Source organism: Caloenas nicobarica, chromosome 27 (genome assembly GCF_036013445.1).
Source record: "Caloenas nicobarica isolate bCalNic1 chromosome 27, bCalNic1.hap1, whole genome shotgun sequence".
In the NCBI taxonomy this organism is placed as follows: Eukaryota; Metazoa; Chordata; class Aves; order Columbiformes; family Columbidae; genus Caloenas; species Caloenas nicobarica.
In genome coordinates, this window is record NC_088271.1 from 3,651,415 (window position 1) to 3,880,506 (window position 229,092).

Sequence of the window (229,092 nt, forward strand, 5' to 3'; positions counted from 1 at the left end):
TATTTTCACAGCGAGGCCATAGGAGTCAGCGGGGCCGGGGGATGCTCCGTGCTGGAGCGGGCAGCGCCTGGTCCCTGTACACTGCACCGCATGCAAGGACACACACCTATTTACGCACCGACACCCCTGCTCCTTGAGTTTTACACCTAGCAGGCCCTGCTCACCCAGGCATTGCTCTTATCCCCCTCTCAGATCTGCCCGAGCCACATGGCACACACTTGGACGTGCTTTGCACCGTCCCTGAGGCACACGCGTGTGCCCGCACACCCGTCCGCTCCCTCTTGCGCCATCCCTGCCATTGCTCACGCACCCGTATGCAGCTGTGGTTCACAGACACGTTTCTGCCGCCTGCGACAGCGCTTTCCCCTTCCGTCTGTCAACACCGAAACCTTTCTGCTCCTTGCACTCATCCGTCTGATCTCCCTTTCTGCGCACACATCACCGGTGGGCAGACGCGCACACGAGCAAAGCCCAGATGCTCCCCAGCATCTCTCTCCCCACTCCTTGCATCCAGCAGGACGGCTTACGCAGCAGCCGCGGAAAACAGGGATGCTGGCAGTGGCGGGCAGGTGTGGAGATGGAGAGGAAGGATGGGAAAATATGTGATTTTTGAAGCAAAGTTTAGCTGCAGGGTTAACAGGATGATGAATGACGGCAGGTGCATCCTCAACCACATCCCGCTAGCAGAGCCCTCGTCTCTCTGCCCGCTGCAGTGCCAGCGTGGCAGCTCCATCGCGGTGAATGCTGTTTCAAGGTTACTTAAGCGATAAATTATGTTACATGCTTAACATCCCCAGCAATAACACCCACCCATGACTTGCTCATTCCCCCCATTTATTTTGCCTTTGCAGATGCATGGCTGGAAAACTGCTCCAGCTTTCACCTCATTATGGGGAGGGACGGGCCATTTCCATTCAACAAGCTGCAGGAACAGCTACAGTTTAATAAGAAAAATAATAGGGGCAAGATCCTCCACCAGCACAACTTCCTTGTGCTTCGACAAAATTTTGGGAGCTGTGCTGATATACACCAGCCATGGATCTACTTTCTGCAGCATATGCAAACGATCATGAAAAAAAATCTGCAGGGGGCTCAGGCACGAGGTAAATCACACAAAGGACAGTGGCATAGCTGCTAAAGGGGAATCTTTGCAGGGTAATGCCCCCATGTCCACCGCAAACTGCAGATGAAAAGGCAAAGAAATGCAGAGAGACTGATTCTCTCTCCAGTTTTAACTGTACATCAAGAGGGCTGATCCCAGAGGACTCAACCACCCCTTTTCCCCAGTGATTCCAGGTATAAGCAGCAAGTTCCAGTCCTGTAAAACTCCTTTTATGCCCAGAGATGGACATTTTCTACCACTGAGACGGGACTTGAGCCAGTCTCACAGCTCACATCAGCCTCCACCCAGCTGTACCTTGGTTAGAGGCATCTAAAAGGGCAACACAGCTGCTCCTGCATCCCAGCCGGCACCGAGCATCCCTGTGGAGAGCAGCACGGAGGGCTGGTCCGTCTGTCCTTCCTCACGATGCTGTCTGGCTCCGGCAGTGTCTGACATACTCTGCCGTCAGACCTTCGCACGCCAGACGCCCTTGCCCTTGCAGGCAGCTGCACGCAGGATTAAGAGCAGCATGTTCAAACCATGTACAATTATGTGCCACTGGCTCTCCACTGCAAATAGATGGAGCAGCAATGGAGCAGCAGTTACGGTCTCGCATTAGTAACTTCGAAAGGACAGTTGTGTGGCCGCTGTCCATTAGAGCCGGGGCAAATGAAGATGAATGAAAGCGAGTTTGGATGCTCCTTATGCCTCTGATCATTTATTGGATTATGGGAAACATCACAAGGGAAAATTTGCAAGGGGCAAACAGTTACAATTTCTACCTGAATCTCAGAAAATAATGTGTTTACCTGCAAAAATCAAGTCACCCGAGATTTGAGTTTTACCTGGTTCTGCCTCTCCATCGCTTTGCTGCAGTGGCTCTCAGAGCTATCAGCTACAATCTCTCAGCATGGGAGATGAACAGTGGCATCCCCAGACTGCAGAGAAACCACCAAGAAATAAAGTCATGATGAAAAAACAAGCCTGGGAAGACCATTAGGAGGTGTCTCGAAGGAACGGAGTGCCACCGGGTCCCAGTAACTTCACCTCTTACGGAGGGAGGAGGGCAGAACACAGAGCTTCAAGGGAATAAACCCTCAGCATCTCAAACAAAACTCCAGGAGCCAGGAGGCAAAACAAACTCCATGGACATACCCGAACATTTGGCCTGAATTTCAAGGTCATGTAGTAAATTAGCAAGAACAGGACCCAGGTGTCCTGAGCATGATCCCTTTTTACCCTAATCAGCATGGCCTCACATAACCATTTGTGCAATTGGCTTATTTCACAGAGTGACTTATAGATGCTATTGTAAGCAGAACCAGTCAATATATTTATTTTCCTTTTGATATACAGCTACAATATGAAGCCATGCATGAAGTTTATTAAACCTGCCTAATTTTCTATCAGTTCTGCAAAATATCGATTCTATGCATTCGGTTATCTGGCTCAGCCTCAACCTCAAAAAAGAATCATTTAAAAACAACAAAAGCAGCATCCAGTTCCTCTGAAACAAAGCTAATCTGAGCCTGCAAAGTGTCACCATTCTCATGGGCAGAGTCCTGTGATCAATTGAGCCAACGACAACTGTGTTATTTAGGAACCATTTGCAAGCTGGCAAATTAAACGAGGCACTTTTTTTTTTTCCTAAAGGGCAGGTGGGGAGAGGAAGTAGCAATTTTACAGTAGTAGTAAAATACCTTTTTTTTTTTTTTCCCCCTTTTAACAGAGCCATATTCTGCAGGTTAGAGGGGCAGGAAAGCAGCACAGAAGGATCTTCCATTCTGCATCTCCCCAGGCCCAATGCAGAGGCTGAATCCCTTTGTTGTACCAATACTCTGCTGTCTCCCTGGTGAGTCGAGAGCACAGCTGGGCTCTGTGGGGTACGGATCCTGACACCCAGAGCAAGCAGGGACGAGATGTCCCAGTAATGATTTAGTGGGTTCCCACCCTCATGGGAGGGTGAACATCTCGGTAGGACAGTAGCTTGTGCTGCTCCTGAGCAAAAACCCTGGGCAGACAACACTTGAGTTGCTGCAGGTCTCTGGTTCTTGAGAGTGCAACTCGAAGTTCTATCCAGCAGGAAAGTCTCAAGCTTAACCCTGACTCTGTCTTTCTCAGAGCGTTTGCATAGTAAAACCAGAGGCAGGGAATTTTCTATCTTTAAATCTTCAAGCTTAACTGATATTCTGCACAAGCAAACCATTATTGTGCCCGTATTGTGATGGAAACCAGCAATAAATGTAAAGATGCTATCTAAAACAATCTAGCAATGTGTTTTACCACATCAATCTCAGGGTGCCTACACTTGGATTAGCATGTCAGGCCAGCTTTCAGTGACTTCCTTTGGTGTAAACTTAACCTGCTGCTTCTCCTGTGCCGTAGGCTGCTCGAGACCAGCTGCGAAGCGTCATTGTACAAGACAGAACATATGCACAAGTAAACAAATTAAGGCTATCTCCAAAACAACAGGCCCCTGGCTTCCTGGAAGAGCTGCAAAGAGAAACTTAATCAACAGCAGCGGGTGAAACGGTAAAGGGGAGGAGATGGACCTCTGCTAATGAAGGCGATGCTTTCAGATTGCAAATGCTCGCAGCACGCGAGGAGGGAACGGGCAGGGTCAGCGCCAGCGACACGAGAAGCGCACGGAGCCAGCAATCACGCTGGCTCCAAGGAAACTCTGGTTTGCACAGCACAGAACAGCCAGTTTAGGCACAGGTGGGAAGGAAAACAGGAAGCTGAGCAAGGCCCAGGCCCAGCCTTGCCCCTGCATGTTAGGACCGGTGAGAGCTCAGCTGTTGAGCCCGGATTAGGGCCGGTATCACGGCTTCTCCGAGCCTCCCTGGCTCCCTCCCCAGGGGCTCATTAACAAACCGAATTTGCAGCGGTTAAATCAGCTGAATACCAAGACAGTTAAATCTCTGCACACCTCCGTGCAGATGCTCTGGTGTCACTTTAAGCCTGCCTGCCACTTCACCTGGTGTCTTTAAATAAGGGAGTGCTGACATGGGAAAAGAAAATAGCAGGAGCCTTGCCGTTCACTTCTCAACTGCAGGCAGGTCCCTCTCCAGTTTCACTCTGAAGCTGAGTATCCTTCTCCGCTAAAAATCTCTGCCTTGACCCTACGTGCCCAACCAGAGAGCAATCGCTTACAGTGTATGCTCTTTGGAGCTCACGGCCAGCAAAATTAAACTGTGACAAATTTTATTGCAAAATGTGATAATTTAGCATTGAAGAAAAAAAACCCACATGCATGCACCGGGCTGTGTGCTCCTCTCCAACCTTAGATTTTTATGACCAGCTGAATTTCCCTGGTTTTTCCTTTTACCCTGAAAGAGCAAGAGAGTCAGCATATGTTCTCGTAGCCAACCGGGAGACCCTCTGAAATATCCCAGGGTCTCAGGCCAGCTCTTGCAGCCTGCCTCGCCGCTCTGCACGCCACACCTCCCTTTGCCAAAGCAAGCTACTGGAGAGACAACTGGGAGCCCCAGCTCCTTCTTACGTCCAGTCCCAGTCTCAGAGCAGAGGCTGGCGGTCAAGTCTAACGCAAATCCCCTGGTGTGATAACAAGCAGTCAGGGCATCTGAAAGCATGAGCAAAATGTCCACGATTTATTTGGGGTTACATATGCCTTCACTGGGTCAGAGCCACTTTGCCTCAAGAGGGTACGACATCTGCTCACAGCTATAAAACCAAAATTAGGACAGTCTGACTTGCAATGGGTCAGCGTATTCACGTGCTCAGAGCCTGGTGACACAAAGATCCTACAAGCAACCCAGCTAGGGGAGGGTGCTCTCACCCGTCATGCACACATTAGACCTGGGAAAGCCTGAATGTGAAGAAGGAGCTGTTCAAATTTAAATAAGGTAAAATACAACCCACACCTAGTCAGGACTGAAAGGTATAAGCTGCTTCATTATGGTGTGTAGCCTTACTCAAGAACACGGGCTAAATGGGAAAAGGAGAAGTTTTCTTTGACAGATGGATGCCCACAGACCGAGCTACCACCGCTTATCATCACATCTCCGGGTCAAACAGATGTTTCCTTCCAGGTACAGATGTGCCAATGGAAGAGATCGCTGCCCCAAGATCTCTTTGCTCCCTCCCTGCCAGATGTTCCTAGGCCTACAGTCCTGACAGCTAACAGAAAAGTAGTCAAAATAACTAGCTGATTTAAGACAAGTGTCTCCACAATCCTAAGCATTTAGAGGTTGTTCTATGCCCTAGAATACAAAGGTTTGTATAGCTAGTTTACTATATTTTTAAAGCTGCTTTAATGTAACAGTAAAGGATCAGCTTTTCATCTTAGGCAAGGCAGGAGGAAAGCTAGAGTCACATTGCAGCTGGAAGAAATAAGAAACGTAACAAGCTAGATCTTATTGCACAACCTAAAATCCTCTTGAAGCACATGAGCAGAAATCAGTGTCTTCACTACTGTAAAACTGGTGCAATTTTGTTGCTTTTTTCTCTTTGCAATTTCACTCTCTAGCTGGAAGGGCTGTGCAGGCACTAACCACACCTGAGTAGTGTCAGACGGCAGGATCCCTTCCACGGCTATGAGAAAAGAGCTGCACATGCAGAGAGTTGCCTTCACAAGCCAAACCTGGCATGTCACTACGCCAAGCTGAGATTCCGGTCTCATTTTGGCTCCTGCTGCACAGCCCCATCTTGCTCCCCAAATCCTGTAATTTTCAAACCTGGGCTTTTGCTCAGGTCTCATCACTCATCAGTGGTGGATTGCGGGAGCTAAACTCCTTGTTGTAAAGCAGCGATTCCATTTTCCCCTGGTCTTAAGCAGCTTCAATCCATCTTACTGCATTACAGAGCCCGCACTGATTGTTCTGCTGTAGTGAGTAATAACAACTTGTACTTTGCAGATTACCCCAGGGAACCGTGCTCCTGGCTCCGCCATACCGCTGGCTCTGCAGGGCAGGCACACATCTGCCTTTGGCGTCCCCAGAGAGAGGGACGAGGCCACAGGAACGAACACAGAGAGAAATTTGTGTGGGAAGACATGCAAGAGCGAAGGGAGCTGGCATGTGGCTGGCAGCCATGGGGAAATCGGGGTGCCCAGTCCTGCAAGGGGTGAACATCCCGAGTGAACGTCACGGGATGGGGGACAGGGAGAAGGTGTTGGGGAGGGAAAGTGATGAAAAAGTGGGACCAAAGAGAAACGGACGATCAGAAACAGCTGGAAGAGCATGTACCTGTGCCATCATGGCGTAACCTCACGTGGAGAGCAGGATGGAAAGGGATGGAAATCTGCTGTGACTGGGCTTCACCAGCATGACACGGAGTAAAGGCAAAATGTGTTTTCAGCCATCAGATGGGGGCAGCAGCAGTTTTTGCCCAAAATCTCCTCCTTTTTTGCACTCTCAAATTCCCTGGGGCAATCCAAGGGGAGGAAAACATGGCTTGCTGTGAAACAGCCCTCTCAGAGCTGCGGTTGCTTTGCTGCAAGGCCCTGCCAGGGCTGCCACTGTGCAGGAAAAAAAGAAATAAAGATGGGAGAGAAATAAATGGGAGGAGGAGAAGGTAGGGAGCTGTGGAAGAGATGTGAGGGGAAGGCAGAGCTGCCTGGTGAGGCAATAGCCCTTGAGGAAGAATAGAGAAGATTCTAGAAGGAGGCGGCCGGCCTGGGCTGCCTCAGGAGCCGCCAAGAGCCTCCCCTCAGGGCTGGGGCACCCGGCCCCTTGTCCTCGCCGCCAGCGGGATGTGGCACCCGCTCCCGTCGCCTGTCTGCACAGCCACCGTGTTCCTGTGCCTCCAGTGGGCTGCCAGCAGCCTTGCCAACGGCACTGGGCTGGGCGGCCAAGCTTTTGCTGCGTGCCCAGGGCCGCCCCTCACCGAGGGCAAGATGGCGGGCGGCGCCGCTCTCGGCCATGTCCACACGGCTTCCATGGCCCTCAGCCCCCCGCGCGGCACGGCCGAGGCCGCTCCTGCTCAGCAAGGTGGACACGAGGTCGCCACCAACTCGCCAGGCTTTGGGGACACGGCACCAGGTGATGGGGAGATCACGGGAGGGTCCACAGTGACCGTCGTGGATGTGAACATGAAGCTTCGGAGGCAGACTTACTGGGCTGAGCGAGGGACTGTCGTCCTCCTGGATGAGTGCTGCTTCTGGAGTGACATCGTGTGGAGCTTCAGCCACCCCGCCCGCAGGTGCCTCACCCATGATCTAGACCTCCTCTACCACGGTCTGATTCTGCCAGTCTGCACGGTCACCGGCATCCTGCTCACCGTGATAACAGGTGTCCAGCTGCTCGCAAGATGCGCGAAGAGTTACCAAAGCCGGAGCAAGGCGCGGTGGCCGGAGCATCCCCCCAGCATGGTGTGGGTGGCTGCCAACTACCCCGAGTGTGTCATCTGCCTGCAAGCGTACAAGCCGGGCGAGGGGCTGAAGTTGCTGTCCTGCTCCCACGCCTACCACGGCAAGTGCATCGACCTGTGGCACTGCGCTCAGCCCGGGAGCAAGACCTGCCCGCTCTGCCTGCGCAGCGTGACCGCCGTGGTGCTGATCCCCCTCGCCGCACGCAACAGCAAGAAAGACTAACCCCAAAGTCCCTCCTGGAAAGTCCAGACCCACCCCTCCTCCATGTGCACTCCCAGCAGCTCTGTCTTCCACCCCCCCACACATTTCAAGCTCCAGCCGATGCCTCTCAGGAAGCGTGAGCGCAGCGTTAAAAAAAAAAAAAAAAAAAAAAATGGAAATGTAGGAGTAGGGAATACAGACTGGAAGGACAAATGGAATACTGAAGACATATCCTTGGCTCTGCCCAGTTTGGGCAGCTGATCAAATAGAGTTCGGCTTCATGCGAGAAGATTTGTGAAGGCCACAACCACAGAACAGAAGCTGCAGCGAGCTCTTGCCAAGCCCCTGGATGTCTCATCCTGATGTTCCTCCTCTTACTTTGCTTCTTAAGTTCTCCCGTCCAAAAGCCTGCACAGACAGGTTTATTACAACAGGGCTAGTTACCACAGTTACCAGCTAACTTTTACCACAAAACCTGGGTTGATGAAACAAGCACTGCTCTCTACATTCTTTTTTTTGCATCAGATAGTTAAAAAGAATAAAAAACTGCTAAAAGGAGAGGATCTTGCTGCTTTATGTCCAAGGTTCGTAGGGCATTTTGCCCAAACTAGAAAAGGCACAATATTATTTCCAGCACCAATATCTAATAAAGACGTCTCCTTCCATTACAAGGCAAACAGCTGGAACTGGAATCCATTTCCAGACAAAGGTACTAAGCTGCAATGGCCCAAATTTGCTCAACTGCCTTTTTTAATTGTGGGCATTAGCAGATTATGGGTACTTTTGTAGCAGTTCCATAAATCACTGCTTTATAATCTTCTGTATGCATTAGGGCCCAGATTATCATACTTGTACTTGGTAATAACAGAGAAGAGATTGCCTGGGACCCCTGGGAAATCCAGCAGAGGCACCTGGCAGAGCACAGGAGCACACTGTGCTGAGCCACGTGCAGCGGGGCTTGCAGAGCTCCTGCTCTCCATCCCTCTCCCACCCTGGCACAAAAACCTCTCCGCACACGCGACTCCATTTCTCATCTACCCAGCTCGCGTTTTGGGTGGTGACTCTGCCCGCTTCAGCTACCTATTCTGTAAAGACATGGGTCGTCCTTTCCTTTCATCCTAGATGAAAGGAGGTGGTTACATGCACCAGTTTCTGAATCAGCTTCTAGCAAAAAAAAAAAAAAAAAAAATCAAATCGTTAAGAACAGGGTACAGGGCTGCCTTCCAGCCAGCTCGCTGCAGAGCCGGGGACTCGCTCAGTCAGCAGGAGGAAGGAAGCGTGTCCCACATATCTCTCTTTTAAGAGCAACTGGGAGCACTGGAAGCACAAAGGTTTGCACTGGAAGAGCACTAGATGGCCCTAGATCTTCCTTCACAGCAAATCACTGGTATTTCAGCTCTGGGAGCCTGGTCCTCAACAATCCTTTAGCATGACCCCAAAGGAGCAGCATGCTCAAGGAGAACACCCAGCTAGAACCAGGTGTACCTGTCGAGACGCCTTGAGCAAAACATTTAACCCCCCGATGGCTTTTTCTGCTCCCGGCCTTTGGCTGTTGAGAGCCTGTTGTGCGTCTGTGCGATGCCACTGCCGCTGGATCTGAGACGCTGACCTAATACAGATAAAGGACAAGGAGTCTGGTTATGTACAAACTCACATCATCCCACTGCCAGGCTGCTCTTTTCATGCTGCAAAAAACGCAGAGGGGAAAGAGCCATCTGAGACTTATTTCCCAAGTTAAATCACTGCTGGATCTGGAGCCTGTAATGCATGTTTTGTTGGAGCTGTAATGATGTCCGCATAGGTCAGTCTCCTCTGCATCTCTGTTACAGTTTAAGCAGTTTGGGCAGGCACAGGGTTAGATTTTGCTAGCAGTTATGTGGGTCTAAATCAGCACCAAATTCTTCTGGATTGAGCAGACGCTTCTGTGGAGTAACAGCAAAAGCAGGAGGGAGTTCTACATCCCAGCTCCTGCACTAAGTGATAGCCCCAAAAAAGAAGTATAAAGGAATACAGGGACTTCGGGAATGGTGGGGTAAGTGATCGGTTAATAGAGGTAAATGGTCTTTTCCTTTCTTCTAGCTTGGATCTTTGTTCAAGTGGTAAAATGGGACCTGTTCCCTGTAATTGCTCTGCTCTTGCACACAACCGCTGTCTCCCATGTGTGGCTTGTTGACATTTAAATATATTGCAATTATTCCGACAAAGTAGATTGCAGGGACTCCAGAGAAAATAGGTCAAGAATGCATCCAGGAGCATCTGCAATGTATTTAACACATGAATATAACAGAGGTAGGGCAGGATGAGATGGAGAGTACGGTGCTGGCTGTGATTAATGCAGCGTGGGGCTGAGACAGCCTGGCACAGCCCACACCAGAGCAGGGTTCTTGACTCAACCTTGGCCGGTGGGAGCCAAAGCCTCCAAAGGCACTGGTGATGGAGAAGAGAAGGCAGACAGCGGGGACGCAAAGGGACGGCACAGAGGGAACCAGAGCCAACAGGGCAGCGCTTCGGCTCTTTGAGTGAAGATCAGCTTGGCCAAAGTCCTCCTTCAGCCCCCTTCTCCTTCCTTCTGCAAAAGCATTCAGAGATTTGGAAGGAGACAAAGGGACAGGGTTTCCTATCTCACATTGTCTGTGGGTGGGATGTGACTATCCTGCTCCCCATCCAGATTTCAGCTCCTCCTCTTTGCTCACTCCTCAGAACCTCCTCTGTACCCCATTCCCTTCTTCCTTTCCCTCCAACCTCTTCTCTTGAAGAGGATCTGTCCTTTTACCCACATCTCTTTGGGTTACTGTGATCCAGGTTGGAGAAAGAACACCCAATTTCTTCAATCTGGAAGCAGAAATGGAGCGCTGAGTGCAAGTAAAGAGGCAAGGATTTTAAAGAACACTAGGATGATGGATGCCGTTACAAGAAGCACAAGACCAAACCAAAAGTACACCTTCAAAAAGGTCTTCCAATGTACCTTTATTTTCTTCTTCATCCCTCATTCTACTAGAAAGCATTTGGCTGCTTCTCCCACCTCCCCAAAGCTTTTTCCTTGTTTTGTTTTTAAATGCATCAAAATGTCTCCCTGCAAGTGGAAAACTCTTTAGATGAGGGGAAAATAAAATCAATTTGAAATCGCAGCTGCTGGGAGTCTCTGGCACACACACACACTGTCTGCTGACATTTTCTGTAGCTCTTTTCCCAGTGAAATCTGTCTCAAGCAGAGCCCAAGGGGGCTGGTAACAAATCAGTTGCCTAGTACATGAGTGATTTTTTTTTTTAACTACAGGTCCAACACAACTGCACTGGAAACCATGGGGCTGCTCTCAAGTGGATCATTAAACAAAAAGGGCTGTTTGTTAAAAGGTACAGGTTTTTAGGGATTTGTGGTTCCAAACTGACCTGGGTTCATTGAATATTCAGACCTAGTTTGTTCCAACAGCCAGGAGAGCTGTTGCCTCCTCATCCGGCTGGCATTCCTCTGGGCACTGAGCCGTCACCATGTGAGTTGGGAATTGCCTGAAAGATGGGAGTTTCTGCTATCGAACACTCTGGGAGGGAAGGACAGCACTTGTGCCTTATGCTTTCCACTCCTTTTTCAGCTTTTTCAACATAACCAGAATTTTAAAATCGTTTTTTATAGCTAGAAGCTAAAGACTTTATTTTTTTCTCTCTCCAGTCTTCTGATTCCAGTAGCTGGGGTTCTAAATAAGGTGAAAAGCCCCAATACAAGAGTTAATAGTAGCCCTCCCAAGCTCATCCGCCACTGTCTCTGTGGTAGGACAGGAACCCAACAAACTCAGCCCAGCAAAAGCCCAAGTGAATCAGCCCCTGCAACAGATCTAGATGCTCCACTTGGGGCCATGAAGGTGGAGCTGCCCTCTCTGAATTTTTGGTGACAGCAGGCTGAGCCCACACAGGCAAGCAGAGACTTTCAACTCCTGCTAGTTGCCATTCTGCCTGACAGCTACTGATCGACTTATTCCCAATAACAGAAACCCCTTCTACCCTAAGCAATTTGGCTTGGTATCAGTTCAAAGATCACGGTTTTAAGGAAAAATGGCCACACGTGTGCCCAAGCAGTAGACAGAGGCTAATAGGTTGTTCCAACTCTGCCACATTTTCCAGGAATTGCTTTCACCCCAGCATGAAGCATTCCAGTCTGCAGTGGGCACGTAGCTGATGGGGAGGCTCATTTATCCTGCCTGCACATCATCAGCAAAGTGAAACTGGCATCCTATCGGTACCCAGAGGGAGATGAAACTAGGAGCTGTGTGCATGGAGCAGACCAGAAAGGAAGGGGAATAGAGGTTTAGGCATGTTGGCAGTAATGTTACATGACCCAGCCTTGGTAAACTCTCACTGGGTGATGTCACAGGTCTGCAGAGGTGATGTCAGGGTGTTGCTTAGCAGCTGGAGACAACAAAAGAGAGACGAGTTCTATCCTGGGAACCTCCGAGCCTGCAGCAACCTCTAGGGCAGAGGCAGGTTCTGACACCAACCGTGCTGTGGCTCCAAGTGGTTGCTTGGTGATAAAAACCCAGGTGGAGTAATGCCTCTGTGACCGTCTCTTACACTTTGCCTTTGGGACCAGCCTGGAAATTTGTATTCAGAGCTACCCAAACCACACTCAGCATGAACCTCCAGCTCCTACTTCTTGTTGTGGTTGCCGCTGCCCTCTACAATGTTGCTCTTGCAGAAGCCTTTGCTTACGTGGCTTACAACAACAGCTACAACTGCCTTGCTTATAAAGCCTTGCTTGCATATTTTGGGCCACAACTCCCAGCAGAAGGGATGACAGGGAATTTAACGAGGGTGATACCACCAAATGCTTGCCATGCAATAGAGAATCCTCCAAAACCAAGGCAGGCCTCAGAGATGTATATTGCCCTCATAGAGGGGTACGGCTGCTCTCTTGTTGAGAAGGTCCTTCAGGCCCAGCAGGCTGGATACCAAAGCGCTATTGTGTACCACGTGAATTCAGATCAACCAATTACCGTCATGGCTGATGACAAAGAAATCCAGCAGCTGATTAAGATACCATCACTCTTTATTGGACAGTCAGTCTTCCTCTGCTTGGAGAGGGCTTTACAAGGCGAGGAAGGGGCATACATCAGACTTCTGCCATCCAAACATGATTTGGGTGCCTGTCAAGACATCACTAAAATGCTGCCAGCAAGATGCATCGTGCAAGATTTCAAAGCCACGTTTGTCATTATTACCACTATCTCAATTATGCTTGGCTTAAGATGGCGCAAGAGGCCTTACAAGATAAAGCTGCACAAGTACAAGCAGGGAGACAAATACGAGACCTGCGCGATCTGCATGGCAGAGTACAAGGCAGGGGAGTGCCTGAAGGTCCTGTCCTGCTCCCACGCTTACCACGGGAGCTGCATCGACACCTGGTTCCACACCCAACCCACGTGTCCCATCTGCAAGCAGGTGGTGAACACCTACGTGCGAGGCGACCTCCTGCCAGAGCAGGCTGGTGAAGATGCGAATGAGGAGGAACAGGACCCCGAAGACATTGCATTCAGAGAAGAGTATGAAGATGGATATGTTGAAGAGGAGAAAGATGATGCAAGCGCAGCGGAAGGAGAATGGTCTGATGCACCAGAGAAAGCCACCATTTGAGCTGTGACAGGGATAAGTTATCATTAAACCGCGGGAAATCTCCCTAGTGCTTTCCTTCAGCTCTGGCTCCAGGCTAGCTTTTATTGGGAAGCAATCAACGCTGGCTCCCCTCCCCTGGTCCCCACAATGAAAGAAAAGCATGAAATCTCAGCTGGAAATATCAAAAACTCCTTGAGCCAGAGCAACAGGGGAGAAGCAAAAAGGAGGAGGGAAGCAGGGATTTAAGAACATTTGGTACGGGAGCTGGTTTACATCTGCTAGGATGCTTCCTCAATTCCCTCCCATGGATGCAGAGTCCCACACACATAGATGCACTGAATATTGCTTTTTAGTGTTACCTAAGGGGAGTGCTCAGAAATCCCAAGTGAGAACTGCCCCCTGTGTGTTGCAACCAGCAGGAACCATTTCCTAGCCTGACAGGTAGAGAGGGGGAAAAAATACGGGATATTAAACCAAACATCAAGCAGCTTCCCCTCTCATCGGCAGTAGAAACAGAGCCCACAAGCCCCCAGCGCCCCCTCGTCACCCAGAGCAGCGACACACACCGTCCCCACGCATTGGGTGGCTCAGTACAGTCCACTGCAGGGGACAGTGTGGCCTTTACACGGGCAGAAAACCCGCGCTGCAAATATTGAGGGCACTTCAAACACTATCTCCTCAGCCAGGAGGCGATGCCAGCGGGAGGTAGGGGTCTCTACAGCAGGATTCGCTTTGTGGAGCTGGGTAGATGGAAAAAAGAATGAAATGCTTTGGAATGTGGCATAATTGGCTGCTTTTGCCTGCTGGCTGGCAATCTCGCACGCTCACAGCGGCTGAAGTGACATGTACACGTAACCTCCTGCTCCCTGGGTTGTTCCAGGTCATCATCCAAATGTGCCTAAGCACCTTAAGGGCAGCTGGATTTATGTACTAACGTGATGCAAACAAATCTTCATCTCTCCTTTAGATACACCAGGTGTAGTCATGTTATTTGGGCAGCCTCTGGGGACATTTGCAATCCTGCTTAAAGCGAGAGCAGAAATGGGCAGTGGCTCCCGGGCTGGTGTGGGTGGCTCTGACACCCAGCGTGGATGGGGCAGCCAGCCAAGTCCCCAACTGGGTATGGGGATACTGAGCTGGAAAACTCACAAAACCACTATTAGCATTTAATCTCATGGAAAAGAAAGACGTAAGAGCTCTTTAGTAAATGCCAAAAATTAAGGAAATGAACAGCTCCGACACACTGTGACCAAGACATCAAACCTGCACAGCTGTACAAAGGCTAAACTCCTAAATCAAAGGCTCTCCTCTAAACATAAAACATCCTATTTCTTATGGGCGGTGTCCAAGAAGTGAGCTGCCATCAGATCACACTGTTAGGACCGTGTAACAAAGTGACACAAGTGGGGCCAGCAAATAAGACTAGTGCCTTGGAGTATTTTCCTTTTGAGGGGTTACTTTAAGACTCAAAAGTCCAGGAGTTTAGAAAACTCTTGTCTCAATACAACCCACTGCAGAACTCGGAAGCATGATCTCTGCAACCCCAAAATCTTCATGACTTTTGAAAACAATAGCAACTAGATTACTCAGGTATCTTTAGGATATACATATTGTATTTATCTGAGAAAGGGTTGGGAAAAATATACATGAATACACGTGATGGCCGATGACAAGGTAGATCTGAATCCATCGCTCCTGCCACAGGGGAACTCAGACAGCTTCAGGTGGGAAGGAGGAGAGGAAACTGCAGTTTCAGAATTTATTTCTTTGGCAATGGAGAAGTTTCAAACCGATTTCTGCTGGAATGAAACACGACAGCATTTCCAAGGACTTGACAGAAACAAGTCTTTCTGCAAGCCCTCAGACTGAGCTGTTTCATTTCATTTGTGGAACAAATGGGGAAAAATGATTTTTTTTAAAGTCAGTTCACAAGAAAATTGCCCTCCTCTGCAGGGTGTGCATCCTCCTGGGAGCCGTAAATCACTTCCCTTGCAGAACAAGGCCCCTCAGGGTGCCTGAGAAGGCAAAGGCAGTTGTCTCCATCTGAGGAAGGAGACGAGTACTTCGGATGGTGATTAGCAGCAGGAAGTTCATTTAGGTGCCTTTAATTGCCTTCTGGAGGGAACTCCCCTGTCAGCAACTTGAGAGGAGACGGGACTGGCTTAGCTAAGCTGCAGAAATGTCTCCTTCACCCAGTGCCGAGCACCTGGAGCTGACCTGAAAGCTCCCCGGGTCCATATCCCCCACTGTCATAGGCAACCCCAGCTCATCAAATGAAAGGAATAAAAAGAAAGATGCTGGCAGCACCCCGGCTCCTGTCTCAGCACACTCACTGCCCTCATCCTCCCTCAACCAAGGTCTGAAAAAGCGCAGATGCTGTGAACGCACGGGGAACAGGCTGGAAAGCTGGTATTTCCAGCATGCTGGTGGCACCACGGGCCAAACCAGGCTGTTGTCTCCCATGGCATCTCGTGTCCTATCGATGGAGAAATGATTGAACAAGGTCCCTGAGCCAGACCCCGAGATGGCTCTGGGTAATCACATAAAAATACACGGTGTCATCCAGCTGCAGAGTGCTGGGCACAAGAGGCTCTGGGCTCTATTATGCATGAGGCAAGATGAGCTGATCATAGTGCCCTTAATATCTATGAGTTTCTTTCCATCTTCGAAAGCAGCACATGCTCTAGATGGGCTGAATTTTTACTGAAATGGGTCAGTAGAAAAATAGATCCTTTTCACAACGCAACACTGCAATGCCTTAATTTAAAAGGGAGAGAAAAAAATAAGGATCTGGCTAAGAGAGAAGCTCTTCACTCTATTTTATGCTATCAAAGCCTATCACACTGAAAATGTGAAATGTGTGCCACAGCAAACGTGACCTCTGGCCCTCCAGCTGTCAGATCCACTGCCCTCCATCAGCATTAATGGCACTCCTAACCCAGCGAGGTTAGCTTATTGCCAGGGTGGGACATGCAGCCCTCGCAGCCTGAATGAGGATTATTAACTTCTCTGGAGGTAGCACTGTCCCAGGGTCTAAAATAAACTCTAACAGACAATACACCAGAGGGAAAAGAAGAGTGAGGAGTCTGGGTCTTGCTGGGGCAGAGCTGTTGGCTGTAGGGACAGTGATATATTAATATATCCTACAGCTGCTCAGGGACGTGGTTGTCCCTGTTTAGCAGTGCTGCCGTTTGCTTGTGAATCAGGAGAGAGAAGTGAAGGGAATTGATGGTAGATGAGGGCTGGAAAAGGCCGTGCTGGGAAGTGGTTTGGGCAAGCCTTACAGGAGGATTCATGCAGAGATGCTGTAATGGCAGTGATCGCCAAACCACACAGAGGAGGCAAGAAGTGAGAAGACACCAGGTACTGGGAAAGGACCCCCAATTTCTGTATGTCCCAGAGCTCAAGCAGGAGGGAAACTATCTGTAGACTTCCAAACTCATGCAAGAAAAAGGATAACTAGAAATATTTTAGACAAATGCTGTGCATAAAGAAGTTTAACTGGGGGTGAGGGGAATGCAGTCTCGTAGGTCCAGCCAGGAACAGCTTGGAGGAACAGCCAAAGCCCTAATGAACCCGTCGGAAGGGTTGAGCCAACATGGACATTTTTGATCAGAGCACCAGTGCTGGCTGGAAGCGCCAGCACAACCCACATGGGCCAAACCTCCACTGGGAAAACTCCGCCTTGGGGCAGCCCCCAAGCATTGTGCTCACAGGAGCTGCCAGGAGCCCTCCTGCTTTTAGCAGGTTCCTGCCCCATAAACCAAGCTCCACTGCACATACTCTATTAAGCAATAACCAGGTTCCAGCCCGGCCTCAATGAATGACTTACAAACCTCATTTATCGGGGGTCCTTTGCAGTTTCTTGCACATTTTATCGCAGGCTTTTTCTGCACAAACGTGGGTCAGTATATTGCTGGGAGAGTCACCAGACTGTGACCCAGAGGGAAGGAGCTGATGACCCAGCACTGGGTACTATTGACTTCACCACCAGCACGTCAATGCTATAGATCACCGGGAGCAATTAGGGTCGCTGATTACCCCATGTACAGCCGACGGGCAACCATCCAGTGGAGGCATTTTCCCCGTGCAGAGCGCCAGCACTAAGCCTTGACAACAACATTTACAGAACTACTTTGAGGGTTTAAATGAGATTTGAGTGATCTATAGATCCTGTGCAGGCCAAAGTTAGGAATTTTAACATTGAAGACTCAAATTTAATACCTAGTATAATTAAAAGGAGAGCCAACTTCCCTGCAGCACAACCCAACTGACATCAATAGTATTTCAGCAGCAGAGAGCCTTACTTTTGATCTGCAAAATCCATCTGGGATGGAAATGAAGGACAGAACGTGCCTGCTCACAGGGCCAGGAGTCCCTGCTACCCAAAGGCTGCAACATGCATGGAAACCTTCCTTCCTCGGGTCATACTGCCCACCTCCCACCCCATCGAATGGCGGCGTTGTTTTCTTGTGGCGTACACATTACTCAGTGACTCCATTTCACCAAAAGGACCTTCCCTGTAGACGCCCATGCCCAATGGCACTTCAAGCCTGGTGTGAAGGCTGCCTGTCCCCTTGGCATCTCACCCCCAGGGCTCATGCAGGACCAGTGGGCTTCAGGGAGCTTTCAGCACACACTACCCACCTACCTGTTCTTCCCAGGCCATCTTGGACACATGGGGACAAACAGCTGGCCCATTATAGCTCTTAGGATCTAACTGTTCTTCCTTCATCCAGTCTATTTTTCAGTGTTGGCCTTTTCCAGGTCCAGTCTTCCCACCACAGGTTCTGATGCCCAGTTTTCCCTCTCACCAGCCCATCGCCTCATCCCTTTCTGCCCCTTGTCCACACCCCAAGGTCCTCTCCTTTCTCTCCTACTCATGAAAGAAGTTGGGTTGCCCCGAGGTGTCTTTGCACACGGGAAGCCTGGTACAGCTAAGCCAGGAATCCAGCTCTCTGGGGTAATCTGCTGAGTACGGCTGGTTATTAGTCACTACAGTAGAACAATCAACACTGTTTCTATAATGCAGTAAGATGGATTGAAGCTACTTAAGAATACAAGGAAATGGGATCAGTGCACTGAAAAAAAAAAAAAGTAGCTTGACTCACCAAATCCGCTTCTACTGTAGCGGTTTTGAGCTCACATGCAGCCTTTGATTGCACACACTAATGCTGCGGCACAGATGTTTGCAGCTGGCAATGCCAGGCCCAAAGGGCCAGCAGGAACACCAGCACCTTACTCTGATGGAAATACATGGCATTCCCACGCTGCAGTAGCAAGGAGCGAGATACAGCTCTGCCGTGTTACTCCTGTTCCTTTCTTGTTACCAGAAATCACACCTTTGCTCTGTGTCTGATTTTGTGCCAGAACAATTCTGCTCTTTGGTACTTTTTCCCTTTCAAGCACACTCGGAAAATAGAGACCCAGGTCTTCCCATTGCATCTGCACCAAGACCTGAGCAGACAGCAAAATCTCAGAGGCTTCAAGCCACCTGCTCTCTTGCTTCATCACAGAGATTGATTCCGCACCTCCCTTAAAGAGATGAGGCGCAATCAGGTACAAGACTCCTTCACTGACCCAAAATCATTCTTTCCCCAGAAATCTCTCCCCTCTCTTGAAATCAGCAGAGGTGCTACACCAGAAATTTAAGAAATGATATATCAACAGGTTAGAGAGTCTCCCCAGTGCCAGATCCCATGAGCAGCACTGGGAAGGAGAGAACTTGTGTGTCTCTGGCCTGGTATTCTGGGTGTTGGGAAACATCCTCCATAGAGGCACATCCTACATGAAGAGTCAAGACCAGAACATGATAGCAATGACAGTGATCCTAAAGGAAAAAGTAAATTGTCTTCTGCTGGCTCAGACAAGGGTCTTTTTCTCTCCCATAAATCACCACTTCAGAGGCAAGGAACAGAGGTGCTTGGAGAATGGGGGCATATCCAAGACTCCCTATTTACCCATTCCACAAAGACTCTCCTTATTACTCCTGTTTATTGACTGAGTGTAAACTACTGTAGTAGTCTAAGGATTGAGGTCTGAGCCAGTTTTTTTTTTTCTCCTGACCTTTGTGCCCCTCTGCCACACAGCTGGGGAAAGAGGGCAAAAAATTTGACCTGGCCCCAACTGCCCTAATTAACTGGAGTCCTGATTGATTTTGATAAGTAGCTCTGGCCTCATTCTTCAGCACAGCATTTACCCATATAAGCAGAGGAGCAGCGCATCCATCCAGACCACACCGAGCAGCACAGAGCTGGTCTAACAGGAGCAGCATCTTTTATACATCTCTTCATATGATGAAACCTCCTCATCTTTCTGATTCTCACCCCCTGACACCATTTAAGACCTTCTAAGGTAAATCATCCACCCTCTTCAGATGGACAAAGACAACCTCTATGAGCTCAGCCTTATTAAACTTCAAGTTTGGGGCTGTGGGACGCCCTGGCTCCATCAGAACAAGTGACAGGCTAACACAAGGCTTAAGATGGAGACTTTGATGAAGAGGAGAACGGAGGAAGAAAGTGCACTCAGAGCAGCATCCACCTCTGGCACCAAGAGCCTCACCAAAGCCCTGCAGTCCAAAGGGACTCCAACCATTTTACCCATCAGATTTGAAAACCCTTTCTGTTGTCAGGTTGGTTTTGTTCTCCTTCAAGCATGTGACGGCAAGAGAAAATGAATGCAAAAAAAAAAAAGATACCGTTGATTTAATTGGCCATATTTGTCACCAGAGCAAGAAAAATAATCTCAGCAATAGCACTTGCTGAGTGACACGCATTTAATTAGTATATGCGATGCATTTGCTTTGGTCAAGGAAATATATATAAAAATCTTCATCTTAACCTGACCTTTCCAGGAAAGCTCTGGTCTAAATAGCTCTGCCCAGTGCTGCTGTGACAGCCGGACACTCCCCGGCCCCTCCAGCGAGCCCAGAGCAGCACTCCTGCCCCACGAAGCCTCGCTGCTTGCCTGAGCTTTGGCTTTCCTTGCACAAAGCCCAGCTCTGAGCTAGGTCTTGCTTTGCACTGTTTTTCCCACCCATTTACCTCCTGGCATCTTTATGTCGCTTTTCCTAGGCTTGAACTAACTGCCTTTGCCCGTGGGGACAGTGCAAGCAGTATCCCTTGCTGCAGCGTGAGGAGACACCTGGCAGAGCCATTCCGCCTGGAAATCCATCCTCAGATTGTTTTATCTCTATTAGCCCTCGCAAGCAGATGACAGGGGAGCATGAACATAGACAGTGTGGGATGAGACATTCACCCAGCTGCTAGTTCAAAGGCATGTCATCATTTATAACACTCCCAGCTATTCCAACTCTCCCTGCTTGTTCTCAGTTACAAGAAAGGAAGAACAGCAAGCCACTTCTACTTCTGTATAGTTAACATTCAGGGAGACGCTGTTTATTTTGCTGCCTTTGCTCTCAGGGTAGCACAGCTTCCCCAGCTCCATGCAGCATTTCTCCTCCAGAGCAGCGCTGCCGAGTTGTGCTCTAACCCCTCAGCATCCCACCAGTGTGACCGTGACAGTGCATGAGCAGCACAAGGGCGAGACAGAAAGGACATCTTTAGGTACCAGCTTGGCCCCGCCTGCACCTTACGCATCCCGTCCTGCCGTGCTCCACGTGCGGGGCTCTGTCATTGACAAGTGAGCCATGCTTCATCCGCTGGGAAAGAGTTCAAAAATAATATCGAATCAATCCACTAAAAAGGCTTTTATCTCCATTGGGCTGGCGTTCCTGCAGGGCCAGCCCACAGGCACCTCGCTGAAATGGACTGTCACAAGTTTGAGACAAAAATCCTCCTGTCTGAGCCTCGGCCAGCCCAGGGACACTGCGGCACGGGGGACCCTGCTCTGCTGAACACCCCCATCAATGTCACAGCCCGCAGGTGACATCCAGCCTAAGCCTCTCTTGGAGCCTTGGTCCCCCCAGAAACAACTCCTCCAGCCCCAGGTTTGAGCCAGACCCACCCCACTCTCCCAGGATCTACAGTGGGGAGCAAGAGCCCATCCCAAAGCAGGTCAGTGAAGAAATGAAAGAGGTTCCTGCACATGTCCCACCCATCCGAGCCCCTGCAGCCATCCTGGTGGGTCCATCCAGCCTGGGAAGCCTGGCCAGAACTCCTGGATTTCCTGCAGTCCCCACCAGCAGACGTAGGATGCTCAAAGGAGCATCTTACATCAGGCATTGCCATCCAAAGGAACCTCTCCTGCTCTGAAAAAGGGCAGAGGGGAGTTAAGGCAAGTCCCTTCAAGTTAGAAGCCTCTCTGCAAATAACTTGGGCGCGTTTCCAGCCCATCACTGAGACGATGCAGAACCAACTTATCCCCAGAGACTGCAAATGGTCTGATCCAAATTCCACTGAAGTCCATGGCAAGGCTCATTACCTCTGTCTGGCATTAGCTCTGGCGCTTTGCTCACAATCGCTCTGGGCAAGAACTGCCTCTCCAAGGAGCCCCAGCACAGTTAACTGGGGAAGCGTCGCTCCCACCTCAAAGTTGGGGGGAAACCCCAGCTCCTTCCCCACCTAACATGGGCACATCAGCACCGACCAAGCCGTTCAGGCTGGGTCCAATAGAGGGCAACAATATCACACAAACTGCTTCATTAAACTAATTGTGAACAGCCAAGGTGAGACTTGCTGCCCACACTTTTCCAGGACTGGATTTATCCCTTCCCATTCTCCCCATTTCACTGGGAGGAGTTGATGCGCAGGCATGGTCAGAATGGATGTGTCCAAAGCATTTGAGTTTTGGGTGCTTCTCAGCCAGCTACGCTGATTTTCCCTTTATATGTGGGACCCCTTGGGATGGCAGGACCCAAGCCACCTGTCTTCTCCTGGGTCCCACCAGACCACAGCCTCACTCAGAGCCCTGTCCCACACCCAGCAGCCCACCTGCAGCCGATTACAGCAATAACAAGATGCACTCCATGTAGAACCACAACCTTCTGCAAGGCTGTTTTGCATGAAGACACCTTATACAGTAGCGAACATTTGTTTAATTAGCACTCTTGCTTGCCAGAGGTCTGCCCACAACCCCCATCGCTGCACGGGGACAGAGACTTTCCCTGTTGCAACCCAGTTCTGGTCCCTCCGAGCCCGGGAGTCCTTAGGAGCAAAGCTGAGGATGCACCATCCCCTTCACCCTGGGGAACCACCCTGTGCTGTTCTCGCTGCAGCCTCCCTGCTCGCCTCTGGATCCGGGCACGTCAGCCTAACGAGTCTGTGCAATCGTATCGCTCAAGGGGAGCGTATCGCCGGCTCACAAGCAAGGAGAGCCCATGGGATGCCGGCAGCAGGCATCAATGCAAAATGGCTCGGCTGGTACGGCTGCACGCTAGCGAGGTCTGGATTGTGGGAGGCCTGGTAAAACAGGGGCTTTTGCAGAGGAAAGCAGTACAAAAAGCAGAGCTTCGAGTTGTCTCTCGTCAGCTGAGCTGCAGGAATCACCAGTGCGCTTGTCTAGTGAAATGAATTAGTGGAACGAGTGTTGTGGGAGGTTAAGCTAATATTTTACTCTGCATCTGCAGCAAGCAAGGAGCTCGCAGGCAGCTGGGCACCGTGACCCCATCCTGGGCTAACGTGACGGTGTGCAACCATGATTTCAGCTCTTGGTACAAGAGTGTGGGAGTAGAGCTGTAGACAGCTTCTGCAAGGTGGGATTTCACCCTCACTCCCCCCTGGGAGTCCACAGAGGATTCCCACCAACATCCAAGTCAAGGTTTTATCCTTTCCCATCCCCAGGGTTAGCTCATCCCTCCTCACGTTTGGTTACAGCGTAGGCGGCAGCTACGTCTGTCAGCGTGTTGCACGCCGCATGTCTCCTGCCATCGAAAAAAACCTGTGCCCAAGGAATCTGGTGGAAGTAGCAGAGATGAAGCAGCCAGGATTTCGCTCAGGCTGGTAGCAGAGCCTCAGCCCCAGCATCTCCCGTGGGTTCCATTCGAGCAGGCTCAGACAGGCAGCTCACATCAGAGCAGGGATTTGAGCCCAAATTGCCCAAATCGCCCCAATCCCAGGCTCCTGCTGTATCCCAAACCATCCTCCCTCCCTGCAGCACCATCCTCTGGCACGTCAGCTCCCTGCCAAAACCTGCTCACCGGCTCTGAACCTCCCTGTGAGGGGCCACCAGAAAGGCTCCATCCCCATCACCAAGCACACCCCATTCAGCTCCCGAGCCAGCACAAAGCCAGGACTCGACTCCTCAGGGTAGAAAAGGCTCGACTCCAGCCACAGCGTTGAGCTCAGGGACTAAGCTGCTTCTAAATTTGGAGGAACTGGGAGGAAAGGCTCCATTCAACCCTGAAACCAGCAGCTGAGTCAAGCTGGGAGCTGCAGTTTGACCAAAGGAATTCCTCCCACCAGCAGCTGCCGAGCCCTGTTCAAAGCCCTCCAGCCCAAGGCTTGGCCGAGAGCCTGGGGGACGAGCTCATCTCTCACTGGATACGTTTTTGTTTTCATCTGGATTTACAGGATGAGATCAAAGCAGCTGCACCAAGGTTAGGCAGGATTTACTGAAGGCAGAACTCTGGGGCATTTGGTTGTAGTTTTGCCCCCATCTCCATGTCACCCGGGGGGGTTTCCGAGCTCTTTGAAGGATGAGCTGGGATGATTTGCTGCACCCTCTGCAATCTGCATGCACCCCCTGCTCGGTGCCACTCGCCTCCTGGCACTAAACATACCTCCAAACAACAGCGTCTGGCAAAATATGCCGAAACGAGCTCCCAGTGCTTGTTTTTTGCTGGCTACATGCTAAGGCCATTCACATCTCCACACAGGGGATGGACAGACTGAAGCCAGGAACGACTGCAAACCCACTTTATGGGACAACACCAGGGGACCTGGGCAGACACTCGAGTCCTCCTTTCAGGCAGGAGAAGTGACCGGTTTTGCTTTTACAGAAATGAGGATGTTGGTGCAGCCTCAATAGTGCCGGCACAGACCTGTCCTGCAGCCAGGCAGTGCGTGGCTGCGTTGGAGCCTTTCTCCCAACATTTATATCTCACCTTGGCTACACATTCCCCTACACAGTAAAACCAAAGTGCTCGCACGCAGTGACACAGCACGCAGGGCACTGGAACGCGCTGCTGCGCCCGCCCAAATGGCTGAAATCCCAACGCTGACCCTCCACGTGGGGATATAATGCAGGACGCAACATCGCAGGGAAGCACGTGGGCTCCAAAGCCACGTTCTGCAAAGCCGATCCCCACGTGGCAGCGCTCAAAAGCCATGACTCACCCCGCAGCGCTCGGTGCTCCATCACCAACAGCGGGTGACACCCTCCTATGATGACTGCCGTTACACCGGGTCCACCGGAGCAACCTCCTCGGCACCGAAATTATTAGGGCTGAAATTTGGGGGAGGCGGTTAAAAGAACAGATGGTCGTGCTTTAGTATCACAACACACTGCCAGTTAATTAATGCTAGCTGTAATTAAACTTTACACAAATTAGCTGTCAGCTATGCTACAGGGAATCATTTCTCTCAAATGCCACCTTGAATTGCTGAGTTGTGAGACTTTTCTACAACGTAATTAAAAGCAGGAGGCTGGCATGGAAGGGGGCGGCTGGCAGGGGAGGGAATAGCTGGGAAGCAGCTGGAGATCATCACCCTGCACCAGCAACTCTTCTCCTTTGGTCTGGGGGAACCTCAGGGCTCTGCTTGGCTTTTATCCCCTCTGACATACCAATGAGGTTCCTCGCAATGAGTCAAAGTTTTAGTCTGGAGCTGAAGTTTTCGGCTCTTGGAAGGAAAGAGGGTTGAGTTCAAGAGGCCCAAGAAGAGGTGGCAGGACTTTGGCAGAACAAGAAGAAAGTTGGGTCAGGAGTTGCTGCAGTGAAACCCTTCTAGTCAGAAAAGCAGAAAACAAGAAGTGTTTGCAGGGAGAGGGCTGGTTTTGACAAGTCTTCTGCTTGGAAGAGAGAAGTCTGTCAAAACAGCCATGTTGACATTTTCCAACAAGATGCATTTTATTCCATGTGATGCTTTGGAAACTTTAGCTCATCCCTTGCTTTGCATCTTTGCCAGTGCTCATGGAGCTACGAGATGACTCATGCAAGAGCACCACAACCGAGCACCAAGCGCTCGTTTGGGCTCAGAGGAACTGGGAATATTAAGGTTAATTTATCCCAAATTAGCACAGGTTTTGGCTAGAAATCAAGTTGGGAAAATGGACAACAAATGTCATAGCGTTAGATATATTGATGGTAACTGGTAGAGATTTTCAAACATGCCCATATCTGCACACAAACACACCATGGAGTACCTGAGCATGGTGATAGGCATCTCCAGAAGAGGCTCCAGGGTCTGGACACACAAGAGATGAGACTGGGAACAAAGGATCCATGAAGAAAGCAGAGCTAGAGGGAAACATATCCCCTGCCCAGCTTGTCCTGGGCTTAAATAGCACTCCTGGGTGAGTGGTGAGGGTCCAAGGTGTGGCTGCTTAGGGCAATTAAAGCCAATTAGTGCACTCAGGACCAATGAAATCAAACCACAGCCTTGAGGAAGAACCCAGTAATGCCAGTGAGACTTAGTGACTTCAGTCCTTGGGGTTATTTCCTGACTTTCTGGTCCTGTGGGCCACCTGCAACCCTGTCCAGGTGCTTTGGATGGTGCATCGTCACCCCAGCCCCACGCAGGACCAGGGCAACGGGCCCCAAAGTCAGCTCAGGGGCTGTGCATGTCCCCTGGGGATTCATTCTGGCATCCCGAGGAGTTCCTGATGCTTTTGTCTCTTGCACTCATGGGTAATTGATATGCCCAGATGTTTTCCACGCCATGATGCAGAGGAAAGCAAAAATCTCTGTGGTTCCTGCCAGACTGACAGGTGGAAAATTCCTTCCTGATCCCCAGTCTGCTAATCAGACCGAGCACTTTGGGGAGATTTGGCGGGCAAACGCGTCTCAGGAAGGGGTCCCTCCGCCCCCATCGTCCAGCATCTGCCTCCCACCCCGCTGCCATTCGGCGCACCTGGGAGCACAGCTGGCCAGATGTGCGCCTGAGAAACCATTTCTCCTCGACTCCTGCGGACAACTGGCCGAGGCTCAGGATAAGTTATAGCCGTGGCCTTGCCGCAGAGCTCCAAGTGTTACGAACATCGTGAGGGCAGAGCGGGACGGCCTTCTCTCCGAGGGCAGGAGCAGGAGGGATTTATGAATTAAGGTCAGGAAGGGCCACCGCGACTCTCTCCCCTACTCCTCCCAAATGCACGCGTCGCAGCTATTTTTCTCCTCCGGCAGCTGAATTAAAGGCCCTGGTTTGTAGCAATACCAAATCTCATTTTAGAGGCTCTGAGCAACAGTAAATCCCTGGTCCCTCGCTCTCCGTCAGCTCCCGCTGCCCTGCAGCGTGTCCTCCTCCAAGGTTGCCGGCAGCTTCCAGCAATTAGGGCTCCTCCAGCATTTTGCTTGACAGGCTGGAGGCTCCGTTTCCAGCCTGATGCGCACAGAGGAGTTCAATTCCCCTCCAGCCTCTCCCCAGGGACCCCAAACCTCCCACCCCACCACCATCGAAGTCCCTTTACCCTTTGGGGCCGGTCGGTGCGGTGGCCCCAACAGCCGGGCAGATTAACTCAACCATATTCCCCTTCACATTGTGCAGACTCAAGAGCACTTCTCAGCTTTTCTTTCCTTTTATTTTATTTTATTATTTTTTTTTTAAGCTCAGTCGAGTATCACATCAACTTCTCTTTTTCCTGCAGAGCTACGCGGGGAGCTCATGATGAGGGAGTTATACACCCATGACCCCTAAATCCTTTTCTGAGTCACTGCTGCTGCAAGCTCTGCTCTCCCATCCTGGAGGCAAACAATCCAGCTCCTTTGTTCCCACCTAAGCTACAGCAGCCTCCTGCAAAGCACCAAAGTCATCGGTATTTTACACTTTGGGAGTGGTTTGGTGGGTTTTTTTTTGAAGCAGCGCAAAGCAGTTACAGCACAGCAATACCTGGAGTCCCCGTTGCAGACCAAAGGGGATCGAGCTGTGTGTTGCTGAGGTCTGTGTGTTGTTAAGACAGGGATGTAAAGGCTGGAGACCGGTGTTGATGTGAGCCAAGGCCAAAATGTTTGTCCTTTTTGGATTTCCAAGCTCCTCAGCCTGGTGGCGAGAGGGAGCCCCAATATTTGAGGGCTCGGCTGCCCGGCTGCAGCGTGCGCCCATTTTCCAATGGTAAAGGGAGTTTTCCTGGAGGAAAGCCCAAACAAAACCCACACACAGATCTCCTGCACCCAGGTACAAGGTGTCAGCTGCCACCGAGCGTCGCGAGACGCGAGGATACGGCCCCAGACAATTTGTAGATGTCACAAATAAAGTTGCCGGCGCTGACAGGGAACAACTCGAGGACATCGCCTGCAGGGAGACCCCACCGGAGCTACCGGCGTTGGCTGCTCTGGAGTTGTTCAATAAATTCCTGTATTAAAAGCCAAGGGAGATTGTTCAATCATCCTGCTGACCTTGTCCAGTGCAGTTTCCCCCCTGTGCTGGGAATCACAGAGACAGGGGTTATTAGAGCCGTTTCGGAGCGGTACCCAGTGCTGCTGAGGACCAGAAACACATCATCTGAGTCAGCTCCTGTCTCACGCGTCTCTCACTAAATCAAAGGCCCCTCCATCTCCCCAAAGGTACCGCTGTTTTGTAATCTCAGCGGGGAGCTCTTCACATCGCTCGCTCTCAGGGTTTTTCTCCTCGTGGTCCCTTTGCTGTGTGACAGCCCCAGCTTCGGGGACGAGTCCATAGGTGCAGGGAGATCTCACCCCTCCAAATTACCCAGCCAGGAGGCAAAGGTCTAGACTGAGAACATCCCCATAAACACGGCTATGGTGAGCGAGATGGGCATCCTGACGGAGATTTGACTATTTACACTGAATCAGACCCATGTCATCACTTGGAGGCATCAATGGATGTCTTTCAGGTGAACAGCTGGGGATAACTGAACAACCTTTCCAGAGCAGGTGGGATGTTCGGGCGCCCCAGTAGCTGTGTGGTATAATGGGGAATCCTGTCTGGGCTCAGGACCTGGCCCTCATTCCAGCTCCACCATGGTGATCCTCGAGGAATTCAGCAAAAAGAAAAGAGCTGCTTTGAATTTGGGGCAAGAGGATGAAAACGCACAGCTGGGCTATTTGGGAGCCAGAATAAAAAGAGAACAAGCACTTGCAAAGTCTCGAGTCTGGATGGCTATTGCTATGCTGAGCCGAGGTTTTGCTGTCCCCAAACTCTCCTCTGCATTTCCCGACACGCAGGGACAGACACTGTGCAGGACACACGGACACAGGGCTGTCTGTCCGTCAGGTCGGGCACCACGCAGTGCCGAGGATGGAGCCGGCGGTCCTGCCCCCCGCCCTGCCGCATGGTGCGGGACCTGCCCTTGGGTACCACCCTACCCGCTCCTCAGCTTCCCCATCCTTAAATTAGGGACAATAAACACTTTTTCCAAGGTGAATTATCCATGCGTTAACTTTATTGATGAGCAATACAGGACATCAGGACCCTGGTAAACGAAGCGACATAGAAGTGGAGCTCAAGACAAGTAGAAACCTGCCCATCTGCATCTCTTGGAGTTCAAGCAGCATCTCCTTAAACCAGGCTGCAATTTCATGAGTCTCTGCTCTGCACTACTTGCTTTTGCATGATATTGTGCTTGGAGGGCTCTGGATGACAAGGACACTTCTTATTATACACTCCTGCATGTGCGTGCCTGCACACTGGCTCAGGTGTCTATCAGTCGGAATAAATTACAGAGAGAAGGCGAAAGGAAACGTTGCGTTTCATTAAAGCCCCGCTTTTCATTTGCACTGGGAGTTTCTCCGGTTAGAAGTCAAACTGCACACCCGCCACTTGCTAATTGCACTTTTCAGAATCAAAGGCTTTAGCCAAAGGGATAAATATATAAAATTGTCGGGAAGGAAACATTTTCTTCTTGAATTCCAAGTGAAAACTGAACTAATACGGACTCCTTTTGATAATAAAAGCGCAGAAACAGATATCTGATCTCTGTGGCTAAAGGCAGCTTGAAACAGAAGTAAAAGATTCGCTTATCAGGCCAGGAGGACTGTTCTAAGTGACTGAAATTACATTAAGAAAATCATGTCCCTGTTTTCTTCTATAATTGTCTCTTGGTTTTTTAGCCCCTTTTCCAGGTAACTCAGTCTCTGAGATATTTGTTCAAACTCTGCTTTTTTCCCTCCATCTCAGATCATCTTGCCAAAGGGGCCAGCAAAGAGCATCGCTGAGATAAACCGCGGCGTTCGGGCATCCCCATTGCAGGATCCCCCACACTCTACCCACCTCCTTTATTTCCTTTCATTTCCTTTTTTGAAATTCTTCCTTTCCCAGCCAGACCGTGGCCGTTCCTTACTCCTCGTGCCCTGGGACAGGGAGATGGAGGACGGGGTCACGCGTTGTTAACCCCCGCTTTCCTGCGCCTGCCGCTGATTTATTACGAGCAAGGAGGCATGAGGACCGCGAGGTGAGGAACTGGGAGCATCTTCGCTCCATCCCAGCTCCAGGCTGGTTAATAATCCATTTTAAAGCGAATGGGGCAGCGGGGGCGGTATTCGTTGGGCATTTTCGCCTGGTTTCTGGCTCAGTTCTCATCACCTGGTTTCCTTTTTGCCCCGAGAATCAGGTTAGTTCACTGATTTTTTTTTTTTTTTTTTTTTAAAAAAGATGTGATTACTAAATAAATAAATAACAAGAGTAAAAAAAAAACTCTACGGGAAATTCTACAGCTTTTTGCCAAAATGACTGTGAAATTTATGGAACGACAACTGAATCGAATGAGATGAGGAAGAAAAGGGCCTGTCTACTTACGTGAAGAGTTTTCAGAGTTATCATAATTAATTATAACAAACATTTGACAATGCACATTAAACCTCAGGCTTTGAGGCTTAGGCCAAGTCCTAACACCCCGGTTTGGGATGCGGGGCTGAGCTGCCGAAGGCATCGTCTCCTCATCCTCGCCGGCAGGACCACAGCAGCGAGTAACGTGGAGCAGAATGTGACCCTGCTCCTCCACCCGAGCACCAAAATAAAGCCGTAAATGCAGTAAAATACCTCAAAAACATATTAGGTGGGGTCTGTTTAAAGTAGCCAAACCTGGCTTGCTCATCCTGCCGGCTCCACGGACCAGCTGGGCTCCTCGCAGCAGGATCCAACCCAGGTGCACACATGGAAATGCATCATCCAGAAGGGAAAAAAAAACCCAGAGGAGGAGCAGAAATGAGATTTGGGGCATTCAAGATGTTAATGGTGGGCTCAGCTCTGCCTCACTCGCCTCTTCCCGAAAATCCCGGTGCCTGTGTGAGGAGGATAGACGGGCACTAATGACTCCAGCACCACTTGTTAAGATTTAATTAGGGAGTGCTGGCTGCAGATCCAGTCCCACCTGCGGCTCTTGGCTCTGCACAAATGTTAAATCCCGACGCGTAGCAGCTCATCAGAGAGACTCCGACTCTCCCTCCTGACCGCCCAGATTGGAGGTGGGTTTGGGGAGGATGTCATGGGAGCCTGGGAAAGATGTACAGGCAGGAAAATTGAGGAAAACAAGGTGATGGGGATGCTTGAGGATTCATACAAGGAAAGAGGCTCCTCAGAGCTGATCCTGACACAGAATAAGGTTTAAATTTCCTTCCCCCCATGGTTTAGGTGCTAAGGCAGGAGGTTTGCAGAGCACCTCGAGCAGCTCTGGCTTTGCGGCTGTCAACAGCCAAGGACAGCGAGAAATACAGAATAAACAAACACAGAAACTGCCAAATCTTCTGAGAGAACTGAAGCGGGCAGAGGAAAGACAGAGGAAAAAAATCCCCTCTGCCAGGCTCCGCGTGTGCTCTTGGGCAAGCAAACGTCGGGCTCGATGTCTCGCCTGCGGGGTGGTGCTGATAAACTGTCCCTCCCGCTCCTCGCCTGGTCCTGACGCAGGGGCAGCTCAGCACCGCGGCGCTGGGGTCACTTTATGGCCCAGGTGCCGCAGGGCTGATCCTGCCCCACGGCAGGGACACGGCGATGTCCTCGGAGGGAGCAGGCGCTCGGCACGCTGCCGTGCCTAAAGTCTCCTTGGATATTTGGCCCAGCGACAGCAGGAGATGGTTGATTGGGCTTATCTTGGTGCTAACGGGAGACATTTTTTGTTATTACAGCTCCGTCCTGACCGCCATCCCCTGCCCTGGGTTGCAATTACCCGCCAGGTACCACAGAGGCAGATGCAGGGACATCTTCTGTGATTCCATGGCTCTACGACGTGATCACATTTTGCAAAAACAGGGGCATCGGGGACCCTGTGGCAACTTGGGGACCCCATTTTCAGCCCTGGGGGACGCAGCCCCCGGGCTCAGCGATGTCCCATGGCCCCGCTCCAAATGGGCGCTGGTCCCACCGCTGATTTGCGACTGCCTGCGGGCCTTGGTCCGCTGTGCCGGGACGTAAATCGCTACCAGCTTTCGCGCTTTCAGCAAAAATAAGAAAGGGAAAAGAAGGTGGAATAATAATAATAATAATTCCTCCTGCCCCCCAGCAAGGAAGCAAACTGCTATGGAGCCAGGACTGATGCTGGCTTTGCACGGGGAGGGATGCACAAGGCACCCAGAGCCGGTTATTGATGCGCTGCAAGCAGGGTGAGACCCCCTGGGTGGCACTTGGGACCCCCCGGTGTCACCCCACCAACAGCAAACACAGCGCCAGGGAAGCTGAAAGTATCCTGGGGCTGAGAAGGAGGTTGATGTGCCCCCCGCTTTCCCTTGACTTTTGTAGCGCAGAGTCATTCTATTTCCACGGCATTAAGTGATTCGGGTTTGGCTTCCGATGCTAAAATAAATATTTTAAATTAATATGCATAACAGGCTTGATATTATAACCCAGAGCGCTCATCCAAACAATGGGCTTTAACCATTCAGGGGAAGTGATTGTGCAGAGCCCGGGGGGAGATCCCAAAATTCCAGCTACGTGCACCAGTAGCGACCCCTGACAAAAATACTCATAAAGCGGATTGCAAATTTTGGCCCCTTCTGTGAAACCTGGAGGACAGAAGGACAAACTGGGGACAGACAGACAAGGGCTGGGATGGCCCAGGGAATGTTTTTTGGTGTGTTTCACCGTTTCCAGTGTTTCTGCAGAGTTGAAGCGAGCGGCTCGATGGCATCAGAGATGCTGGTAAAAGGAACGGAGTTATTCCTCCTACAGCCCGATGCTGGACCACATGCCACATTCACAGATCCGAGGGGTTTTGATTAAAAAGCTCGTTTCGGTGCAGGATTTGGTTTTAAGCAAGGTCATGAATTCAGCTGCCAGCCATGTGTGCCCAGCTGGGACCCACGGGACTGGCAGGAAAAAAGAAAAGGCAAGAAATACAGAGTTAGATTCCTCCCCAGACCAAGATCTACCTCAATATTTAAACAATTAAAAAAAAAAAAACCCACGAGTTATGCCAATGCAACTCCACTGAAAATTTTTACTTAATCTGCTACCATGATTGAGCCAGATGGATAAAATTAAACCTACCGGGGAAGAGCCACACGTGCTTTTCTTCATTTGCAACCAATATATCAACTCAGCATTCCTGCGTGGATTATGAAACACAAATCTTCATGCTTTTGGAGCCCAGAAATAAAGAAATAATGGCATCAAATTAATATAAATATTGGGGGAAATCATGTTTCCTGTCATTTCAAGAAGAAATCTTTATACAACAGAAAAACTGGCAGGTCCATCACAGCGCTGCCGATTGAAAAGAAAAATCATTAGACAGGACCTAGAAATCATGAAGCAGATGCAAAATCATTACATTTTTAAAATAGAGATTAAATCGCACCCTTGGATAGACGTCCCGCGCTCCCACGCCACATGTCAGAGCAGCAGCAACCGGGTCCATGGGGATTATTGGTGGGTAAATCCAAGGCTTGTGCTTAATTCTGAAAAGATGTGGTTTTGCATACTGACTTCAAATGCTGGGTTAAATATATATTTTTGTATATATATATAAAATCTCCCAGGCCTTCCTGGCTGTCCCATCCTTGCAGGGTCCAGGGAAGGGAATAGAGACGTCCCTGTCCCCGCTTCCAGGCACCAAATCCATTATGTAGATGGAGCTGTCTTTGCCTCATCAGCCTGTACCTTTTACGCGTTTTGGCAGAGGAACATCATTGACTCATGTCATAAATCAAATATTTCTCCCCATGAAGCTTCAGCCAGGCTTTGAACGCTTTCATTAGGGTTTGCGGACACCCTGTCCCGGCCAACCGGGCTCGGACCCAAACCTCCCCCATCCCAATTGCGGTCGAGGGGAAAGAGATGGGGGCTCAAGTCAGCGCTTGGGATGGGGGAGCTGGGGACAGGGCTGTCCCTCTATCCAAGTGACATCGGGTTCAGACAATGTGCAAAGGGGGGTCTGCAGGTGAAGGGAGCCCAGAGCTCCCCCAGATTTCGGCACGGGCGCCTGGAAGACAGAGCCCAAGCTCTTGCCAGGGTGGCTCCAACCAGCTCCTTTTGTCACTCATTTTCCTCCTTTCTAAAAACGCCCCTGCAGCCGCTAATATCGATAATTGATTTTTGAGGTGCTCAGATGAAAAAGAAAAATTTAAAACCCGACCAAATGCAGAAAAACCGTCTCAGAGGCAAAGTCGGGAGAACTCTGTCAGCCCAGCCAGGCCCTCTCAGCCCCCGTTTGCAGCAGCAGACCCCAGAAATTTGCTTTTCTGCCCTCATCTCCTGCAGATGGGGCGGCCGAGCCCTTCGCATCGCTGTCCGCATTGCTGAGCACACATGTCCCTTCTAAGCACTGGAGACCGGGGATACCTCTGCCAGGACCAAAGCAGCCACCGGGAGAGGCTCCTTCAGGAAAATTCCAGCCTGAGGCTCTAAGAGCAAGTTAGGGACAGGAAAGAAAAAAAAAAAAAACAAAACAAAAGCGCAAATGAATTTAATAAGAGCTTAATTGGATTCTCCGCAGCAGAGAAAGCTGCAGCTTCCCAGCAAATGTTCCCCGCGCAGCAGCTGGTGAGTCAACTCAACCCACTCCCCCCGTTACACCAGTGCTCTTCTTGCGTGGCCACGGCCCAGCACGTGTCCTTGTGTCCCCAGCAGCCCTGGCGCAGCCCAAATCCGTGGGGCGATGGACAGGTGGGCGCTGCAATAACTTGTGAGCACCAAGCCAGGCAGCCTGGGGATCCCCAAGGAGCAAGAACGCAACAAAAAACGATGGGAAATAAAACCCAGGGCAAAGCCCGTCCCCCGCAGCCCTCTGGCCGCGGGCTCGGGCACAAGGAGGGTCCGTATTTGTCTTTGAATCCTTCACACAGCTCCGAGCAGCAGCTCTAAAGTGCAGCCAGGGCGGCCACATTCCACGCGGCCCCCGGGGGTAGGGACGTGCCAGCGGCCGTGTCCCGCTGATGTGTCCCCACGGATGGGATTTACTGTCACCCGTGGGGCTGATGGTGCCACCAGCCTCATCCCTGAAGCTCCTGCTCTGTCCTGGACAATATCGGCCCCTTCCATGGCACCCCCACGCTTAACCGCATCTCCAACCTCTCCCAACCAGGACACTTTGCTCCCTTGTGCTCCCCCTGATTAACCCGCACCAGCTGCAAGTAAAAAAAATCTATGGAGCAAAGCTACATTAAATCAATGAGCCCATGTGCCTGCTGCTAAGATAAGCACAGCTACCGGGGTCTCTTGCTCTGTCATTAGTGCTGTAGGATTCTCAGAGCCAGAAAACCCGGGGAGACTCATTAGGAGAAGCGGCACTTCTGGCTGGATTTACCCAGAGTCTCTGTGCAGCCTCCGCACGCCCCTTTTTCGCTGCGGGGAGCCCTGCCCTTGCTCTGATCTGCTATGCAGCGTGCGGAACCCATCAGGCTTTCAAAAAAAAAATAACACGCTATTAAAATAGTTTTTAATCAGAATTCCTCCAGCCAAGACACGGCAGCCAGAGATCCTGCTGTCTTTGGCAGAAAGGAGCTCGGAGAAATTAAGCAATGATGGAAGCGATTTCAAAAAGCCCGACCGTGTCTCGCTCCGCCAAGATGGACCTGGAGTTTTCATGAGGTTCGGACCCAGGAGGAGACTCCCAGCCTGGCTGCAAGAACAAATTTAGACGAAGAGATGAAGATCCAGCCGCGGTTCCTGTCTCTGCTGTGGGTTTTCTCTGTGATCTTGGGCAGGTCATGTAGTTTCTCCGTGCTGAGAGTTCCCCAGCAATCAAATACGCTTTTGATTCTCTTTTCTTCCGCTTTGACTCCCTCGTTGGAGCCAAGGCCGTCTCGGGGTGTTTGCACAGCAGGATTTTGACATCAGCCTCAGGATTATAGTGAAAACAAGGAGGAGAAATCGCCTCTGTGCTAAAAGCTGATGTGCAAGGGGCTGGAGCCCCTTCTGCTGCACCAGGAGGGTGAGGGGTCCCCAAAAACTGTCCAGATCCCTGGAGAAATATTTGGGAGCGGAGACCCAGAGCGCACGACAGCCCAAGCAGGAGCGCGTTCGCTTCAACCATAAACCAGATGGTTTATAGCGAGAGAAACAGGCAAACAGTGAACGGATGCGTTGGAAAAAGCCAACAAAAGCCAGACGTTCAGGATTGCTTGAATAACCTTAAAATACTCTTAAAAAAATTTTTTAATTCATAGATTGCTACTAATTGTGGGGTTTTTTCCTCCATTTCCAGCAGTCCAGAGGCGATGACTTTGCCTGTTCCCATCACAAATGGAGGAGCAGGCTCCCCCACTATCTCCTCCTTAATTTGCTGGAAAAAAAGTGGGGTTCAGCCCTTATTTTCCACCCACCGCCAAAATCCCTTCCCACCCACACCTGCGGTCCTCCCAGTTGAGCAAACCCAAGCCCCATCGCCGACCACCAGGGCGACGCTTGGCTGGACAGACATCATCTCCAGGAGGTTCCTCCGTGGAAATGCACCGTCACGGCCCCAGAGTTAATTAAAATAAAACATCCCATCCAACAGGAGCCTCGTCGTCTTTCAGGGTTGCCTCAATAATTATGAAATAAATTGCGTTTCTATTGCGCCTTTCATCCTCGGATCTCAAAGTGGTTTTACAAGCGTTAATTAATTTAGCTTTCAAATAGCCTTCCCCTCTGATGTCGTATAAAAATTTAATAAACAGGTAGCGGGAGAGGCAGGAACCTGCTCTGGGGTCAGCAGCAGCTTCCGAGAGAAAACCCCCAAACATCAGAGCTTTTGAGATGTGAGGGTGGCAAAAAGGAAGGGGGGGGAAAAAAAAAAAGAAAAAAGAAGAAATGGTGTGAAATTATTCATTTTGGGAGCCCGGACCCCCCACAGTTGCTGCCATCGTGGGAATCGCTGCCGGGAAGGGGAAACCCAGATTGGGAGCGTCAGGAGCTATAAAGGCACATGACATATTGAGGGAATTAAAACACATTTAGGGAAATCTCCAAATACCTTTTTTTCCTTTTTTTTTTCTTCCTTTTTTTTTTTCCTTCCTTTTTTTTTTTAGCTTTAAAGAGCAACACTGACTGTCTCAAGCTGTGGTAATGTATTCCGGCAACACAACTGAGTCAGAGCTAATTGAATTTAAAAGCAGGTATTACATCTGTGCCTTCGGAGTGAGCACATCCTGAAAATCACTCCAGTGATGAAGTGTTTTACCCAACTACTACTTAATCTTTTCCCATAGAAAGCAGAATTAACCCCGCTGCGCAGCCTTCATTAAGGAAACCAAATGAAGTTACCTGGTGAGGTTCAACTGTGCTGCAAGCGGTGAAACTTCAGCCGAAGTTTCTTAAATCCGGAGGGACTTTTTTTTTTTTTTTTGGTTAAATCCTGCAAAGTGGTTTAAACCAGGTCAGTTAACTGGGTCCTGTTTTACTTCATTAAATCAGTCCACCTGGCCCTGTGTATAACTACATATATGACTAGAGAAATAGGTCAACTTGCTAGAGCAACCAGACATTCATTCTTCACAGATGGAGCAAAAGCCCTTTGCTTCTTTTATATGTGCATATATGTACATACATATCCATAGCTGCACACACACACATATCTTTATTATATCTATATATAGATATTACGTAGATACGTATCTATATTATACATAGCTATATTATAGCTATATATCTGTATAGTATATTATAGGCATATTACGTATTTTATATACGTGTATATGCGCACACACATATATGACAGTTTGGGTTGGAAGCGACCTTGAAGATCATCTACTTCCAACCTGCAACATATATACAATATCTCTCTATCTATATTATATATAGATATTATCTCTATATAATATCCGGGTATATCTAGACAGAATATGTATATATAATATATGTATATAATGTGTATGTATAATATATATATATATAACGTGTATACACATACACACCTTTCTCTATATATAATGGTTTAGGTAGGAAGGGACCTTAAACACCATCTCGTTCCAACCCACTATATATATATATATTCGTTTATATGCTTATACAAGTGTGTATATATATGAAAATGTGTATATATAGAAGTGTGTATATACACACATGTACTTACATATATATATTTACTTTATATTATATTACTTTAAATACTAGGCATATTCCTTTTCTAGGTATACACATATATCTCACATATCTTCTGCATATTACTTTCTATACTCGGTCTCTGCCTTTCCAGCAAGTAAAAGCCCAAAGCCATGAGCTGAGCACCGGAGCTCGATGCACCGCGCAGGGTCCTGGGGCGGGTGCTGGACCCTCCTTCTCTGGCCTGGAAAACACCCCAAAGAACCTTTTGCAAAACCCTTCCAGCAAATGCACATTTTTTGCCTGGCTGGATTTATCCACCCGCTCGCAGGGCAGCCGCGAGGGAGCTGGGAAAGCTGCGGGGATCCCCTCAACGCTTCATGAATTTCAAGCGCCGACAATTGATTTACATCGCCAGAAATTTGCACGGGGAGAAAGGGAAAAAAAAAAAAAAAAAAAAAAAAGAGCTCTTCACCATTCATTAATTTTCTCTAAAATTCATTCATCCAATTAGGCAGCTGAAATGGTGCGTTGTAATTTAGATACCCTGTGACACACCGAGACTATTGATGGTTCCCGATTCAAAGGGAAGAGGAACAGAATAAATCCCCGGCTACGGACTCTTCAAAACCTAATTTCCTCCTAGTTATGAACCAGGAAACCACCCGGAGAAATCAGGAGAGATTCAGACAAATTTAGGTTGAATACCAAGAAATGGAGCCAGTTCTTCACTGAGAGCAAGAGTCTGAGTCTCGGCTCTCAGCCGTAAATTTGGGGGACTTTTGCCTTTACAAAAGATCTCAGTTATTTACAAAATATTTATCATTACAAAATGTTTTTCATCGATGAACCTGAAGTAGGGGCACCCACCCTCGTGTGCCCACCCAGGAGAGCATCTCCCACAGCATCGTTAATTGGAATTTCATTTTAAACCTCAGCATCTTTATTAGCAGGGAGAGGTACCAGGCAGGAGAGCTGCCAAAGCCCGTCCATCAGGTCTGTGCTGCAGAGGGCAGGGTTTAATGGTAATAAACAAGGTGATCTTACGTTGCCTCTTTGCCATTAAGAGTCACCACAATTTGCTGACCGAGATGGAATTGGACATTACCAGGGTAATAAAGCAGCAACCTGGGGATGTGACCAGCCAGGACTCCCCGCTCCACATTGCTTGACCCATTTTGCAGAGGAGGAAAGCAAAGCACCGGGTATTTTCAAATTTTTTTAAGGTATTTTTCAAGTTGAATAACGTTGCAATCATGGAAAAAAAATCTCACCGAGGTACCAAAACATGTGGAAATTGGGTTTTCCCCGATTTCCTTTCCTGACCTCACCGGGAGCAGGGACGCTGCTGCATCCACTTGTTTGCAAGATGCATTTGAGCAGCATTTAACACGGTGAAGAGGGAAATTTGGGGCCAGACCGAGTCATTTGGAGGCTCCCCCAGGTGGAAGAGAACAGAGAACTCTGCACTCCCTTAATGAGCATAAAACCCCACGGCTGGGCTCAGGGTCCCACTCAGGGCTATGGGAAGATGCAGCATAAATAATCCAGCAATAAATATTCAAGTCAGCCGGCTTCATCCTTTAAGTGAATATGGAGATATATATAGGTACGTATTTAGAGAGAGTTATAGGCAACTCATCATCGTAACATGTGAGCACTTATTGAGTTTTTCAGGATTTAGGGTGAGCTCCAGAGATGCACTTTAGGTGCGGTAATTTAGGCAACGTGACGCCTGAAATAGGCAATGGGATGCTCAAGGGCACAACATCCAGGTGCCAAGACCTCCAAGAGGAAAATCTCCTTTCCTGGCTGCACCAAAGGGCTTTCCTGATGCCCCAAAGAAACCTTGGGGCAGCACCAGGGTTTAAATCCCGGTGTCTTCAGTTTCAGCCCAACACCGTGGCTGCCAAACCCACGCGGTGCAAAAGAAAGCGATATAAACCCGCGATCTGCGGAGTCACAGAGGTGGTGGGGTTTATATATTTATATGGGGTTTTTTCTCCTTTTTTCCCCCCCTCCAAAAATGTAAACTCCAGCAACACCAAGTTAAGATCTGGAGGAAAAAGGAAACTCCTGGTGTCAGGTTCCTGTCAGCACTGGGGTTGGGAAAAAAACCCAACCCAACAACAGACCAAAACAAACCCGAAAAAACCTTCCCCTTCCCCCAAAGCCTCCCAGAAAAATTAAAAAAAGAAAGTAGTAAATAAATTTCACTGAGCCTTTTGAAAACGCCGTAATTGCCTTTGTGGTCTAATTGCTCCTGGTTTTACAGCCTCATTTCTTGTCATAAAATTAGTCCCACTTTTTATGCTTTTTCCTTTGCTACTGGTCTGTGATTATGATTTTTTAATTGCTTTGGTATGTTGATCTCTCCTACATCTCCCCCGGGAAGGGGGCGAGGGACCTAATTCTGCGGCTGTGGAGCATGTGGGGGATGCTGAGGCTGCCAAGAGGAGATGGTAGCTCAACTTTTTGGGTGAATATTAGCATTAACCTCCCCAAAATTGTCTTTAATACCCAAGAGCAGGGCTGGGCACCGCGACCGTGCATCTGAAAAAAGCTCAGACACAAGCGGAGGAAACAGTTATTAAAAGTGCAGCAATTTCTTGCGGGACTTTCCAGGCAAAGAAAAGATCTAGAGACAAACCACAACCATTGGGAATGTAATAAGAGCATATGAGCAAACAAAACCACCTGAAAAAGATAAAAGCTGCATCCTCTGTAACCCTTTTAATAACCATCTTATTTCAAACAGCACCGACTTCTCGCCATCTCGCCAGAACAGCATCTATATTTGTTTTCTTTTTGATATACAGCTGCAATAGGAAGCCATGCGTGAAGTTTATTAAGCCTGGGTAATTTTCTATCAGTTCTGCGTGCTATTGATTTCATCTATACTGTTATCTTGCTTTGCCTGGACTTGAAAAGTCATTTAAAAACAAAAAAAGCCCCATATAATTCTTCAAAAATGCAATTATTATGGGATGGAGGACGTTGCCACTTCGGATGCATTAACAACATGCTGAAAATGAACGTGTCAGAGATGCATATCTTATTAAGGAGACTTTGATGATACCGATACTAAAACGGAGGGAGCAGCTTGAGCTGAACTGAAACGCGGAGCCGGATCTGAGCTCGACTCCGCAAATTTCTTTCTCAGGGGTGGAAGGAAAATTGGATTTGCTTTGGTTTTCCGCCAGCCTTGCTTCATCCCGAAGCAGCTCTCCACTGTCCAACCTCTCCCACGTCCTTGGAGTTAATCCCAGCCTATGGCAGGAGCAAGAGCGAGCTCAGCGCCAGCGACGCTGGGCTGGCTCAGCTCCACCGCGGCCTCGCGAGTCCCGCGCGGTGTCAGAAATGCGGATCCTCGGTGCGGAAAAAACAAACCTTGAAGCCTTCTCCAGGCCACGAAGGGTTTGCGAAGACCTTCAAAGGGCTTCCCGTGTGCTCCTCCGCGAAACGAGAGCGCGGCCGCGGGATGGAGGGGCCCACGTCCCGTGCGCGTCCCAGCCCCATGGCCGAGAGGAACAGCCCCAGCCAGCAAAGCTTTTTTCCACAGCTGGATCATCAGCTTCGTGTTTTGGGCTCCACAAATCAAAAAGACGACGGTGACAGGGCAAGTTAGGCACGGGTCCCGGCTAAATCCAACCCTTCCTGGAGCTGTGGGATGCCAGGATTTGGGTCAGGCCCATGCTTACTCGACTCAGTTAACTGGCACAAACCACCCTGCGGTGACATTTAGAATGTATTAATTAAGAAATCAAAATGTAGTCGTCTAATTTAGCCTGTTCTCCAAGCACAGCTCCTTGTCAATCATGGGGACTGGCACAACCCGCCTGTCTCCAAGCACAATTATCCAGCCCTGAAGTTCTCCCTGCCCTGCCATAACCAGACACATCCCTTTTTTTTTTTCCCTTTTCTCTAATTTTCCATGGTTTCAGGTCACCTTCATTTTCTTACGCCACTCAGACCAGTGTGATCCGGGGACATCAACCATCTCAGCCCCACAGCACAAGGAGAATTTGTCCTGGCTGGACTTTAAAAAACAAGCCAAGTACAGCCCAAGGCTGCGAGATGAGTTGCGGGAATGAGAGTGCTTTGTGGGACATCATCCAATTCCTGCTGGACAAAATCCATCATCCCCTCAGCACTCACCTGCCTCCGCGCCAAGAGACACCAAAGATGGCCAGGAGCTTCAGAGACCTCCAGAACCTTGTCCTACCAACTTGGGCTGCAGCACCTTGGGGCGACAGGGAGGGGAAACCCCAAAGGAGTTTGCTAGAAATCAGGAGCATCCCCAAAAAAACCTGACGGGAAGCAGCAGGACTGCAGCCCATAAACGAGTGCGCGTGCCAAGTTTTCTCCAAAATTCCGTGGAAAACATCTCTGCAGCACAACATCGCACCTCACAGGACGAGCTCAGGCGTAAATCTCTGCAATTTAGCTCATCGCCGGCACCTGCGGGTGTTTGGGGATGGGAGCAAATGCCTTTATCATCTCCCAGCCCCTGTCTTACCAAGATACCAGAGGAATGACTTAGGTTGGGGGTTTTTTTGTGCGGTGTGTTGGTGGACAAGAGATGGGCAGAGGGGAAGAAATGCCAAACTTCATCCCTAACGCTCCATCAGCAGCGGCCGAAGGCAGCCGGGCCCTTCCCAAGGAGCGGAGGAGCAGCCCCACGGCTCTGCCATTTGCGATGCATTAAGTTTAAACATTTTTCAATAAAGAAAAACAATCCATTCAGACTTGCTTTATGATTCATAGTAATTGCAAATAGAAGCAGTTAATATAATTGTCCAGCTGAGACCAGCAGGCTGGGAACATGCAGCAGTGAGATGTACAATCAGGGAAGGTTGGGAGGGAATTTAAGTGCAGGTTAAGCAAATGCATTACTTTAATAACACACAGAGACAGCCCTTGTAGTTATAAAGAGGATAAAATAAATATTGTACCAGAAATCTACAGAATGGGAGGTTTTATCACCAAGAACTGCCCGCTTGCTATTTACTTTCAATTTAGATTTTACAAAAGCTGCACTTGCCGTGTTTTTTATGTATGGAAGAGACTGACTTGAATTGACAAATGACCTTATTTCTCCATAAGTTTTCCAAGGGAGCCTCAGTTTCTCAAAGAAAAATGATCACCTCCCAGCAGTCGTCCTGGAGAGAGAAAGATGCTTTTTTTTTAAAAAAAAGGGCTATAATTCAAAGAGGAGATGGTGCTTCTGCTCCTCTCTCCCTTGGAGACGGGCCAACCTCTTTGGCTTCTCCAAATCACGGAGGGAAGGAGGGAAGGGACCTGCTTCTCTGCGGTGGTTTCGTGTCTGATTTTCAACCCTTTCCTAATCCTGAAAATTAGGGTTTTCCCCCTTTAAAATAATTAATTTGAGCTGGTTCAGCATGTAAAGAGGAGGAGGGTAAAGAAGCAGCTATCGAAAGACATAATCATCATCATTTATCTGGCTTAACCAAACTCTGGCTCTCCAGAGAAGAACTATAGTACTTTATTTATTAAAAGATATTTCTGAGAGCATGACATTAAATTAAAGTATCTTGTTCACAGCCTGCTGACTTAACGACACACAAACAGCTAAACAAAACATAACATCGGCTCATTACAACCATTTATAAAATATTAAGGGTCTTAAAAATTAATTATTCACAGGCACCTTCCGCTTTTTTATGGGGGAGAAGGAGGATACACAGGCTCGAGCAGGTGACCTGCGATACGAAATGAGAAATATTGCTGTAAAAGTCTCTCTGTGTGTCAGCTGGTGTCCCCTATTCTTGTGGGGGGCGATGGGTTAATGCGATGGGTTAATTCTGGGGCGGCAGCGCCTGGATGTCGTCGCCTCCTCAGGGGAAACTGCATCCTCCAGCATCCCCCATCCAGCTGACGGGCTAAGAAATGCAGGATACGAAATGCAAAAAAATCAACACCCAGCCCCCCAAAAAGCCCACTCCAAACCCAAATGAGCAGCAGCTCTTGCAGGGCACCCCGGGATTATCCATCGTGCTGCATGGTTGCAGATGTATAAACGAGACCGTATCCAGAGGGCTTCATAGCAGGGGAAGGAGACAGAGAATGGAAGTTTAGAGTCGCAGAATTTAGCATAAGAAGGTAATGGGATTGCAGTGGCTTTCCAGTAAATGTCATCGCTGTAATTAGGAGAACAATTATTGTCAACCGGCGGAATTGTCCCCTATCTGTCATTTCAGCAGGAACAGCCAGAGCCACAATTAACACCCGCGCAGGTGGGTCGCCTGGTTCAAATCCCGCTAAATGGGATCGAGGAGGGCAGAGCAGGGCACAGCACCCGCCCCAGGGCCCAGGAGTTTGGGGCGACCCGTCCCCCCCGGTCCCACGGCCGATTCACACCCGCCGTGCGCAAGGCAACCTCGCACCTCTCGTCTCGATGGGAGGTATTTATTACGGTACCAGCCCGATGCTCCGGCCTTGTACAGCAAAGTCTATAAGTGAATGCTTGACTCGGGAAAAAATAATGTGCTGAACTGATTCACAAATTTAAGATCTCGGAGGCCAAACTTGCCTCCACCTACAGCAGTGGGAAGCTGGAGGAGCTCCAGGGAGGAGGAGGAGGATGCCCCAGCGATGAAGCCAGCCCAGGAACACGTACGTTATCTCCAACTTCCCCTCCATCTACTTATTTTCTTGGTGAGCAGGTTGCTAAAAGTGCAGTCGACAGCACTTCTGGCGTACGGGGCACCGAGGAGTAAAGAAGTTCCCGTGATGTTCGAGCAAGGAGGCGGCTGCAGCCGTAACCTGCTATTAGCGGCATCCATGTCCCCTGGGATGCTCTATCTCCAGTTTGAGGCCCGTGTTTCCCAGTACACGCCCCAAAATCCCAAATCCTCCAAACCACCCTCTCCTGCTGCACAACCCGACGTGCAAACGCTGCTGCTCTGGAGCTGCAACGCAAATTGGGATTCGGGGGAGCACAGCCCTTCCCCGACTCCGTGGAGGTGTCGCCGCCAGCAAAGCCAAAATTTTAAAAAAGCAAACAGCAGCGTGCATCCAAATTTCCCAACCTGGGGAGAGAAAAGGCTCCTGCTCAAAAGGAAAGGGCAATGCAGTGGAGGGAAGGAACAGGGCGGGCAATTGCTTCCACTGAAAGCATTTGCAGCATCTTTGCAGCTTGCCGTGATTAACTGTGGCCAGAGCGCTATTAGCAGCCTGGTATGATGATTAACAAGCTCTCCTAATAGCTGTTTTTAAACCTGCTTTAAAAAAAAAGTCAGAGCAGAGCTGGAAGGGGGTGGAGAGACCGGGTGGTATCTCCAAGGAAACCAGAAACAAAATGGGCTTTGGCACATCACAGAACCAGGCGGGTAATCAAAGATTACAACCAGTTTTAATCTAAGGTTAATTGTTGTTTATTCTCTGGAGGCCACCCCGTTGGAAAGCAGCAGTCGGTCCGACCTTTAGCAGCTCGTGGTGGGACCCTCCGGTCCATCCCCCCTGAAAGTCTGGCCAGAATGTCCCATTGGGAGCAGGGATGGAGCGGGGGGAACAGGAGCTGGAGAGGGAGGAATTGATGGAGGAGGATGGTGAAAGGAAATGGAGATGGAGGCATCCAGCACCGAGATGGATCCCGCCCCAGCTGCAGGCTGAAAAGCTTCATTCAGTTCTATTTAAAAGGTTGCCCCCACTGCGGACGTGGTTAATTAATATTGGACTCCCATCAGTTTCCCATTCGCTGGAATCACACTGGCATTTTCACACAAAAGTGGCCCCGTTTTTATCAATGAAAACGCCGTGTGCGGGGGCGCCTTCCCCCAGCGAGACCATCTATACCCACGGAGGAGAGACGGAGGTTTTAACACGGTCCGGTCACGGGTACTTGCTCGAGGATGCTCTAATACCCCCTTGCTCTCTTCCAGCTGGATCCAGCCTGCCTTGACAGACCAGAGTGCAAACACACAGGACATTTCTCAAAGTCTACCCTGGAAGACACTTTTTTCCCCCCAAAGCCCCCATGACAGCGCTGCTGAGGAATGGCAGCTGAGATTAAGGATGCTGACAACTCCCCTAAGCTCTCCTCCCTTTGCTTGCAGGCAGACATATTTAATTATGATAGAAAGGCGATCCTGGTGTGCGCTGCAAATACTTAAGGTGATTTGAAGCGTGAAGCTGCATACGGTTTGCGAGATTTGAGTTCCCAATCTGTTTGGGCTTGTTTAGACAGTTTCTGCCGTTTATTCCCCCTGTATTTTTATATGCTTTCTGGCACATGGGGACTTCAGAAAGATGAGTCTGAAAAACTCATTGTGGAAAGGTTTCAATGACTTCATTCTCCCTCGGGGGGAGACCTGCGTGTTGTCTTCTCCGTGGTACAAAACTTGGGGCAGATGCCAATGGCATCGTGGAAGTCAACGAGGACCTTGGTCTGCTCACTGTCCCCCGGCCCAACCAGTTCACACGTGGATCCTGGAGATCAAGAGCTGGTTCGGGATCTCCCTGAGCTACCAGCCAATGTCACATCCATTTGGTTTTGATCCTGGCAGGAAAGGACGGAGAGCAGATTTCAGATCTGGGTAAGGACAGGTTTAAATCGTGCTTGGTTGGAAACACCGCAGGTATTTGGAGAAAATAAAACAAATGACTTTCCAGTGTTAATATTTACCTGGGAGATCAAACGATTAAACTGTAATCTCCTCAGAACTTTTCTGCCATTAAGTTGCCTTTGAAATTATTTATCACACTTCCCTTCCACAGCATCGCTATCCCCGCAGTGACCCTGGCGACCTCCTGCCCCAAGGAGACTTGCCCAAAGCCACCGAAGAGGTCAGCAGCAGGGCAAGAACTTCAAGACAACAAAGTGCTATCCTGACACTGCCCCATTAGCCCCCAAAACTGAGATTTTTGGCTCCCTTGCTGTCAGAGGATGCTCTGGAGCACCCCGTCTCTCCCTAAGGCAAGGCGAGGAAAGAGGCAAGAAGGATGCTTTGGGTTTCATGGCGGAGGATTTGTTCATCTGGGGTTTTAAGCAGCAGGTTTGCATCCCTGGTTGCCATGGCAGCGCCGAGCGGACCGTGTGCCGCATCCCTGGGAGCCGGCAGAGCCGAGCACCGCGGTGAGCGGCTCCGGCGATGGCCAAGCACGGCTAGGGACCGAACAGGGAGCCAAAGGCTGCCCAAAACCAGGAGGTGGCCCTGGCATCCCTTTCTCCTCAATCTCATGCAAACGGGCACGGCAGCAGAGAAAGCAGGAACCCAAACTTTACGCCTTTGGCACCTTCCCCAGCTCCTTTTTCCCTCATTGTTGCTCCCAGCATCTCCGTTCCCATCCCAAATCAGTGCTGTTCTTCTCCCCGCTACCGTGAGTGCTTCTCTTTATTGTCCTGTTTGTCTCCTCTCCACAGTGTAATTTTATCTTGTTAGAGCGACACCGGGCCATGTTTACTTTGTTTTACTTTTGTGGTGCTTTTTATTCCAAATTCTCCTCATCTGGGCAGCACTTTATCAGCCAGGGGAAGCCGAGGGAAGCTATCTTTCATCCTTATCGAGATTCCTCTCCTTTCATTATCTCCAGTGCTGCTACAGAGCATCAAAAGGGCATCTTTGTTCTTGCAATCTAATGTAATTTCAAATACAGCAATTCAAACCTTTTGAGAAAATTATGGACGCAAACACACATCCATTACCACCCCTCGCTTCGCCCCGCAACGCTCCCACAGGAGCCCCACGGCTCTTTCGGGGCTGCCCGGTGTTAAGGGGTGCGAGGTGGAGAAAAAGGACATTTTTAGGGCCACGTGAACCGAAGATGGAGGACGCGGATGAGCCAGCGTAGAGCTTGAGCATCTCTGGTCCTGATGCCGTGGCGGGGGTGCGAGGATGGCCCCAAGGTCTGGGGGTCAGGAGCTGGCAGTGGGCAGGGTTTTCATCTGCTGATGTGCCCGTGCTCGGTTGGAAGCGCTGCTCCGTGCCAGAAGCCAGGGAGATGCTCCAGACGTTTCCTCCCGGCTCCATCTGTGGCCGAGCCATCTGCCATCATCGATCCCACGCATCTCCCATGCGAGGTCCGGGGCGGTCTGGGGGGGTCATTAGTGGCGACGAACAATGCTGCTGTCCGTGGAGAGCCGGCACGGTGGAGGAGCCCACAGCTCTTCCGTCGCAAGATGTGACATGGATGGGGTGAGTGGCCGAGAGGAGATGGGAAAAGCAAAGTCACAGGGAACTTCTGCCTGGGGACGTTTCCTGGGAGAAGGGACTTGCTGGAGAGTTCTGAGGAGGGTCTGGCTTGAAATCCTCCTTGCTGGGGCAGGCAGGAGTCCTGCCCCTCATGGTCCTGCTCTCTCCTAGTCCCAACCAAGAAGAAAACGCAGATTTTGCTCAGCCATCAAACGCTGAGAGCCAACGCGGCGTTCTCACCACACCTCAAAGCCCAACATGACTCTGTAAACACATCCACTAAACCCCATCCTTCGGTTCCGCCAGCCCGGACCTCATCTCCAGCTCCTTTTCTCCCTCCCATGCTCATCCAAGGAGACACTCGGAGGCCTGGACGTGGCCACATCGCAGCCCATGGTGGCACAACCACCCATCTCCCATCTCCGCCGCCCCCCAGCTCTTGGTCCCCATCACCACTCCAGCCTGACCCCTCTCCCCACCTCATCCACATTTCAAAGAAAACCAGGTGTGAAGGTTGAAAAGCTTTTTAAAGCTCATGGAATTAAGGAACATGAGGGGGCTTCGATAGGTTTTGGAATAAATTGCCCATGAAAGTGCTGGGCAAAACCTATCTAGGGGAAAAAAAGAGAGAAAGAGGGTGAGACAATGATATATCTCAGAGGGAGAGAAGAGGAGAGATCGGGAAGCGACTGGCTGATTGTTCCATAAGCACCTCTTAAAAGCAAACACAATAGACACGAGCAGTTTTTAAAATGACAGACAATACAATGGGAGATAATATATTTAAAACCCATATCAGTTGTTAACAGACCATAAAAACGCCGGTACATTAATCTATGCTGTCTGTCATAGGCTCATGAAGCAGCTGTGTTATTTTATAGTTTCATTCCTGCGGGCTTCTCTGACACTTCCACAAATACATCTCAATTTATTTGGATAAGAACAAATAGAAATATTGAATTCTTCTTCCTCTGCTTCTGCTGCTTTTTTTATTTTTTTCCCCCCCAGCCCCAACGACATGCGGAAAGCACTGGGTACAGTTTTGCCAGTGTCTTTTTATCTGCCAGAATGATGGGTTTAGAAGAAATACGCCATGCAGATGCCTCATCCCTCACTTTGGACTTTCAGAGGTTCTCTCGTGCCTTGGCAGCGAGCGGGATGAGGGCTGGGTGCCCGCAGCACCCCTGGGTGCAGCCCCTGGTGTGGTGGGGACGGGAGCGGGTGACGAGCTCGGGGCAGCTCTGCCCACCCCACGTCGCTTTGGGACTCTTAGCCAGACGGTTCTTAGATGCTGAAGCAGGCTGTGATTTCTGCCCTAAGAAATGTCCGTCTTTTCACCTTTGCTTGCAGATCTCCGTCCCCATCTCCACCTTCCTCCTCCTTCCCTGCAAGGCGGGACCAACCGGTCCCCAAATCACATCCCAAATCCCATTGCCTTTGCTCCTTATTTGCTTTTCTTTCTAAAGAGGAAGGAGGAGTAATGTGCTCCTTTGCTCTCAAGGAACATCAAGCATGGATGAAGTGTTTGCTCAAAGCCATAGTTTTGTTTTCCCTCTAAATTTGCACTCAGCTTTTTTTAAGCATCGATTTTGCGATCATACACATGAAACGAAGCGCACAATACCGTCGCTGGCAGGGATGTTGGTTGCTCCAAACCTGATGCATGTGCAGGATGGGTCCCTTGCAGCCCTTTTCCAGGGACTCAGGACCCATTTAATCAACCCCACAATCAATCCTGCTCCCCAGGGGCTCTGCAGACCCCACAAACACACCAGTGATGCCCTCACCCCCTTCCCCACGCGCCAGCATGACCCAGAAGCAAGGGGAGCTCTGGTCCCCGCACGGCTACAAGCAAATGTTTAACATGAATTATTCCGGGCGACGGCACGCGGTAGGTTCAAAGCTCAGATATAGGCTTTGGTGTGAACCCTTCAAAGAAGAGACATTTGTGCTTCGCATCCCATGAGATGCTGGCTGGGAATAGCTTAAGAAGCTGCAAAGCGCTCGGTGCGTGTCTCTAATGAGGGTGGAAGGAGAGCAGGAGCCTGCCTGGGGAAAAGCAGGTGGGGGTTTGGAAAGGCTTGGTGATGGGGGAGCCAGGGACCCGGGAATTCTTCACCACCCCATTGGATTTTCCACTGTTAGGCAATCCCTGGTCAGATCTCCATCACTGCCCTGGGAGAGATAAAATCATTTGCAAAGAAGATTGACTGTGCAGAGATGAGGAAAGCCTCACATTATTATTATTATTATTATTATTATTATTATTATTATTATTATTATTATTATTATTATTATTATTGTCGTCTTTATTCTGCAGGTACTTACCCAGAGCAGAGCTGGACTCCGACCCTTTCTACATCCCCTGCCCCAAAGGAGGAGGCACGTACCTCAGAAACGATTGCCATTCAACCTGCCAAGCCAAGGCAATTACTTCCCTTCGATCATAAAAGTATACAAATAAACATCTGTCATGCACACGTAACCTTTCGGTTTGTCAGCTGAAATACTGCTGCTGTCCCCAGTATATTTTATGGCCAGCCCAGCCCCGTCCCCGCTATCTCCAGCTCTCGGGGCTGCCACTCAGCTGCAATTTCCCACTCTGGATCGGCGAGAACGAGAAGCTGCGAATCCTGTGGCACCGTCAGGATATCATTAACCTTTGCTTTGGATTTAAATGGTGTCTTCTTGTCAGTTCGAAGCTATGCAGTCATTTATATTTCCAGCCTCCTTGCTTGCAGCCTCCTTCCATCCTCCATGTCTGGGGCATCACTTCGCTTGGTCTCGGTACAACCTGGAGCTCACACGTGCACCCAGCAGATTAATGTGTCTCTGCCCCACCGCTGTCCTCCCCCATCCCTGGAGGGGTTGAAAAGACACGGAGATGAGGTTCCTAGGGACGCGGGTTAATGCCAGCGTTGGGTTAATTGTTGGACTCGATGGTCTTGAGGGGCTTTCCCAACCAAGACGATTCTATGATTCTGTCTCCAAGGAGGATGCTCATGGCAGAGCCAGCACATCCACGCGGGAAACCCGGCTGTGCCGCAGCACCGGATCAAAACCCAGCAACCTGAGCTGGGTGAAGGTGTCCCTGCTCATGGCAGGGGGTTGGACCAGGTGAGCTGTGAAGGTCCCTTCCAACCCAAACCGTTCTGTGTTGGAGAGGGGCCAGAGAGGGCCACAAAAGTGCCCAGAGGGATGAGAGCACTCCTGGCATCCCCAGTTTGTCCCCTCTGCGACTCTTTTATTATAATTACAGAGGTGGCAGCGCCGGGGAGAAACATGGACTGGGAGGGCGGCTCGAGATGGATATCGGCTGCTTCTCCCCATAAATCATTCCCCGGCGTTGGTTTGCGCTTCCCAAACTGCTGGGGAACGGCAGGGCTGGGGGTCGCCATCCCGATGCTGCGGGGTTTTGGGGTTGATTGATGGCTTTTGGTCCAGTAACTCATTGGAGTTTTCTCCCCTCCACATCCAAGGAGCTGTGGGAGGATTGTGAGCATGGCCAGTCCTTTCCCTGGGAATTTAGGAGCAAAAAAGTGACAATTTTTATATGTGTGAGATACAAATCCCAGGTGCATTTATAGCAGTGGCATCTTCCTCCATCAGAGCCTTGGAGATGTTTTAGGTTCATGCTCTCTGCTGCCCACCCAATGGTCATGACACTGCAGGCTGCCTGCATTAAGCATATAAAAATAATTAACAAAAAAAAAAAAAAGAAAAAAAAAGTCACTTTTCCAAATGCAATAGGGGAATCTGCTTCTCCGATGCTTTGTGGACAGAAAAATGCAGCTGCTTGGGGCGGCCGAGATGCAGCTGCAGCCGCTCTGCATCTTGCCCAGCAAAGCAAAAGAGCAAAAATTGCAAATTCCAGGAGCATTTGGCCCAGGTCCGTGTGTTTGCACGGAGCGGGTGGGGATGTGCATCACATCCTCCTCTGTCAGTGGCCTCCGGGGCTGGCAGCAGCTTTCTCCACTTTTGCTTTTTGCAAAGTTTTTCTCTCTCTGTTTCCTGGCTTGGAACACGACGTGGTGGGGCTGGAGCGGGGCTTGGTAGCGATGGAGGAACCGCAGCCTGAGTATTGCTTTGTCAGGCTCCCCGAGTGACATAACCCTCCTTAAAAAGAAAAGAAAACAAAAGGAAAGGAAAGGAAAGAGAAAACAAAGGAAAGGAAAGAGAAAACAAAGGAAAGGAAAGAGAAAACAGAGGAAAGGAAAGGAAAGGAAAGGAAAGGAAAGGAAAGGAAAGGAAAGGAAAGGAAAGGAAAGGAAAGGAAAGGAAAGGAAAGGAAAGGAAAGGAAAGGAAAGGAAAGGAACGGAAAGACAAGAAAAGACAAGAAAAGACAAGACAAGAAAAGAAAAGACAAGAAAAGAAAAGAAAAGAAAAGAAAAAAGAAAAGAAAAGAAAAAAGAAAAGAAAAGAGAAAAGAGAAAAGGAAAAGAAAAGAAAAGAAAGAAAAGAAAGAAAAGAAAGAAAAGAAAGAAAAGAAAATAAAAGAAAAGAAAGAAAAGAAAAGAAAAGAAAAGAAAAGAAAAGAAAAGAAAAGAAAAGAAAAGAAAAGAAAAGAAAAGAAAGAAAAGAAAAGAAAAGAAAAAAGAAAAGAAAAGAAAAAGGAAAAAAGAAAAATAAGAAAATAAATAAAAACTAGAAAAGAACGCAGCCAAGATCAGACAGCAGGTAAGCAGCACGTATCAAATCTCACTCCAGAGGGCTGAGAGCAATGAGATCTTCACAGACGACTGAAGAGCCGTGGCCGGGCTGGCCCGAATTACTTTTGCCACGGTCAGGAGAAGCCGACCGCGTTTTGGGGCAGAAATCGGCCGTTCGGCCATCGAGCTGCAGAGCTGCGCATCACTGCCGCTCCGCTCTCCGCTGAGACCCGCCCGCCGCATGAATGTTGAATTATCATCCAATATACAAATATAATGAGCAAACCCGTCTAATCTGGGATGGGATCTGGGCACTTGGCTGCTCCCGGGAGGCAGCGGCAGCTCCCGAGCTCTCACGACGGGCACAGAGACTCGGGGTTTGCTTTTGAGCAAGAAAACAAGATTTTTCTTCTTCTTTATTATTTCCTCCCCCTCCCCAGAAAGGGAATTTTCTTCTCCCAGATCACCCGTCCCAGTCCAGAGCCAAATATTTAACACGAACTAATGGGAAACGGAGGTTTTGCAAAGGTTTGGGAGCCAGGCAGAGGGGAAAGGGCAGCGTTGGGTGAGGATTTCAGTAATATCAGATATTTCCGTCATTTTGAAATGGTTCCTGTCTTTTATGCCGCTTTGCACGTGAATTTGCTCTCAACTCAACCCGGAGCTTCTCTTTCTAAGCACCAGAAAGGAAGTTTTGATCATATCAAACTAGTTTTGTCCATCAAAAACTGTCGCGCAACTCAGGAAACCTGCGGAAATCGGGTCCGTCCAGCGGAAAATTTGAGTTTTAACATGAAAAACATTTTCGCAAACAAAAAAAAATAACTGAAAGGTCCTTCTACACCCTCTGGGTGCTTGGAGGAGATGCGGCTGGTCCTGATCCTCTGCCCCGGATGGGGCACAGAGCGGAGTGGCGGGGGGAGGCAGGAGCCTTTGGCCCCATTTTGGCCTCATTTTGACCCAGTTCGGCCCGGTTTTGGCCCTGCTCAGAGGTGGGACGCTGGGAGGGTGGCGATTTGCTCGGCGATTTGCTCCGGCCGCGTGCGCAGGACACCGTCTCCCCACGGTGCCGTCCTCCCGGATCATCAGAAGCAAACAATTACTATGCAAATCTTAATGAATCAGGGCCACAGCCCACAACTGGGAACATAAATATCAAAGTGCGGGCTCCGATTGAAGGCAGGGGAAGAAGCGTAATGAATTCCGTCACGAAGCAGCACCCCGCTCCAACCAAGAGCCAGGCTGGGACTCGGTCTGGATGCGGCCGGGGTGCCCCGGATTGGAGTCGGGGTGCTGGACCCCATCCCATTTGGGCAACGTCCCCCCCCGAGGACACTGCTCCCTGTATCTGGATCTTGGCTCTCGGCTCAGAATTAAAAGGTTATTTGAGACTTTGCCAGTTGCTTTTGATCTGGTGATGAAAGACAATGATAAATCTTAAGAGACCCAAATTAATAGAGAGGAAATTGATTCTGTAACGTGTGGACTGGTTTTATTAGACTCCTGCAGGCTGGGTGAGATTGGGAAGGCAGCAGCGTTCGGTGGCCGGGCTGGATAACGGTACCGGCCCCGTCCACGTGGGCAGCATCACACCCCATGCAACCACAATCCCCCACCTTTTGCAAAATAAACTGGGCAAAATAAACTCATTGCCCGGTCCTGCCCTTGCATGGGCTGGGAGGGGCTGATGGGGCAGCGGTGGGGACTGTGCCGATGCCCAAACCCTTCCCCATCGCTACCTCCTTCCTTGCCACGCCACAAGAAACATTTGCATATTCAAATGCTGTAGATTCTACCTCTTGTCCCCCAAAATACCCCCCAAACCTGGAGCGTGACCTTCCAGCTGCAGAGATCTCACCTGCCGGAGTGACAGCTTTGCCAATAAGGGAGTTATCAGCCAAAGGATCAGGGACTCACATCTGTTTATTAATTGTAATGACTCAGTATCATTCATTAAGAGCTGGAATTTATTTACCAGGCAGAGGGGGAGTGCCATGCGGCGTTAGGGTTCAATTTTATTCTGTGAGATGGCAGAGGAGCCCAGGAATTAGGGATGACTCTGTGCATTGGGCAGGAAGGAGATGTACATATCAAGCTAACGACATGAGAGAGAAGCGAAATTGAGATACATGGCGCATGCCCGCTCCGCTCCAGAGGAGTAAATGGACGCACATATTATTATTGCAATATAATTTGAGCGAAGTGTTTTCCTAGGATCTAGAGCGTTTGCTATAGTTAATTGAGATCCCGAAGTTCAGTGCCTTTCATTATAGCAAAGCTCTGGAGCGGAATGCTCTCGGCTAATGATCAGAGTGAGATGGAAAGGGCATTTACTGGAGCTGCATAATGCGGCTCGGAGGTGGGAGAGTGTCAACAAACACGCTCCGACTCCCACGCCGGGGCTGCCCTGCGGCACAGAGGTGTAAATCTGGAGCGATGTGCCTGCCGTGAGCTGGAAAAAAACCTTCCTGGGCCGCAAAGGAAAACTGGAGCTTGGCTGGGGGAGTCAAGGGCTTGCAGGGGGAAGGGTTGGATGCTGGCGTGTCCGAACTCATGGAGCGGGTCAGCACCACAGCCTCACAAAGAGGTTTTGTTCTCTGTGTTGTGTAAGAATCCAACTCCCCACAAGCCCAGGCTCCTGGGAATCATCGAATCGCAGAAGGGTTTTGGTTGAAGGGACCTTAAAGGTCCCCCAGAGCCCCCCCTGCCATGAGCAGGGACATCTGCACCAGCTCAGGTTGCTCAGAGCCCCGTCCAGCCTGGCCTGGGATGTCTCCAGGGATGGTTCAGCCACCACCTCTCTGGCCAACCCGGGCCAGGCTCTCACCACCCTCAGGGCCAACAATTTCATTATATCCATCTCGAATCTCCGCTCTTTTAGTTTAAAACCATCACCCCTTGTCCTGTCACAACAAGCCCTCTCCCCCAGCCGCCTTTTCCAGCTCATACCCACATCATCTTCCCAGCAACAGCGTCTCTCTGCCTTCCTCATCCCAAACTAATCTAAACTATCAACAGGAGCAGTTATACTAATAACTTCCACCCTGCTGGAGAAATAATTACCTCAAGTCCAGAAGCAAATGTTAAAAAAGTAATAATGGAGCTCGATAACGGGCTGAACTGGGGGAATGGGAGCCCGGTGAGTATTGGGTGGCAGGTCCAGTTCAGCCCGTGTCATTGTCCGCTGGCTAAACCCCACCAAGGCTAAGCTGGATGTCTGATACACCCCTGCATCGAGGAGGAAAAACCCACTGTGGGCGCTGCTGGGGTCCAGGTCCTACCGCTGGCAGGAGGCACCAAGCTCTTGGTTTACCCTCGTGCACTTTGCATGGTTTTTACCCCAGTTCTTATATTTATGCCGGTGCAACCCGGAGCATGAACCGACCCAGGGGATTGGCAAAGCACAAAGCAGAGGCTCAGCTTGCAGCAGCAGAGAGATGCTGCCCGCCACAATCCCTCCACTCTTTAACTGTTCCGAACACAAAGGTGGTGTTTTATCACCACCAAACACTAAGGGCTTTGGGGGTCTCCTCCACCCCCCCCCAAAAAAAATAAGGTTCCCCTGGGAAATGTGAGCCCTCAATCATTTTGATGTGTGCACCTCGGCGCCTGTCATCCGTCCCACTCCACCTGTGCACAGCAGGCTTCGCTTTTCATTAGAAATAAAAATAACCCTTGTCAGAAGGTGGGTTTTTTTTCTTCCCGCGGATGAACGTGGAGACGGCAGATGAGTGTCGGCTGAGCTGGGGCCCCCCGGCAAGGCTGGAAGCCCGAGAATTTCTCCGGAGTTTTTCTAGGTTTAGCGAGGCGGAAAATAGACAAGGAGAACACAAAAGCAAAGGCCGTCACTCAGGGTAACTTTATCTCAAATTAATCCAGCCAAAAAGTGGCAGCGAGGGGAGGGAAAGGAAAAATGAAATCAAATGTAATATGGAGAAAGCTCTTATAAAAATATGGGTTTTCCTGCGGACAGCGTGTCTAGTGGCTCCATTTCAGGGTGCGGGGTAGGAAGCTACTGAAAAAAAACCAACCAACAAACAAACAAGCAAAAACACAACAAAAACCAACCTTCCAGATCTTATTTTCTTCTTTCTTAGCTCAATTTTCCCCTGGAGGAGTGACATTTGCTTTGGGAGGGTCACTCTCCAGCCCCCTAAACGCTCCAGCAGTTCTGCGGTTGCCCCTTTCCTCCCATTACTGGTCCTGAGATTTAAGATTTGAGATTTAAGATTACTGGCCCCAGGATTTAAGACCATCCCGGGGTGGGTGGGCGATGTGGGGTGCGAGGGGCAGCACCCGCATCTCCCACCCCCACGGCGCACCTGGTAAGAGAGGGGGGTGCAGGGACACATCTGGCAGACGTGGGTCCGCTCAGCCCTAACACATCTGGACAGATGAGCAGGCGGCTGACAGAGCTCATCAGGCAGGGGCTCTGCAGCATTAACCCCCCAGGTACTGTCAGGCAAAGCTCAGCCGCGGATAAAATAAGCAAACCCCAGGACACAAGGCTGGGAGGGCTCTGGTCCGGCTCCTCGATCCAGCTGGGTGACCCCGGAGATGATCCAGGGCCTGCACCCACCTCCCAAAGCACCTGATGCGTTTGGCAGCGGGTTAGAACACAACAGCACTGTTGTTAAATGCTAAAAAGCCACCCAGGTAATATGGACAAACGGCCAACGCGCCTTCGGAGCTGCTCCAAGAGCGTCTGGCACGTCCGTCTGTAGGAAAATCAGCCAAGCCTTTTAGCAAGCAGCCGGGTGGGAAGCTGGAGCTGGAAAGGGGCTTAAAACTTGAAAGATTTACAGCCGTCCACCTTCTGAAACCCTTTTATGCGATTAGAGCGATGGCCACGGGCCGCGTGTCAGAGCAAAGCGGGACTGCTTGTACCTGGCACGGGGTGATGCGCTGGGGAGAGAGAAAAAAAGAGAGCGGTACCTCTACGGATGCCTATAGACTCGTACATGCCAGTGAAAGCATCGTATACGCCTATGACGGCATATTTGGGTATAGGTGCGACTGGTACCCAAGCATGCCGTGAGCACAGGGTGCGTGGGCGCCGCACACGTTGCTGCGGCGTGTCGCTGCGTGACATCGCGTGACGCTGCGCACGGGGCGCCCCAGGGTCGGGCTGGCGTGTCCCAACGCGCCCACAGAAACGCTCCCGCCGGGGTTAGCTGCAGGTCACTTCCCAGCGCTTGCAGAGAAGAAAGACTTTCTTATTTTATTTTTTTTTTTCTCCTGCCTGGTGACCAGGCTGAACTTCCCAAGCTGTTGGAGGGCTCGTGAGTGAAAACTTCGGCTCGTTAATTAAGCCTGGAAAATTAGAAACCAGCCTAAATATAGCTGCCCAATGAGACTGCAGCACAAAAGGAAAACACCCTTCCAAACCGCCTCGCCCGCCCGCCCACCCGCACTGCCAGGCAAATAAAAGCCAGAAATTCCCATTTAAGCTCCACTTCCCCCATGGGCGAGTGAAGCTTCAGGGACCTGCACCGGGGAGAAATTCAATTAGGAAAAGAGCTGTTTGCAAAGGGTTTGGTCCGGTCTCCCATCCTGCAGGTCCCTGGGATGCGGGAGCTTCCTCCAGGATGGGGAAAAATGCGTTTTGCTGCAGGGTGGGAACAGACGGTGCCAGTTCCCGAGGCATCCTGGGGGACAGATCCAGGGGTTTTTTTACCCATAGGATCGTGCTGGGGGGATCATTCCCCTGTTAGGTCCCACAGGACATATGCACGTGCTCATACGCACGCACATATCTATATTTCTGGAGGGAAATCAGCTGAGATCTTATTTCCCCACAAGCTGCCATCAGCACTGGGCACAGGGATGCTGCTGCCTTGATCCAAAGCACCTGCATTTGCACCAAGCTGGAGCACAAAGAGCCAGTTTTAAGCTTGGAAGCTAAAAAGATTCATCAAGATTTTATAGCTTTTGCTCTGCAGTTATGAAACGGCGACCACAAGCCAAATACCTCTGTCCTTTACCTTCCTGCAACACCAATGACTTTGGTGCAGTAGAGAGCAAAATCCAGCCTGCGATTTTTCACTGCAAAGACAGAATTCAGCCCGTAATGTTCTTGATAAAGCAAAGTACCAATGACACAGCTGAAAAACATCAGCGGAGCAAAGAGCAGTGAAAACTTCCCTGGGCTTCCATATGGCACCGCTCCATCTTGGATCACATTATTATTACATTTTATCCAGCTTTAGCTGTTTTCTGTGTTATCTGACGCGGGGAAAATGTTGATGTGGAGGATTCCAGTACAGACACTTGGCTTTTCTCTCCCGCCAGTGCGTGCCGCATTTGTATTCTCCCCAGGACTGCGACGTTTTCAAAATGTTTTGTTAAGTTAATTTGTATCCGCAGCCACTTGTGAATTTTTCAGATTATTTGATCTGTAACTGAACTAACATGAAGAGTAGCTATTGTTCTGCAGGAGCAGACGGTACCAAAGCATGTCTGATGTGTTTGATGCGTGATGCGTGCCAGCCTTCTAACCCCAAATGAGGCCCCCAGGCACCAGCAATGCTGCTGGAAACCAGTTTGGGGAAGGCACTGGGTGCACCCTTGCAGCGCTCCAGCCCGAGCTGCCGCCAGCAGCCCCCAGGCACCATCACACCCGTGGAAAACCCCATTTACCTCCATTGCAAATTACCCCAGATTGCAAACCGTGCCTCAAACGTGTTCCTGCAGCCCAGGGAGCTTTTGTCAGAGGAGGCTGAAGTCTCTCACAACACTTATTTTCTGGGCAGCCCCATGAACGTCTCTGGGCAGGGGCGGCTTTGCTGGGGCGTCGGGGGGTTCTGAGCCTTGCAGTGCATCCCCGGCTCCATTTGCTGATCGCGGGAGAGGTTTTTCCTTCATCCTTAACAACCTTGGCAGCTCCGCGGCGTCCGGGCAGCGCAGGGGCTGAGGCAGGCCCGGCGTGTGGCCCCGCACAGGTCGGATTCACAGGAGCTCCCCACGTTGCTGGGATTAGAGAGGAGTTAATTCCTCTCTGTGCCAGAGCCGGGCTCTGGTGGGATGATAGCGATGGAGAACCAGTCCTTAGGTTAAATCGGGAGATGAGTTTCTGTCTCAGAGAGACCCGGGGATGAGGGTTTTGGAGTGATTTCTCCGCCGTTGATGAGGCTTTCCCCAAGAGGGAAGGCTGTGGAAATCAACGGGTTGGTCACACCCTGCCGAAATCCTCCGGTGACCACTGAAACCACTGATCTGCTCTGGCTGGAAAATGGAAATTGAACAGGAAATCCGATGAAATGGCAGATTCGGTTATCCCCCAGCACACCCACCCCAGGTGGCAGGACCGGACGCATCCGGCGCCTGCCGGCAGCCGTGGCGGTGACGGCCGGCCTGGGCTCGGGGTCGCGGCGCGGGCTCCGCTCCCGGCCGATGGGGTTTATGGATCGGCACCTGCCCTTTCAACTGGAAACAAGCCGGCATTGATCGCGCGCCGTGCTCGCTCTTTAACTTGTTGTTTTACCAGCTTTAATTTAAGAACTGAATTCGAATGCCATCAAGGGGGAGATCAATAGCCCTTTTCACAGCCCACCAGTGACCGTGCCTGGGCACAGCGGCTACAGCTGCTGGAGCAGATTCACTTTCCGCCCCGGCTTTTAGACGAATTAAAACCCAGTGGAAATAAAAGCAGTCTGGAAAAGAAGTCAGGAGCAAAGCTGGCTCCAGCACAACCCCCAAGCGCCAAGGTCAAGCCCAAAATTTGATTCCCTTAGGTGATGCCTTTGGGTGTGGGTGGTGGGTTGACGGGATAAAGGGTGCTCCAGCCTTCCAAAAGGGCCACAGAACTGATCCGAGGCTGGACCAGCTCTGCTGTGGGACAGGCCGAGAGAGTTGGGCTGTTCAGCTGGAGAAGAGAAGCTCCGGGGAGACCTAATTGTGGCCTTTATGGACTTAAAAGGGGCCCATAAGAAAGACGAGGACAGACTTTTGAGCAGGGCCTGTTGTGATAGGACAAGGGGTGATGGTTTTAAACTAAAGGAGCGGAGATTCAAGATGGATAGAATGAAATTGTTGGCCCTGAGGGCGGTGAGAGCCTGGCCCAGGTTGGCCGGAGAGGTGGTGGCTGAACCATCCCTGGAGACATCCCAGGCCAGGCTGGACGGGGCTCTGAGCAACCTGAGCTGGTGCAGATGTCCCTGCTCATGGCAGGGGGGGCACTGCGGGAGTTTAAGGTCCCTTCAACCCAAACTAATCTATGGTTCTATGATTCTAAGCCTCGCTACACTTTGGAGGACCCACAAAACATCTCTGCATGGGCCAGATCACATCGACTTGGCACATCATGATGACAAGATGGCGTTAAGATGTGACCGTTTCACACTCAGCAGCACCTCAGCAGCTGCTCCGCACCAGCCACCGCTGACACGTCCCGTGCTTTAGCAGATCAACCCATTAAAGCAAAAAAAAATCAAGCAGGATTTGAGGTCGCATCTCCACAGGCTCCACGTGCACCCGAAAACTCGCCCATTAGTCATGAGGACATCCAGCAACTGTGCATCCTTGCAGTCACTCACAGCTTCATGGCAAGTCATGAGATATTTGGTATTTTCCTTTGAGCAAACAAAAGCAGATGATTAAGGCAGAGGCGCAGCTTGCTCGCTTTCAGGAGGAAGACAGCTTGCAAAATGCAGCTCTCAGAGCTTCAATAAAACTCCAGAAAGCAAATAAACAGCCTGGCTGAGAGGAGAACGCTCCCGGTTTCCTGAGTTTGGAAGCCAAATTTGGGATTCTGGAGGAGAAGGACGGGGATTACCTCCCGAAAACTGGCACCAGTGAAAATGTCATGAGAGCAGGGATGCTGAAATGCAAAGAGAAATGTGTGTTGCAGCCCGGACCTGACTTTTCAAGCTGCGTATACGTCAGGAACTTCTAAAACTTTGAGTGCAAAACCATTTCTAAATGGAAAGCCAAAAAGAAAGCAGCTGAGTTTCACCTCCCTTCTAATTTTTGTTGTTATTATTTTTGTTTCCAAGGCCATTTTTGCCTAAGGCAACATGTTTATACAAAATGCTTCGCTCTCAAAAAAAAAAAAAAAAAAAAGCACGGACTATTTGCAGATGGAAAAATATTCTGTCAGAAATTTCTTGGCCACCTCTCCATTTCATGCCAATGCTTCACACACTTTGAAGGGTTATAAATGACTGTATAGCAGCAAATTTGGCCACTGAGATTTTAAACTGTGGTATAGCACAGGATTTAAACGTCTAGGCACAGAATTTAATCTCCCCCCCTTTATTTTACACTTCCCTTCACAACTATCTCTCAGCTATAAAATATACATGGTTGCATCGATTGCTCTAGTGATCAAATATCTCTCCCTTCAAAAATATAGCCTATCCAGAAATGTAAGCATCCTAATTAAAAATATGTTGGAGAGTTGAATTGCAAATGAATCAATTCCTTCCTAAAAAAAAAAAATATATATATATATCTTCAGTCAAGCAAGACCAGAATGGGATGGTTAATAATTGATATTTACATTTCTCCCATGTCTGATCAAAGGATTTGATTGCATGACAAATGAGGAAATTACTGTAAAGGATTCTACACGCATTAAGAACATAGATGCAGCAGATAGGGAGCGGGAGCCGCGGTGACGTGGTGGTTGCCACCAGGCTACCGGCCCGTCGGGAGCTGAGCGGATGGGGAGAGTGGGTATTTTCCGGATATGGAAGAAAATCAGCGATCGATCCCCATTTTATAGGAGATGTTGCAGGAAAGGATGGGAAGGGGTGTCCGGGGCAGAGCCTGGGACTGTGCCCAGCGATGAGAGGGCACCTTGTAGCTGGTCCTATGGGTCCCTATGGGATTCTACGGGCTTCTGTGGAGCCCCATATGTCTCTGTGGGCTCCTACAGAACCCTATGGAACCCTGTGGGCTGCTTTGGACTCCTACATATCTGTATGGGCTCCCATGGACTTAGAGATCTCTGTGGGCTCCTATGGACCTCCATGGGACCCTATGGGCTCCTATGGCCTCCTATGGGTCATGTGGGTCCCCACGGGCCGCTACAGACGCCTGTGGGTCTCTAGGTGCTCCTATGGACCCCTATGGGCTCTTATGGACCCCTATGCATCTCTATGGGCTCCTATGGACTCTTACGGGTCTTCGTGGACCCCTATAGAGCCCTATGGGTCTCGACAGGCTCCTATAGACACCTATGGACTCCTATGGGTCTCTACGGGCTCCTGTGGAGCTCTATGGACTTCTATGGGGTCCTGTGGACCCCTATGGATCTCTGTGGTCCCCTATAATTGGAAAGTGCCCTTTCTCGCAAAAGAAAAGTAAATTTCAAATTAATTTGAACGTTCCTCGTCCAGTTCCCCACAACAGGGGGGACGCGGCGCTGCCCCACGCCCTCCCGGCACCTCCACCCGCGTTTTCCTGGTGTGCCCCAGAAAAATGAGCAGGTTTAACGTCCACAGTTTATTTCCAAGGCCGTAGCAACGGCAACCTCTCAGCTCAACAACGGGCGGTTCTCGTGGCGCAGAAAAAGGGCAAAATCCAGTTATCGGTGCCCCCAGCCCGAGGCTGCACAGTGGAGCGACTCCTCTCGGTCCCCAGAAGAGAAATAAGAACATTTTTCTGCCGATTTTCCCCAGAACAGTTAAAACTCTGGATTCGCTGACATTTGGTCAGTATTAGGCGGCGCACGAGGGGATCAAGGAAAGTTCACGGAGCGGCAGATGGGGGAGCGGGTGTTTGTCCCCGAGTGAGCGCGCCCGGCTGCTCCGCCAGCAACGTGGACCTGGGCCCCGGCACTTTAAGGAGCTTCGGAAAAGGAAAACGATAAATAAAATCGTATAGTTTTATTTTTATTATTTTTATTTGCTTGCTTCAAGTGTGCTTCTGTCTTAGAGCACTTCCCCAGCGTCACTGCTCCGGCTTCAGAAGCCGAACCCTCCCACGATTGATGTTCTTCCACTTTGCTGGACTACTGGCCGTGCTCTCACGTTGGCCCTTTTTTGCAAATATTTGCAATTTTTTGCTAATTTTTGCATTGGGTCACCAGAGGCTGGGGGCACCACAAGGCATTGCAGGCTCTGAGGAGCACCAGGGGGTTTAGAAGTATGAGAAATATGTTACATACGGGGAATATGTTGAATACGAGGGATATACTGAAGGTGAGAAATATCAAATATGAGAAATATGTTACATGAGGGTATGTATTCAGTATGGGAAATATATTGAATATAGGCAATATATTGAATATTGGAAAGATATTGAATATTGGAAATATAATCGATGATGGCAATATATCCTATATGGAAAGTATATCAAATATTGGAAATATATTGAGTATTGGAAATATAATTGATATTGGCAACATATCCTATATAGAAAATATATAAAATATTGGAAATATATCAAATATTGGAAAGATATTGAATATTGGAAATATAATCAATGATGGTAATATATCCTATATGGAAAATATATCAAATATTGGAAATATATTGAGTATTGGAAATATAATCGATATTGGCAATATATCCTAAATAGAAAATATATCAGATATTGGAAATATATTGAATATTGGAAATATAATCGATGATGGCAATATATCCTACATGGCAAATATATCAAATGTGAGGAGACTGAATACAGTGTGTTCACTATGATGAATATGAGCAATTCAGCGAATAAGGGAACCACAGCAAATCCCGTCCATATTTGCAATGCGTTTTGTGGACAACAGATGGAATATCGAGAGTATATTCAGGGAAATACGCTGAATATGAGAAATATCTTGGTGATGGCAAATAAACTGAATGTTGCAAAGATGCCCCAAGATGGGAAATAGGATGAACACGGGGAATTTATTGCAATAGCCACGCTGCGTAAGGTCGGAAAGGGCGGGACGGGCGGGAAGCGCCGATCCGCGCTGCGCGGCCTCGCGGCTCCGCGCCCACGTGCGCGGCGGCGCCTTTAAGGCGCGGCCCCGCCCCTTTCGCCTCCGCGGTGACGTCACCGCCCCTCGCCCCGGGGAAATCCCGCCCCGCGGTGACGTCAGGCGGCGGCGGCCCGGGGAATGACATCACCTGTGCGAGTGGCCGGCGGGCGGGAGCTCGCGCCGCAGTGTCCCCGCGCCGCGGCCCCAGCGCAGCCGCCGGGCGGAGGCGGAGGAGGGAGGAGGAGCGGGGCGGCCGCGGCCCTTCCGCGCCCCTCCGCCGGCCAGCATGGGAGCGGGCGGCCGCGCCGCCAGGTACGGCGAGGAGTCGGGGAGGTGGCGGGGGGGGGAGACACACACACGCGTTATAGCGGGGGGGCGGGTGCGGGCGCGTTGTCGGGCGCAGGTGGGTGCGCTGTGCGCGCGTTGTAGCGGGGGATCGCGCGGGGAAGGGGCGCGGGTGGGTCCCGCGCTGTGGCGGGGGTGGGTGGGTGGGTGCGCGGTACAGCGGGGGGTGCAGGCGGCTTCGCGTTGGGGGCGTTATAGCGGGGAGGGGGGTGTTTGGGAGGGGGTTGGGTTGGCTGCGGTGGGGTCTTGTTGCGGGGGGTGCGGCTTGACGGGGGGAGGGGGGTCGCGTTGTAGCGGGGGGTGCAGGTGGGTGGCACCGGAGAGCCGGGGGCGTGTTATGGGAGGGGTGAGGGGGGGGCTGCACTGGGGGGAAGGGACCGCGCTATAGCGGGGGGTGTAGGGAGGGGGCGCGCTGGACCAGCGGCACTTGGAGCGGGGAGATGCGAGGGAGAGCCCGGGGTGGGGGCGCCGGTACCGGCTGGGGGCACCGGGAGGCGCTGGAGCCCGGGCGGTCCGGGGGACATCCAGCCGCACGCCCCGGTGCCGGTCCCCGGGGTGAGCCCTGCGCCGTCCTGCGGGTGGGCTCGGTGTCCCGGTACCCGGGCGGTGCCCCGTGCTCCATCCCGCACCCCGGTGCCGGGGATGCGCTCGGTGCCTCGTGCTCCATCCCAAACCCCGGTGCCGGGGATGCGCTCGGTGCCGGGGATGCGCTCGGTGCCCCGGTGCCGGGGATGCGCTCAGTGCTCCGTGCTCCATCCCAAGCCCTGGTACCGGGGATGCGCTCGGTGTCCCGATACCGAGGATGTGCTCGCTGCCCCATGCTCCATCCCAAACCCCGGTACCGGGGGTGTGCTCGGTGCCCCGTGATCCATCCCAAGCCCCAGTACCGGTTCACCTTCTGCCCCCCCCGTCTTTAGAAGGCTGCCCTGTGTCCCTGCCGTGCTCTCTGCTCGCTGTCCCTTCCCTTTGTGTCCCCTCTTCCTGACCACGGTCCCACCGGGCGAGTGGGTGCTCAGTGTGAGGCGCTGAGCTGTGGGATGGGATTTGGGGTATTCTGGTGTCACCAGTGCTGGCAGGGAACAGCCAGAGGCTCGTGTCCCCGATCGGTGGCTTCTCTGCATCCCGGCATCCGCGTGCGCTGGAGATGCTCCGGTGGTGAAGCTGGTGTCGCTCCCGGAGCGGCAACGCTGGAGTGTGGATACCGGAGGAGATGTGGGAGCATCCCCGCAGCGCTGGCAGGGCGATGTCACAGCCTGGGGCTGCGTCCCCTGGGGTGCTGCCCTCACCCCACCACAAACACTGGTGGCACCTTGTCCTCCCCTCCAACTCCGGAGTGTTCGGGAAGTGGGTTTCGCTGTGTGGTGACCCGGTGACAGTGTCAGCAATGAGGAAGGGACTCGGGTCATCCCAAAGCTCCTGAAGACCCTGTGTTGGGGTGGGGGTCCCCTCCCCTGTGCTGGGGTGGCTGCACCAAACCTGCTGCTTCCGCAAGGTGCGGCTGGCGCCGGGGACCGAGGGACATCCCTGGGGTTGGCAACGGGTGGCTCCGTGTCCGCCCGGTCTCGGGGATTTCAGCTGAAATCCTGAGCCCCGGGGCCATCCTGCAGCAGCGAGCGCTGTCCCCGGAGCCCCCGTGTTCCCGAGGCAAAACTTGTCACATGGAGGGTGAAAAAAAGCATAAAAAAATAGTAATGATTAATTGTATTTCATCGGGAGGATCCCTTTCCAGTCCTTCCTGGGGAAGCAAATGGTGTAGATGTGGGATAAGGAGGAAAAAAATATATGCTGGTGAAGAGGTGACACCCGTGGGAGGAGAGTTGGGCTCTGCAGGGACGGGAGGTGCCTCCGGCGGGTGCTGCACCCTCCCGGGTGGGGACATCTCCGCTCTTCGGGCGTTTGCCCTCTCTGAGTCCTGGGAGGCTCCGCTATTGCAAAAACACTCATTGCAACCGGGAGGAAAAAGCAGTTTTGGTTGCTGGGTGATTCCAGCCCTTCCTCTGAGCTGGGAGACCCTGTGGGAGCAAGCGGGGGGAGCGCCTGGAGTGTCCCCTTGTCCCTTCCCCGGACAAACCCCCTGCTCGATTTGCAGGGAACGTTCCCCATTGCACTCGCCTTCTCCCGCCCGCAGCTCCCGTGCTGGCAGTGCTGCCTTGCAGCTCTGCTCGGGCAGGGACCTGCGTCCTGAGCAGCAAAACATTATGGATTTTTATATATATATATATTTTTTTTTTTTACCCTATAAAGCGTATTTTGGGGCTTGTGGACCTGCGCCAGGCTGTGACAACTCCTGATGGGGAGGAAAATCAAGCCGCCCCTGGGTCCCGAGCACGAAGGCGGTTGGGTTCGGCAGGGCAGGGTGCGTGCCGATGCGGGGACCCTCCTGCCAACTGTTAATTGTTCCCTGCCAGATCGACTTATCAATTAACGAGTTTGCTGGCACTCTCCTCCTCCTTCCTGTGCGTGGTAAGGGCCCATATTTCAAATGGGGGGGAAAAAAAAAGTCATAAATACTTTGAGTAATGCGAGAGGAGCTTCCAGCTGAAGCCGTGCCACTGAGTGATGGGGGGAGAGGGGACCCCGTGGAGCTGTTCATGCGCTTGGACGTGGGGCGATGGGGGCAGAAGGTCCTCGAGTCGTCTTTATCCTGGCGTTATCCTCACTGGCAGGAGGGAGTGGGGTCCTTCGTTTCCCCTGCTCTCTGGTGCTCACCGGGTTTTATAAATGTGAGTTTGGTAAATGCAGCATCGTCCTGGGGTGTCTCCTCCATCTCGCCCCGAGGAGAGCGGGTTTGCTTTGCCTTCTGTCCGGTTACTAAATAATCGCTGTGATGCTTTGCCTATGAGGGAACTGTGCCTTTGCTCTTTCTCCAGGAGGGCGGCTTCTCGTTAGGCCCTTAATTCTACTTTTGCAGGGGGAAGGTAGGAATGAGGGTGAAGAAACACCCGAGGTCCACCCAGGTGGGATGTTTGAGGAGATGACGTGGCCACACGGGGAAACCGAGGCTGGAGAGGGAGGTGGTGTTTGTGGTTCCTCACGGCATAGGAGCAACTCCAGCCTTGCCCGAAGGGCCGGGGCTGTATTTAGAGATGTCAAAGGTGGCTTTGAGGTGGGAGGTTGTCCCACGTGGTGCTGCTTTGTGGTCTCTAAATACAGCCCAGCGGTGGGTGGGGATGGATATTCCCAGGATGGGACCCGGCGTGGGGCGCGGGGACGGTCCCGTCCAGCTGCTCACCGTGGGGCAGAATAACTCAAGGTAGCAAATATGTGTTGAACTGTTTATCCACTTTCCCACGTGGCATCTGAGGGCGCGTGGGCGGCGAGTCGTCGTGATGGATGTGAGATATTGCTTGTGTCCTGCCCACCACCTATGGATTTCATGTGGACCTTCTCCGTTCCTAACTAAAACAGTTTTTCTTTTGTATTGCAGAGATAACAAAATTGCGAGTGTAGGATACGGAGATAAAGTGAAGCCAGATCTAAGCCAGGTCACTGTGGGTGGATGGTAGGAGAGAGGTTACTCCGTTGCATTAAAAAGATGCTGCTAAGGAGTTTAATCCACACTTGCTGAACTTTGAGCTTTAAACTCTTCTTATAAGAATTGATAAGAACATGCATATTATTCGTAACTCTCTCTCCAAAAAAAGGAAAAATCTGCAGATGACTTCAGTTAAATATTATTGCTTCAACAGCGTGAAAAACGTGCCCAGCTCCCTACTCCCAATAATCCCTTCCCGGCGCCGCTCCCTCCAGCCCTGAAGCTCTTTGCTGCTGCCAGTGCAGAGACCAGCGGGGCTGGAGCCCCGAGTCCTTCACTCTGTTCCCCAGAACTTTTATTTTCTGATATTTGCAAAATGAAGAAAATAGCCAGGCTGGGTGGGCTGTGAAGCTTCTAGCTAAAACAGTGTTGGTTTGGTTTTTTGTTTTTGTTTGTTTGGTTTTTTTTTTTTTCAAATTGTTGTCGATTTTAAGCTCGTAAACCCTGAAGTAGTAAAGCTCAGGCCAGCTTCCTTTCTGCAGAGTTTATTACACAATAAGCTGGAACAATCTGAGGACTCTGTTTGTTAGGCTCTTATTTTTGTGCTCTTGTCCCCTCTTTTTGATTGTTTGCTTTATAACTCGACGGATTTTTTTATTTTTTTTTCTTTGACATCAACCTAGCAAACTGGAAATTGTCTTTTTTCGTTTTCCCCATCTTTCAACTCATGAACTCTCTAGACTTCTGAGCCTGATCCAACATAATTTTCTTGGACTTTTTCTTTTCTAGCTTGCATATAATTTTCTTGGCTTAGCAGTTTCTTGAGCTTGGCGTTCCCATTGCGATAGCTGCCTGTGCTGTCGGGATATTCGCTGCTCAGCTGAACCAGCCCTTGCAGAACTGCGTGTCCTGCGCACAGAGCCCTTCGCAGGTGGCCACAGCATCATCCCAGAAAGGAATTTTCAGCCCGTGTTGCTCTCTTGACATCACTTGATGAGGAGCTGGTTGGGAGGTGTGAGTTAAAGAAACTTGATTGTTTTTTTATTAATGCGTGGAGCCTCTTGGCTGGTGTGCGGCTCCCACATGCTGGGTGCAGCCCTGAGGGAGCAAGAAGAGGTGCTGCCGAGGAAGAGGATGAATCACAGAACCCATAGGACGGGTCTGTGTGTCCCTCAGGGATGGCCAGGTGTGAGGTGTGGATCCTCAAAACTGCTTAGGGAATATAGACTCACAGAACAGTTTGGGTTGAAGGGCCCTTCCCAGCTCCCCCAGTGCCCCCCCTGCCATGAGCAGGGACATCTGCACCAGCTCAGGTTGCTCAGAGCCCCGTCCAGCCTGGCCTGGGATGTCTCCAGGGATGGTTCAGCCACCACCTCTCCGGCCAACCTGGGCCAGGCTCTCACCGCCCTCAGGGCCAACAATTTCATTCTATCCATCTTGAATCTCTGCTCTTTTAGTTTAAAACCATCACCCCTTGTCCTATCACAACAGGCCCTGCTCAAAAGTCTGTCCTCATCTTTCTTCTCGGCCCCTTTTAAGTCGAGAAAGGCCACAATAGGGTCTTCCCAGAGCTTCTCTTCTCCAGCTGAACTCCCCAGCTCAACCTGCAGTTTGCGCGGTGTCACACAAATAGGATCTGTGATAACGTCCATGCTCTAGTTCTCTGGCAAAATTTGCACGATTAAGAGCTGCTCTAGATTAGAAAGCAGATCTTAGTTTGTCTAAACAGGTTTAAAAACCTATCAAATTAAACTGGGCCAGGCGACTCATAAAATGTGCACACCTAAATTGGTTTAGCATTTGCATAAATCGGATTAGATCGGAGCTGTGGGATGGTTTAGGGCAGGAAGCCTGTGGCTGTTTGTGCCCAGCTCCTGGAGGTCTCCGCTCCTGCCGTGGTGTCGGGGCTGTTGGTGCAGAGCAGCAGCTGAATCGCTTGTTTCCAGCCTCGTTTCATGGGCGATGGCTTTGTACGGTGTGTACGGTGCTGGTTTACGTCCGACCAGAGGGTGCACTTTGGCTGCGACCTTGCAAGCAGCTGGGATGTCCCCACCTCAGCAGGGATGTCGTAACCGAGGAGGAAACCTGGAGGTCAAGTGGCTCTTCATGGCACAATTCAGGAGGTGAGACGATGGAGAGCAGACTTTAGGAATTATTTGCTCTCTCGGCTGCTTGCTGTTGTGTTCTGGGAGGTGGTGGTTTTACACATCCGATCAAGGGGTAAGTTGAGATACACCAGATCCAAACTTCACAGATACCCAAATTTTACATAATGCTGCTTTCGGGGTCTTTTTTTTTTCCCCTTTGGCGGCTGTTTGTGAGCAGCAAACACACGACGCGATGCAGAGTTAACACGTGTCACCACGTGCTCTGTTTGCAGGAGGCGCGAGGCTGCAGGCAGAGTGCTCTCGGTTTGTTTTGCTTGCAGCTGCTGAGCTGGGATTGCAAATAGGACAGAGAGGGAGGGCACGGTGGGCTGGCTTCTGCACGGCTTCTCAAAATGCAATAATCCCATCTCAGGAAAATAGCAGCCTCGCCTGAAATCCAGCGCCGTTTCTTTGTGTTGCTCAAGTCGTATCTCACCATCTCTCCCTCTGAGCTGTTACTTAGTTGTTTTCTTCTTCATGGTGTCCCTCTATCCAAATCGGTGTTGCTAGTAATTCTACAGATGATTTAAATCTGAAAGGTTCTTTTCTTCAAAGTCTCGATCGTGCTTCCCTCCATTTTGCCTTTGTGAAGGCAGCGGAGTTCAGACTGCCCGCTCGCAGTGCCGCCAATGCACGTGTGTGTGTGCGTGCATACATGCAAAACCTGCAGGAATTTGGGTTATTTTAACCTGATCTTCAGCTTTGATATCATCAAGTGTTCGCTCTGGTTCCTGTGAAATGTAGATGGGTGCCGCTTCTGGCTCGCACCGATCAAGGTTTCCCTCCTGCTGCTTCTTCCCTTTGTTCACCGTGTTGCTGTCGCTCACTTCCGATGGCTTTGACTCTTTCCCTCCGTTGGCTGCGAAGGGGAATTGGAAGCTGAGCAGCACTTTCCAGTTGCCACGTCAAGTGCCCGTGTCACCCCTGCCCGGTGCAGCTCAGGATGGGCAGAAGGCAAAGGCGATGAGCAGAAGGCAAAAGTGATGGGCAGAGCCGGGTCCTGCTGGGAGCTCCGAGGTGGAGCAGGCAGGTGGGGACCAAACCGTCCCTTCCTCCCAGCAGGAGGGGACATGCCCAGGGCAGAGGGGTGGCCCTGGGCAGGCAGGAACAGTGGTGGGGCGGATTTGGCATCAAAGCACATCTGAGGCAGTTCTCATGATGCTGTGGTTTCCACCAACAGATCATTGTCCCCTGGGGTTGTTCCTGTCCCCTCCAGGCAGCTAACCAGTGTACCCACCACCCCAGGAAACCTGGGAGAAGAGAAGAGGGGGCTGAGCATCCCCAGGAGCGCACAGGGTGCTGGCGGTGCCGTGTCCTGCCCAGGCACGACGTGGTTTGCCGACCACCCTGCAAAGAGCAGAGCGATGCTCTGGGAACCCGGAGGCGCCGGTGCAGGAGCGATGTGGAGGGCTGAACATCGCGATGGCCGCTACGTGGGGTTTGCCCAGTGCAAACCAGTTCTCAAACCAACTGATGTTTCTGGTCCCTGGCACGGGTGGCTGGCGGTGGCACTTTGCGCGGGACCGTCACGCGCCGCGATCGGAGCGGCACAGGAACCTCCGAGTCGCCATTTTATTTTTCTTAAACGTTTATGTATAACCATACACTAACCTATAAAAATTAGTTTAGGATGGCTGCCAAGAAAATCTCTGCAATGCCTTGTGGGTAACTCCCTGTGAATTACCATAAAAGCTGTAGTGCCGAGGCTGCCGTGGCAGTTGTGAGGATGCCAGTCATAACGCTCTGTATTTAAAATTCAGATGAACGTCTAATGCATTCGTGTCTGGATTGCAGCAGGTTGGAGCATTTCTGGCGTCCCTGCCCTGCACACTGCTGCACCCACTCTTGCTTTTTAATGACATCTCGCGCTCTTCCAGCGTTTCGCCTGGTTGCGAAGTGCAACAGGTAGCACAACGTGGGCCGGCCGCGCTGGGAGGGAGAGTGGTTTCTGATGGCTTCCTCCCAGGGGGGACCAACCTCCTGCTGCCATTGAGCCGGCGGCAATATTTCACCGAAGGGAGAAGCCGCTCCGTAACCCTTCCCCTCTGCATCCTGCACGAATGACGTCCTGTTTCCGAGGGCGCTCTATTGCTGGGTGTGTGGGATGCCGGGACTCGAATGCGCTGGAGTGAATGAAACACGGGTTATCCTGATGTCTGTGCAAAGGGGAAATCTCGCTGCTGTGCCAGGGAAGGCTGCGGTTCTCTGGTTGGCATTGCTGCTTTGCTATGTGTGCTAGGAAATATAAAGTGGTGCTGTTGCTGTGCCGCTGGTTTCCTGCGGAGCGGCGAGCCAAGGTGACTGCGGGTCTCCGGAGCGGAGCCGCGGTCCTGGAGATGCTCAGCTTGGTGTAGGAGGTGTTGCTGATCTTCTGCTGGGCATGATGGATCATTTCATTTAAGTTTTCCTGAAATATAGTATTCATCACGGTGTCAGTGTCCCACCTTCATTATAGCTGCCTGATAAACATCTCTAATCGGAGAGTGATCTCTCCGCCCTGCCAGAAGCCTCCTGGGGAGAATGAATAGATTTTTGGAGCTGGGAGAAGGTGTCTTGCTGATGTGTTCTGCTCTCCCACCCATCTGTGTGTGGAGATTCACTTGCATGGTTGATAAATAAAGCAAGAGGCAAATCTGGTTTTCCCAGGTTATATTGGCGGTGTTTGTACATGGCTGTTTCTATTCAGGGCTCTAAGATGGTGGTGGTTTGGTTGGAACCTGTGTCCCTGTTAGTAGCTGACAGCGTGGTTTTTGCCCCGGGGGTTTCTGAAGAGACCCTTAAACACAGCCGCTGTCCTGCCTGGCACTGGGGGGTTCAGAGTACCCGATGCAGCTTCACCCCCATGCACGGGGCAGCCGGGCTGCCTCGTCCACCCCTCGAGGGGTGAATTCCCAATGCTCTCCTGGCTGGATTTCGGCAGGAGGGGATGGAGCTTTCTTTACATCAGGGCTCACCGCCTCCCCGGTCCCCTGGCATGCAGAGCAGCCACGGTGGCCTCTGCATCCCCATCTTACAGCAGCTGGGGAGAATCCATCAAATTGCTGCTCGTCTCGTTCCTCTCCTAATTGGTTTTACCACCAAGGAAGGGCTGCTGTTTCCCGGAGGGCTCTGCCCTCCCTATCTAGTGCCCCGGGCAGACTGGTGCGCCCGGGCTCGGCTGCAGACCTTGGCCGCCCGCTCCAAAGTGAAGGTGATGTCTGCTGTGCCCGGGATGGAGTATTGTTCATCTCTGCAGCAGCGGGAGATGGCGGCTGCTGGTCCTGCTGCTCCGCTTCAGGGATTGTTGGCTGATCGTCCTCTGAGCCCCGTTTGGGAAGGACCCCGGAGGTTTTGGGGAGGCGGCTCCTGATCATCTCTGAGGTTTTGACCTTCAGCATCAAAATTGAAGCATCGTGAGTCCCCAGAAGCCTCGTCCGGACTTGAACTCCTGGGCTGCTCTTCTGGAAAGGACTTTTCTCTCTCTGCGTCTCCACTTGTGCCTCCGCTTCCTCCTCTGCATTTGACCCAGAACAAGCTGAATTTTCCTCTGGTTTGGGATTTCCTGTCACCTCTGCTCCCCTCCGGTGTCCAGGCCCTGAAACTCGCAGCCTGTTTCTGTCCTGCTGCAAAATTTGTCGGGGAGAAGAGTCCCCTCGGAATTTGGAGTCGCTGGACACCTGTGACACCGAACTGTGAGCCCTGGCTCTGCTTCGAGACCTGACCAGGGCAGCCAAGCAAATTTCCTGCTAATTCCTTCCTGGAAGAACTTGTTGCACCATGCTGATAAGAAGATTTATTTTTTCCAGGAGCTGAAAGAACCGGTTGGCACCCTCAGAGGATGAGGATGAACCCGCTGCCGTGCTCGGAGCGGAGCTGGGGCCGGGCGGGAGGCGCAGCGAGGTCCAAGGACGAGCCACCATCGCCGTGTGTCCTTCCAGCGTTGTCCCGCTGCCTTGGGGAGGGATGAGGAGGAAGCTCCACAGCCCCATCACATTTTGGCACCTCAATTTTAGCAGCCTGGCCTGCAGAAGCCTGTCTGGCGCTGCGGCGCGGGGAGTTTCATGGACTACATGCCGTTAAAGGCTTTGCTGCTGGTCCCGGTGAGGCCATCTGGGTTTTGAGAGCGACCACGGACCCCCAGCGCTCTCTGCATCTGCTCCTGAGCTGCAGGCAGCAGGATTTCAATGCGTTCTCCATCCATCTTTCCCTCTGCAAAGCAGCTTGAAAACCCCCGGGCTGAGCAGCTGCCCCAGCAGTGCCGAGGGCACGAGTGTCCCCGTGCTGGTCCTCCCAGCATTGGTGACACAGGGGACAGCACCGACAGCTTCAAGATGTGCTGGCCTAAAAACGGGTGTAAGGTTGCTCTGCAAAGAGGAAAAGTAGGGAGGTGGGGAGGAGCTGAAGTGTTTCTTAGAGAGGAGCGGGCATGAAATATTTAATGGCCCTCGCAGCTAAGGCTTCTAATCCTGGCTGCCTTGGGGAGGGAGCCGTGTGGGTTGTGGGTGCCCAGATGGGTGCCCGGCCTGGCAGAGGGCTGGATTTTGGGCTGCGTGAGGTGTAACGAGGAGGGGATGAAGAGGAGAGATGCAGCGTTCATGCTCGGAGGGGTGTTTACAGCTGGCGGGGGTATTCCCCGTCTAGGGGTGTGTGTGTGCGAGAACCCACCTGGGACATTGTCACCAGCGTCCTACCTGGTCCCCTGCCTTAGTTACCGGACTGTCCTCCCTCAGTGAGGATGTGTGATGTGGTTGGGGTGTCTGTGTCTAGGCGGCCTGGGGGACAGGACTGGGGAAGGAGAGGGACAGGCAGGTCACGTCTGCGCCATCCTCGCAGTTCAGCCCACAGAGCTCATAGGCTTAGATTTCGCTCTTAAAACCACCCAGAGCCAGGCTGTAATTAGGCTGTGTTGCCTCGTAACTGGATCTCCCAGCCCGCCGCTTTGTTCTTGGCGTACCCTTGACTTTTTCCAGCGTCTTTGGGCAAGTCGCATCCCTTTGCTGTGCCTCAGCTTTTCGTCCTCTGTCGTGCCTCTTGCAGGACAGGTGCCCTCGAGGCTGGGGCTGTTCAGCCGCATCTCGGGCAGCGCTTGCCCAGGAGCTTTGGTCTCCTCCGAGCCCTCTAAACCTTCTCACGAGGAGCCGTTACAAGTGACTCAGCTGCAGTTTCTCTAGGAAACATCAGAGGAGTTTGTGATGCTGGACTCAGTGTCTCATGCCAGGCCTCCAGAACACTCTACGGCATGCTCTAATCTTCAGAAAAAAATTAAAGCAAGACTTTCAACTTGGATTTTTCTTTGGAAGTCACTTTATTTTAAACCTACTTTTTTTTTTTTTTTTTTTCCTAATTAGTCTTTCGAGAGGCGAAAAAACGCATAACCTGAAATCTCGCTTATTTAGATAATTGCTGGGCTTGGGCCTTTTTAAGCCGCAAGGTCGCTGGGCCTCCGTCTCAGTGCCCTCCGTCAAGGCAGGACTCAAAGTGAGGGCATCAAATGGAGCTCTGTCTGTCCCTTTCTGTCTGTCTGCGCGTCTCTTGGCATCTGTTGCAGTCGCAGCCTCTGGAAAACCCGCCGGGTTTTGGGGACAGTTTGGGGCAGGTGGGCTGGGTGGCGGGTGGCAGCAGCCGGCGGCGCGGGGGCCGCTGCCGGGAAGGGGGCGGTGGAAGGGCCGCCGGGTGCCGGAACAGCCCGTGCGGCTCCGCTCGGTGCCAGCAGCTCCGCGCCACGGCCGCCCCCTCGCCCAAGGACACGTGGGAGCTTTGGCGGCGCCCCGTGCTGGGGGTGGCAGCTCCAAACCGCCACGAGGCCCTCCAGGCCCCGTCTGCCCCGTGGGTGCTGCAGCAACCGGGCGCTGCTCGGCCCAGTCTGACCCACGTCGTGTGTTGCTGCCCCGGGCTGTGTCTGCTGCCTGGGTCAGGCCCTCCCGGCAGCGTTCCTCCTGGTTTTTGGTTTTTCAGTGTGTTCTGGAGGCACACTGGAGCGGCAGGCCTGCTCTGCGTCTCCTCGGGCAGGGAACCTGGGGAAGAGAAGGTTACTCCCTCTCAAGGAGATCTTAGCAACGCTTATAAATATCTCAAGGGTGGGTGTTGGTTCACCGGCGCGTGCTGGACTTTTCCCTGCTCCTGATGGGATACAGACAGGCTTTGCGGTGCCTCTGGTGCTGTGTCCTACCCAAATGGCAGATCACAGAACCATAGAATGTCCTGAGTCGGAAGGGACCCACCAGGATCATGGAGTCCAACTCCTGTCCCTGCACAGGACACCCCACAGGTCACACCGTGTGTCTGAGGACGTTGTCCAGTCTCTTCTTGAACACTGTCAGGTTGGGGTTGTGACACAGCATCCCAGCATGTCAGGGGTTGGAAGGGACCTCGAAAGCTCATCCAGTGCAACCCCCCGCCGGAGCAGGAACACCCAGCTGAGGTTACACAGAAGGTGTCCAGGCGGGTTGGAATGTCTGCAGAGAAGGAGACTCCACAACCTCCCTGGGCAGCCTGGGCCAGGCTCTGGCACCCTCACCGGGAAGAAGTTTCTTCTCATATTTAAGTGGAACCTCCTGTGTTCCAGTTTGCACCCATTGCCCCTTGTCCTATCACTGGCTGTCACCCAGAAGAGCCTGGCTCCATCCTCCTGACACTCCCCCTTTACATATTGATCCCCATGAATGAGTCACCCCTCAGTCTGCTCTTCTCCAGCTCCAGAGCCCCAGCTCCTCAGCCTTTCCTCATAAAGGAGATGCTCCTCTCCCTTAATCATCTTCATTGCCCTGGGGAGCCTGTTCCAGTGTCCAGCACCTCTGGGTGAAGAACCTTTTCTCATGTCCAGCTGACCCTCCCCTGGCTCATCTTCTGCCATTCCCTGGGTTCTGTCACTGTCACAGAGAAGAGCTCAGCCCTGCCCCTCCTGCTCCCCTGCTGAGGAAGCTGCAGCCCCATGAGATGCCCCAAGTGGCCCGAAGAAAAGCCCTTTGGCTTTGTCATTGTTGCATTTACCGTTTGCTGTCAGGCACCCAAGGGCTGGTCTCTGTCCCCCTGGGACGCAGGGAGCTGCTCGGGATGTTCCTGAGCTCACGTTGTCCCACAACCAAAACCCTCCCGCCCTTCTCTGGGGAGGGATTTGCGGTGGGTTTTCCACCCGGGCAGATGCTGGCATGGCTGTTTCTCGGCTCTTGGGCTGGATCTCCCATCGTGCACATTGATTATTTATTCTTTTTAGTTGCAAGGCCTTGGCTGAGTGGTGTGGCTGGTTTTTTGCCCCGGCGAGTGCAGGAGCAGAATGAGCCCTGTGTTCCCTGGAGCACCAGGCTGGCAACTGGGGGGTGTGGGCTGGTGGCCCCCGTGTCCCCAGCGGTGACAGTGGCCCTGTCTGCCCCAGCCCCTTCCCTTCGACCAAGCTCTCGGAGAGCCTCTCCCGACCTTTCCAGCTCTGTGCCCTCAACTGCCACCAAGTGACACGGTGACATTTCACGTCTTGAATGGCTGAGCAATTTCATAAAGAAAAAGCCAGCAGAAATGAAACGCTTTGGCTTTTTGTGTCCGACAAATTGGATTTCTTAACCTGAAGCTTCATCTGTCAGCTGGTGGGACCCCTTGGGATGGCAGAGGATGGGACGGGGTGGGACAGGGAGGGAACGCGCAGCTGGGATGCAGGGAGGAAGAGGAGGGAACGGTGTTACACAGCAGTGTGGATATTTGCATTTCTGGAAGTCTCTTTGGGAAAGGTGGGTCTTTGCATCAGGCACGGGACAACTGGGCTACCGGTGCTGCAACCCAGCCCGTTTGAGGTGGCAATTGCTGTTTCTCCCTCCCAAGGCAGGAGAAGCAGAGTCTTCACCTCCCTCCATCAATTAGGTGATGCTACCATACCCTAATGTACCGCAGGGCACACGTGTGTGTGGAGAGGGAATTTCCTTTGTTTGGGGGCTTTGCTGGATAGCTCTGTTCAGACTGAATTCAGGTCTGAATAGATAGTTTGTTCAGGCTGGATGCGAGGAAGAAATTGTTGGCCCTGAGGGTGGTGAGAGCCTGTCCCAGGTTCCCAGAGAGGTGGTGGATGAACCATCCCTGGAGACATCCCAGGCCAGGCTGGACGGGGCTCTGAGCAACCTGAGCTGGTGCAGATGTCCCTGCTCATGGCAGGGGGGGCACTGGGGGAGCTGGAAAGGTCCCTTCAACCCAAACTTGTCTATGATTCTATGATTAGTGCAGTCTAACCCTGCTCTGGGGATGGGCATGAGGAATCCTGAGTCCCTGGAGACTTAGTAAGTTGCTGCCCTCCCCTTTTCCATTTTTTCTAAATTGAGAAATTAAAAGAAAGAAAGAAAGAAACCAGAAAAGGCTCCCCATGCAGCGGGTGGGCGAGCAGAGCCAGCTCCCTGCCGAGCTGTCCTGAGCAGCAGCCACCGCTGCCCTGAGGCTTTGGGGACCCAGCCTGGCGCTGCTGGCAGTGCTGGAGCCGCTGTCCCCTCACTGTGACACGGTGCTGCTGCAGCTCCCTCCGTCCACAGTGTCTTTCTCAGCCTTGCCTCTCCCTGGTGATGGTTTTGTCCCCAGTCCTCGGTGCGCTGGGGTTTTCTGGTCTCGCTGGCTGCTCAGCAGGCTCTGGGGTGCCTGCAGGCTCTGGAAGCCTCTCCAGTGCTGCTCATATGGAAAACACTCGCAGTAACCACAAAGAATGGAGATGGTGCTTAAAAGAACGACACAAAAAGAGGTCATCTGTAGGGGCCTATGGAATGGGGATATTGAAGCCGCCTCACGTGATTTCTTCTGGGGTTGACTTGAAACTCCTTCCCCTGAGCCCCAGGGCTGTGTTTGTGCAGCAGAGCTGCGCAGACGTCCCATCCCGCGGATGCCGTGGGACCGGTGGGTGCTCCCTCCCGCCGGGAGATCACGGCCAAAACACCCGGCTGGCAGCCTCAGTGGTGTTTCCTCGGGAGGGCTGATTAACCCTGGTTTTTTTGGTCGTACGGGTCCTTGTGCATCAGCTGCTGCTTCGGGCGCAGTCCCACAGGAGGGTAAAACGTGAATCCCGAATCCTGCACAACTGTGGCCGCTGGGACGGGAGAGGAGCGTCAGGTGTGACACAGTGGGTGCTTGAGCTGGTCCCAGCTCGCTGCTGACCTCAGAGGGCTCCAGGAGAGCTCAGGGATGTGTCCAACATCTTGCTTGGGTGTTGGAACAGGGTTGGAGGGCTCAGCAAGGCGCTGCAGCACCACAAGCTGCTGCCTGGTATCTCCCGGCACTGTGCTTTTGCAGAAGAGCTGTTAGAGAAACGCCTTCAAAATAAGGTTCCAGATGCGCATGTTGCAGTTTTTTCCATCCTAACATCACCCAGAAGATCCCCACCACCCCAAGCATCAGGGACGTGCAGCAAAGTCCGAGGCCAGGACTGTGTTTGAGGCCGAGGTGCCCAAACCCTCCTGGGCTTTAAACAGAGCAAAGCTTGGGCACAATGGGCACAAGCCCCCCGGGAACGTGGCTGCCAGAAGATACCCGATGGGTGGAAAATCCCTTTATTCAGTTTTCTCGTGTCTCAAGTGCAAGTGGGAGACCTGGACCCGGCTCTTTCCCAAAGTGGAGAAAAGGGCTGAAACCTTCTGCCCGGGCGCCGGTGCCATGGATGCGTGTGGCATGTCCTCCCGGCTCTGTCGTCTCGATTTGAGGATTTGATGCATCCTGCTGTTTAAAAATAAATAGCTAGTTATTTTGGGCCAGGGAGACAAACAAATCAAGAGGCCAGTGATTTCTTCAATCATCCTGCGTGCCGCACAGGGGAAAAATTAATAAAGTACCTGCCAGCCCCAGAAGCTATTTGTTAAAGCCAACGATAATGATGGGCAAAATTGAGTTCTGCTTATGATGGGTTTGCTCACGCTCCTGCGCTCCCGCTCCCTCTCCAAGACATTGCCGTTCCTAAGAGCACCGTGGGGGAGAAGGAGATATTGATCTGTGATCGGGTCTGAGCTTTACCAGCGTTGGGAAGAGCGGCAACCTCTCTCCAACCTCTCTGGGGACTCGCTTGTGCTCTGAGAATTGGGTCCTTTTAAGTGTTTTGGGATCCAGGAGAAATGTGGATTATCCATGCAATCTCCGCCCTGTGGATATTGCTCATTTCTTAGTGAGTTTGGGCCCCTGGAGGCTTTTCAGGGCTTTGCAGAACCTGCCCAGCGTGCGGCTGGTGAACGCGGCTGTGTGTGGTGGTGGCTGTGGGATGCTTGGGAGCAGGATTCATTCTCTGCTTTGCTGCAGACCAAGGGAACGCTGTTTTTCCAGTTCATTCCTCAACTTTCTCATCTGTGAAATGGGCAGACGTAGAGCCGTCCTTCATCAGGAGCCCAGGGCTTGTTGTGGATCCATGAGGTTTCCGCGACAACCCTGAACTGGAGAAGACCAAGCTTTCCTTGGGCTGCTGATAACTTGCCCAAAGAAGTGGCCAACATCACCCGCCTCCTCAGGGCTGTTGGCTTCTCTGTGTTTGCCCTCCAGAGGTTAACCAAAAAAACATTTGGCTTCTGACATTGAGAATAAAACACCACATGGTGGGAGCATCCAGCACCTCTTGATTGCAGAGCCAAAGGTGTAGGAAGGTTGGATGAGCCTCTGGGTCTTGTTGCCATCCAGCTGCTGCCGGTGGGTCTTCCCAAAACTTTCCTCCTGATCAACTTATTTCAGGAATATTTTGTGCCAAAGGTGATAACAGTGCAGGATCTCACATCAAGAGCGATGAGGGGTCTGTCCAGCTGGGAGATGGGGCTGTTCATTGACTGCTTTGGTGCTGTGTGTGTCCTGCGTTGCCCCGGTGGAAGATTAGCTGTGGTGTGGCCATGAGAGTAAGACCCAACCCCAAATACTGGTGTGGAGGCCGGAGGGAAAGATGAGCGAGTGAAGGCTCATATCCCACAGCAATATGGACAGAGGTCTCTTCGAGAGGTGATCTGAGAAGGAAAAGCTTTTTTCCTCCCAGTTTTGGTGATGACCCACCCTGAGTCTTGAGCTCTTTTGGCAGCAGAGATGCTGCAGACAGCGTTTGCCGCTCCGTGTTTTGGGTTTTTTGGTGATGAATGTTCTCCTCCCCCACAAAATACCCCCCTTCAGGCTGCTTTCATGTTCAAAGCGAGAGGAACGTGGCTCCTCCTGCTAATGAACCTTTGCTGGTTGCCCCGGCTCGTGGGTGGGTGTGAGGAGCAGATCTGGATTTAGCTCAACGCTAACGAGGCTTTGGGAAAAGTGGGGGGAAAGTCCCTTTGGAGTTTACTGTTGCTGTGAGACGCGGGCTCTGTGGCTGGAGTTAGTGGGGAAGGTGTCCATGAGGTGGTACCAAGTGGCCCTTGAGCTGAAGGTGAGCTCCACGGGGGTGGGTGAAGCTCCCACCCCACTTACCGGGTGGCTCACAGGTCCCATCGTGGCACCGAAGAATATTTAAACCAAGAGTTGATCTACATCCAGAGCATTTAGATCAGTTGCGTGTTTAAGCTGCTCGTGTTGAGCTCCTGGGAGCCCATGGACCTGTGGTCAGTGGTGTCTCACCATGGCCCTTTCCAGCTGAGTTTGTGTTGGGGTTCTGCGTTCCCTTGTACCTGTGTCTCCTGCACCCTCTTTGCAAGCAGAGCAATACATGGATTTTTTAGTGAAAAACCATTAGTCTGCAGTGATGGCAAATGAACTCAAATGGCACTGCTTTTGGAGGAGCTGAGAGATGATCTGGTTCACGCTGGGTACAAGCAATGGGGTGAATCCTACATCTTGTCCTCAGGCTCTAGGGGCCCGTTTTCATCTCGGGGTGGTGGGTCTGAGACCGAACTACCCCAAGGACCCTCCAAAGGGTGGTGGGTTGGGGCTCCAAGCTGCAGGGACCTCACCAAGAACACTCACCCCTGCGAGCGGCTCGGGCCTTCGCTGGCACAGAAAAGACAAATTAAATAAACATGCTTGATTGCTTAAACATTTGTTTTTTAAATTAGCAGCAGCTTTTTTATATTAAAGTATGTGGATATGCTGCTGGGGAACACTTTAGCAAGTTGGTTTTTTTTTTCTTCCTGGTGCTACTTTTCCAGAGTGATTCCTGATTTGAAAACCAAATGCAAAAATGCAGGCCAAGTTTGAGGTTTAATCCTGCAAGAGATGTCGATGGGAAGAAACTGCGCTGCTTGGAGCCGTGGGGCCCTGTTGGGATGTGTGATGAGATGGGCCCCGAAGGCAGCGTCGTTTGCAAACCGCGCCTGGAGAAAAGGTCTGTGAACAGCTCGGAAGGGGCTCCATGAACGTCCACAGCTTCTCAGGAAAAGTTTTAGTGACCTAGGAATTGTCGAAATGTTGAAACCGCCTGCAGGGAGGTGTTTGGAGATGCTGTATATGGGAGTTAAACGGTTTATGCGCTCACAGGGGCGTGGATCTGCAGCCCTTGTGCCGTGGTCTAGCTGAGCTGGGCTTAGGGACCAGTTGGGCTCAGGTTTAGTGTCCTCCCCTCCGTGCGTGGCACGGTGGGTCACCCTGTGCCTCTGGTTTTGTTCTTACTCTTTGGTCCTGTTCAGATGGCAAAGAGACATCCTGGTGTGAGGGTTACAGCTTGGTTGGCGTTACAGGAGAAGAGGGGTTTAGATGCTGCTTTAATAGTAACCAAGATTGCCAAATAGCATCTCTGGGAAGGCAAAATGCAGCCAGAGAGATGCTAATGCTTCGTGTTGACCTTGCTTGAAGCATGTGGAGGTTTTGCTGTTTCCATGCGCTTGTTATCGGTCGCCTAAAATAGGATCTGTCCAAAAAATAACGCCGAGAACTGAGCGGGGATGGCTGGGTGTGTACCTGTGGGAGCAACGCTCCTGCTGGGGCTCCCCGGCTGTGGTGGCATTGCAGATTAAACTGCACTCCTGCAATCTTAGAAAAAATATAAATAGAGTTCCCACAACCCCGCTGCTTTTTGTGTCATCCCCCCTGGGTTGTAGCAAAGCTCCCGGCAGCTGGGGCCGGCGGGAGGACCCTGGGCTGGCGCTGGTCCCTTTCCCTGTGCATGGACCTCAGGCCACATCCTTAATTTCTTAATTAATGGATGCATCCCACATGAGCGCAGCTGCAGCTCGGCTGCGATCGGGTCCGCGCGGGGAGGGGGATGCGGGAGGGGATGCTGCTCCGCACCCTGGCTCCGTGCCCTTCCTAACGGCGACCAGCAGCCGGGTTGTTGTTGTTGTTGTTTTCTTTTTACATATTAGAGGTTTAATAAATGGAATTAAATACTGTGAAACTTAAGGTAATTAAATGTGGAAGCAGAAGGAAAAAAAAAAAAAATCGTAAAGCATCCTCTCCAGGAAACTAATAGGCTCCATGCCTCCTTATCTTAATGATTTTCATAATTTAGCTGAATGCAGAGATAATGGATCTGATGAACCTTTCTGGAGCTAACTTTAGATTTAATGGGCTTCTTGCTGGAGAGCGGGGTGGGGGAAGGTGCAATCAATGCGCTTGAGGAGGGAGATAAGAGCAAGAGAGGCTGAAATAAACAGCCAAACGGGTTTTCCGAAGGCTTGAGAGCTGTTGCGTGTCCGCAGTTGAGTGTTCCATCCTTCCCACCTGGAATTCACCTCGGAAATAATTGTCAGAGGCCATGTGATTTCCTGCGGCACTGCCAGCGGGTTTTGCCTTTCTGCACAACCTCTGACCCTCGCGGGGACGAGGGAGCCGCAAAGCCGGGATCATCTGCATTAATCTGGTCTCATTGAGGCGGGATCAGTGAAACCACCTCGCAGATTCACTGTATTATGGAGCAGATTGAGGGACTTAGAGAGCAAATTTAATAAATATCATTTCGATATTACTTGGCAGAAAAAAAAATAAAAATCCACTGAGTGGCTGATGTGGAAGCACCCTGTGAAGGGTGGTTGTAGGGACGCGATGTGTTTGTGGAGCTGGGCAAGAGGGGATGGGGAAAATGCTGAATGTTGACGTGGGGTGGGGGGAACGGGAGGAAAGGACATCCCTGGGCCAAGCGCTGGGTCCCAGCAGCACGTGCAAAAGCAAGTAGGGCTGAGCGTGCTTGGGGAAGGGGCGAAGTGGATGTTTGCGAAGGGATGGAGATGGGACCTGCGCCTTCGGTTCCTCTCTGGTGCAGCCGTGAGTCTCCCGCTGGCTCCTCGGCTCTGTCACAGTTTGCACAGGGCGCTCCGGCTGATTTAGGAGCAGGGCAGAGATGCCGAGGTTGAGCCTGGACCCGAAGCGGCTTTGCCATGTGGGTGCAGTGACGACTGCCCACGACATAGCCCCAAAGTGACACCCGGGGCCGAGGCAGCACCCTCTACGGACACTGCGAGTGGCTTTACATGTGGCGGTGAAGCTGTTTGGATTTTGGTGGGGTTTTTTTTTGCAGGCAGCTATTTGAAATCAGCAGCTGCCATGTGGGTTTGTGTTTGCTTTGTGCCGGGAAGGTGGCACGTCCAGGGAGGCTCTGGGGGTCCTGGGACAGCTCCAGGTTTGGGGGTCCCGTGGTGTGTGTGTCTCAGCGCTCCCTGTATTTCCCAGGGGAGTCTCTGAGCTGTGCTCTGACATGCCCGGAGCCTCTTTGGGAGCTCTCCAGTAGAAAAAACAGCTGTCGGAGCAAGCCCAGGTCATGAATGGGGGGACATGAGATGGGTGCTGGCACCTGGGGTGCCTGAGCGTGACCTGGGGAGCAGGGCCGGGCACTGTCCCCATGGGCTCATCTGCATGCTGCAGCCGAACAAAACCCTGTCCCTGCGGCCCAGGGAAAGCTCCAGCTGCAAAGAAAGTGATTGCAATGGGAAAACCCAAACCATTTCTTGCAGGGCTGGCTGTGGTGAGCGAGGTTTTGGCTGTGCCGGGATCTGGGGACGTGGCGGGATCGTGGATCTCCCCGAAATGCTGTGGCGCGGGCAGCGTGCCCTCCTGCACCCAGCACCCGCGGCAAAGGTGCAGCCGGGGGGGCTGGTTCAGCTTTGTCCCTGGCAGGACCCCCTGCCTGCTGCAAAAACACTTGGGTTAGGAGAAACGTGTGACCTCTTGCTAACCCCCTTCTCCTCTCGCTCTGCAAGATGTTAAAAAGGAGGGGGGGGGGGAAAAAAAGAAAAGAAAAAAAGAAAAAAAAAAACCCCGCACTGTGGCCAATCCAAGGAGGGTGAGAGCCGGGGACCATATCATTAAAATGCTAAAAATGAGCGTGCTGAAAACAGACACAATTGGGTATTTAAAGCTCTGAATGAAAAGAGTGTGTGTTAGCCGGCTTGCAGAGAGCCGGTCTCCCAGAGCCCTTGGAAAATATGTGGTCAAGCCCGCACCATTAACTTTTTATTTCTGGTTTGTAAAGTAGCTGTGAAATCCCGGGGGGGCCCGGACCCCACGTCCCTGCCAGGCCCGGGGACACCCGTGCCCTGCGGAGCGGTGGCTTTGCCAGTCGCTTGAAGTACATGGGGCAGCCTTTTGCTGGCCTGCAACGATCTTTATCCCAAAATGTGTCGCTTATCATGGGGACTTGTGTGGCCCCTGTGTCCCCATGTCACCAGGGACCCCTCTGCCACCTCGGGTGGGATTTGCAGCAGCCGGTCGCTCGTGGGCTGCGTGGATGGAGGGGCCAAGCGGGAAGAAGCTTCAGCGCCGCCCCAAACCAGCCACAAATTGACTCCTGGGTGAATCACCCCAAAGTCACTTCAGGGCTGTTGCATCATTTGTTTGCAGCTCCTTCAAACTTGGGGGTTGCTGGAGGCGCCAGCTCAGGTGCCCGGGGCTGTACCAAGCGATGTGAGGTCCTCCAATGGTTTGTGGTGCCTCCTTTTTTGTGGAAATGTGGATTTTTTGCAGCCGCACTCAAGCAGGGGTTCGCCGCAGCCCAGCTCGTCCCTGGGTGCAGGTTGTGGCCCGTGCTGAGCTGCAGGTTTTTTAGCCGGGCGCAGTGTGCACGAGGGTGTGCACGGGGTTATTTCCCTGCACGTACGCGAGTTTCCCGCGTCTGCTTGTGCAGAGAGATCTGTGTGGGTGCAAAGTGCCCCTAAAACATCTCCTAGGGCAAGTATTAACTGCCAGGCTGGGCTTAGCTCCAGCAGGCAGGAACAGATGAATCAGACGCTTAATGGTAAAATCAAACCTCTCAAATTATTAAAAACAACCCAGCTCCAACGGGCTCCTCTCTGCTGTCCGGGGAGCCCCAGTGAAAGGGAGCGAGAAGGGATTTTTTTTAAACCAAACTGGGGTTTTTGAGCCCCCCTGCCCCCATATCTCCTGGCTGGCAGCCTCTCGAAGGGGAAGTTTTACCCCGCCTCCCGCGCTCTCGGATGTCAGGTTGGCAAGAAAAATCCCATCTGTTTTCAATCTGGATCCTCACTTCCATCCACCCAGCCTTTCTCCTCCCCACGCTCCCCCGCTCCCAGCCCCCAGAGCTGGCGTGCGCGCCAGGCAGGCCTTGCTGATGCTTTATTTTTTATATATATATTTTTTTTCTTCTCCTAAAAATGTACGTGGCCTCCTTTGCCCCCCGCGTCCCCCCCGTCTCCCAGCACATGCTCCAGCGCGGCCCTTTCCGTGCTGGGGCTGCCAAGAGCCTCTCTGTGCTCAACCCGCTGCACTCGCTGGCTCGCAGAATTCCCAGATGACCGAGGGTTTTCAACCCCGAGCTTTCAGGAAAAAAAAAAAAAAAAAAAGGGCAAAATATCTCCTTGTGAAGAAAAAAAAAAACCCAACAAAATAGCCAAATGGGGAGGGAAGGAATTTTGTTGTGACTTTTTAAAATTTTATTTTATTTTTTTTCTGTTTGGGGGTTTTGTTTGGTTCCAGCTTCTTGGTATGATTTGGAAAAGAGCAAGTACAGCGTGTTTTGTTCATGCCTGGAGATAACAGAGCTGCTCTGAAATCCTATATAGAGTCAATGCAAAGCCACGTATGTAGCAATCGTGATAGCCTAATCTCTCTCTGAAGAAACCCTTTTGTTGCACACCCCCTCTCGCCTTTCTCTTCTCTGTCCTCTCTTGCTGCGTTTATGTCTTATTTAAACTATAAAGTCCTCAGGCTAGGAATTACCTTCTCTCTTTACAGACGGCTGCAAGAGCTTTGCACGTCTGTGGAGCTCCATGAAAAATAAATGAGAAGGTTGTGGCTTTTGTTGTTGGCTTTTCTGCCTTTTTCTTTTTAAAAAAAAGTGTTTGGAGGTGAGAGTTTATCTGATGGTAGAGCCAAGCCCAAGGGAGCAGGGACCCTGTGAGCACTGTTGGGTTTTGCATTGCCGAAAATCTCCAGGCGCGGGGTTAGCCCAGCGGCATCGGGCTGACGTGGGACCACTCGAACCCCCCCGTGGCCGGGGTTTTGTGCTCTGGATGAGCTCTGGGGGCTCGGGGGGGCCCCGAGTCCTGCTTGGGTGGGATGTGCTGAGGGAAGAGCTCAGCTGCGCTGCCTCAGTTTCCCCTTCGGGCAGGAGCGGCCGCCCTGGGAGGGGTGAGTTAATGCTGGCGGGGCGGGGGGGAGCTTTTGCTTTTTATTTTGGGGAGTCCTGTGAGGACTGCGTTGCATCTGAGGGGACCCCAAAGGGACCAGATGGGGTGGATGGGCCCTAAAGGACCAGGCAGCACTCCAAGCCCGGCCTTGGGGGTGCCCTGAGTGACCAGGCTGGGCGGGGGGACCCCAAGGCCAGGCCAAGGGGGGGGGGCCCAAAGGTTCAGCTCCAGAGTCCCCGCGGGGGGGAACCGGCCACGGGGGGACCCGGACCCGCCAGGCCGCGGCGCCTCCCCCGGCCCGGGCCCCTCGCCCCCTCGGGCCCGCTGCCCCCTGAGCTCGCCCGGGCCCCGCCCCGGCCCCGCCTCCCTCGGCCGGGCCTCGCCGGGCTGCTCGGCGGGGTCGCGGCGCCCGTGGGCCCGGAGGCGCCGGGGCCGCCGATGCCGAGGGCGGCGCGGGTGGGACGGCCGGTCCGCTCCCCTCCCCTCCCCTCCCGGTAAGTGGCCGTTCCGCGCCCCTCCGCCCGTCCCCCGGGGGGGGGTTCTCCCGCTGCGGAGCCGAAACGAGACTCGGAACAGTCGGTCCGATTTATTTTGAAATATTATTTTTTGTCCCTCGTTTTGAAGAAGAGGAACCGACCCTCCCCTGGTGGCGCCGTCCAGCGCGGCTGGTGATGGCGGGTCCTGCCGCCCTCTTGGCTCCCGCTGAGGGATAAACCTTAAAATTCCCGTTTCTGCCCGAATTTTCTTGGCCGGGCGTGATCTGCCGAGTGATGGGGAACCCCCCCACCCCTTCTCCCCCTTTTTCTCCCTGTAATTCTTCAGCGTTTTGCTGCAAAACAAGAGACAAAGTGTTAAAAACCGTGCCCAGCATCCCCCATTCATGCTGGAGCGCTTGCCTGTGTTACAGAGGGCCGGCTCTCCAGCTCACCCTTTTCTCCAAATTACCCCTTTTACTATAGATTTTTTTTTCCATACTGGAAATGCCTTTTATTTTTTAATGAATAAAAGGCAGCCCAGGTCTGCAGCGCGATGCTTGGGGCAGGACTCGGGCTGTGAGTAACGTAGAAAATGTATTCACTGTAAACATTGCACAACTTCTGTGCTCGGTTCCCAGGATTAAAATATAACTCGCTTTCTCCGTTTTACATGACTTGCTTGCTAGCCGTTATATTACTGCTTAAGCTCAAGATGCAGATTCGTCTAAAATATGTAATTTTAGAAACATAAGAGGGGGGAAAAGCTCCATTTTGTTACAGGAACTGTGTAGCTGGAACTTTTCTGAGAAATGGCCATATTTTATCCCTTTATGATTTCTTTCTCACTCTGGTAAAGGCAAAAGACTTTTATGTTGCAGGTAAGTTTTACGTCAAGGCTCTAACTTTGAATTCGCAGCAGCTGGTCTGACTCGAGGCAGTTAACAGAACACTTGAAATTAAATTTAAATTTATATTGTTCGTTGGCAGAGAACTCTCCCGCAGTTAAGGAAAAAAATGTAAAGATTAAGCTGATCATTACTGTATATGAAAAGCAGTTTCAAACGTTAACATTATGGTTCCTCTCTTAAAAAAAAGAGAGGATTCTCCAGCCTGTGCTTTGTATAGCTGCATCTTGCTCTCCTTTCATCTCCCTTTTCCTGAAAACGTCACTTAGCGGAGGAGAAATCACAAATTCAGGCGCGCTGGGATTGCCACACACGGAACAGAGGAACATCTGCTGAAAAAAAGAGACTTTCTGAGAATAACAAACCACCTGCACTGAGAAAGTAAGCAGCTCCGCGTTGGGCGCGTGTCTGTGATTCACCGCTGGCCCGTCTGGCCGCAGAGGTGCTTGGCAGCCCTGGTGTTTTACAAGGCTGATATTTATTTACAGACTTACACTATTGGTTGGGCTTTGTTGGGGGGTTTTTTTGTTTGCTTCTTGGTTTTTTGGTTTTTTTTGGTTTTTTTGGTTTTTTTTCACCAAAATGGAGGAAGTGAAAAATGTGCCTTTGAGCTAACCAAGCTCTTTTACCAGTTCCTTCACGGTTTGCGTTTTCTGTAACGTAAGGAGCGTCTGGAGTTGATTGGTGCCTCCCTCTCGCTGGCTGCGGGGGCGCATCTTGGGATTTGGGCTCCAGGATGGTGGGTCAGGCTGGTTCAGACTGCGGCTCCGGTTAAACGAGGTGGTTCTGCACCGGGGAGGAGGGATCTGCACAGGATGGCAGCTCAGGGCTGCGCTTCCCTCCTTTTATCCCTGCAGTAAAAGCCACAACGCTCATCCTCCTTTCATATTGTTCCTCCAAGAACCCGCCAAGTAGAAGGGAAGGTGTCTTTTATCACCTGGGGAGCGTGTCATTGATCCCGGTGCAGAAGAAGGTACATCATCTCCAGGAGAAGCGCAGACGCTTGTTCCAAATCCTTCTGCCGGTCAGGGTGGAAATGAGGGGCTGGGGCAGCGTCGAGGCTCCTGCTCTGCAACCTCCTTCTGCAGCCAGAAGGCAAAGCAGTGATTTTGCAAAGGCGTTGAAACCAGAGAAGGCCCAATTATGCTTTTGACTTGGAAGAGAGATGTGTAATTTTTTTGGAGGAGGTGAAGGTACCAAAATAAGCCGTCTGAAGGTTCAGTGTGCAGACAGAGCGTGAATTTAGTGTCGGGTACTAAATTCCTGCAGAGGTGACAGTTGCAGCAGGTATATGAGGAAATCCCTCATTACCCTGCAGAGCTGGAAAAGCAGGATATGGTGTTTTATTGTGTTTCTTAACCTTGATCACAGTGAGTTTCAAGCACCCTCTTTACCCTCACTGTTGAATCTGGCCTGTGGGTACAGATTCTTGTACGGCGCAGCTATTTCACTAGATTTAATCTCTAAGGAGCGTGCCAGAAAAACAGCCTTGGGGAACTGGCAATCTGCTGGCTTCCTCGTCTGTGAAACGGGGATAGCGATGCATAACTCCTTTCCGTGAAGTGTTTTAGGGTCGACCAGTGGAAAGTGCTGAAGTGCCACGTTGTTCGGCCAAAAAGAGCCAAGGCAGAAGGGAGGCTCGTCCAGGCTCCCGCGGCAGGTCTGCAGCAAGGCCAGGAATAGACCCGCTATCTCTGATTCCTGCTCGAGCGTCCCCGTTTGTTGCATGTGAGTACGGGCCAAAAGAGAACGGCAGTGCTGGCGTCACCCGGCTGTGTCTAAAGGGGAAAATCGAGGTTGCACGATCGCGTCTTGGTGCCTTTTCTGGGGCTGCCCCGTGGTGCCAGGTGTGGGAGTGACAGGTTGTCTGACACCGGTCTGCAAAGCGCTGGGTTGAAGCCACTTTACTCATTTCACGCTGGCTCCTGTGCAGCCCTCCTGTAGTAACGACTTTGTAGCTGCTGCTCGCCCGGGCTGAATTTTTCAACCAGCCACCTGGAGATGAAAGGCTCTGGATCCCATTTCCAAGCCATCCTCTGCCCTCAGTTTGAAGAGCTTTTGAACCCCACCGATACTTCTATTCCCATGCAAGGCTTTGCTGTCGGGCTCGGCGGAGGTTGCGGCGCATCCTGTGGCATCAGGGAGGCGTAATCTTGTTACACTTGAATTTATTTCGTGCTGTGTTTGCCGGCGTGTAGAACGAACTGGTAAAATTAGGGACCGCGGAAGGTGTTGTGAGACACCGTGTTTGTTCAAATGCTGACGGTGGGAAAACATCTGTTAGAAGCTCTCTTTGAAGGGGTAGCTGCCTTTCCAGAACTATTTTGTAGGAGTAATAACTGTTGTGGTGGGTGAAGCCTGAATCAGGAGGCACCTGGGGGATGTTACAGCTGGGAACGTGCACGGGCTGATGCAGGATGGAGATCTATCAAACTGAGCCCTGCAACACCTTTATTTTCCCCATGCATCTTATGTCATTTCCAAAGTGGCTGCCGCCTTAATTTTGCATGAGCTCATGTGTGCTCGGGTGAGTCTGGGTTTCTCGAGAAGCTGCTCTGCCCTTCCTTTCTATTTACGGATAACTTTTTAATGGGTTTATAAGGGTGCGTTTCAATTTCTCCATGTACTGATTAGTGCTCTCATTAGCACTTAGTGTGTCGCAAAATTTCGTTATTAAAATCTGTGCGGAGGTAGGTTTTATTCAAGTGAGGAAGCCACACGGTGCTCGGTTTCAGCATCAGCTCCCCAGTCGCAGGATGACTTACCTGCTAATTCTGACTTGCTCTCTTATTTACGACAACCAGCCCGTTGCAGCGAAGGGAATTGAGGCCAGCCCCCTGTTTATGGTAATTCTTAAATAGTTCATTTGGGCGTAATGCCTCTTTTTGCAGTTGATTCTCTATTACAAACAGATTTTCTGATAATGGCACCTGCGCCATTCAGATGGGATCATTATTATAATAGCAGCAAGTATTGTTGCGGAATCAGTATACGGAATTTATGTAGGATCGTTATAATGACAGAAGTAATACCATAAATAAAATGATGCTGTAGCAACAGCGCTAAACCTGGGTGTAATAGGGAAAATGTTCAAAATTCCAAGGCTCAGCAGCTGGAGCCGCGCGGGGGTTTGTCCTGGGATTTGTCTCCTTGGCGCAGGGATGCTCGGGGTGTGGGGTGCAGGAGAGATGCTCTTCCCCTAAAAAATCAGGGAAACCATTAGCTGGAGCTATTTCAAAAGCCAACAGGGGAGATTGTTGCAAATAATCAGTTTTAGAAACAAGACGCTGCTCTCCTTGGGCAGGGTGCTGGGTTTCGCTCTTGGGCTGGTTCCGTTAGCACTGATTTTGGTTTTTGGGATGGGTTTCGGATGGGGGTTGAGACTGTCAGCTGCCCAGCGGACTTGGCGGAGGAGGCTGATGTAAATAGCATGGCCCAATACCGGAAGAAATAGTACCAAACTCCTACAAACAGAAGAAAAAGGGAAAAAATTGTAAAAAATCAGTGCATCTGAAAAGTTACTGAGGGTCTGGAGTGGAGATTATACCCCCCTCCACTCTTCTTTCCATGAACAAATCCCTGGAGATGGGTGTGTTGCCTTAAAGGCTGGTCTTGCGGTCGGGTTTAGCAAATGCAGATAATCCAGATGGCTAATCTGGAGCATGGTTTGGCTAGCAAAATCCTCCTGCAGGCTGCGAGGAGGATGCCGGGAAGAGGTTTGCAACAGTCGTATTTAAACAAAGTCGCTGCTAATGCTGCTTCAGCCGTCGTGTGGACAGAGCACAGATATCTTGCTTGGGTTTTGATTTTTTTTTTTTCTTAGTAAAATCCCTTTGATTTTCCATCAACGACCCCTGTTTTAAATCCCTGATTTGAGAGGGGGAATTGTAACCCCTTGGTGAGCTCAGCTGTGGTTTGAGTTTTGTCACCGTATCCTCGTGAGGGACGCGATCCCACTCTGGGTGCCCAGGGTGTGCAGCAGCTGCAGCAGATGCTCGTGCAGAAGATGCTCGTGCAGAAGATGCTCGTGCAGCAGCTGCGGAAGAAAGATGCTCGTGCAGCAGCAGCAGCAGCAGGATGCTCGGCCTGGGGTTCTTGCTCTTTGAACTCGCTTTTTTTGCCCAGGGGCCCCGTCGGGACAGGGGCGATGGGGCGATTGCTTTTTGATGCTTGGCGCTGCCTTTGTCCGTGGACATCTGGTGCCAGGATTGCTGCTGTCGGGGCTGGGGGTGGGCTGCAAGGCCGGGGAATGTGATGGATTAGTGCGGCTGGAGGGCTGGGGGAGGGGACGGGTAGGGTTTCAGCTCTTGCTGCAGGTAAAGAGAGAATTTGGGGATTAGGGGCACTTTTCTGCAAGCTGCAAAGTGGGGAGGATTCGGAGAGCGGGGAGGATTGGGAAGAAAATAGTCTTTGCGGTTTCCCCGAAGAAGTGACATTTGTTTGCTCTGTAAGGCAGCACAAGGGAAATGTGTGTGCGGCCGGAGCAGGGGATGAAAAAAATCCCCAGTAAATCTGGTGCCGGTCTGTCCCCCAGCTCTGGAACCCCTGGGAATCCCGGTTGCTTGCGCCTGGCCTTGGGGTCACTTGGTTTATTCCCTGCTGCTTCCTATGGATTCAATAACCTCTTTCTCTCCCCAGAGATCAGCTTAAATTCAAACTTTATCCTTTACTTAAGGAAGCAAGCGCAGCTTCTCGCCGTGCTCTGTTACAGGATCTGGGTAGTTTGTGTGTCCCCGTCCATCCGTCTTTCCAGATGGGAGGAGGGGGATGTGCGATATCTTTTGCCCCAATGTCCTCGGGTCAAGGAGTAGGAGAGAAAATCCTGATTTTTTTTTTTTATTTAAAAGCCTTCCCTGAGGGCAGATATTTCAATTGCTGTGGCCTTGAAAGAGGAGAATTGTTGTTTTTCTTGGGGTGGGCCCAGACTCCTGGGGATGTCACTGGGATGCACCACATGGTCCTTCTCGGTTTGCCACCAGGAACGGGCCAAAATGGGAACCTCAAGGAACAGCCACAGTGAAATCCAATCTCCGAGCAGTGCCGTGTTTGAGGATCAAATCCACATGTAAAAATAATAATACCTGCTGGCTTTGCCTCCTGGAAACACTGCTGGGGGGCAGTCAGCTCCCCGGGAGGCACATTTGGGCCTTTGATTCATGTTTTTGGGCTACGTGTGCGCACATGTGTGCCATAAACATGGGTTTTGTTCAGGACCGGATTTGTTTTGTGTGGGGAGGCACTTTCAGCCCTTTCCACCTGCCAGACATGGACAATGTGCAGCAGAGATCCAGCCCTGGTTTTGTCTTGTAAAATAAGCCCTCATGGGCAATTTTTTTTTTCCCCCTTTCCAGCAGAAATTGGGAAAATTTGAGGTGGGGAGGAGCAGGAAATTCGTGTGTAATGAAGGAAACTTTGGGGCTGAAATGAGCTGCAAAACATGAGAGAGACCTAAGGAGCGTCGCGGGGTTTGGACTGGGGGATGTTTTTGTCTTTCCTTGTGTTGCCGTAGCCATAACGCCAAGGCTCTTGAACTGCCTTTGGAATTTTGATTTCTTCTCTGTGTTGCGCAAAGTGGTGGCTAAGGGCCATGGCAATGCGGCAAGTCTTGCGTCTGCAAGGTTTCCAAAGTCAGAAAGCCTTAGAACACTGGTCTGGAAAAAGGAGGAGAATGAAAAAGAAGGGATAAAGTTACAAATACCATCCTGAAAAATGTGTTTATTTGAACTTTAGGAGAAAAATCTGGGGGATGGGGAGCGGAGGGAAGAGCTCGCTGTGAAAAGGCGTGCGGGGAAGTGAACAGCTGTGGTGCTCCGTGAAATGGGAGCTGCTTGAATTCAAAGGATTATTTCACTAACCAAGACCTGGTGTTTGCGCTGGGGCGGAAGCTGCATCCCCGAGCACGCAGGCAGGGGGAAAACCTGCAGAAATTCAGGTTGCTGCAGGCTTCCCAGGGGTTGAAGTCCTGCTGGAGGTGGATCCCAGGATGGCTCCAATCTCCCCAGCCCCGATATTGCAGTATTGTACAGGTCCTGTTCTCCTTGGGATGCTCTCATGCCATCCACGCCATGTACTTAGTGCGTTGAGTACACGTCAAGGAGCAAAAACTCGGTTATTTGCCACCATTTCTCCAGCGTTAATGGATTTGGTGTCCTGGATGCTGCAGGACATTGCAGGCCAGTGCTTCTCTGTGGCCCCTTTTGGGCTCATCCCATCCCGTTTCACATGCTGGCTGGAACTAGGAACAAAACTTCACCCGGGCAGGTGATTCCTCCGAAGTGTCTGCTTTTGGGTGGTGCTGCTGTGCTGGACCAGACGAATCACCGCTGCCTCCGGTTCGACGTTCGATGGCTGCAGCTCTTCCTTCCAGGGGGGAATGGGATCGCAGCCGTTACCAATAGCCCGTTTCTCTTGCCGCGAAGCGCCGAGCGCCCGGTTCCTCACAGCAAACCTCGGCTCGGCAGCGCCTTCCAGAGCAATATCCCGAAACGAGTGATGAACCTGCGCCGAGCTTCACGCGCCGCCCTGCGAGGTGCGACCGTGTAAATCGCACCGTCGAATGATTTAGCCCCAAGTAGAGTTGTGATTCAAAATGAATTTCTGTCCCTTGTGCTGGCGCTGGAGTAACTACGTGCTATAAACCAGTCAAAAATTGCGACAGCCTGTGTGGATTGTACAGGGCTGGACTGGGGGACACAGGGCTGTACCCCCCGCTGTCCCCTGTGTCCTTGGTCTGGATGTGCCAGCGTAGGTTTGATATCGGTCCCTCTGGGCGACTCATCCAAATCTGTGTCTGTCCCCGTGCGGGGAGCCACACGGTTTCCATTAGGCTTAATAGGGAAGATGAGTGACATGTTAAAAGTGGCTTTAGGTTTTATGCAAAGCCAATGATGCTTCAACCAGCTGGTGGATTTGAGATTTTTCAGCAAGTTTTATTGGGCAAAAGTTTCCTTTGGAGGGCGTCCCGGGTCCCGTTTGAAGTTCTGGTGGAGATGAAGGCGATGGGTCCAGTGGTGCCTCACACCTTGTCGCTCCCGTGGGGAATTGATTTTCTTCCCTCCTGCTTTGGGGGCAAAATGGCAAAATCCTGAGAAAGGCCCCGTTTTCCTTGTGCCGAGGAAATGAGCATGAATATTAAAACATTTGGGGATTTATTTTAAAGATGAATTTTGCTTCTTGGCTGGCACCCTGGTTTAGCTTTCCTGGAATAGCTTTGGGAATGCAAATTCAGGGAAATACATAGAAAAGCCGAGGTGTGGCCCCCACTCTGCTGTTTTCCTTGCGCTTTGCTTTCTCAGGGAGCTCATCCGGAGCTTCACTGGGCTCCCGGTGCCGCCTCATGTCCAGGGGTTGGTTGTTTCTCAAAATACAAAGGTCAGAGGTACCGGAGGAGGGGTGAACCCCAAAGACCCTATCGCTGTTTGAGGATTCAGCTGAAGCAGACGTGACATGGGTGCTTCTACGGGAATTCTTAAATCTACTTGTATTAATTTCACTGTTCTGAACCCTAGAAATTAAAACGTATCTGTAATTTTTAGAGAAAAACATGCATTTGCTCTTCTTTGCTGGCTGTGAAGCACGGTTTTGTGGATAGCCAAATAAAATTCTTGGTTCAAAGTGTTTCAGTGATGTGTTAAAGTTTATGGAGCATTTAACAAACTTTTTTAGTGTGCAATAATTTATAGTGCCAGCAAACAGCCCAGTGTCACATCAGAGGCTTCTCTCACTTAATGGCACCGTGTTTAGTGCTTCTCTAGTTTATCTCGGGTGGCTTCTCAGTGCGCAGCTCAGCGGGGCTTTTTCTTTCCTTTTTTTTTTTTTTTCCCCCAGAAAAACTCGAAAAGACAGATAATAAATACTGACTTAGGGCCTACAATTCAAGCAGAGTGGTTGAATTTATTTTTATCTTTAAAGAAAAATAATAATTGCGATGAGTTGAGTGGTGTTTTCCCGGCGCAGGTCCCTGCTGGGCTGGGCGAGCGGAGCCCGGAGCTGAAATCCGCTCTTGTTGAAGGCAAAGAGCGTTTTACCCTCAACTCTTACAAAGTGACGATTTTTCTGTTAAGCAGGAGCTGTTCCGTGTCTCACACAGGGACGGGCTCTGCAGCTGGATGAGGAGATGCGGTCGAGCCGGAGCCATCGACACCATTGACGTGAGGCTGCGAGTTTGGGGCCGTTTGCCCAGATTTGGGGATTTGCTCCTCCTCTGACTGCAAGAGGAGTTTTGAGGAGCCCTGCAGGGACTTTCCTCTGCCCAGTGCTTGGCATCGCAGTGGCTCCTACTAAATTCGAATTAAATAGGTGTAAAAACTCAACAACAATGCCTGGATAATGCATCATAAACTGTCTTATTTACTTTATTGTAGATTTAATTATGATAATGCATAAACATATAATTACGTCCACACGCAAGATCTATTCAGTAGTAAGGGCTTTATATAACGTTATAAATAATGAAACCTGAGCGGTACCAAGGGCTCCCTGTAGCATCTTTTATCATATCCCAGCCGAAGGTGGGAAGTCGCCTGTTCCGAGTGAATTAGACGCGGTTGGGATTATTGAGGTTCAGGCGTTTCGAAGGGCTGGGTTGTGTACGGCGCGGGGGGTGATTTTTCATCGTGCTGCCTGCGTTTCAGTCTTGGTTTGCTTTGGAAATTTCCTGTGGAGTGGAAGACGGTGTAAAATGTCTTATTAATGTAGATGTGATCTGTCCTCGGCAGCAACCAGTGAATTGGTATATGGGAGAGGCATGTAAACAAATTTGAAACCAAAACAACCTGACTGTGTGTTATTAAAAAACAAGCCAATGTGCAGCGATATAATATGAGGAAATTCCATTTTGAGTTTCGAACGACAAACCTTTTTGCACGTTCCTCCCCTGATTTATATAATTGCCGAATGGCTTTGATGGCTTGATGGAATTACAGCTCTGCATTACACGATGGATAATCAATCAAAATAAACTGTGTTTACCCCTTCGCTGCAGCGTGTGGATGAAACAGATGCGTGATGGTGTGAATTATTCCTGAACGCTGGTATTCGCACCGAGTTTCGGGTGTGATTTCGGGAGCTGATATCTGCGTGAACCTGACCTCACCTTGGAGGCTTCAGCATCGCGCTGGCTCAGGCAGGGGCTGCAGCAACTTGTTTTTTCTGTGCTGCGTGTAGGAACATTTCTGCCTAAATATGCAGTGGGCTTGTTTGTTTAAATATCATCGAAAATCAAACCGCAGCAAGGAGGCAGAAGGTGCCAACACCCCAGCTCTTTGTAAGGCTTGGAGGGTGAAATTCTGCCTTTCTAGGCGAGCTTGGAGCTGATGGTGTCTGATATTTAATAGGCTGTTCCCCGCCTCATTTGCTGCACAAGTTATTTGAGTTTTAGTCTATGGCTTTAGAAGAATTTTCTTAGCCAAGTGTGCTGATGTCAAAACCTGTTTTCTGAGGGGTTGCTGGAGGGGAATTAAAAGCAGTCTTTGTAGCGAGCGATAGTGTAATATATAAGTGGTTAATATTTGTATTTAAATAGATGAGTTTTGCAGGAGGTGATGTTTCCTATAGCACAGAGCACAGCCGTATCCTTCAGTGGGCCCTTCGCTATTGCTTACCCCCATTTTCAGTCCGTTTCTCTAACAGCAGCGCTTTTTTAGGGCGATTATCAAGCCCAGTGTTTGTTCAAATGGCTTCCATGGTTTGCAGACCCGGGGCTGTGCGGGCGCCGCGTCCCTTCTCTTGCTCTTCTCCGCCAGCAAAACCTGCCAGATTCTGATGAAAAGGAGATAAAATGGAGGGACTGGGGCTTCAGAAACGCGCCTCGGCTCTTAGTCCTTTGTGCGGCATCTCCGTCTCCGTCCAGGGTTTATTTTTGGGTCATTTTCCTGCAGAAAGGCGACTCTCCCCATCGCTGCTCCCCGGAGAATCCCGGCTCCTCTCCCTCCTCACCTCGCTGTGAGGGGATCACAGCTGCCGAGTAAATGTTAAGATAATAGTGTTATTACGGAGTAATTATACCGCGAGTTATTGAATTAAAAGTGATGAGAGCGACTGGAATGCTGGATGGGGAGCGGAGGGAGAGGCCGGTGGGAGAGCGGGGAAGGTGGAGAACAGAGAAAACCTCATAAATTTCCTCTTGTCGAGAGCCCCTCGCTGCCGGGACTGCGACTGCGAATGAATGAAAGGGAAGCTCAAAGAGCTAATAAATAAACCATTTCCCTGAGAATAGAGGGTATAATTAGAAACCGTGGCCCTGTGGTTTTGTGTCTGCCCTGGGGTAGAATCTGCTGGGCGCTGCGCTGCGGCGATAAACCAGGGAGACAATGCGGAGATGATGTCGCACAGTTGTTCACTGTTGAGGAGGGAGATGCATTGTTCCTCTCCTTTTCTAAAAAAAAATAAAAATAATAATAAATAATTTAAGCTTTACGTTGCAAAACTTCGATAACTGGCTATACCCTGAAGCTTCTCCATCAGTGACTCTGGCTGAGCTGGCGTTTTTCTTTCTCTATATTTTCTTGGGGGGAGGGTGGTTTTCGGTGTAGACCTTAGAAGACTTTACTCTTTTTTAAAAATTTTTTTTCATTTTTCTTCTTCCCCCAAATGAGACTTGCATTTTTTTTTCCTTTTTCTCCTGTCTCAGGCTGAGATTTACCTAGAAATTTAACATCCCTCATTCCTCTCCTGCTACGGCATTGGTGGCACTGTACTTTTCAAGATGGTTTGCTAATTGATGGTGCGCTGGCTTTTATTTTGTCCTTCCTAGCTCAGCCTGTCTGTGCCCTGGAAGATCCCACCGTCTCGGCTGTGGTGTATTGGACGTGGAGCCTCCAAACTTGCAAGTGCAAACAGCTAAAACATGACCCAAAAGTTGGATAAACCGAGGTTTGCACTTGAGCCTCCATCCCTCCCTTATGCCACAGGGATCCCCCATGAGCTTGGACAAGCCGCTGCCTCCTCTGGTCCTTCCGTTCTTCATCTTCGGGACGGGGATAACGAGCGCAAGGGCAGATGCACAAAACGTCGCGGAGCTCTGTGATCATGTAGAATCATAGAATCACAGAAGGGGTTTGGGTCGAAGGGACTTTCAGAGCCCATCCAGACCATGAGCAGGGACATCTGCACCAGCTCAGGTTGCTCAGAGCCCCGTCCAGCCTGGCCTGGGATGTCTCCAGGGATGGTTCATCCACCACCTCTCTGGCCAACCTGGGCCAGGCTCTCACCACCCTCAGGGCCAACAATTTCTTCCTCATGACCAACAATTTCTTCCTCATGACCAAGGACGCACCGTGGAAAGCCAGAGGAGCATCGGCAGCCCTGCGGTTGCAGGGAGCAGAAGGAAAAGGGGATGCCCGACGCGCTTTCTTTGGGTCTGGACTGTCTTTCATAGCCACAGTGGTTTCACAGCTTAAAAAAAGCAATAAATGACTGTCTTGTTTCTCTCCTGACAGCAGATGTGTCACTGGGCTGCCAGGGGTCAGCAGTTGGTACCCGGAGGGCAGAGCCGTGGGCTGGCAGAGCCCGGGATCTGCTGCTGCTGTTTGTGATAATCAAGGGATCTCTAAAGAGAGGAGACAATAACTGGTAATGAAGGTCCGGGGGAGGAGGGAGGAGGGTGCGTTTTGCTGCTGTTCAACCTCAGAGTATCTCGGGTGGCTCTGGATGAAAGGAGGGATGATGCACCCGTATCTAAATAGGAAGGGTCCCCCCACGCGGGTGTTTGAAGCTGAAGTAATTATTTCTGAGAAGCGCTTTGGTAGGTGCTAGAGAAATGTGGAGTGTTTACCTTACTTTACAATCTAAAAAGCCCTAATAAAATACACAACAGGAGTATTAACAATGAAACTATTTTGAGGATTATTAAGCTATTATAAAAAGAATGGAAGAAAATCTGCCTGGCATTATGTTCTGTGCCACTAGATATTTAAATTAATGCCTTCCCTATAGCAGCTCCTTCAGAAATCTCAAGGCACTTAAGCATCTTTAGTGAATTAGATACTTGATATTGTTAAACAGCTCTTCAGCATTCTCTGTCGGTGTAGCACAGGGGGAAACTGAGGCAGAATGATTTGGCCGTGGAAAGGGTGAAGTGGGGATGGATTCCTGCGGTTTCCGTGGCCCTTTGGCGTGAGGAATGGTGGAAAATGTCCTTGTCCAGCAGCGCTTCCCCCTGCCCGGGGATGCTGGACCGTGTTTCTTTCCTCTTCCCCGTCTCCTCTTGCCGCTGCAGGGCAGAGCCACGTTGCGGGCGCTAAGAAAATCCGTTTGGTTTTGCCTTTTGCCTAATTGATGCCGTTACAGCGTTTCCAGCGCTGCCCCTGCCCGTCTCAGGGAAGCCCATAAACCCTGATATAATGTTATTTACTTGTAAAAGGCAATTTGTAAAGATCTGTCTGGGGGCTGCTGTCACCATATCCATGGGATTTATTTCCCATTTATTTACAGTTTGTGCTCATGTATATGCGGTTCTTCTTTCCCGTCATAATCAGAATTTGATTGTCCCTTGGACGTTTCTGTCACTTGCAGTGTCAGCCGCGTGGGTCCCAGGGCTGCCTGTCTCATACAGGTTGATTTTTTTATCTTATTTTATTTTATTTTTATTTTTCTGAGGATGGAGAGGAAGAACTGTAGGCATTACATCAACCTTGGCCTTGACATTTGCTTCAGGAGGAGAGAGAAGGGCCTGGAGCCTCCGGTGCAGCTCCCTGGACACAAACCTTTTTCTTTCTTGCTTTCCTTGGTCTGGCTGCTGGGTGATTTGCCCCGACCTCTTTTATTTGCTGCAGAGTCCCAAATCCTGGACTTGACAAACCTTCGTTTTCCATCCCCTTTTCAGACTTAGTTTTCCGTTGAAGGTGGCGAAATACAGACAAGCAAAGGATGGGAGACAGCAACTCCGGGGCAACCCGGGCCCCTGCAATTACCCCTGCCTGGAGCTCCCTGTGCTGCGTAGTAGCTGGAATTATGGGCTGCCTGCTCCCTGCAAAGAGGGAGGATGGCAGTATCGACCAAGCATCACTAGAACAGGAGCACGTGTGCTACGGCAGCGCTTTTCCCAACGGCCTCGGACCGCGGCCGGGTCGGGTAAGGGCACAGCGGCCAGGCTGCTGGCGGGGGATGAAACCATTAACATGAGCAAATCCCCCCCTGCGCCACTAAGATTGTACGTAAAATTCTTGGCTTTGGATTTGGGTTAATAAATTAAGGATTTCCTTTTTTTTTTTTTTTTTTATGGTGCACAAATTGTTTGGTTCAGGAATAGGCGACCGCTTTTAAGGAGTGATTTCTCCCTGGTCTCCGCAATCTTCTTGTGATGGGGTTTAGGGATTCTTCTTGCTTTACTTGTCCTTACTAGGTCAATACCTGGAAATAATAATTTAAAAATAAGGTTTAAGGCTCTGATGCCTTAAATTTCTTTAATTGCCAAAGTCTGGCATATGCTCAAGATTTCTACTCATAATGATCCCACTCAAAATAAAGACTCAGCTCTTCTCCATGCTGGACATCCTTGGTGGAACACAACCCTGCCTTGAAGGAAAAAGCCTCTGCAGACCTGGGCTGGGAATAACTCCTGGATCTTCAGCGTCAATGTGCGAACCCTTGTCCATTGAGCAAACCTTGAAACGCATCCCGGCACAGCCACGGTCCTGGGCAGACATCTGAGGCGGTGGTTGTGGTCGCTGCTCACCCAGGGGAGATTTCTTCAAGGAACAGTTCAGAAAAGGGACCTGAACTGGTGCAGCCGTTTGGTACACGGAGGAACGCGCTGTAGATATTCTGAAAAAAACAAAATCAAATAGGAGAGCTGGTAGTGGAGCGCTTTGAAAATTGTTCAAAGGGACCCTGTCACTGTGAAACTCCTATTTATGTTTTTTCTTCCTCCTCCTTTCTTTTGTTGATAAAATCTTGGAAGTGGGAGGATTTACAAAAATGCCTGTGTTTTTAAGCTGCTTCTTCAGACACCTTTTTTCCCTTGTAAATATTGTGTAAGAGGCCGGAATGAAAAACACAGAAAACAAACATGGAAAAGTCCTCGTCAGACCCTTCCTCTAATGACTTCAGAACCTGCAAATCAGCTTTGTTGTTGGATGTGTTGTAAGTGTATCCCCACGGCTCATCAGCCCGAGGGTCCTGCCTCCAGGAGCTTCGATCCTTCTGCTGCTGGACCCATCAGGCTCTGCCTGGGAAGGATCGCTTTGGACATCTAAAATAACCCTGACATCGGAGGAAGAGGAGCATCCTCATCCTGCCCGTGCTGGAGGAGCTTTCAAACCTCCCCATGTTGGACCCCACCGGGGCATCTCCGAGGATGGCGCTGAGGACCGAGAGGGCTGCCAGCGCTTCAAGCAATAGCAGTGAGTTTTCAGAAGGTTTTCTGCCGCTGGGCTCGGCGCTTCAAGCAGTAACAGTGAGTTTTCAGAAGGTTTTCTGCCGCTGGGCTCGGCAGCATCAGCACTAGGGTGGCATGAGGGATGTACAGACCCAGCGCACGGAGCCAAGGGGAGCCGAGAAAACTGTATTTACTGAAGTTAGCACCGAAAACTCTGTGCATACTGCTTTTTTCTCCTTCAAGGTGGCTTCCTTGTTACTGGGAGGCTGTGTATGGGCTGAGCAATCTCAGGAGAAGGTTCTGTCAGAGCAGACTTAAATTTTCATGCAAATTACAAGTGACAGCAAAACTTAAGGGGTCCCTTTGCTTTTCACCCACTGCTCAGCTCATGGGAACTCTATATGTACTTTGGATTCTGGGCGATGCTCAAACAAGCTCACGCTAAAACCGTGCCAGCCCTGAGTTTGCAAGGAGCAGTTTCTTAAATCAAAGTAAGTGGTTTTTATTGGGAATTTGCATTGATTTGGCTGAAACGTTTGCAAAGGAACAGGTGAACGGGGCCAGGGCCTGGCAGAACTTTCCTCCATGGCCGTGTGGCTTGGTGCTGGCAGGTAATAAACCGAGCAGCACGGGCAGGCGGAGAGCAGGAGCGGGCGCTGAAGGGTGTAATTACAGGGAAGGATGTGGAAACCAGCACACTGGAAGGCAGAACATCTGCCCAAGGACGTGGGGTGATGGGGCTGGAGCTCAGCAGCTCCGTCTCGTGCAGAACGCTGTGTCCAGGCTGGTGCTTCTGCCGGGAAGTGGTTTTGGGTTGTGTTGCCAGGACCTTTACCTTGATTTTTCTGGCTGTGGCAAAAACCGTCAAGGCCTGGAGGACTTGAGTTCAGATGACTGGCGTGAATGTCTCTCCCTGGAAGCTATGGAAAGCAGTACTTGCAGTCCTGTTTGAACTTGTTAGTTGAGAAGTTGAAAGATTGTTTTGACCCTTTAGGATATTTAAAAAAAAAAAAACAACTTCTTTCACCTTCCTTCTCCCAGTTTTATGAGAGGGCCGAGCCAAGAGCTTTGTATTCGGCAGTAGGAGTGTAATTACAGCAAGTCCGGGCGAGCGATTCTCCCCCAGGGCTGTTTCATCGTTGGTTTTTGCTTCTCTTTTTTTTTTCCCTCCCCCTCCCATGTTATTGCTCCTTCTCCCCCGCCTCCCCACGCACGTGCGGCGCCGCCGCAGCTGCGGGACCCCCCTCCCTCCCCAGACCCCCACGGGGAACCGTCCGGTTTGGCTGGGGGACGCGGCCCTTGGGCTGAGGAAGCAGATGAAGCAGATGGGAGCTGGGAAGGAGCAGCGGCCGGCGGGGTCCCCTGCCAGCCCCCCGAGCCACCGCCGGGGCTGGACGGGGTGCAGCGCAGCCGCTGTGTCTGTGCGGGTCTGGCGGGCAGGACCCGGGCGCAGGGAGCTCTGCCCGCCCAGCAGCGGCTCCGCTCCGCCGTCCCGCACGGCTCGGGGCTCTGCGAGCTCTCGCGTGGCTCGTTTGGCTGGTTTTTAGGTTGCCTCTCGCCCCTCGGAAAGCACCGTAGCCCTGCGGAGGCTGTGCTGCCTCGGCCTCTGTCGCCTGCGTGTCCTCCGTGTCTCGGGAGCACGGGGACGGGGGGGCCCAGCATGGACACTTTTAAGATTCAGGGTGCTGGGCCGTCTCGTCTAGAATGTGCTTTTGCCAAGAACCTTTGGAGCAGGTGGTCCATGTGCTCCCTTCGAACTGGTATTCCGTGATTCTGTGATCTTGCTCTGAGCAGCTGTGGGTCTGGTTATAGAGTCATAGAATCATTTTGGTTGGAAGAGACCCTCGGGATCATTGAGTCCAACCATAACCCAACTGTAGCGCTAACCCATGTCCCTAAAAACCTCGTCTAAACACCTTTAAAACCCTTCCAGCTATGGCGACCCCACCACTGCCCTGGGCAGCCTGTTCCAATGCCCAACAGCCCTTTCCAGGAAGAAATTGTTCCTAATCTCCAATATCCTAATATCCAATTATACACAGGTGCTGGGCACTGTGAGCCCCGCTGCAATGCTGCTTGCTTATTTGGGGGTGAAAAAAGCACATCCTCTGTCTGAAGGTGTTTACTTTGGGTTTTCTTCGGGGTGGCTGCCGTTGACCCGCCTGAGTGTGTGTTCAACCCAAATGAGCGTGTGAGAAGGAGAACGGAGAGGGTCAGGTGCTTCTGCCTCTATAGAATAGCTGGAAAAGGTTCTAAACGTTCCTGGGGCTGGACCAGGGCCAGGGCTTGATTTGTTGTTGTCCAGGAAAAGCCGGTGTCTTCGTGGTCCAATACTCCCCTGTGCACATGTGCCTTTGCATCTGATCTGGGACGCTGGATATATCCTGGAATAAACTGGATGCAGCCTCGGCTTGGTTCTGTTGGAACAGCAATGATCGTCAAAGTCCCCTTAATTCTCAATTAGCCTGTCTGCCCAAGGCTTTAAAATTGGTTAGATAAACTGCATTAAAAGTTAAACATGAATTAACCTTTCCTTGCACGGGCAATCCCTCGGAGCCCCGACTGCAGCAAAGCAGCGCCGGGTGCGGCGCACAGGGTTCCCATTGGGACGGTCCCTTTTTGGGGCCAAAGCGGGTGCTTTTGGGTGCGTTCCCCGTGCAGGCCGCCCATCGCAGGAGGGCCGCTCCTCTCCCCACGGCGCAGCCCTGCGTGAGCTGACCCTTGGCACGGGGCCGCCGCGCCGGGGTATTTTTAGAGGAGATAAGAGCGATGGCAGGAGAGAGGGCTCCGTTCCAGGGAGCTCTGACTCTTTAATTATGTTTTTGGTCTAGAAAATTACATGGTTCCTAGGGCGTAAATAGAGAACGTATGGAAGGTAATTGCACCTCTGGGTGCAGAGGAGTTGGTGGCGGGCCGGGATGGGAGGGATAACCTGGCTCCTCGGGGCTGCCGGGCATTGTCCTGCTGCCCCTGAGCCCCCAGTGCACCCCCAGCCCGCAAAGGTGAGGACCAGTCCCCTGAGCCACCCATTGCCGTTAGTCCCGGTACTTTGGGGGTGTTTTCCTTCAAACCTGCGGCTGGGGGCGCCTCGTCGGGTCCTCCCTGGGCCTGGTTTAGTGGAAATGGTAGAAATCTGTCCTCACCCCAGACCGGTGTGTGCCCCAACCTGCCTTTGGGGAAGAGATAAATTTAAAACGTGTTTTCATGCTTAGCGCTGATTTCGATGTGTAATCCAGAAGCGTGGGGCACGGGGCTCTGCATCCCTCCCTGCTGCGTGCTGCCGAAAAAGATGCTCTTATTGTGCAGCAGAAAGGGCGAAAGCAGGAGCTTTTTCTTTTAAGTGCCTGTATTATATGGACAAGCCTGATTTTTGGTGAATCCTTTCCTTTTAAAGAATGTGTTACATTAAAAAAGCACCCAGAGCCCCGCGTTGGCGGTGATTTTCTGCATGGCTCCCTCTCTCTCCCCTCCTTCTGCGAAGCGTGAGCGGTTTGGACGGAGGACCCTGCAAAGCTGCACGTGCCCAGGACGGCGAAGGGCAGAACTTTGGATCCCCTGGGCGCTGCTGAGCGTGACCCGTCTTGCAGAGCTGAATATCTGCAGCAACAAGAGCAGAAACATTCTCTGGGTGCAGAAACGTGAGCGAGGGCCTGGGGGTGACCCTGTCCCTGCGTTTGTTCTGTTCTTTGCTAATAGAGTCAAGGAAATTTCTCAGGTGGGACCTCATTGTCCAAGCACCTCCCTCCCAGTCCCTGGAGTGCTGATGATTTTGGGATCTGGAGCCTGGATTCGAGGCGAGTCCAGCAAACTCTTTGTTAAGAGGAAAAATCAAAGGTCTTAATGATGGAGGAAGCTTGGCTGCTGGTGCTGGGAGATAGGAGAGGGACTCTGGAGAAAACAACTGGGCTTGGGCAAGGAAATTTGGGCTGCAGTCTCAAATCCGACCCCAGCTGCAGTTTGTGAAGCAGTTTTGCAGTTTTCCCTCCCTGTCTCCCTCCTCAGGTTTAACCCTCCACCTGGCCAAATGCTGGAGATGTGGGATTTTCACCCCCCGTCACCTTTTTCCTCGCGGCTCCCAGTATAAATACATGGAGCAAAGCCGCCAGCTCTGTTTATTGAACACAAATAGAAGATAAAATAGTGGAAAACTAATTTTTTCATGCTCATTGGTGGGAAAGATTAAAATTATGCAAATCCTCGGCAGCGAGCTTGGTGCAGAGATAAGGGGATGTTCAAGTCGGCTGGCTGCCTGCTAATTCACTCATTGAAAAAGAAATGAGCAGGAAAGCTGTGTTCAGCGTCCCCGGCCCCTCACGGCGCTGGGGTTTCTTTGCTGTGCTGGGAGGAAGCTGAACAAAAGGAAACCTTTTTTTGGAGGCGTGCAGGATCCGTGCGAGATGCTCACCCCGAAATCACGTTTGGTGAGCGCTGACGAGCTCCGGGATGCAGCACCGAGACCTCATCCAGCCTGTTTTGACCTCCAGCCAGTTTGCAGTGACCTGAAAAGCCCTGAAAGTGCCTTTTTTTTTTTTTCATTTTTTTCCCCCCGAAGTGTGACGATTCTGGGGTAAATCAGGTGAATTCTGCCATCTCGATCCCCCTGTTGGAGTCCGTGAGCAGAGCAGGGCTGAGATTTGAGTGGGAAACCACCAAAGACGAGCGATGCTGATGCTCAGGTGCTTTTGGGGGCTGCAGGAAGCAAAGTGGGGGTGAGCAGGGGGTTCACTGATGGACACAAAGGGTTGTGCCAGGCAGGGGAAGGGCAGGTTCATCGGGACCAGGCTTCACCTCGCGATCCCAGCGCTGCCATCTATGAATCGGTGCCCATTTCCCCGCTGGAGACGCCTGCTTTGTGGTGGAAAAGCGAGTCTTGAAATTCCCCATATGGGCACATTAATTAATTTTTGCAAAGCAACAGTGCCGTGGGGGTTTTCTGGGGATGAAAGGCCTGTGTGTGTGTCCGTGAAGGATCGGGGTATGTGCAGATGTGTTTGCGGTCAGGAAAAAGTGAATGCGAAGCGGCATCTGAATCTGGGTCTCTGACTCAGCCTCGTGCTTTGGCTGGAGGAAACTTAACTCCTTTAGGCCAAACTGAGCCCGTAGTGCCGGCGAGCATTAGCTGGCGATCTCTCCCCTCCTGGAGAGAGGTTTGGGTGGATAGAGGGTCTTTCCCCATCGTGCTGCACAGTTTGCCCAGCGCTGGCTCTGTTGCCATTTGGCCCATGCATTTATTTCTTGAAATCTCTCCGGATAATACCGGTGTGCGATACCCGGCACGGAGGAGACTGGTACCCCCTGCAAACCAAAACCCCGCAAAGCAGCTCAAACCACCGCCCGTGCAAAGAAGCCCATGAAACGCCGACAGCCGCTCGTCGCGCTGGAGCAGGACCCGGTGCCAGCGCGCGTTTCTGGAAGGGTTTGTCTTGACTTCCTGTCCAATCAATATTTATTCACAAATCTATTTGTTTGCCTTTGTCGCTGAAAACTCTTGCGGGTCGTTTTTTTTTTTCTTTGTCCGCGTGCGTTGTTTTGTTCCCCTTGTGTGTTTTTGGCTGTGTGTGCTGGCAAGAGGGGCTGCGCGGCTTCGCTGGCTCCGGCCGCTCCAGCTGCCTCTCCCCGCGGGGTTTTGCGGCTGTTTTGTGCCGAGGGACCGGGCCGGCAGGTCCTCCGCCCGGGCACGTCTGGCTCACCGCACACCCCTGGGCCAGAGGTGCCGATGCTGCTGCCATTGGGAGGGTTGAGCTTTGCGGACGGTGTTTTTCCATGAGCGGATCACGCAGGGCGAGGGGTGTGGGGAGGGATCAGCTGCCGCCCGAGCTGCAGCGATGCTGTCGGTGCTGGCTCTGGACCTGCGCGTTGGGTTTTCCTTCATCTCCATGGCTGTAGCCAAAGCTGTTGCTGGTTGCTGGGCAGGATGGGAGCGTTGTAGGAGTGCTGGGGATCCCCTGTGCCCACGCGAGACCCCACTTGCTGGAGGAGCTGGGATGGGTTTGTGCCGCGCCGCAGCCCCTGTGCCGGGGCAGAGCGTGTGTGGGCATTTCCCTCCAGGCCTGCGATCAGACTCAAGTTTCACCACCACCGCTAACCTTCCCGTTCATTTATTTTTCCATTTTACTGTGAGCAAAACAAATAATGGCTCGAGCTTCCCCCTCCCTGCAGCCGCTCTTGCGCTTCTGCCTCCATCCCCTGACTCATTCCCGACCGCTCGGGCCCATCCGACTGTGGTTTGTTTGCCTTCCTGCCCCTGCTCTTGCTTTCTCGCTGGTTTATTTGCGCTGTCGTAGCGCTGGACGTATGGACGGGGACCGTGGATGTAGCACCTCTCCTTTGCTTCCAGCTGGCCTGGGTCCAGCTGTTTGCAGAGCTCTTTACACCTGCTAAAAGCTGCGTCTGATGGAGACGGTGCCCGATGGCAGCACAGCCTGTGTCGCGGGTTAGGAGCTGCAGCTGGAGTCAAAAAGGGTTTTTTAGCAGCTGACCAAGGACCCGTGGTGCTCCAGAGCACCTTGGGCATGGGGAGAGCGTTACCTCCTCTTTGGGTTGTCTGCAGAGCCCCGTAGCCGGAATATTATTTATCTCCCCCCAGCCAAATTACGCGAAGCTAAATTGAGCTGTGGCAGGCAAAAGTGTGAAGCGTATTATTAGGAACAGGGAGCTCTTGTTCCACAGCTGCTGCTGCCGTTGGTAATTAATGTTTGAGGAATTGCAGATCTTCATTAGGAGAACAATTAGATTAACGAGAGAACCCGAGCTGAGGCTGTAGTGGGAAAGGGTAAGGGGGAGGCTTTAAAAACCAAATAAAATCCCCCCTGGCAGCCTGCCGTGCAGCTCCGGAGACGTGGGGATGCTCTGCGAGGTGTCCGGGAGGGGACCTGTCCCTTCTGCCCGAGCAGGGACAGACACCAGCGTGGGAACGCATGGCGATCCACGGTTCTCATGATGTTCAAGGCAGCCCAGCGCCCATCATTTGGCTGCAGCACCAGCTGATTAGCAGGGAAAGCATTGGGTGAAGGCTGCTCAGGGCTTAGTAAGGTCCTGGGCTTGCGTCGTTAAAAGCTTTAATTGGTGTCCATGTTGCTGGAAACGCTGACCCCTCCAAGGCAAGAGGGTTGTCCTCCAAGCCATGGGGTATCACCTTCGGGGTCTGGGCTTTAATACAGGCCAGTGAATGGGCCTGAAGTTGAGAAATTTTAGATGCCTTTCACAGGCCAGCAGGTTTCTCCCTTCAGTAATTGACGGGGACAGGAAAAGTTGCGTTTCCCAGTGACTCCAGATGGTGCAGCGAGAATAAAAGCATTTTCTGCAATATGGTGGCTTCTGCGCGTCCGAAGGAGGGATTTGCTGCTGGACCCGTTCCCGTTTGGCTCGGTGCTCCCAAGATGGACAAGTCATTCCCGAGAGCTGGGCGGGCAGGGGGGTCCTGGGCTCTGCAAAACTCCTGTGGCCACGCTCATCGCAAGGGAAGAAATCTACTTTTCTGAGGCAACGCTCCTCCTTGCCCTGCTGCAAATGGACGACAAAAAGCATCTTTCTCCCGGCCAGGCTTAGCCTGTTGCGTGCTGATGGTCTTCACCTGCCGAGTCAATATTATTGCATGTTTAATTCATTGCCGGCTCTCGCGGGAGCGTGCGCGTGCATATGCGCTGTTCGGCGTTATGAAAACATTGTGAATGCTCAGGCGGCCTACTCGGAAAAATCTCTTTGCCTGGTCTTTGTGATGACTGACTGGTAACAAAGCCACCTAGATGATCTCACCAGCTTGTCAGAAAAACCCTTATGGTGGTGTAAAGTAAAATATAAAATGACGTGCCTACCAGGTGGAGTCTTTTTGAATGCTGGGTAATGGGTAGGTCCTCTCGTGAGCTCCTTGCTGTAGGAGGGATATTATCAATCTCTGAATGCTTATAAATGTTTTAAGCTGCCTCTAATGCATCCCTGGTGTGGCCAGGCTGCCTAGGGGTTGCTTTATCTTGAACAATAAAATGCAGCTACCTCTGGGGTGGGATGTCTGTGAGCCCGGCAGGACCGCACTGCTACAGCTGCTCAGAGCAGAAAGAGACGAAAATCATATTTAATGCAAGTAACCCAACAGGGTGAGATCAGGCTGCCAGGCAGGATGATGTTACTCCCAATTTCTGCTTATTTAGCAGCCTCCTAATGTGTCTCGTATGGAAGATGGAAATTGCAGCAGAGCCCTGGCCGAGCTGCGGGGCTCAGCGTCCCCGGCTGGCACCGCGGGTATTGCTGCTCAGCCGTGTTTTGTGGGGCTTCATTCGTTACGGTAACTCCTGGAGGTACCTGCTGGAGCTGGGGCTCTTTGCAAGGACGTGACAAGAGCCAGGGGCTTCTCCAGACGGGCCAGAATTCAATCGGGGGAACGCGTGGATGTGGCTTTTGAGCCCTGTTGCTGACCTTGAGCAGCCTCTGCCCAGTCTGCCCAGTCTGCAGGGCTCCAGCAGCCCAAGCAGTGACCCAGCATCCTCCCAGCTTAGCCCTTAAATTCAGATGAGATCATGGCAGCGAGTGATGGATGAGGTTTATTTTTTTCTTTTTCCTCCTCCTTTCTTAATCTCCCCTGGCTGGTGGGTCTGAGACACAGGATTCCTGCCAGAGCAAGGGAAGGGATTTGCTCATCTTGTGTCTTGCAAGCTCAAAACCAAATCCTCTTTGTGGAGTTTAACCCCCTGTGTTGGCTGGCAGGGCTGGAGCGGCTGGTAAGGAAACGGTGGGGGGAGAGATACTGAAGGAAAAAAAGCAGGTTGAACTCGAGAAGGGGGACTGGGAGGGACATCCCGGTGCCCGGGAGGTGCATTGCGTGTTGGGTTGCAGCTTGTGTGATCCTGGGCTGGAAAAACACCTATGGAGGTGTTGATGTGCTGGCTGGTGGTGGGTCCTTGTGGCAGGTGGAACATCCCCGGTGCCCGTCCTCCCGAGCAGGGCTGCTGCAAAACCCGGGGAAGACAGCGCTTGCTAATGACCTTGATTAGCTGTCCTTGCTGATCGCTGATCAGCAAGATGCAAGCCGTGGTGGCAAAGCCAGCTCTACAGGATGGACCAAGAAGGGCAAACGTCTCTGTCCTTCGTCCTGCGGCTCAGGGTCCCCATCCTTGCGTGCTGGGAGATTTGCTGTGCGGAGCAGCCGAGTCACCCTCCTCTTCCCACCGCCGCTTCTGACCCTTCCAAACCGAGGCACGACCGTACCTTTTTCATGGGGTATGAGGAAACAAAACAGATTATCAGCTGCACTGTTGCCACAATGATTTTCATTTACCACCAAACAGTAATTAGGCTCTACTTGGTGTGTTTGCGTCACTACTTTTATTTCCTCCCCACCAGTCGCGAGCACGTTGCGATAACCTGGTGTCACCCATCTGCCCGGCTCCTGGGCTCGGGGTGTGGGTGCTTTCACAGGGGCATGTTGGTGATTTTAGCATTATTTTCTCAAAGAAGATCATGTTTATTCCCCTTTGCGGCTGAGGATGCTGCGAGATGAGGCTGACGGACGATTATTTACCCGGCGCTGTCGGCGTACGCGTGGCGAGCGCGGAGACGAGATGCAGTCTGCGCCCCAAGGAACTCCCAGTCTGTCAGGCAGCTAAGCCGGGGCTAATGATGAATGACTTCCTAAATAAATAAATAAAGCTCCAAGGCCTGGGGAAAAAAAAAAAAAAAGAAACACAAAGTATTACCCTGAACCACAAGGAAATGGAGTTGTCGATGCTGTCAGGCGCTCGGCGGAGATCTGCGCCGTTTTGTTGGTAAATGCTGGAGGATGGTGCGTGTTTGCGTGTGAGTGAGGGGAAGGGGATGGGGCAGAGGGGAATGTGCTCCTGGGTCCAGTTCTTCACACCTTTGTGAATCCTGGAGGAGCTCCTTCCCTGCATGCGCAGAGGCAGAGGAGAAGCCACATCTTCGGCCCGGCTCTTGGGTTTCAGATTTCTCCAGCATCGCGTCCATCTCTGGCAATGCCACGGTGCTGCCACCGGCACAGGTTTTTTACTTTGTCTTCACTGCGGCAGGGATGGTCCTTCGGGGTCCTCCCTGGGCTGCATCTGCAGCATCCAAGCGTGGATGGGCTTGGGCTTAACAGGGGTGCAGCCCGGCCAGGTGGGCTGTGCTTCCTCCTCCTCCTCCTCCTCCTCGCTGCCGTTGCCGCTGGCCGTGGCGATGTCCCCTCTGTCCCCGTCCATGCCGCACCTGCCGAACGCGGCCCATTGTAGCAGATCCATTCCCGCTTGTCAGAGCTGTCACTGCGGGGGACGTGCTGGGGGGAAATTAATTTCTCCTGACGATGGAGCCCGACTCGGAGCTCTCCTGTCTCATCTCTCCTGCAGTGACCACGGCTTAACCCTCGCCGTGCCGTCATCCCCCAGGCAGGGAATGACAGCTCTTGCAACACCTGCACCGCTGCACCCCAAAAATGCCACTTGCACCCACTGCTTGGGGACACTTTGCACGTGTGGGAGGACCAGAAATGCTGCAGGAAGGAAGAAAAAGAGCGTTTGTGGGTGCGTGTGTGTGCGTGCAAAGGCAGGGACAGGCAGCAGGACTTCATGCTCGGAGCTCTGTCATCGTGTGCAGTTTCTGCTGGTTTCCCACTCTGTAAAAAGGGATAATACTGTCATATTAAAGCACTTGAAGATCCGGGGATGAAAAGCAGCGTATAGGACCGTGACAGTCCTGATCAAAGCTCTTTTTTTTTCTCCATCTGTGTTTGTTTCCCCATGGAAGATAATACTCTGCCTCTTTCTTGTAAATATTGTTTTTAAGATCTAAGTAACTCCCTGATAGATAAACAGTCGTGCTTGGCTCTGAAGGCTCTCTAATTGTGTTTGCCAAGACCACGGACTGCGTTTTGAAGTGGGCTGGGGAGTTGTGTTCAAGTGTGGAGGATGAACTGCGTCCGGCAGCTTCGCAGGGGCAGGAACTGATTTGGAAATACTGGGACACCTCATTTTTGGGCAGGATCACGCGTCTTTTGAGATCGATCCTTTCTGCACAGCCCTTGGAGCTGGGCCCGTAAAGCCAGCAGTTAACCTTGTGGGGAGCTTTGCTGGTGGATGGGGTTGTGTGTGTTTTATTCAGGTGTATCGGGGCGCTGGGGGGCAGGTGGGTCCCATGGGAGCCCCGTGTGCCCCACACAGACCGGTCCTGTGAGCAGCAACAGGTTCCACATCTCCGGGGCAGCTCGGCTGACGTGAAGTGATCGCGAGGGCAAAGTCCTGGGTCTTGCTGGGAATTTTACCGGTTTGCTTTTGTGGCTGGCGGGTTGCTGTTGTTTTTTCTCTGCCCTGAGCTGCCCCTGTGAGCGGCAGTGATGATGCTGTTGTGTGCGGGTCCGGCTCTGGGTCAGCGTCCTCGGGGCTCTGCTCCTGTCCAACCAAGGTTTGAGCTTGAGCGGCAGTTTTTCCAGCAGAGGCATTGGCAGCATCTCTCTTTCTGCTCCAACGCTGGCTTTCAAGTGCCTGATAGGGAGCTACGATGCCCGAGGTCTCTCCCCCACTATTAAGTAGGGTTTAGCTGGTCAGTGGATGGGGAAATGAGTGAAGAAACACATGCTTTGGAGTTCACGTCTTCATGCTTTGTTTCTCCAGGAAAAAAAAGCAACCTGAATGTGGAGACATGGGCTTCCAGGTACATGTTGGCACCTCCTGCCTCCTCAAACCCCACGGGGAAGGTCCCACGTTGCCGGAGCCGCCAGCCCTGGTGGGGCTGGTTTGCCGAGGGCAGAGAGTGGGGTAGGAGCGAGATGGAAATGTGGGGTGGCCAATTGAAATTTCATCTCTCCCTCCCCAGGAGAGGTGACAAATGAGCTGGTGGTTGTGCTAAAAGCTTTTCTTTCTTTCTTTAAAGAGGTTGCTGGGAGGAAATGAAGTGACCCACTGACCTCTGTTAATACGCAGCACAACTGAGGCAGCGCTGCTGGAAGGAAGAGACCTCGGCGCAGCCCTCTGCCTGCAAGGTGTTTGCTCCGATTGATATGTCTAATGGGAGTAATTCTCCTGCAGCAGCTACTGAAAATGAAGATGTTTAATCATCCGCTAGATCTGTGTGGAACTTTTTTTGCAGAGAATTTCTTTAAAATCGCCCTTCTCCTTTTTGCATGCGGGTGAAACAGAAGAGAAGCTCAAATGGGGTTTTTTTATGATTTTTTTTTTTTTCAAGTTGTTATATTCTAATGAATCTGGAATGAAGGCATGATCCCTCCATCCTGGATTTTTTTTAAATGCAGAGCAAACATTTCAATCCCTGGCTCCATGAGGGCTAAGGAAAAGTAGCATATAGCAAAATACCTGCATAGCTCTGGCCCATCCAGTGTCTGTAACTGCACAGACGCCTGTTTTTAGCAGCATTTCCCACATCTCTCTCTTTAAGCAGCAGGGACCAAGGCAGCCAGACTGGTCTGTAGATAAAGCCCCCTCCTCCTGTGTCCCTGGGGATAACCAAAGTAGCTTAAGGGCGTTAGATGTCCAGCAGCCTCAGAAACGGGAGTTGCTGGGAGGAAAATCTTCAAAAGCATCTTAGCGGCTTAGGTTAAGTCTCTTTGACTCTCAATGGAACTTAAGCTCTTAAGAAATGTAGGTGCTTCTGAGCATTTTCACCCTTTGTGCCTGGCACCCTTGGGTCCCTGCAGAGCCCGAACTCAATGGCTGGAGGGGCCACAGCGGGAGGCTGCATTTTGCCAGTGCTTTTCGGTTTTATTATTATTGATAATACTCTTCAAGGTCCTGCGCTCAGCGCTTACAAGACGCGCACGTGTACGTACTTAGAGCTAGAGATCAGGCAGTGCACAAGAATGAATGCTTTACAGGAGCTCTCTTACTGTAAGAATTAATCTTATTCCTGAAATGTGACCGTATCTAGCACAAATCTGACCCCTCTGGGGGCCGTGGCTTCACTTAATTGCATTCTTTGTAAGGATTGAGGTCTATTAGGTGGTTTGCTTGTGTTGCAGGAGGTCCTGTGCCAGAGAATTGAGTGGGGTTTGCAGGTCTGGGGAGCACGTTGGGTTTGCTGTGTGGCGGCAGGAGCTGGGCTGGTGCTGAGCAGGCGGGAGCGATGCAAACCTGCTTCCGAGAGCACCGGGAAGGTAAGATGTGCAAAGGATGGGTGATAAAACCCTTGGGATTTGGGCATCAAAGCAGTTCCCGCTTGAGTTCAGGAGAGCAGGAGAGCCTCGTGTGGTGGCTGGGGTTCCAAATGGTGCATGTTCTGCGCCGTAGGCAGGAATGGTGTGGTGGATGGGTCTGATTCCGCTCTCCCCGCTGTCACGGTGCGACCAGGAGAGCAGAGCAGAACCTGTCGCCGCCTCTCCTGGTGCCCGCGGGGGAACCAGGTGGGTGCACGTCTTGCTGTCCTGACAGTCCCGTGGCCGGGGCAGCCGGGCGGTGACGCACCTGTGCTGAAGGATGAGTCGCTGGATTGAAGTTGACGTGTCCTAATATCTCTGCCAGCACTTTCTGTCTCCGTCAAGGGCTCGGGAAGCACATTAGCACCGGTGCGGAAGCGTCACCCTCTGGCATCTCCGGCTCTAATCTTGGAGCTGTTGCTGTCTCCCCTTTACCAGACCTTCTCTTTCGGAGCCCATTATATGGCGTGAAAAGCCATGGTAGATGTGGGACAAGACCTTCTCTATCGGAGCCCATTATGTGGCTTGAAAAGCCGTGCTGGATGTGGGAGAGCAGGGCTGCCGGGGGACAGAACATTCCCTAGCATGCCCGCGTTCAGCTCCATCCTCGGGGACTCCGCACGGGGCTCTGAGCTGCGGGAGGGCAATGGTGCCGCGTTCAGAGGGCAGATGAGGCTCAAGGAGGTGTTTGGTGGCATTTACTGGGACTGCGGGAGGGGATATTGCTCTGATAAAGAAAAACAAAGAGATTCTGAAATGCTGGCTGAGCCAGCCCTGTTTGTGTTGGGGGTTTTTCCGGGTTTGTTTTGTTTTAATATTGAGAACTGCGATGGTTGGGAGGATGCTTGCTCTGCAACTCCAGCCTTGCTGCTGGGACTGGGAGCTGCGGCACTGAAGCGGGAGAAGGGGGAGCCAGTAAACAGCAACTCGCTGCCATTTGTTGTGCTGGCACCGATACCACATCCCCAGTTTAATTAACAGTTACAATCGGAGCTATTCATAACGTTCCTGCTCTCCGCTCGCCTCTGACAACAACAAAAGAAACCCTAACGTGTCGTTGTGCGCCCTGGAACCCGGCGAACCCCGCATTGAGTCTGGCTGGAGCCTCTGTGTGTTTCTGAGTGTGTCTAGAACAAACATTTGAAGAGATTCCCAGCGGTCCAATCCAGATCTTTCCTCTTTTGTGACAGTATTGGTATTTATGCTCGGTTTTCACAAGGCAACGCTGAAGTGCGGTGGATCTAGACTCGCACAGAGCACACAGCAGAGGCTTTGTAATCCTCAGAGTGCCAGTCCAAAGCTGCTCTCTGAAAAGTTGCTCTTTAGGGCCGAGTACATATGGGGACTTCTTGTTTATCCTGGCTTTTCTTTTAATTCTGTACAGTTCGGCCTTGGAGAGTTAATGGGACAGAAAAAGATTAAAATGCCCCTTCACACTGCCTGTCCCGATGGTCTCGTACCCTGATGTGTATCAGAAAAGCTTAAGCAACCTCACTATCCCCTTAGTCCTTTTAAAGCCTTTGATCAGTGCACAATATCTCCTACCTGGCTTTTCTCCAAAAGGTGATAAACCCCGGTTTTGATTTTTAATTGGGGTAACTGATAGCAGGAAGGAATCTGTACAGATCTGAGCATCCTTCACACAACTCTGGCCCATTATTCTGGTGCTCAGAGTCTGTCTGATGCAGGAACCGTAGTTGCCGACCCTGCGAGGCGGCTGTGGCTGCAGCTTTCGGCGTCTCTCTCCTCTATTTTTGGCCCTTCTGGGGCAAAGCTCATATCTGAGTGAAGAAGAAAGCGTTTCCTAGTATTGACACATCAGACTGGGGTAGTTGCTAAGAATACAGCTCCCTTAATGCCACTCCAGCTTTGCAGAGGGATCAGGGTAAAGCTGTGAGCAGGCAGCTCCCTTCGGAGCCGGGAGTTGTCTCCGTGGGAATGTGCGGCAGGTTGGGTTTGCTCTCTGTGCCTTGTGATCCCTCAGCATCACCCGTGACCCCCCCTGCTCCAACCCTTCTCTCTTCCAGTTTGGTGTTGGCTCAGTAACGCGGTTCCTCCGTGTGTTGCAGGTGGGGAAACTGAGGCACCGAGTGGGGTGGGGACTCTCAGACATGCAAAATAGCCGCTGTAATCCCAGCCCTGGTGAGAAGCCTGGGAGGCTTGCCAGCGCGTTTGCCTTGTGAGAGGGGCTGTGGGACACCCAGGGGGATCGGTTTTACTTCCTTCCTGGGTTTTTCATGTGTGAGGTTTGAGTTTTTCTTCCCCTGCCCGGCACTTCTGTGGAAAAATCGCCCTTTAAGAGGGTCCCTGGGCCCTGTCGGGTCAGATCCCTTCACACCTCATTGCTCGTGTGCTGCTCGCCCTGCGCTGCCGTCCTCCCGTCCTGGGGAGGGGAGAGAAACCGACAGGTGTTAAACTTTAAACGCGGGCTCTGTGCAGTTGGTGCCTCCTGATGACGCTTCTCTCCCTTGCGCCGTTCTCTCCCCTCGTGTGAGTGCGTGCAGGGAAATTTGCCATGACCTGCCGTGCTCCGTGCTCGGCGATGGAGCTGGCCGAGCCCCTTGTTGCATTCACCGCGCTGTGCCGTGCTCGGCGATGGAGCTGGCCAAGCCCCTCATTGCATTCACCGTGCCATGCCACACTTGGCGATGGAGCCGGCCGAGGCCCTCATGGTGTTTGCCGTGCCATGCTTGGTGATGGAGCTGTCTGAGCCCCTCGTTGCATTCACCGTGCCATGCCGCACTTGGCGATGGAGCCGGCCAAGCCCCTTGTGGTGTTTGCCGTGCCGTGCTCAGCGATGGAGCCAGCTGAGCCCCTCATAGCATCATGATGAAGGGCTGCCCGGCCTCTCCATCAGGACCACGAGCAGCTGCCGCTTTCCCAGGCTCCGTTCAGCTTCTCCGTCCCTCCTTCATCCCTCTGATCGCCCTCCCCTTTGTGCATCCGCAGGTGCTGACGACGCTGGGGAGCTGCGGTGAGTTCTGTTGACCCGGAGCCTTCCCGGCTGGGGCCGAAGGCCATCGCAGAGGATGAGGATCCTTCCCAGCCTGGGGATGTCTTCGCTGGTCTCTCTCGTGAACCTCCTCTCCATGCTGCTCATAGGCTGTGTGGCTGAAAGTAAGTGACTCTGCTGTCCCCTGCCGCTTCTTTTCACCACACGTGGGGAAGGACAGCAGGGGCAGGATTGAGGGTTTAGAGCCTGCAAGTGTATCCCCACCTTTTTAGCGTTAACAAAGTGCTCTGTACCTGATGATGTCCCAATTTTCCAGCATCTTTAGCTTTCCACCAGTGCCTTCCTGGTGTTCCCAGTCCCACCTCAGAGGGACGTTACTGGTCCTGGCAGCCTGCTTTGAATCTCAGGTTGTCCCTAAAACTGCCAAAGAGCTGGAGAGACAGGGGGGAACTGCCTGACAGCTCTTATTGGAATCTTCCTCCCCTCTCCCAACCCCACCTGCACCCAGCCCACCTGCACTGTCTCCTCCTGCTCTTGCCATTCAGGTGTCTGTCAGGCACTGGTGACCGTTGTCATGTTACACGCTAGGGCTGGATTCAGAACAACATCCAAAGAAAAAGTATTATGTTTCTCCTTCCCCTGAGTGAACCACTTCCAGTTTAACACAGTTTTTATCTTTGCTGCCTTTCAATTCTTGCTTTAAAAAATGAAAAGGGGCAGGAAAAAAAAAAAAAAAAGTGAAAATCTTCAGCGACATGAATGTAATGTTCCTTCAACATGAAGGCTGATCACTCGGGATCAGCGGAAAATAGACTTTTCCAAGCTGATTGAATTATGACTTTTTTTTCCTCCCCAGCAAAGCTGCTTGAAGCTGGTGAGAGGGCTGCTCTGGTCAGCACAGCCCTTGAACAGCTTTTAACGTAATCGCTTCGTTATCAGGGTTTATTAAGATGACGCGGTCACTGGGGATTGAATGGATCCTCGACCTTTTGTTGCTGGGAGATTTTTTTTGAACGTTGCATTCTCTCTTCTCCGCAGTAGGCGAGTGTACTTGGTGCTGGGGGCTTCTCAAAGTCATGGCTGTGTGACTTGAGTTTTGCTGTGGTTTTGGTTTTCCCTGGAAGAAACAAACACCTTGTCTGTCCCTGTCTTCTATGGGGTGGGATTTGCTCAGAGATTCCAGCCGAGCTGGGAGATCCCACGAGCTGTCTCGCTGCTACGAAGCACTTCTGGTGAAATGTGTCCTCGGGAAGGGCTGGTGCTGGTCACTCTCAGAAGGCAGCAGTTGTGCGGCCCAAGCTGCAACCTGGCCCTGCTCCGCACACACCTTGCTGCCAGCAGCCAAGTTTCTCTCTCCTGTAGTTCTGCAGTGTCCTTGGATCCTGAACTGTGAGGTTTTGTGCTTGTTTTCCTTCCTCTTGCAGCTCATAGATGCGCATATGGGAGCTCTGCAGGTTGCAGGGCTTGGTGTCTGACGTGGGGTTGCTCATCCCTGCCCGATCACAGAATCCCAGGATGTCAGGGGTTGGAAGGGACCTCGAAAGCTCATCCAGTCCAATCCCCCTGCCGGAGCAGGAACACCCAGATGAGGTTACACAGAAGGTGTCCAGGCGGGTTGGAATGTCTGCAGAGAAGGAGACTCCACAACCTCCCTGGGCAGCCTGGGCCAGTGTGTGCGTTCACTGATGTGCAGGTGAAGTTGCTCCAGGCATCGTCTCTTCTCCTAACCTGTCAGCACCTCTTGCCCTTGGGGGATGCTCCCCCACGTTTGCCAGTTGTTTGAATTGCTCCGCGGCTGTTGCTCTCTGCCTGGCGATGGTGAGTTGATCCACTCCTGATTTCGGAGGAGCTGCTGAATTCTGCCCGCAGAGGCCAGGCCGGTCAGCAGCACCCGTGCCACTCTGCGGTGCCGCCCGCTGCGGCGTGCCAACAGCAAACAGCTTTGTCTGTCACAACCACGGAGACCGCGGGAGGAGCTGTCACTCTGTTCTGACAGCGTCCTCTCCCATCAGATGGCCCTGGGCTCTGTCACGCTGCCTCTCGCGTAATCCCTTGGCCAGCATCCATTCGGCTGGCGCTTGCCACGACGCCAACCCGATTTCCTGCCCTAGTTCACCCGAGGGGTTTCCGAGGACTCGCAGCCCCTGGGGCGAGCGATGCTGGGCAGTGCCGGGCTGGTGTCCCCGCAGTGCGGGTAGGAAACCCTGGGATGCTGGCTCTGGAGTGGTCACTATCTTCCCGGCTCCCCTCGCAGCCAAGCGTGGGGCCGGACGCTGGACTTGCCGCCTCTTCCAGCGCAGCACTGGAGGAGCTGCGGCCTCTGCAATCAAACGACCATTAAAATACTTCCCTTGTTTCCTAGGCTAATTGATCTCAGTCAGTGATTTAAATCTTTCTATGGCAGGAACATTCTATTTAAAGGAAACTGCTATTTAAATTAAAAAAACCAAAGCACCACACTGCTTTTTGCCTGCTGTTCTTCCTTGTGAAGCTGAAGAGGATAATAATTGAAAGGTACAAAGCAGACGTGTTTCTTCACTTTTTCTTCAGTTGCATTCGAACACTTTCTTTGTTTCTTCTGTATGGCCAAGGGCAGCCGTACACCTGGAAAATGCTAACTCCAGGATTATTTTCAGTGGCCTCTCATGAAGTGGAACGTATTATCATTTTGTTAAGGATTCAGGTGGTCGTACGAGTAACTTTAATTGGCGTTACTGCGGCGAGTTAGGGGAGACCCTCCCCAGAGCTGTGCCCTGATGTGCTGCACAGCCAGAGCTGATAAAAGTCCAGACAGCACCGACAGGCACTTGAGCTCTGGGGAGGGGAACAGTTCCCCAAATCGCTGACATACCCGGGCACAGAACCAAGCCATGTGTTTTGTGGTCGTGCACCCAGCCCGAGTCATAAAGCCCCAGCAGCGAGCACCTCGAAATATCCCGTTTTGTGCACACCCCAGGTCGGTCTCATCTCTCCGGCTGTTCTGCCTTTGCTGTTCAGGTCTGACGGGGCTCGGGGCAGCGGTCAGGTCCTCCTGCCTTCCTGTACCACCGAAGGAACAATGTGCCCTCTTTAAGCGCTCCTCAGTTGCAGATAAAAAAAACACTTACTGTATAGAAATGCAGTAATTTTTATAACTGAAACCAGCATGCTCGCTATTTTCAAGTGGATTTTTTCCCATTGATTAAACCTGTGCGTTTTACAATAGTGCTTTGCTAATTGGTACTTTGCATACGCAGAAGGCTGGTGTGTAGCTCTCTCCGCCCCAGCAAAGATTTAATAGCAGATGCAGTAGCGACATTACTTATTACTCAGGTTTCCTTCCTTTTATAAATCACGTTATAGAACACTTACTAGCACACTCTGAAGTATTACCATAAATAATTAAATCTAAATCGCAATTGACAAAATAAAAGAATAAAGCCCCTTTTATGAGGCATTACCCTGGCTTTCTTCCCTTTTAATTGCCCTTGCTCCATCGTTAATTTGCAGAGCACAGCAATTCATGGCAGGGTCCCTGGTGCTCCGGGAGCTGCAGCGTGTCCGTGGGGCTGGCGGCAGATGGCAGCGAGGGCTGGAGCACGCGTGCGGAGGATGGAAAACGCTCTGCTGGGCTGGGAGAGGAGCTCGTGTGGATCCCTGAAAAAAGAGACGCGTGGAATGTGTGCGCTCCATGCCGGAGCGCGGGAGCTGGTGCTGGCTGCACGGCTCGGCTCACTGAGATCCAGGTCACAGCGACTTAGAGACATGTGTGACGCCTCTGGTGGTCCTCGCCGTGTTCTCATCCCCGGAGAATTACCCTCTGTGGTAGAGCTCACGGCGTTTAGCTCGGGAGGGCCCAGCTTTGATCTGCGCTTCGCCAGGACAGCAGTTGTCAGATAAGATGGCAGTAAAAATCAAGGAGGCTCCATCTTAGGACCTGATAGACACGTGAAGGCGACATCAGTGGGAAGCGAATCTTTCTCTTCTGTGGAGAAAGCCGCTCCGTTTAGAAGTGTTTGAGACTGATGGGTGACAATGCAGGAGCGCTGTGCTGAGGGAAGGAAGGTATTGAAATGTGGGGCTGGGTCGCCCCGCAGCAGTTTGGGTCCGTGACCGCATCCCTGCCGGGGATGCTGCAGAAAAGCTTTAACCCGTGGTGGGTGCGGGCTGGAGGGGCAGCAGAAATGCAGGTGGGGACACACAGGAGGTTGTGTAGTCGGCTGGTAGGTGGTGGAGTTTCTACATGGTGTTGCACATTGTTGCTTCAGTGAGTAGAGCCCAACGGTGCGTCAGAGGCAGCGTCTGAGTTGTGTCCCCCAGCAGGCAGGTCCCTCTTGCTGCTGCTGTCCCGTGGCCCAGTTGCTGTTGTAGGCACAGACACCCCCTGCTCTCTGTGTTCCCGAATTGCCTTTTCCTTCCCCACCTGCTCTGCTGCCATCCAGCCCGCGGTTACTGAGGGTTCTGGACTCATGTGTTGTTCCACTCAAGGACATCGAATTAAGCTTCTGTGTCACCTCGTTTAAGTGCCTGATTAAATTAAACCTTGCCTGCCTGGATCCAGTGATGTATCTCTTTTTTTTATTTATTATTATTTTCTTTTTTTTTCTTTTTAGAGAACTCAAATTGGAAAGTTTGTGCCTTCTTGTAGGACCAGGAGAGGAAATAAATCATCTTCTGAAAGAGCTTCCTTGGGGGCAGGACGGGCTGTCACCGCCGGGTCGCAGCTGCGCCCCACGCTGCGGATGCTCATCAGATTAATCTGTGCTGAGGAGCACCTGGGGACGGCAGAGCCGCGGGTGTTTGGGACCAGTCATGGGTGTCTCCTGGTAAAGGATCTTTTCCCAACCAGAGGGTCTTGCTGCTCAGCTTCATTAGACGGCTAAGTTAGGGAAAAAGAACATCTGTTGTTTGTGTAAACAAGTGGCTTGTGTGAAAATGTCATCTACGTAGTATTTGTGGTGGAGAAAAAGTGTGTCTTCACCATACCTGGATGCCAAAACTAGGGCTTTTACTCTGTGTCAGGGTTTCCCAGGAAGCCAATACTTATTTCTTTGTGACTTTCCCCCCAGACGGTTCCTGCACACGCTGCCAGGAGGGACAGAATCTTCCTGGTATCTCACCAGGACCCTGGACCACAGCAGCTTTTCATCTGCCTGCCAAGGTCTGTGTGGTTGTGGCTTTTCAAGACCAACTAGATACGAACCTCCTGGGTCACTAAAGGGAATCTGCGAGGGTTTTCTCACCCTTTCTGCGGCCTGGCAAGCCCAGTGTTATTCTTAGAAGGCAAAGCAGAGGGGTTTTCAAGGACACCCGACCAGAGGAATGTCGTTCTTCAGTGTGCGTGGGATGGAATCTGGGCTCGAGCTGGCCCGTGAGACACGGTCTCTAAAGAACAGTTGTATTTACTCTGTGCTACTCTTCCCCTCCAGTCAAGGATGTTCTCTTGGAACATAATTGGTCCCAGTTCCCACCTTAGAAAGCTGTGATGTTCCCCGCACTGCAGCTGCCTTTAATTTTTTGGAGATTTTTTTAAAGTTCATGCAAACAGTCACGTTTTGTGCCATCTGCTGCGTGTGGCGGAACAAACCATGGGATGGGGCTGGCACAGGAGTCAGGAGCGTCCTCACCCCGCGACTGCACCTTCTCAGCCCTCCTCCTGCTTCTCTAGATTGGCTTTTTTGAGCGAGGGCTTCTCCTGCCATGTTGTTGTCCAGTGTAATTAGTCTCGGTCTTGGTTTGGGGTTCTCAGACTGCAAACGCTAAATAGTCGCGTTAGGGTTTGGCAGAGGAGCCCCCTGTTCCGTCCAAGGGCACAGCAGATACCAGCATGACGGCGAAGAGATCACAGCTGACCCAGACCTGAAGGTTGCCAGGAGAGAGCATTATAAATATAGTTTGGACACCTACTGCTAAGATTTTGAAAGGGGTTATTGCAGTGAATGATTTGAACTGTTGACATGGAGTGTGGATTAACCTGTTTTCACAGTATCGTCGTGTAGAGAATTTTTAGTATGTCTCATCTCGCGCGTTGCAGACGTGAAACGTTGCGGTTTCATACGGGGTCGGGTAAAACCAGCGCTGCTCATTTCATCTGTAATGCACAGAGTCGTTTCTGTTTCCTTTTGAGGCCAAGAGGAAAAGCAAAGCTTTAAAAAGGAAAAAAATAAATAGAAGGAGCTGCGACTGGTTTAGCATTCTACAAAGTTTCTCTGAGTCCTCCAAACCTTTAATTGACTCAGGAGCATAAAATTGAGAAGGGGAGAGAGTGAGAGAGCGTGCGGAGTGGCGCGAGCGATTTGAATAATTTATTGTCCTTTGAAGTTGCAAGAGAAATATCAGCTGCCTTGGGGAGTAATTTCTCCCCATTCTGAAAGGGTTTCTCCTTATTTTAAACTCATTCAGAGGATGATAGTTTTGCATTTTCTGCATAATTAATGAGCATAACTCCCCCCACCACTCTCACACAACCTCTGAAGTGTGGTGATGAAACTTGGTGGTTTTTTTAATTAATGAAGTCAAATTAATTTGGCTATGTCCTCTTCCTCCCTCACCTCCGTTAGAATTCATGGATTTATTCATAAATTAGTCTGAGGTGCCAACACTTACAAGTCTTTAGCCCGGCCTTTGATTTGTTTGAATGAATTTCTCAGAGGTGGTGTTGGTTTTTTTCTGTCCAGCTCTTAAAGATCACCTGGAGACTGGATCTCGTGTGATCGTCAGTGAGCCAGGAAGATCCTCCAGCTCTCGCTTTCCTTTGTCTGGATGGGTGGGTAGGGTCTGCTTGGTTTTGAGGGCTTTCTGTGTGGGTTTTTTTTCTCTGTGATTGCTCTGATACTCCCCTTTCCCTCCAAGATCTGCTAATTGTGGTTAATTCCAGTAGCTGCCACTTGAGGGACCGCACTCACCTGGGAGGAGGAGGCTCTTCTGCCCAGAAGAAGCCATCCCTTGCATCTCCTGGAAGGTCTCAGACACCAAGAGAAGCCTGTCCTACTAAAAAAATAAATAAAGAAGCTCATCTTCCTCAATCACTGCCTTTGACAGAAGAATTGAAGGCGTCCTTGCTGCCGCTTTTCCATGTTTCCATCTCTCACGTGCTGCACTGTATTTCAGGCTCATTGAATCTCTCGTTATCCCAAAGCTGAGTTTTTAGCTTCCCATTGCTGTGAGTTCCCAGCACCGTTCCTGGACTCTCTGTTTGTTCTTCTTTTGTGTTGATGTGCCCACTAGAAATCTGAATGGTGAGTATTGTGGTTCAAAGACAGCAATTGCAATGACTCGTGTGGAAGGAGTCAGGGTTCGTGATTAAGGGCTGTGTTCTTTGTTAGTCATGGCTTTATTAGGGTTTGGGTTCTTGTTTTCAGGATCTCCCATGCTGAGCTCCCTTGACATCCTGATGACTGGTACAAACCCACTGTATACTCTGAAAACCCAGGGAAAGGTGTTTCAAGCTTGAATACACAGAATCTCCTTTTGTTCCATGGAAAATATGGACTGAAGTCTTTTACCAGAGGTTGAATAGGAATAGTATAACATGCTATTGAAAATACCCCAAATTCTGTGCTCCACAAATGGCACCTTCCACTTTCCTTGTGGACCAGACTTTGTCTCTTCCCTGGAAAGAAGAAGCAGACAGCAGCTAGTAAGTGGAAGTAATATAGCTTTTATTTACAGGAGTAAAATAGCAGAGTTTTAACAGATGATATTTTATTTATCTGATGTGCCTTTCGTCCCCAAATGATCCCTACACGCATGTATTAGCCAGCAAATCTGGATGGGGCTCATTCCTGTGGTAGCGCTGCAGCCCCTCTGAGCTGGCGAGGCAGAGGACCCAGCTCTGGGTTTACATTTTCCAAAGGTCTTTGTCATATCACTAAACCGAGGATCAGAACGGATCTCCCCGATCGCATCCTTGGGGCTTCTAGCCCTGCGCTTTCTCTGAACGACCATGAGATGCAGAAGCTTGTAGCGGTTTGTTTTCCCCATCGCTGCTGACTCTGCTGTCACTTTTCGGTGGCGCAGGACCTCTGCTAGGCTATATTAAGATGGCAGGGCCCCCCGGGACTTGGAATCCTTGCTCGTTAAGCTTTTTCTTCTTTCAGGCTTGTCCCATAGGAGGTGGTTTTTCATGTTCTGGTATCCCCCATGGACTCTGATTCTTCCATGACTCAAACAGCGCAGCAGAAGTTGAGCAAAGAGCCGAGTCCTTTCTGTCCGTGTCTTTTCTAGGTAGGGGGTGAATCGAGCTTCTCTGGGCTGCCAATATTGATGACATGGCTGGAGCAGAAGCTGTCCCAGCAACATGGCAAGGGGAGGGAGAGCTCCCCGCCTTAAGCTTGTGATTGCAAACAATCCAGGATTGCTGTCATGACATTGATGGACAAGGAGCCCTCATTAAGTTGCCAGGATGGCTCCTTGGGTTTCCTGCTCATTTTGCTCTGGGTCATTATGCCTTGTTATAGGACTTGTGGACAAATATGGAGTGAGATGTTGTTAAAGTTGATTGAAAGCACTCGTGTAGCCCCAGCGGCACATTGCTGAGGCTGCGTGTGCTCCTGTGCTCACTGGCCCTTCGGCGGCCGATCCCAGGGCTGCTGGCTGCCCCGACAGCATCACTTGTCTTCTGCAGCTCCTGCTGCTCACAAGGAGCAACTTTCTTCTGGCGTCGTGTGGTAGTGCCAGAAGGTGAACAGAATCCTGGCCAGAGGCCCATCCGCATCGCCACCTACGTGCTCCTTTGCCTGTCAGTTTGATTCGCTCCAGGAGGGAGGGTGGAACCACTCCAAATTGGTAAGAGAAGGGAGGTGGGGAAACTGAGGCACGGGGAGAGGATATTTGTGTAGAGAGAATGCATAGAAAAGCAAAAACTCAGTTTTGTATCCTCTAGATCACATTCCCCCGTGCTCATACTCCATATAAATGCTACCTCTTTTCCATCCTTTCTTGCCTTAGGTGCAGAGTCCCATTCTGATGCTGCCTTGCCATGTTTGCTGCCCTTTACTGCCACAAAAGCCAGATCCCTTCACCCCCAGTGTTAATTCCCCATTTCTCATGCATTAAACTGAAGCCTCATGGTGCTCCAGGCTTCCACCACAGCACAGCCCCCACAGGATGGATCGTTTCTGGTGCGTCCGGGCTGCGTGGCGTGAGGAACCAGATACCAGCTTTCCTGTGATAAGGAAGGAGAGGACAAGAAGGTCCAAAATATCATCCCACTGCCTGTAGAACAGGGGCAGCTCTCCCTCCTATCCTCTCGAGCCGTTTGCGTCCTGTAAATGTGTATCATTACAATGTGCCCTATAGATTTGCATAAATCACAGTTGGGAGAGTGTTTTTTCAATCTGTGACAGTGACAAATACTCTTTGTGGTCTGGAGAGAGGTGGATCCTTTCCATACATACGACGTGTGATGGTAGCCTGGAAAAGTCCTGCTGAAACTGGATGATTTCACACTAGCTGCTGTTCCCATCTGATAAGACATGGTCCCATCCCTAAAAACGAGCGGTTTAAATAGACCAGAAGGAAGGATTACGCTTCCCCTCCAGCAGGCAGGATAACGTGGTTTTTCTCACCTTGGGTGTCAGAACTAAAATAGATCTTTGGTAGCCTGAGTCTTCATCCTGGTTCCACTGCCGCAGGCTCGTACCTCCTCTTCCAAAGGGTCTGTAGCCGAGTGCGTTGCAAATAGGAGCCTGAAGGTTCTGTGGATGTGCCAGATCCCCAAAATTACATGCACGGTGCAGTGGTGGCTGTGAAGGGTCTGCAGCCTCGTGGGCTGAGGGGAACGGTGGGAGCTGGCAGGACGGGCAGGTGCTGGGGTTGTGTAGTAAAGCTGTATGAAATGAGTTCTTGATCTTTCTCACCCGTTTTCTGCCTGTGTTAAATCCCATGCTGGGTCACATCCTTCCCTGCTGTCCTTCCTTCTCTGGGGCCTTGCGAGAAAGGAGGGCGATAATCTTTCAAGTGCCATTCCCTCCTGCCCAAAGGGAAACGCTTGCGTTCCCTTCTGTATAGCCCAGCTTTTCTGCGGCAGGTGAGGCTTGGGTGGAAGGATTTCACTTCTAAAAAAACGTCCTCGATCCTTTTTTACCCTCCTTTCTCCAACCTTGCCAGGCCCATCTCCCTGAAGGAAGCCAAGAGCTGCTGACAGTAAGAGGAAATCTCTGTCTGAAGCCTATAATTATCCTGTCTGCCTTCCCAGCAAAGGCCAGTTGAGGAGCGAGCACGCTCCTGCTTCACGGACCAGCCCGAGTTCTGCTGCCTCCCCAATTACTGCTTAATGGACTTTTTATGATGATAAGATGACTGGGTTGGGGAAAAGTTATTGACGGGGAAATGGAATATAATTCACTCCTTGTTTGTTTGCTCTGTCAGAAAACCCTCATTTTAATTTTATTTGTAAGGCACTGAGAAACAGCCCTTGGAAAAAAAAAAAGTGCAAAATCTGTCAGTAAAACCCTGAATTTCAAGGGGAGCGTAGTCTCTGCAGGACCTCCCCGGGGGGTGTTTTCAGTCTTGTTGAGTGTCTCCATAGCGACTCTCCCCACAGCCTCCATCAGTCCTGCTCTCAGTTTGTAGCTCTCACTCTTCTCATGAAGAAAAATGTAAATTATGGAGCCATCTTTCCTTCCTCTACCCCTCTTGCGAGCTCCCCCGCTCCCTAATGCTGCTGCTTTGAAATACGTACCCATTCCAAACATCGCATTCCTGCTCCCCACTCTCCATCTGTCTCAAATTTGGCTGCTCTCTCCTGTTTTCATCTGCTCCGTGGTTTGCCTCCTATATCTAATCTTTACTTCCTTGCTCTGGCTCCGAACACCTCCCTCCTCTCCATCTTGCTCCAGTTTTCTTGTATTTTCCCTGTTGATCTCTTCTCTCCTTATTCCCGCTGATCCTTTTGGATCTTCTCCCCCTTTACGTCTCATCGGATCTTCTCCCGTCCTGCGTTGGTCGATGTGACAGAGCTGTCCCTCTGCTCCGGCCGTGCCTGCTGGGCTGGCCCCAGCTGCTCCCATCCAACCCCTCAAATGCAGGGCACACGTGTGTCAAACACGTTTCCTAACCCAGCAAACAAACACTCAGTGCGTGGCCGGACCTGGGTCGCACGTTCCTGGAGGGGTTTTTAGGAGGGGAGATGAAAGCACCGCCGCCCTGGGCTGCAGTTCAGGGAGCACCTTGTGCTCCTTCTCCAGTTGTGAGTGAGCCTGTCAGCAGCTGTGGAGAACAGAGATGGAGTTTCACTACATCAGCAGAATGTTTCAGCCCCAAAATCAAAGGGAAGAAGGAGGAGAAGAGCAGGGTTTAACCCGTTCCACGTCAGCGGGAATGCCATTGGATTCTTTCCTGGTCACTCTTGAAGTTACCCGGAGTGAAATAACGAAGGGAGATGTCCCCATTCAAACCAACATGTCCTCGTTGCTGGGAGATTGCAAAACTTTTGTCTGGCTTTTGTATTTATCTTCTTCTCCCACCGAGAAGTGGAGGAAGGTCTCTGAGTTCTGTCTGTAGTGATTTTTTGGTGGTTATTTTGTTTTGTTTCTATTATGGTATTTAGAGGCTGTAGTTTTGCGCCATACCACCTAGGATGTCGAGTGCTGAACGGATCTGTTCCGAGACCATCCTTGGCTCCAAACTGCTTGTAGTGTCTAGACAAGACAGGCAGGCAGGCAGGTGTGACAAATGGGGATTGTCACCTCCGCACTACGTGTGGCAGCCTGAGGTGCAGGGAAGGGCGAGTGCCCAAGGTCACCCGAATTTACAATAGAGCAAGAGATCTGAATCCCAATTATGGGAATCATCTGGAGCCTGGAAGAGCAAATCGGGGTGTGTTAACGCCAACAGCAAAATAATATTGACTGTAAATGGCTTAATGGCATCTTTTACCTTCAGTCTTGAAAGGTGGAGGTCTGTATATATGTGGATGTATATACCTGCACAAAAAAGGGTGAATTTCAATCTGTTTGGTATTTTTGAGCTAGGATATAGGTTGCCGTTGGCTAACGTGCCCTGAATCTCTCTTGCACCATGGGCGGCTCTGCAGGGAAATATCGGGCTCAGCACCACAGGGCTGTTTGCTGAAGGTTGGCCAGGAACGGTGGGCAAAGGGCTGGCTGCCGGATGCGTTCAGGAAGGCTATGATAAGAAAATGGCAAGAAAATGGCCTGCCTGCTGTGCTCTTGCTTTTCCTTTCGTTTCTCCAGCGGGTCGTGGGTACAGCAGAGAGGCCCCTCTGTTCCCCAGCGTGGGGATAATGAGTGTTTATTCACTAACGAAGGAGGAGGTGAAACCCTTTGCCGTGGGTCAGCGGGACCGGCGCGTGGGCCTCCACCGCAGCGCTGACGGCAGGCACCGAAAATGGAAGCGAAACCTTTTAAAAATACGCATTTTGTAGCTGGCTTTCTTTTGTCTCGGTGGATTGCTGCCACTGTGGGCGAGGGGCCCTTTCAGCCGGGCTCACGCTGCTCTCTGCGCTGGGACCAGATGAAAGAATAAGCGGTTTGTCTTCATTTGTGGCCCATTGTTTAGGTGCTTTCCCGGGGGTGGCGAGAGGGGGCTGCAGAAGGGGGGTTGTTAAGCACAGAGGTGAATTTTGGCATCTAACATCAAGCACCACGTCCATGCTGTGGGGCCGGAGATGAGAGGGCTGAGGGGTCAGGAGGAAGAAGAGACATGGAGGCGCCTCCCTGCAGCTCCCTCAGGGAGAGCCTGTGGGGCCGGGGGACAGCGTGCCCACACACTGCCCAAACCTGGGGCAAATAATACAGTAATGTGGTAAAGGACCATCCCCTGGCCTTCTCCTTGGTGACTGTGGGGCTGAGGGGCCGAGAGTCAGGCCATTACTACGGTGGTGGCGCCTCCAAGCCTCCCCTGTGGGGAGCGGGTGGAAGGGAACATGGCGGACATGTTGTCTGTCACCCTGTGGGAGCAGCTTGCTGCCTTGGAGCTACATCTGGTGGGCTATAGCTCAGGAGGGAGGAACAATTTAGGTCATGTTTGGGTCTCCCAGCCATTTTGGCAGCAAAGTGTATGGGGTTTTCTCATCGTTCATGGCGGAGAAGTGGAGGGCTGCCTGCTGCCAGCCAGTCCTGTGTCCCCCACATCCCTCTGCCCTTCAGCTGTCAGCTCGGCTATGTTAAGCATATTTGTGCTCCTGCCTCTCTCCCACCCCTCAAACCACCTCTGGGCTCTCCATCCCTTTCTCTGTCTTTGGCTTTTGATGTTTCAGACAGGCATATGGTGGCCGGCCTGTCTCCCTCGCTTCTCATCCATCACCCGCTGTTCACCATGGCAGCAGTTCCTGAGGGACATTTGGGTTTAAAGGGTGAGACGTCCCCTCCTTTTCCCCACTCCTACATCTTTCAAGCTTGCTTGCTGTAAAGCTTCTCAGACTGTTTTGGCATCTGTGTATCATTAGCAGGGAGATGTTGGGTTCTTTTTTTACATGATTACATTTGAAGAACTTTTTCTGCTTTGGTGTCACATTAAAGAAGGAAGGAAGGAGAGGTGAGGCGGGAGAATTTTCTTCTTCTGTGAGGAAAGCTGCCTTGGTGTGCAGCCCTTGTACGTGGGCTGATGTCCTACCATGCTCCTCTAGTGTCCTGAGGACGAGTAGGAGACCCACACCCTTATCACCTTGCAACTTCTTCTCAAAGTCTGTGTTAGAATTCACAAAATCCCAGCAGTAAATGTCGCTTTCCCCTGGCTGTTGCTTTTGGGAAGTGCGTGGGCGATGGGCAGGAGTGAGAGGTTCAGTTTGACTTGATGGCTTTCCATTAAGCTGTAGAGAAGAATCACAGGTACACAGCAGCCATCTGGTCTTTTCAACCTCTCTGGACACCCAAACCCCTCAGGACATCCCTTGTAGTAGGAAAATTCTTTTAAGCTCCAGGTTTTTCCATTCCTGTTTTGATACTGCAAAAAAAAAACCCTCAGGTTCTGCTACTTTGTTAGCAGAGAAAGGGGAAAAAGAAAAATCTCTTGTGACCACTGGACCTCGATGGAACTCAAGCTCAGTCTTTCCAAGACTGACGACTTGTCAGATTTTCATGAGAGAAGATTGGTGAAGTGATATAAAATCTGCTGGATTGCAAGTATGTCACCTGGAAAATGCCTGCCTCTGATTTTCATTTATTTATTTAAAACTGAGGTCCTGCAATCTTGGTAAATGAGGGGAAACACATAAAAGCCCCTCTGAGTGGGCTGACAGTGTTTCGTTCTCGCGTGGCACCGTGTTCCTGCCTTTTTGAGGCTTCCAGAGCCGTTTGCGGAGCTGAAGAGTGGAACCCTAGCGGCGCGTTTCACCGCGAGCTGGGCCTGGCACGCCGAGCGCCGATGGTCCCACGCAGCAAAAGGAATTGGCTTCAGCTCCGTCTCAGCGGCACCTTTCCTGGCGTTCTCCTTCCCGGGGGGAGAGGGTTGTTGTGCGGCTGGCGTGGGCTGGAGTGACAAGTGCCGCAGTGACGAGGGGTGCGGGGTGGGGGATTTTGGGGGGGGAAAGAATCACAATCTGGAGCTCAGAGGCTCGGGCAGTTTTAAAATCAACAATTTCGCTTTGATTTGCACGGATTTTTTTTTTTTTTCCAAGTGAGTAGCACAATGGAATAGATTGTTTGATAGGGATTTTTGTTTGGTTTCTTTTGTCTGTCGGTGCCTGAGTTTATTATAGATGGTTGAGCATCGCAAAAGCTCAGAAAAGCCGTGTTCACAGAGCAACTCCGCTTCCCCCAGTCAGCAGAGCTCCCCCAAAACGGGTGCTGAGCAATGACTCCCAAGTTCACTCTCTGTTTTTTGGAGCACTGTTCCTTTCTTCAGGACAGAAATAGAATGTTGTTTTTCTCCTCAGCTGTGCTGTCATCGTACTGCTCGCGCCCATTTAGATGTATATGTGACATTAAGGATTATTAGGGGCTTTTATTTTAGGAAATGAACTTGCATCAATAAAGTGTTCTTAAAAGCCCTGGATGTTCTTGGCTGTACCTTCAGAATTGACTTCTGCAAACTCTTCAGATACCAACTGAGAAGAGAGGAAGGAAGTCAGGCGGTGGGCAGGATGAGCATTAATATTTTAGCCTGGAGCTAAGTCTTGATTTTGCCTTTCTCAGATGGAACACAGATTCCCCAGTGCCGGTACCTCCAGTGAGACTGACTTGATAACCTTTAGCGGTAACATTGCAAAGACGACTCTGATCTCTAAATATAGATTTGGGTATTTATAAATCCCATGCTTTGTACACACAGCATTCGGTGGGACGTAAACAGCTCCAGCAAATTGTATTTACCTCCAGCATGGAAACAAATGCTTGATTGCATCACATGAGCTTGCTCAGTGACTTTTATTTATATACTGCTGGCCACACCAGGCAGGGAAGAGGGGAATGCTTCCTTTTGTCTTTCGACCCCTAGAAGACCCTGGAGACTTCTCTCTAGCTACCATTTGCCCTCTTAAACTCTTTGGTGGGATCTTTACATCTTATTTTGTAGACTTGGAGTGTGTACATATAAATACACACATTTCAGAGTCACGTGGTATACTTTTCTCAAGAATAACAGACGGCAACTTTATGATCTGAGTGATTTTATTTGAACACAGCTGTGGCCTCGTGATTTAAATATTTCAATAAATTTTAAACTAACTAGATGAGAGGAAACGGTGCAGGGAAAACAGGTTAGAGCACGGAAGGATTCTCTGAGGACAGAGGCAATATGGGCTTTGCATGAATATTCCTGGCTTCGTCTTCCTCTCCTGAGAAGGCCCTTGACGCCTTCCGTGGTCAGAAAACCCGTCCCGCATCCTCTCTCCTCCTTGTAGAGATGCTCTTGAAGGCATCAGAGGTGGATGGAGATCAGCGGGGGGAGGTGAGGGAGAGGTGCTGCGAGTTTAAGTGTTGCTCCTTTGGGTCCTTTGGCTAAACCGCAGCCCCAGGCTCTGAGAGTGTGTTCAGGCATCGCTGCACCTTTGAGCATCTGGTTACGAGATGACTTTGAGGGGCTTCTGGCTTCTTCCTTCAGCAGCGTGAATTCCTTGTTTTCCTGAGGTGTCTCATGCTGAGGAGGGAAGGAGCTGCAGGAGCAGACTGCAGGCTGGGCTGGCCACGCTCTTGGCCTTCACAACCGGATTGTTTTGAAGTGATCACAACTTTGATTTGGTGGGCTGTATCCTCTCAACGTGCCAAAGCGTGGCGTGCCCGCTCCCGTGTCAATGTACCGGGGAGAGCTGTGCAGATGAAAACAGAGCTGTACTACAACCCAAAGAGCTTGCCCATCCTAAAGCCGCCGCCATCAGCCCGTTTCACGGCATCATCCTCACGATCTCATGTGCTTCACTTTATTTCATGGTCCTCCTCCCACCTTTTGCCCCTGCCTTGGCTATGCGCCTATAAGTCTCCCCCATTCTTTGGTGTTTTGGTCATCTGGTAGGATCTGGAGAGTGCAATACAGTGTTTCTAGATGTCGTTTGCAGCTGTACCGGCTTTTGGGGATGGTCATTAGATGGGCTTTGCAAGGGCAATTTCCCCTGTGCAAAACAGTTTAAAAGTCCACTTTGCAGAAGTAAAAGAAGCTTTGCAAGATCATTGCATTAAAATCTCTTTGTAGGATCAGGCCCTTAATCATTTTGTGCTGTAGCTTCTTCGTCTATAAAATGGAGGTAAAAGACTGTTCCTAAAAGACCAAGAGGTTTAATTTAATCTGGAATGATTAGAGAATAGCAGTGACAATGCTACTATTAATTACAAACAGCGTTTAGTAGAGTTTGTCTTTCCTCGTGCCGATGATGGTATTTCCTTTCTTCTTAAAGGTCCCCCCGTGTTCATTAAGAAGCCTGTGGACCAGATCGGAGTGTCGGGAGGGGTGGCCTCCTTCGTGTGCCAGGCCACTGGAGACCCCAAGCCACGGGTCACCTGGAACAAGAAAGGGAAGAAAGTGAACTCGCAGAGGTTCGAGGTAAGAGGTGGCCTTGAAATGTGTGTCTGTGGATGTATAAAGAGGGAGAGACTGACACAAAGCAGCTCCTGCTCTTCTTTGGCCGCTCTCAGACCCGATAATAAAGGGAGGTTTGGAAGGGGAGGAGTTTTTAACAGCAGGAGGAGTGAAATGCAAGCTCTTGGCCATGTCAACAGCTGGGTTTGTTCCAAAGCAAGACAGAACTTGGCTCACTTACGTTATTGGAGTTTTTTCTTTTGTTTCATTGGGCTTTTTTTCCCCTCCTGGGATATAATATAAAGTGCCTTCTTCCTTCCCTAAGAAACCCCAACTAAGCTGGTATTTCTTCAGCTCTGTAAATGTACCTTTCATACTCATCCGTGGCTCATTATTTTAACCCTGGGACAGTCTGGAGTAAACATTACAGTTGCTGGCAACCAGACCCAAGCAATTGGCGTTGTTTAGATAAAAATGAGAGTGGAGGAACAAGGACTAGGAGGTCATCCCGTGGAATTTGCTGTGGGACTCAGGCCTGCCAGGCAGCTGTGCGCTCAGAGGAGCTTTGTGCTGTCAGCTGCCCGTGCAGAGGGAGGAACAAGGCGGGGGTTCCATTTTAGTTTGTTTTCGCTTGATCCGTTTCCTCCTCCTTCATCACAGTTGTACTCCGAACAGCCACCCCCCCGCCGCCATCACCACGGCTCATTCTTTCAGAGCATTTGAGATGCACGTAGAAGTTTTGCTGGGTCGGGGACAGGGTTTGGCACGGGACAGTTCTCTGGCACCTTGAGGTCAGCGGAGAGACAAGTAAATCGTGTCGTTTTTTGGGGCAGCTGCTGAAGTGCGTTTGCGAGCGTGCATGCTTGTGTATGTACTGATACCGCTGTTAGAAGCTGGAATGAACCTTCTGCTTGCAGCCTAAGGATACTTACTATGTGTGTGTCTCTCTTTATCCCCCAGACAATTGAATTCGATGAAAGCGCAGGTGCTGTTTTGAGGATCCAGCCCCTCCGGACTCCCCGGGATGAAAACATTTACGAGTGTGTTGCTCAAAACCCTCATGGGGAGGTCACCGTCCATGCCAAGCTCACCGTCCTCCGAGGTAAAGAGCACACCTGCCTGCTGTGTCAGTGTCACAGGGAGAGGGGACCTTCAGCTCCTCCTTTCCTTCAGACAGCAGGACAGCTGTTACAAAATGCCCGGTTAAGGCACAAAGTCCTCCTTTTTTCGCTTTGTTCTGACCTGTCAGGTCTGTTTGTTGTTAGTATCCCGGAGAGTCATAAGAAACAAAGCTAAAACTGGACAACTTTAGGAGATTTGACTGGATGGTGTGCTGAGGTTCCTTCCAGCCTGAATTATCTTACGACTCTGTGATCTTCCCTCCCCTCCAACAAAAATTCCTTTCCCAGGTTTATGAGCAGCACCAGAAACTCCCCATGATTCTCCTCAGGAATGTGGCACCATTCATCCAGACACCCAAGAAAACCTTATTCCTTGAGTAATCCCTCAATGGGCTGAGGTTGGGATAATTATACATCTGCACGGGCTTTCACGTAGTTGGCAGCAACGCCAACCTATTCCCTTGCGCAAGACACCCGTTTTGCCCTTCCGCTGGGCATCCTCCCTCTTTCCAGAGGTCCTTTGCTCCAGGCACTCTCCAAGTAATCAGTTCCCCTCTCCATTTTGTTCTGGTTCTTCGTTTCACTTGTCCCCACCACAGAGGATGTTTACATGGACACCTCCTTCGTGTCATCTGTTTGAAATATGCTCCCTGAACTTGATGTGGGGGAGGGAACAATATGCCATTGCTGTGGATGCCTCTGGATGTTCACTGTTATTACCCCAGAGATCTGTAAAATTGCCATGTGAAGCACTGAGCTAGGCTGCTTGCTAAAACTGACCCATTTTAGGGGAAAAAGATGTGTGGTGGTCTCTGTTCAAACCCCAGGGCAATGCAAGTGATCCTGGCTGAATTGTGTGGTGAGGACTTGCCCGAGAGCTCCTGGAGGGAGTTTCCCTTGGGAGCGTTGGCTGTTGGTGGAGCAAGAGATGCCACAGAAAAGCCATGGGCTTTCGAGCAGGGGTACATGCAGTAAGAGCAGTTATTTCTGCAGTGAGCATCGCTAACAACGGTTCGAGGTGCTCCAGGCAGACTGTGGTCCTCATGAGGCCAAGTGGTCCCTCTGCCTGCATGCCAGTTGCCTTTTCTTCAGCAATTTCACAGTTCTCTCCAAGAGCATCTGAAATCCTTTTGTTTGAGCAGGCAGCGAGCGCGTCCCTAAGAGCGCAAAGCGAAATTTGTGTGCAAATCCCCAGCGTACAGCAGTAAATAAAGACCAGACGTAAAGGGCACGTGGCAAAGCCCTTGACTTCCCCTTGCAGCGGGAATATCCCTCCTGCTGCCCACCTGGAGGTCTCCGTCTTGTCAAATGCTGGCTGCCTTCGAGGCTGCAGGCCCAGGGTCCAGCCGTCCCTGACAGATTTGTGTAGGTGCACTTAAACCTTCATGGAGCTCCTTGGCCTGCCATTTAACCTTCTGTTTGCAGCACGTGGTGGGATGGATCTGTGAGGAGGTTGGAACAGCGCTTTATGACGGGACCGTGTCTAGGTGCGGTTATCCCAGAGGGCCGGGAGCCTTATTCTTCACACTTATTCCTTGGGAGCTGTGACAGTTTGGGAGAAGTGCCCCTGCAATCATGCTCCATGTTTCTACCCCTTGAATTGAGCTACAATCAGTGGCAAAAGAGACGGATGTCCCGCAACTGCTGCCCTCACAAGTCCCCTGGATTCTCACAGCATTTTTAAGGCATGCTCCACCAAAAAAAGCTGCAACGTATGGGAGATGATGAGCCGAGCTCAGTGACTCTCCTTAGGGACCAGGGTTCTTTGTACGTGTCTTTTTGCAACTCTTCCTTCCAGTACCGGCATCGTACACATGTCAGCTAGAGAGACAGATGACAGGACAGGAGCTACATCTCCCCACTGCCTGACTAATTACTCACCAGAACATTATTACTGTGCGTTTTGCTCCTGCATTGTGCAGCTTTCACAAACGCTCCTGTTCTCCTTGCCTAATAGAACTTTGTTCGGTAGCTGTGTTAACTGACTGAGCAGCTGGGGTTCCCGGTTCATTAACTTTGGGGGAGCAGTAATTAGCTGTAGACCTGGGCCCGGGTGTTGTTGAAGGGCATCAAGGAAGCAGTTTTGTAGCATACCCTTCCCTTCCATCTCCTTAATCTTTCTTTAGCTTTCACACAGCAAAGATTATCTCCTCTTTATCCACATTTTTTAGTGCTGGGCAAGTGAAAAGGGCCAAGCACAAATCCGCTCATCCCCACAATGACAAAGTCAGCACGCTGGTGTCTATTCCTCTCCCTTCCTCCCCGCTTCTGCATTCACCCACTCTCCTGTTTATCTTCCCTCTTTCTTTGCAAGGCCTCCTCCTCCTTTCCATCTCTCACTTGCAGAAGGAATGCTTAGCATAAAGCTGGGGGCTGCTCCACGCTGGGAGCTGGATGTGAGCTGGCATTTGCAGAAGCTGTCACCTTGGCAGACTGCAGAGTGTGGAAACCCGGGCCCCAGCTGTCACAGGCTCTGCAGGACGGGCTTTGTAGGAATTCTGCAGCCTCTTGGCTGGGCTGTTGCAATCACAGTTAGACATACATGTATGTATCTTCATGCTATACACGTGCATGAACAGTTACGGGATTTCCTCAGCACCAGTGCAGATAAGTCTCATGAACAGAAGAGGGAAAATATACATTCTTCCTTCCTAGGTGCAGCTGCTGAAGGGATTGAGAGTAAACCCCTTTTTGCTTGTGCACGTGACTGCTCCTGGCTCAGCCCCTGATAGAAACTCACATGCATTCACTTACAAACAGGAAGCTGCAGGACAGGAAACCTCTGGGAGCTTCTGAGAAGCAGAGCTCGTGATGGACACCGTTCAACTATACAACGTCCCTTAACACCGGCTCTGCTGGCTTGTTTGTCCTTCCTGCTCAGCTTCTCGAGGGATCTGAGTTTTGATAGGGCTGTGGAGACTTGCTGTTCTTTCCACAGCTGGCCAGACATAGTCCCTGCAAACCAGATTCTTGCAGAGCTCAGAGGAAAGAAAAGAAAGTGGGTTTGGGAAGCATTTTCCACTTATTGTTGACTCCAGCTGCTGTCATTTTTCATTATAAGTGAGGCAGAAAGGAAGCTGGTTGGCACAGGCATCCCCGCTCCCAGTCGGTGTAGTTCCGCTAAGCTCTGCGCACCCAGGAAAGATATATGTATTTTTAATTATTATTATTGCTTCCTGTATACAGATTATACTTTCTCTCTGCTTCTTCCATAGCCTGAGATGGAGATTCTGGTGCTGCAAAGGATTGTGCCTGAGAGAGCAGGGGCACCTTGCTGCAATTGCTGGTGCCAGGCAGGGGCCAGACCAGGCTTAGTTCTTTGCTTTTGGAGCCGATAGAGAGAGTTCAGTGAGGTTACCCTTCGTGAGTCCTTAGGAAATGCAACATGATCCAATAAAAAACCGTGCTTGGTCCGGTTAAATATAATGGAACAAAATTTACCATGCCCTGATACGTCGCTTGCTGCGTGCTGGCCAATGTTATCTTTGCCCGAGGATTGCCACGCGCTGGAAAATTGAGGAAAATGGGCTATTAGACATGTAAGGTCTGTGGTTCTTACTGTTGGAGTATGACTCAGGCTGCTATGGACAGGCTTTCAGTACTTCTTTTTCTAGTGATTCCCTGTTGATTTTCTTTTTTTATCAAGTGTTCATACATTTCTCTAACAATTCTGGCCTGAAATTTTCCTCCTACATTTCCTACTCCAAGAGGACATCTGGTGTGGGCACGTCTAAAGTTCTAGCAAGATCCCTGCTGTTTTGTTGGGGTTTGTAATTGTTAGATTTAGATCAGCACAAGGTAAACAGAAATCAGTTCTAGATGCTCAGCAGAAAGCGTTGCGTCCCACAGGAGCACGTCTTAAAGAGAAGCTGGTCCCTCTGAAAAGTTACCTTGCCACTTGAAAAATTCTTGGCTGACTTCCCTCAAACTTGACTAGTTTTGGTTTTGTTGTAGTGACCTGAAAATCAGGCCACGTCGAAAGCAGATTAGTTCTGTAGCTTATGAACAGTGTGATTGTAATTCAGATGCCTTTCTAAGGAGGGTACACAGGGGTACATTAGTGTAGGGAAGGCAGTGTATTACCTGCACCATTTTGGAGTAAAACACCCCTGTCTAAGTGCGTATTAATTGTCTGTAAGTCCGCGAATTTTTAATAACATTGTTAGGTTATTACTATTTTCATAGTAAAACTTTCAGATCAAACTAAATGGAATCAACAGTCAGAGCATGTTACTGAGACTCCCGGCATGTATTAAAATTATCTTTGACTGTGAAGTAACAGTTAAGACAGAAATGGGTACATACATATTGATGGAAAGAACTTGTTGATGTAATTTGACAAGGTGCATGATGCCGGGATTCCTGTCGGGGAGGAGGCCGCTGTAAGTCTTCATAACAGAACAGGAATAAGTTTCAAGAGTGCTGGATTTTCATCCTGATTCTGCTTAAAACTAGTGTCACTCAAGCTGCTTTGTCTCTGTGCTCGGTTCTTCCACGTTGAAGGGAGAGTTGACTTCTTAGAGACCAGCACCTGTGAGCTGGGCCACGGATCTCCAGAGAAGAGCGAAAAATTCCTCCTCTTCCCTTCAACAGCATCCTCACCACGGCTTTCTGCATTCTACAGTGCGTCTGTACATACTCACACCCTCCTTCTCCTCTAAATTATTAAACAACTGTGCACACCCTGCGGGAAAAAGAGCAGCAGCAACACCCGCTTCATCTTTCTTTATCATCCTCATTTCTAGCGCAGCTAATTATCTAAACACAGAGCTGCCACCTTCTAGAGTGACAGGGGACAGCGAGCGTCAGTGTCTGCCGTCGCCATTGCTGCCGACCCTTGTGTTTTCCATATGACCATGTGTGTGTCAGCATGGGTTCGCAGCTCTGTCCTCCGGCAGGATTTATTATAAATGAACGCTGAAGCGCTCTGCTCTGCTCTCCTTGCCGCCCTCCTCCCCTGTTCTTTCTCACCCTACTTTGTTCAGTTGAGATAATTGAGATAATTCAGCAGCTTTTCATTATGGGGGGACTTTTAACAACTGAGTCTAAGAGCAGGTACGAACGAGGTATTTGGGATGCTCTGTTAATATGGCAAGTGCAACACATGAAAACATTTCCCTGCGTGAGCTAGTGTGATTTTCAACAGCAGGCGGTTGCCCAGATGTGCCCTTGAAGCATCTTCAACTTGCATCTTGATTCTTTTGTTCTCGCAGTTGCCTGGGCTGCTTTTAGAAAGAGAATTCACAATCCGAACCGTTCCTTATTTATTTATTTGGTGCCAGGTTTGGGCTGGCTTTTGGGGATCAATGGGGAGGGTGGCATGGCATGTGTGTGCATGTCTTGTGGGGATTGAGTTGAGGTTGTAATTGCATTATTACAGGGAATCCAATTGTTGGGAGATGAAGGCAGTTTCACTTTCCTGGCAGGAAGGAAATCTGAGCACTTGAATCCGTGCAATATGTGATGTTCCGAGATGCTTCCTCCGCTGATCTGATCCTCAAATCTGATCACGCCTCTAGTCACAGTTGTTTTAATTAAACTCAGAGGAATTCTGCACATTGTGCTGCAAGATTAACATTTTTGTTTAATTAGAAACACTCAGTAATAATAGTCGTAGCAGGCCTCCCCCAGCACACACACACGTGCAGTGGCACACACACCCTGCCAGTCAAGGGGGCTGTTCTCTCCGCGGATTAATTGGTTCATGAAATTAAGGGACGCGGTCTGAGGCAGGTGGAGCAGCATCGCCAGGGAGCGGGATAAAAGCCGTAATCAATAATGATGTCATCTGCAGCCAATGCGGCGGCAGCTCTGCGGCTCCTCACCACGCACCACCGCCTGGTTGAACAGCAGAGGGGAGGAGAAGCCGTTAATCGTTCCTGGAGAGGCTGGGGTTTTGCAGCACAAGTTATCCTCACCAGCACACGTTACGCTCACCAGTACGTGTTATCCACACCAGCACACGCTGCTTGGAGATGCCCACAGTGCCCAAGCGCAGCCTGGTGAACTGAGAACTCACAGGTTTGGTTCAATCCCTAGTTAAAGATGTTTATGTTTCTATTTAGAACGCAATATTCTGATTTAGAGATGGTTCAGATGCACCAAAATGACTCCATCTTTATACGACTCTAAGTTTGTCCATACTGGGAGATCTGTATTACTGTAGCATTTATAAAATGGTACATGTTTTTGTTTGTGGTCAGGTTCCTTTGATATACGAGAGGTGTGGTTAATACATTTCACTCTCCCGTGACTCACAATAGATCCTTTATAACTCTCCAACAATGGTCAGAGGAAGGAAACAATGAACATTTAAAAACACACAATGAGGCATTTAAACCCTTTTCTTCTCCGCAGTAGCTGTGCGCTGCTAATAACGGTATTACTCAAGAGTTTCTTGGCCATGGGTATGAGAGCACCACACAAATCTCTAGCTCTGCCTTCATGTTTTCTTAGATTTTTAGAAGCCGAGTGTGGGGCACAGCCGTGTGGAATAGCTGGTACCCAAAGCACGGGGGTTTGGAGCTGCCGTGGAGCAGTACCGGGGTCTGGCGAGTCTGCTTTGCTCTTCCAGGAAAAGCCACCCACCGTACCCAGGACACGGGGTTTCTCTCTTGTTCCACCGGCTCTGGGTTCAACCACACGTAGTTTGGCTCCATTTCTTCTGATAGTAACATGCCACCAGCAGGGAATGAGCTCTTGTTGTGTTTGCTGTTGGCAGGGATGGTTCCCAACCAAAGGTTTCCAGCCCGTCTCTGCTGCTGTGGGGAGAGCTCCCTTTGGTTTCAGTGAGGCGCTGATTTGTGATATGTGTTGTTTTTTTGAAAATCTCACCTTTTTAAAAATCCTCTGCGTTATTTCCCTTCTGCTCCTTCACCTGCTTGTGGGATGGATCCAACACCATAGATTCCCGAGTCTGTGACTCCTCAACACGCCTCATTTGAAATGACAGAAAATCCCTATAAAGTCTCACCCTGGTGCCATCATCTTCCTTCCAGGCTGCGCTCGCCCAGAGCCTGATTTTCTGGGGGAAGAACTGGCACGTTCCTGAGCTGTATCAGCCCGTGTAGGACAGCTCTCTTCCACACGAGTTGGGAGGTCGTGACAAAGATGATGAGGGAAGCACTGGGGTTTTGTATTAGTGATCACAAATTAGTCAGCATCGGTTCGGATTGCCCTCGTCACCCTCATTAGTGAAGGCAAAGGCAAGATGGAGAGGAGGCGGGAAGCTCGGTTGGGCCTGGCTTCCAGGTGCTGCTGCCGCGTCCCTCTTGTAGGGCAGCAGCACTCTGAATTCATAAATCTAAAAATCACACCCCGTCTGACAGTACTTGGCTTCTTGTTGTTACGTGTGTCCCCTCTGGAAACTGCAGCTGGATGATATTTTCCTCTCCCTTCTCTCCTCGTTTCCAATGCGGCTTTGACAGGCCTGTTCGCGTAGTCGCTTCCGTTATTTCTCTTGTGCGGTTTGTTTTGTTCGGTGGGGTTTGGAGGAGGAGGTTACCCCCCGCTTTTAAATGTGGCTGTGGAGATGGACTCTGCAGCGCAGCATCTCTGCCATATGTGTGCACAGTTTCTGCTGGGAGAACAAATAAGTGCGAGTCACGTACCTGACAGAGAGATTCAGCGCAAGACCTGGAGAAACTTGAAAATTACTGTTCCCATGCCCCAGAGGGTTTTAATAGATTGTATTTAAATTTAGAATCATCTTGTGGGATGTTAGAATAGTCACACAAAATGGACAGGCTGGTAGGTTTTACTGTATGATGTGTTTTCACAAAATATCTGTGGACCGTTTACTGTAGCCTTGTTTTAAATAGCATTGCACAGAGTGCTGGGCAGCAAGTCTGCCTGACGTTTTATTGGGTGTATTCCACCGAGCAGCCCCGTCAGCTGCCCTGGTCCCTGGTCTGTGTTTAACCACTTTTCCTTTGTTCTCCACCACCAGAGGACCAGTTACCCCCTGGCTTCCCCAGCATTGATATGGGGCCGCAGCTGAAAGTGGTGGAGCGGACACGAACAGCCACGATGCTCTGCGCGGCCAGCGGGAACCCCGACCCGGAGATCACTTGGTTTAAAGATTTCCTGCCTGTCGACCCCAGCGCGAGCAACGGGAGAATCAAACAGCTGAGATCAGGTAAGGTCTCTGTGTGAGACTGGAGGAATTAAGACCTAGATGGAGCTGTGAAGAGGCTGCTCAGAGGTTTCTGAAGCAGAAGAGAGGACTGATAGACACCAGCCCCACTGGTGTGGCTTGGGGCATTAGGTTTTCTTTGGTTTTGGGACTCACATTCTTACCCAGGGAATGGTTGGAGTATTTTCCCCTCCAACCCATCCTCCTGGCCTTCCCCGCTGCCTGGTTGACATAAGGGGAGTCTCCGCAGGGAAGCTGGTTCCCATCCAGGAGACACTGTAGGAAGTTCACTGGACACTGGTGCATTTGCGGCTCAGGGAGACTGGGGACTGGATGGGGCTGAGGATTTCCTCCTCAGACCAAGAACGGGGTGAGGAGAAGGAGAACCGCTATGGCAGACGTGGCTCTTCAGGCCACACACACCTGGGATAGGGTCTGCAGCTCAGACAGCCTCTTACTGTCGAACCTTGATCCTGTTGGTGTGGACTGAGCCTCTCGAAGCTGGCGCTGAAGAGCGGCTCCTGAGGATCTCTCCGGCATCCAGTCCCTGCAGCCATCGCTGGAGAGCAGTTGTGGGCATCCTGGGGTGACCCCTTGGTGCTGCCCATGGAGTGATCTCCATGAACAGATGTAGCCCAGCTCCGTGGCTCCTCTCACTTTTCCGTCTTTCCCCATCTGCTTGTCCATCTGTCTCTTTTGCTTGTTTTATGTTTGTTGTTTTGTGTGTTATGTGTCAACGTGACATCTCTTAATATTCACATTTCAGGAGCTGTTTTTATACTGGTAAAATCTGCCAGTTCGCTGTGTGAGAATATGTGTATGTGTGCAAGGAGGGCACAGGTGTATTTATTTTAAAATACTACTGAAAAAGCACTTCCCTTGATTGCTGCAAAATTAAACAAGCTTCAGAAGTTTTACCTTTTAACAAAACTAAGCCAAGAAATAACCCTTTTCAAATACCAACTGCTTTGACCCGGCCTAGAACAAACATGTCTATGTGGTTGGACCAAGCAAACATGAGCGTCACTTCGGCTACTCAGAACGTTCCTTTGGCCAAGAGAGATGGAGCATTTTCAGGGGTCTTTTTTGGCAAAAGAACCCTATTGTTGCAGGCAAAGAGGAAGCAGGGGGGGAGTTGAGTGAAGCAACTGGGGTTGCTCTGTTGGTATTAGACATTTTACAAGTCAGGCAGTGGAGCGACAGCCGACTGCTCTGCCCAGAGCTCTGCTGGACCGAAGAAACCAGTTCTGAGCGCTGGAATGCTGAGTCTGAGCATCAGAGAACAGAACTGCCTGTTTTGTTCTCTTGCCTTGTTTGGCAAAGATTCTATATAAAGATTTTTAGTTCTTCGTGCCACCAGTGGAAAAGATTCAGTATAGTTCCAGTTCAGTGTAGCTTTTATACACCTGCATAAATGCATCTTTATTCAGTGAAGCAAACTTACAAGCAGATACTTAAACTGCTTTGTTGAATTAGAATGGATTGTTGAATCTCACAAACACAGATGAGATTGACCTCCCTGTTTTATCATAACAGCTGAGGCAAATGCAAATTAAAAAAAAAAAATCACTCAGCATAAATAATGAGAGGTAAACTAGAATTATATCATGCTCTGTGACCGTGATCTGAAGTGTGAGTAATGCACAGGCAGATCATTTTTAATACATTTATCATCTTGCTCGAATGCCTTTATGCTCTTTAACTGGGTTTGATCTGGTGTTTTCCTTAAAGCCACCTGAGTGCTGCATTTTTATTCCAGTGAATTGCTGAGCGTCAGGGTGAACTCTTGGCCTTTCTGATAAATCAGAAGATACCTGCTGAGAATTAATTTCATTTACAGCTGCTCTGAATTAGTGAACTGTTGAAACCCTGAGGCCTCCCTGTTGTCCTTAGGGGCGGAAACCTGTTGGTGTGCGAAAGGGAGCGCGGATTCCTGAACAGCCAGGGCTTCTGAATCCCCCTGTTTCATCTGCTTCTGTGGCCTTTCAAAACTTGCATGTTCTGTGATGCAAAGGCCTGTGAAAATGCAAAATACATTAACATTAGGGTCATCTGTACTGTGTTCGTGTTTTAGTCAGGGAAGAGGAGTTTGTTTTAAGACAAGGCAGAGCAGATTCAGGTGTGGATTTGTAACCCAAGTGTGATGTACAAGGTGACGCCTATTTGAATGCTGATGGTGTGAGTGCTGCTCAAGTCAGAACTTAATTTAAGACACTTATCTTTCCAGAAAACCAACTTTGCTGCCAGAAGTGTGGCACTAGCACACGTTAGGGCATTAGGTGCTTCACGACACTGCTAATGAGCTTCAGTGTCTTTCACCCACAGGTCATCAGAATGACTCCAGCCCAGCTTCTTGGGGATTAACAATTACAGCCAGCTAACGAGCCCTCTGTGAACAGGAGTGCAGGGAGGAGGAGTGACCCTGGGACTAAATCACAACTTCACTTTGCCCTAACAGGCTTAGCAGAGAAAACAGCGACCGTGTTGTCCCAAAGTCCTGGGTTTTGCTCCCTGGTGGGGACAGGACAGACACCCAGATTCTCTCTTGGAGATAAAGTCGTCGTGCTGCTTTGTTACGAAGGGCGTTAAGAACTGAATTTATATCAATATATGAGTTAGGGGCGGACATGCAGATTAGCTCATTAAAAGGTACAAGTGAAGTGTCATACACAGAGCTCTGCAAAATTGGGAAGCTGTGTCCACATTTGGTTCTCATTTATATCAAAGAAGTGAATATTTTGCTGGCAATAGAAATGGACCTCCGAGACCATGGTCGTTATATTCGCTTCGTCCTATGGACCCATTATTTTATAGGTCTTCAATATAATTGGGAAACAGGTCATTAACCATGGAGGGGTTTCTGTGTGAAGTATTTCTTCTTCTCCTTTCCATCTCCAGATAAACTTTCCAAGCAATTGGCAATCTAAAGTTTGGGGGTTGAAAAACTGTATTGTCAGTCAAAGGAGAACGGGAAGAACCTCCGTGTGAGCTCCCGCTTCCCTTTGACACACATGAACATCTCGGCCCTGGAGACCCCGCTTGTCTAAGTGCTCTTAGAGGTGTCAGAGAAGCGGATATTTGGGTTTAACGCCGATGCCAGCGGTGTCAGGACATGTGCGGTGAAGCCAGTGTCCTCTGCTCGGCCGTGCCACCCGGGGGGGTGACACAGACACCTGCAGCCACCTCACGTCGCACCAGCACTCCAGCCTTTGTGTCTTGTTGTTGTCTTCTGTTCTTTCAATAACTGGCTATAACAACCTTTTTTTTGTTTTTCTTTTTCACTTTTTTTTTTAACATTCAGAGACCTTTGGTAAGTTTGCTCAATTAAAAAAACCAATCAAACCGAAAAACCCCAAACCTGCTAATGTCCAGATTTGTAACCCTTCCCCTTTAAACTAATTCCTTTGTAACAGCTTCTTGAGAGGCATGCTATGCATTTCTTCTACTAACTCCTTCAGTAGGGACATTCTGCCCTCGTAATGAATTTTTGCAGGGGTATTGCAGGCTACAAAATAATAACAATCATCCTAATTAATCTCTCTGTATAAAGAGATAACAGCTAATATGAACCTCCTAACATTGGATAGATTTTTTTTGTAACTTAGCAACAGTTGTCCTGGAATTCCCCAATGACACAATAGCTTGTACCCTGGAACTGTGATAATTGTGTTCACACCTGCAGGAGGTCTTGGAGTTTCACATCTAACAGGGTTATTGGCATTTTCAGAAGGGAGAGGTGGGGGTGCGGCCATTTCCAATTAAACCTGTAAATCCCAGGTCGGTGGCTATGCGAAAGGGTTAAGCAAAGGAAAAGCCCCCCGCTCTAGATCGCCCGTGTCCCTCGAGGAGCTGCGAGCCCGTCTGCAGAGCTCACGTCACATCTGCTCCCTCTGCCAAGTCCCCTTTTGTTAGCAGAGATGTAGCAATTGCAGCTGTCAGCCGGGATCCGGCATCTGAAAATTGCAGGAGACCCTTGGTGATTGCTGGCTTGTTTGGAACCCAGAGCTCTCCCCAGCCCTGGGGAGAGGAGCGCAGCGCACACGTGTGCTCGCACGTGGCCCGACAGAAGGTGGGGACGTGTTTTCTGTCATTGCCATGGCGATGGTGACTGTCCTCCTCGCCCTGTTTTCAAGGCTGGGTGAATCCGTAGGCAGTTTGCTGGGTGGGCAGGCAGAGCAAGGGGTGGTGGAGGAGCAGAGCCCGTCCCTGGTGACAGAAGGGGACACTTGGATGTGGCATTCCGCCTGCCACCACCTTGGTCCCTTATCATATTGCCCCTCTGCGTACACATAGCCTCAAATTTTGCCCTAAATAAGCGGATCTCCAGATCCTGGGAGGCTGTGCAATGCAATATGGATAGTTTGCATGTGGCATCCCAAAACTAACTTTTCACTCAGAAAGTCAGCATCGCAGCGTGAGTTCTTCCTCCTTTAGTTCTCTGCAAAGCTGGTGCTTTCATTTGCATTTGCTCGTGCACCGTTAGGACACCAGGCAAGGCAGGTATTGAACACAGGCGCCTCCACTCCACCAGCACGAGCCCTTATCAATATTACAGAACCTGTCAGAGTTCTCCCGAATAATTAATTTAGTTCTTATCCTCTTCTAGCACCATCCTGCTGCCCTGATGTTGAATACGGAGCTGGTTAGATGTGAAACTCCAATAGTGAAAATCTACCATCTGTGTCACTGCCGCCGTTCAAACTGCTGCTCTTCCCTTGCGAGTTATTCGATCTCATTTTGATTCAAATTCTGTCTGCTCCGTCCCTGGTGCGGGGCATCTTGCAAAACGTGTTCTGCTCCTCACTTCTATGTCCCGTGTGCCAGAGTTAGAATTGGGAAGAGCGAGGTGGCGTTTCTTGGCTTATTTTGCCCTCTGAGAGCACAGTCTGTCTCTGAGAGCTGCCGGCAGCCTTTCCAGGGCCAACAATGATGCTTAAAGGGAACAGGGAATAACTAACCTACAATAACCCAAGAAAGTAACCACAGCTGTTGTATCTGTGCTTACACAGCTCTAACTTCAGCGTGTTTCTGTCAATTAGAGTGAACCTTTGCAGGAAATTGCCAGGCTCAGCCAAGGCCAAAGCAGCTTCATAGCGGTGGGTGATGTTGGGGTCTCTTCCCCTCTTCTACCGTCTTCCCCATTAGCCTGCTGCCAGATTTGTGCCACAGATGGCAGATTTTCACTCCAGTTTTTAGACAGAAGGATGTATCAGAGGCTGTTTTTATTTCCACTGAATTGAAGTGTAACCCTTTGCTGCTTTCTCTTTCTCTCGCGCGCTTTTTAAAACCTTCCTGCCGTCTCCTGTGTGGAGATCTGCCCCAGTACGTGCTCCCCCACCTCTTTCTCTTTCTCTTTCAAGCGCTGTCTCTCCAACCTTTGTCCTGACAGCTAACCAACCTGCTTTATTAACCTTAGCTAGTTCCTAACCCTAACTAGATGCTAACTTTTCTCTAGCAAATAACCTAACCTCTTAACTAGAAGCTGAGTATAACTAGAATCTAATATCCTAACACTATAATACCTCTCTTCCCTCGTCTCCTTTGAAAAATAAAGGTGAACTGTAATCAGCATCTATACTTTTTACCTTCTATCCTGAAAATGGAGGACTGAACCGCAGCACAAGGATGAGGAGGGCTGAAGGATGAGGAGGGAAGGGGTTTTCTGGTGGTGAAGGCGGAAGATTGGCACACGGGAGGCTTTGACTCCCATTCTCGTCTCTGCCACGAGCTTCCCTCTGTGACCTTGGGCAAGTTGCTTCACCTCTACCTCAGTTTCCCCGTCTGTAAAGTGAGGGTAGTAATGCTGCCCTACCTCACTGGGGGAGAGGAGAGACTCTAGGGCTGATATTCAGCATGTAATGAGGTGCCGCAGGATGCTGACGTTGTTACCGTTGCAAAGAAGCACTTGCATTTCTCCCTAGTGAGAGGCGATACTTGTAATTGCGGAATCTGCCCTGTTCTCAGGATTGGGGTAAAAACCAACCAACTAAACCCCCTTCTTTGATAAACTGTGTGACAAGTTTGAATGCCACTGTGAGCAAAAGGACCTGCCGTGTTCTCAAAGGAAGATGGTTGCAACCTCAGGAGGTCAAACGGGGGGACAGTGATTTTACCATTGACATGGTTCAGCAGCCACGATGTCCCTTCCTCTCCTCTGTGAGCCCTGCCTAGGCAGAGACTCGCGTTAGGTGCTAGAAACAACTGGAGGGGGTTGGAATAAAAGCGACCCAAGGGAGATGCAGTCAACAGGCGAGTGTAGCAGAACTCTGCTCTCTCTGTAGAACCCCCTCCTGCCCCAGTTGTGTGAGGTGGCCCTTCACTCCTATGTTAGCATGGCCTTCAGCGCATCTGGGAAAGCCCTGACAAAGACATGCATTGAGTTCCTCGCACATCTGTGCCAATAACTCAAATTTGGAACCAGGAATTCGCTAGCAAAGGTGGGATCAAACCTGCAGCTCTTAATGTGATGCCAGGTACCTGCCTGTCCCTTATCTGCAGACACGGCCGTAGTGCCAACCCTTTTTCCCCCGGAGTGATGAAGATAAATGCAGGTTCATCGTATGTTCTGCAAGTAGCAAACAGTAATGTTAGCTGAGAGCTTGGAGACTTTCTTTGAATTCTTAGCAACAAAATAGAGCCAGTCTTAAGATTTTTCAAGCCAAGTGCCATGGGACTGGACTGCTTCAAAAAGGGCATCCCCACCTGAGCACCCTGAACCCCCTTCAGTCTGTCCCTGTAATTGAAGATGAGGGAGAGCAGGAAGTTTCCTACTGGGAACTGTCTTCCTTGACTCAGGTCCTTTTCCCACGGGCAGTGCAGGTGTTTGGGGTTTTACAGTCTTTTCACTCATTTTCTTTGTTTTCTTTGCAGAAGGTACACCGATCCGAGGTAAGACATCCCAGCTCACTCACTCACCCACTCTCCAAACACTTCACTCAGTTCCTGTTTCATTGACCTGTGCTCTATACAGATTCTTGTTGTTGTTGTTATGTTTTCTTGTCCTGCTTCACCTCTGGATATTTCTTTTTTATACCTGTCTTTATTTTATATATGGTTATAGTGTCCTTTTCTGTTTGCTGGGTGCACTTGGTAATACCGATACTGTTATTCTAATAACGTCTCAGGCTGTGCTGCCTCAGATTTATGGCAGAGTTTTAAGAGCTAATCTCTCCAGGACTGTGAAGGACTGAAGTTTATCTTGAGCATTGTATTAAATGCTAACAAAGCTTGGTAAATACTTAGGACCTTCTCTTGATTGGTGCAAAGTGCTCCTGAGCTATGATGGTGGTGAAGGTTTCCCAGTCCTCTACTCAGTCAGATCTTCAGCATTTACCTTCTCAGCGTATTCATGTGTTTGGATTCAGAGCCTTTTTGCCCCCCTTCCTCCTCACTCTCTTACCCTTAGGTTTTTCTAGGAAAGATACCCATGGTAAGTAGCTTCTGCTCTGTCTCTTTAATGGAGCCAGAAAGATACTGCACCTCAAGCTGTCATTGCAAGTCAGCAGGAACTGGGTGTGCGCCCTTGGGAGACCCTGCTTTGGCAAATCTAAAAGCCCATAATTCTTTGCCGGTAAAAGCAACAGGAGATGCTGTAGGTGAGATCTGCTTTTCAACACGTCATCTCTATTGGCTCCTGACAAGTGCTGAAAACTCATTGACCTCTCCGCAGTGTAATTTCCAGCACTGCATTCACCAGCGGAGCTGCCGTGGTCCAGGTGAAAGGGCTGAGTCCTGATTCCCCTGCAGTTCATGGTTCTGTCCCTGCTCTGCCATGTGGCTTCGTCGCCCCTTGGATACACTCGGTCAAGCAATGCTCATGAGCCCCACAAAAAAACGGTCTGGAACCAGTGGAAGCAACCCACAGATTTGTCCAAATTAACAGAAATTTCTAGGAAAACTCAGTGGCCAGCTCTCCGCCAAAGCAGAGCCTTCCCATGGCAGCATGCTCGAGCCGTAATTCAGTATGAAACACGCTCAGCTGGGGTCTCCATGTGAAGCTTCAGTCTGTTTGCTTTGTAACCCCTGTTACGCTGAAATACCCACAGATTCTTTAGAAATGAGTTTAGTTTGGTTTAGTGGCTCGCAGTGGGGTTTTTGATTCTCTCCGTTGTGCCTTTGGGGGCTTGCAGACGCGGTGGGTGCCGCGGGAGTCGCTCTCACGCCCAGCCCTGCTGCAGATGCTCTCGCAGCCTCACATCTCCCCACGCAGCATCTCCCCACGCACACGGACGAACACGAGCTCCTGTCCTCCTCCTGTGAACACGTCGGGTTTTCCTTCCTGAGGAGGCTGTCTCCGCAACCAGCGATGAGATCATTTGCACTTTTCTCACTTCAGATTTTATCAATAATATTACGCCGAGCTGGAATTGTTTGGTTTTCGTATTTAGGTTTTTTTTTCCAGAGGTGGGAGCTAAAGAGTCTTACCACATGTGAGCTCTGTCCATATCTGTAGTATAATCATGTACTCCTAATACATAAAACATTTGATAGCCTGCTGAATTATTTATGTAATATATATTTTAACCGGAGTTTTGCAGGGATGAAGCCTTCTGAGGTAAATGAGGCAATTTTCTTCCATGTAGTTACATGCGGCATATCTCTGCATGTTTGCTTACAGGAGTGTTTAGCATGGGCTCTGGGTATGTTCTTGTAGACTGCAGTAGTGTACAGGTTTAAGAAAGACCTTAATCCTTTTGGCCCAGCCACTGTAAACCACACAGGCAATTTTGAAGTTTCAGTGCAGTATTTACAGGGTTTTCCCTTGGGAATATTCACTATCAGTAAGGTGCTTTTCTCACCGTAGTGAATCAGGTATTTAGGCACAAAAGGAAGGTGGAGGTGATAAAAATGCCCCAGGGACCCTCGGCAGTAGGTGACAAAGCGTTTCACATCTGTGGTCACTGCTTCAAATCGAGCAAGGGAAAGTCAGCTGTGTCTGATAGATTTCTGGGGATCGCAGGAACAGGGATGATTGCAGTTGATTTCATGAGTTCTGGTGCAGAATGACTGCATTGCAGAAACCACAAAAGTTGATACTTCTGCTGATTATTTCAGTACAGAGAGTAACACTTGGCGTAGAGGGGGGGTATTAAATTTTCTCTCCCTGTTGGGTACGTGTCCAGCCTAACGCTGAGCACAGACCTGAGCTGGTGTGGGCAGAGGGCTCAGCGCTTCCGTGCTCATCACCCCAAACCCCCAGGGACTGTCCCAGTGTCTATTGGCCCAAGGAGGGGAAAAAGCAAAACATTGCTGCTGTGTTGCTCTCTCTTAAACACACAACAAAAAGGTGATGACGGTGTCTTTGCTGCGGTCTTCTTCTCTCCTCCCAGGTGGCCTGCAGATCGAGAGCAGCGAGGAGACGGACCAGGGGAAGTACGAATGCGTCGCCAGCAACAGCGCGGGCGTGCGCTACTCTTCGCCCGCTAACCTTTACGTGAGAGGTAGGGAGCGCGTCGGCTCACACCGCTGCCAAACACCGCCCTCCCCGTGGCCTTCAGTGTCCCCAGCTGCTCCGTCCTGTCCTGGCCCTGAGCGCAGGGGAAGAACCGGTGTTAATCCATTGGATCCCTGCAGGGAGCTTGCAGGGAGGTCCTGGTGCGCCCTCGCTGCCGGTGGCTCCAGCCGCCGTGCCGGTGTTGCAGAGCAGCAATACGAGGCTGTGTCACCCACAGCGAAGTTGAGCGTGACCCAGAATAGTGTGCCCAAGTCTCTGGCAGCCATCAGCCTGCAGAACCCAGGGGGGAACAAAGAGCGTTGGCTGCAAAGTGGCCAGAAAGCCCTTTTCTCCCAAAGGATCCCGCTCCCCGGCAGTGGGAAGCTGTCGGTTCTACTGGTACGGGTGCGAGAGGAGGGGAGGACCCTCTCAGCCCCGTCCGCAGAGCCGTCCCTCCCCTGGATCTCAGCAGATTGCAGCAGGAGGGTTCATTCTCACTTCTCCCCAAAATCCCAGCTGTTTTCCCTTTGCCAGCAGTAATTTCTCGCCGGTTCCTTGGGCGCGAACGCTGGCCGTGGGGCACAGGCTCACAAAGTTGGAGACGCCAGCAGACATCTCTGCTGCAGCGACAGATCCCTTCACCCGGGGAACAGATGACAGGGGGATTGGCTTCTGCTCAATGCCCCCTCGATGTTCTGCTGTCTTATTTTGATCTCTCTTACCTGTAATATGTTGTGTGTAGCTTTGGTTTAACATCTTTCCACAGCAAAACCCTTTTGGTAATGAGGGAGCAGGGCTGGTCCTTCTCGCTTTAAAAAAAAAAAAAAAAAAAGAAAAATACCATTGGGCGGAAAAAAGAATAAGTTACATCCCAGCAAACTGTTCCCATTTCCATCCCATCGGCAGAGGAAGCGCCTCCCACCTCCACTCACGTTAACTCTGCAGTGAAAGCAGAGCCATGCTCCTGTGTGCACTCCTTTCTCTCTCTCTTTCTCTCTCTCTCGTGTCTCACGCTCACTAAATCACATGCACATGGAGAGAAGGCTTTTAATAATTCAGTGTTTCCAAGCTAAATTTTTAAATAGCCTTTTGTGGCCAGCTGGAAAATTGGGTTTGGAATTTGCCCTGTCGCCTGGGCCCCGAAACTCTTCTTTTGGGAACGTAAATCTGGATCTGATACTAATTCGGGGCTAAATCCTTCGCAGACAGCTTAGCTGGAATGGATTGGGAAACAGGAAAAAAAATGTGGGGATTTTTGCCTTATTATTTTATTTATAAATTTCCTCTACCTTTCTGGCCACTCGGAAACTACCCAGGAGACAAAGGTTGTAACATGGAGTTGCTTGTCTCCGCACCTGGATCCGGGTCGGCTCCAGGTGGCTGTAACGTGGATGTCGCCCTTTCTGTCCCCGTCAGTCCGTGTGTCCCTGGGCCCGGCCTGCAAAGCCCGGCCCAGAGCGCAGAAACCACGGTGTGAGCAGGCTCGGCCTGGGCTCTGGGGGTTTTCATGCTGTTTAATTCCTTGTTTCTTGTGTGTTAATATCGTGGAAAGGTAACAAATTTCTGAAATGGATTTGCTTTGGTGGGAGGGGAAGTTCATGCACATTTTTCTTCCCGTTTTTTGTTTTCAAAGAGTCTCGAACACTCCTGTGTTTCCAATTGACTTGTTTCTCCCATAACATGCTTGTCTCTATAGAACACCTGGGATAGGAGGTGTAAGTTTGAACATTGCAAGGAAATGGTTTGGTTTGGTTTTGCTTTGCTTTTTTTTTTTTTTTTTTCCTTCTCCTAATGATTTCTTTCTCCTCGTTCAGTCCCATGTGGAGGTAGTGGCGGCAGGGCCGGGTGCGGGGCTGGGGGGCGCGCGGGCCGGGAGAGCGGATTCCAGCCGCCACCTCCTGCGTGTCGGGGGCTCCGCGCCTGGGACGGGCTCCTCTCCCCCTTCTCCAAAGAGCAGATGGATTAAAGAAGTGAGGACTCCTTTCTGGGGTTGGCACCTGTCGGGTGCTGATTCGGAATTAGGATTGCTCACGGTCTGACCTCTTTACAGAGCCTGGTTGTTCTCAGAAGGTGCCTGGATGGGAGGGGGAAAGCGAGGAAGGCAGAAAAGAGGGTCGTTACTATCTTCATTTTTTTTCCTTTCTTTTTATTTTGGTTAAGAGAAAAAAAAAATCAATCAATTTGCAGCTGACAGCCTTGAGAAGGCCTTTTTTTACTCTCTCTGTGTTTCCCCTATTTTTCTCTTCTCCTCATGTCATTGTGTTCCGCATCAAACCCCCTTAACATCCCTCAGAGCTACGAGAAGGTTGGTGTGGTTTTTTTCTTTTTTACTTTCTTTACCCACATTTTTACATTCTTAAGAGAAAAAAAAAATTAAAAATGAAATTATTAAAAAAAAAAAAAAGAGAAAAAGCAAGAAATCTTTAAGATGAGCGAGACCCGCCCGTTCCCGGGTCTCGCAGAGATGAGTTGAGTTGCATTGTGGGCCTCTCTATGCATCCTTTGGTAATGTTGCTGAGTTCTTGCACTTTTTTGTCGTCATGGTTACCTTGCCGTTTGGACATTGGGCCTGATGCATGATAGGAGAATGTAACAATCTTCTTTGCATGCCACTTTTTAAATTAATTATGAATTATTTTTCCTATATATATTACTCTGTATTTATTTTCCTTTTACAATTCTGATTGATTTGAAGTGGATTTAGTCTTATTTTGGAAACTCTTCTGTTCTGTTGGGTTTTTTGCTTTCTCTTGATTTCCCGTTTCTGTTTGATTGGTTATGCTGTGCTGTAGTTTATTCAAACGCATTGTGAGAAGCCAGTGTTCCTGCCCACCCGGTGGTAACTGAACTCCTCGATCCCTCCAGGAGCAAAGGAGTCACACAGCTCTAACGCCTGTCCATGGAAGCCCTGCTATTTGGGACACAAACCTTTTTTTTGGGGGGGGGAGGGAGGGATCTGGGAAGCGGAAAAGATGGTAAGAAGCCAGGGGGATCGCTCCGAGAGTTAGAGCAGACCCTGGATCACATTATTGCTTTATTTCTTGGAGGTGTGGCTCTTGTTCCACATCCTGCACGCAAAGAAAAACCCTGATCCCTGCTCCAAAGGGCTCCCCCGGTGAAGAGAAGGCGCTCACCAGTAACGGCCCGTTTCCTCCCAGTAACACCCGACACTGCGCACAGGAGCTGATCTACTCTCAGCCCCCACGGGCAGAGGCACAAAGCGCCCACCGAATCGCACCCCGCTGTCTCTCCTCGAGCACCACGTGTGCGTGGAAAGCCCGTCCTCGGGCAGGGCCGGGCTCATTAGCAGCTCGGCTAACGAGGGGGATGCCTCGTCCTCGCAGCGTCAGAAACGAAGGGCAGGCAACCGGCCACCTTCTGCTGGCTCTGCCTTACCCCTTTTTACCCTCTTTTTTCCCTATTTTTGAACCATTGCTGCCTGGGCACCTCGAAAACCAGCCAGGCCCAGAGAAGGCAGAGCCCTCCTTTCTGAAGGAGCATGAAAACAAATGCAGCGGTGGTGGACACAGAAGAGGCTGCTGGCACACATCTGGCAGCTGCATCTCCGTTGTTAACAGCAACGAGAAATCTGACAAGTTACGATCCCGCTGAAAACACCTCTTTTCCCTCTTCTCATCTCCCTGTTTATCCCCGGTTAAGCGTCTGTTGCCTCCCATGTGCGCGTCCCGCGTGGGGAGCCGCATGGGAGGTGAACAGGTGGGGTTTTGCAGTGTGGTAGTCGTCCCGTTGTGCTTGGTGCTTTTGCCCTTTGCAGAATCCAGTGCCCTCCCTTGCCCTGTTCATGCGTTTCCCTCTGCCCGTCAGTCCTCACTACTCAATAATTACCAAAGGAGTGGCTTTCCTAGTGTACAGGTATTAAAGCTGTGTGATTTTTGAGAAATCCAGTGCAGTATTGACACAGTATCTGTCTCTCTCTTTCTCTATTTCTCTCTTTCTCTCTGTCTGTCTTTCTCTTTTTCTTAAAATGCTGAGATTTCAGTGCTCGGACCCTCAGTGCTGGTATTTCCCCTTCCCCCTTTCAAGTCTCTCCCCTCTCCCCGGAGACACAAGGGTACCACTCCGAAATGCTGCACTGTTTGAACGTCTTTCTGAAGCAACCAGCTGTGGCTCTTCCAGCTTTGATGCCAACAATAGTCAAAAGACATCCCCCAGTTCCAATGCTCTATTTTAAAAAAAAATAAAATTAAAAAGGCTTGTTCTATTTAAAAAGAGCAAGAGAGAAGGAATAGTATTTGAAATGAGCTGTTGCCATCCCACCTCCCTCCTGCCTAGGACTAAAAGGTGATAATCAGTACTTAATTACAGGGTTTTCCTTCATGAATAGGAGTTTGAGTTTCAGGATTTAGGTGCAATTAAAAAGGGATTTATACACCATTGGGTTTTATTTGTTTATTTTATCTTCCATAAAGTATTTCTAACGTGTCCAAACCGCGCTGCTGCTGCTAGAATCTCTTGTGATCTGAGGTTTTAAGGTTAAATTCTTTCTTAAGAGCCAATAAAAATAATAATAATGTCAACAACAATAAACTAAAGCTAAATCGGATGTAGTCACGATAAGCTGGAATGACACTGGGCGAGGAAATAGAGACTTGATACTTGTCTGAAAGAGCTCGTATGGTTTGCTAGAAGTTATGGGCATGGTCTTGACATTATTGGCTAAGGATGTATTGTGTATTATTACAGATCAGATCATGCCATGGTCCAAAATAACAAAGAATCTGCTAACAGGGAATTTCCAAGGTCAAAATGCAGGAGCATCTTCTATGGAGCCCCACAAAAGCGGATCTGAAGTAGCGAGGTGAATTCTGCTGCCAGCGTAGGGTGGACGAAACACATTTCTCGTCTGAGCCAGTTGTCCGAATTTCACTTGTAGTCAGTGAAGAGAAAGACACAGTTCAGTGGGCAAGTCAGTACCTCGTGATGGGGATGTTGGTTTTTTATGGGAGCTATAAACTCACCTGGCTTTCAGAACTCTCGCTGGATGCTTCTCTGTATCCTTAGGGACACAAATAGTGTCAAACTTCTGGCCCGTAGTGATGACGGGCAGGACGGATGCGAAGCCGCGTGTATTGGAGCTGTGTGTCCCGCTGCTGGTTGCTGGAGCTTTGTGCTTCTCCTGGCACAGGGGAGGCTGGTTTGGGAGCCTGGCAGCTCTCAGAGCTCATCACAGAAGGGTTTTGGTCAAAGGGACCTTAAAGCTCCCCCAGTGCCCCCCCTGCCATGAGCAGGGACATCTGCACCAGCTCAGGTTGCTCAGAGCCCCGTCCAGCCTGGCCTGGGATGTCTCCAGGGATGGTTCATCCACCACCTCTCTGGCCAACCTGGGCCAGGCTCTCACCACCCTCAGGGCCAACAATTCCTTCCTCGTGTCCAGCCTGAATCTTTTTTTTTTTTTATCAGAAAGCAAATTTCTGTGTATGGCACCTGCGCAGAGAGCTGTGTGTCCTTCTTTCAACTGTGGCAGAAGGGAAGCGTTTTTGGCCTTTTTAAGGCGCTTTGAATCTTACCCAAAAGGGCTGAGACACTCCGCTTTGGTGGATAAAACCAGGTGGAATCGCTCATACCTGGTGGTGTTTTTCTCCAAGCGTCAGCGAGTCAACTCGTGCGGGGTCCAGGCTTTGCCCCAGAGAGGACACGCGTCTGTCTGTCCAGGATCTACAGCCACAGCTGCTTTGCCCCCTTGAAACGGAGCACTTGGGACCTCTCCTCTCAGTTTGGAAAGCTTCAGGCTTCCCCTGGATGGCTCCATTTTGATCCAGCTCAGGCTGCATGGACGGGCCAAGCGTCTCTTTCAGCTCCTCTGTGTTGTTGTATAAACCCCAGAGCTGTGTGGGCTGAGCTTTCACACCCCCCGAGCACACAGAGCTGCTGCCGCCAGCACAGGACACATTGTCCTCCTCGAATTTACCAGAATTAAAAATTTTCCCCTATTGCACACAGTGGTGCCCTGTCGGGAATTACAAAAAGCAGCAGTCGTGGTGCTGCAGGGATAATCCTTTTTTTTTTTTTTTTCCCCCTCCACTCGAGCTTCTTGTTGCTCTGCTCTTTTCAAGCCCAGGGAGTTTTAAATGGTTCAGCAGGTATTTAAAAACCAGCACCAGGCGCTGCTGTGCCTGCTTAGGCCTTTTCTGCTGGAGTCAAGTACAGCTTAGTCACCCAGAATCAGGTTCTGCAGCCCAGGTCCTGCTGAGAACGCTTAAAATAATGATTTTTTTTTTTTTTTCAAGGCTCTCTGGAAAACCTCAACTCATTGAGAGACTGAAGATGAAAACAGGCCAGGGTTAAACACGTAACAGCAAAACCAGTTGAAATCAATTAAAATAAAACCCGTAGAAAACGCAGAAATAATGCGCCTAGGACCTTCAGGAAGTAAAGCTTCAAAATATATTAAAATATGACTAATTTAAGCAATAATTTAGCCCGTAGCCTGCTCCTGGGTTAAGTTTGGCTCATGTGTAATTTGACCATCAAACCAGGGCTGCTGGTTGCTCAGCCTGTCCCTCAATAGCCGAGTGGAGCGGCTGCCAAACTTTTCGCTTTCAATGCCATTTAGAGGCTAGAAAGAAGTCATTTCAGTTGCACTACGGATTTAACAAATAGCCGCCAGGTTAAAACAGTCATTGATAGTTTAAAACGTAGGCATTTTAATACCTTTTTAGACTAGCATTGCTAGACTCTCTAATGGAAAAGGAGGGAGGCAGAACCGCTGCTGGTTCACACAGCTGCCCCTGTTGAGCCGTTTTCCAGGCGCTGAAGTTCAGGGAGGGTTTGGGGGCGATTTTTCAGCTTTACGTGAGTATTTCCATGGGTTGGGGGGCGCCCTGTCCGTGGTTGGGGTGTCCTCAGCTCTGAAATTCTAGTTCGAAACCAACCAAAGCAAACAACCAACTTTGCTGTGTTTCTGCAGAAGGATTTCTCAAGGGTATCAGGGAATGGGAATGGATACAAAAAGCCACCCCCCCAAAAAAAAAGAAAAAAAAACAAACAAAAAAACCAAATCAAAACTGTATATATATGTATATCTATGTATATCTCTCTATAGAGGGCACTTTGCAGGAACACTGTGCTGTACTGATCTCGAAATCTCTGCCTGCCTGTGTCTCTTACACCTTTTGCATCGCTGTTCTCTTTGTTTTAGGGGAAAAAAATTAGATTACACCTTGTCAAATTAAAATAACAAAAATAAAATTACGAAGTCGGCGTTTAATGTTACAGAGCTGCTTGAAAAATAATTGGGTTCAGTTTATTTTATATTCAATCCTGTAAAAAGCAACAGGAAAAAAAAATAATTACAAAAAGTCGAGAGATGTTCAGCCAGCCTGTCACTCAACTAATGTCTTTTTTAAAGTGGAAAAGTAACAACGATTGGGAAGGGAATGGATTTCCTCCAGACCAAATCCAAGCCTTGGTCTCATTCTTTATTCACCTACCTCTTTATTGATTGACTTTTATTTACCGTGAAGGAAATGAGGAAGGCGATGGGCACGAGCAGGGCAGTGTCTCGTCCTCGGGAGGGACGGAGGTCGGGAATCCAGACCCCAGCGGAACGACCGGATTGGAATGGACAGGGAGAGGCGCAGGGCAGGACCCACCACCTTTTGGGAGGGCAGGACAGGTGTAATCTAAGCTTCACTAATAACGTAGAGGCTGCACATTATTTTGGCACCCTTTCCCCTACCCCCTCCTCATTTTGGAGCAAGACGGAATGAGTCCTGTCTCACCAAAATGGCCAATAATGTCCGCCTTCTCACCTCATTTGGAGCAGCAGCTTGCTGAGTGTCAAAATGTTTAATACCATTTGGTTTTGTTTGGTGCTTTCAACCAGTCACTTCACTTTCTTTTTGTTTCCTTTCTCAATTGATTTCTTCCTTAAGATAGCAAATATGTTTCTCTTTGAGTTGGTTTAATGTGAATCGGGGTTTGAAGTGACGGGTTCTTGTCTAGTACGTTCTCCTTTCCCCACCTCGCTCCTCCTCCAACATTTTTCTCCCTGACTTAATCTGGAAGGGGCTTAAAAAAGTGGAACCGGTGGGTTTCCTCAGCACGGACTGGTTGGTTGGTCCTCAGACTTCTCTCACTAGCAGCGTCCTGGGAACGCATTTTAAGGATGGATTCTGGTGTTGCAAAAGTCAACCCTGGATCTCCCAGTGTCTCTTCTGATCAGGTCTGTAAAATCTGTCCCTTTCAAACGCATCTCTCACCCGGTGGACCCCAGCTCTCTTTTTAACCGAGTGGTGGTGGTGGGGAACCCTAGTGATGTTGATTGGTACCTTGTCGGAAAGAATAATGCACTGAAAATGCCACTCACAGAACACAAACTGGGTCACCCTGCCTGCATCCGTGAGAAGCAACAAAACCAATTGGCTTTACGAGTTATGGACCAGTTCAGTTTCTAACTAATGTTAAACCGAGTTTGGGACGCCTGCGTGAAATACTTATCCAACAAACAAGATTAAACAGACTCTAACTGCACTTAAGAAATCTTTCTGTGTCTCAGAAATGGCTTCCCTGCATCGATCAATTTGACTTGCATCACAAACGGCCAGCTCCAGTTCTAAAATCTCCTCCTACCAGTAACAAGCTGTATCCTTGTTTGAAAAAAGCTCCGGAGAGTTTTTTGGCCATGGGAAATGTGTGTTTGTGTGTGGCTGCTCGTGTGTGGCTGCTGGGAGATGCTGCACATGCACATGGAGCATGTACCTCTGTACGCATGCGAGGTGGGCTTTGGAAAACAGGTCTGACAAAGCTGTCATGGAAACCAAACATCCCTGAAACGCAGGGAAGGTGCTTCTTGAAACCAGAAATTGGTACAAGCATTAGATCAGTGTCTATAAAGCAGACACCTGACTGCCCCATCCCAACTTTTCCTTTCCGGAGAGGGCGGTTTTTCATTTCTTTTCAGTCATTTGAATGTGTTGGATAGCAAAATGGCAGGAATCTCTTCACCGCATTTTTGACATGTAAAATTTCGCTCTTTCAGCTGCCGTGTGTGAAACGCAGCTGGACCCAGAGCTGAAATTGTTCTCGATTCAATCTCTAGCTGCACTTCAAGCTTTCTTCCCACCGCCGCTCTCCTCCTCCTAGGCCTGACCTAAACGCTGACCCAGAGATTCTCAGCTTGACAAATCTCATGTCGAGAGCCAAATCGGAGTGGAATAGCAATTAAAATAAACAGCAGCATGCTGGTTCTTGGCATCCAGAGATGAGCCCTATAAGTATTTCGTGTTACAGTAAAAGCGGTTGTCAGGGCCCTGAGCCACAGCAGGGATGTATCTAGGGACTCTCGGAGGTCTCCAGCATTTAACGTTGGAGTTGTTTTCACATCCCAGGTTGGCGTGTGGATGTTTGTGTATTTGTGCACGCACCGGAGTGTGTAGCTTTTTTTAAACCAGGATGCAGGGGAGAAGCAGGACTGCCTGGTGCTGACCCTCATCCAAATTCTCCCTTTTCGCAGGGCGGCATCCAGACGCGCTGGGTGTTTCCGTTAGTTCACTGTCACAAATGCCATTAAACCGGCTGACAAGTAGCGCTGCCCTGCGAGCCCTGAAGCCCCGGGTGCTGTGGGGAGCGGGGGGAGCTGCTTTGCGTGGGTTTGTGACCATCCCCACGCGGCTCCGTGGCCCCGAGCTTGTGTTTTGTGAGTGGATCTGCCCCCCCGTCCAAAACCTCGCCGACAGCAGCGGGCTGTGCCCTTCAGACTCCGATTCTCAGCGCTCCACCATACATCAAATGATGCTTTTCAGTTATTAAATTCTGGTTTGTTCTTAGCTTTTCTTTCTTTCTTTTTTTTTTTTTTTAAATTTCCTTTCTCTTTTAGTTCGGTTTTATTTCTTTGTGATTAGCCTCTGTTCGAATTAATTGTCTTGTTCTGTTTCCATGACAACTCAGTGTTTGCATCCCACCTGCCGTTGTTTGTTGCTGTTGATGCTGTTTGCTGACCGGATCTTGTCCGGCAAATGTCTCCCCATTTCTCTCACCTCTCCCCACCTTGCCTCCCCTTTCCAGAAGGTGACAAACCAGCCCCTCCTCAGAAGAGTCATCCCCACCCCAGATCTGTCTGCATGTTGACCCCACTTGTTTCTTTTCAAGTTCTCTCCATCTTGTCTCAGACTGTGACCGGCGTGGTTTTCACGTGGCTCCATTTTCTGAAAAGCGGTTCCTCCCGGAGCAGACGGTGGAAGGAGGGATGGAGCAGGTGACAGGGACGTGCCCCATGTCTAGGGCTCCAGATCCTCCCGAGCGGTGTGACAGGAGGGAGCAAGGAGCACGTTGCCTGCTCTGGAGCCAGTGCTGCTTCCCGAGGTTGTGCAAATGCCGATATTCCCCTTACGCCTTTCTTTAAGCAGAAAATCATCTAGTGTTAGTGTCCAGGTGAGTTTGCAGTCCTTCCCTCCACACTCGTCCTTTCCCCGACCACGCTGGAGGTGAGGACATGCTGCCCGTGCTCTTCGCAAATCCGTGCATGCAGGAATTCTCCTTCGGCATCTCTGAGCTCCTAATGCCGCAGATCTGGAAGTCTCTTCCTTGCCGTTAGTTCCTGACTGCTGGTAACTGTGCAGAAAAGGATCTGGTGGCTCGATGGGAAGAGCACACGCACCTTTCTCTGAAGGCATCTCCTTGCCAGCTTGCAGGACAAAGCCCCGCTAAATGGAGAGCAGCCACGACCTCTCCCGGCAGCACCCTTCCCATCTGAAGAGATCCGTAGTGTTGAGTTGCAGCTGGAGAAGTAGGCTGGAAGAGAAACACTAGAAAAAACCCGAGACATCGGTTCCAGGGGCCACCCGAAGGCACTAGGGCTCGGGAGGAGTGACGGCGGGCTGTCCTTTGCGTTGCTTGTGCATGGATGCAATCGCCACTGATTTTTTAGGGGTTGCTCAGAGAGGTTACCTGGGAGCAGGACAGCTAGGACAGATGTTTTTCAGGCCCCCAGCTCTCCCAGTTCTCCTGCCCCCTTGCTCGCCCCGCCTGAGGGGATTTACTGCATGGCTGTCGCTGAAGTTGGAGGGATCCCGGCTCCTTTTCTCCTTCGGCTGCTGCTGTGCCCACGACTCCCCGGGGTCCGTATCCTTTAGTCTTTGCTTGCCGGATGCCCTCAGCTCCCTCCCTAGAGCTCTCTGATCCTCCAACGTGTCTCCTTTGCCCATTCTCCTGCTTTCACCCCCGAGGAAGAGCATCCCACCTCGGCCAGCCCAGTTAGTTCAGAAAATGGAGCCAAGGAAACCGCAGCCTCCCCTTTGCGTCCGTGTTCTTCCTGTGTAAGGTCTGGAAGCTGCATCCACCTCTCTGCTAAGGAGATGCACAGAACATGTCACTGTTTTCTCAACGTTCCAGGTTTCATTACCTTGTTTTTCTTATTAATTCTATTCTATTTATTATTCCGCCAGGGCTGAGATGTGACAATGTGAGCCACCACATTGGGTCACATCAGCTAGAAAAAGTATGCAGCATTAAAGTGGGTTTCCCCCTCCCCTCCCTCTCTTTCTCTCTCTTCTTTCTCCCCTCCCCTCCTTGTTCTCCTTCTCCTTGTCTTCCTTTCTTTCTCTGTCGCTCTCTTTCTATCCAGTATCCATGTGGGCATTTGCTAGCCGCCCATAAATTATATTTCTCTGCATTTTCCTCTCTCTTTCTATCTTTCTCTCTCTTCTCTTTTTACCTATTTTGCATGATGTTTGTGACTCTGAAAGCTGCATCTATCGATGGAACCGTGTCAGATCTTAAAGAGGCTTCGTTAGGGTTTCTATACCCGAAAACCACAAAAATTTCATTAGAGTTTCTCATCTTTTCCACACTCTTTCTCGCCCCAGGGGGACTGCCTCCCCCTGGGTGGCTCTCACACGCAGACACCAACTAAATTCTGTCCCGCTCCGGGGACTCCCTCTCCTCCCTTTTTTATCTTTTTGCCTCTTTGCTTTTCAAGTGGTGTCTGTCCGGCGTTTGGGGGTGTGATACTTCTCTCTGTGTTGGATTCTCTGGCTCACAACAAGATTTAGGCCTTTCCAACGAGGCAAAATCTGGAGAAGTTTCCACCTCCACCCCAACCTTCTCCTCTCAGCATCCCTGGGCACGGGGCGGCCGGTGGGACCAGGGTCCCTCTCCGGGGCCGGAGGCGGCTCCTGGACCATTTTGGGCCAAGGTGCTGGAGGGGCCGCTCCCTTTTTTGGGGCAGAAGGTGATGGGAGCCGGACTGGGCTGGAAAGGGAGGAGCAGGTTTCCCGGGGCCTCTGGAGGAGATTGTTTTCGACGCTCGCCATGCCAGCTCGTGCCAGTAAAGATGAGAAATTGCTAATAAATTTTTGTGTATTTATCTGTGCTGTGATGGGTCTAATCTTGATCAATGGAACCCTGTTGCTATGAAATATCGCTTTTATGTCTATATTCTATATATTGTTTGTGAAGTAAAAATTTATTTGAAGTTTAATTTTTTTGGTTTTTGGTTTTCGATTTTTTAATTTATTTGGCTTTTTGTTTTGTTTTTAATGAAGGAAGAAAAAAAACGACGACAAACCCCACCTATATTTAAATTACCTTTTACTCTTTTTTCTTTTTCTCCCCTTTCTTCTTTTTCTTTTCTTTCTTTTTTTTTTTTTGTTGTTCTGGTTTGGTTTGGTTTTTGTTTTGTTTTGCTTTTTTTTTTTTTTTTTTTTTGTTACCTCTGTGCGTCTCGTCCACAGTTCGTCGCGTGGCCCCTCGCTTCTCCATCTTACCCGTCAGCCACGAGATCATGCCCGGCGGCAACGTCAACATCACCTGCGTGGCCGTGGGGTCGCCCATGCCCTACGTCAAGTGGATGCAGGGAGCGGAGGACCTGACCCCCGAAGACGACATGCCCGTGGGCCGGAACGTCTTGGAGCTCACGGACGTCAAGGATTCCGCCAACTACACGTGTGTGGCCATGTCCAGTCTGGGAGTCATAGAAGCCGTTGCTCAGATCACGGTGAAATGTAAGAGCGTGTAAGAGCGTGAAACGATCGCGCACGCCTGCGTGAGCGAGTGCGTGGGGTCCCAGGCCGTGCATGTTCGTAGGAACGTGCGTGCACACACGTGTGAGCCGCTGCACGGATTCTGTATGTGCCAGGCACGTATTGGGTGCGCGGTCGTCACAGGGCGCCTGAGCATGTGTGCAAAGCAGATGTGTGCACGTCGTGTTTGTGCATGGGAGCACTTGCAGATCTGTGGCCGTGCCTGCCAGTGCTCGCCGGTGCATGGGTGGGGACGTCCCCGTGCGACTCTGGGGACCCGTTCCTGCTCGTGTCTTTGTGCGTCTGCATGGGGAGAGCCTGGGACTGTCCGATCTGCACGCGAGGAGCGTGGGGACGCAACTGTGCATGTCAAAAGGTGCAGGAGTGTGTGTGTGCATGGGAGAAGGAGCAATGTGGCTGTGTGGGCATGCGGGTGCCTGACTGCATGTGTGTCAGTCTGTGTTGTTACTGGTTGCATTAACATGTACATGCGTATGTATGTGAGCATGAGCCGGGAGACAAACTTGAGCCATGCGCTGGGATCTGTGCATGTGTCTTTGGGGATCCCACGCAGAGAAATCCACAGTGAAGGGGAAGCTGGTGGCTTAAGATGTTTCCTGGCTTTAGGAGAGCTGAGCTGTTTGTTACGAAGAAAAACTGTGATCCAACCCCCTGCATGCTTGTTTCTGGCCTGGGATGCGGATGTGGGGCTGGCTGGGCAGTTTGCAAGGAGCCTTGGATGGCTTGAAGCCTGCATGCCATCCCATGCCAAGGTTAGAGATTCGGCCAAGGCCCAGAGGATCTCTGGCATGTGTACCCTTGCGCTAGAGCCTAGTTCCAGCATCTTAGTGGCTGGTATTGCCTCAGCGAGAGGGGGAATAACCCCGGCTTCCAGCTAGCCGTTCCCACGAGGAGCACGGGTGCCATCTTCAATCTATTCTGTCCTCAGCAGGGGAGTATTAAAACCCAAGCGGGATGCCCCTGTGGTTGGGTGAGTGTGGAGCTCTCTGTGTGAGCTGGTGTCTGCTCTGAGTGCTGGCGATGCCCAGGACAGGGCTGGGGGGCAACGGGGTGGGAAAGGCTGCAGGCGGGTGGGGGAGAGGAGGAGAAACCCTTTGGAGAAGGGGAGGGCTAAAGAAAACCAGTCCTGTTGTATCAGTGCATCTGACTAAGGAAGGTCTGACAGTAGAGATGAATAGAGACTAGTGAATCTTGACGTGATGCTCATCCCGAACCTTTGCACAGGGAGTGGGCTCATGTGCCAGCAGAAGGATGCCTGGGGCTGGACCAAGGTGCTCTTCATTTTCCTGAGTATTTTCTTCCTTCTCCTTTTTCCCTGTCGTATCCTATCAGTTTAAAAAGCTGCTGTGTAAGATACATTGCGTCCGCTTCCAACTGTCCTGTCTCCTCAGATGGGGAATCTTGCCCTGCTGGTGCCTTCTGCCTTTTGTCATTTTATTTGTGTTCTATTCCTCCTTACGTTTCTGCGTGTAAGCACCTGCAATCTTTCCCACTCAGAAGATGAAAGGAGGAGCTAGAGCTTTAGAGGTGTTTGAGCCTGGAGAAGGTGAGGTTGGAAAGGGTCTAAAGCATGTAGTGAGGAAAACGCGTAAAGCTGTTAGAGGTGTCCGACACTGAACGTGCAGTCTCCAGCAAGCTGCAAAGGGAGCCTGGAGATGAGTATTAACACGCGTTTCTGGTGGGAGAGGAAGCACTTCAAGTACTACAGTTTTATAGGCGTAGAGAGCGTGGTCTGCACTGTACATTACCCGCACGCTGAACACAGACTCAGCAACGCCGGAGCCGGTGCCAGCGCTGGTTCGGAAGGTCCGATTACGTGCTCGGAAGGAGCTCTGGTGAAACTGCTTTTCCTCGCTGCTGTGAGAGCCGGCGGATGTGCAGCTGAAGTCTGTGCTAATGATTCCAGATGTTTAGCTGAACACTTTTCCTTTTGATGGAGCAGTTTAAGGAGGATAATAGAGTGTATAACTAGGTTCATAATATTTCAGCAGCACTTTACTGAACTGCCGCGCTGTGATTGGTACTGTGCCTCCGGCTCCCACAGCCCTAACTAGCCCAATTAGGCACCATTTCAGCATATGTGTGGTTTGGTTTTTTTTTTAATGTCTGTTCTTCCTGATTCTCAGCACTCCCCAAGGCTCCTGGGACGCCAGTGGTGACAGAGACGACAGCAACAAGTATCACCATCACCTGGGACTCTGGAAATCCAGACCCTGTGTCCTACTATGTCATTGAATACAAGTCTAAAAGCCAGGACGGACCGTATCAGATCAAAGAGGACATCACCACCACACGCTACAGCATCGGGGGGCTCAGCCCCAACTCCGAGTACGAGATCTGGGTCTCTGCGGTCAACAGCATCGGGCAGGGCCCTCCCAGCGAGTCGGTGGTCACTCGCACGGGGGAGCAAGCTCCTGCCAGCGCCCCCCGCAACGTGCAGGGCCGAATGCTGAGCAGCACCACCATGATCATCCAGTGGGAGGAACCGGTGGAGCCCAACGGGCAGATCCGTGGCTATCGCGTCTATTACACCATGGAGCCCGATCAACCCGTCAGCAACTGGCAGAAGCACAACGTGGACGACAGCCTGCTGACCACGGTGGGCAGCCTCCTCGAGGACGAGACCTACACCGTGCGCGTCCTGGCCTTCACCTCGGTGGGAGACGGGCCCCTTTCCGACCCCATCCAGGTCAAGACGCAACAAGGAGGTGAGCGTTTGTGTCACTAACCCTGGATACGCCGGGCTGCAGAAGGGAGAGATCTTGGCTTGTAGCGTTATCCAGCTGTGGCTGCCATCTCATCAGAGCGTTTATTTCTTCATTGATTCAATTTGGTTCGAATAGAAGTAACCTTCTTGGAGGAAGCTGGGTCCAGTGGCTGGAGCCAGAGGGCCTGGTGCATGATTTCTGATCTGTTTTTTCTCGGAAAGGCTGTTTCTTAAATGGTTAGGGCAAGCACTTATGCAAAGAGAATCCATTTCTGCTGTGCCATGCTTCAAAGTGAGGTATCTTATTGCTTCCAGGTTCTGAATGTCTTTAATAGATGTAAAAACACTCACTTCCCAGGCAATGGTGAATCTTAAGTCTTTTTAAAGTACCCAGAAACTGCCCTCTCAGAGGTGAGTGGGGAACGAGCCTTATTTTACCTTTTCCTAAAGGAGGAGCAAAGCAAAGCCCTAATTGTCACAGCAGATGTGCTGAGCTGAGAACAAAAGGTGTTTTATCACAGGTTTTCACCCAGCGTGTTTTTGGGTGCTCTGTTTCCAGTGCGGGGTGCTGGTGAGGAGCCTCTTCAACTGGGCTTCTCACTTCCAGAATCTTTCCATGGTGGGCATTAATGGGAAGGGCTGTATCCTGCACGGCAAGAAAGAGGCAGATGATCCAGTAGGACTCTGCCATCTGTAGTAGCTCTGGACATGCCCTAGTCCTCCAGTGGGATTTAACCTTCCACTCCTTTAAAGGAGAGTCCTGCCCACTTTGCAGCATGGCGTTTTGCTGCCGACGTGTTCTTCACGCACAGGCTTTGAAGAAAACAGTGTAGGAGTCTTGTAATTATCCAACTTAATGTGATTCCTCCTGTCTCCCATCCTGCCTCCTCTGCCCCGGTGGCTTCTTCTCCGTGTCAGTCCCTGGGCAGCCGATGAACTTCCGAGCAGAAGCCAAGACAGAGACGAGCATCATGTTGTCGTGGAGCCCTCCCCGCCAGGAGATCATAGTGAAGTATGAGCTCCTCTATAAGGAAGGAGACCACGGCAGGGAGGTGAGTCCGCAGAGGAGCAACACAAACAGTTGAGGCCCCGAGGAGCCGAGAGCAGGGAGCAGGGCAGGTGTCTCTGGGCAGGGCTCGCCTCTGCTGCTTTTTTTGTTTGGTTTTATTTTATTTTCTTCCCCCTTCGCCCATCTCAGGTGCCGAAGAACTTCGACCCAACGACCTCGTTCACTGTGGAAGGCCTGAAGCCCAACACTGAGTATGTCTTCCGTCTGGCCGCCCGCTCGGCCCTGGGCCTGGGGGCCTTCACCCCGGAGGTCCGGGAGCGCACCTTGCAGTCTAGTAGGTGTCTCTCCTTTTCCCACCCTTCTCTGAGGGGAAGACAGTCAGGGAGCCAGAGATGGTGGGCACAGGGGTACGGAGCTTGGGCGGACGTTGCTGCTCCCGCCGTGTTACACCTCTGGGCTTCCTCTGCGGGGAGGTGGGCGGTGGTGGGAGGTCACTCGGATCTTCTGCCTTCTCCCTTTGCTGACCAAATAGCTTGTGAATCAAGAGCGGGGCTGCTGCATGTGTTGGGTGGGGTGATGGGAGGCCAGGTAGCACCATCCGTTGATGGCGTGAAGAGCTTGTCGATGGGCCGTGGTGCTGAGCATGCTCAGGGAGGACGGCGCCCCAGCATCGCGCAGCCGCTCTCTGGAAGGGGGGCACAGGCAATGGAGCGGGGAGACGGTGGGGGAACTGGGAGGAAAGAGGAGAGGGGAAGGTGATGAATCGAAAGTCCCAATGTTTCCACCCGCCGTTGGGAAAGCAGCCTTCATGTTGTCCTCCATGAGCGACGGGCTGCTGGCCCAGCGGCGCTGGGAACGGGCCCGTTTGGGCTCCGGAGTGGGAGAGCCATGTGGAGGCTGTGGGAGGGGATATTAATGACACCAGGATGGAGCATACGCAACCAAAATGTGCTGGTTTTAGTTTAATGGATTGTCTCCCTTCGCTGTTGCCCTGGGGACAATAACCCTGGATGGCAATATTTCAACCTGGGCTTTTCACAGATCTTTGCTTTTAAATGAGGTGTTTTTTCACTGCATGAGTGGCTGTGGCAGCTGTTCTTTGTGTTTTCTGTCTCCTCTCATCTCTACTAAATCACTCCGCTGCAGTTTGGAGTAGCCAGGAGCAGAACTAACTCAGAAATGGCTCTGGCCACAGTGCGAGGAGGAGAGCGAGCGCCGCTCCATCCCTCAGAGCCCATAACCAGAGACAGCAGCGGGCTCTCCCCGGTTCAATTGTCACGTCCTGCTGTCTCTCTATCTTTTCCCCCATCTCTCTCCTTCCCTTTCTCTCCCCCCAGAAGTGGGAGGAAAGGGGAGGCCGTTTCTGCACCGACAGAATTCCTTACTGGGGCTTTCTCAGGCCTCTGGTCCATTCAAAGATATTTTGTTTTCTTCAAATGTTTTCCCCCTTTATTCCTATTTTTTTTTTTTCTTTCTCTACGTATCGAAAGAAAATTCTTTCCTGACTCTGCTGCAAATCTGCTGGTTCTGATTCCAGTATGGTACTGTCAGAGGGAGCATCACTGCAGGGTGCGGGAAAGTGAACCAAAAGGACCTGAAAAATAAAGAGTCCGACTTACCCACACTCTGCTGCTGTTTTACAAGGGGGTTCCCTCCTTGAGATTTGTGGGGATGGGAGGAAAAGAGGGTCTGGGATTTGTGCTTTCTGGTTCGATACAAACAGGCTGGAATAGGGGGGTGGGAGCTGATGGCAGGAGGGCTCGATGACGCTGGATATTTGTCCCTGAAGGCTGAAGAGAAGGGGATCTGGGAAAGGGGAAGGCTTCGGGGCTTTTTCTAACTTGGCACCTGCCCAGACTGAGGGCCGGGTTTATTTCTCTGTAGCTCAGCTTTCATAGGGATAGTTTTATTAATGTAACGCTCTTAAGAACATCAGCTGGGAGCTGTCAGTGTCCTGTAACACGATGAAACATTTTTTCCTGGCTGGCTGTTGGAGGAACGAGTCAATTCTTCCTGGTCCGGGCGACATCCTTCGGCTCACAGACCTTCTGGCTCGGGACAGGCTTTTGTGTCTTTCCCTCTGCAGCTCCTTTTCCATTCGGCTCCTCCTCGGCCCGCTCCATGGCTCTTGTTTCTTTTCTCTCTGCTCTGCCTGCCTGCATGCTCTTGCAGCCCCATGAAACCAGCTCCCTGCTCTGTCTGTCTGTCTCTTGCTGGGCGGTTTCACACCACGGTGGCATCTTGTCTCTGCAACAGCAAAGCCTCCCCCGTCCTCCCGCAGCCTTTGCCGAGGTTTTCGGTGCTTTTTCCCCTCCTAACCGAGCTGGCAAGCATGTGCCTGCACGCCGCAGCCCTCCCCGCATCGCACACCTTTCTGCACAACACCCTCCACCTCCCTGCCAGGGTGGCTCCTGAGCATCATAACCAAAGTAAAATCCATTAAACTAAAGGTAAAGTATCTTTTTCTTCTTGAAGTAGCTGGGTTTTAACTCTTCAAGTACCAGAGACGTAGATTGTGGAAAAAAAATAACAGACTTATGGTTGGAGAAAGCTGTTTGGCCCTTTCTAAGTAGCCATGACCTTCCCAGGGCTCCTTGGCAACTCTCCTACTCGGCAATTTCAGAGAATGTGACCGCAGACGGGGTGGCAGGGTGGGTGCCGTGCAGGTTTAGAGGAACAACGGGGCTTTCTCACCCTCTGTTCCTTCCTAAGAAAGGACGTTTCCCCCACCCATTAGCTCTGCTCTCCTTCCCTTCCCCCTTCCTCACAGTACGTAAAGTGAACAAAACTTAATGCAAAAGTCTATGGTACCTAAAGGGTTAAAAAACATTGTATTGTACGAGGTCAGTAAGGGTCATTCTTGTGGCTTGGACAGTCAACTTTAAAGCATGTAACAGGTGCAGCTCAGGTGAGTACTGGCTGGTCTCAAGCGGATTCACAAATACAGTCCACCCTGTCGCTGCAGGCTCCCCCACACGTGCGTGGATCCGCACACACATCTGGGGGGGGGCTCCCCAAATTCCTGCCTGCCTGGGACAAACGGGGAGCAGCGGGCAGAGATGATGCTCCGAGCCCAGGGGCTCTTGCCCGCGCTGTGGCTCCCGTCCCAGCGCAGGGGCTGCTGGCAGAGCTGGGCTCCCGGCCCCGCGTTGGCCTGCGGTACGTTGGCTCCGGCCTACAGCCCCCCCCTTCTCGATGCCGGCCCCACGCTCACGCACGTCCCCAGGGTCACGCAGGTTGGGCTGGATTGTGAAGGAAAAAACTCCCAGTGCCATGAGCTCCCCAGATGCATCTCCAGTGTGGGCAGCCAGCACTTGGTGGCTGGTTTTCATCCAGGTGCTGTAGTCGATGAGAGTGATGGGGAGGGGGCCCGGGGGGGATCTGGGCCTTCTCCCCCATCACCCACCCACACTCCCAGCCTTTTTTTGAGCAGAGAAGGTGCAAACCCAAGGAGGCCTCGCTCCAGGGCCTCTGGGTAGGTCCCTGTGCTGGAGGGTGAGTGAGGAGCGTGTCCCCAGGGGCAGCGGGCGCTGCGGCTCTGCTCGCGGGGCTTTCAGAATGAGGTTCAGGATGGAAAGGGTAGGTCAGGCCAGACCCTCTCTGCAGTGGGTTTCTCGGCCGTGCTGGCTTTGGCTGGGCTGCTAAGCAGGAAGAGTGGCTTTTAATCCTACCAGCCCCTGATGGGGAGAAAATAGAAGCGAAGAGCATCACGGCAGGCACTGGAAGAGGGTTGAATCTTTCTCCTCCGTACCTCGAAAGGGGTTTGTGTTGCTTCGGGGGGTGGGAAGGAGCAGCGCACCTCCATTCTGGTGCTGCATCGATCACAGCGGATGGAGAGAGCTAGAGGGGGAAGAAGATCCGTCGGAAAGTGGAGCAAAAGAGAGGAGACTGGGGTCCAAAACTGCCGTTATTGCACGGGCGAGGGTGCTGGTCGCAGGGGTACCTCAGCTGGGGAGCGAGGAGCGGGGCAGGGCGGCATTTTAAATGCCAAGTCGTGCAGAAACCCACCAGGAGCTTGGTCTGGCCTCGTAGCTCAGTTCTCGTGTTCTCTCGTAAGAAAGTCTTATAAATTAGCAGTTGAAGCGTGGAAGGTAGGTAAACAGACTGGGAATGTTCTGGAAGGAGTCACTTTTTATATCAGTATTATTTTATTATGATTTCCTTTGATGTTTTTTTGTTTTTAAATTACCGGCTCGATTTATGTTTTGTTTTCCAGTCTGTTACTTTTGGTTTTGTTTGTTTGACATATTTCATATTATTTTGCGTGGCTAGCCATGGCCAGGGATCGTCACCCTCCGCAGGGGGATTTCTGAGGATCAGGGTTTCATTCTGCCATTTTAAATACAGCCAAAGAGCGGCAATAAAGCAGGAGAAACACCCGAAATGTCCTACTGGACAGAGTGCTCAGCACTTCGGTGTGAGGGTTATCTTTACCCTTTCTGTAAAACCCTCTGATTTCTGTTTGATGGAGATGTGCACAAAGCGTGTGGCTTTCACTCCAGTGTGAACTGGGAAAATGTGACTTGATTGAGCAGAGTCCTCGAGGCAAGCGGGGCCTAAACATCTGTTGGTGACTCAGGGACAGGAGTAAGAGGTTTGAAAAAATGATTTCTCGCTAAAAGAGCTTTGCGTTGCTTAAAAAGCAGCAGAGGAATGAGAAATGGTGCCCAGGATTTATCTGCTCCTGTGCTTCTTGCAGGTGATGCTTTGGGGGCTTATAAGGACACCCCAGTTTCTGGCAGTGTCTGCAGAGAGTTAAAAGCTATTTATTGCAGTTTGACTGTATTTATTGCAGAATTACCTTGAAAATGCATCACTCTCTCTGCTGCCTGGGCTGGCCGATTGTAATTAGTGGTCGAAAGAAACCTGGTCGAAGATTTCCCAAAGTGCCCAGCTTACAGCTGGAGGACAGACCCTTAGTCCTGACCGCACCGAGGTGTCAGTCCCGTGGTATTTCCACCGATACTCCTGTGGTTTTTGCAGTTCTCCCTGTATTTGGAGGCAGCGTGTGCCCCGGCACGTAGTGTCTACCAGCACCAGTGTCAGTGTCCTGCTTCCTACGGAGCAGATGCGCTAAAAATCACCTCCTGCGGTAAAGGCCGAGGCGAGCAGCCCTGTGCTGGAAAGCTGTGGTTGCACCTTCCCCGGCCCTGGAAAATCAGCCCTTAGTTGTGAGCTGCCGCGGTGGGAAGAGGCGGCTGTAGGGCCACGTTTGCAAAGGTCCTCCTGGGACTTCAGAAATACCCAATAACCAATACGTGGTTCAGGCTGGGAGTGCGACGAGGGTTAAACCTGTTGTTGCTTCTGGAAATCCCGCCGGGTACCTAAATACCTCGACAAACCCGCTGCCTCACTCCCTTGCAAATCTTTTCTCTAAAACCCTATCTAAACACACTGGGGGCTCATTGCTTGGCACTATCCCACCCATCACCATCATGGTTTTTTGCCTCCTTCGGTCTGTGGACAACTAATAACTTCCAGCTGGAGGCACAGACTCTTACATTTAAGCCACCTGGCAAAAGATTTGCTTTTCTTACTTACTTTTCACAGAGCCCTTGAAAGAAATTTGGGATCCCAGAGCCTGCAGTTGGGAAACAAGAGCTTTTCCAGCCGGGGAGGACTTGCCAGACCCCTGTAAACAGGGAGCCCAAGGAAAGGTCCTTTCCAGGGCAAATCTGGGTGCTCAATTTGGTACCAGACCCCACTTGGCTAGCCCGCTTGCTGCTTTATTCTTTTATTTTATAACATTTCAGTTTTGATGCCCCATTTCATTTCCGTTGGCTTTTTTTTTTTCTTTTCATTTAAAAAAAAAAAAAAAGACAACAACAAAAAGCTCTCTTCTTTTTTAATTTTATCTTCCTAAACCAAATTTTTGTATGTTTTATTTTAGATTTTTTTGTTATCATTTTCCTTTTTTTTTTCTTTTTATCTTTCCCATCTTTTGTTTTTTTCCCCCTTCTTCCCTTTCCCTCCTGAATTTTCCCCCCTCGTAGAACCGTCTGCCCCCCCTCAAGACGTAAAATGCGTCAGCACCAGATCCACCGCCATTCTGGTAAGTTGGCGGCCGCCTCCGGCCGAAAGCCAGAACGGCGTCCTGGCCGGCTACAGCGTCTACTATCGAGCGCTGGACTCGGAGGACACGGAGCTTAAGGAGGTGAATGATATCCCCCCAACCACCAGTCAGATCCTACTGGAGTCACTGGAGAAGTGGACAGAGTATCGCATCACTGTCGTGGCTCACACGGAGGTGGGGCCGGGCCCGGAGAGCTCGCCGGTTATCGTCCGGACAGATGAAGATGGTAATTGCGCTTTTTCTGGGTTTTCCCTGAGTCCCCCGGTGAATACGTGTCCCTGGGTGGGGACGACATCGAGTCAATTCTGGCTGCCAAAGCAAAGGGACAAAGCACAGCCCCCAGCCCAAGACGTGCAGCATCCACCTCCCTCAGCCCCTCTGCATTTCTAGGCTTGTCCTTCCCTGCTTTAGGGATGTATTTTTAAATTTCTGGGTGTTTGTTTGTTTGTTTTCACGTCAAGCCTCTGCGCCTTGACTGCAGCACTTTTCCTGGAAAGATGCTCTTACAGAGCGAGGAAGCAGCTGAAGCAGCAAGGAAATTAAATCAGAGGAGACGGTTGCTGCCAGAAACTGTTTTAAAATATTAAGAGCTCTTCCCACACATTCCTTGTTACTAGCTCCTCTTTAAGTCAAAGTTCTGGTTATGGGAAAAAAGGAAGAATCTCTTCCTTGAAGTTTCAAAAAGCCTTCAGTGGCAAACAGTGTAGACTCCAGTACAGCGGCCCAGCTGTATTGAATTTTCCTGGTGTTTCTACAGTAAAATAAAACCAGGAAAAAGATCTGAATTTGTGCATGAAGGGAGTGCACCCTCCCTGTGAGGGTGAGCCTCAAATACTGTAGGTCAAGTAAATAACACAAGTGAATTCCAAACTTCTCAGGCTTTCTGCCTCCATCCCAAATAAAAAGAATTTTTTAAAAAGCAACAGGTTTGTCCCCCGTGTGGGTCCTGTTTCCCTGAGCATCTGCCCATGTCCAGGTGGACAGAGTACCTGGCTCAGAGCAAGTATGGTTTTCTTGTAGATGTAGCTGTCAATCCTTTATTATTTCCAAAAATTCTGCCCAAATTCTGTCCAAGACATCTCGTGTTTCCTGCCCTTACATTATGCAGCAGCTGTAACCACCAACCGCCCGTCCTGCCCGAGAGACGAGGGGTCTCCAGGGCACGTCCCCCTCCGCATCCTCCCCATAGAATCCCACAAGCAGGACCGGAGCTTTTCTGGCTCATGAGGAATTGGCTTTGCCCTCAGAACGTGATCTGGAACTATACGGTTTCTTCCATCTGAGCAAACTGGGGACTGTGAAGAACAGCAGGACTATGAGATGGACCCGTTTCCCTGCCCATCTCCAAGCCGTGCAGATTAGATCCCCCAGAACCGCTTCCCAGTTTCACTGGACACAGACCAGTGACAGATGGTGGCATATCCAGTTTAAGCGCCCCTCTCCCTTCAGGGCTGTCGGTTCAGTGCGCGTATGGCCCATAGGTGAATCCCCGAGTGACTCTTGCCCGTTTCTTCCCTCCTCGCAGTGCCCAGCGCTCCGCCTCGGAAGGTGGAGGTGGAGGTGCTCAACTCCACCGCCATCCAGGTGTTCTGGCGTTCTCCAGTCCAGAACCGCCAGCACGGCCAGATTCGCGGCTACCAGGTGCACTACGTGCGCATGGAGAACGGAGAGGCCAGGGGGCTGCCCCAGATCAAGGACATCATGCTGGCTGACGCCCAGGTGAGCACTCGCCTCCCGCTCCCATCTCCTCCTCTCCTGGAAGGGTTTTGGGGGGGTGGGTGCTCCGGCCGCCTCGTCTCATCCCAAGCAACGTTAAGGCTGGAGAAAGCAGCTGAGCATCTCTGCGACGAGGTGTATGTTGTCTTTCTGCAGTTCACTTGCACTGGCAGACTATAGCTATTGTGGAAGAGCATGAGCTGCTGTCCCAGCACTGAGCTAAATACCAGCCACCCTCCCTGTGTCTGGGACATCTTTTAAGACAGGCAAAGGCCACAGTGGAATCTACTAATTTCTCCCACTCTCCTTCTTCCTTCATGCTGGCCTGGTAACTTGTAACCTTGTGTGGCTGCTTGCTCAGGGGCTCCTTCCTCATGCTGTGTCTCTGTCTTTCCCTTCTTTCCCCTCTTGTATTCTCACGTGCAAAACCTCTCTTGTTCTCTGCCCAGTGGGAAACAGATGACACTGCTGAATACGTAAGTAAAAAAAGTAAAAATCCTCCCATCCTGGTTCTGTCCCTTCCCTCCTCCCACTTCCTCTTGTGGTGTGATATTTTCCTTTTCCTTGATGTTTTTTGCAGTGCCCGTGTGCCTGTTTTGAAGCCCGTTGGTGGTTTCCCATGCATTGTCCCCACCCTGCTCCCTTTGCTCTGCGACCCTGTGTGCCTGTGTAGCTTGTCAGGGTTTTCCCCTCGGCTCTGAAGGAAAGACGAGTCCGCTGCTCCTCCGCGGGGAAGCAGATGGGATGTCGAATTTGGGATTATCTCACATGCTTAAAGACGGGCTGGTCTGCGAGCACCGCTGGCTTGTGTCGGAAAAATACAGACAAAAAAAACCATTGAGTAATCAAAGCCCCAGAACTCCTGAGTTATCGGAACATGAACAAATGCTTTGTGCCCTTAACGGGCCAAGGTTCTTAGATACTCATTGATACAAAGCACTGAATAACTCTTGGCCCTTTTGCCTTTCAAGGAGACCTTAAATCCGGCTTGGCTGTTTGGCGTTTGCTACCTCTGCTAAAATACTAAATGGTTTCAGTGATCCTACAGCTACAAAGCAGAAGGAGAAAGGAAAGCATTTCCTTCTTGGAATGACAGGGTCCCAAGATAATCCACTACTAAATAAATTGTATTCCTGTCTCCTGGAGGTTGCTAAGTGCCCAAAAGAAGTGAGAGACCTCTGTTTTACAGGTGGAGAAACTGAGTCACGTGAACGGCAAAGTCTCTTGCCTAAAGTCTTAATAAAACTCACCGGTAATTGCGAAAGCAGAACAGGTTTCTTGACTTCTAGAAGACAGACCTGTCTCTGTAGCTAACGCCTTCCAAACTTGTTGATCACAATCCCACTGTTTTGAAGTTCTACTGTTCCACTCCCCGCTCAACTTTGGGGGCAGTCCAGATATTTTCAGGACCAGCACATTCTTCCCCAGCGCTGCCCTGCGATTCCACATCGAAAGCCCAAAGGGGCAAGTGGGGACTGAGGGGAGAGGGAGGCCATAAAACATGCACAGCGTTCACATCTCCCTCCTTTTCAGGGCCTTGGAGAAAACCCTGCTGCATATGCTCTCATCCTGTTTGATTTAGCACGGGTATTCCTGTGTACAACACAGCCCTTTGAAGGGCTGAATGCTCCACGGGAAGGGCTGTTCTTGAGGCCAGTCCTCTCACAAAAGCTCTCGGGAGCCAGGTGTGCTGAGGCTGATAGAGGGTGGTGGGGATTTAGCAGAGCGCTTTAGCGTGCGAGCAGAAAACGTCTTCTTGCGCTTTGCGTTAAAGCAATCCCTTTAATATTATGAAGGCATTAAAAAATATCTCTGAGGAGAGAAGTGGGGGGAGGGTAATGGAGAAAAAAAATGTAATCTCCTTGAAACCGCTGAGACCTCCTCCGAGACGGCATAGCGAAGAGGAAGGCTTTGAAGAGCACGGCAGCGTTTTGATGGCTGAAGCAGTTTGTGTTGAGATAGGGAATGTGTGAGAGGTAGATGTGGAGGAGAAGGCGTTGAAGCGGGGCCCTGCAGACATGCCGTGTTTTCAGAACGGCTGTTTGCAGCCGGCTGTGCCTGCCTCTCGCTTAGGGAACGTGGCTTCTCAGCCTCCTGCCAGTTGCCACTTCTACCCAGTTACCCCAGAGCATCTCCTGGTTTCAGACTCAGTGAATGTTCCTGCATGCAAGAAAAGGGCTGGGACTCCTGCAAGAAGGAGAGATCTACCTGTGTGTGTGGACATGAATATTTACATGATTTTCCTTGGAATCTTGCAAATAGGAAATGATCATTGCTGGGCTTCAGCCTGAGACGACGTATTCCATAACCGTAGCCGCCTACACCATGAAGGGAGATGGTGCTCGCAGCAAACCCAAAGTGGTCACCACCAAGGGTGCAGGTAAGAGTCTGTTCCTGAACCGCTGGGATTCACCCATTTCCTAAAGCCCTCACGAAATGACATAGTTTCCCGTCCGGTGCTGCAGAAAGCCCAGACACACTTCATAATGCAACGCAGGAGGAATTCATTGCTTGTAATCTCTTGCGATATAAATTCTGGTGCACCAGAAGTGAAGAGAATCTCTGCTGGTCTGAGACTGTGTGGCTTTGATGGTTGGCGCACACAGGTACCCTGGGGAGCAGGAGAGCTAGAGCTCTGCTGTTGGGGTGACTTGCAAAGATCTGAAAAGCAGCAGGAAGACAGTGGTGGCTCATAGTGCCCATTCTTTTAGTATCATGTCTGAATATTTGTCCCCTCGTTGTTCAGGATTAGTGGAGGGAAAAGTACTGACAGTATTGACCTTTTCTGGGACCTGGGCTCTGTCTGCACATACCACTCGGATCTCATTCCTTCCTTTGACCTATTCTTTGTGGCAAAGTGTCTGTTGGCCTCGGTACAAAGGACGCGGTGCCAGGCGAGGATGGCAGGCCCCAAACAGGAATGACAAAGGGCAGCGGGGTGTCCCTTGCTCCTCCGAAGAGCTGTGCTGCCCTCAGACAGGAGAGGTACGTGCTCCCCCGTCCTCTCAGTATCTGCGTTCCTGTGTTTTCTCCTCTCGCACTGAACTGCTCCTCGGCACTGCGGGAAGGGTTTTGTGCAGCCGAGAGAGGCTCTGGTGCCCAGACCTGGCGTTGTCCCTGGTCCAGCCTGTCTCTTGTTGGACTGAGGTTACCCTCTCTCACCCCATTTTGCTCGTGTTCTTTCTTTTGTTCCTGCTGTCAGATGGTGGCTTTCTCCCCTTTTTATTTCTTTTCTTTACCTACTAACTTCCCAACCCTGGCTGTCTGGTCATTTGCTTCTTCGTTTTGGGGCAGTGACCTTCACCCTGCCTGTAGCAGCTGCATAAACTGACATGATCCCTTGTTTCTGGAAGAACATTGCTCTCTGCAGAGATGGAAAGCCTTCGGTCCGCACTGTGTAATTAACCTGGAAACCTCTGCTCAGGCTCTGGAGGCAGCACAGACTTTCAAGACAGACCTGGAACATGCAGGGCTGGACCCCGGCTGCCCTCCTGCCTTTTCCCTGCCCTAACTCGCATCTTCAGCTCATGTTGTTGTGTTCAGACAAGGGAGTGGGATTTGAGCCTTTCTCTCCCCTCTTGCCTCTCCTGCCTCATTAAGAGATTGGTACCGAAGAGAACAAGGTTGATTTCTGGGACACGTGCTCTTGGGATGTTGCAGCAGGGTGCGTTTGGATGCAGCGTCCAGCCTGCCGGCCCCACGCCCGGCGGTGTCACCGCGCTCTCAGACTTCGCCTTCACTCGCCCTCTTCGCCTTCCCCTCTGCCTTTGCCCATGTTCCTTCTCGATAGTCCCGGCTTCTCTCTTCTCATTTCCTTCTTCCAGAGGCTCTCTACCCTTTTCACGTTCTGCTCCCGGAGCATTTCTCTCTGCCTCCCTCCCTTGTCACTCGCTCTTGTCACCTTCCCTCATCTCTCCCCATTAGGATTTGCAGTGCAGGTGATCCGTCACAGAGGGATGTTTTCCCCAGCACAGCAGCTATTACCCAAAACTCAATTTCCCCCAACTGGAAATAGCTGTTTAAAAAAAAAATCTTTCAAATGGCTCTGTAACATTCTTATCTTCTTTGCAGTGTTGAGTCAATATACCTTCTGAGAGGAGAAATTTCTTTCTTTATCATTCAGGGCTAGGGGCTGAATTTAAATACAGTAATACATCCAATTTTCTCCTTTACTGTCCAAACCAATTGCAAAATAAAACACTTCCTCCCCCTCTGCACTTTCTTCTCACCTTTCTTCCAAACAATATTTGTTGTGCAAATGTAATATTTTTCAAGCTCAGCTGATTATAGTAACATTTGTGATAAAAACCAAAACATAAAGGTAATGACACTGTTTTTCTCTTTAATGTCTTTCTTAAGCATTTCCAAGGGAGGCTCTCCCAGCACTGCTCCTTAGCCATTCTTTGGCAGTTTGAACTGAATAAAGCATTTGTTGCAGAGACAGCCCCTCATCCCTGCATTCCGATGCCCGTCAGGGCAGCGGGCAGAGCGGGTTCCCCCAGTTTGACTCCACCAGGGTCCTTCCCTGTGTCTCCCGCTCACTTCGGTAGCGGCACCACCGTTTCCCCACCCACCAAACCTCGCTCGGACTCGGCTGCGAGAGGGACGGGATCCCTCCTAACTCCATTCTCACTCCTCCTCCTTTTCAACCAGAAAAAAAAGCACCAAGGCAGAGAGCAGGAAATTACATCTCTAATAGCGGAGTTGGGTGTAAATGATGCATGAGCTGCTGGAATTAATGCTCCGGTTTCTCCGGCTTCGGGAACCTCTGGGCCTACACGTCATTTCAGCGCGGCTGTGGGCTTGCTTAGCAGTCGGGCAGTGCCAGGGCTCATTAGCACCGCTGAGCTCCCGCAATATCCCCCCAAAATGTGGAGGAACTAACTGACAGGTTAAGGAGGGAGCAAACCGAAAAGACGCCGACACACTCAATCTTCTTCCTTCTCCAGAGGGGAGGGAGCAGCAGCTCTCCCTGCCCTCTGCCTCCCGCAGATTTTGGGCTCTGGTTCCACTCTCTGCGTGTTTCCTTCGTTCTGTACCCAACCAGGCGATCAGATGCTGCCAGCCGGCTGAGCTGGCCCCATGCCTGCTGCTCGGGACCTGGGGCTGCCCACATTCCCTTTCCCATCCTTCATTACTTCACCCTCAGCTGCTCTGGACTTCCCAGCCTGAGCCAATCTGTTCCAGTCGCTTTCTGCATGAGTTGTGCTGTGTAATGGAGAGACAGAAAGAGAGGACGGGAGTCTGGGGGACTCCTGCGTTCGTCCTTCCTTGCCCTGGGAAGCAATCTGCTCCAGGACACTGGGAGTCAGGATTCCTGAGTTTGTTCTTCCCAGCTGAGGGGGAGTATGTGAGCCAGGGGTAAGGGAGGAGCTGCGCACACCTTTCCATCCCGAGAAAAGGGAAGAAAATAACGCCGGAAATGTTTCAGCTCCTCACAGCCAACACATTGGCAATGTGCCTCGTTCCCCAAACCTGACGGAGACCAGGCACCTGTACAGGGGTGGGCAGCAGCTCGGCTTACAGGGGACGCACTAAAGTTCACAGCACCTAATTGAAACTTTGCCACTGATTTGAGGAACCTGTTGCTGCAGCTTTAAGAGTCTCTGCATCTTCTCCCCTGTCCTGCGTTTGACTAAAGGTGTCCCTCTTCTCTCCCAGTCCCAGGGAAGCCCATCCTGTCTGTGCACCAGACAGAGGAGAACACTCTTCTGGTGAAATGGGAGCCTCCGTTGGATGCGGAAGGCCAGGTGATGGGCTACCGGCTCCAGTTCGGCCGCAAGGATGTCGACCCCCTGGCTACCTTGGAGTTCACGGCCCTGGAGGATAAGTACACCGCTCCCAGCATCCACAAAGGCGCCACGTATGTTTTCAAGCTGGCCGTGAAAAGCCGGGCTGGCTTTGGGGAGGAAGCTGTGCAGGAACTCACCACCCCTGAAGACATCCCCAAGGGTTATCCCCAAATCCTCGAGGCGAGCAACATCACTTCCATGTCGGTCCAGTTTGGCTGGCTGCCCCCCGTGCTGGCCGAGAGGAACGGAGCCATCGTCAAATACACCGTGGCCTACCGGGAAGCCGGTTCTCCCGGCAACCCGCTGGAAAAAGACCTGCCCCCCTCCCCAGAGAACTCCTACACCCTCAACGGCCTCAAACCCAACACCGCCTATGATGTTAAAATCCGTGCTCACACCAGTAAAGGCCCCGGGCCGTACAGCCCAACTGTCCAGTATCGGACGTTCCAGCTGGATCAAGGTAGGACTTACCGGTTTCTCCTCCCTCTCTCTCTCCTTGTAACCGGGGCTGGTGCCGGGAGGCAGAGAGCTGGAGAGGTCAAGCCGGGCTCAGCCAGGCTCGTGAGTAAATGCAGAGCACTCTGGTTTCACACTCAGTCCCTCAGCTCCTCTCTGCCTTGGGCCAGGTAAGTCCCTTTTACCACTTTCTTCTAAGTTAAGTCCGGACACCCTTCTTTCACTGGCACCTGAAGTGGGGGGCCAGTCGCTGTACAGGTGGGAAGAGCATTTTCTTCAGCTTTTGCAAACAGCCAAAAGAAAACAAAACAAAAAAATCAAAAAATAAAAAGCCTCAAAACGTGACCTGGGATGGGTTTCCTCACCTGAGCATGCTCAGAAAGCCAGCACCTCGTTCCTGCAGCAGCCACCCAGGCCCGTCAGTGTGTGGGCAGAGCCACGCGCCCTCCCTGGGGTTAGGAACGGGGACAGGGAGCGCTGGGAGATGGACCTGGGCAAAATTCAAAGTGTGGAGGAGGGAGCGAGCCCTCCTGTCCCTGCAGCGCAGCCAGACCCAGACTGGAGCCCCTTTGCCAGTGCCTGACCTTCTCTTCCTTCTCTTTCTTGCTCCTCCTTTCCTCTGCTGCCTTTTCTTCTCCTTTCTCCCCTTCCTCCTCACTTTTCTCTCAGCAGTTTTGCCCAAGAACTTCAAGGTGAAGATGGTGACAAAGACGTCTGTGCTTTTGAGCTGGGAGTTTCCAGAGAACTACAACTCTCCCACCCCGTACAAGGCAAGTGGAAGGGAGGAGTCAGAACTGTGTTTCTTGTCGTTTTCCTGGGAGTCTTGTCTGTTGGTTTGAATACGAGTGTAAGAGGCAGGAATTCTGGATTCAGTTCTCAGATATGGGCAGATAATGGTTAATCACTACATCAATGAGATGCGTTGAAAATCAGAGCTGTTGGGTTGCATTCCCACCTCTGTTTCCAAATCATTGCCTCCCTAGCCAAGTTACCATAATTCTCCCAGTTCCAGCTAAATATTTCTCTTCCCAGAGAAGTCTCAAGGCTTCATCCTGCAGCTTCCCACTCAAATACCTCCTGTTCCTGTGTTTGCACCAGCTCTGGTGGCACATGGCACAGCCATACCCCGTGCTCTCTGCAAACCGAAGCAATGGGGAAGAGGAGTTTGGTTGCTTGAGCAGTATGAGCCTTGCTCACGGGCCAACTTTGCTGCCTCTTCGCCCCCCGCAGATCCAGTACAATGGGCTGAATGTCGACGTGGACGGCCGCACCACCAAGAAGCTCATCACCAACCTGAAGCCCCGCACGTTCTACAACTTCGTTCTCATGAGCCGGGGCAACAGCATGGGCGGCCTGCAGCAGAACGTGGCTGCCTGGACCGCTGCTGACATCTTATCTAAGAAGCCAGAGGTGACCCACAAGCCTGATGCTGATGGCAACGTGGTGGTGATTCTCCCGGACGTGAAGAGCTCTGTGCCTGTCCAGTAGGTTTCTGATAAGCTGCAGATGTGGGGTGCTCGGGTTCTGTTTTGGGGGTCAGCCCTGATGGCTGGATCCAAACCCGCAAGGGCCGTGGTAGGGGGGTGTTCCCTGCATTTTTTAGCCTTGCTTACTGTTGGTTTTTGGAGCTACTTCCCAGGGCTAAAAGGCGATCCCGAAGAAATGCAAAGGGAGTAGATTAGGAGATGTGTCATACGGGATTACCACTGATGCCCTGGTTGTTCCAGGAGCAACAGTAACACTTTACTACATTAAAAATTAGGGGTTTGCAGGGTTGGGAGTGTGGGGCTGTTTGGGCAAACCTCCCACATCAGTGTGTGCGCTCTTTTCTTCCATGGCTCACAGAAGGAGATGAATTCCTTCTATTTCTTCTGATCATTCCCGACTCTTAGGGCTTATTACATCGTGGTGGTGCCTCTGAGGAAGTCTCGGGGTGGACAGTTCCTCAACCCCTTGGGCAGCCCTGAGGAGATGGACCTGGAGGAGGTGAGTGTGGCTGGAACTGAAGCTGGGACGGTGACCTGGGAATGGTGGGTTTGGGGCATCTGAGCTCCATGTTCTGAGTAGCTAAGGTGAGGCCAGTCTGAGTTGCATGGTTTGAGTCTCTGTTCTCCTCCTCCCGTGGTGGTGCTGAAGGCGCTCACAGTGTTCCTTTGCTTCCTCCAGCTGGTTCAGGACATTGCCAGGCTCCGACGCCGAAGTCTGCGGCACTCCCGACAGCTGGACTTTCCCAAGCCCTACATCGCTGCCCGTTTTCGCTCCCTCCCCTCCCACTTCATCTTGGGGGACATGAAACACTATGACAACTTTGAGAACAGAGCCCTGGAGCCCGGACAGAGATACGTCGTCTTCATCCTGGCAGTGCTGCAGGAGCCTGAGGCCGTAAGTGCCGCCTGCTTTCTCTTGCCCTCTTCGCATGCTTGTGTCCCTGTCCCCATCATCGCCCAGTGACAGCAGCTGCTCCCTTGAGAGCTGCCGGTCACCATGGGCAGGACTTGCTACACTTGTGGCTCCAGATTTGAGCCCAGAATGAGGAGTACTGAACTATCCGCTCAAGAATACGCTCTAAGTTGAGAGATCCCTCGGTCAAACCCCTTCGCAAAGAGGAATTTCTTGCAAAGACTGTCCTAATAGTCCTTAGAGCAATGACCTGAGATACCCTGCTTTGACAGCAGCGCGTCACACACCCTGGTCATTATTAAGTTCCCCACCAAGCAGAGATGGGAGCGTTTTTTAATGCAAAACTAGATGTGCTCTCTGCTCTTTTTACCACTTCAGCACCTCTACTGATTCCAGTGTTGTTGTGTTTGGATTTATGAAAACAACTGGTTTAATATTTACCTGCCTCCTCCCTCATGTACAACAGGAAACAGTCTAATATTTTCTTGTTTTTAAATCCCCCTATGGAGTTGTAGCAGGGAACTACTTGAAATTAAGGGTTTTCAGTTTGGTTTTTTTTTTTGCCCCTCAAATAAATATTTAGTTGTGTATTTGATATTAAGAGATTAAGCTGACACAGTTTTGAATGGGTTTCTCAATCGGATTACTGCAGCTTGTGGTAATTTCTGCTTTAGAACAAGGTCCTGGATTTGCAGCAGCTCCCAAGTCTGCAGCAGCATCTCAGTCTTGCTGAGAGCTGATAGAGTTCAACGGCCCAGAGCTCCTGTTCTTGTCCTGTCCCAGACTTTCCCCACAAACCAGGGCATGCCAGTTCTGCTCTGTGTGGTTTAGTTTCTGTGTGAGATGGGAACGCAGCCTTCCTGGGGTGAGGAGACTGTAGCACGCATGACAACAAGCAGGCGATGCCCGTTAGTCCGGACTCTGCGTTTCCACGTGCCTCTGATGCTCCTCCAGAGCCCAGCTCACTGCAGCAGGAGCAGAGGAGACATTGCATTTTATTAACTTATATTTAATCGTATGAGTTGTTTGGGGTTTTTTTCAGTCACCAGACCAGACTGTTTCTGAGCGTTAATTCTTGTTTTAATCCCTTCCCTCTTTCTCTGTAATTCCATCTGACTGTCAAAATCCAGATGGCTACAGGAGAGCTTGGAGAAAGCATTTGTGTGTTTGCGGAAGTGCTCAGGGATGTGGTGGAATAGGGGCAGTGTCGACTGGTTTTCTAAAAGCACCTTCCTGGCTATGAGATTAGGTGAGCCATGGGCACGAGGCAGTCTGCAGCTTCATGTGAATGTGATTTTTCAGTGGTCTGTCTTGCCTGGAGCATTGGAGGAAGAAGACGCCTCTCACATGGGTGCTCACCGACAAGACGGTGTTTTCTCTGTCACTATTTGGTTTGTGCAGCAGAGAACTCACATCCTCTCTAGCAATTCCTCTTGTGGAATACTGGATGCTTGCCCCTTGTTTTCGGTCCCCGTTCCATCTCTGAACTCTGTTCCACAACCTTTTGTGTCTTCCAGACTTTTGCCGCTAGTCCGTTCTCCGACCCCATCCAGCTGGACAACCCTGATCCTCAGCCGATCATTGATGGAGAGGAAGGGCTGATCTGGGTCATCGGGCCCGTCCTGGCCGTGGTGTTCATCATCTGCATTGTCATTGCCATCCTACTCTACAAAAAGTAAGAGATGCTTCTTGTGACTGTCCTGAATGTCCCCAGCTCTGGCCCCTGAAGGGAATTTTCTCGTTGGTCCTGTGGTTGTCAGCTAAGGGCAAATCCTTCCACCCGCACCAGAGACAGGAGCCCTGAAGCAGAAATGCTGAAATGGAAGGATCTGACTGGCCCAGGAGAGATTAGCAGTGGGCTACAGGGACTTGCTGCTTCCAAATCTACCCCGTGGCACTCTCAGTAAAGCTGTGCTTGTCTATAGACAGTCTTGTGGCACATGTGCAATGAGGTTGTCGGGTCTCTTGCCCGTCTCCTCCAGCAGAGCTGCTCAGAGCCACAGCTGCAGGCTCCCCAGGGGTGATGCAGAGAAAGCACCTTTGTGCTGTGGATCAGCAGAGACCTCCAGTGTTCCCAAACTGGTTTTCAGCTGGAGCTGGGAGACAAGAGCAGCAGCAGTAGGGCTGTAATGTGAGTCTGCAGGAGAGAGGAGGGAACCCCTGGAAATCCCAACCCTTTTCCATGGCTTTCAGAGCAGCTCGTGGTACGTGAATGGGAGTGGGGGCCCTTGTGCACATGTGGGCCACACTGTGCTGTGAAACGACAGGAGAGGAAGCAGATGCTGAGCAAAATAGATGAAGAAAAGTGGCAGCATGGCATCTGTGGCCAATGCAGGGGTGTCCTTAGCTGGGACATCTAGTCCCCAGGATGGAGGGAGCTCTCCTGACCCTGCTTCAGCTTCCATCTGCACAGGTGTGTTCACTGATGCCCATGGGTGTGTTTTGCATCCCAGCATGTGTGAAGCTGCTGGACACAGGAGTGCTCAGGGACTCAGGTGCTGCTCGTTGGCATCTGATATGATTGGGTAATCGTTGCTGGGCCCACCTTCCACCTGTGTTACCAGGGTCGGAGCTGAGCAAGTGCTTCCCCCTTCCTCTGCAAGTCCTTTCTAACCTGAACATTTGTCTTGTCTTCTCTCCATTTGCTGCTTTCCTGGACAGCAAACCAGACAGGTAAGAGCACCAGATTTGCCACTTGCTGAGGTTCTTTCTTGCTGGGCTGGCTGTGTGTTAGGCAGTGTTTACTGTCTGTGGTGATGGGGCTTTGTTGGTACAGTTTCTGTCATTAGATCTGTCCTAAAGGGCGCCCTGTGTCACACTAGCATGGGACCGTGTTTGAATCAGGGCAGAAAAAGCAAAGCAAGCCCAGCTTTCTCCTGCTTGTCCATTCCTAAATATAATGGCTCTTTCTCAAGCTGAGCAGCAGTGACAGTAAACGGCTCATAAAATGTTGGGTTAATGGAGCAGAGAAACACCCATTTGTGTTGCAGTCAGAGGTGAAAGCGGGTTTTCTCCGTGTCTGCCTGCTCCATGCGGGCTGTTCCTGAGCCACTGCCGTGTGCAAGCAGAATTTCCCCAGCTGAGCTGTCCTCGCCCCATTGCAAAAGCTGTTCTTGCCCCATCAGCCATGGATTTCTAAGAGAGTTCATTTCTGGCTGCAAAAACGAGGCTTGCTTTGAACCATTTCCAAGGCTGGGAGAGCTTTCACTGGAAGTAACTGATGGGTTTAGCCATTGAACTATTAACAGCAGTTCCAGAACTGCAGCAAAAATAAACTACTTGCAAACTGCAAAGTGGTGTAATTCCAAAATGCTGCCCCATGCGGTGCTGGCAGGGCTCATGCCACTTCTTCTAGCTATTAATGACATTAAGAGATGGCTAAAAATGTACTGAATAACCTCCTCTCTGCCCAAGTACTTGCCATTATTGCTGCAGGCATATTATTGGAGGCTTCTGTGCAACCGGAGCAGAAGAGGCAGGAGCTCTACAGCCATCTTGCTGGAAGGGCAGGGACAATATCTGCAAAGCTCAGGGTGTGGGTGCACGTTCTCTGCCCACCAGAGAAGTTCTGCCCCCAGCAACTTCTCACTGTTCCCTTGCCAGCGGTTGTCACATCTTCAGATCAGCACTGGGCTTTGCTTCCAAATTCTTTTCAAGGAGAATGAGCCAGGTCAGCAAAGACTTTTCAACTGCCTCAGCTAACCTAACCGCTTCTGAGCAAAATATATTAGGAAGCACTTAGATGTGCAGCTCAGCTGGCAGGCTGGAGCGGGCTTCAGCTTCTGGCAAGGAGGTGAGACAGATCTCAGCAGGCACAGCTGTGATGGGAGAGGATGTGGCTACGCTAGTTTTTGAACCCAGATTTTTAGGGTTCTGCGCCTCAAAAAAGGTTGAAAACCACTGCTCTGGCTTCTCTGTCTGCAGCCAGGCACCACGAGCTCCTAAACAAGCCAACAGAGCTATATCAGTATTTTATGTCCAGGGTCATGGTCAGGAGTTTCTGTACTTTTCCGAATGATTATGTTGGCTCTGGTTCTTTCAGGCTGAAAATGGCTTGGCCGGGATTGCCAGGTTCGTGCTTGCAGAGCTCCGCAAAGTTGAGCGGCGGCTCGTCCGTGCTCGGAGGTGCGAGATCACAGCACCTCGGCTGCTCCTCGCTGTGACAAGGGGATGCTTCTAGAATGTCTGAGAGCTGCTGAGCCATTGTAAACCCATCAGAGATACAGCGCTGACAAAACTTCCCAAGCCCCATCCCTTTTCTGATGCATTTTGTGCAATTTACACCCTTGGCTGCACCTAACCCTGGTTTTGGTGGGAACCACGCTCAGGTCTGAACACGCCTGAGCAGCTGGAAAGATTAAAAGGCTCATAAGCTAAAGACGCTTTGTCTTTTTTGTTTCTTTTTTGGTTTTTTTTAAGCAAACGGAAAGATTCAGAGCCACGGACAAAATGCCTCCTGAACAACGCCGAAATCACCCCTCACCACCCGAAGGACCCTGTGGAAATGAGGCGCATCAACTTCCAAACTCCAGGTAACCAGCTGCAAACCGGCCTTTCTCCCGGGAAGGCAGGAGCGGAGCAACTGCCCTTTCCTCAGCCCACTCCCGCCTGCGAGAGCCGCTGCCGCGCTGCCTCGGAGCCCTGGCGCTGAGCTGGGCTGCGGCTGAGGAACCTCAAAGCCTGGTCTTTGCTAAGCGAGACTGCTGAAAGAAACCTGCCGGGAAGGCTCGGGGACCTTGCGCAGGCTCTACCCAGCACTAGCAAGGCAGCGAGGAGGGTTTTCCTGGCTACCCGGCTAAATTGGTGCATTCTGGGCTAAGTACACAGCTGCAAGTGCCGTGGCCTTGCCAAGCTTGCCAGAGCAGCAGTGCTGCCGTGCCTCGTGCTGGGAGATGCCAGGGTGCTGGAGGTGAAGCGGGGCAGGCTGTCCGCTGCTGCAGCTGGTGCTTTCCGCATTTGCGCCAAGACGCTCCTGTCCGGAGCCAGACCTGCCTCGTGCGGAGACGGAAGAGCAGCGAGTCGCTTCGCGCAGATGAGGCAGCATCTCCTGGCTTGGCGCTGCGAACGGAGGCTCCGTGCGCCCTCCGTCCCCTACACGCGTGTCTCCACGGCCGTGCATGCCCCAGCTGCCCGCATGGCACCTCCGCGAGCCCCCGCGGCCCGGACAGGCCCGTCCTCACGCAGACACACACGCGGCGATGCTGAGCGGTGCCTGCGCGCTGGTACCCGCCTCTGCCTCCCAGCCCCTGCTGCTTGAGGGTTTGGAAGGGAATTTATTGTGCTTTTTGGGGGCTGCCTGTTGTTTTCAGTTTCTTTGTATTGTTTTGCTGTTTTGTGCCTGTTAGTAATGTTTCTGCAGCTCCTGTTTCCCATCCCAGTCCTGTCCTCAGCGTTGTCTGAGTTTGCTCAGGGTGAGGTTGTCAGTAGTACCCAGAGGTCAGGGATCTTTGGGGAAGCACAAAGGTAGCACCGAGTGAGGGTTTCATATCAAAAAGAGTTAGGAACAACCCACTGGTGTCAGCCCAAGCTTAGGAATGGTTGAGTCTCAGCTGAGGGATGCAAGCGGGTTCAGTCCAGCGTGCAGGGGTGAATGCAGAGCAGTTCAGCAGCGCTGGGGTCCCTAAATCAGCTCTTCCTTAGCGGTGCTCTTGCAGGAGAGTCTGAAGGCGTTTGAGATGAACCGAGCGTCCCCAGGTGTAGCTCAGCAGCAGTTTGTATTTCTCTGGGCTCTGGGAAGACTCCATAGGTGCTGTCTGAATTAAAGCCACTTGAATGAAATATCCTGTGGTTTAGAAGAGGGCCTGGAGGTTCTTCTCCAGCCAGATGACCCAGGTCCAGCAAGCAGAGTCTCTCTCGTGTCCCCAGCAGCCAAACAGGGGGGGACCTGGGAAACGGGGCTGTGCGTGAGCATCTCGGAGAGAGGAGATACCCTGTCCTAGCCTAATCAGCACAAAAAAATAACTTCCTTTTCCTCTTTAGATTTATGTTGGTTTTCGTTTTTTTATTAGCATGAAATTTTTTAAAAAGTGTATATTTTATTTATTTATTTTTTACTGTTTTCTGCAGATTCTGGTCTGAGCAGCCCTCTCAGTGACCCTGAGTTTGACTTTGAAAGTTAGTTCCTGTGTGTTTTTGTTCCTGTTGGTTTCATTTTTCCCCTCCCATTATTATTTTTTTTTTCCTCTTCCGTCGCTTTCCTTTCCAATTCTGTTTTGTTCCTGGTTTTTCTTTTTCCTTTTTTTTTTTTTTGTTTCCGAATTCTCTGTATTCCCGCAGTGTTTGCCCATCTCATCCCTTTTCTGTGCCATCTGTCTGAACTGCGCTTCCAGTTTTACAGTATCAAATAAAGAAACAGGCCTTCGCAAGACAAGGGTAGCAGCAGCATAGAGCCCCGGTAGCAGCGTGGGACACTGTCCGTCCTCCTGGGTCTCTTTTGCTGTCCCTGAAGAAAAGCCCTGGGTTTCAAGGCTTCCTTTTCTCCTTGTCGTCAAAGACATTTCACTTCTGGAGCTTGGCTAAATGTCCCTCGTATTTATTCCTGGGCAGAAAGCCATCTTTTGTGCAGCGGTGCGTGAGTGTTGTATGTGTGCGTGTTTTTTGTGTTCATCGCTTCGTAACACGGGGGAAAGAGAAAACAGGAGCTGCAGCTGACGGGCCTCTCGCTCTTCAGCACCTTTTCATGTCAGACGAGGGAAAAAGGGCCGTTTCCCACCCGTGGCAGGTGTCTGTTCCTTGGCACAAAGACCAGAGGCTTCTCCATCCTCCCGCACACCCGGGTTTGTGCCGAGTGCCATCCAGCCGCCGCCGTTTCACGAGGAGAAAATGGGCTCTGGCCCATGGAACAGATGTTGAGGGTGACGTTTCTGGCGAGTTGGCCGGCGCACAGAGAATCAAGTCTTTTGTGATAAGATTAGAGAGATTCAAGTGATTGAAATGTTAGATGAGACTGGCTCTAAAGGACTTCATCCCCATTAGAAGCCAAGATCCCAGCTTTGCTGGGTGGTTTCGGGGTTTGATTTTTTTCTTTTTCTTTTAGATGTGAGGTTTCAGCTGACAAATGTGGAGAGTCACAGATGCTGCTTGTGGCTCGGAGATGTGAGGGCCGGGACATTTTTCTGAATAGTTTAATCCAAATATTGGTCTCTTCAGTATTGAATATTCCTGGCAATACTGTCCCAGTTCCACCTGCCACCTCCTCTCCACCCCCTTGTTGGAACAGAGCGGGTTTAGTGTGGGTTTTGAAGCCCTGGCTGAGCCTCGGCCACCCCGGCCGCTGCAGGAGCTCACCCCGGAGGCCGCTGAGCATAGGAACCTGCGAGCCGTTTCCTTTTGTGTCTAAAAAAAAATAAAAAAGAGAGTTATTGAATTAAAACCGACAAAAGAGAAACTACTGGAGCTGACGCAGCGGCAGGGCTGCTGGGAAGCACCACTCCTGGCTCGTTTAATATCAAACTCCTCCTGGATCTTAATGGGAACCCCGATGCACTTGGCATTTTGACCAGGAAAGTGTTTATCGCTGCAGAGGTTTCCGGCCTTTTATTATAAAGAGCCCTAGAAATCGATCCGACAAGGAGATTTCTGTCTTTCGCAGCAGCAGGACGAGGCGAGTTCCCGTGCGCTCCAGCCGGTGTCTGTTCACAGCGGCTGGGGATGGGGACGGGATGTTCCCAGCAAAGCGACAGAGCTGGTTTTCAGGAGCCGGTCACGCTGAGGATTTTTCATGGAGCTTTTCTGAAGGAAACTTGTGAAATGCCTTCAAGGGAAACGGGATTTCTCGTTCCAGATTGGCACAGTGGGCCTTTCCCATGCGGCCCAGTTGCTCAGAGGGAGTGACACACATTGCTCCATGACTTCTAAGCCAAAGAGGATCTGCGTTGGTTTTTTTTTTTTTCTTGTTATTACTGGGTTTTCTGATGTGGTGGGTTTTTTTTCCTTTTAACCTACGTGTTCATCGTTTGGGATTTCATTTATGATGCTGTGTTTCTGAGCACACTTGAGGTTTTTGCAGCAGAATCAGGTGGGGGCAGCTGGGCCCAGAGCTGCCCAGCGTCATCCAGCCCAGGGGGGACCGACCAGTGAGGGGGTGACCACAGAGATCTGCAAACAGCTTTATGGAGTTGCCAGAAGTTGTTCTGAGTGGGGCTGAGCTTTGCTGTTACGCTGCAGCTCAAGGTATGTTCAGCCCGTGCTTTCAGAGGCAGAAGGACAGACATTGAGAAAAGTGTTCGGTCTCTGATCTCGGCCATCTCCGTCCCACGTGGGCAGAGAGACGACTAGTTCCTCCCAGTGCCCCCAGTCTGCATCTGGTGCTGTGGTACTGGGATGGATGAAGGAGAAATCCCTCTCTGGGTGCGATGATGAGACACTGACCAGGGGCTTTTCCTCCCTGAGCTGCGAGAGCCCTGATCCCCAGCAGACTAGAGCGGAGAGACTGTGAGCTTTTTTGGTCTATCCCACCCTCCCTGTTCTATTTTCAGCCAGGCTTCCTTGTGCTGAAAACAAATGTCTAGTTAGCTTAGGAGAAACCTGTTGGAGCGGTGGTTAAACCCCCGCTCTGTGGCAGACCCGTCCTGTCCCCAGGCCTGGGGGAGGCAGCGTCTCTCCAGAAGTCACTGTAAAACTGAGGATGTCATGCTTGCTTTGCCATCTCTGTGCTGAGTTTTCAGAGTATCTGACCATGCTTCTGCCACCGCCGCTGCTTCGTCACACACCAACACCCACGGGGCTCGAAATTCTCCCTGGCTTCCATCACTCCTCCACTCCCGTCCTTCTCATTGGGGACACTGCCCGGGGTTCTCGCCCTGCTGCCGTCCCTGCCTGTCCCCTGCCGTTTGGAGCGGGATCGGCTGGCAGACAGCATGGGAAGCCTTTGGAAAAACATAATCCAATGCAGATGAGCAAAGCACGGAGCGCTTTTCCGCCTGGATTTGTAGCGTAGCTGTTTGAGATGGTGGGACGGGAAGGTCCCTGCTCCTTGCAGAGCTCCCGCTGCCCATCTCAGAGCAGGACGTGCAAATCACGCTTCAGACAAAACTGAATCTGCCTTCGCTGCTCTGCCCTGTTCGTGGCTGTGATGTGCCCCCAGTCTGACCAGTCCAATGCAGCGTGGCCCTCCAGTATGTCTCGGAGAAGATCCAGTCTGTTCCCCGGCAGATTTGCTGCCCCGATACGAGAACTGTGAGGGCAGCAGCTGAAGCAGGTTCACGAGGCATCAGTCTCTGCAGCAAACTGTTCCCCAACCCCCCAGACTGAGAAGGGGCAAGAGGATTTTTTTCGCCTCTCCCATCACAAAAGGTGACGACGTCCCCAAGGGCTGCAGGAGGGAAGGGGAGGGCGAGGACGGAGCCGCCACCCCCGTCCCGAGCAGGGAGAGGAGCCCGTGCCCGACGTTCCCATCCTGGTCGCACCCTCGGAGCGGTGGGGATCCCGAGCTCACCGACGAGCTCACGCAGCCAAAAAGAACAATTCCCGAAAAGCCTCCCCTGCTGCCCCCCACCTGCATTCCCTGCCCCATCGCCAGGTTGGCTGCATCCCTGCCCCTTCCCTTCTTTTGTGTTGGACTTGGGTTCCGATCATTGCGGGTGCTGTAACATTTGCTGCGTAGGTTCCTCTGGCAGCATTTGCTCATTTTAAGTCCGCTATTGGAATCGCTAACACGCATCTGCTCTTTGGATTTTCCTTTTTGTTTTGCTCCGATATACACATTGAAAATGGGGCCATCACGGGAACACTCTCATTTTACTGTTTGTTGTTTTTTTTTTTTCTTTTAATTTCCTTGATTTTTATTTTTTACTTCCAAGGACACAATTTCGAGCCCTGAATTCTTCTCTTCTAACCTCCCTACTTTCATTGCAGATCTTACATTGTAATTTTTTTTCTTTTCCTGTTTCTTCTTTCTTATAAAATGTGCAACGGTTGTGAATTTTAGTTATTATTAAATGAGATTCTTTTCCTGCTGTCTTGTCTTTTAGGTATGCTCAGCCACCCACCAATCCCCGTTTCCGAGCTGGCTGAACACACAGAGCATCTCAAAGCTAATGATAACCTGAAATTGTCCCAAGAGTATGAGGTATGAGCAAGAGTGAGTGCTGTGCATGGGTTTGCAGAGCCAGGGAATTAGGAAATTCAGACAGGCCCTCATCCAAATAAACATCGCTTCATTTTAAGGATCTGGTTAGTTGAAATTTTGAAAAGCTATTTATGAGTTGAAAAGTAAGTAGTTTTGCTCAGTGCTTTGCTGGGTTCAGTTCCAGATCATAAAAATGAGGCAGGTCTGTGAGCTGTCGCTGTCCTGGCAGGGTCTGAGCTCCCTTCGGAAGGGGGATGCGACTCCGGACAGACGGGATGGGGATGGGGAGGTGTCTGGGGTGCCTTTTGTCTTTCTCCTGAACCCGGAGAGGACCGAGCTGAGGAACACGATTCCCCGTTTCATTCAGCTGACGTTGGGCAAGAGGAGCAGTTAGTCCTCCCCAGCTGACGTGATCTGCAGCCACGGAGCTAACGCGGAGAAAACAGGATGATTCGTGCTTTTCTTGTCTTGTCTGGGGGTTTTGTGCTCTCTTTTTTCTCCTTCCTGCTCATCTCTGGTTACTCAAATGGGCTCCTGCAGGCAACCAGCTGTGGCTGCTGGACTCGCATTTCAAATCACCGTCCCGGACTGTTAAATTCCCACCTTGCCAGGGCCGAGGGGTCAGGCCAGTCCCGGGGCAGGGAGGGGGGAAGGAGAAAAGCATCGTAACCCCCCTGTTACCGCTGATACATGGCCCAGCGTCCTTGTCACCAGGCGGGGAAGGGCCGTGCGCTTGCACAAACCAGCTCCTTGCACAAACAGCGTCGCGGCTGCACCAGCACTGCTTAAACCCCAGTGCAGATTGAACATATGACTGATTTTTTTTTTTTTTTTTTGTTGCTGTTCAAAGACATAAAATGCCCCGATCAGGGGGTTTTTTTGACTAATAACTAGTCCGGAGTGCTTAGTTCTGTTTGCAGGCAGAGGGCGAGGGGATGTTTTCTGAACAAAGGGCTGGCTTGCAAACACCAGCAGGTTTGCAGCTCCGCGGAGGGGACTGCGCGGTGGAGACGGCGCCTTTGCTGTGCTGGGGTCTCTCGCCCCGCGCTGGCGCACGGGGGGAGCAGTAGCCCGTTAATGTGCTCTAGCCAGATTTCCAAGGCTGATTTGCATAATGTAATATCCCAAGTGCCCTGGCTTGGTTCCAGCACAACCTCCTCTAGCGGGAGAGCCAGGGCTAAACAAACATCGCTAATGAAATGAATGCGAGGCGAGATTAGAGGGATAGAGAGCAAACAGACACATTACAACAGTATAAATACCCATTAGTTTGAAATGCTCCGCGGCGAGAGCGCGAGAGGACGTTTGTGGCGGGTGGTTTTGGACCGACGTTGCCACAACCAGCGGCGCTGAGTCCTGGGGTTGGCACAAGGTGACTGGTGAGGACCGACCTCTGCGAGCTCAAAGGGACAAACCCTGCGGGGACACGCGCAGGGAGAGGGAACAGCGAGAAACGCAACTCGGCACGCTCCTGCCAAGCCTCCAATTGAGGCAAACCCCTAGGGCTCTGCGAAATGATGAAGGAATTAAGCCCTTGTTTTATTTAATTCTCTGGCTGAGGATTTAAAGGTAAACGTAATTAACCTAATTTCCATATCTGGGACAGCTGGACTTTGGAGAATAAAAAAACCACAACCACCAAACCTGGCATAAATCACCAGGACAGGCAGAGAGGATTTTTCTCTCTAGTGCATTTCATTGGGTTTTTTTTCATTCCTCCCTTTTAGGAAAAAGGTGCATTAATTCAGTTCGTAGGGCCAGGGTCCTTCTTTGCCAGACTCCCCTGGTGCTTCCTCCCCATTGGCACCCAGGAGACCCTGACACCGAGTCCTTGTGTCCCAAGTGACGCCGTCCCTGCTCTTCATGGGCAGCCCCGTCCCCTCCCTGGTGTTTCATCTCCCACTTCCACTCGTGGTTATAAACCTTGTCCCAGCTTCAATATCTTCTTCTCCAGGTATTAGTCCTCACCAAGACGCTGGTATATTTATGTCCTCTTAATCGTTTAGTTTAACCGCGTGCAGATTTAGCCTCTTCATCGTTTCATAAATACATCCCGATGTGATTGTTCCTGTTGCTCTCTCCCAGTTGCGGCCGTTTTTCGGTGTCAGGCTCTAACTAACGCAGCACAGCCCCGGCAGGAGCACGATCCGAGGCCTCTGTGTTGCAGCCTGGAATTGCGCTGATGCTTTTGCTACCGGGTTGTGCTGCATCGTGCCCGAGGGGGAATTATCGCGGGTACCGCTCAGGGCTGAGGGAGGTGGGACCCGAGCACCCTGTGCTGCTGGGCCGGGGCTTTTCCACAGCAAAGATGGGCTCTGGAGGGGAGCAAACTGAATGCGGCGTTCCTCAGCTAGGTCTTCGGAGCCATGATCTGTCCTACAAGGTGTTCAGAGCTTGATTTGCTGTTTTTTCTCCCGTCTGACCCTTCCGTTTCCTTTCCCGATTCCTGCAGTCCATCGACCCTGGCCAGCAGTTCACCTGGGAGCACTCCAACCTCGAAGTGAACAAGCCCAAGAACCGCTACGCCAACGTGATCGCCTACGACCACTCGCGCGTCATCCTCCTGCCCATCGAAGGTACCAGAATCTCGACTCCTACGTGTTTGTGCTGCTGCAGGGAAACACGTTGCGTGTGCTCTTCTTCCTTCCCTGTTACCCTCTCTTTATATTCTTCTGTAGCATCCCCCTGGGAGTTCAGCAGGCAGGAGATTGCTCTGTAAACCAGGCATTTGTTAAATTCTGGTGACTGACATATTCCCCAGAGCTGCAATCTCTCATTTCAAGGGCCGATTTATCAAGAAACTGTGTTCCCTTTACTTGGAGATTCCTGCCCGATACATTTCTGACTAACGGGAAGAATTCAGACCACATGGTGCTTTAGATGGAGCAGGAACGGGTGGCGATGGCTGTGGAGTGTATCTGTACGGCAGATGAATGAGAAGTAAGCGCAGGGCTAATTGTATATATGTGAGTGTCAGCAGCGTAGCAAAGATGCGGCTGCTGAGTCGTACAGACGCAAAGATTACTTGATATGCAGCTCCTGCTGCAGTCCTGGCCCCTGAAAAGCTGAGAATAAGAAGAGGTTAGTGTTAGACTGGTAGGTCATAAATTGTTTCCTGAGCTTCTTACGTGAGCGATGGTGCAGTCAGAAAATTTACATTGAATTTCACAACTCGTGGCTCTTGACAGAATTGCTCTGGTGCACGCCGGGGTAAGAGGGGCTTTTAGTGGAGAGGAGATGGAGTTTAACAGGGCACCTGCTTTGGTTGCCGCTGCCAAGATAATATTTGAGTTTCATCGTCTCGGGTTGTGTGTGGCTGTGCTGTACGGATAAAGCATTTAAGGCCAGTCTTGCATTGCTAAGGGCTGATCATCTGAGCAGAGAGGATATGGGGTGTCCTGATAACCCCCGGGGAGTTTAAAGGTCAGTTCAGAAGCCTTCGTGACAAGGGAATTGCCAGAATAATCTAATGTCCCTCTGCTGGGTAACTCCGAGGGACACAGGGAAGGGGAAGAGCTGTTTGCGGTAACAACGGATTGCGGTGACTTGCCAAAAAGCTGCACAAACCTGGATCAGTCTTGTCCGCCATTAGAGGATTTTAAACATTTCTCCTTGGGAAGATGGCTATGTTCTGGCTTGTTTTTCTTCCGGGATTAATATTGCATGAGCTAAGGAAAGCAAAGTCTTTAAAAAGTTGCCTCGTCATTCAAGGGAAAAGAGAAGAGCACAGGGATAGGAATGAAGGACACTTGGGGCTGATCTCAGCTCTTGGGGACGCAGGAACACGGGGCTGGATGCAGGCAGTGGCATCGTGAGGGACCCACGGGGCAAGCAGGACGGGCCAAGGTTTAATTTTCAAGCCTCTGAGAGGTTCTGACCTGTCTTGGCTGGTGTGTTCCTTCCTACCAGGCTGTATTTTATGCTGAGGGCTGAAAGATGAGAAGAGTTGGAGGAATTAGTTGTTGCTTTCTCTTTGTTTTAAGTCTGGATTTGTCAAGGCTGCAGATTGTCACCGCCTGCTTGGTCAGGAAGAAGCAGTGGCTTTAATTCCGTGACTTCTCTGTAACTGGGCCTGTCACACAGCGAAACATTGCAGGAGCTCACGGCCACCATTTCAAATTACGGAGTGGACCCGAGGGGGCTGGAGAGGCGATTAATTCCAGCAGCTCAGCCTTGATCACGTTCCTGCCGCTGCCGCGCAGCCGCCTCCCCTCCCGAAATTTCAGATTGGGAAGGAATGGGGGCAGGGAACCCTCCAGAAATTTAATCAAAAGCCATTTCTACCAGCAGCTGAAATTACCGAGTACCCTTGAGGACTGGCAGGCAATTCAGCCTGGATCGCTCGCGCCAACGGGAGCGGCGGCGGCTGCAGCGGGATGAGGAGCAGCGACCCAATTTCCTGGGGGTGCCGCTCCCACCCTTGGCTCCCCCTCGAGACACGAGTTAAGCGTTGGGTACCGAGTTAATCACAGGTTAGCAGAAACCTGCCAACCCTGCCAGCCGCTCCGTTGGCGTTAGAACGGGCCAAATCGCCGCACAGGCAGATCCTTCGTGCCAATCCGGACGGTGTCTAAAGCTGAACCTGAACGGCAGCGCTTGCCAGTGTCCGTTTTAACTCGGAGCGGTTTTCTCCTGCCGTGTCCCAATCCCGCTCTTAGCTCTGGCAGCACCTCCTGCCACTCGTACCCAACCCCTCGAGCAAGGACACGGGCAAAGCAGCTGCAGCTCAACAGCCTGGAACTCGTGTGAATAGAAAAAAAAAGAAAAAAACAGTCCTAAAAATGACAGTGGACAATTTAAAGCAAGTCAAAGCCTGTAATTTCGAAGCCTTTACTGGCTGAATCAAGCCTGGTTTTTTGTTGCTGACTTTGTCCAGCTGTAGCTCACATTAGACTCTGGACTGTGCTCTGCATCAACCAGGTGCGTTTGCTGCCCGGACTGGGCGTTCTGGGACAAGGACTCGATTTTGTCCTATTTGAGACCAGTCCTAGGCCAGGACTTCTGCTCCTATTAGCAACAGCAGTAAGAAGACCACGGTTTCAAGGCTTTGATAGTCAGTCTCTTTAATATCTTTGGCAAGAAGTTATTTGTCTCCCTGCAGTGCAGAACCTTCAAGGCAGGAGCTTCAGCTGGGAAAAACTTGGAAAGCTCGTGGTCCTCCCAGCTGGGACTCTAACCCACCAAGCCATGAAGGCTGCGGTGTTTTCGCAGGGGAATTATCTCTAACAACATCCCTGCAAAGATCTCCTCGCGCTTCCAGCTCCCTAAAGTCCTGCTCAATTCACTAACTGGCTTTTGCTGGTTTAATACAGGAATTGTGGGCAGCGATTACATCAACGCCAACTACATCGATGGCTATCGGAAGCAGAACGCCTACATCGCCACGCAGGGGCCTCTGCCAGAGACCTTCGGAGACTTTTGGCGGATGGTGTGGGAGCAGCGATCAGCTACTATTGTGATGATGACTAAGCTGGAGGAGAAATCACGGGTAAGATGCATGAGAGGGATGATGGGTTAGTCATAATCCTGGGGGATTGGAGGGTGGGGTTGGGGAACAGCAAATCCCTTTGATCTGCAGCCCACAGTGATGTCGGGGGGGGTTAGTGCCTGCGTTGCCAGCACCCTGAAAGTTCAGTGATTCGTTGCATTTTAAAAAAAACAAACCATTCACCCTGGCAAGCTGGAGCCTCCTTTGCAACTCCAAGAGGACACTCAATCCCGTCGCATGCTTTCTAGGTCTGTCTCACAGTTAATCATGTGGCAATTTTCACACTCAGTTCTCTTGTTTAACAAGCGCCAGTACATCCACTCTAATCTTGGGGATCATTCCAGTCTGTTGTCCACATGATTGATGTGGTGCATCAAAGCCTGTGCTTAGTCAGTAGGAGCTTTTCATGCCGGGTCTGTCCAGTCGTGGTGCCCTGGAAAGACATTTCTTGTGCCTTCCCTTGCCTCGGTGACCTGCCCAGCTTCACCTGTAACAACATCAGGGCAGTTCTGGAATGAGTTTCCCCTGATAGGATGAGAGAAAACAGCCTCGGGTTTTGCCAGGGGAGGTTGAGGTTGGATCTGGGGAACAATTTCTTCCCCAAAGGGCTGTGGGGCATTGGAACAGGCTGCCCAGGGCAGTGCTGGAGTCACCATCCCTGGAGGGGTTGGACAGACGGAGATGAGGTTCTCAGGGACATGGGGCAGTGCCATGGCTGGGTTATGATTGGACTCGATCACCTTGAGGGGCTTTTCCAACCAAAGCGATTGTGTCCTGTGCAGCACAGGGTTTGTGCCAGCACTGAGCGATGCCTCCTGTTTTCCAGATAAAGTGTGACCAGTACTGGCCGGGCCGAGGTACAGACACCTATGGAATGATTCAAGTGACATTACTCGATACCATAGAATTGGCCACGTTCTGCGTTCGCACGTTCTCCCTCCACAAGGTGAGCTTTCTCCCATTTTTTCCCCGGCCATGGGCTGCAGATGCTCTCCGTACACAGCCCGGGCAGGGTCCTGGTACCTGCCCTGACTCTTGGTGCAACTTTGTCTCTGCAGAACGGCTCCAGCGAGAAGCGGGAGGTCCGCCAGTTCCAGTTCACAGCCTGGCCTGACCACGGGGTGCCCGAGTACCCCACCCCGTTCCTGGCTTTTCTGAGACGAGTGAAAACCTGCAACCCCCCTGATGCTGGTCCCATCGTGGTGCACTGCAGGTACCGATTTCCTTCACCTGACCTTGCGTGGGGCCATGTGGGGAAGGCAGAATTTCAGTAGGACATTGATTTGCACCTGGGAGACGGGTACAGCCTCCTCGCGAGGGCGAGAGCTGCCCTGTAACGTGGATTTCCAGCCGGCATCTGAGGAAAGTACTTGGGGTTTTCCTTGAGCGTGGAATTTCCTGAGGTGATGAGTGCTTTGGTTTGCAGCAAATCGCTCAGACCTTGTTAGGAACGGGAGGTGCCCCGCGCGGTCCTGGTGTTGGGTCTGCGTCGCGTTGTTCTTGTCGCCGTGGAGAAGGAGGGAGGTCGAGAGCGACCGGGGAAGCTGCTCGGTGTTGCCGCACCAGGTGTTTGGGAGGCAGAGCTGCCTCCACTGTCAAAGGGAGAGCTGGCAGTGGTTGAAACGGGGCTTTTTTGAGCGCTGCAGGTATTCTGATAACGACAGACCAAAGGCCCCCATGGGCAGGTAGCGTTCCCTAATTCAATTTACAACCCAAGGAGGAACGCTTGCAGGCTCAACCGAGATAAACCGCCGTGTTCCTCGGGAGGGTGAGGAGGAGCCTGCAGGTTCCTGGGCGCCGAGGAAAGACATCTGAATTTTACAGGCTGCGGGGGAAGCTAATCCTGCCTCTCCTAGAGGATGCCATTCAAACAGCCTTTGTAAGTGGGCAACTTATCACTAGCCTTGCAGATGGCAATTATCGTGCACCTCTCAGAAAATGAATAAAGAGACCTGTCAGCTCACAACGTGCAGGAACCGGCTCCCAGATCAGCTGCTAAATTCTCGCCAAAGCTCCAGTCACCTGCTTGGTTCAGGTGTTAGGCAGTCTAATTAACAGAGATCAAGGGGGCTTTATGAAAAAAGGGACTGCGCTGGAATAGTAAAAGGAAACCCTTTATTAGCAGCAGCAAATACACAGACTCACAGAGCCCTGCTGATTCACAAATGCCATTACACGCAAGTTTGATGTTACCTCAATGCACAAAAACATTCAGGAAAAGAGGTGACGCATGTTACTCATTACAACATCAGTAGTTTCTCAGCTGCTGAAAGATCTGAGTGATTAAATGTGCTTTTTAAGCCCTTAGATCATGCCGGCCCTTTGTTCAAGCCTGGAGCCCCCTACCTGGAACTGTCAGAACCGTGTGTCTGCCAGGACAGCTCCTGTCCCGGATGGCACAGATGAGAAATACAGGAGAAACGGGGCAGATCGGTGTGGAGGGGCAACGGGCACGGCTCCAGGGGCAGCTTTGGGCAAGTTTTTGCTAAACTGAACTGAACAAAGCTAAGCCTGAGTACAGAGATGAGGGACCTTTCCATCTGCCGGCTCGGACCCTGTTGTTGTGGCCCAGGTGGGGTTCAGAGAAACACATTCTGAGGTTCCAGTGCAGACTTCACGGCCCTGGTGCAGCACAGTGCTCACACACTGCAGTACCGGTGACTTTGGTGTCACCGCGTCCCCTGCACGCTCTAGAACTGTCCCAGACCCACATGATGAAGAGCCACGTGCTGAGGTGAGTGGGCAGCAGCACTCGCCAGCACCAGGTCAACTGGGCAAGTTCTTTTAATACAACAACATCCATAAAACGCCTGGATAGTCCATCGCAGAACAGTCCATCGCTTCATTTTTTTCCCCTTCTCCTTCCAGTGCGGGCGTTGGACGGACCGGCTGTTTCATCGTGATCGACGCCATGCTCGAGAGGATAAAACACGAGAAGACGGTGGACATTTACGGGCACGTCACCCTCATGAGGTCACAGCGCAACTACATGGTACAGACAGAGGACCAGTACAGCTTTATACACGATGCCTTGCTCGAGGCCGTTGCGTGCGGCAACACGGAGGTGCCAGCGCGGAATCTCTACACCTACATCCAGAAACTGGCACAGATTGAGGTCGGGGAGCACGTGACGGGCATGGAGCTGGAGTTCAAGGTAACGGGAGATGCTGGAATGGGGACGGTGGTCGCCGGGAAGGCTCACGGGAGCTCTGTTGTGCTGGCGCTCACACGTAGCAGACAGGGAGCCTTTATACGGCTGATGGAACTTTTTGGTTCCACGTTAGAGAAGTAATTACTTTTCTGACTTCTGTTACTGCAGTTCCCAGGGGAGAGAACTACCTGCCGCTGCGGGAGGCTTGTCTGGTCATTTCAAATCCAGATTGAATTTGCTCACCCTTTAGATTGGGGTTTTAAGGTTTTTTATTATTATTTCTTTGAAAGTTTTGCTGGGGAGAAAGTCTCAAACTCTATCCTTACCCACCACAAAAATAAGAAAGCACACAGGCAGAACAATGTGGTGGACCATGGAGGGCACGTTAAGCGGGCTGGCATAGGGCTCAAGCCAACAAAAATAAAGGTGAACAAACGGTTGTGACTCTGCTTTTGCCTTCAGCGACTCGCCAACTCCAAAGCCCACACCTCCCGGTTCATCAGCGCCAACCTCCCGTGCAACAAATTCAAGAACCGCCTGGTGAACATCATGCCGTACGAGACCACGCGGGTCTGCCTGCAGCCCATCCGCGGCGTGGAGGGCTCCGACTACATCAACGCCAGCTTTATCGACGGCTACAGGTACGCGGCCCGTCGCTGCCGGGAGTTTCTATGCATGAGTCTGGGGATGCAGAAGTACTAAGGGTTAGAGTAGGGCTGTTCTGTCCCCTGACCTGGCTGTGCCACAGAGAAATTCCCCCTTGCTGGTGGCCAGCAGCACTCTTACAGACTCAAATACGGCCTCATGAGAAGCTTTATTCTCTGCAGTCTTAAAATGACTTATGGCCCGAAGCAAACTAAACCCTTCTCCAGCTGCAGGTCCTAAACGTAGAGTGTCAGCGAGGGGTGGATTTTTGCCATTGGGAGGTTTCTAAAAACAGATTAGGTTTTTATCATTACATTAGTGATTTGGGGCCGTGGTTGTTCTGACAGCTTCCCCCAGGCAATCGCTGCCACATGCTCCAGCTGCCGCCATCCTGGTGTGTGCAGAGCCGGGCAGCGAAGCCGGGGACAGAGCAGCCCTGGGCATCCCCAGGCCTGGCAGTTCAACTCTTGGTGCTACTCAGGCCCAGAAAACATGGATTCTAGTTCCAGGAATCCAGCATGTTACACCTTCGTCTATACAGGGCATCATGTTGATCTCAATTTGCCCCGTGGAGCGGTATTTAGAGAAAGCTTCGCCACTGGATTTTTGGTTTTTTACCATTAGCACCAGAGACCTCTCGTGCCCCATTAGCCCTTGCCCTGGTCTCGTTCTTCCCCAGCATTTCCATTTGTTCCCCTGCTCTCCAGCCTTCACGTGCATTTCCCAAAGCTTCAGAGCCTGGCCCAGGCTGCCCAGGGAGGTTGTGGAGTCTCCTTCTCTGCAGACATTCCAGCCCGCCTGGACACCTTCCTGTGTAACCTCAGCTGGGTGCTCCTGCTCCGGCGGGGGGATTGCACTGGAGGAGCTCGCGAGGTCCCTTCCAACCCCTGACATCCTGGGATGATCCCCCCTGCTTTGTGTTCTCTCAGGCAGCAGAAGGCGTACATCGCCACGCAGGGGCCGCTGGCCGAGACCACCGAGGATTTCTGGCGGATGCTGTGGGAGAACAACTCCACCATCGTCGTGATGCTGACCAAGCTTCGCGAGATGGGGCGGGTGAGTGCGCGCTGAGGAGGAGCGCGGGGGGGACGCCGGCACGAGGGCTGACGGGGACTTTTCTCCCCCCCTCGGCAGGAAAAGTGCCACCAGTACTGGCCAGCGGAGCGCTCTGCCCGGTACCAGTACTTCGTCGTGGATCCCATGGCGGAATACAACATGCCTCAGTACATCCTGCGAGAGTTCAAGGTCACCGACGCCAGGGTGAGTCCTGCACAAGGGGTGTTTTATCGCTGGGGGTGGGCTGGAGCGTTCGGTGCCTGGTGACAGGGAAGGTGGTTTACATTAAAAAAAAAAAAGGGATTTTGGCACAGGATGAGAGGAAACAGCCTCAAGTTGCACCAGGGGAGGTTGAGGTTGGATCTGGGGAACAATTTCTTCCCCAAAGGGCTGTGGGGCATTGGAACAGGCTGCCCAGGGCAGTGCTGGAGTCACCATCCCTGGAGGGGTTGGACAGACGGACATGAGGTTCTCAGGACATGGGGCAGTGCTGGGGGTGGGCTATGGTTGGACTCGATGATCTTGAGGTTCTTTTCCAACCAAAATGATTCTACAATTCTTCTATTTTGGCTCCAGTAAGAAACACTGAGGCGTAAGCACTTTGTGAAAGTCCGGGATTATCAGGGGAGGAGAGCTCAGTTGTGGTGAGGAACAGAACACAAACACAGATTGTACTTAAATATCTCATCTTACAACTTGAAAGTAGTTTTCTAACCTCTGCTCCTCACTAATCACAGTAGTGAGTCACTTTGTTACAGATGTACCGAGCTTTTGGTTTTACTTGCAGCTTATTTGAGATAAAAGCAGAAAATAGCATCTCCCCAGCCAGCTAAGAAAAAAGCAGAGGATGCTCTGCACCCTGCAGAAAATGTGCGCTTGGCCTCAGGTTTTAGGAGGAGCCACCATTACTTGTATTCAAAGGGGCACAGTCACACAAATAATCTTACATTTAATGTCAGATTTCTCCTCTGAGGGAACGTTTTGGTACCTTCAGAAATTTGTTTAGCAAATGTAGCTCTCAAATTAGAGTCCTTTGCTTTTGAGGTTGCCATTACTGTAGAAGCTGATAATTCTATGTGCAAGGTTGAGGAGGAGGATGATGCCTCATCGGTCCTGGTAGAACAAGATTTATCTTCCTGTCAGCTGTAATTCTGACACTACAGCAACTCCTTCTCGAGATTGATGGAGAGGCCACGACCTCCCCTTGGCTGTTCCTCTGAACGGTCCATCTGTGCAGCCCTTGCGGTGTCAGAGCTCCCAGCTCACCTGCCCATCTGTGCTGACGAGTCCGAAAACATCAACTGAAACAGCTTCACCATTATAGAGACACAAAATATTATATGTTTTCACTTGATTATAACACAAAGTTGGTTCAATTTTTTGTGCCCCTTAATAGAGTAACGACTAAATGTTCAGGTTTTGGGGTTTGTTTTTTTTTTTTTTCCTTTTGTATTCAGTACCACACACACAGGATGTTTGAAATGTTCCTATTTTCTCCTCTCCCAGGATGGTCAGTCACGAACTGTCCGGCAGTTCCAGTTCACCGACTGGCCAGAACAAGGGGTGCCAAAATCAGGAGAAGGTTTTATCGATTTCATCGGCCAGGTACATAAGACCAAGGAGCAGTTTGGCCAGGACGGCCCCATCTCTGTGCACTGCAGGTAGGCACACCCCAGTGCAAACACCTCATTCCTCTGAGGATGCAAAAGAGCAAAAGGAATTAAAATCCTGCAGATTTCTCCCTCCTTGCAGGCAGATTTCTTGGGGGTGTCTGAAGGGGGGGGTGCCAAACGCCATCTGCAGTGCTGAGACTGCAGGAGGGAGGTACCACAGGGTTAAGCAATAGCTGAAGTATTTTTTCACAGTCTTACCCCAGTTCTGCAGCTCTAGCACTGCTGGGTTGTGTTTGCTGGCAGCAAGAACTGTACCTCCCTCCCCCTGGCCAGGAGAGGATTGTGCATTCTTCCAATTATTTAATTTAATAGCTTAGTGTTAAATATTAGTAATAATTTTCACACAGAATGCTATTTACCACTACCCAAAGCTTTTGATTTTTTTTTAATTTCACTTTCTCAGACATTTGTTTGGGTCGCACACTCTGGCAGTTTATTTCCTACCTCCTGCAGAACTGAGTCTCTCCAGTTCTAACGTTCATGAGACACAGCTCAACCCCACCATAGCCTCAGCATTCAGGAAAACATTTGAACACCATCACATAGAGTTTCCCTTTTTTTCCCCCCTCCTATTCCTGCAGTGCTGGCGTGGGCAGGACCGGAGTGTTCATCACGTTGAGTATCGTCCTGGAAAGGATGCGTTACGAGGGTGTTGTAGATATTTTCCAGACGGTAAAGATGCTGCGAACACAACGACCTGCCATGGTGCAAACAGAGGTAAGGGGAGCGGGGAAGCGGTGAGGTGTTTAGAGGGCAAAGCACCAGCGCTGCAGCCTCGTCCCGGCCCTGGAGATGCTTTTTGCCCTTTTAACCACTAGCAAAGCCTTACCTGAAGAGTAAGCACTGCTGATTTTTACATAACTAATAATAATAATTAGAAAAAAAAACCCCTTGCTATAAAGTCTCGTAAAGGTTTAAGCCCGGTCTGGCAGCCCTGGTTCTTCCCTCATCCCCAGTTCAGAGTAGGGGGACTCACCTGTAGCCACAGAGCAGGAGGGTTTATGTGATGGGTGTCCAAGAGCTGCACGACCAGGAAAGGGGTTTTCCTTCCGCGGCAGTTGGCAGCACAGCAGGATGGAGCCTGAAGAGCCGTTTCAAGCCTCTGAAGCTGGTTCTCTTTCCCGTTCGCAGGATGAATACCAGTTCTGTTACCAGGCAGCTCTGGAGTATCTGGGAAGTTTTGATCACTATGCAACATAAAAAGCCATCGTTGTGCAGACTCTACCAACCACTTAAGTCCTGGAAGGCCTCTTTTGACCCAGGAGGAGCGTTTGAACTTAACAAAACTGAAATCAGAAGTACCTTTTCATCTGGACAATGCATTGGGGAGCAGGGGAAGGACTGGAAGGAACACCCCTTGGAGATCTCATCGTGTAAGCGGCCGCGCAGACGCAGCTCGGAGGTTGCGGCTCCAAGTGCTGAACTGCTCTCGTTACCTCAAGTGGTGTTCGCTCTGGAGGATGAATGGACATGGAGAAATGGATCCAAAAGCTAAAAACACACCTTGCGAAACGTTACCGCTGGAGAAGGGAAGGAAACCGACTTTGGTTACATCATTAGAGTTCAGTTTATTTACTAATATAGTTGGCAGTCTTTAAAGGAAGTCACTTGCAGAATTGAAGGTGTTCTGTAAAAGACAAAACAAGGAACTAAATCTCACCACGTAGGCAAAGTGAGGGGCAGGAGTTAAGCTGGAGTCTTAATAAGCTCAGTGTCAGCACTGGGATGGTCCTGGGCTCACAGGCACCTTGTAACAGCGTTCACAGGAGAGGCTTTAGAGAGGTTTGAATACTTGGAACATTCCTCATTTCTTCTAATTCCAAACTTTATTTTTTAGGGTATTTAAAATTCTAGAGGTGCAGCGTTGCCCTGGCCGTGTGCTGTGCCCCCCCCGCACCGGGGGACGGAGGCGGCAGCTCCCCCTGGGTTCGCTGCTCCCCCGTTTCAGCACATCCAGCTCCAAAGGCGTTAATTAGAGCAGCGGTGGGACCCTCGTGAAGACACGCGGCCCCTTCCCCTTCTCTTTGCACATTCACACCCCCCCCACTTTGCTGCAAGCAGCTGTGCCCCCCCCCCAGCCCCATCTCTCCAGAAGAAGCCTGAAAAGTGCCCGTTAAGAAATTTATTTCCAATAACCAGCCAGAGACTCTCAGGACCGTCCGTACCCACCGAGCCCCCAGCGCAGCCGCAAACGCGCCCGGGCTGTAGGAGTAACGGGGAGAGATCAAGTCAGATGCATTCAATGGCAAATACTGTGAGTGGCTTTCTTTAAAGTATCGATGTAACTGTAACAAGTGACATTACCTTTTTTTTTTTTTTTTTTTAAATAGTGTATTTTTTCCTTTTTTTAAAAAAAAAAAGACAAAGAATATCAGTCAATGAATTTAAAAGAAAAATCTGCTTATTTGTTCATATTATGTTCAAAGACAGTCTATTTTTTCACTGTAGAAATGTTACGTGTAATGGCTGTGATATATAAAAATGCAGTGCAAATTGCTACTTCTACATATTGCTTTTCTACCATTTAAAAGGTTTAACTTGCTCATGTAAGAACAAAATGTCCTTTCTGGATTTTTTTTTTCTATTTTTTTTGGGTTCTTTTGGTTTCAATCGCAGACATATCGTGTTTTGGAGGGTGGGAGCGGGGCGGGCGGGGGCTGCGCCAACCCCTCCTGCAGCCGGGGCTGAACGGGGGGGTCAAACAAAACCAGTGTCTTACCGTGACTGCAGCCAGACAGACGGACAGACGGCGATGCCGGAGCCGTGACGCACATCAGCGCACACAGATTTTATTTTTTACCATCAGAGGTCGGTCTTAGGTAATGGCCCGAGTCTGTCTGTGCGCTGGGTTGGAGATAAGATGCTCTTGGGAGTGTCCGTGCCGAGTTTTCTTGCAGAAGTGCACAGAGGAACGTCTTGGGAAAGCCGCACTGCCCCGAACACTGCTTGCCTGTGACTTTTCCTTTTTTTATTTTTCTAGAAGGGGTAATCATGGCCATCAAGTGCTACCCAGAAAACCCCACAACAATCTATTTCCTGTCTTTAACTGAAAAAAAAAAAGAAAAAAAAATAGAAACAAAAGGCTTCTCCAAGATTTTACTTATTATTTGTGTAAAAGTTGCCCAAATTTCTAAGTATGTTGCAGCAAAATCTTACTGGACGAGTCGGGGGGAGGGGGGGGAGGTTTTTTTCTTTGTATGAGAGCAAAGTGCTGTTGCTTTCACACTGTTATTTCAAACTGAAACAGTAAGTGGTTTTCATACCACTGTGTATGTAGATATATTGACTTTGTATTAAAGGAAGATTGTCTGAACGGCCTGGCTGCAAACCCCTTTGTTGGTGGGAGCGGGTGACGGAGGAAAAGGCGGCTGCGAAAACCGTTTTCTGGTGCCCGCGGCTGCACCAGATGTCGCTCCCTTCACAAGCCAAACATGCGGCTGCAAAGAAAGGAGCTGGTTTGCAGATCTTTAGAGCTTTCGGCCAAACAGCTGCAGCGGCACAGGCCCGAGGGGGCTGCTGCTTTAGGTAGAGCCGTGTGGAATTGGGCACAAGTGTATCCGTGGCTGCAGCAGAACGGGTTCTAGAATCAGGGAATAGAACCATAGGGATGACTCCACCACTTCCACCTCCTGTGAGGTTTAAAGCCAGCTCTGCTGCCTGGTCTGTGTCTCCCTCGCACTGGGCAGTGGCTTCCAAAGGAGCAGCAGGGGCTGGAAATCGCGGTGAGGACGCAAACGCTTACCCAAAAGAGAAGGTCCTGGTTGAAGCTGGTGGCCAAGGCAGCTGGAGATGTCCCTTGTTCCACTGCTGGAGGTTCCCGTGTCTGCAGGAGGACTTGGCCAGGAGGAGAAGGCGGCTCCCAGTGGCTCCCAGTGGCTCCCATGCCTGGAGAGACCCACGGCCTCGTGCTGCCGTAACCTGCAACACAACGGGGTTGTAAATGTCAATGTACATGGTGAGAGCAGAAAACTCAGCTGCCTTCTGTGTCCAGACAATTCCTGCTGAACCAGAGCCTAATAATAACAATAATAATAATAATCATCATCATCATCATCTAGACCTGAGTTGTCAGTAGGTCCAGACTGAGCTTCCCACATCACCCATGTTAAGACAGGACCGAGCAGGACACGGGACCAGCACAAACCCCCCCGTCCCTGCTACGGTGACACCACCACGAGCGCTGTGGCTCGAGCTTAAAGAAAAATAAAGAGCAAATTAGCACAGAAACGTGATCAAACAACTGAACCCAGGGAACCGCAGCCCCTTCAAAACGCTGTTAGTCCGTGCGACAGATGGAGCAGGTGGGAGCCAAACAAACATCCAACAGCAGCAACTCCGACGGCACAGGACAAAAGGAGAAAGGAAAAAAAACATTCCTGATGTATAATCATCTTTCACGTACGTGGGCAGTTATATGAACTGTAATTATTTTTGACTGTTCCTAATCCCCTGGACTCAAAGCTAATTTGCAGCACTGAACTCCGCAGATCAGCCATGCGACACAGACAGGCCCCTTTCCTCAGGCTCGCATCAATCACTGTTGATTTTGGGCGCTCACTTTAGTTTGTCATTGAAGAACAGAAAGGAAAACCTGATTTTTTTTCTTCTAAGCTCTTGTTCATCAGGCTCCCACCCTCCCGCTCTCCTGCCCTCTCGGCAATCCCATTCTCGTCTCTCTGTGACGCTCATCACCCTCAGCACCGCTCTCCAGTCTCTTATTTTCATTCTATCCTTTTTTTGAGCTACCGTGACCGTCCCCCGTGTTGAGATGCAAAACCTTTACAGAACAGAAATAAACTCCCCAGGGAGTACAGGAAGGTGAGTGACAAAGAGAATTGGAACAACAGCTGGGAACTAAGTAAATCTTTCCAAAAAACCCAACCGATTCAGTAGGAAGCCAGTTAGAGAAGCAAAAACAAAGTGAAATATCAGCACAAGAGGAAAGCTGTGAAGACTTAAAATGCCACCAAGTCCGCTGTGACACCGCTGCAGTGGTGATGGTCCCACAACGGCTCCTCTCGGAAGGTCAAACACAAGCAGCATTGCTAGAAAAATCCCATTATCACCTGGCTCCCATTGCATCGCCCCATGCACAACTTAAAATACGTGAGAAGAAATCTGATTAGTCTGCATTAGGTGTAACAAACTCAGCTCCCTCCTGCCGCTCACGCTGTGAGATCGGGAAGAGCCCGCGGAGGACAGGGGCAGCAGATCCCTGTGTCCGGGATGCTCCGGAGAACGGCTCTGGGACACAAAATCCTCTAATGAGACACCACTAAACACCCTGGGGCTCCCTCAGCCAGGACAGACGGGTCGTCTTTTTCTTTAACACGAGCTCTGACAGACGCCTTTGACGGCAAGTTTCTTAGCGATGCCAGCAAAGGGACACGGGACAGCAAAGGGACACGGGACAGCAAAGGGACACGGGACAGCAAAATGCTGTCACCAGAGCTCTGGGGCTGCACAACCCAAACCAGAGCCCGTCCGTCCCCTGCAGCAGAACAAAGACTTTAAAGTAGACGTAGCTGCGATTTACATTCCAGAGGAAAAGGAAAAGCCTTTCTCGGTTTACAGAATTACCCAAGTGGCAAAGCAGTTCCCAGGCCAGAAGGAATTCTTCATGTTGCAATATGCTTTAATTATACCAAGAGAAGCAGTAACAGAACGAGAAATCAATTCATCCTCCTAAATAAGACGGTTGCAAATTCCAACTCAGTTACTGAACAGATGTAGAACTGAAATGGAAAAAGTAAATACCCTCACAGGCGCTGCGAAAATTGTCTCACTAGCTCAACAAGTCCTTCCACTGGGAAAGGGACACAGGGAGACTCAATCGTAAAGGTCTTTTCCAACAAACACGGTTCTGTGATCCTATGCCGGCTGCATGGGGCTGGATCCCCTGCACGTCCCCATGTCCCCGTCACCAAATCCCTCCGTAGATAATCGGGGACGACGACGTTTGGCTCGCTCTGCACACACTGACCAGCAGCGGGACGGGGCCTCGGCTCTGCCGGCACTTCGGATCCGAAAGACAAATCTACGTTTGAATCCCGCGTGTTGCTTTTCCTTGACCTGTAATTTCTTGTTGGAGATGACACGGGAGGCACGAAACGGCGCCGTATATTTTAAAGCCACATTTAAGATGCGGCAGATAAAGAACACGGAATTGCGAAGAAGTTGAAGAAAACACCGTCCTGGTGACTAACCCGGGCACAACCACAACCGAGGAGGCGATGGCTCCAAACTCCCACGCACGCAGCCGCGTCCGCCCCTCGCGGTCGCATTAACCGTTCACAATAAAATCAATTTACTGAGTCGTTTCAAGCCCAGGGAGACGGCCGAGGCCTGAACAGCAGCGATACGTTGCTATTTCTTAACAGCGCGCTCTCTCCAGCCGTGTAACGTGTTCATCCCCATCCGTCTTTAATCTGCCCATTTTTCTGTTGTCTCCTTATCAATGTGTCCATCTATACGCTGGAGCAATAACTCCAGATCGCTTCGCAGTTTGTACAGAGATCAAACCCAACGTCGCCGTCTCATCGCGCCCTCATCTCTCCAAAGCCCGACACGCGCAATTCCCTCCCGGTCATTAACGAGAGATTCCTGATTAAGAGAGTCCGGGGCTCCATCCATCTGGGGATATATACAGGGATGCATACATACCAGCACACACGTACATACCAGCACACATGTACATACCAGCACACACGTACATACCAGCACACACGTACATACCAGCACACACGTACATACCAGCACACACGTACATACCAGCACACACGTACATGCAGATTGCAATCCTAGATTAATAGGTTACACAAGGCTTTTATCCCAAGCTTACTGAGGATAATAAATCCCTCTAAAAGAAATTTTTAAAAAAGTTGTGTCCAAATGATTAAAGAAAATAAAATCCTTTAAATATGTAACATTGTGCCTGAGCTGCATGTAAGGTGTTGTTTGGGAAATCGCTAAACATTCCTATCAATAATTCCGGTTCCACTTGCACTGGACGCTCCTTCCAGCTCCTTTGGCTGGGACAGCCAAGCGCTTCACAGAACAACCAAGGGCCCGCGGCTCCGACCGGTACGAACATTTCTGCGAACAAAGAATGAACCAGACCTATTCAATATATACATTAATTTTTTTTTAGGGCAATTAATGCCCTGCTTAAGGCTCGGGAGGTTTCTATCTACGTGTGAGGCCTCAGGAGAAGGCAGGACGGTGGTTTGGTTCCTTCGCATGGTCTGGGAATACTTAGGAAAATAAGTAGCTGTCCCGCTTCTGAAGCCGGGGGTGGGTAACGGGAGCGGCGAGACCTTCCCTGGGCACTTTATTTAACCTGTCTCAGATGCTTCGGGGCTGGTGTTGCCAACGAGCTCCTGCTCTGGGTTCAGCTGCTCCTCACCCCCACGGCGACCAGAGCAAAGTCCTTCCCTTCCCTGGCCAAATCCGGGCAGAGCAACCCAGGGAAAACGTGCATTTGTGGTTCCCGGTTTTAATTCAGTCCCTTGCAGCAACCGAACTCGCTTCTGCCAGACACCAAAGGGATTTTTCTTAGTCCAACTCGACCGTGGCTTTCTGCCACAACTCCTCACGGCACAATCGGCACAAGGCCAGATTTTTCTGCGTTCCAAACCCCACCGAGATGTTATTCCAAACGGGACGGCACCGGCAGGGAAGCAGAAGCACAAACGAGTGCTCGCCAGCGACCCGCAGCCACGAGCCCTCCGAAAGGGCGCAGTGACACCCAGGTAAATCTGCCTGGTTTGTTAATCCACAGCATCATTTCAAAATAGATAACACCGAAACAACATTTTTCCACAGTGCTCCATTTAACAGACAGAAGACGACACAGCAGAGGTTTATACGCATTCTCCTAAAACGCGGGGGAGGAAGAGATGGTGGAATTTCAGTATAATGTGCATCCATCTCCCCCCTTCCTCCAAACCACCGCAATGAAGTTCGCGGAGCGTTTGCCTGGGGGGAGAGGTGCGAATTTCTCCTCCAGCCTGGCTGGGGATGACAGACGAGGCCCACGGCACCGCGCTGAATCACGCAGCCAGAAATACAATGCAAATGACACACACACACACACAAAAAAAAAAGGCAAATTATTAAAAAAAAAAAAAAAAAAATTGCTGTGGGCCCTGGAGATATTACCCACGGGATATTTTTAGGGTTGGGAGGAGATGCTGAGGAGTCACCCTGCAGCAGCTCCATCGTTTGCCGTGGGGGCTGGGGGTGTCCCCAGATGCCACATGGTCACCAGCCCCCGGTACAGAGCTGGGTCCACAGCGGCTTTTCCGCACCAGCACAAAACCCCCCGCCAGGCTCCCGAGGCACCCGCTGCCCGGGCACTTCGTACCAGCAAAAAACATCGATTTTTGGGGTGAGACACAGACATGTCCATCCCCGGCCCCAACGCACCAGCGGGACGAAGAAGCAGGAAAGCGAAAACGTCTTGGGAGAAGATGGAGAAGGGACTAACGTCGCAGCAGAGCACGCGGGAGGACTATTGCTGGGAAAGCCACGGTACCTGCGGCTGCGGATCCAGCGCGCCGTGCGCCGCGAACTCGACCGACCCGCGCCCGGCGCAGGAACCTCCGTCCGCGGGGAAAGCGAAGCCTCCGGCTGATGCTGAGACCCCGGAGCGGCACGCGCAGGACAAAGCTGGAGCACGTGCTCAGAGCTGGAACAAAGCAGGACTGGAAGCGGCCGGGGCCCCGGGTCCTGCAAAGTGGCCCCAGGTGTGTGATTGGGGCGGCAGCGCAGCTGGGAGGGACCAACGGCCCCTGCCCGGCCACAAACTAAGCAATTAATGCTCTTCTCTGCTGCTTTTTTCTGAAAGAGAAGCAAAGGGAAAATCTGCTACCGCTGTCGCACGAAAGAAAGAATCTTAAAAATGTTTAGGAATACAATTCCCAGAAAATTGCTCTTCCAAAATTATAAGAAACCTGGTTGTTGGCCCTCATGCTGTTGGCTTCGGAGGTTTTTGTGTTTGGAAGATGCTGCTCAGACTCCCAGGTACTTTAACACTTACAAAGTGACTCGTGGCTCATTGGATGATGCAATATCTGCAAAATTCCTTCTTTCAAACAGTCTTATCGCAGCCACAAGCCCCTGACCAAGCCCCACGCTGTGTTTCCACGCGAACGCGTCTGCCCTGATCCTCATCCTTTCAACCTACATCTCTACAAAAGCCGTGCGACGCCGAGCGCCTGGAGACTTGGTCTTAATTGCTTTATTTTCTCTTTACTAAGGACAATTTAGCATTCCTCTGGGGAAGCAGCAAGGTCTAGAAATCACGTTCCTCAAACCTGGGCATTTATTCCACAGGTGAGGCCTCACGCTCCTGTCACTGTTTTCCACACGGATTCTCCCATCGGGCACCGATCCGACCTCGAACCCCCTTTTTCCTGGGCCTTTGTCCACGTCAGTCGGTACCCACAGCCGGCACCATGAGGACACGGGATCAGGAGAACCTGGGACAAAAAGACGAGCGAAAACGCGACGCCTGTCCGAGAGAGCAGAGCTTCCAGAGCAGATTTAAACAGGCGTTTAAAGGAAGAAACCGCGAACGACTTGCTCACCTTTGGCAGGTGCAGAGCGCAATGTCGCTGAATGTACATTTTTCATATCTGTGTAACTCCCCCGAGGCAGATGCAGATTTGCAAGGGCTCCTCGCTCCATCCCTTCACAGCAACAAAGCGTCTCCGGGGCTGATTAGCGCAGCACGTCGGTATCACAGGGGCAGCGGCCACGGGTGGCAGCTGGAAACACAAATTTCACCTTTTCAAGCAGCTTTCACAATTTCTTGGGCTCAGGCGTCTCGCTCCCCATCTCCCACCATCACCCAACGACCCAGCTGCCTCTCGTCGGGGCTCTCGGGCGGCCGGGGGGGTTCTGCTGTTTTCGGATATCACCTCGTAGCTGTGGAGGAATTTTTTAGATTGAAACTTAAATAGAAATCAAACCAACTTACTGTTCCACCAGGAAAAGCAGATTCAAATTGCCGTGCAATTTTTTATCTAAATAACGTTTAAATTTTAAAAAGCGGGGTGGGGGGGAGAAACTAATTACATCTTTGTGTGGAAGATCATAAATCACATAATTACAATGGGAACCTCTGCATCTTTCCAACAGACTAAAAGCAGACTACACAAGTTCTTATCTCATTACTGTTTAATTAAGAATTATGTTTGAGCATCTTCTTTTTAATTATCACGGAGCCCAGATGACTTCTAATCTCTTTTTTACCCAAAATGAGGGAGGGTGCGGTCCAAAAATGGGCATTAATGAATTTACAATTTGCTCTTTGGGGAACTCTAATAAAATTACTCCACACAGAAGATTAACACTGATAAAGTGAACTTCCAAAGAGAACATTTGGTTCCTTTCAATTAGCATCACACAAGGCAGGAGCCGATCAGGAGGATGCTGAAGAGTTATTTTTTGGGGTAGGGATGGGGATTTTGAGGCAGGAGGGAATTGGGGGCAGCAGAACCCGCCACCCCTGCCTGCAGACCCTCCCTGTAACACTTCAGAGACTTGGAACCGGCTTCTCGCCCAGCAGATGAAAAATATCACATCCCGACACAAAACTCCATCCCGCGCTGACCGCAAAACTCCTCAGCAGCGTCTGAAGAGGAAGCTTCAGGACAGCTGCGTTTTATTTTTTGCTGTCTCTGGATCGAATCCATTTATTAAGGCTGCAGGTGCTTTGTGCCCGTCTACACTCGAGCAGTTATTCAGCAATAACCGAGTTAGAGGCGGTGGATTCCTCCAGCTCCTCAGGTGCTCCAGTTCCCTCCTCTTCACGTTTTTCCCAAAGTATTTGGGCTCCGTCCCCTGTGCCACACCAAGCCCTGCTCACCATCCTCGCCCCAGGTAACTATGTGCAAACAGCACACAGATATATTTTTTTTTTTTAAACTGAGCCCACAGCAAACACCTTTTAATTCAATTGGTTGAATCGACACAGAGAGATTATTAGTTTTCAGTAAGATTTGATTCAATTAATTAGCCTGAAAATATCAGCACAGCCAGGCAAGCAGAGAAAAACTGAGATAAATCCCTGCCATCGTACTGCTTCATCTTTTAAAGGCAATTAACTCTTAGTTATTAGCTTTTAATTAGGGAATAATAATGACACCGTTAATACAGTTTATTATACTTGTCAGCAGACAGCTGTTCCAAACAGATTTTATTATCAGATCTTGGCGGTTTTGTCTTTTTCGGTGTTTCGAGGGGAAGCGGCGAGTCCCCGAGCCCCGGCTGCTGCTCCGGGCTGGTCCTTGTCCCTTTGTCCCTTTGTCCCTTTGTCCCCAGCCCCTTCCCAGGGACGGATGCAGAACCAACACCAGCTCCCTCCGAGGCTTCAAAGGAGCCTGACAATTTGCATAATTCGCAGGGATTTTATTTTATTTATTTTTTTTTTTTTTAAGCATCTCAAATGGTTTCTCTCTCGGAGAACTGAGGTGGCAGCAGGATCCAGCCGTGACTGCGCGTTTGATGTCTCTCTCACGGGCAATTCTCAGGCCTTTCCCAGCGGGAAACGCTGGATCTGCACCAAAGCTGCTTTTACACCTCGGCTCATAACACCCGCGACAGCATCCGACTCGCGAAACACTTCACATGCCAAAAAAAAAAAAAAAATCCGCTGCGTTATTTTGTTTTCTTCTGAGCTTATCCACCTCTTTGGAAGCGCGGTGTATGTTCAGAGCACAGCGGAGATGATTTGGAAGAAAATAATCACGTTAAAGAAACGAAGCGCTCTGAATAAGTTTATCCATTCATAATCTCATTGCTCCCCCCGGGCGCGTGTCACCACGAGGAGGCGGCTGCGAAGGGCGGCAGGAATACCGTGTAATGCTCCTTCTTGCCCCAAATTCACCCTGAAACCGTAAACTTCAAATCCTTCTGTAAGAAAAACCGCTACCACGTTAGCAGTGGCAAACTGGCTCAAGTTTTCACTGATGCTTTGTTATTTCCTCAGCTCCTGCGTCACCAAAATAAAACATCCAGAAGGCTCATAATTACCCGCTCTGTCGCGTGCACAGCAAACCACATCATGTTCCCATTATTTTCACCGTCATCCTTCTTTTCTGTGTCCTAAACGGCTCTGGTATCTCCCCGACAGAGCCTGCAAACTATTTCCAGGGCACAAGCCTGTCTTAACCGAGTTTTATTATTCCTATATCATACATTCTTACTCCTAATCACGTAGGCAGGATGCTACTGCTATACAAAAATGTAATGCAATAATTTTCCCTGATTTACTTTGGAATTAACAAATCCCGAAAGCACTGAAATAAAAACCCAGTATAAAATATTGCGTTGGGTTCTGCTACCTTGATTTTAATTTTTTACCCTGGCTCTGGACTGGAGGAAGCCCTAAGGAAAATACCAGGAGCTCAGAGAAGCTCCTCAGCACCAAAAACCTGCTCCTGGCAGGTTTATTCCTCCTCCTCACCCAACACGGTGCAGTCAAGTCCCAAGGAAAGAAATTACCCTCGTGTAGGAATAAAGCAGCTGGAAGAACCTATTTGAAATTTTCCACAGGAAAGCAGGGAGTTGTTAAATTGAAAGCAAAGCTGTTCAAAAGAAGATCAACTTCCCCTACTGAGAACTGATATAAAAATATGAAGGAGAAGGCTGGCAGGGCTCTAAGCATCACGGTACAGACGCAGGAACGGAGGCGCAGAGGAGGGAGCTGTACCTGGGGCAGACGGCAACGGTGGGATGAGCGTCGTCGTCAGGAAAGCACATCGGGACGGACGTCCCGGCTGGGCCTCCGGGACTTCATATAATTCTCATTTTCACCCCTGCGCTGACAGCGGCTCCGAGTCCCAGCTGCGATGCTGGAGGCGTTTTGCACATTCGTGTCGGCACGCGGCTCCCAAATCGTTGGAGTTCGCTGTTCCTTCACGCCGGTGACTAAGCCTGAATATTTTAGGAGAAACCGCTTTAGACATCTTGGCGCAACTATGAAAACTCCTCAGCTAAGGGGTTTTTTTTGTGCTCGGCTGTATCCAGGCAGAAGTCGGGAAAGAAAAACCAACTGAGACGTGGAATTTCAAACTTTGTCTCCAAAAAAAAAAAAAATCTATCTGATGCCTCAGATCACGAGACGCTTCAGTGCTACCTTCTGTAGGTAGCAATAAAAGAAATGAGGGTTGTAAGGGAACTGGAACTCGTGCTCTGGTAGCACTAGCGCTACCCAGGGCTTGTGGAAACTGGCTTTGAATTTAAGCACCATCATTTGAGAGAACTGGGCTTGTTCGACTTCGAGAAAAAAAGGCTTAGGAGAGACCTCATCACCACATTCCGGTTTTCAAGGGTTGCTGCAAAGCAGATGGAGACTCCCCTTTGACAAGGAGTCCCATGGAAAAGACGAGGGGCAACAGGTACAAGTTACTCCTGGGGAGATTCCAGTTGGACATGAGAGGGAACAACTGGAATAACCTCTCCAGGAAGGCGGTGGATTCCCCAACACTGGACACTTTTAAGATTCAGCCGGACACGGGGCTGGGCCAGCTTGTCTAGACCAGGCTTTTGCCAAGGAAGGTTGGACCAAATGATCCTCGGGCTCCCTGGGATCTGTGATTCTATGGGATGACCCAGCCGGGCGGGAGGGAAGAGCCGCAGCCCAGGTCCCCAGAGCAGGACGGGTTCCTCCTGCTCCTCAGTGAGGAACCTCAACCAGATGTGACCAAAAGGGATCCCCCGAGAGCTCGGCGGCAGGAGGGAATTATTATAACTCACCCGCGACCTTCTCCGAGGGTCCGGCTCATGTCCCCGGTCCCGGGCTCCGTTGTCCCTGCCCTGTACGCAACCAAGGGGTCCCCGCACACGTGGGAACGCGCACGAGGTGGGCAAGTCTGCAGAGAGGAGCGAACGACAGAATGGTTAATCCTTTGCCTTCCTCCACTCGAAGAGGGGATCAGGAAAGAAAAATGTCCGGGTGTGCAGTCCCTGCCCCAGCCACCCGCCCGCCTTGCACCAGGGGATTAATTTCCAGTTTTACTGCTGCTCTTTACTGGAGACAGCTCTGAAAGGCACAAATTTTCTCCCCTACAATGGTCCTGTCACAATGACAATTACAGGTAACAAGGCAGCCTTGCCTTTCAGGAGCGCTGATTACAGCAGCAAATAGAAGCACATTAGAGAGGTGACAAGAGACCGACAGGCTGGATTCACGGGGCGTGAAAGGTCCCATCACGCCGTGCTCTCGACAAAAGAAACCCAAGGGGATGTTCTCTTTTCTTGGGCTTCTTTTGAGGGGACAGGTAGGAGCGTGAGGTTAAAAGTCCCGGTCCGGGAGCAGCCAAGAGCCCAGGCTGGGGTGGAAACCACGTATGGAAAAGCCCAGCGTGCCAGGGGAAACGCATTAGGGGGGTTGTTTCCCCTCTTTGCAGTCAATCACCAGCCGAGAGTGAAATATCGCCGTGATTTTAGCAGTGCTACTAGATGGGAAGTTCGGTCATAGCGCTTGAAATATGTAAAAACATAAAATGTCATCCGAAGTCAAGGGAGACACGAGCGTAAGCTGTGGCGGGGTTGGGAGGCTCGATGTCGGGGTTTATCGCGTGGTTGTTGGGAAATCCCTGGGTAATTTTGACAAAAAAGGGAGCTAAGTCAGTGTATTGCTGCTCATTGCAGAGCACCACGAAGCACTCGGGTCTGAGCACCAACAGCCAGGAAAAAAAATGAGGACATCTCTCACCACTGAGAAAAAACGCAGAGAAATTAATTTGGACAAAATGGACCGAGCCCTTGATTCGAGAACACCACAGAAGTGAGAGAAATCACCGCCTTTAAGAAGCCAATTGCCTGTGTTCTGAAGTGGTAAAAAACGTTGTGATAAATCATTCCTGTAAAACAGAAACAGCCCTCAGCGGCGGGATCTCACAAAAACAGTTGCAGTCGGGCAGATTTTTTCCCTACACGCCGACAAAAACCTCACGCTAATCGCCCGATGCCGGACCCAAAGCTACTGGATTGCGGTGCTAATTCCACGTTAGATCTGAATCCCAGATTAATCAGATGTACCACTTCTTCAGCCTAGATATTCCCTAGTGGCTCCAAGCTACTAAGACAACAAAAAGGGAATAAACCTCAGCTCTAAGTGGAGACGCAAGGAAACGGGACTCGCGCAACAGCCCTTCTCCCCATCCCGTTGCTTCTCCACGTAGAAAATTGTCCACTGACCCTTCTCTCCGCACAGCCAGCTCAGATTTGCTCTTTTCAGTCGGGCAGATGAATCCCCGCGATTCTAAACGGCAGCAGCATCTTGGCTCGTATCACGGGTAACTGACCGCTCACTCCTAATCAAAGGGAATTTGCTGTGTTTTCCAGAGATGGCTCCGTTAAATGAAGCAGATGAGCAGTGGATCTGTCCATTTATTTATTTTTAAACCACGATCTGGGGCAGAGGGGAGGGTGTCTCTCGCGGTTCAGAGACAGCTTGGCTCCGCGCTCATTTGCCGGGGGATAGCGGCAGCTGGCATGTGAAACGGCAAGGCCAGGGCAGAGAGGGAAGCCAAAGTCAACTGTGCTGAAACACGGCCAAATTCTTCTTTATTCCGCAGGAAAAGTGGCTCAGCTGTGGTCGCTGCGTAATTCCAAACAATATTTGCACAGCGACCTTTACGTTTCCTATCTTGGAAACAAAAAAATTAAATTGTTTTGCTCCTCTACCGCTGAATAAATCACTCCCAGTAAATTTCTATTGATGCGCAAGTAAACCAAGTAGTTCTCTTCTTCTGCTGTCATAGCTGCCAAATAATTCTAGCTCAACGTCTCCAACTCGTTTGAGTCTTGGTATTTCGCCAAAGCTGCCTTTTTGGTGTGTGTTTGTGTGTGTGCCAGTACAGTTGTTGGTGGGACGAGAAGCAAGAGACGACCCGACCATGAGCCTGGAGATCAGGAACCCCCAGGAACTTCCCTGCTGGAGTCTCAGGTAATTTGTTGGACCTTTATTCCCGTTGTTGAGCTCCAGGAGCAGCGGTAGGTATTACCTGTACCAGGTACTCTGAAGTAGCCACCGTTTAAACGTTAAACTCATTCGCAGGGTCTCCTCATTAACCTATAAATGACATAAAGGGACGAATTGTCCTCCTAAGCCAAAAAACCACAAAAATAACGTCACGGGAAATAACAGGGGTCACGAGAGGGACTCGGCTCGTCCCGTGTGTCCTGCACGTGGTGACGGTCGCACGTGTTGTCACACCTACCTGGGGACAGGGCCGACCTGGCGCTCGGCCGGGTCCACACACACAGCGTTGCTCTTTGCTTTAATCCACCGCAGTACAATCGCAGGCCCAAAAAAGCTCTTCCACAAACCCGCGCTCTTTGAAACTCGGTCTATTTGTAGGTCAGGGCTTTGCAATCGCTTGAACGATTGCCAGAAGGGGGCAAAAAGCTTGGTGGACCGCCTAGAGCTGTAGGCAGGGCAGGGAAAAGAGGCCCAAACAAGAAAAGTAACAATGATTTCCCTACTGCAGCACACAAAGGAGCCTATTGCAGGGAAGGCTTTGCCTCTCGCTTTGAAGAAATTTAAGTCGGAGCGAGAACTGACACATGCAACGTGCTGATCTATCCCCATCTTCCTCTGAGCCCCCGGCTGAACAGCACCCACTGCCGCACAACGCATTCCCCCCCTGAGAAATTCCGCTCGTTCAATTCAAATTGCCATTAAACTAAAATAACATGCCCGGATTCAAAGGAGAGTTTAAAACAGCTCCTGATTACCTTAAGCTAAAACTCCCCGAGTAAACTACTCCAACCAAAGCAAGGGCTTTCTTCCAGCAAGGAATTGCACCTGTTTAACGAGTAGTTTTATTAAACTGGTGCAATTTGTTCAAGCTGAAGGAGAACTACTGACAAAGAACTAATACGAAAAGCGAGGGAAAAGAGAAAAATCCCCAAAGAATAACCTCAAGAAATAGAAGTTCTGCAAAACTGGCTAAAGCACAGATGTCTACAGCATGTGACAAGGGGGTTTTTTTCCATCATCTGCTCTTTCCCTAAGCTGAACGGTCACAGAAGTAAAGAAAAAAGGAGCAAGTTCTGCAGAGGGAGCGTCCAAAGCCCGTGATGTCCTCCCGTGTACGAGCAGCAAAGCTGGAAGCCAGAAGGAGAGGCCGTGAAAGCCACAAAATACCCCGTGCGAACACGCTGACATAGATCTGCATGCTGGGCATTTGCAGTAAATACCTTTGCAGGAAGAATTGTTTTATTAGGATGAGAAGTGACCACGAGTGAGAGAACCACGACAGGGCAAAGGACAAAGCGGGCGACGTCTTGTCAAGCCTTACAGAAGGTTAAGCTGCCCATTCAGCCCCAGCATAAATACCACTAATTAGCCTCACCCCAATCAACGCTGCTACTTTTAGTTTGCTAAATAATCCTGCCCTTTACAAAGGAAAAGAAAAAAAAAAAAGGAATTATCTCCCCCATTTCTTCTCACCAAGCTAAAGATCCTTCTCCAACCAGATGAGGTTCAGGAAGACGCTATTTTAAGAGGTTCAGTGTCAGCACGGCCTCCAAGGGCTAGAAAGAAAAGCCGTGAGCAGACTCCAAAGAGGGAGCAGCAAGCTGGTAATTTAAAAGAGAAAGGATTTTAGAACCACCTCTGGCTACTTTGCAACCACGGCTCTCGCGTCAGAGCAAACCCTGGAGCTGGGACAGAAAGGCGTTGCAAGCTCGGCTCTGGATTTTGGGCAGGGGTGGAAGGCCAGAGCTCGTCTCCTGCACGGTTACCGGAGAGGAAGGAAAGACCACGCTCTTCCTCACGGGTCTCGACTCGTCTTGGCTCAGTCGTATCCATCAGCTTTACCCGTCGGAGCTGGGAGCCGCCTTCTCCTGCAGTACAAAAGACTTTAAACTTAGAAATGAAGAGACTTCAACCCCCTAAAAAGCGTCAATCTGAAGTGCTCAACAGCCTTTAATTCATTACGAACCTAAAGGTGGAGAAAAATGAAATACATCACATCCTTCATCTGGGGGGGGAAAAAATCATTATTTTTATAGCACATAATCAGACACTTACAAATATAATTTCACTGGAGGAAGGGGAGGGTAGCTACGTGCATTTCCTATTTCCTTCTCAATAGCCTGATGCACAGAGGCCATCGATATGGTCACGACAGATCATCTGCACATCATTCCTAAACCAAAGAGAGGGATTAAAAAGAAACAAAAAAAGGAGAACCCCTGCAACAAGGAAGGGCATTCTACAGTTCCAGGTTCACGTTTAAACATAACTCAGCATCTGAATGAGGGGTGAGGAAACACACTTTGTTTTTACAATATAAATAGTCTTTTTTAAAGGTATTACATATGGATACAGTAGCGGTGCTATTTCAGTCAGGACTTGAACATGCAGAGGAAATTCCCCATTGCTCATCCCAGCCCACCCTCCCCCTCCAAAAAAAAAAATCCTCTGCTGTTTAAATTCTCTTTCAATTGTTTTAAATATTTCTCTCATGGCTTGGCAACATTCCTACTCTTTTATACAAGCAAGTTCTCTGCTAAACCGTGTGTTAACCGACAGGAGACAGCTATGTAGGAGTAACAACCCAGGCTTTTAAGAACCTTGCCGATTTTTAAAACTTTTATTAGACTCGGTTTGTTTTTATTCTTGGAGGCATCTTTTGAAAACGTCAAAAACCCAGAAATAAAACCCCGTTTCAAACGCCTTACAAACACGCAC

The 229,092-nt window shown here is 50.9% G+C and overlaps 2 protein-coding genes across 13 annotated transcripts; both read left to right on the plus strand.

Moving 5' to 3' along the window:
* The first annotated feature begins 12,257 nt into the window (after positions 1 to 12,257).
* Positions 12,258 to 13,256, plus strand: LOC135998916 (E3 ubiquitin-protein ligase RNF13-like). Its single transcript, XM_065652219.1, has one exon. The coding sequence runs from the start codon at positions 12,258 to 12,260 to the stop codon at positions 13,254 to 13,256; it is 999 nt and encodes a 332-aa protein (XP_065508291.1).
* Positions 13,257 to 64,556: 51,300 nt separating this feature from the next.
* PTPRS (protein tyrosine phosphatase receptor type S) lies at positions 64,557 to 212,699 on the plus strand. Of its 12 annotated transcripts, none has more exons than XM_065652381.1 (34): positions 64,557 to 64,729; positions 119,557 to 119,724; positions 136,332 to 136,477; positions 137,414 to 137,555; positions 145,523 to 145,711; positions 155,038 to 155,148; positions 167,834 to 168,103; positions 170,269 to 170,850; positions 171,768 to 171,901; positions 172,048 to 172,192; positions 177,852 to 178,157; positions 179,457 to 179,650; positions 180,097 to 180,123; positions 181,910 to 182,027; positions 185,309 to 185,899; positions 186,568 to 186,665; positions 187,126 to 187,379; positions 187,788 to 187,881; positions 188,062 to 188,277; positions 189,813 to 189,970; positions 192,715 to 192,827; positions 194,362 to 194,409; positions 198,267 to 198,364; positions 200,817 to 200,940; positions 203,677 to 203,852; positions 204,679 to 204,798; positions 204,911 to 205,065; positions 206,721 to 207,006; positions 207,466 to 207,644; positions 208,578 to 208,704; positions 208,783 to 208,908; positions 210,211 to 210,365; positions 210,959 to 211,094; positions 211,509 to 212,699. In XM_065652381.1, the coding sequence occupies exons 2-34, from the start codon at positions 119,637 to 119,639 to the stop codon at positions 211,575 to 211,577; spliced, it is 5,775 nt and encodes a 1,924-aa protein (XP_065508453.1). In that variant the 5' UTR covers positions 64,557 to 64,729; positions 119,557 to 119,636; the 3' UTR covers positions 211,578 to 212,699. The 12 variants fall into 12 exon arrangements, with proteins under 12 accessions (XP_065508453.1, XP_065508458.1, XP_065508461.1 ...); XM_065652383.1 differs by lacking the exon at positions 64,557 to 64,729 and adding an exon at positions 82,571 to 82,589; XM_065652384.1 differs by lacking the exon at positions 64,557 to 64,729 and adding an exon at positions 87,212 to 87,230.
* Positions 212,700 to 229,092: the final 16,393 nt, after the last annotated feature.

Coding starts and splice junctions, on each gene's coding strand:
- PTPRS (XM_065652381.1), top strand. CDS start 119,637: ATGAGGATCCTTCCCAGCCTGGGGATGTCTTCGCTGGTCTCTCTCGTG. Junction 145,712..155,037: donor AATCAAACAGCTGAGATCAG/GTAAGGTCTCTG, acceptor CTCTCCTCCCAG/GTGGCCTGCAGATCGAGAGC. Junction 185,900..186,567: donor GACGTTCCAGCTGGATCAAG/GTAGGACTTACC, acceptor TTCTCTCAGCAG/TTTTGCCCAAGAACTTCAAG.
- LOC135998916 (XM_065652219.1), top strand. CDS start 12,258: ATGAACCTCCAGCTCCTACTTCTTGTTGTGGTTGCCGCTGCCCTCTAC.